Source organism: Alosa sapidissima, chromosome 16 (assembly GCF_018492685.1).
Source record: "Alosa sapidissima isolate fAloSap1 chromosome 16, fAloSap1.pri, whole genome shotgun sequence".
Lineage (NCBI taxonomy): Eukaryota > Metazoa > Chordata > Actinopteri > Clupeiformes > Clupeidae > Alosa > Alosa sapidissima.
This window is the reverse complement of record NC_055972.1, coordinates 32153428-32441785: the sequence shown is the minus strand read 5'-3', so window position 1 is coordinate 32441785 and position 288358 is coordinate 32153428. Positions and strand designations below refer to the sequence as shown.

Genomic DNA, 288358 nt, shown 5'->3' with positions numbered 1-288358 from the left:
AAAATATGAAATTAGATTAGTACTTTGAAGGGAAGGCTTGGTTAAATATTAAGTGTTTTTTAAATAAATGGAACAATGTTGGCCTTTATTGTGAAATGTATCGGACACCATTGTAGTGTTGTGACACACTTCATACATTAAAATAGATTACTCAGCTTGCTTTTTCCTGTGGCAAAGCAAGGAAAACATAGATAATGGGTATTATTTAGGGCATTTAAAAACATTCAGTGGAATTACTTTTTTGAATAATCAGTTGGAGTAACTGGAAACATCAGAAAAGAAAGAGAGAGAGAGAGAGAGAGAGAGTGTGTGTGTGTGTGTGTGTGTGACAGACACAGAAAGTAAGTGAGAGTGGGAGAAATTATTCATATTACACTTCTCGAGGCTTTATATTGGCAGTCATGAGTCAATTCACCAAATAATACAGGCAGAACTAGGCAAAAGAGGCATACCAGGACCTGCTTACAGAACTAGGCAAAAGAGGCATGACCTGCTTAGCTTGTGAGACAAGAATATAGCCAATAGTGTTGCAGTAAAGGAAATAACATGTGATATGGCATATTTGTTATCCATCAGAAACAAAGATGTTGGCAGACTGTAGGCTGTTTGTACAACATAGGCCACATCCTGGATGAGGTTACTGGTGACGGGCGCATTTCTGGCTGATTAGGGCACAGGGAAAAACTGGCACATTCTCCCATGGGGTGTGTATGCTCTGATGCCCACCTCTGAAGCACTGTCGCTCTTAATGAGAGCTGGCTCTCTGCGCCCAAGGGAGCTTGGCGTAAACCCTTTGGTGATGTAAACAGTTGGTTAATTCCAGACCTCCTTAGTGCAGCGAGCAGCTCCTTAATAAATCTGCCCAGAATGACAAAGTGATAAGGTAAATGCAGTATCTCGCTCAAGAGGGCACCAGGCATTCAAATGTGCAAGGCTTTATGGTCTCTGTGATCAAAAGGAACATGCAGTAGCCACTGCTGCACAATGTTATAAACTGCAGCTATACAGATTATGGGTTATTGTGTCTGATTGTGTGTGTGTGTCTGTGTGTGTGTGTGTGCGCGTGTGTGTGTGTTTGTGAAGTTGAACTAAATCTTCTTTAAAATTGTTAAAATCTCATTTTATATTTGATAAGAAATAAAATATGCACAGCTCTGTACTACTTTGAGGAATTCCAGCTCATAACCCATTTTAATTAACATTAGCATCATAGCATATGTGCTGTGACTGTGCAAGATCATTTCACCGGGCATAGGGTGTGGGCAGTACAGTCTGTCTCCACAGACATTTTCCTAGAGTAAATTTAACTGTCTGCATCCAATATAGATCACTGGAGATTGCTTTATGCATTTGACTTCATAATTAACAGGTTTCAAAACCATAAACTTAAATTATTGAACACAGCTGGTGAATGGTAATTGAAATCATTAAATATTTGAATGAACATCTCCCACTAAACAAGATGGCAGTGTGGTCCCTGTGCTGGAACTACATGAGGAGCCAAAGTTTGGTTGGTTAGCAACATGATACCTAAACTTAAAGCTCTAAATCACCCCATTACCTTAAGAGATTGGAGAGTGGATCGACCTCATATTCATAATATGGATAGTGTATGGTTGTGTTTAACTTCAGGTCTGTGGAGTATAGTTGTATGGTAGTCTCCTTTTCTTTCTTTCTCTTCTTTTTCATTCTTTAGATTATCTATCTATTTTCCATATCTATTCTATCCTGGGAATCTTCTATATAGTCTTTCTGAAAATCCTTCAGTTTCAAAAGCTCAGTTTGTTTAGGCCCCAAGCACAAGGCGACATCCAGAGGAAGACTTCTTTGATTATACCTGTTTACCCTCATTAGCCAGGCTGACCAATGCCAAATGAGATTTCTGGCCTGGGGAAAACATGGAGTAGAAAAAGCTACACGTCCCCGTTTGTTTGAGGATATGTTCTCTTTTTTCCCTCTCTGCTTCTTCAACCCTCCAACGATGCTGAGCTCAATGAGATGTGTCTTGGAATCTATGTGAGATTGGTTAATACAAAAGCCTGTTGGTGAAAACAATGTCCTCTCCATTGTGACAGAGACAAACTGCCTGCGTTTGGGGTATGCGCGCGTGGCAGACAGGTGATAGCTGGTGGGGAGACTTTGGAGGGAATTTGAATTTCATGTCCAAGAGAAGGCAGCTCATCATTACAAGCCCCTAATTTCTGTGTCAGGTAGACTTACAGGTAATCGATCATCTTGTCAGAAAGATTTGATTTTTTCTTTTTTGCCCAACCATTCAAAGCGATCCTTACTACTTTCCAATTAAATTGGTGAAGAAATTGAAAAACTGCCTTTAGCTACTAGAGGAGTTTATTGTCTTGGTCAGATATTTCATTTATTCCATTTGAGAGACAAATGCCCATTGAAGTGATCTGAATCTGTAAAAGGGTAGATGGAAGAGGGGTTTTATTGGAGTTTACAATGATGTGAAGAAATGCTGAATGTCACAAGAGATCATTTGGAATATTCAACAAAATACATATACTATCAACACAATAGAATTTTGCTTTAAATTGATAGATTTCCATATCATAACTGCTGAGACAAGAACAGAAAATAGTGGCACAAGAAGCTCAGAGCCCTAATTGTATAGCAGTTTACTGAAGACCTCTGTGCAATTCTGTGCCCTTTCTTGCAGAATTGGCAACTCTACCGAAGGCACAGAATATCTCAGTATAAGAGCAATTTACTGCTATTTCTAAGTGTTAACAGTCGTCAGCTTTGATAGTTTTGCTCATGAACCTTGGGGATACGATGTCCATGTGCCTGCAGAGGAAGCCCTCTGCCTCCTCATCCTCACATCAGCCTAGACGAACAGTGACAAAACCACCACTGCCTGGTCACCAGAGGACATGGACACAGGTGATGCTGCTGCTATCCTGGGATACATTTTATTTACATGGATAATCCAGAGTATTAGAGGGATTGAGAAGAGCTGCTGGCCTTATTCTTCATGAGAGTTGACATTCTTTAGCTGGGAGTCTACAGTATATTGATTTGCAATAACATGGGACCGTAGATACAGGGACAGTTAGGTACAGGAATTTCTGAGGCAAACAAAGAGAATACTTTATTCCAAACTTACACTGTGTTCACTCAAATGCTGTATAGATAATTGTATATTTGACAGTTACTAAAATTACCTGTATAGATTTTAGAATAAATAAACACTCTGTGCACTACAGAGTACTAAGCACATTTGATTTAAAAAAGCAAAGCACCTGACTTTTTCATACATTTATTGTTCAATTACAATGTCTGCAATGATGATTTTATATGTTTTATAACTTCTTTCTTACAATTTACCGCTCATACCGTGTGCCCGTGACAATGGAAAAGATAAAAAGCAAGCCAAGCTGGGGTAAAATGTGATATTAAAGACCTTAGACAAGTTATGGTGGTCCTACGAGCCTTATAACATGGATGTAAAATGTAGTACGCCTTACGTTAGGTTCTCTAAATGGACAAAAGTGCCAGAGCAGCACAAAGAAATAGAGTTGATTAGCAGAGCCTTCCCAGCATGCTGTGCAATGACAAATGATTGACTTGGAACAATATCTAAGGTGATCAGGATAAAGTACCAACCATTTCAAGGCTCAGCAAAATTCAAATTCTAATTGGACTTCACACTACATTCCAAATAAAAATTGTTCCCTTGGTGTTTTATCCTATCAGGTGTCTCTCCCTGACCACTGAAACAAAACGAATAAAGAAAATGATTAAAGTGATAACAAAGGCATAAAATTTAAATTATTGCAGTATCACATCTGGGATCTGTATGTCACTGCACTGCTATTTTTGCCCTCTCACTTGGCACTCCATTCTTTCTGCATGAGGGCAAATGAAAAGAACAGTAGAGAGGGAAGGAGAGGGAGGGAAAGAAAGACTATGAAATGAAAAGGTAGAAAGCGAGAATGCAAATAGGCTTTCAGCTTTAACATTATTAATGACTCTTCAAAAATCTCAGACTTTTCCAATCTCTTTGAGAAGCGCTTGAAGGAGCTTGCAGATGAAGCTGACCTTCACAATGTTCTTTGGTCTTTAGTTAAGAAATTCAGTCGCCATTATGGCATCATTAGGGAAACAAGGATAAAATTACTCCATGGTTAATGACCTATAGGATCCCTCACCAAAATTTGTTTCAGATCTAATAAAACTGCGCTTAGCACACTTGAATGAATTATGAAGACTGTTACGTGGGGTATTAAAATGAGGAAAATAGATTTTCTGAAGCTAGGAGGACTGGACTTTTCGTATCAGATAGTAGAATGGAATTTTCTGGGCAATAAATTCTACCATGTCTCAATTTAATTTTTTTTGCCCTGAATTTCTGAGGCTATGATTGAATCTCTGAGTGGGATAGCCTCTAAAAATTCATTGCTAGTTGCATCTCTCTCCTTCTTCACTCACATGTGCAATGGATTGATGGATGAGGGTTAAAATGAGTATATGCTTCAAGAGAAAACATCAATAATATAAAGTACACATGATTAAGTAAATAAATGCTATTTTTTTGTTTTACCTGGCTGAAAATATGCATTGGTCATTACAGCAGAATAGGCCTCTAAAGAAAATAATGAAAAGAGAGTGCAAATCCGTTGCCAGGCTTTCTGTTGAGTGGGCTGATCATTTACCATTAAGACCTTTTTAAAATGAGATTCTGCATCTACATTTGCTCATTATGCTGGCCAGATTAACGAATGGCAGGATGGTAATTAGCGGAACATGTCCTAGGACTGAAAAAGCATGACAAAAGCAGTTTGTGATAGAAAAAAATGGATCCGCAGGCTATTGGACTCGCACACCCACACACAATGGCTCAGGTGTCGTAATGCTCTATACAGCACTAATGTCAACTTATTTCCAGGAAGAGGTGGAAAAGCAGAGCAGAGCAGTGGACCTGCCAGGCATGGTTGCAGGCTCATAGAGGCGGATTTTCGCAATAATGGCATTTGCTCTCTTTAAACTTTAATCTTTCCTATTAATTCCCTGCTACTGGAGAATGTGCAAGAGTTAATGTTCCATGAACGTGTTTCTCACTCCGCAATCTCTTCAAGCTAATTACCTTCAGGTGCTAAATGGAGGGAAATTGCAATCCATTTGGATGAGAGAAATTTCACCTCCCTGTCCCCAGTGCAACATTTTGGTGCTTGAAAGAGGGAGAGTGGAATGGAAGGAAGGAGGGAGCTGGTTTAAAGGTATAGTGGAGAGGGGGAATAAACAGGTCTCCTTAAGCTAGGCCTATCCACAGATAAACAGGGTCTGTGCTGGACTCTAATGGCAAGATCTGGACCATGTGTAATGCATGGTATATGGATGGTGAGAGGGAGAGTATGTCCCTCATGCTGAGGTTACATAGAGGTCAGCAGGTGCCGCCTCTGACATGTGGAAGGCCTAACAGATGTTTGATTGACATTAATCATTTAGATGGCCCATTAAAATCTTGTGATGGGAGAGGAGAGGGGCCATAGCCATTCTGAAGGGTAAACTGTGTAGAGGTCCTGAAGGAATGGAATGTGTGCATATCTAAGAGGCAGGTGTAAATGATCATCATCAAATTTGTTCAGAATAATGAAAGAGTGTCAGTCCACATAAAGTATATCAAATGATCCACATCGCGTTACTTATTTCACTTAAAGTCTATGGTTTTGGAGGGTGTTGACCACTCAGCAGTGAAATCGAGGCATGTGATGTCATTCACTGTCACAACGTGTTTTCAGATGGCTTGCCCTGCACACAGTCCTTTTCTGGAAAGCTCAGTGGAACCTTCGCAACGACTGAAGATTTCACTCATGAGGCAAGTGGACAAGGCCAGCTGGGGAGGACGGACCACGATGTGATCATTCACCTTCATCCTTAATTTGTTGTTATTACTTTTACGAGTATCTCCCGAACAAAACACAAAGAGAGTGGGAGTACAGCCGCCATCACTGATAAACAGGGAGAACTGAGAAGGAGTGAGGAGGACGTATGTGTTCAACATACAACAAACTACAGAATAATACTTTTACGTGTTTATTTTGAGGATGTTGTTATTGGTCTTAACGTCTGATGTCATACCAACCAAGCCCTACATAAAGCTTTAAGGTCATATCTGCTATGTTCTATCTGGTATGTGCTATTGGGGAGGGAAAAGATGACATTTTATTTATCAAAACTATTTGTGAGGGAGAGGAGGGTTTTATATTCATCATACATACATAGTTTTTTTGTTTTTATTTCTCCTCCTTCACCTGCCATGAGGGTCCTGAGAAGGAGGACACAAGCGGATAAGGAGGAGGAGAGGAGGTGCTGGGGGGCTGTTGGCAGTGGTGCAGGAGTAAGGAGGGCTACTTTGTCCTCTGTTTGATCCCTATAGCTGGAAATGAGAGATGAACATCCCTGTCCAATAAACAGCAGGACAGAACGGACTCATTTGCTCAGTCATATACAGGCCTGTTGGCTCGGTCACATTGCTGTTTATTCAAATTGGACAGTGATTCAATCCAATGAACATCCATGGACAAAAACCTCATAGTTCTTTCAAAAAAGGCAAGTTCTTTCAAATGATGCATTAGTTTAGTGTACTGTTGATTTATATATGTCCTGGATAAATGGTATAATTCTGAAAAGTGAATAGATATTTTCTAATGGCAACAAAGTTATTTTTTGGTATGCTTAATTTTTGTGTTCAGTGATTCAAAAGAACATTACTGTTGTTAAGTAACCCTTTGCCCCCCATATCTTATCCTAATAATGAATGAATTAGTGTCAGCACAAACACCCCGTATCTAACATAAACACTCGGAAAGACAAGGCCAATCTCCCACAATGTTAAAGAATCTCCCACAATTAATACTCCCCGCTATATATTTCAGGGGCTGTGTGCGAGGGGGAGGAAGCAATCTTCAAAAGACTACTATTACAGGGCATTGGAGTTCTGTTATTCTTACAGTGCCTCAATAAGGAATTCCCAGGCAAGCACCTAGTTTCTTGTAGAGGATTCTTAAGGGTGTGCACAAATAAGTTGATATGCAATGACTACATAGTTACATTTTGCCACCAGAAGAAAACCCTGCAGATTGTTTATGGTGTGTGGAGGAATGTATTTGTGCATGCTGCAAGGGGATTCTTGGTTAAATGTTCAGTGATCCCTCCATAGTTGGAGAACATGTGTTGACATTTTCTATAACAATGAAGTGTTTACTATTAACTTAATTTCATTGCTTTTCATGTTCATGTTTCATGGCATCATATATGGGGAAAAAAAGCATTTTAAAACACTATGGGTATCCATATGAATTGCCCTGAAGCTTCTCTCAGGTTGAATTATCTGTGAGGTGAAAATAAGTCTGTGTTAGAAGCAAGTATTCAGCCTGAAGCAATGTTTATTTTCCAGTGTTCCATGAAATATCAGAGACAGAAAGTGACATGCTATTAGATCACTGAAGTTGAAAGTATGAGGGGAAAAAACAATTTCTTTAAAATCTTTAAGAAATGGCAAATAAATTTAGGCATATTTCAAAACATCCAGGGGGACTCTCTCTCTCGGTTATTAAAGCATACAAGCCCCATAAATTAGCTTAGCAAATTTGTATGAAGGACAATAAAACACCTTCAGAATATATCACCTAGCCTAATTGATTGGACATCAAGTGATCAGTGTAATTTAAAGGCATCCCTGATAAGACTACAAGAAAGTCTTCACAGAGTGGCTCACTGCTTCGTGCACTAGGGTCCATGGGATCATAAAGGCTTGGGCCCATTTCTGAGCTGGGTTTCAATTTCCCTGTGACTGAGAGTGAGCCCCTCCAGCCCTCATTCTGCACCTCCTTACTCTTTCCTAATCACTAGCAATTACCTGTGAGGCTGCTTTACCTCCAGCTCCAAACAGCGCATATTTGGGAATGGCATCCCTTCAGCTGCTCAGTACTACATAAAACAGTGCAGCAGAGGTGTCAGGGGCAGGTGTGAAGGCTTTCTCCTGGCAAGCTGTTGCCGTTTAGCCTCTGATAACGCAGGTAATTGCATTTCCGGAAGAGCAGAAGCAGATGAAACATGCTGTGGGCAGATACCACTGGCACACTGGCCCCTTCTGTTGGAAAATTTCATTTTTCCACAAGGAAGCCATGAATGCTGAAGGCTGAATCCAAATCCGTTTTTCCGCACCTTTATCAGTGTGTGGCCCACCAAGTGGGGAGATGGAGGTAATTCATTCAGCTGAGACTCACCACTTTAATCCAATTTACAGCCTGCCCCAGCAAGAGATAATTACAAGCCTTAAACCAGTTAGGAAAGGGCAGGGGAGGGGGCAAAAGAGAGGGAAAAGAGAAGAGAGGGGGGTATAGGGAGAGAGAGAGAGAGAGAGAGAGAGAGAGAGAGAGAGAGAGAGAGAAAGAGAGAGAGAGAGAGAGAGAGAGAGGAGGGAGGAAGGGAGGGAAAGTGGTCCACAACTGTTCCTCTAACCTTGCACATTTCTGCTGGGGGACTCATGCTAAGGCTTTGTTAAAAACTAAGAAAGTGTGTAACTAATGAGGCCGACTGAATTCCAGTGTGAGTAGTAGCCTGGTGAGTAGTTTTATAAGCATTTACCGAGCACTGTGTAAAAACTGCGTTCAAAATAGTGGCGTTTACTTCAGTGCACTTAAATTGCTTGACAAAATACTGCTCTTTATATGTGCTATGTTCATTATTTTCATTTATTTTCTGTGCTATTGTCTATACTATTAACCACCAATGCCATCATAGTGTCTGTTTCTAAAATATGTTGTAACAAAGAAGATGAACCTATTGATTTTCCCTCACTGTAGATCTGGTGTAACATTTAGCCTTTGTAAAAAGAATTAACCTTGTATCAGCTGCATTTCCAGGGGAAGTGACACTTGCACCATCTCATTAATAATGGTCCAACCCAACTGTCCAAAGAAGATCACAAGGTCATGCATCAAGATTACACACTAAGAAATTATAAAAAAAAACTCAATGTTAGTCCACTCAGCGGCAGCTATTTCATCATCAAGGCTCTGTACATATGAGCCAGTGTTGATGTATTGTTTTTGTTTCATCTTCAGTTCATACTCATAGTTGCTGGTTATATTGATATGCTATTATAATTGGTGGCTGCATTATGTACTTTGCTTAATACATTTAAGAATACAATAACTACCACGTATAAGAGAAGAAGTTGTCATTATTTTACCAACATCCTTATAAACAAACATATTCCAAGTTTATTCATTGATGATCAAATTCTATTTAAAAAAATACACTACAGATACTTGATGATATCATAAGATTGACCAAAATGTTTTATTTGTTATTGCTGTTGCATTTTATTCCTATGTATCATTTCATCTGAATACCAAGATAGAGAACACATGGCATGTTGCACATTTTGGGACATGCTCTGACACCATCCTTTGGGACATCCTTCCTCTAGACGTCTTTGATGTCAGTGCTGAGAAATGGGGTGAACTCGTGCTGAAGAATGTGAGCAAATCCTAATGAGGGGGCTGGTGGGGAGCGGAAGCAGTGCGCGCTCCTAATTAAGGGCAGGAGAGACACTCCTAAAGTCTCCCATTCACAGCAGCACAATAGCCGTCCCTATGGAGCTCAGGCCACACTGGAATATTGACATGAATAAAACAAACCAGGCCTCAGACAGCAGCCCTCGCACCACCCCGTCTCCTGCACACCCTGCGCCCCATTGTGCTCCGCTTCTGGACTGTCCACTCCAATCTGCAACGGGGCAGCCTTTCAGCTGAGGCCGGCTCTGAAGAGCCAGCCACTGTGTTTACTAAATATGTGGTGGGCACAATACTGACAAAAGGAAGGCATACTGCTCTCAAGTATCCAGTTTAGAGCCTTCAAGATAGAGTTCGCCCCACCAAAGCCATTTTCACCCTTCCTGGGTGCCTGTGAAGTGCTCAGAGGTCAAGGCTAACCAGGAGATCTGTGGGGGTGGTACTCATGTTAACAAGTCAAGTTGGAGGCTGTTTGCCCTGTATGAGGGGTGAGGAGGGCAACAGCTGAGCTGTGAACCCACTTGCTAGGGCTCCCACCATCAGAGGCTTATGATGACTTCCCCACACTTGCCCTTCTTTGCAGAAGTGTTAATTGGCTGAGATAAAAATTCCTAATGAATTGATGTGGACTAGGCTTGAGTGGCAGTAATGTCTATAAGGGTGTCAGCATCAAAGGTTGTTGCTGTGTAATCACGTACATAGTGTGTTATTTTTGTTAATACCCTATAGCCCATCTTAGGACTGATGATAAGTTGGCTAAGGTTAGTTCTGTATGTAACTCACATTAGAGAATACAAAATTTGTTTGACCCAAGCATGAAGTAGTCTAATTGTCTGCGGTTGGCCTGTTCAAGAACACCATGCGGCTGTGTATTGTTCACCACTGAGAGGCACCATTGCCTGCGGAAGTCTAATAGATTTTGCCTTTGCGTGTGTCTATTTGAAGCACTTTAAAGCCACTGTGATGGAAAATGCACTATACCAACAAATGTACCTTATCTTACCTTATGACTGCTTTAATGACTTATGATTTAACAGGTTGCATGATAGTTTGCTCAACATCAACTAAAATTACTCATTGACAAACTCTTCATATGTCACACTACTAATAACGGGCAAAAACACTAATGTCTTAGACTGGAGCATTTACAACAATGGAGCATCTGGACAATAGATGTTCAACTATCTACCACAAAGGAACATGATGCACTAAACTTATACTTTTATGAATAAATATTGCACATGGGTGGAGATGCACTAAATCAGAGTGGTGAGACTTATGTGACGGAAGTCTTTTGAAATGAAATAAAAAATATTGCGTCCACTTCCTATACTTTACAGCTGATGTTTACTATCTACAGTATGTTCACAGAGAATATGGACATCATAGAAGCAATACTGTACATTTACATTACATGTACATTAATAAGCAGTGTGAGTGAACCAGCTTTGAAGCTAATTCACCTCATAGTTACTGACAGCATAAATAGACCTCTAATTATAAACTTGACTAAATACATTTAAGAAATTGAAAAATCAGCATAAATAAGATATTTACCTTTGCTAACTCTGGCACATTGATATGAGCCTGGTGAAGTCAATTAGTTCTGTGTTTATTAGTTTTTGACAGGAGCTGGGGCACGTAGATTAATACATGACCCTTGGAGGGATTGGACAACAATTACAGCGAATTGTGTCCGTCAGACCAGAAAAGTAAAGGTAGCAATAGGATGACAACAATCCGTGGTCAATTAATTATGAGTATTAATGAAGTTATGCTTGATTACATGTTGGCATTAAACGCCTATTTTTTTAACCTGACATAATGGACACTCATATGTAAATAATTGAATCCTCTGTGATTAAGAACCCCAGTACTGCGGATATTATTAAATTTACTCTTTGCTAGTTCAGTCCATTAATTAAGGCTATTGACCATAATTAAATAACCTAAAAAAGTCCATCAAGATTTCTCCTTCCTCTGTCTCCCCTGTCTTTGAAGAAAGATACTGATTCTGTCAGCACATAATTTTTAGGGAGATATCATAATATGTTCTTTCCAATTGCTTGAAAGTTGTGTCTGTTAAAGCAAAACACAACTTGACTGAATTGCATTGCTCTAAATTACTATTACTCATAAACATGAATGTGATGTTGACTGAATCTGGATGCAGAGATGTCACATTTCTCTTCTCATGCCTCAGTAAACAGCATCTGCTTCTCAGCCCACTCTCCCTTCTCCCCAATGTCTATCTGCGTTTGTTAAATGTATGCACAATGGAGGGTAATGGTCTACCACTAATGCATGCTATTACCAGCAGACCTGCAGTGATAGATGTAAAAGGTAGACAGATCTATTCTAATCTGTCATCCACAGTCCCTGTCCACTCTATGTATCCTCCCCTATTCACACACTGCACTGTGAAGAAACTCTTTGGGTTTGTTGTTGTCTCTTTTTCTGCACTTTGTGTTGGTAAAGGAAACATGATGTGCCATCATGTGAAAACATGAATATTATAAAGGCATAATGCATGCCATATTTCTGATTATCTTGATTACTTTTTAGGTGTTTAGTAAACTATTTCACTGGGAGATTATGGTTGTAATAGTATTCACGAGAGTATTCTAGATTTAGGGAATTATTTTCCTTAGACTACCTGAAGTAACATCATAAAAGCAACATAAGTTAGACCTTAAGTTGAATCATAACATTTTGAGGTGTTTCTCAGAACCCCCTCAGCTAAGTAGTGTATACCTTCTGTAACAGATGTTAAGGTTGTTCTGGATCACTCTAGCTATAGCTTAACACAGATTTCAGAGATAAAATGTGTTTTTGAGCCAAAAAATGTTGTCTTGCTAGACTTCTGCACTGCAATACAAGCCCTAGATATGTATTGTGTTACATTATGCCAAATCATCCACAAAACGGTACACTTCACTTAGACCAAATATCCATAGGCATTACAAATACATTGTTGATGTTGTAGACCTTACAGCTAAGCACCATACATTTTCTTTTACCTCTTGATAAATATTATGTGGCTTTATGAAGGCTTTAAAAGTAAAACCCTTTGTGAATGTGTTTATTATCCTTGGAGTACTGTTCATTGAACAAACTAGTATCTAGACTTAGTAGATCTAGACTTTAAGACTAATATACACCCTACAGCCATCATAATGTGGAAACACTTGTATTGTTATTATACTGTATATATCTAATAATTATCTCCTGCACTCCAACCTCAAGTTCATAATGGTCATCTGATGCATTCTCAAACTCATGTGAAAAACAATAATGTGAGAAACATGGATCCAGCCTCTTAATAGGAGATGGTTTGGGAAAGTAAATACAACTCTAGTAAGGCATACCTTCAAGTCTTCATAAAGAGACTCCATTATCGGGAAACCCAGGCCAGGCCAGATCCATCTTAAAGTTTTGGTGAGATGTTGGCACAGAATCAACCTTTCACATGTAGATCAAGGGAGGTCAATACCTCAATACATGCTGACCTGGAAACATCTAGTGGTAAATCAATCAATGCTGGAGAAAAGAGTCATGATTAATCTTGGCAAATGCTGTGAATGGAGTTGCTCTCACTACATTTAGGAACAGGTCCTTCTGAACATTTTTGAAAAGCAGGGGTATGTCAATTGTAATACATTTCAGTTGCCTGACCTATAATGCATTAACTGATTCCTCTTTCTCTCTCTCTCTCTCTCTCTCTCTCTCTCTCTCTCTCTCTCTCTCTCTCTCTCTCTCTCTATCCATCATCACCTTCTTCTTCTTAGTCTTCCTCAGGATAACTTTATATCTTATCATGATAAAATATGTTATATTCATATATTTTAGCCAAAAATGCTAAAAGTATAATATATAATATGCTATTTAATACATTTTAGCCAAAAATGTTCAGCTGATGTATCAGCCTTTTCAGTGTTTTGTTGTGTTAATGTTTAATCTCTCATGTCCCAATTCATTTACCTTGTTGGGTTACAAGGGGTTGAACTGAAAATATTTTTCCAGGAGGAAATCATTTACTCAGGTCAACAAACTATTCAAGGCACAGTTGTTTCTTCAAAGGTCTTGACTCTTTGTTGAGATTAAACTGAAACCATTGTTAACATTCATAATCTTCAGAGAGAGAGAGACATATAGTATGGGCCAAAAAAGTATTTTGCTCATAGTTAAAATATACACTCACACACACACACACACACACACACACACACACACACACACACACACACACATGCATACAGGAAAAGTGAATGAGAGAGAGCACAAGGAAGAAAGAACTTTAACTGAGCAGTATAAACTGTTTTCCCAACAAAGGAGTTGGCTTGAGCAAATGTCATAAGCCTTTAATGAGATAGCTGATCTCACTAAAACCTATTTCCATTCACTAGCCCATGGCTATTAGAGTCATTGAAACTAAAAGGAAAGAGGTCTTTTCTCTTAGATGCCCACAGAAGCCAGGCAACATGACAATGCAGGTCAATTAATTGGTAAAAAGTGAAAATCCAATTAATGTGTATCAAGCTGACATTTTTGCATGATGATAGCTCATTAGGCTCCAAGTTTGGTGGGATTATCCCCCCTCATTAAAATGCTGTCCTCCTCAGTGGGGTTTTAGGGACTGGGGAGGGATTATTTATGCAACAGGTTTGAAACAAAAACTCAATGTTATCCTCATTTAATGGATTTAATGGTGTTGAATTTTTAAATGGCTGCTGCAGATGTCCTTTCTTCTTGCTGTTTCCCGAACTCCAGTGACCACAGTAAGCTGAGTATACTTCACCCCTGTAAATTCACCCCTGTAGTTTTTCCTTGGATAACAAGAGTCCCAAAATGGTCAATAGTTGAATTTTAGTCTGTAAAAGTACTTAATTTTCACATCATTTTTCATGATGGTTTTTGGGTGTCAAAGTGTTTTGCTTTAAATAATTAATAACCATACAGTCATAAAGTGACATAATCCCAACAGTTTTCCCTTTTTAGGTCTAATTGTACATAATAATTTTCAACAAGTTTGTAACTTAGGCTATATGCTCCTGGTATGAATGACAGAGGATTTTCTGACAGATTGTTTACTCACAATACACACATGTACTTGGACATATGGAGCACTGAGACATTGTCAGTCATTATACTTGAACGTGGATGTTATGGGTAATACTGTAATAATCTATTAACCTCATCATACATATAGAATCCTGAAAGTATTTGCACAATGTAGACTTAAATTTAGCCAATCTCAGTTCCAATGTCCAAAAGATAATTAACCAAATCATGTTGAATTGCATCTACAGAATATACAAAACCATGTATTGTCATAAAGGGCTTTGGTGATTATTTATGAGCTATAATGCAATTTAATAATTGTCACTCTCTGAGTTATTCTAAGGGATTCTTCTTTTTTCATTAATGCTTTGTGTTTGGTTGGCACCTGAGAACAGAAGATGTTTTGGGTAATTCTCTCTCTCTTTCTCTTTCGCTCTCTCTCACTCTCTCTTTCTCTCTCTCTCTCTCTTGTTCACTACGTCTGTCCGGTTCCCGTATGACTTCCACTTCCTCTTTGTCTGCTGGAATTAGTGTCTCAGCAGTCTGCAACTTTCTCAGTCTGTGGCCACAGGAACTATGAGGATTTAATCAGATACTACCAGCCTGCAAAAATGATCAGCTCTTAATGCTGAGAATTCAAATTATAGCCAATGGGTCAGTCATAGTGACAACTGTTACTCAATCGGTCAATCATACAGTTCCCTAGTCTCGTCAGTGTTTTCTATACTGTCTGAAACGAGCTGTGTTAGTTTTGTTACATTTCACTGCAAAATATTTGATGTTTTAAGGGAAAATTACATTATGCTTATGCTTCTTAATTGATTATTTTATGCAAGTGGTTATTCTTTATGTATACATAATCTGCCCCTTTTAGTTATATATAGAACTATTAGTTGTCTGATGAAGCACCAAGTTAGTAAGTTCCAAGTGGGAGTATATTTGTGTAAATTATTAGTTGAGTCAATTTAATTCACAATAATGGGAAGTAAAATTAATCCGATCTTCTTAAATGATTCAATGACCCAATCCTTTAAACCTTAAAAAAGTCTATACTTTTAATATTTTGAGTGGATATATAATGTAAAAAATAAGGTAGTTTCAATATTGGCCACTGTTGTTATGTTTGAAAATGTAGTTTGTTTTACCCTCTCAGCACCTAATAATCTATTCTGCTCAGCCAGTCGAATACATTGACAAATGTTTCCTGCTTTATGCATTTAGCCACTGGAAGGTAATGGATGTAAGGCTTTAAAATGCCTGCTACACCACAACTAGAAGCCGTAAATGGTGACAGCCTTCAAAGGGGAATGCACAAGTACTTCTATGAAGTCACAATAAAGACAACAAAACAGACCGAAAACAGCATGTAACAGTAGTGTCCTCCTTCGCTCTACATAATTGCTGTCACCCTACCAACAAAGTTTTGGTAGCCTATGCACTCCTCTGGGAAAGTGTAACAGCGAACATTAACAAACCACAGACACAGCCAATCCAGAACAGCATCTGCTGTCAGACCACTATCAAAACTTGCTTTCTTTGTCATTTTTGTGAAAAGAAAACATTGACTATATTTGGCTTTGTGTGTGTGTGGTGTGTGTGTGTGTGTGTGTATGTGTGTGTGTGCGTGTGTTTGTGTGTGTGAGTGTGCGTGTGCGTGTGCGTGTGCGTGTGCGTGCGTGTGTGTGTGTGTGTGTGTGTGTGTGTGTGTGCGTGCGCGCGTGTGTGTACGTACGTGTGTGTGTGTGTGCATGCGCGCGCGTGTGTACGTACGTGTGTGTGTGTGTGTGTGTGTGTGTGTGTGTGTGTGTGTGTGTGTGTGTGTACGTGTACGTGTACGTGCATGTGCATGTGTTCACATGTGTGTGTGTGTGTGTGTGTGTGTGTGTGTGTGTGTGTGTGTGTGTAGCTATGTATAGTAGGGCCGGTCGAGGGGCACATTCTCTCCCCATTTCCAGTCAGCCTTCCTGGTACCAGGGACAGGCATGTAGGTGTAATAGGCTTGCGGGTGGATTGCATCCCACTGTAATCAAAGTTCAGACAAAATGTTTTCAGGGAATATGAGAACAATGCTTCAAATTGTACACATACATATTCCCATCCGGAAATTAGTTATCATGAATATTCCCCAACTTGAAACATACTTATCAGTGTAGTACTGCATTAAACACCAACATTAAATACAGTATCAAGCAATTTCAGCCTGTCAACATCATTACTTACAGTGCAATATGTTCAAAGGGAGCAACATGTCCTGGAGGTTGATTTCAAACAGATATGAGGTAGGCAGCTACAGGAGAACAATGAATAGATTTAATCTGCTAGAGAAACTGAAGTCCCTTTTGAAAAGAAGAGCTGGCCGGCTACTTTAGCGAGTCTTACCATCTGTTAAGAGCCTGCTGCAGAGTTCAGCTTGGATACACGCCACAGGAGTGCTCAGTGTCCACCTGCTTCTCCTAACCACTGGAATGTTTGTGAAGGTGTGTGTGTGTGTGTGTGTGTGTGTGTGTGTGTGTGTGTGTGTGTGTGTGTGTGTGTGTGTGTGTGTGTGTGTCTGTGTGTCTGTGTGTCTGTCTGTTTGTTCTTGTGTGTCTGTGTTTGTGTGTTTTTACACGTATGTGTGTCCCGCCTCTTTTTGATGAACAGATCCTCGTTACTGAGAAGTGCAGTCTGGGAGCATAATAATATGTCCAAGAGAAAACGGGGTAAGCCAACAAAGGTAACAGGTCTGGCAGAGCGGCAGCCCTGCACTCAGTAGAATAGCAGCCTAGTCCACACACTCCAGCTGGATGGGCAGCACCATTAGGCTGGACCTTTCTACATGACAACGGTGGGCAGAAAATTAACAAATTAACAAATCAATTCTTTGCTTTTATCTGTACAGTGTTGACAAACTTTTTGAGGTTGTGTTGGTGTTCAATTTCAGTGCTAGTTTAGATTGTATTCAGTTCAGATTAGTCCATGGAAGGCATAGTATTTGGTTATTATTGTGATATTAACTTATGAGTGTGTTTCCATACACATGCAGTGGAGCTCCTACAATAGGTTTGATACACTTGTTTTTAAAAAGCACACCAGTTCCCTCCTTTTTTCATGTCCTTTGATTTATAGTGGTGCCAGTTTGGTCAAAGTGGCTAATGAAATCTGTGACAGTGCATTAATGAGGTAGTTTGTTTCAGCTCAGAGTCCCTTCCCATCACTTTTTACCTCTTCCTGTTTGCATCTCTCTCTTTCTCTCTCTCTCTCTCTCTCTCTCTCTCTCTCTCTCTCATACACACACACACACACACACACACACACACACACACACACACACACACACACACACACACACACACACACACTTCATTTGTATAAATATTTTTGCCCAGTTCTAGACTAAAAGCTTTTGAAGATTTGGAGATTTTCATTGAAGTTTTGTTTTAGCCTAGGACTATGCTTAATCCATGTGTTGGAAACAATGGCTTTGTATTTTTGTTGCATTCACAGGAAATGTATCAGCAGGCCTATTGCACACATGTAAAGTAAAAGGTGAGCCTATATACTTCATTTCTGAGAAAAGGAATAGAATGGAATTAAAAGAGGGTGTACAAGTTCCCAGTCTCAGTGTTTTCCCAAGACCTTTAGTTTAATGACTAACCAAAAAGACCCCTTGAGACACTGAATGAGAAATCACCAGTGGCTTAAGACCTAAACAGGAATAGTGTTGACCCATATATAGGCTACTTTATTAGTAAATTGCTTTGTGAAGGCAAATTGAATTTTTGACCTTTCCTGGTAATGAGCATGTGTGTCTTTCAATTTTTGTGCTGACATTTTTTTAAGGATTGCTTGAAGGGTCAAAGGCAGCGTCAGCAATGCTGTGTAAAAGTTAGGTATGGGCATTCTTCATAAAGCTACACTATGAAGTCATGATAATCTTACAGTGAATTGATGATTTTACCACATGGTGAAATGAAGGCCTCTGATCTTTCAGTTTTCATGTGGGCATGACAACATGATGCTAAAAAGAATATTACATTTTAACAGTTTGAATCAAAATGTCTTTTGATCTTTTGAAAAGGAGAAGTTTGTCCATCATCAGCACCTCCTCACACATTACCCCTCTGTGCTCCTGTGAGAGTTGATATTGCAAATACTTCAGTCACTTTTCAGTCACTTTTCCTCAACATACTTTCACAGTGAGAAAATCTGGCAGAGGCCTGGTTAAAACTGACAGTCTGAATGTGCCAAACAGACTGTCTGGGAAAAGTTTAGGGCAAACCTGGTCTGGGCTACCGATCAATCTCAGGGTGCACATTAAAAAGTGCTGACAGCGATGGGAGAGAGAGTTCCCGCTTTCATCTCACACTGGACCTTCAACTAACCTTCATGTCACCCTCCTCATCGCTGTGGACCACCTCTCTTTATTAAACTGTGTTACATCCCACGGTGGGATTCGAGGCGCCTCCTGCTTTTGTTACTTATCGCAAGAAACTTTCATCTCACTCTGTTTCTCAGATGAAAAACAATGCATGTCATAGCCTTGAAATGAGGCGTTGTCTCTGTCCGATGTCCCGGGCCCATGTCTTGCTCCATTTTTCACCCTGTCTTAACGCTGTTTTTTTGAAAAGCTGTAAAAGAGTGCTGCAAGTGTGCAGTATGCTAGATTTACTTACTCCATTTACTAGATGTATTTCTTTATTTAGCAAAAGTTCTAAAACCTTTTCATTTTTGTCCAATTTTACGCTGATCCACCATTTGGCATTACATTATAAAAATAAAATAATTTTATTTTAATTTTGTTTTGATAGTTTTGTTTGTAACAATGAATTTATTAGCTTAAAATGTAATGCTGCATATTATTTCAGATCACCACCGAGCTTTTACGACCCTTGTCTATTTATTTTTTTTCTTTGCTGAAATAGCAAGAATGAAAATTTTCAAAGGTGATGTAATGCTATTTTATGTTAAAACACCAGTTCAGCACTTTTCAAAAGTTATATGATTACAGTAACCAATTGCTCATGAACACTTATGTGTACTGGTTAGCATGGGTGCAGAGCAGGTCGCTGGAATGAATGATCCACATGCAGTATGCTGAGTGTGAATGTGGCAACTGTCCGTGGCAGCTCAGGGACTCTCCCAGTAATGCAGTCTTGTGCTGCCCCTTAGGGGCAGAGAGCAGGAGAGAGGGCAGCTCTTCCACGTCCTGGGTTAAGGACCCACCTGCTCTAAAACCTTCGCCCCTGAAATCACTCCAGTTCTGCCAGATCTTTGTTTCGTTTTTCGCATGGCCAGTAAAACCAGCAAGACAGCGTGATTAACTGTCTCTGTGTTTGTTAAATCAGATGGTGATGATGTATCCTCATAAGTATGCACAAATAAGAATTAAAGGACCATTATTTAAACAGATCAGCAATTTTGCAATTTTGCAAGTATAATCAGCATGCTATAAAATATTTACAATGACTAATGTCTTAGCATACATAGTTAAGGAACTCTGACAGTGTTTCACATTTGGCTTGGATAAAGGTCAGAAAGGACCTCTTGCACAGCGACTACTGCCATCTACAGGCGAGAAAGGCCATTTTCTTTGACGAGAATGCTGAACTGAACAGCTGCAAAAAAACCCATCTTACTATGTTTTAACAAAAGAAAAAATATCAAAATTATTTTAAGATATATTCAGCCGCCCATACTTAATGCTGTTGTTTTATTTCATTGTAGAAAAAAATGAATGTATGCCCAGTCATATTGCTGTGTTTTACAACAAGTTTTTTTGTTCATATCAATGTGCACTCATATGCAATTATTCTATTTTTTCCAAATCAGATGTAGGCTACCCCTGTCGCAAGCAGGGCATTAATGTTGTAATGTTGTGTTGTTTTACAGTAACGCAGAAGGATATTGCCCAAACCTAACCCCCCAGTTTATCATTGGTCCAGATAGGAGGCACATGAAATAAGTCTACCATCCTAAAAAGAAACAAAATAGTGAGTATGTGAACTGATATTCCTGGGTTAGCCCAGTTAACATTGATTTTTTATTTATTTATTTTTTGGTCACATGACATCCCATTGCACTTAACCTTCTGTCCGTTCTGACATTATGGCCACTTTGGCGTGGTTGAGCTTTTCTTCCCTCTCTGAGAAAGCCTCTTTTGCAACTTGTCAAACACACAAAAGGAAGGAAGGAAGGTATTGAGTTGCCTGACCGTCGCTCTGTCTTGTGTTTATTTGCTGTGTCAGGGATTGAGAGATTACGCTGTTTATACGCAGTGAGTCAGGAATCTGGTCAGGTGTCCCCCCAGGCCAAAATGACACTTCAGCGAAGAGAGGCCAGGCTGACTCTCGCATCAAGAATAAAAGTTGTGAGGTACAGCAGTACCCACTGTGAACCAGCTGCCATCAATCAAGACTTTAGAAAAGAAAAGGTTGTCACGTTTCATTTGCAGAACAGGTGAGTCTCTTTCAGAAACAAGGTAGATACTCCGTATGACTCTACTCACTAAACCCAGCTGTAAACTTTCAACAAATTAGGAAGCGTATGATGTGATTTTCCTTAATCAATTTTCTGCTTCTCTATTGTTTATACAGGGGCAATAAACAACTGAGATGAGATCCATTTACACAACTATGTGCTCAGTATTGTTGTTATGCACTGTGCAATAACACCTTTAAAATGCATGCAAACCCATAACATATTTCTACCGGCATGAAGACCTCTGCCCATTGCTTTGTAACTGTGTTCTTCATTGTTCAGGTAGAATTCAATACTGAACTGAGCATTTACCCAACCCTACCCTGATGCTGACAGTGTAAAAATTCAGATCCCTAAAAAGAAAATCACATGACACACATGAGAGAGAGAGAGAAAGAGAGAGATAGAGAGAGCACACATCACTCAGTCGACACTCTCTTTGTCACTGTCTTCTGAAACCAAAACCAAAATAAGGTTGTTCGTCAGCACCAGAAGCTAAATACAGGCTGCTTGTATTGGGGGTCAGGAGTGCGGGGGATTAAATGCGCTGTGGCCCTGTGCCCCTGCACAGCCTCTCTCCTCTCCTCAGGCACCATAAACAGCAGGAGAGCGGAGATGTGCCCAGCCAGACCAGAGGCTCCAGTGTCTCCATGATGGGGATGGATGAGTGTTTTTGCTTGTGGTAAGTATTGGAGATGCTATCGGAAAAGAAAATAGACATCTCCTCTCTCTCTCTCTCTCTCTCTCTCCCTCCCCCCCCTCTCTCTGCATGTGAATACTTGTGTATTTTTTGTGTACTATCTTTCTATTGAAACTTTGAATGACAAAAATATCAATTTTATCAAATGTATGTATCAAATATGAATCATATGTTTAGAAATCTGTAATGCACTCATGCCATGTTTTTCATGGGATACAATAGTGAAAAGTTACAGACACATCTAAATGGGCATGACTTTGTAGCATGAGCTTTCAAACACTCCAACCTAGACAAGCCAAGACAAACACATATGGAAACTGAACCTCTGATATTTAACATCAGTTCATTATGACCAGCAAGCATAATGACTAGATTTGTGCAACAACATTTTGATTAGAGGTACACCTTATTCACAAGAAGTATGATGTTATATTTCTCTAATCAGTTCACATCTCAAAACTCTCAAGTCTTCTTTCTTTTTTGTATTTGCATTCTCGATGTTGCATGCCCGTTTCGATGATCACTCAACAATGTACAGACACAGTTGCATACTGCTGTGGCCATATCAGCTGTCCACTCCACGGGGAGTGACACACACAGACGATTAGCAGGGGAGAAGTACTGTGTACAACAAAACACTACACTGTGATGTACTTCAGAGACCTATACAATCCCTTCCTGTGTCTTTGTTGTGGACATGGTGAGGTGCATTATCTTCTGCCCAAGAAGAAGCAGTGTGTCTTTGACAGGTTAATGACCTTACACTTCCCACACCATTCCATACCTGACAATCCAATGACAAGCTCCACCTACTAACTTCTGATTCAAATGAATTATAGATTAGCCAGAGGTAGACTGATTAAACATTTATCCATTTTTTTCTGTTTTCTTTCTTTGTTTTACTTTTTTTGTTCAGCTAATAGAGGAGCTCTCAAGCAGGAGCTGCGTGGGATTCCCCCTGTCTTATTCAGACATGGCAGAGACAAAGCTCTTATCCATTACTGGTGGCATAAATATTACAAGAGACGAACAAATAATCCAGAAATGCCTAATCATAGCTCTGGCAATTCTAGACGGCGCTCCCAAAGGGCTGACTGGCAGGCTGGCGTTAACAAGGTGGTTGAGGAGACGATGCCGCTGAGGAATACAATTCTATTATTAATGTGCACTAAGCGTTGACCTCACCTGGAGACCATAGAACTGGAAGAGTTCATCAGAGGTTAGAGGAGGGGAAAAAACAACGTCATCACATTTCAGCCGCCAGGTAATATTCACCACTCAGTATATCATAAGAGCTGTTCTGCATGGTGTGAAATGTACCAAGCCTCTCAGCCAGTTTATTATGTATCATTCTAAGAGGCGCATGATTTCAAATGACTTCCCCTTTGAGAACTTTACGGTGTCCCATGTCTGAACTGCCTTGATGTGTTCATATGGAAATACATGTTGAGCTCACAAACCACTGAGGCCTATCTGAGAGGTGTTGAGCTCAAGTTTCAGGCACTGTACTAAAACATTAATAACTTAATCAGACACAGAGATGCGCTGGAATCCCCGGTGTGATATTAACAACTTTTACACATGCAAAACTGATAAACAGTTCTTCATGTGAGAGTGCCTGACTTAATCCTTTACACTGGCACACTCTTCTAATTTAAATTTCAGATAGCTCTCTACTCTTCACCATAGGCCCTATGAAACATTCATCTAACATTGTGATCGACTTTGTGTGTGTCGCAATTAAACCTGCTGCTCTCTCTGTACAATACCATATCAGCCAGGATAGCCATTTCTGTACAGCATGATACTTCGGTCTAAATCTGTCTGTGTCAGTGGACACAAGGCATTTCATTATTACACAAGGTCATGTCATTCTAGCCTTTAGGATTTTCAGTGGTTTGCTTTTGATTGTGTTGATTCAATGTTAATTCCTTTGGTTGCCAAAAAGACTCAGTCTACCATATTTCATGGCACACCTGGTGATGTAGAAGAATCACTTTCCCTATCCTGCCTCTCCTTGTCCTTCTCCCCCTGTCAGCCAACAGCTGCAGATATGGGCCAATGATGGTGTGTGTGGTAGTGTGAGCGATAAGACTTCTTCATGGGATATCCATGGAAAGTGTAGGCCTAGTTACTCATGTGCTGCTGCAGATGTCCTCCCTATCTGATTACTATGGAATCTAGTGGGAGGGCCTACAGTGGGGTAAAGAGGTGAGAGAAGGCCATCTCCTGGTTCTGCTGCACCAGTGCTACGTTATGCTACTAATGGTATTTTGCTTTGTCTATTTTGCTATGCCTTGTGTTATGCTATTGCAATGTAATACTATTCTCCTCAGTCAATAACATTGCAATATACACATTCACACATTATACATTGTACATAAAAAAAATAATGCTTGTATTCATGTAATTCAAAACAACTTCAGTGGGAAATGTATGATAATCAACAGAGGTACCATGTTTAAATGTAGGTTCCATTTTTTTAGCTTTAATCTCCAAATGTTGGGTGATTGATTGGTAAAAGTTAATTTGGGGAAAAAAAATTCTCAGAGACCAAATGTGTAATAGTGTGTAGCCTACTAGGAGACAAAGGTTTTAAAAGCATGTAGGGGTATGATTCTTTCAGAAACTGCTGTCATTGAAAATGCACTGGAATAATTTAATGCTGGGACGACCCCTCAGTGTCCTGTGTCTTATCTGTATTTGAAATATTCATAAGCGGCTCGCCTCCTCGCATCCGGGGTGGGAGGTGCAGGAGTTGGAGCATATCCTAGGATGGGGCTGATGCTTTGATGTGTCCCAGTGCTCTGCTCCTATCGCATCCCGTGCAGCTGACCCGCTTTAAGTCAATCTCTAATTGGCCGGAAGCCTCCCTAAATCTGTAGTCCGTCCCTGATGAATCTGAACGTGTAGGTTCATCTTCATTCAAACAAGCAGTTGATTAGAATACTGAAAATTAGGGAGGGGTGGAAGCAGCCCGTTACAATGCCCCTGAAGCATCTGCGTTGAAAGTGAGGCGCTGGTCTTGACCTGATGTGTATCTCCAGTGTGTATCTCCAGCACACAGGCTGTGGAGGGAGGGAGACGCTAACTCAGCATTCCCCCCAAACAGCACAAGGCAGCAGTGCAAGTCATTTATGTATCACTGACTTCAAACATAGAGGAAAGAGGTTGATGAGGGTTTGTTTGGTTGAACCAACCAGCAGATACCCCCCCCCCCCCCCCCCCCCTCTCTCTCTCTCTCACACACACACACACACACACACACACACACTTGACTATTGTTTTTTTTCTTTTCTTTCTTTTTTACACAACATCCCAGTTGCCATCACCAGTATGCTGTGGTTTAGTGGACCAGGACAGGACAAGATAGAGAATGTGTTATGAAATGATTTTATGGTGCAATATTATTGGTGCTATTTTATACAGGGCAATTTAACACCACTATCTGCTATATGTGACACCAAAAGTCCAAATCTACCTGCCTCTAGCTTGTTCCAAATTGTTAGCATCTGTGCACATGTTGGTGCTGTTTTGTTGCTCTAGTTTGCATGTGCTTAGGTGGGATTAGCACCATGACTCATCCGCTGGAGAGCAGGGAAGCTGGCCGGGGGGGCAGTAATGTCTGCTGCTATTAACTGTGGATTAGTGCTGGGGGCTCACACCCTTTGAAAAGGAGATTCTTCACACTTCCGCTCTTTTGAAAATCAGGAAGCAGTCATGGCAGCTGAAGCAGCCACACACACACACACACACACACACACACACACACACACACACACTCACACACTCACACACACACACACACCAAAGCCAGAGTCCAGTTTGTCTTCTGTCCACACAGGACAATATATCAGCAATGTTAATTAGGTGACCACAATGTCATTGCAATTACAGTGACACATCGCTCATAATGAGGGGTTTCCCTGCAACAAAGCAAACACACATACACGTTGTACACACACACACACACACACACACACACTGTTTGCGTTGGGTTAGGCTGAGCACATGGAAGTGCCTCACCTGGGAGAGTGTGGTGAGGGTGCAAATCATCCAGACAGAAATATCTCAAATAAATAAATAAATACATTTCCCTTGCTCTTACAGTACCAGCCCCCTAGTACAATGTGTGGGGGTTAAGCGGGTGAGGGTACAATACCCTCTAGAATGATTGGAACCTCTGCTAGTTGACTAAAAACAGGTATAAAAAAAAAATTGGTGATTTATTGTAATCTCACAATGGCAACAATGAGGAAAAATCCAACCTTGAAGGGAAGCAAATTTATTTTGAGAAAAAGGAAAATCTCAAAAAGAAATACTTGTTTTTAACAAAAACACATGGCTCACAATAATTGGCACCCCTGCTTGTAATACCTTCTTAAGCCTCCATTTGCTAATAAATCAGCTTGTAATATTCTCCTATGACACCCTATAAAGTTGGAGAATACAAAGCAAGGGATTTAAGACCGTTCATCTTTACAAAATCTCCCCAGATCGTCCAGATTTCTAGGTCCACACATTCTCCTCTTTGACACACCCCACTGTTTCTCTATGGAGTTTAGATCAGGGGACTGAGATGGCAATGGCCGAAGCTTGATTTTGTGTTCAGTAAACCATATTTGTTTTGATCAGGACGTTTGTTTTGGTTCATTGACCTGATGAATGATCCAATCATGACCCACTTTTAGTGTCTTGACAGAGATTGACAGATTTCCTGAAAATGTTCAGGTTTTTCTTGGGGTTCATGATACCATGCACCTTAATTAAGTTCCCAAGGACTTTGGGAATAAAAATAGCCCCACAATATCACAGCCCCTCCACCATAATTTTCATTATAGGCATGGGGTTCTTTTCAGTATAGTCATTCTTCTATGTACACCTAAAAACCTAAAGTGTTTCTTGCCAAAGAGCACAATTTTCACAGACCACACTTCCAGACAAAGTCACTGTACCATTCAGTAACTCCTGCCATTTGCAGTTGTGATTAAATAACTGGACAGGCTTTTACCTGTCCAGTCCAGTCCCCTCTAAATTATCTATTAGCACTGAGGTCACTCTTGAAGATTTTTTGAGGGACTTGGTGACCCCAAGATGATACCTTTTTCTGTAACTCTCCAACAGTGGTTGTTATGGATTTGTTTGCCTACCTTACCATCCTCCAGGGGCACCTAACACCTCACTGCTCCCCGAGTGCCGCTGTTGTTGCAGGCAGCTCACTGCGCCGGGATTAGTGTGTACTTCACTTCACTGTGTGCTGAGTGTGTTTCACTAATTCACGGATTGGAATAAATGAGACCAAGATAACCATGGGTCTTTGTCCAAGCATTTGTCACATTTCCAGTTGATTAGAACCTTTTAATCTGTTTTAAATTTTAAACTGTAAATATATGCATTTTCACAAAGTACCTAGGTTGTGTAGCCATTCCCCGACTTACAAATGTCAACACACATTCTTTTTATTCAAATTTAGTGTATTCTCTTGTCTTTCCAATGTTGAAAAATGACTAGGGGATTTAGCTTCTGAAAGTTCAAAGGCACTCTGATTAACCTAAAGAAGTTGAAATTAGATAGGAAAATGCTTCTGTAAGCTTTTTCTTCGGGTGTCAATAATTGTGAGCAACGTGTTTTTGTTAAAAATAGTTATTTCTTTATGAGACTTTCCTTTTTCTCAAAATAAATTTGCTTCCCTTCAAGGGAAAGATTTTCCCTTTTTGTTGTTTTGTGAGATTACAATAAATTGCCAAAAGATTAATTTATATAGCCATTTTAGCTAATAATTCTAGAGGGTACTGTATATCTGAACACAAAAGGGTGACACGGGTCCCCATGGCTTAACTGTAGTTTGGTTATCAAGTTCATCCATTAATTCTTGTTCATGACAAACTGACACTAATTTGCAAAGATGGGAAGTTCCCATGTAGCCTACTGTGGTCCCTGTGTGTTATACAGTGGTAAAGTTGGTTTTATATTGGACGTTGGCTATTAGACACATTAGCAAAATCCATTTAGCAGTGGCTAAGAGGGTTGAATTTGTGTCAAACCATTTTTGATGTATTTATACAAGACCTGCAAATATCACAAAGCTTCTTTAAAATAAGCTTTGTGTTATATTTCTATTATATTGTAAGGCATGCCCTAATAGTATAAGTATTCATATGTTGTTATGCTTATTACAGTGTCAGTTCTTGTAGAAAATGCTTTGCAAAGTTTCTTTTTCTAGACACAAAATATTCAAAATAAGTTGAGGTACAACAGTCACAGGCAGGCTACACCGTAAATGAAGCATTTCATTGGTGGAGTGTAAGCTGCAACACTTAGCTTCCACTAGAATCAATGGACCTGGCTACAGCAGGCATGAGGGCACTGTACACCTTCAAAATAAATTAGATCAATTCTCTAAACTACATTTCTGCTCTGCAAATGTGTTGGCTCAGTTGCACACCCAATGGAGGCCAGCTCACAGCACTTCTTACCCTTGAGACATGGAACCAGTGATAACTGCTCAATACCCAACACACTCATGGTGGGAACAAAGGATAGCTCATCTCAAAGCATAACATACTGTACGATGCAACCCAGCTCAACACTTCTGGTGGGCTTTAAGCATAACTAACATTAACAAACACATCCGAGAACATTTGGCAATACTGATAGCTGCTTGATTAGTGATTGATCACTGATTAGATCAGTGTTATTGAAAAGGCTTATCCTAACGTGGTAAAGTGGTGGCACCAACATATCCAGTAAAAAGAGAAGTCAGGGTTGTCTAATTTATGAAACCACATTACATTAAAATGACATACACCCAGGGACGGATCATGGCTTGTGCCAAGTGTGCACGTGCACAGGGGCTCTCAGCCAATGGGGGCCCTCGGATTTAAAAAAAAAATTGCCATGAATTTAGGCTAGATTATGCCCGGTGCTTCTGTCTATTAATTTGCGGCACAACTGAATGGTGTTATGGAACCGTGGACCGAAAGAAAAATAAACTAAATGTTTTCCTGATCAATAAATACTTCTTAATTCATAAAATATAGAGGCATAACATTAGGTGGCAAGTGGTAGGCTATGAGTGCTCATTCAATGTGTATGCGTGTTTGCGAAAGTGAAACTGACCCACTCGTGGGTAGGTGAATGAAGTGGATTTCATGTTCATGAAAACAGCATAGTAATATGATCAGCACCACCTCTCACAAAATACTATCAACGTCCCTGCTACCGGTCCGTCAGATATGACAACTGTGTCCGGTCCGTTTAGTGAAAAATGTTGCTGTAGACTGTTTGGACAGCAAAGGGAGATTACAGCCTAATAATAAAAACAGCTGCTGGAATTAATTTCTGTGTGGGCCTGAGTTATAATATATGACATAATGTACTACATTTTCATTGTGTGCAATTGTGCACCAGCCTGCACAGCGACAGCAAAGACAGAAGCGCTGGCTGCACGCGCATGCGCAAATGCGCCCGCGCGCGTCGCGGTCAAGGGGAGGGGGGGCCTTTTTTTGATATTGTGCACAGGGGCCCATATTTGTTTAATCCATCCCTGCATACACTAGTCTAGTGTTCCCACCATTAGTGGGTTAGGTTTTGAGCATGTTCTATTGCATATGTAATGGTTCTGATTACAGTGCTATAACTTATTCAGAATGTTACATCTCAAGAATCAGTGACTAGCATTGAGACCTCAGTATTGCAACATAATGAATGCCTTCTCTCATACCTCATCCTTAAACTCATACCTCAACCTGTATAATACAATGACAATGAAGTGACTTGTATATTTCATGAAAACTTAATTCAAACTATTTCTTTGGAATTAGTTGCTCAAAATGTATCAGCATGGATCAATGGATCAGCATGGATCAATTTGTAAACCGAAAAAGAAATGCTGCATTATTTTCATTTCATTACATTTCATTATGTGTGCAACCAATGTCCACATTACAATTAAGTATAAATCCAATGGGTTATTCTTTTCAGTGATCACTTGCCTTCCTGATTCAGAAGAATGTGCTTCGCATTCAGGTTACATGATTCTGTTGGATAAATTCATTGACGTAGGGAAATATGTCTAGTTAGTTCATTAACACCACAACAGCTCCTCCATTAACACCACCTGCATCTGAAGAGGGTTAGTTCAAATCCCAATGTACAATATATCTATACTGTAGGTATTGTGGAGTGTATGGTGGTATTAAGTAGTCTGACCACCATGTCATGTTTGAAATTCCACTTTTTTGAAGTACTGGTTAAGCATAACTATTTCAGAATCTGAAGCAATTTTGCAGCATTTTTCTTCGTTGGTCTGTTTTGCACTAGTGTATACTGCCCTCTACAGAACTGTTGGGCCAAGTACACTTTAGACTAGACATTCCCCTTTCATCTTTGATAATTACACAAATATGTGTATTAAAGCAAATATTATTTTAAGTTGTATTTTATTGTTTATTATTTATAGTGCTGATCGAACTAAAGCAGATTAATTCAACGATTAAACCACTAATACTATCAAATGCTAAATCATTTCTAAAGACATCTTATTACCTCAGGTAAACTTCAATCTTTCAACCCTTCAAAGCATTAAATAATTGCCACCCAATCTCTGGCAGTCTCACAGAATCATGGCCGTAATCATGCGTGGCTGTTAAATGGTCTCACTGAGGGTGAACACAAAAGCTGCATTATGCGGACAGCAGAGGTCAGCAGTGGGTGGCTGGACTGAACAGGGCCGTCTCTCTCACAAGGCCTCCAGCTTATTTACCTTATGGGGACCGTGGGGAGCTACCACTGCAAACAAAGAGTAAACACCTCCAGAGCCTACCTCCAGCTACACCGGGCTCTGTCAGCTCTGAGTAGCCCGCCATTCAACACTCACATGCCCACATGTATATGTACACGTACACACACACACACACACACACACACACACACACACACACACACACACACACACACACACACACACACACAGAAGGAGATAGAAGAGGTAACAGGTAACCAGTAAATCGATTATCCAACTAGAAAATCCTGACCAAATTCCTGACCAAAAATTTCCCAAGGCTGTCCAAACACTGTATATATATATATATATATATATGAAGGGTTCAGATGCAAAAGCCTCTAAATGCCACCTATGTCAAGAATGAGATAAAGATGGTGAGGGGATGCTCTCCACACATAGTATACGCTAATCAAATAATTTAACTTCTAAACCCACTAAATACAACTCTCTTCCTGGTCTGAAATATCGATTTATAGGCAAAAACCTATAGGAGCCTGAATTTAAATGATCATTTAAAAGAAAAGTGGTCAGACGGATTTAGAGGGTTTTGCATCTGAACTCTTCATATATATATATATATATATATATATATATATATATATGTGTGTGTGTGTGTGTCGGGGGGGGGGGGGGTATTTGATACATTGTAAAAAAATAGGTAAGATATTTCTAATTCTTCAAATATTTCCTATGCTTTTACATGGGTTGGTATGAGTACAAGCAGGATTTAGAATATTGATGTTGAAGAATGTTGGCTGATGTTTGGCTGAAGCTGCGGGCCTCCCAAGCTGGACATAGAGAAGCTAGTGTGTTAGGCAGCGTGAGGTGGGCATGAAAAGCTTCTTTGGCTGTAGCTAGACTGGTGTGTATGTGTGTGTGTGTGTGTGTGGGGGGGGGGGTAGTGCTTGAATGTGTCTACATGAACATGTATAAGAGCATATAGAGCATGTATGCATCTTTGTGTGTGTGTGTGTGTGTGAGAGAGAGAGAGAGAGTGAGTGTGTATGTGTGCGCGTGTGTGCGTGTGTGTCTGTCGGCGTGGCAACTGAGTAGGGTGAGGCACATCCTGACAGGACACGGCAGGGAGACGAGGGGGCTTGTTTCCTGTTGCCTCTTACAATGCTGCCTTATATGGGCTTTGGTAATCTTAGCCCTCATGCCACAGAATAACTATTAAAAACACTGGAAACTTAAATAAGACCAATGAAGCTGTTTGATTCAGCTCTCCCTCACAGCAGCATGACCCTGCACAGCCTGGCCACTGTCCTCATGGATGATGGCAAACATATTAGTGGAGCAGTTAAGCTCATATAATGAGAAGTATTGTGCATTTTATGACTAAAGCATGACATTTTGTTCAGTGTTTCTACACACCTTGAAGTTTATTTTCAGACGTGGAGCCACTTCAGATCTGACCTCTGGGGCTAGATATTTGCTGTATAATATACACATCTTTTAGGAGTAAAATATTTGTACAAGTCATTCCAGAATTCTACTTGTGAAGATCTAGAACTTACATTAACTGCCATTCAAACTGGTTGCTTGAGTTCATTATGACAGTTTCAAATGGAACCTTTAACTGGCAATATTCTAATCACATACAAATGTGGTTTCTTTTTTTACCTTTAGGCCTATAGTTTGGCAAACTAAATGAAGTGATTTTTCTGATCAATAACTATATAAAAAAAACTATTTGTAAGTTAGAATAGCAAATAATAATTAATAAATAAAAAAAAATGCAAGGTTGCCTATAGTAAGACATAGTAGTAATAGCACATGAGGCAGTACAATTGCACATTTTATTAAGGTATTAAGCACTGTTCCTTCATTAATATGGGAAATTTGCATATAAAGTTATAACAGATGTATAGATCTAGGCAAGATGTATAACCAGACTTAAGGGCTCATGCACAGGTGAGAGATTGGGGCTGGGTTATGGGTATGGTATTTAGCAGACGCTTTTGTCCAAAGCCACATACACATAACAACAATACAAAGTAATAGTAAACAATTTAAGACTACATTAAGGAGAATAGCAATAATAAACAACAATGTCAATTCAATCAATAGCCTAATGAAAATAAATAAAATACTATAATATACAAACCATAACCCATAAGAAAGGTTTAATAAACTAAGTGCATGTTGAACAGATATGCCTTTAGACCCCTCTTGAAAGACCCAAAACCATCATTTGAACGGAGAGCACTCATTCCACCAACGAGGAACAACTGAGGAAAAGAGTCTTGAATTTGACCTAGCGATTATGGCTGGTCGACAACAACAGACGCTCATCAGAAGACCGCATACTGTAAAAAATAATATGTCCTTTTAACTTAAAAAGTTTTGTTACCCTGCTGCCTTACGTTTTTGAGTTAATTTGACAATAACATTTATTTTAAATGAACTTTCCTTACTTAGTCAAGTCAACAAAAGTTTACATAAACTCTGTCAAAAAAGGTATGTGAGTTAACTTGATTAATTTACATGTTGTTTTAAAATATGATCGTTAGTTGAAATAAATGTGTTGACTTGAACCAATTACTGGAAGTTTGTTCCCAGAATGCCACAGCCCCAGTCTTAAAGAGATCACATTTAATCTTAAAATAAAATACATAACTAGAGACAGTGACACTAAAGGCTATACTGCTGTTATGTTGTTGTGTCATTATTTGTTGGTGCCACAAACCATCAAGTAGATGACCACCCACAACAGCTTAATCCTGTGCATAGGGCATAAATTGTGCTAGAGTCAGGAACAGTTGTACATAAACTTGCAGTGTGCAGTGTTGACATCATGAATATAAACTTTCTTTTTACAACTATCAATCATGTTGCTATAGCTTTCATATCCATTATATGCATAGAAAACATATAAGGTCCAAGAATCACCACCATATAAGGTGAAGATCAAATCCATCCCAGGAGGAAGTACACAGTCACATAATGCAAGTAAGCATTGAGTGCCCAACTTCGTGACACCTCCAAGTGGGCAGGTCAAAGCTAATTGAGAAAGTAATCAATTCTGCATTGAACCCAGAAAGGAGATACTGTATGTCTACTCTCTAAAACATTCTATATATTTTAATAATGTTCTCCTTAATGGTAATCCTGACAATACTATGGAACTCTTATGGGCAGTTAGGGATAGAATATCTTGATCATTGAATTAAGATAGCAGGGAGCAGATCCAGTCAGTGTCCTATAGCCAAAGTATGGGTGAGGGATGAGACAGAATGGCAGTCACTCTAGACCACTCTTCCAGAGGCCTCCCATGGCTGTTATGAACTGATCCATTGTGGCTGCAAAAAAGGGTGTACTATGCGTTGCAGGTGTAAAAAGGCTGTCCTCAAGTGCACTGATCTTTGCTCTTGCTCAGGTGCTGTTAGCCTGGACACAGCCAATAGAGACATGACATTAAAAAAGGAAAACATTGTTGAGACAAATTTTTTTGAAAGGGGTTCCTTATTAAATTGCTCTTTATCATATTATTTACTATCTACCATTCCACTATGTATCTATCTATCTATAGGCATAGCAGTAATAGGCCTAAAGGTGAAAAAATAAATCAGATTTGTATGTGATTAGAATGTTGCCATGAAGGTTCCATTTGATACTGTCATAATGAACTCAAGCAACCAGTTTGAATGGCAGTTAATGTAAGTTCTAGATCTTCACAGTAGAAGTTCTGGAATAACTCTCAATGTATCCACTATTTCAAAAATCAATTATAACAGTTGCTACATTAATCACTTAAAGACTGACATGATATTGATGTGAGTTTCAATACAAATATGATGAAACCTGTAAAAGTTGATGAATGAATTAGTGCATGTACAAAGGCAGTGAATAAAGGTCAGTCAAAGCTTAGGCTGAAATATAAAATTAGCAAATGCCCACGGAAGCAATGGTGAATGAAATTCACAACAGTAACACAACAACTTCACATTTTTGTGTTTGTGTACATAACATGTTCTTATTCATTTTTAAGGAGATATATCGAGAGGTATTCTTGATTTCTTAATTTTTACAAGATATCGATAATCTTGTGTTCCCTGCATCTAAAGCACCACAAGACATCAAAATTACCAGAAATATGTTGCAGTTTCAGACTAGTTATTTTAGCAATTAATAAGAGAGTTGGCATGCTATTAAAGCTATTCCATATTGAGGATATACTCTGTCATGTACATTAAGACAAAGGCATTCATCATAATGATATAACCATTCCACAGAGATATTTTTACCTTATTGTAAGCTATGCATTTATAGGTCTCTAGCTTGTGTCACGTCCACACATTTATTTTGTATGTGAGCATGTGAAGAAAAATGTGTCCCGTTATTCCCACGAGATACCCAGGCTACTCACTAAGTAGATTTTTTGCAATGCCTTTTTCTGCAAATAAATGAACAGAGGACATGGATCGATGACAAGGCTGGCTAAAGTAATTCAGAATAAGTGGTGAACCTCCTGAAGCCCAATGACTCCATTCTCCCGACACAGCCATAGGCCTCTTCTATAAAGGGGGTCTACCACCTTGAGTTTACTAAGTCAGGCTTGTCACTAATCTATGGTCCTGGAATACCCCCTAGTAGCACATTGGATAACTCATTCTATGTTGTTTTGAACAGAGACACGATTTTTTCCTGTATTTAATTTAATTATTGTTCTAATATAAATCTACGGTAACAGCAGTATGTTTCCAGTCATTTAAATGTATTAAATATATTGTAGCTACCCAATGAAATATAAATATGTCAATTTCTCAATAATCTCTCTTTCAAGAAAAGTTTGATACTTAAAATGTTTTAAAATCCATTTTGCTCCTCTAATGTAAACCATAAATAACAAAGGATAAAAATGCAATGTCCATGTGCAAGCCTACATCCAACATCTGCACACATACACACACACAAACACACACACACACACACACACACACACACACACAGAAAAATAACCATCACTAAGTTATATTAAATTCCCTTTCTTCAAGCAAACTGACTGATTTGTTAAGAAGAGTCTGCTCACTATTCACAAACTTGTAGCCAAACAGTTGCATGGTGGGTCCACACACTTGCTGAACCACTTGGGCTAATTTGAAAGGAATGCTGAACCTCCATTTCTCCACCTGCTCAGAGGAGTTCTTCTGGGTGGAGTACACACCACTGGCCTCCTCTGTTGCATGTGTGTTTCTAAGGATCCACTCTTTGGCCTGCACTGTGAATGGGATTCCAGTGAACTCATACATTTCTGCTGCTTTCTGCATTGGGTAGCGGGCGATGTCCTCGTAGCGCACTAGCATGTAGCGCCTCTGCAGCCACTTGGGCCTCGACAAGCCCAGCTCAGCCGACATTTTGATCTGGTTGCAGTTTCCCTGCAAGCGCTTCACCTCCTCGTCCTCGATGGGCACTTCTCCATTCACTGCCCAGGTCTTCCAGTTCTGGTACTTTGAGGAGAAGGCCACCATGCGGGAGGCCAGGATGGCCCTGGGGTCTCGAACCAGCTGGATGAACTTCACGTCCAGCCGCGGGTCCTCAGCCAGAGGCCTCAGGGTGTCCAGCTGCCGTACGCGCACCGTCTTAATGGCCAGGTGCTGCTTGGCCTGGCAGGCCAGCGAGGCCAGCGTGAGGTTTAGGGGGCCGCAGCGGCGGCTCCTGCAGCGATACCTCTCGAACACCTCCTTGACCACCGGCGAGCACACCTCCTCCTCGCACAGCGCCGTGCTGGACTCGCGCCGGAACAGGGCCGGGGTCACATGCTCCTCGGGCGGCGGGCTGATGAAGCGCTCCAGCATGCTGAAGTCGCACGAGAACAGCTGCCGGAGAACGTCCCTGTAGGCCCACGAAGCGGCCGAGGAGTTGATGACCCCGGTGTCAAGGGTCAGCTTCCTCTCCACATGCCACAGCGGCTCAAACAGGTAGAACATGTTGGCTCCCTGCTGGTTGAAGAGCTCGCCCACAAACGATGAGCCGGTCCTGGTGGTGGCCAGCAGCAGGATGTGCTTCCGACCCCCCTCGACCTCCACACTGGCCTCTGTGCTGTTCGGTACCCCTATGTCTGGCAGACTGGACACTGCAGGATACTGCTGGGTGATGGGAGAGACAGAGCCATTGTCCTCCAGGACAATAGGAGCAGACACTGTGAACTCTGCCATGGTCTGCGGGGTTTGCAGCATCTGTCTGAGTGTCAGCTTATCTGAAACCCTGACAGGAAGCCAACAAGGGGGATTACAATTACACAGGATTATAAACTGAGCTGCATTTTTCATTCTAATTATGGTAAACATAAGAAATGTGCTGCACTAACCTTGATATAATGTTGTTTTCTTTTTCAATGATGACCAGCACCACAATGCAAATGATGAGGATTGCATATTTGTTCCTCATCCTTGAATGTGGTGTCTACTGAGATTGTGTGGCAGTATGCTCATTTACCAATTATCAGGATTAGTCTTATATGAGTTCATAGTTTTTCAAGGCATGACCATACCCTCTGGAATAGAAAAAAAAGATTATATACAAAACAGTTCAATACCATATGAAATTAACTGTGTGGCACAATTACTGTTAATTATTAAATGAAATTGTGTGGCATATATATATATATATATATATATATATATATATATATATATACATATTAGGGCTCTAAGGGCTATCAAAATAGTGCGTTAATTTCGATTAATTAACGTAGATTAACCGCATTTCGTAAAAGCACTGCTTGGTCCAGTGAATGAAACATTTAGCCTACGTTTAAAAAAACGCCCAGACTACTCCTGTTAACAGGAGCGTGATTCTCTACCATTTCTGCAGTAAGTGATTTCCGTTGCCTAGGCTACCATAGAGTGCGTCAAGTCTGAAGTCACCTTACATGTAATTCGCCTTATTCACCCGGCGGCTAGAACAAGGCTACAGGGTCCACTTGCCATCACACATCAGTCCAGCAGATGGTGGTAATGCACTCCGTTTGCAAAAAAAGCTCACAGAAAAAGAAGAAGCTTCGCTGGCCTGCCAGAGTAACTGTCACTACTCGATGTGAGTCGCTACCGGATGTGAGTCGTGCATGCGTCACTTTGCGACTACAAGTGTTGCTGTTAGCCACAGAATAATGACATAGGTACATTTGCCTATATAGCAGTAATTTATTATTTATTGTAAGGCATCACATTTTCACGGCATGCTCTCTGATGTCAGTTCTAGATTAGAGGCTGAAGTAGACTACAAGAACCTGCTAACGAGAGACTTCTGTAATGTCAATAAAAATGGACCTACTGTACATAATGAAGTTTGTTCACTGCTGGCTAACGTTCAAACAAAACAAAGGCTGTCACTTGAATGGCGTTTTGAGTTAACGTTAGCAATCAAACAATCATAGATAGCTAATAAGATTATGAAACAGAAAAGCTTATTTTATGGATTTCATAAATTTCAGTATGAAACAGACATGCCCACCTTACTTGCAGTCGGATCCCTTGGCATTATGCCGTACACCTTTAAAGAAACCGTATGTAAGATTGTGGCCAAAACTGGTACTGCAATGACTTTCAAATTACTGTAGAGCGGTATATCCCCTCCCCCTCCCCCCTGACTGGCAGAGCTGGCAACCTGGATGCCGAAACACTACTGATAGGTGGAGGGTGGCGCATCAGCCCAAAACACAACATGACAACATCAACATCAGCTGAGGGCTGCAACTTCACTTTTTAAATGACAATATCCTGGCCGGACTACTGTTGTCAGTGATATAAGTATTTGAAATGAACATGATTTCTTAATGACTAGTGACATATCAGGGCCATTTTATGATTAATTGAAATACATTTCTTACATACGGTTCCTTTAAATCTGAGCATGCGCGACTCACATGCGGTAGTAACTCACATCGGGTAGTGACAGTAACCTTCTTCTTATTCTTATTCTTCTAAGTGAGTGAATCTTCAGAAGATTCAATTCCATTTTCAATCTTTTTTTAATTACATTACTAATGTATTTCTTATGTTGTTTACTTATTTGCCTTGTTTGAGTTCTCCCTCATCCCACCCACTCCCGCATAGAGCTTTCAAACATGTCCCACGCTGCACTCTTTTGCCGCGCCACCCACAGGTCTCACGGGTCTCTCATGAGATCATGATGTCATTTCAATCGATTTCCAACTTAAAACCAAGATCGTGACACCCCTAATGACTAGGCGAAGAGTTTTAAGGTGGGGAGACTAAATCATTTTTTGGTGTCTTGCAGTGTACCTATGCTGCTTTTTTTGTCTTGTTTTTCCTACTGTTTAGTTTCATCTTTTTCTACTCAACTATTTGAACGGCTCTATTTCTTTTCCTGAACTGCCACCTACTGGACAGATAAGGCAACAACATAGTAATTATGTGAATAAAAATCTATAACATGTTTGAATGGCCAAAAAAGGACAAATCATGGGGGTATACCACATATTACCTTGGTGTTAGGGTACTGCACATGATGTGAGTGGAAACTTCAGTCATTTGTATTTATCATGCTAAAAATCTGACACCAGGCACTACGCTGACGCCTGCTGCAAAGGAAGAGAGACGTTGAACTTTAAAGTCTATAATGTTGGTTTGGCTCTTCCTTGATTTACTCATCTGCCAAAATATTTTTTAAAAATATGTTCATAACAAAGATGGATGCATGCGATTTAATTTAGAGTAGGTACAGTAATTATTGAGATTATTTTTTATTCGCTTGACAGCCCTCTAATATATCATAATATAATTGAATCATTCCACATAAGGCATGATGGGAGTACTCCTCACAACACAGCCCCTAAACAGCCATGCAACACTCAGCATAGGTGTGCAAAAGAAAGCCTTGTTGTATGCATGGATAATCATGTTTGGACATGCATGACACAAATGCTTTATTTGACTAGATTCTACAGCAAACCAGAGCACACAGTTAATATGTAGCGACTGGGCCAAACTCCTTGACAATGAGTGGAAATGTTAAACCAATGTTACGAACATTGTTAAAAACAATGCTTAAGACAAATTAAGCTTTTGCATGATTTTTTCTTTGCTTTGTTTTCTTTTCATTTAGAGTAGGCTGTTTATGTGTGCAGTAGACCTTCCCTTTACAGACCCCCTAAATCCTAGAGGGTTGGTTTTATATTTCAGACTCCAGGAATGGCTGACTAGGACTAGTGACTCTCACTGGCTGTTTTGTGAGCAGCATGTTTGTGTTTGGAATGCCTCTGTTGGGGGGATGGGCAGTGGCCTTTTCCCTTAACTTGCCCATCACGTTAATTATACTAACTTCCAACCAATCTTCCACTTATCTTGTGAATTTCATACTGCATTGTGCTCAGCTCAAACACTGAAATGGATTTATAGGCAATTATAAAAAAACATCTTCACCGTTCTCAGTTTGCTCTTGGGTTACAATGAGCCTGAAAATTAGGCTAGGTAAATTAGGTAGGTAACTTGGGTTACAATGAGCCTGTAGGCTCTTCCATCCCTATTCCTCCTTCATCCAAGTCTAGTAGATGTCAAAAATAAAAATAGTAGAATGATTATAGTAATAGTAAAGTGTTAGTAAACTAGGTCCATTCAACACACTGAAAATAAAACTGTTTTTAGACTTGTCTTGAACTGTTTCTTTTTGAGTCAACCCTCTCCACAGCAGACATCACAATAGCCTAATGCTTCTACATTGACTTGGCATAAGTCCTTTGGCGGTCACTCATACAGCCCCTTGACTGTAGTGAGAGGATGGTCACTCTGTGTGAACAACTAGCACTTTCACTACAGGCTAAATGAGGACACTGAGGTTAACTGATGTACTGTAAATACAGCATAACTGTGATTTCAGGCAACCCATGTCATACACTCAGAAACAATACACTGTTGTGTTTTACCATAGCTTATAGGTCATTTTATTATCAAATGTATGCTTTAGAAATGTAATAACAATGTAACCTCACAAACTAAATATATGAAATATATAATATATTGTATGAAACATTTCCATCACTTAGTCAAGAAGTAAATAATCAGCACAAATCATACCACTTAGAGGGGTACATTTTTCAAAGTGCAGAAAAAATATTGTGTGCACTGTAAGTAAATATAAACCAATTATATAGGCTTATCTGGCTAGAGCCATCAACTTGTCATAGGACCTGGAGCTGAGATTTTTACATATTTAAAAATCACTGGAGCATTTGACAAATCTGATGATCTGCCGAAGCAGAAACAGACACAACACTGTTTATCGTCCCTGTACAAATTACATTAATGGCTGCTTTCAAATCCTTGAAATACAAATGGCTGTGTGTGAAGAGGAGATGTGGAAAAGACAGATGCTTAAATTACCTGTTTATTCTCTCAAGTTTCCAGCTCAGTGACTGAGCTTATGTCAGATTTTTTTTCCAGATTTTTTTTTGTCACTGTGAGCATCTTAAGTTAGAAAGGTTGCGAAAACTAAATATATTGCAGTTAAACAAGAAGACAGTTTAGGTAGGCTACTGTACTTCAATTTCTTTCAACAGAGACACACTCATCACATTGAAAGCTGTGTCCGATCTGGAAACTCACACCATGCCGTGTTCTTAAACATCACACCACTGTAGGTCACCACAGGAGGGGTGTCTGTTTACATTATGGACACTTTTGTGTTGAGGATTTTGTGTTGTTCCATTATGGCTTGTGGCCCCCCTTGACATATGCCCCCAGAGTGATACATGCACTCCTCAGAGATATATGCCAAATCACCAGTGACAGCTGCTGGTGGTGAGCTGGTGGCTGACACAGGAAAATGGGTTTTGGGGAGGGGTGGAGGGTGGAGCATGACAGGGCTTATCAACTACTATCATAATTACGCCAACCACAAAGTGATGTGGCACCATCTGCTTATTCGCAAAACATACCACCCATTAACACATAACCTTAACCTTAGGCAATACATTTTCACTTTCACTAGGTATACTTTCACTGAGCCACAAAAGTATTTTTGTCTGATGAAATAGCATAATTTGTAATATTTCTTTCATATTTTAGCCTGAGTGAAAAATAAATATGAAATACTACTGTGGACTAATGTATCATTAAGCTAAATCCTATTCATTAAAATTCCTCTGTCTTTCCTCTAAATTAATTGCTTCTAGTTTTGTGGCTAAATGATTTGGCAGAATAAACAATTCTCATTCTCTTCGGTTAATTGTTTAAGCCACTCAACACCGCATACAAATATTACCTTTATTATGGTCTCCATAAATCCCTGCGCCGTAGCTCGTGAATGGGCAAGAAGTGCGCCTTGCAGCATCCCACATGGTCCAGGACACACTGTTCCTTTGTATCCTCAAAAGTTAGGCTGCTGACTCTCAGTCCGTCGAACAAGTGAAATGTCTCATGCAAAGAACATGTAAATGAAAACGGAGATAGGCAGCTGTCATTGTAGCTGGATGATTTTACCTCCACCGTATTTTGAAGAGAATAGCGGTCTTAAAGTTTTAAAAAGTCACTCCCATCACAGTGAATCTAGGCTATAATACAATAAATAACAAAAACAGTTAACACTTTTTCAATAACTGATAAATAAGTGAATGATAAATGAACACGCTGAAAGAATGATGTCCTCTACATTTTTACTAATGTAACCTTCGAGGGAGCATGCCTGTGTCAGCGCCACTCCACTCTACTTTGATATCCTGGAAACACGATCACGTGATCACATGTGCCCCCTGGCAATAAGCACTCACAAGGACTTTTCTGTTTTAAGGAAAATGCTGCCATTAGCCTACGTGTACGGGTGCGTATTTTGACTTGAAAAAAGCGCTAGCCTATATAGGAACTACTAGATAGATAGATAGATAGACAGTATTTAACTGCTCTCATCGTACTCAGTCATTAAAGTTATTTGTGGCCCAGGTGTATCACGAAAGGGAAATATTAGGCAATACTCTTCTGGTGGGACATGGGATATAAAATAAATAAATAAACTGTCAAAGTACACGCAACAAATATTATCATTATTATTATTATTATTATTATTATTATTATTATTAATAATGCATTATTATTATTATGATTATGATTATTATTATTATTATTATTATTTATAGTAGCCTAACATCACCGCCTGACAAACGGTCGGCCCTGTCGTTTTGGATGAAAACATCTGCTAAATCGACCCACCAGTCTACTTTATGTAGAGCTGCGTACGTGTACGTGCGTTCATGGATGTGAAGATGTAGATTTGGAATACCATATCAGAGAAAGTGTCATTTTCATCTTCAATAGCAACAGTTATGTTCGCAGCCACAGGGAGGCGCCCATGTAGGCTATACTTTGCCTTTATCGTCTTATTTAACAGTACTGCTCTGAGCCGCAGGGAGGCGCCAGTGTAAAAGGTTTTTTGTTTAAATAAATGTCATCATTGCTAATATGGAGGCCTTTACGCCGTCTAACTGGTCAGCAACTGAATGTGCATTACATTTTCTGTAATTTAGGATTGTAGCAAGCTATAAGATATGGTGCATAGTTTTGTGGATTTGTTGAAGATACTTTTAGGGAAAGGTTATTTAATTTCTGAAGCTATGAAGATTGCCTTTAAATTTGTCTTTTTTTAACATGCCATAGGCCTAGGTGTATCTGTTTGGCAAACTGTCTTGGGCAGCTGTGACCTCTTTTCTAACCTATGTCTGCAACAGGTGCATATAGCCGCCATCATTCTGTACCTAACATGAATACTAATTTAACTAGATGTACCGCAGAGCGGTACAAAATATGACCGTAGGCATATATGATTCTAACTGTCTCACTAAATTGCATTATCCACACTCAATTCTCACTGGTATCTGCTAGACAACAAGCACCAAAACATGATTAGTTCATAGATTTCACATGTAAAATTCATTTTATACAATGCCACCCCCATCTTGCCTGTTCATAATTCTGAGAAATTCTTGAATTGTGTGCATGTGTGCGTGTACATGTTTATGTTTATGTGTGTGTGTGTGTGTGTGTGTGCGTGCATGCGCACATATGTCTACTGTGTGAGTATGTGTCATACGTATGATTACTGTGAATGTATGTGCGTGCGTGTGTATCTGTTTATGCACATGTGTGCATATGAAATGGGTTAACATGACCCCTGGAGGCAAACATACGGAAAAAATTGGTCATCCTAGGCCCTACGATTCTCAAGATATTCACAGAAAACTCTGCTGGTGTACAGTCACTAAATGTACACATAAAATATTTTATTGTAAGGCCCCCCATGAACAAAAGTTCACGAAACTTGCCATGCATTCGGAGGGTGTCATAATGATCCTACACTTTCAATTTCGTGCAGTTTTGACCATGTCAGCCAGAGATATTGTGATGAAAACACCTACTTTTTTGCTTTTTAATTTTTAACTAGGTGGCGCAATACATGAAATAAGTGGTAATGGGATGGGTTGACATGGCCCCTTAAGACCAACATACAAAAAAAAAGGTGGTCCTCCTAGGCATAGACATAATATATACATAGACGCCGCATTGGCTGCTGGAAACAAGAAATGCGGCCGCCATCTTTGATATTACTGTATGAAAATCGTAGCCATCTAGCTAGGCTATGTTTACTCGGTGTTCACCCGGCTATGAACTGAGACTTGATAAGTCATATTCCATAACACTGACTTAGATTACAACTGACACAAGAAGGCTATTGTAGAAATAAATCATACTAGATTTGGCTGGCGAATTTTACACAAGTGGCACAGACTAGCCTATTGGGCAATCGCTAGCTGCTACTTGTAGCATAAGTGTGTTGGTGGTAGCCTCACTATTTCCTGAATAAAGTAACTTTTCAATAGCTCAACTTCTTTATTTATCAAGTAGCTTAGCCAGACAAGCTACACTATACTTGTCATGTGAAATTAGCACAATTTAAAGTAGCTTCCTATGTAGTGAACTAGCCTACTGCTGTGTTTGTGTTAGGCTACTAATACATTTGACTGGGTGGTAGTTTTGTGTAGTGTTTTATTCATGGCAGAGTAACTGATAGTTTAGCTCACTAAAATTTCGAAGTAGCTTGCCCAACACCGTATTATTCACATGTCATTTACCCTAACAAGAATAAGATGCCTCTCAAATTCCTTTTCATTCATTTATTTATTATTTTGTATCTCTCCAGAACAACTGCCTTGTTCAAGAAGACTGTGAATGAACTGAACGGTCTCCTCACACCCCTGGAACTGAGGAAGGTGCAGCTCTTCATTGCAGTACTGCAGGGCATCTGCTACACTGTGACTGAATGTTTGATTTATGAGCTCCACCTTCATCACCTGCATTCGCCACTCTGTGTCCCATTTTCCCATCGTCTGGTTGACTCAGTCCTCTTTTATGGAGTACCCAGTTTACTATGCCATCTTATTTGCCCACCTGCTGTCTGAAGCACTTTTGTTCTCAGCCAAAGTGTACCCAAGCAATTTTAGCAAGGTGGGAACATGCAAAATGACATGCACCAGTTGTCGAAATCATAGAACCAACTGCATCACGGTAACTCTGTCTCACTGAGCCTGTGAAGACACTCCCTGATTCTTTACTGATTGCAATGAACGGGTTGATCTTAGCAGTTTCTAAAATGTTTCTTAATTCCTTTTTATTTAATCTCTTCATTGGGGCTGGAACCTTTCTGTGAACTGTAAATAACAGATGCTGTTGATGAACCCATTGACACTGTACAAGTGACAAGTCACCTTTTTGTCTTGAATTGATGAACTGTTACACTTACTATGCCAAACCAATGTCTGTTTTTTAAGGATCAGAAACAAACCTACAAACTTGCACTTTACCATATTTATGGAACTTGTCTAACAAATGCTGTTGATATTGAACCCAGTTACTCCATTTCCTTTATGCCACACCAATGTCTGTTCATCACTTTATTTTTGATGGAACTGAACTGAAAATGTTAATGGATTTTTTTCTGTAAATTTAACTCATTAAAACTTGTATCAAACCAGTTTTTGTCTATGCTGTCAAACGTGGATTAGTTATGTTCCCAGTTTTAATATTGGATGTCATCACTTTATAATATATCATATATCAGAATATTCTATTACTGTTAAGCCCACTATGTGTCACGGACAGAAGACGACCCAAGAGCGCAAGTTCAAATTCAGAGTCTTTTTATTGAAGGGTTCAGGGGGGAAGAGGAGTGAGAGAAACGTGAGGTCTTGGAGGTTCCGGTTCCAGGGGTGCTAGGAGTGCCAGGGGTGTCAGGGGTTCTCGGGGCTCAGGGGAACCCATACACAACAGCAAGGTGAACAGCAGGCAGTAGTACAGACCAGGGCTAGGCACTAAACGTGGTGAGAGACAGAAGGCAGATTCGAGTTACCGGGGGGGCTGAAGATCGGAGAGTAATCGAGAAGATCCGGAAGGCAGGTCGGGATAACCGGGGCAGTAGAACAGGGAGGCAGTCAAGAAAGGATCCGAATCACAGGTAGGAGTCAGAGAGTAGACAGGCAGGCAGGTTACTGGTCCAGGTTTGAAGACGATCTGACAGGGCTTGGCTGAAAAACAGGGCTTTATATACTGGGAGAGGTTAGTGGAGAAATGCAGTGCAGCTGGCAGAGTAATTAGAGCAGAGTGGGGCAAGGTGAGGATGGTGAGTAGGAAATGCAGCGCAGCTGGCCAGGTAACAAGAGCTGAGCAGGGCGGAGCCAGGTGGAGCTCGTTAGGCAGAGTAGAGAGAGAGTGAGCAGAGTGGCAGAGAGTGAATCAATTAAGGGTTGTTGCCAGGGAGAGAGAATGCTCATGACAGGACCCCCCCCCTAAGGGACGGCCCCAGAAGTCCCAAGAACAACATCATGCCGGGAGGGTGGAGGGGAGCAGGCGGCGGGTCAGAACTCCTCCGAGCGGTCCGAGTGAGCATCCCCATCCTCAGAAGGAGCTGGAGGGTCACGGTCGGGAGACAGGACAGGTACTGAGACAGGATCAGGGTCAGGCACAGGACAGGAAGCCGGGCGGGCAGGACGGCTAGGGACCCCTCTGGGACGGCCCCTACGGATTGCAGGCTGATCAGGATGTAGTCGGTGGAAGTCAGTGATGAGGGTCCGGTCCACTATCCTCCTGGCCGGGATCCAGGTCCTCTCCTCCGGACCATATCCCTCCCAGTCAACGAGGTACTGGAGACCCCTACCCCGTCGCCTAGAGCGGAGCAGCCGCCGGACGGTGAAGACAGGACCGCCATCTAAGAGGCGCGGAGGAGGCGGCGGCGGAGCCGCAGGGACCAGGGGACTTTCATGGACCGGCTTGACCTTGGAGACGTGGAAGGTGGGATGGACCCGCATGGAAGTGGGCAACTGAAGCCGAACCGCCGTTGGACTGATGACTTTCTGCACAGGAAAAGGACCAATGAAGCGAGGGGCCAGCTTTCGTGATTCAACCCGCAGCGGCAGATCCCGGGCAGACAGCCAGACCTTCTGACCAACCCGGTAAGTAGGTGCTGGGGCCCTCCGTCGGTTGGCACCGACGGCGTAGCTGGTTCCTGACTTCAGGAGCATAGTGCGAGCCTGGGCCCAAGTGCGGCGGCAGCGGCGGGCATACGCAAGAGCAGACGGACAGGTGGCATCCGCTTCCTGGCTGGCAAACAGTGGGGGTTGATACCCGTAGACACACTGAAAGGGGGAGAGCCCGGTGGCGGAACTGGTGAGTGAATTATGGGCATATTCCACCCAGAGCAGGTGTTGAGCCCAGGCCCGGGGATCTTGGGAGGACACGCACCTCAGTGCCTTCTCCAGCTCCTGGTTCATGCGTTCAGTTTGGCCATTTGACTGCGGGTGGAATCCAGATGATAGGCTGGCGGTGGCCCCAAGGAGATGACAGAACTCCTTCCAAAAGGTTGCTGAGAATTGCGGCCCCCGGTCTGACACTATATCCTGGGGTAGGCCATGGATACGAAACACATATTCCAGGACCACCTGGGCGGTCTCCTTAGCAGAGGGTAGTTTAGGAAGAGGCACGAAGTGAGTCATCTTACTAAAGCGGTCAACAATGGTAAGGATGACTGTGTGTCCGTCAGAGGGCGGAAGACCCGTAACAAAGTCCAGTGAAACGTGGGACCAGGGCCGCTTGGGTACGAGTAGGGGTTGCAGCAACCCAGCAGGAGGCTGGTTGGGGGTCTTGTTTTGGTTACAAGTGGGACAAGCTCGGATGAATTCTTGGACATCCCGTCTCATCCGCCGCCACCAGAACCGCTGGCGGACCAGATGAAGGGTGCGAGTGATGCCGGGATGACAGGCCAGACGGGATTCGTGCCCCCACTGGATCACAGGTGACCTGAGATTTGCTGGAACAAACAGACGGTTGGGGGCGCTGGTGCTTGGGCCTGGCTGGTTCCGAAGAGCCTCCATGACCTGCTTCTCGATCTCCCAGGTGAGGGCCGCTACGACAAAGTGGCTGGGAAGAATGGGAGCTGGCATGGCGGTGATCTCGTCCTTCTGAAACATCCGGGAAAGGGCATCAGGTTTGATGTTGCGAGATCCCGGGCGGTAGGAGAGCGTGAAATTGAAGCGGGTAAAGAACAGAGACCACCGCTGTTGACGGGAGTTCAGCCTCCTGGCTGTTTGGATATACTCCAGGTTTTTGTGGTCTGTCCACACTACGAATGGTTCCTTTGACCCCTCTAACCAGTGCCGCCATTCTTCAAGGGCGAGCTTGACGGCCAGCAGCTCGCGGTTCCCAATGTCGTAGTTGCATTCGGCTGGGGTTAGCCGACGGGAGTAGAAGGCACAGGGGTGCATCTTGCCATCCTCGGCTGCTCTCTGAGAAAGCACTGCACCCACTCCCACGTCCGAAGCATCTACCTCCACCACAAACTGCCTTGCTGCATCTGGCATCTGGAGGATGGGAGCGGAAGTGAAACGTGTCTTGAGGCTATGGAAGGCCTTATCAGCAGCTGCTGTCCATTGGTACGGCTGTTTAGTGCTGGTTAGCGCCGTGAGTGGTGCAGCCACTGTGCTATAGTTTCGGATGAACCTCCTATAGAAGTTCGCAAAGCCCAGGAACTGTTGCAACTTTTTCCGAGACTCAGGGACTGGCCAGGACGTGACAGCCGACACCTTCGTGAGATCCATCTGAATGCTGCCCTCGTTGATCACATACCCCAGGAATGAAACGGTCTTGGCATGGAACTCGCACTTCTCTGCCTTCACGAAAAGAGAGTTCTCCAGCAGGCGGCGCAGGACCAACTGGACATGGTGCGTGTGTTCTGACAGAGTCTTTGAGAATATTAAAATATCGTCAAGGTACACAAAAACGAATGTATTTAACATGTCCCTGAGGATATCATTCACTAGGGCTTGAAAAACTGCTGGGGCATTGGTGAGGCCAAATGGCATGACGAGGTATTCATAGTGGCCGGTTGGTGTGTTGAACGCAGTCTTCCACTCGTCTCCCTCTCTCACCCGCACCAGATGGTAGGCATTGCGAAGGTCCAGCTTCGTGAATACGGTGGCTCCCTGCAGCAGTTCGAAGGCAGACGAAAGTAAGGGCAGTGGGTAGCGATTCTTAACCGTGATGTCGTTCAGACCCCGGTAATCTATGCATGGACGAAGAGAACCGTCCTTCTTACCGACGAAGAAGAATCCCGCTCCTGCGGGGGAAGAAGACGGTCTGATTATCCCGGCGGCAAGAGAGTCATTAATGTAGTCTTCCATGGCCTTTCTTTCCGGGGCTGACAGTGAATACAGACGACCCTTGGGAGGTGCTGTGCCAGGCAGGAGATCAATCGCGCAGTCATAGGGTCTGTGTGGGGGTAGAGATGTCGCCTTGGATTTGTTGAACACCTCTTTCAGGCTGTGGTAACAGGTCGGAACATTGGATATGTCGGGGGTAGCGCTAGATATTTCCCGATGAACGGGCAGGGTGGCCCCCCTTAAACAGGTCTGGTGACAACTCCTTCCCCACGAACGGACTGTTCCTGTCTCCCAGTCGATGTGGGGGTTGTGCTGACGGAGCCACGGGTATCCGAGAATGAGTGGTTGGCCAGGTGAGTGTAGGAGGTGAAACTGGATGGACTCTTGGTGGTTTCCTGACAGCAGAATTGTCACAGGGGCTGAGATGTGAGTGACCGTGCCCAGATGATGTCCATCCAGGGCTCGTACAGGAATGGGTTGTGCCAGTTGATGATGGTTCACGTCCAGTCGCCGTGCAAGCTCAGGGTCCATGATGTTTGCTTCGGCTCCAGAATCCACAAGGGCGGCCAACGTATGAGTCGTGTCGGAAAGCTGAAGGCGGAGATGAAGCAGGGGTTTTCGAATGGAGGGAGACTGAAGACTTGTTGAGCTCACCCGGATCTCCCCTACACCTGGTGAGCTGCGGCTTTTGCCGGACAGGTGGCGACCATGGTGATTTTCACCACCACAGTAGAGGCAAAGGTTGGAGGTTAGACGGCGCCGACGCTCCTCGGGAGTCAGAGAGGCACGGCCAATCTCCATGGCCTCAGGCTGATTGAGTTGGCCTTGGGACTTGACAGGCAGGGGCTGGACAGAGGAGGTATCGACCCGAGTGCGGATGGCAGGTTGACTGAGACGCCCCTTCTCCCTCCTCCGGGTCTGTATACGGCGGTCAATGCGGACGGCAAGGTCAATGGCGGCATCAAGCGTTGAGGGCGGGTCATGAGAAACAAGCTCGTCTTTGATATAGTCCGCCAAGCTGTGGAGGAAGGCTTGCACCAGTGCCTCTGAGTTAAACGAGCTTTGACTGGCCAGGGTACGAAAGTCAATGGAGAAGTCTGCCACTGTCCGATTGCCCTGACGGATGGTGAGCAGAGCTTGTGACGCTTCGGCTGTTGGCGAGCCTAGATCAAAGACCTTTAACATCTCCTCCTCAAAGGCACTGAAGGAGGCACAGGCTGGGGTTTGCCGGTCAAATTCCGCCGTTCCCCACAACCGAGCTCGGCCGGTGAGATGGGTGATGACATACCCCACCTTGGCTCCCTCCGTTGAGAAGGTCCTGGGCTGTAGTGCGAACTGGATTCGGCAGCTGCTCAAGAATGGTCTTACTTGCTTTTGGTTTCCATCGAAACGTTCCGGGTTCCCAATCTCTGGTTCAGGAGTGTGGGGATCTGGTGGCAGCACTGCCGGTGGTACAGGAACAGAAGAACCAGGGGTGGGTGCAGGTGGAGTAGCCGGGTTTGAGAGTAGTTGCAGGGCTTGGGCTAGCAGTTGTTGCTGCAGTTGGAACTGTTGCTGCTGCTGTTGAAGCTGTTGCTGCTGCTGCTGGAGAAGGGAAGCGATGTCGCCAGCCATCCGATTGATGTCTCCCTCAGTGCGTTCCAGTCGCTGTAGGGCAGTCATCTCGGGCTCTTCCTCCATAGTGGTCAGGGAGTGCGCTGGGTCCATGATGGTCAGATCGTTCTGTCACGGACAGAAGACGACCCAAGAGCGCAAGTTCAAATTCAGAGTCTTTTTATTGAAGGGTTCAGGGGGGAAGAGGAGTGAGAGAAACGTGAGGTCTTGGAGGTTCCGGTTCCAGGGGTGCTAGGAGTGCCAGGGGTGTCAGGGGTTCTCGGGGCTCAGGGGAACCCATACACAACAGCAAGGTGAACAGCAGGCAGTAGTACAGACCAGGGCTAGGCACTAAACGTGGTGAGAGACAGAAGGCAGATTCGAGTTACCGGGGGGGCTGAAGATCGGAGAGTAATCGAGAAGATCCGGAAGGCAGGTCGGGATAACCGGGGCAGTAGAACAGGGAGGCAGTCAAGAAAGGATCCGAATCACAGGTAGGAGTCAGAGAGTAGACAGGCAGGCAGGTTACTGGTCCAGGTTTGAAGACGATCTGACAGGGCTTGGCTGAAAAACAGGGCTTTATATACTGGGAGAGGTTAGTGGAGAAATGCAGTGCAGCTGGCAGAGTAATTAGAGCAGAGTGGGGCAAGGTGAGGATGGTGAGTAGGAAATGCAGCGCAGCTGGCCAGGTAACAAGAGCTGAGCAGGGCGGAGCCAGGTGGAGCTCGTTAGGCAGAGTAGAGAGAGAGTGAGCAGAGTGGCAGAGAGTGAATCAATTAAGGGTTGTTGCCAGGGAGAGAGAATGCTCATGACACTATGAATATTAAAATACACACAACCATGTTTCCTGTATCATACAGCTTTTCTACTGGGAGGTTTACAACTTATTCTGAGTCAATTTACCCAAGTTTGTCACTAAACCACATAGGCCTACTTGGAATACCCCTCAGATGTCTGAATGGCACTGATCTCACTTAAATGTTTATGGAACCTTTCTGTGGACTGTGAATAATGCTGTTGATGGAACTTTTCTGTCAACTGTGAACTATATTTAACTCATTAAACTTGTATCAAACTAGTTTTGTCTATGCTGTCAAACATGGATTATGTTCCCAGTTTTGATATCGGACGTCAGGTCACTTTATATCATATATCAGAATATTCTATTACTGTTAAACCCACTATGAATATTAAAATACGCTAAATCATGTGTCCTGTATCATAGCTACATGTATGACCTTTGCAGCAAAAAAAAACGTGTGAGAATCTGTTCGGTATTCAGTGAGATATGATTAATTAAGTGCGCTGACAGCTCATCTCACCGGCCAAACAGATTACACTGAGTGGAGTGGATGACCGGTCCAAGATGGTGGCTCCAAATCTCGTCAGCGCTAGTAAGGAGTAGCGGTCGATGCGGCGTCTATGTATATTATGTCTATGCTCCTAGGCCCTACGGTTCTCAAGATATTCACAGAAAACTGTCTCTGGCCACCTACAGGCCAGTTGGTGTATAGTAACATAAATGAATTTATTGTGTGGCCCCCCATCAACGGATTTCCACGAAACTTGGCGTGCATTCAGAGGGTGTCATAATGATCCTACACTTCCAATTTCGTGCAGTTTTGACTATGTTAGGTCACAGATACCTGCGATTACAACACCTCATTTTTACTTTTTTGTGTTTAACTAGGTGGCGAAAAAAAAAAAGAACAAAAAAAACCTAAACCTATATGACCTAAACCTATATGACCTAAACCTAACCTTCGCTGTGCGGCGGTCATAACAACAGGACGCTAGTTTTAAATTTCTACATTGGTTGCAAGGGCTCACTTACAATAGAGCATCACAGTCCCGCCCCTCCTCCGAGAGAGCTTAGTTTCCGGATGTAAATTTCCCATTCATTTCTCCCATTGACGTTTTGGAAAAATCTGTATCTAAAGAGTTTTAGAGCATGTCTTAGGCTAATCATCTACGGAGTAACTCATAAGCATACAACATATCATTTTGAGTGAAAAAACGAAGAGAAAGTCCAAAAAAAGTCAAAGGTACAAGACTGTGTACATATTTTCATTTCCGAGCGAAGGAACTACTCATCCCATAAACCACCACGCCTCACTGAACAATATATAAGCAGCACGAACCAGCGCGAAATCATTTCCGGCGACAGCACGCGAACCCTTTCCTCCAAACAGTAATTTTTATATAGTGAATGTGCAGTTAATAGCAGTTATTTCAGGAATAATCGTGCAAATAATCGTGTTTTGGTATTGAATGTTATATTTACCATTGTGTATTTTATATCGTGTGTGTGTGTGAGAAAGCGGTTAACGTTAGCAACATTGTGCAGTGCTTCGTATCTGACTGCCATCCTGATGCATGGACCGGTGCATGGTCTGCTCTTGGACCACCATATTCAGTTTGCTGTGAATTATTACGCAAAATGTTCATTAAATGTACAAAGAAGTATTTCTAGGTTAATGATTGATGATATGACTCGTACAGTATGAAGGCTACAGTAGCCTAGCTAATGTTAACTAGCATTACCAACCTCCCTGCAAAACTCACCACACAACTTTGTTGTTGTCTTGTCCCTCATGCTGGCCCTTACAAAACCCACAAGCTAACCCTCGGACACACAACAGTCAATAATGTGACCCGATTTAAAGTGATTTTCACCCCTTTGGACACTCTTGATTTCGTCCTTGAAACAGTGAAATATTCACGGGGGCATGGACGGTTTGCTAACCATTTTACTGCAGTGTCTAGCTGCTAGCCGGTGGTAGCATCCAGCTTGCATGTGCTATCAGCTAGCTAGCTAGTTCAAAAATTGAAGTACTTAATGAGATACAGGGTTTTTTATGCCTCGACTAAGTTGATGTTTCCTATAAACAACAATTCATGTTCATAGAAACAACAAGGTCACTAAAACATTATATTAATGTTAGCAGCATTATAATGACATTCTAATGTCTGAAAGGCTAATGATTAGCCTATCGGCTACCTGAAAAGTTAAGTGTTTAAACTAGCATTTACAGTGTTTTATGGCCCTAAGGTCGTGTGATATATAAACCACAATCCTTGTTGATACAAGTACCAGTGTTTGTCTAGAAAGTTTTTATTCACGTTAAGATTTTCGCCATAGGCAGTAAAAGACTCCGCCATCTTTGTCAATAATTTTTGCTGATAAAGTTTCAAATTATGATCATAACGGCCTTTCCACCAATCAGATAACCTGACAATAGCCAGATGAATGTTGTTCCGCTTAGCTCCGCCTAGCTTCACTCACATCCATCTGGGACCTCTTCCATTGAGAGTGATTTCTGCAACCGACTTTATGGTTCAGCCAATCAGGACGCAGGGCGGGAGTCTCATAGATGTGACATAGCGTAGAAGCGACTGTGAGACTGTTATCGACGTCACGGGTTGGCTTCGATGTGAGTGGTTGAAGTAGCACGTCAATAGATGACGGACAAGTGGCTTATTCAATCATATGCAAGCATTTTTTGATTAGGACCAGCCTTCTGAAGCAACACTTCAATGGATCGGTTCCAGATGGATGAGTGGAGCTAGGCGGAGCGAAATTCATCTGGCTATTGTCAGGTTACCAATCAGAGGCATCACTGTGGGATTGTTCAGGATTGTGGGTAATGAAGTACTTATCCAAGACATCGTGATTAAAAGATATTTATTTCAAAACAAGGTTAGTGCCCCTTGAATTTTCGCCCTCTATATGACCATATACACTCGCTTAGTACAGTCGTAGCTGGTTTTGAGTCAAGCGGCAACATTCTAATTTGAACAATGAAGCCTACCCGGAAATGCGGAAAAATTGCAATACATCGAAAATCCGCTAGGGGCAGGTCCCAAAAGGGAGCAAATGTCTATAGACCCCCATGTTAAAATGTCCGTTTTCACAGCATAAATTCATGCTTTTACAGGTTGGTCCCATGGACTTTTATTGTATTTGTTGGTAGTTCCCGAGTGCCTGACAACTGTGAGGGGGGTGAATTCTTTTCTAACTCGTTAGTTTAGATCACATTTAGATATTAAATGTATGAATAATTAAGGGCGTGGTCAACTTGATTGACGGCTGGTGTCGAGGCAGCAGACGACGTCACTAGCTGAGTGGAGGTCCGAAATTATGTCTTGGCTGTGATCCTACACACCACATCCTTTCTGAAAATGTTTATTCAAATATCTGACGTAAAATGGGATGCTATTAACTGAAGCCTACTAACCGACACTTTAAGAAGACTTCGCTCCAGTTTTTCAGGTAAGTGACATTCCACTACTATTTCACGTAGATTAGCATTATAGCATCCATGTTAGTGAGCTATAGGCTACGTTAGCGTCAAATCATTTCAAATAAGTTTATGTTGAAAATGATGACCGAATGGCTGAAGCACACACATAAATTTAGTTAACTTGAATAAAGTTAAAACCGATTGTGCTCCCGTTGTGAGTTAGCTTAACGTTTGCCATACTAGCCAGGTGTTTGAGTCAATGATCAGACAGCTGTAACGTTAAGCACGTTAACGTTAGTTCACAAATATACTGGGGTAACAATGTGTTCTCGTCAAAAAACCTTTTGTAAATACTCTGTGTGAATGCTAAGTCCGTTGTCAATTTATATAGTCTTTGAGTTGTCACATTTAAGATAGAAAAGCGTTCGTTCAGATGATAACTTCAGCCGAAGCATTAGCTAGTGGAGGTAAAATTGTGAACCACTATGAACCATTGGCTATACGTTGAACATGGAGCTGATAACGAGCGATAACGTTAGCTAGTCACCATAACTGTTGTTAGTTATAACTGACGTCTGAAACTTTTATTGATGCCGTTTGTTTGTTAAACACAAATTTGAAACAACACTTCTTGTCTATGCAAAGTTTCCCTGTAGGTGATCCAGACAGGCTGGGTGCTGGAGAGGGCTCTGGACTCCTAACTTCACTTCTCGTCTGTGCAGTCGACTCAGAAGCATCACTTCAGTACTGATTCCGTGGTACTTTGACATTTTTCATACATTTAAATGGAGCAACCTACTGGATTCAATATGCCTAGCTGTCTATTCCAGACATGGTTAGCATACTGAACAAACATGAATGCATTTCAGACATTTAGAGTGGCCTTTTATTGTGAGCAGTCCGGGGCACATCTGTGCAATAATTATCATGACCTCTTTTGATAAAGTCACACATGGAAAGTAGCCTTTAAATCAGCAGGTTTTGGTTGGATACAGATTGGATAATTAAAGAATATGGCATCAGTGACTGGCTATTGTTTGACTGGACCTTGGCCTAACTGTTACTGTTCCACTGAAAACATTAAAATACAAGAAATGGTTGTTCTTTGAACTTTGAATACACCAAATTTGGTTTTGCTTATTGCCTGCATAAACAGGACATGTGCAAATAGTTGAATACACCTGTCCTGTCCCCCATCAAGTTCTGTGAGTTTGTTCATTATACATATTGGGAGTATTTTTTAGCTTAATTTGTGAGCACTTGTTCATAGTTTGCAGTAAGTTCAAGGATGTGACATATATACCAATATTTCTGTTTTCAGATCTGGAACATTTTGAAATCCTACCAGATGGGGCACAAGTCATTGAGCAGTGGCAACTTCTGACTTCAAAGACTTTGTTCACCAGCAGACCCCTTGATTACCTTTATTTACAGCATTTGCATCTGTCAGTCTTTAAAGTGATCTAATATGTATTGACTATGTATTAGCTTAGTACATATTAGTTTTTGTTATTTTAGTTTCACAAATTCAGTGGTTACCTGTAATGCTCAAGATATACAAGTAAAAAATCACCTTTACTTCTGCATCTGGGTCTTCAATTCAACCTACTGACAGAAGCTGACAGATTTGTATAAATGTTTTTGAGAGCACAGGCAAATTTGTTTGATAGATAGATAGATAGATACTTTATTGATCTCCAAGGGAAAATTCAAGGTCTCAGTAGCATACAGACATCACACACAACATGCACTTACAGCAGAAATGGTAAATATAAGTATAAACATATAACAACACTCCACTGTACAATAGATAGTTGAAGATAAGAAAAACTAACAAAACTAAATACTGGCATGAGTTTTAATGTAATTCACAGTTCAGAAAAGTTCCATAAACATTTCCAAGTTCAAGTTCAGTGCCATCAACAGTAAGTTTGCTTTCTGATATTTAAAGAACAGAAATGGGTTTGGCATAAGTAAAGGGTAGGTGTAACATTCATCAATAGACAAAGTGAAATGTACTGTATAGTCTCAATGGGTTCAATATCACCACACCCCAGCCAAACCATTTCACCTGGACCTCTAGTCCCAGGTTAAGAGCCCATGGACCTCCTTGCCGCCTCCTCCCCATGGTGAACTGCCAAAACAGAAAGGTAAACATTTTATTAGTCATACCTACTTACAAGATAATACAATAATGCAAACCAACACCACTTGTTGTAATCAACAAAAGTACAGTTGTTGTACAATGCTGTAGGAGGACTTGGTGGAGCTCACCACCGCAGCCAGGATGGAGTTCAAACCCTCGAAGTCAAGGAGTCTGGTCCTGAAGCGGGGCCGGGTCCAAGATCGCTTCCGGTTTAAGATCGGCGACGACACCATCCCCACGGTAACCGAAAAGCCGGTCAAGAGCTTGGGAAGATGGTATAGATCTGACCTAAACGACAGAGCAAGCGTAAGGGAGATGCTCAGCCAGGCAGAGGAGTGGCTGCAAGCCCTGGAGAGGAGTGGTCTACCAGGGAAGTACAAGGCCTGGGGTTACCAGCACGGCATCCTACCAAGGCTCTTGTGGCCACTGCTTGTATACGAGGTCCCCTTGACAACGGTGGAAGCTTTGGAAAGGAAGATCAATAGCTCAGGAGATGGCTGTCAGTCCCCAGAAGCTTTTGCTCGTTGGGGTTATACAGCTCAGGGTCTAAACTACAACTGCCCATCACGTCTGTCGTGGAGGAATTCAAGGCTGTCAAGGTCCGGTTGGTCATGATGCTGCGGGACAGTGAGGATCAGGCGGTGCGACAGGCAGACATCACCGTGAGGACTGGCCGGAAATGAGAGAAGCAGAGGAGCGGTTGCAACATGCCGACATCACGGGCACTGTGACACAGGGGAGGTTGGGCCTTGGAGTCATTACCCGAGCAAGCTGGAAGGAGGCGAAAGAGAAGGAGCGTAGGGGAATGGTGCAAGAGGAGATCCGAGCTGTGGAGGAGGAGAGCAGGCAAGCCAGGGCAGTGGCTATGAAACAGCAAGGCAGCTGGACACGGTGGGACAGCGTCCGTGGAAGATCCCTTAGCTGGAAGGACATCTGGAGCATGGAGGGGCATCGACTGAAGTTCCTGCTGAGCTCTGTGTACGATGTCCTGCCAACACCGACGAACTTGTAAAGGTGGAGGCTGTCAGAGGACCCATTTTGCGCACAGTGCAAGAGAGCAGCAAACCTTGAGCACATCCTGTCATCCTGTCAAGCAAGCCTGACCGAGGGGAGGTTCGGGTGGCGCCATGATAAAGTGCTGGTGCAACTGGCGGAGGGACTAGAGAGAGAGAGGAAGCGGAGAAGACCCCCGCTTCATCGGCTTTCTCAGGCCAGGGGAAAAGGCGGGCAAGGAGGGCAGGTGTGCAGGGATCCTTGGCACGGCACAGGACTGGGAAATGAGAGTTGACCTGGGTAGGCAACTCAGGTTCCCGGAAGAAATTGCCTCCGACCAGATATTGTGCTCTGGTCTCCTGCAACAAAGCAGGTGGCTTTGATAGAGTTAACGGTATCCTGGGAGGAGAGGAGGAGGCACATCAGAGGAGGCACATCAGTGCAAGTTGGGGAAGTACCAGCCGCTCATCGCAGAGAGCCAGCAGAGGGGCTGGAGAGCCTGGAACCTACCAGTGGAGGTGGGGTGCAGGGGATTCCCAGGACAGTCCCTCTGGAGAGCACTAGGGAGTCTTGGGGTTAGAGGTGCAACCCGCAAGAGCCTAGTGAACAGCATTTCAAAGCAGGCAGAGCGGTCATCCAGGTGGCTGTGGCTGAAGCGGAGTGAACGTTGGCAAAGACAGGCGGGCAGAGAGGAAGGGAGTAGAGTTGCACGGTAGGTCCCAGATCGGCAGAGGGAGCAGTTCCAGGACGCTGGTTCTGCTGTCAAGCCCCACTGAGGTGTCGTGGGCTTGTTGACGAAACATCAGTGAAGTGGGGTGCCCACTTGAAAACCCGATGATGTTGACAGGTCCATGCCGTGCAGCTCTGCCCTTAATGGAAGACGTCTGAGGGGAACGACTTCAATGCTAGCCACCACACAGAGGGAGCAGGACTCAACTCCTGCCAGGCGTGGTGGCTGCGGTATACTCTACCGTTTAAAGACATTAAAAACATGCGATTTGAAATGGGTCTTCAGTGACAAAGTACACTAATATTGGCATTGTTATGCCAAACACCGGACACTGTAACTGGATTTAACGTTTTCATAATAGCCTTACAAGGGGAAATAAGGCAAGCTAACCGAACATGAACGCTGGATCGTGAAATCGCCACCGATGAGAAATTTCAATGTCATCTTAGATCAAACTACCACTGACAACTTTAGAGCAATATAGCGATTTCAAAACGTGATATTAAGAGTTAATCAAAAATAATTAATGATGTACAAGTTAACTAATACCCTACGATTTTGTTATCAATTCACACCATTCACGTTGACAGAATACAGCGAGCTGGCTGATGTTATCGTAAATTAATTAACGTTACAATGATGGCTGCCACTGAGGATATGACATGGATAACGTTAATTACAAAACAATAAAGGCAAAGATACATTTTTGTCAGTATGAGTTGCTGAACCTGTAAACTGCTAAGTTACTCTACGTGAGTTGGTGAACCTGTAACGCTAAATTACTCTACGTTATTTGACCGTAACTTCAGCAAGGGAGGGATAGCTAACGTTAGTTTATTTTACCTAGCTGCTAGAATCTAGAATCTGCAAACTCAACTCTTCATTCTCAACTTTTCAACCGTTCACCCGAATATAACCTTTCAGCATACAACATTAAAAAAAGTGTCTGAACATGGCATTAAGAAACATACATGAACTTCACGTTAGCAGATCAAACTTATCAGCAATGTTACAGCAACCTCTGTGCCAGTCCATCTTGTAGGCCTAATGTTAGCTGAGGCTGCTCGGCGTTCACCGGCTTGCTCAGTCTCATAGAAAGCCCTGCCCTTTTACCCATATATGGATTGGCTAGGAGGTAGGCGGGGTTAGGATTTCCCAAGGTTTTCCAAGATGGCGCCGCCCATACCCCCCATAAACGGCTTCATAACCGTTCTTCAGAAAATCTATGGGTGACGTCACAGACGCTTTGTCCATATTTTTTACAGTCTATGTTTTGAGTCTACCATGTGTAGTTAAGTTTTTATGGCTTATACCCAAATTGTCAATGGAGAAATTGCATTGAATTCTTACTTCCGGAAACTCCTGTGGGCGGGACTGTGATGCTCTATTGGCATGAGCAGTGGCGTCATGCCCATTGAAATTAAGGCGGCACGTGCCCCCTCAGATTTTTCCTCCCTGATATTTTTTTTTTCATAACTTTGTTCCTATTATGCTGCATAATAAGCCAGAGCCTGTAACGACTCAAATGTATCTTTCTGGATGTGTAATAAATCGTAGGCTACCAAAATAGTTGAAGACCGATCAGCAGCCCTTTTCCTAATAGCCAACTCACACACGCACATTGAGCTCGTAATGTTTTGCGTGTGTTGAACTGTTACAGTTAACTTTAGGCTACTGTTTGAACAGTTGAACTGTTACAGTTACAGTTTTTGGTTACAATCAATGGTGTTGAAGTGGTAAGTAGGCTAAGCAATAAAAAATAGAAGAACTATTTGTGGTTGACCTGGACATTTTGACTTGATGCTAAAAAGTTAGAACTATGGATTTGATGTTGGCCGCGAATTCCGAAGCTATGTTAACGTTAGCCTATGTTGTGTCAGTGTAGCGTAGGCTACTCTTACAAATATTACAAATATTTGGCTTACAGACATCTGCTCTGTTTTGTCTTGTACGTGACAAAGTCTCCTGGTTCAATTGTTTCCAGTTTCATAGAAACGAGGGTGTTAATTTTGCAGTAACTACAAAATCCAACCAAGTATAGGCCAAGGCATCGCGTTGTGATGTTTCTACAGTTATTTTCACATATCTGGCAGCTAATCCATGTAGTGAAAAGGGATAGGCTACCCGTTCAAAAGGAGGCCTACAGTTGTTTTATATAAATAGGATCGCTATGACAGTGATGTAGAGGGCAAGAAAATAATAGCAGTCTCTCATGTATCAGGTCAAAATTGCTCATGATTTGTACAGTAGGTAGCAACTTACAAATGAGGTACCTATTGCTTGCCATAATGGTAATGAGAAATATATTAGGCCTAGTAAAATATTCAAATATTTAGTGTTAACCTTAGGCTACTCAGCACTGAAACCTGTCAAGCTTCTTTCAAAGTCCTTCATCACATGAATTAAGATTAAAATATTTTAATTTCTGAAGAGAAAGTCCAAAAAAAGTTAGCTTGCATGACGCCCCTGGGCATGAGTGTTTTGGGTTGTGGGCAGCATCATCTGAAGTAATTTCCCCAGAGTTCCTCATCAGGACACAATGGTATAAAACCATGTTTGGATTATCTTGCTAAATCTAGCATGACGTTGGTACAAACAGATGCATGTTGTTTAGTGAATTTGTGACCTTGTTTTTGTTTACAGTTACATTTCACATGTTCCTTTCTTACTAGCCTACTGCAGTTTTATTTTTTTGTTCAAAGGTTCAAAAGGCCTGTTTTATTGTTTTGGGGCTTGCTCAAGTTAAAAAATGGAGTTGTGCACAGGAAAGGCATTTTAAAAGTCTAAACTTTTTTGCAGATCACGTGCCATGTGACCAGGTCATACATAATGGTGCGTGTTGACAGAGTTAAAGAGATCCTTTAAAGAAGTCCTTTTTTCCACTGACTCACAGAGTCAAACACATATGTGTCTGACAAGTACTAAGAGATGGCGATCGCATGATTATTACAAAAAGGCTTCAGAGTAAAGATGATATGTCCAACTCAGATTTACACAGAATAGAATATTTCTAATAAATTACTTTATTTTCCCCCAAGACTCAAGAGACTATGCTGTGACACAACGCTCAATGCTGATGCATGAATGACGCACAAACTTTCAATCTATTCATGAAAATTTCCCCTGGGAGGAAGAAAAGCCCTGTCATGGAGGGAGCAAAGTATAGACTTGTATCGGGAAATATAGATATTAAATATATTATTTATTAAATATATAGACTCTCACATTACTGGTCATGTTGTGAACTGCATAGTCATTTTATGAAAAACTGGATTGGACTGTTGAATTCATAGTTGGTTGTCACATTGAGAGTGAGAGCATGTATACACAGCATTCTATGTGTCCAGCAGCAACATAGGGATGCTCTTCTCTTGTGTTCCCCAGCAGACTGGCCCTTTGCACTGCAAGATGATAAAGGATTACAGTGGGGTAATCTGCTTGCCAGCCATCTGCCTGTTTGGCTAAAATTAAACCTGAGAGCAGAGCCGTTGCAGTGCATCTTGATGAAGGCACATTAGCAGGTGAGCCATATAGCTGACAATAGTTGATCTAACCACTGTAATGGCTCGTTCTGAATGGCTTTAAAACAAATTATGCCACATACCACTCAATAAATCTGCTACAGGTCCCCTGATTTAGCCATTTGTGATCAGGAATGCCAATATAATTCATGTACACTCCAGACAAACAAACTTGAATAACTGAGGTAAAAGAACATCTGTTACAAAGCTGAATGATTTGTTTAATGGCAGTTTCATCTTGACACAAAATATTGCCTTATTATTACAAATGCTGTTAAATTGCACCACTTGAACAAAGAATTTTCTTAGCAGGCCAATTAAAAGTATTTGTATGAGTATTGATCCTCAAACTGAGTAACAAATAGAGGCTAATTTGCCGCATGGTTATAGGCACATCAATTCAGATACATGTTAATGCATTTTACATGAACATACATTTTTAATTTCTCATTAACTGAAACCACTCATATATTAATGGATATTTAATGCACTTTCTTTCCATACAACCATTTACCAAAATTGTAACTAATGCAATGAATGATTTTACTACATGTAAAATATGCAACTGTTTATTGCATTAGTGATTGTTGATCTATGGACTTTTATATACATGACAAAAAGATATCATGTTCATGTCATCAGATTATTTACCGCAAAAATGCTACTTGTAAAGCCTCTTCATCTCATATACAGTATATACCCACTGTCCCTCGTAAATGCTTTCTTGTAGACAAGCCCTTACAAAAACAAATTATAGTAATACTATAAGATTTCTATAGTATTTCTATACTATGATGTCCAAAAATACCTCAATAATAAGAAATTTTTATTTGCCATTTGTACACGCGCAGACAGTACAGTATACAAGACTTTTGTTGTACAGTAAATAGGAATTTTGCACTAATGTTGTCCTATAGTGGTCTTATGTGGTCTTCTGGATTACTACACGGGCCTACCGTGCCCAGCCCAGGGGCCCAAGGGGTCAGGGGGCCCTGAAGCCCAAGCCATTGCATGAAATCATTCCCTAATTATAAACACATCATGTAGGCTATGAATCTGATTGAATGAAAGTATTGGCCATCCCCAAAATGCACCAGAATACAGGAAATCACATCAAACAAATTAAACATTCAACACACACACACACACACACACACACACACACATACACATATGCGACAATTAGACAATTAGTGTCTATAATATGCCCAAAATACTATAAGATTAGTTATTTTTCGTTCGTGACTAGAGTGACTTGAGCAAGGACATATTGTAACAAAAAATGCTATGCATAGTTAATGTAAGCTTTTAGCACAGCGCTTATTACCAAATGATCCATGGAAACGTACTGTATTTTACAAAGAATTTTTCCAAATGTTTTGTGACATTACATCAGAGACTTTAGAAATGAGAACACACGGCACTTTAAGAATCCTCCTTAGAAATGTACAGGGATAGTTTGTAACGGCAAGATGGCAGTTGTCTACACATATCCCGCTCCTTCCCCCACCAAAAGCTGAACAGAAAACCCTGCCCTGTAATGTAAGTAACCAGTCACATTGTTGGAAACGGCATGATTGACATTTGCCTTCTGTTTACTTCCCTCTAACCATGGTAACAGTCAGGCCAGAGAACAAGTTAACCCAAAGAATAACATATTTTTAAGCATTTTTAACAATTTGGGGGGATATATTTATACCTTTCAATTCACATTTACACAAAGATTCACCTGATGTACTTTTTGTGTCAATATAACCTCCCTATTGACCACCACATACACACACAATGGGACTACAAAGTGCTGGACTACGGGTCACCGGCCACGTTAGTGGCATCCACACTTTTGGGGCCAGTGCAAGCAAAGGCTATCATTGGGCTATGAGGGGGTAATGATCTGGGTGATCAAGCTGTGAGAACAAAAACTTTTGCATTCCCAGGCTGATTATTCTACAGTATTGGCCTAAACCCACACACAATGTCACCTCAGTGCGTTACCCATAAGCATGTAGGCAGTTCAAACTTAGGTATGCTTTTAAGTAACAATGCCAGGCACATACAACATAAAGCTGAACAGGTTGATAAAAGGAGTTTAATGGTTATAGTTAGCAGTCAATTTCACAGGTAGCCTGCAGACAAGTTTCTAATTAAAACACCAACAGCTCATGTAAAATAGCAAATCTCAAGATCTCATTTCAGACTAAACAGATTTAAAAATTGTTTTGTTCCAATTTCTATTAGTATTCTTAACAAACAACTTAAATAGACATGCACCTGGGCTGCACCACATGCTATTCTTATGCATTTATTTATTTTTGAGCATCACCTCATTTTTAACTGCCATCCTTTTTACCCATCTCGTGCTGCCAATGTATTTATTTATCTAACGTGTTGTCTGTCATGTCCCTGTTGATGTATGTACTGGGTTATGCTTTGATGAGTCCAAGACAAATTTCCCCATGGGGACATTAAAGTATATTCTGATCAAGATGTTATAGATGATGAAGTAGATGCCTATGAAGCTTATGATGTAGGCTAACGTGTTGTCTGTCATTTCCCTGTTGATGTATGCTTTGATGAGTCCAAGACAAATTTCCCCATGGGGACATTACAGTTTTTCTCGATCGTTTTGATACCTGTGTCAACTCTGAAATCACACTCTCAAAACAGTTAACACCCGTGTCTGAACAAAAGCACTCTGGACAAAATGACACATTTTGCTTGCAAAAGGCTGTTATTCTCTCAAAACACTTAAAACATGCAGCAAAAGCAAATCTTGCCTTCAAACACTACAACTTGTTGCCAATTCAAAAACACTCTTTAATCAATCATTACACACTGGGCAACAAAATGCAAAATCTAGTTCTCAAAATTAGCATTTTTGCTATGTCTGTTTCATTACTTTCTCATTTTTCTAGTATCAGAAAAAAACTCTGAAAAGACAAAATGTACTGAATAAAAAAACAAATTATTCATTCCTCCCAAGATGTAACTGTCATTGACATGTAAGACATACAGCAAACACCTAGCAAGATACTGTACATTTCATTGAACTACAACTTTCATCGAAATAGACATACAGTGAAGACCTTTTGTACTGTTTTCTCCACCAAATAGGCAATACAGTACTTTGTCTAAATGTGCATTAGATCCATACTTGCAAATAGCAACACAGAACAGACATCTCTTATGTAGAATGAATGATTGCTGATTGAAGAATTGTGCAAAGGAGTTTCACACAGGTGTATCAGAAATTCAGACTTATGCAAGGAATCTATACCACCTGTGAAAAGATGTTTTCCTTTTGTTTAGCATGGGAAAACCAATAGAGTTTGGGGCTTTTGAATGACACCTGTGTTAACTGTTTTGCAAAAGGGTGTGAGAAATGTGTGAACCCAATGAAAATGTGTGAACACATTCGCAAGAGATGACTTCTGCTGTGCAAAGAAAGTAGTCATGAAGACCAAGTGGGTTCTAGTTTACTTAAGCAGGTAAAAGCAATCGAGAAAAACTGTAAAGTATATTCTGATCAAGATGTTATAGATGATTAGCCTGGTGAGCCAGACCCACATTAAAATGTAGGGTCTGGGCACTCACCGTTCGTAGTGCTCAGTCCGAGGGGCGGGATAATCAGTTGTCTTTCAAATTCCCTCTGCACGCAATAGGATGCAATAGGATATTTGTTTTCAAGTAGCAGGGAATTCAAGCCAAACCGTTGCAACTCTGCCATCAATCATTATGTTAAGCCCACCAAACGACTCTATACACGATTTCAAAGGCCTCTGGAGCTCACAAGCCAACGGAGAGTTGCTAGACTAGCCCTGGCAGCAAATGTAATTTGCGCGTCTAGATTTCTAGGCTAATAGATGATGAAGTAGATGAAGTTTACAGGTTTATAGCACCATGACTAGGCTAATCATTACTCACAATACACAAGCTTTATCAATTATGGTGCAATTTGATGTTAATTAAAACTCCATCCTTACATGAGTCAGCATATATGCCAGCATCAGTCATCAACAATTCATTGATGAGGAGAAAATAGAAATGGCAGGTACTGTAGTGGCAGTAGAAGTGCAGTGGGGAAAGACATGTAACTTGTCTGGACTAATACTTCAACTTTACATGCTATATGGCACAATTAGCTATAGGAAATATTTACAGGTTCCTTTTCCATCAAACTTCAGCTAATCAAGCCACATTCAAATTTTAGGAAACGTTACTAATAGGGAGAGCAGTCCTCTTGCATACACATAAGAAAATATAGACATTTTAAATTAGCTTCTATTCATCAGTTTCCTTCAGAAGAAAGAACGCATTATTCCACATAATCTGGCTTCATGGCTCTCAGTGACCTCTCCAGTCATGTGAGATCAAGCTTCACACAGGAAACAATTGATAGCATCATATTTGTTTAGTTTCCTAATTGGTTTAGGCAGACAAACCATATTGTAAGTTCAGTTTAGCTTTACCATGTGTAAGTCTTCAATATTACACAGTGAAACAAAACCAACAAAATTACATGGGTTAATGTCACATCATGGGGACACTGTATTGGAAAGGTGGTTGGACAGGGGCTGGTAACACTAAATTGATGTGATTGAATAATATGTAATATATCAGAGCACCAATAGACTAGAATAGAATACTAGAGAGGCATGTTTTGATGTATGGTGATTGACATACATTCAATCTTCTTTGCTAGCTCATTATATGAAATATCACAGTACAGGCCTACAGTATGAACACTTTTTTTTCAATCGCTAACAAGCACTTACCCATACTTCAGATACTTTTTCTAAACTCTTAACACAGACTCGCACCTACAAAACACAATGGGCCAAATGGATAATTTTCTTCTCAAAAACACATTTAAATTGTTAAATATATTATTAATACATCTTTCTCTGCACACACTAACTTTACCAAAACACTGGAAATGGGTCATTCTACAAAAAGGTGGAAATGCTAGTCCCTTACTTTTGCAGACCCTTAAATCATTTCATTTGACCCAATGATCACATAATTATATATATTCAATAAATATACTGTCCTTGGGGTGATGAGAAATAGTTAATTTATTTAATCTTCTCTTTTTATTATTTCTAAAAAAAATAATGATCATACAGGGAAGTTGAGCTGTGTACTTTTCATTTAAAAATATTATTTTCTTAAATCAAATTTCACATACATTTAACTTTAACACAGCATGAAATCAATAGAACACTGAAATGGTAAAAAATAAATTATAAATGTGAATCATATTAAATAATTTTTTGTCCCACAAAATTCCGTCATTGGTGTTACTCTACACAAAACACTTTTATTTTGACATAATGCACAGGTTCTTTGACGTTTCTCTTGGGTCAAGAGGTCAGTTGAAGAAGTGCAGTGGACAAAGGCATAATGTTTGTGAGATGCCTTACTTTATTTGTTTACAGTTTTTTTCAGTCGCTTTGGTGCTTTTCTCAGATCAGAATGAAAATTCTCATAACTATTAGTTCAACCTCCACAACGTTTAGTCATTTGTGCACATCATAGTAGCAATTTCTCCTTCCTCTGAACAAATTGCAAATGCTTTTGGACATGTATCAGTTTGTCATGTCAGTCAAAATGAACTGACTTATGGATGCTGAATAGTCGTTCCCAATAAAACTCATAGTCTTCATTTCATTGCTTGAGTCATTACATACAAAACTGGTGAACTAGTTATCAAATTATGTTACAATGCCATAGAATTGCAAAGAGCATAAACAGTAAAAATGTGAAACGTACATATTCAGTGTCTTGTACTCACTCTCCTAACTACAGCAATTTCTAACTTTACTGTAGTTTTCAAATGGCTGTACAAGTACTGTATAGTGCTGTCTTGAGCATGTTTAGGTAGTGTCACCAAGTTCTGACCTTTTGCATGGAAAAACACTGAGAGAATAAACTGCCATAATGAAAACATGACAAAGCCATTTACTATCTTGTTCATAAACGATGGTGTGAAGACTTCTCATTTTGATGACACTGGCAGTTTCATTGACATAAATACTTGCTTTTGAGGAATGGACTATCCATTTTGAGCAACTGACGTGCTTTTGCAGGTTATCCACTAGATTTTGCAGTTTGCACTAATTGTTTTGAGAAATGCACTAACTGCTGTGCAAATGTTAATAGTGATATGAGAAAAGCACCAAAGCGACTGAGAAAAACTGTAAAATATCATGATTTGTTTTAGAATTTTAAGTGTGGCTTTTAAAGATGTCATTGGTGTTACTCATGTTATAGCTGTGTGGGTGTGAAAAAATATATATTAAAAAAGTATGTTTAATAATTAAGTGATTTTTATATTTCTGATGACAGGAGGTCTGTCACATGGCAGCCATTTTTGTAAAAAAATCATTTTTTTCTCGAAATTGTCATTGGTGTTACCGTCATTGGTGTTACTTTCTGATCGGTAGCCTAATTAGAAAATAACACAAAAAATGATATAAATGAATTAAGCTCTACTTTTTGTGGATTCATCAATTTCACACGCTTACCCATACTTCAGATAATTTTTCTAAACTTATAACACAGACTCACACCTACAAAACACAATTGGCCAATTGGATAATTTTCTTCTCAAAAACACATTTTGTTAAATATATACTAACTCTTCATTTCAAAACAGAACACATCTTTCTCTGCACACACTAACTTTACCAAAACACTGGAAATCTGACTCAAAATGAAATTATTATGTCAAAGAATAACACTTGTTTTCACTTCACAAGGTACATGCAGTCAATCAAAGTACACCAGGTTTCAAAATACTGGCTATTGTTGACATTACAAAAACTGCATAGACTTTTATGTCTTACAGGTATTTGCATGCAAAACATGCTATCCACCGTTTTTACACTAAATTTCTTGGTTGGGAACTGTATGTCCACATGCAATGTTCACATTCAAAAGCATTCCAGTAAAAAGCAAATCAGTTTTTTTTCCCTTTACTGTTTACTACAGGAGGTACAGTAGAAATACTGTTTACAGTATGATAGAACAGAAAAGGTTTTACAGTATTGCTTACAGTGAACAAATTATCCATGAAACACACAAGAGCATTCTGAACAAAAAAACAACAGCAAAAAAGCCAGATAAAAAGGGGGGGGAACTAAAAAAAAGCACAACATTACTGTATCTAATCTCTGCGATCTTCAGGGTTAGGCCACATGTTTTCATAAACATCGCATTGATTACATGGTCAATGATAGTGGCATGAATTTCATTTCTGACAACTGTTCTTGCAGCCTTTGGAATGCCACCACCACACATTCTTACACCTCTACCTTGCCCTCTCTTTGGGCCTGCTCTTCTCCCTGACCCTGCTCCTCTTACTGCTCCTGCACCTCTCACTGCTCCTCTCACTGCTCCTGCACCTCACTGCACCTCTCACTGGGCCTGCTCTTCTCCCTGACCCTGCTCCACTCACTGCTCCTGCACCTCACTGCTCCTCTCACTGCTCCTGCATCTCTCACTGCTCCTGCACCTCACTGCACCTCTCACTGGGCCTGCTCTTCTCCCTGGGTCCCTTGCTCTTCCTCTTCTTCATCCAGACATTACAGTGTTTGTCTTTTTCTTTTTCTGTTTCTACCTCAAAGTCCTCCTTTTACTGTATAAGTGTCAATGTAATAGAAAAAATAACCCCTGCCACTGAGTCTAAGCCAGACTGGAATCAGCTGTGGTTGGCCCAATTTACCCAACATAATATATATATCAGTTGTGTGTCAATTATTCAATTGTTTGTTTATTATCAGCTAAGATATATTGTTTTTGAACTGATATCATTGCAGAAGCAGAGGTTTTTATACTGTATCTAAGGTTTGGAATATTGTCTTTGCTATCAAAGTCAAAGTCAAAGTCAAAGTCAGCTTTATTGTCAATTTCTTCACATGTTCCAGACATACAAAGAGATCGAAATTACGTTTCTCACTATCCCACGGTGAAGACAAGACATTTTACCAATTTAAGTCCACAGGCAAACATAACATTCAAGTAAACAAAAAAGTAAGTAAATAAGTAAATAAGAGGGCACATATAATAATGAAAAAATAAGAGCAGCACTATTGTGGGATGTTGTGTGTTAACATTCGTAAATACTGCAAAAACAATCCATAATTTTGTTGGGAGGTATAGCTTGTTTGTTAAGAAAATGTAAGCATTGTGGAAATGTGTTCACTGACTGCATATCGTGTAAAAACGACATGAAATGTGTGAATGGTATGGCCACAAAAGACTGATGCTGTGCTAATTGTATTTAGAGTTTTGAAAATGTGACAACTGGTTGGACAAACGCTTGTTAGCGACTGAAAAAAACTGTAATGTCAGTATGCAGTGCACATAACAAAGACACAATGTTAAGTTAAGTTTTTTTTTTTTAATTTAACCTTGTTAACATGTCCATAATGGTATTATTTTGATATAATACACAGTATATCAGGAGCAAAATAAATATTCAAGACCATGGCTGAGTTTTTCCACCTTGAAACTTATCCAACAGTCTCAAAAAGCCTGGATATGTCACAAACCTAAAGAACCAATTCCGACAACTTGTAGCCAATGTCTAAGTGTCTGAGAGTGTATCATCAGAGGTGAGGCTGACAAGTTCTGTGAATACTATGAGGCCAAGGTGTAGAGATATATCCAAGCCATTGACAGGATTTTATTTTATGAAATACAACTCCTAAATATGTAATTTTGAGGTACAGAGATGCAATTTTAAGGGCCTATTTAAAGCAATACTAGGGATAATGTTTACTGATGCAATTTAGAAATATGGATATGTTTTTAGACAGGATGAGATCCAGGTAGGGAAAAGGACTAAAAGGTAAAAAAAACCTGTACTTCTTACTAATGCAATGCACATGTGTTAGATAAAGATTTAAGCAAGATGAAATCCAGGTAGAGAAAAGATCTAAAAGATAAGAAAAGAGTATACTGACAACATGAGGTTGGACAAAACATTTGTAGCTGCAACTACTGCTCCTGTGTTTTTGTGATTGCATTAAAGGCAATGTTTACTTGCACAACCATCACGCCACTGTTAGTATTTAATACCATTTAACTCCTACAAAGGCAAAAGTAGACCTTCTTGCATTGTTGGTAACCTCTCATTTGTGCTTTTGCTCCACCAAAATGGAAACAAAGATTTGTTTTTCTTCAGGTAGCGACAACTGTGCTCTAAAAATGTGCAAAGGGCTAAGGCGTGTCATTGGATTAGTCGCTTAGCATATGCCTTAGCTTCCCTCTGTCCAGCATAACCACCTTCAGAGGGAAACGTGTTTAGAACTAGTTCTGGCCTCATCTAGCTTAGAATCCATGGCTTGTTTCACAAGAATGAAGAATTTGAAAAACTTTGTTACATACCTTCTTGTTGTATTTGCACAGTTCACCTTTGGTAAGTAACATTTATTGTTTGCTGTTCTTTTATTATTTAGGTAATGAGGATTATTGATTCTTAATTTGTCGTACTTCTATGTATTTTAACTGTTGCTTGTTCAGACCTTCTTTACATGCTACTTTCTCTTATTCACTTTGTTCTGTTCATTTGTGTACGAAATACATGCTGCAACAGCAAGTGAGTACATTTTGTCTTAATTTTATTGTTTAGTGTCAAATCTGTTTTAAGTGTTATTCATTATAAACAAAGTCATGTTAGATCTTAAAACATGTAGTGCTGCCTAGTAAAAGTGATATTTGATGTGACATACAGTCAAGGTACATGGTCAGTCTTAAATCAGAGGTTATTTTAGCATGCATGACGTAATACACCTGTAATCCTTGTCAGGTGGATAAAACAGAGAGGTCATAAGTAGTGCTAGGTTTCAGTATGGGGGTGTCATGCTTTTGTCTTGAAACTACTGAATGTAACAAATATTTTGTGTGAAAACCTACATGTTTTGTCTATTGTTGTTATTTCTTTGATTCCCAGCACAAACAGATTATGCTCCATATTTCTTTGATAATGGGCCCAACAGTAACAGTGGTAATCTGGCACTGTTCAGCCTCTTAGAAGATACACCAGTTGGTAAGATTTCTCCAAACATTATTTAAAACCTGAGATAAATAGACCTGAAAAATAACCAAAATGAACATTTGATTTGCGAAAAACAGATGGGATCACGCTAAGGAACTCATTAAAAGGTGTAATCTAGCTGACGTCAGTGCAGATGTCCACACATCTATGCCTTGATCATGATTTGTAAAACAATGGCTATTATATTGTGTTCTACAAGAGAATATTCAAATGCCTTAACTGTGTTTAGGAATGTCAAGTGTACATTAAAACATCTCAAAATATAGCACACATCACACTATTTTCTGCACTTTTCTCATTTCAGGAACACAAATATATATTTTAAATGGAACAGACCCAGAAGGCCAATCAGTTACATATGGACTGACCTTTGAACCAGGATCCAAGGAATATTTTAAAGTTGATTCCAAATCTGGAACAGTTACCCTTATTGAGGAGATTGACAGAGAGGTTAGCCATTAAATAATTCATATTCATATTGGTGGCATTTAATATTATATTTCTATCAATGTCATTGTGCATTAAATCAGTTTTTGCTAAAATATATATATACGTATTTTATCAACAGGTGCAAGATGAGATTGAAGTATTTGTTAGTATAACAGATGGCCGTAATAAAGTAAGTAATAGCGCTAGAATTAGAAATGTCCTTTTGTGGCACATTGTTTATGTTTAGGAAATGTATTGTGGCACAGTGTTTATGTTTAGGAAATGTATTGTGGCAATGTATATTTTGCCTTTTTTCCTCTTTCTTGAGGTAACTGAGAAGGTACAGGTGTTTGTGATGGATGTTAATGATGAGAAACCACAGTTTCAGAACATGCCTGCAATTGTAGATGTCTTAGAGGTGAGTCATATTTGTATCTGGCAAATACAGAGTTCTGCTCATACGTTTATGAACCCATGCTAAAGTTGACTAAAAAGAGGAATAAAAAAATAATCTTTTGGAAATTGATCTTAATACCTTAATTAAACCATTGGCATGGTTTTATTTCAGTTAGCCTAATAGCTGGTTTGATTTGCATTGAGAGATGATCTTATGGAAAGTATCCCATGCCAGTCTCTAGGTATGGTGAAGGATGCTGTATGTGATGACGTTGGGTTATTTTAATTCCAAAGGCCAAGGGAAATTGATCAGGATGCAGAGTAAGTGAGGATAGGAGCAGGCTTCACTCAATGTGTCTACTTTTAAACTTTAAGAGTGCTGGCCTGGATAGTTACATAAAGTAAAGTAGGAGAGAGGCCACACTATGCATATATACACTTTTATTTGCACATACACGTTTCGGCGTGTGCCTTGTGTAAAAGTGTACATATGCATAGTGCGGCCTCTCTCCTACTTTACTTCAGGATGCAGAGTACCCTGTATCCATGAAATAACTGGCCTTTAAAAATAAAAATCTGCCTGCCTCTATGGGAATTTAACATAGGGGTGTGTATACTTATGCCACCTGTATTTTAAGGAAGAACATTTATTTATTTGCAATACATTATTCATTCACAAAGAAAATGGGTGTCCTTAAAGGTTGGATTTTCCTCATTTTAATAAGGCATTAAGATCAATTTCCAAAAGATGATTTTTAATTCCTCTTTTTAGTCAACTTTAGTATGGGTTCATAAACTTATGAGCGCAACTGTACATGTTTATAGTCTTAACTGCTGGTAGTGTGTGTAAAATTCAGAATATACAATGCATAATGTTGTATTATATGTAGATTATATACACATAGTAAAACACATGGCAATTGTAGGGCGGTGGTAGTGTAGTGGTTAAGGAGCTGGGCTAGCGTGCAGTAGCCTGAAAGTTGTCGGTTCAATTCCCAGCTTCCACCGTTGTGCCCTTGAGCAAGGCACTTAACCCCAAGTTGCTCCAGGGACAATGTGATCCCTTGTAATATAGCTGACATATGTAAGTCACTTTGGTCAAGAAGTGTCTGCTAAATGTAATGTAATTTACAAATGTTATATGCACTGATCTTTTTTAATCTTATTAAAATAAGAAGTATTTTTATATAAGTAACACATAATTGCTACTAAACACTTTTACTGTCAGAGTACCGCATCTGGCAGCAGTATCTTCAAAGTGGAGGCTGTAGATAAGGACACTGGTTCAGGTGGTTCCCTCGACTACTTTCTCCAGGTAATGCTCCCTAGCACTACAACTGCAGACTTCCAGTCACCCATATCTTCATAGGAATCCTGCCAAAGTAGTGATATGAATATTTTTCCTTCTTTTAATGACTGTCCCTGACAGAAAATCTGTATAAAGATGGGGGATTGAGAGGTCAGGCTGGTCATAACAAAAGTAATAATACTGTATAAGCACATTTGATGTGGGATGAAAAGTGCCGTCCTCTATACAGCCAAGGATTAAATTACAATTACATTTCTGTAAGGTACTGACGGATTAGAGAACAGCTTTGCACCATTTGGCAATGGTGGGGTATGTTATATTGCAGTTTATGCATGTTGGCTATTATAGACTCGAAACAGCTGGGAATGAGTGACACTGTAGTACACAACATCTGGGCCAAAGAGATTTTACCTGCCCATTTAGAGTGTGGCCACTCCTGACCGACACAGATGCTACAGACATGGGTCCTAGTCATGGTCCTCTAATGCGGCTAGGTGAGCCAGATGGGCACTTGGCTGCTTTTACCGTCCATGTGAAAAAAATGATTATATAAAGCATTTCAAACCTGTCTGTGCTGTTCTCACTTAGAGCCTGGACAAAAATGAAAAATTTGGAATAGACCGGCACAGTGGAGTGCTTCGCATTAAGCAGGGAGAGACTCTGGACTTTGAGAAGTCCACAACACATTTCGTCACTGTGGTAGCAAAGGTGAGATGGGCGATGTAGCGCTGGTGTTTGTAATAGCATCCCCATTTAGCCACATGCACATTTGGATCAGTGACACATTTTAAGAGTAATTAAAGACACATTGAAGATGTGGTGTCATTCAAGACAATACATATCCCCCACTCTTTCTGCATGAATCCATGTATTTGTCTATCGGTTGACATATCTATATGTTTGTCTGTCTTTCCTATTCATGTATTTGTGGTATCAGGATGGAGGTGGACATTATAAAGGAAAGCACCAAGTCCTTTCGGCATCTGCTACTTTGACAATCAATGTTGTGGACACTCAGGATACACCTCCTATCTTTATCGGCATCCCATATTTTGGATATGTTTATGAAGTTTCATCACCAGTGAGTTTCACATTAGTTCCACCATTGTTAACTATGTTATTGTACATTGACTTTGACAGTCTGCTGTGCTTGTCAATACTCATGTGTGGTTTGAAATATTATATATATGAAGACTTAAGTTCCAAAATGCTACATCTCCATTTTTAAAAACATTAATAAGTCATGTTATATAATTGTCTCAAGTAATATCAAGAATTTTGTAGTTGTGTTGTTTTGATTGAATGAAGATAAATCAATTAGCAATAACCCTATTACATTTCTACTTAAATTACCTGGAAAACAACATACCTTACCTGGAACCAAACCCTTCATATATATATACATGCTATATAATCAAATGCTCAAATGCCAATTATTTTGAAAAACTGTTTGTTTTGGTTTCAGGGCTCAGAAATCTTCACAGTTTTTGCTAAAGATGGAGATGTAGGGAACCCAAATCCTATCCATTATTCCATTCATTCCGGTAAGCAGCCACCAAACTGCAACTTACAGACATAATTACTTTATAAACTACAAACTACACTTTATTGTATAAACAGAACATATAATAAGAGAAAAATTATGTCAGGATTAACTAATGTTGGCACTGACATGTAAACTTCTAGATTTTTAAGTTACTCATAATAGATGCACAAATTGTATATCAAATCATGCCTTTGGACACACCCAGGTGCAGATGGGGTGTTTGTCATCAATAAGACCAGTGGCTGCATCACCCTGCGTGCCTACCCTGCCCATCTAAGGAAGGAAATGTTTCATATTAAAGTAAAGGTGAGCCTTCTTGCCACTGCACACCTGCACCAAAGCTCCTCCACCAGTGCTTGCTGTGTGCTATATTCATCTGCCACCATGTTGTTGTTGTTTGGCACTCCTTACCTCCTGCACCCCTCTTGTGACCAGGCTAACTATAATCCAATAGAAAAAAGGCATAAGCCAATTAGCTATCAAAGGTGAATTTAAACATGCTGTAGGCTACGTCAGTCCCCTTGGCATGTCAGGTCTGTAGGTTTAATGAGGAATGCCAGATGATACACATTTCGGGATGGTTAATGGATGAGGTTTGAAAGGTGGATAGAAATATTTAGCCAATATGCAAGTGCTCTGGCCTGTGGGTCATTCATTTGGCTATGCTGTGTGCCACACATCCTAAAACTGTGAAGCTTAATCATGTTTGTAATCAAATGACTTTTCTCTGTTGCCCTCATGGCACCCTTATTTGCCCAGGCTTCAGAGGTGGGACCAGATGGAAGCCTAATGGACTATGCCATCACTACAGTAACCATACGAGTAGTGGACCTGAACAACCACCCTCCCACCTTTTACGGAGAAAATGGACCTCAGAACATGTTTGAGCTTACAATGTACGAGCACCCCCCAGAAGGAGAAATCTTGAGGGGACTGAAGATCTCTGTCAATGACTCTGATCAGGTGGAGTACATTGTTTGTGTTTGAGTTGTCAGAGGGTGTGTTCAAAAATAAAATACAATTCATCATCATTTTAGTTGTTTAAATCAGCTCTTTTTAAATCACCCCCCTTAGAATTATATGCATAATGGGAGCATTAACATTGTTCATTTCACTTAACATTGACTGAAAGTCTGTTTTATGTTATAATACTATCATGCATACAGTGTAATGAGGTTTATCCTTCAGCTTAGTCTGTTCATGATGTTTACACTCCATGAGGATGGACTCTCCATTCATGATGAAAGTGCTCTTTTGGATGTTACATAAAAAGGCTGAATAAACCCAAACAAGCAGGTGTTCCATTTCCCAGATTTTGTCATATTATGTAAGGCGTTTTTATCAGTAAGCACCTGCTTTTGTAAAATGTCCAAAATAATCTGACAAATACATCCCAAAATAGATCAAGTTTGGAGACATAGTGTGTTATTGTCAGCATTTCTAGAGATACTACGCAAATGGAGGAATGTCCAATTGATTAAAAATGAAATTAGGAATCGTTAAGCTCTTTGCACACCCAGTGTGAATCCCAGCAATGCTAATCTATTCTTTCCTTCCTCTGAGTCATCATGTTATTTCCCTTGCTTGTTTGTCACTCTCTAAGGACAGTGGCCTCGTGTAATGTGCCACTTGCTGTTTTAAAATCACTGAAAAGTGAAAACAAAACAAATGTAGCTTGTGGGCTACCATACTTCTGCATCAGACATAAACATTTGAGTGCAGACTTTGTCACAATCAGGCAAATCAAATGTTAATCTTAATCCATGTTTTGCAGGGTGCTAATGCAAAGTTTAACCTGCGGCTAGTTGGGCCTGGAAGGATGTTACGAGTTGTCCCTCAGACTGTGCTCAATGAGGCTCAGGTCACCATCTTAGTGGAAGATTCTACAGCCATAGACTACGAGAGATCACAATTTCTTACATTCAAGGTAACCACATCAGTATGCACTTCAGACAAAACAATGTTTTCTGGAGCCTATTTCTTTCAAATATCCAGCAACAGTATCATGGTGGAAAGAAAAACATTGAAATGAATCAGAAATGCTGTTGTGTTTTAGTTGCTTGCAGTGGAGATTGACACACCGGAGCGATTCAGCGCAACGGCAGACGTAGTGATTCACCTACTGGACACCAACGACAATGCCCCTAAATTCTCTTCAGAGTACTATATTGCTCGAATCCCTGAAAACTCCCCAGGAGGATCCAATGTTGTCACCGTTACAGTAAGTGGCTGCCTGATTTTCAGAAGATTTAGAACCAGAGGTAAACCCAGAAATCAAACCAAAGTGTATATTTGACAAGAATATGTTTTGTTGAAGTCCCCTGTTCTCTGCATAGAAAACAGTTACCATTAAGTGATCAGTCACTAAGTTACCTACAGTATTGCTGTTGAGAAGATGAGCATTTGAGTGATATGTCTTTAGCATTTGTCATAACATGCTCCTTCTAATCTATAGTTTACTCAGAAATCACATCCAAAATACTGATCAGAACATGAGGAAAATAATGTGCTGGTTGTGTGCTGTCTAGTTTATTACCTGCCCAAGACAGACCAAACAAAACAAATCATAAAATTGACAGGGACAAACTGGCTGAGTGTTATGAAATGCAAGATAAATCCCCAAATTATGAAGAGGCATGTGTGTTTGGGCAGCAGCTCTTTTCCCGTAATGTCCAGGCTGAAATTTAGATGGAAAAAATGGAAAATGACCCAAGCCATGCAAACATCCTGCTTCATCCCTTCCCTGAACTTAGACTGCCTATGCAGATCCCTGGTTGTTGACAATCATCTGTAGGGGTACTCTTAAGCCAAGGCCTTTAGAGAAAGCAGTGCTGTTTCAAGACAGTGTTCTTTATTGTTGTACTCACATCTAGGCCTTATTATTTGTAATGTCAGTCTAATAATGTATTTTTAAAGGCACACTATGCAGTTTTTTTTAGCTTAATATGCTAGTTTTTTAGCTTAATGTACCTTCATTTACCAGCTTCAGAGTCATTGGAATGGTTATATGACTTTTTTCGGGTTGAATGGTGGCCGTCTCGCTTCCCCCTAGCGCCTGTGAGCGGAAAAAACCCCCTTGCAACTGTGGGCCGGCGGGCCGATGGCCTCAGTGTCAGGAAGTATAACGAGTGTAACGAATTGTTTTACTGCATTCAAATACACATACACGCCAGGCACCGGCTAGAAAAAGGTAGCGATGGAGTTTCTCAGACTTGACATGACAGAGCAAGCTAAAAATAAGCAAAAACCGAAAAAAAAAAACAGTAAGGAAATTGCCAATACTGCATAGTTTACCTTTAAGTGTATGGCTGCTTCATAGAAGTGTTTTGATACTGTATTGTGGACTAAAAGGCATGTTTTCTTCTGATCGTTCGTTTATCTATGCAGGCTACAGATCCAGATTCAGGACTGTGGGGTGAAGTCAAGTATTCCATATATGGTGCTGGATCAGACTTGTAAGTAAATTCTGAATAGTTCTGGCACTACAGTCACACCACTTACACCACTTCATCTGCCTCTCTCTCTCTCTCTCTCTCTCTCTCTCTCACACACACACACACACACACACACACACACACACACACACACACACACACACACACACACACACACACACACACACACACACACACACTCGCGCACACACATTTTCATTTTATTACTGTTTCCTTTCATATTTTCCCTTGATACACAAGCTTTACATGAGATCCTACCAGAAAGCTTGGCCTTTGTGGACTCAAACTGTATTTATATTCTATTGAGTTTTTATTACAGCTCAACCTGCAGATACAAATAACTGAAATGTTTTCATCATTAGTCACCTCCATCTCAAATATGGATTTTCACTGATGTAGAGACACTTAACCTAAAAGCAGATTCAACCTAATGCTCAACTATGAAATGAAACATAAACTTGACAGGGGGATCCTTTAACATCTATGAGCGATATTCATTGTGACAATTATCAGACCAGATATTTTAAAATCTAGCATACATGATGATTACTGGCAGAGATTCCTTTGAGTAGACTCTGAAGTCCAGCAGGCAAAACAAATCTGTGTGAGCAACTCACAGGCGTCGTGCTTGTGATAATTAACGACCTTACGGGAGGCAAGGGTAAACACATGCAATTGTTTCTCCACAAAATGCTAAGACAAGACAGGCAGCGTCCTGTGTCTCCATCTACTTTAATGCCCTAATGGGATTGGGGAAGAAAATAGAATGTTCCAGTGAGCCAGTGACACCTGTTACCTTGCAATGTGACAGTTGCCTTACAGTAAGGCGATTCTACACAGTTCTGAGACTAGTCCCATAAATCATATATAAACCTAGAAAACGAACAAACAACATATGTGCAAGATGACAACCATGACTAGAAATGAAATACAGTTATTTGTCATTAATTTGTCTCATTAAAAAAACACCATCTCTTGTTCTCACTTTTATCTCTTTACTTTTCAAGGTTCCTAATTCAGTCACAGTCAGGAATCATTTATACTCAACCTTGGGCTAGCCTGGATGCTGAAATCAAGTCCAAGTACAACTTCTATGTAAAAGCTGAGGACACAGAAGGAAAGTACAGTTTGGCTGAGGTCTTTGTAACAATTCTTGACCTCAATGACCACTCACCTGAATTCAACAACAACTTTTTGGAGACAACTATGATCATTGGAGCACCAGTCAAAATAGAGGTCAGTTGACAGTCACCATGCAATCCCAAACCTTTCACAATACAAGATGTACAGTATATTTACATTTGAGTGTGTGTCTGTCTGTGTGTGTGTGTGTGTGTGTGTGTGTGTGTGTGTGTGTGTGTGTGTGTGTGTGTGTGTGTGTGTGTGTGTGTGTGTGTGTTCATGCATATATATATCTGTTTTGTTCAGGCGATTGATGAAGATGCAGAAGAGCCCAATAACGTCATTGAGTACTCCATCATGAAAACTGAGCCAGACAACATCTTTGACATTAATTCTGACACAGGCGAGATCATGCTGAAGTCTTACATCAAGTCCATGGACATTGTTCAAAACATAACCAACCAGAAAGAATGCACATGGTCTGTGGTGGTCCAGGCAAGAGACAGAGGATCGCCCTCCTTCAGCACCACCACTGTGGTGAAGATTGACATCACAGAGGCAGTAAGACAACATCACCTTTCAATTAATTAGTATATTGGGCAATTTTATTTTTTGAAAACAGTATTCATTCAAGGGAGGAAATATTCATGGAACTAAGTATTGATGACGGTATATTACTAAATTAGATATCATTAAACATTCTACATTGTCAAGCTTTTTTCAACAGAATAGTCTCTTTTGAATAGGATATGCGTATCTATTGAAGCAATGTTTTTATCAGAAGTTTTCATATAATACTCTCCAAATGGTTCCTTCATTTTCCAATGCTTTTAGTCCATATAGACTTTTCCGATGATGTCTTAGGTTATCTAATGAGTGTGGTTACATTTATATTTAAGTTGTATCATTGTTGTATCATTTTCAGATCAAATCCAGAGTAATAACATACTTCCTGAGCCTCAAGAGACGGCCATGGACTGTTTTCAACATATGCTTGAGCACTGTTTCCTTGGCCATTGCTTTCACAGTGTTCATTTCCACCATTACTTACTGCAAATCTGTAAAAAAAATGCGGGTCCAACCCCAGGGCAAGATCAGAAGGATTGTTCGGAGGCCCTGACCATGACACACCCTCACAACCTTTTGTTTTTCAACTCGTATCACTATACAGAACTCACTCTCATCAATGTTGTGATACAACAACATTATGTCTGTAAAAGAGTACAGGAGCACAATCAGAACAAATGCATGTGAAACTAGAAGAGCACTCAATTGGCGCAGACCTCCGCCAAGTCCAAATGTCCTGTCTGGTCATATTAAAGAAAGTTAGAAGTCCTGGATCCACCTCTTGATCCACTGTAAAATTGTGTTATTCTTTGGCCCATGCTCCCTACCACCACAAAGTTTATGAAATTCAAGGTAGTTGTTGACAGACAGACAGACAGACAGATAGACAAATTAATATAGCCTCTTAGGTGGAAGTGAATTGATAAGTTCACATTGAAATATGTGGCTATTTTAAAATCATTTGTCCATAGGCAGGTGTAGTTTGATTTTGTACACATAGTGTTTGTGTGGATTGTTATGGTCATGATAGTGGGCCTCGCACTCAACCCTTCTGATCTTGTCTTATCATGGAATCAGGCTCTGTAATATTTCATATCACATCGTAATGACGAATTCAGTCACTGTGCTGCCTTGGAACCTCTGGTCATTAATAGTTGATCTCTTTCTTGCAATTCCTCTGTGTCTTACACAAATAAGCCGCTCCAGTCCCATGGACTTGATTTCTCTTTGTGCTCTTTTACAGACTCAACTCAATGGACCATTCGCGTCCTTTTTAATGCAAAGTAGAGACAATCCCATCAAAATCCTTGGTTTGATTGCCTGTGTCATTTGTAGTATGCTCGTAGCCACAGTCCTGGTCTCTACTGTTACGTTTGTGCGCAACAAAAAGTCCAACAAGATCTTGCCCAGCCGCCGCATCATCCGGAGAAGGCCAAAGCACAGACAGTGGGCATTTAAAGGGCCCGCAGAGCAGGGACGGAAAGAGGAGCCTGAAAATGGAGAGAACATTAACTATAACAACAATGTCAACACAAACTGTCACAACTACCCACCCCCTCCCATGCCTCCCCCAGGCCTCCCTCCTCCACCCCCATGCTTCCCTCGGGCAGGTGAGCGCCAATGGGCCGGCCCCCCAGTAAGCTACAGTACTGTGGTGCTAAAGCCCTGCAAAAGGCCCATTAAGACGAAAGAAAATCACGTGAACGCGGCGCTGGTCTCTGAGCTGAAGATGCGATTTGAACAGAGAAGGATGGCCAGCCAATACTGACTCTTACTATTGCTATGAGTGTGCAGCTGTGGAGTGGATGTTGCTAGATGCCCCCTGCAGAGGCAGTGACCCAGGTGTGTGAGTCCGTGATGATGATCATCCCCAAAGGACAGCGGAGAGCAGCCTGAGGGACAGCAGGCCATAGGGTTTCAGCCATGACCACTACACCCATGTTTCTTACACAGGATGTCCAGAGTGTCTGGACTGAATCAGGTCAGAAGGAGAACTTTGTGTTGCTGGTAGGCCCCTCTAGAAACCAATATGGATATTCATGCAATATAAAGCTGCATTACAAATGATTCACATTTATTTATACAAATTCAATCAGAATGAAGAGATCACTGTTGTATTTCTCTGTGATACTATAAAAACCATTTGATGTACCAATTTTATATGCTATGTGCTGAATGAGTGTTTGTCTGTGTTTAAAATGGTCTGTCCGTAGAGTGGATCATTAATAATACAGTGGATCTCAGAAATACCGGTTTACAGTATGTCAGTGTGAGGACTTTATGCTATGCCAAATCTCATTGGTTTATGATGTTTTTTTTCTCTCTCCAAAGGGTACAGTATTTCATAAATGTCCAAAGATTGTAACTTTCCATGGGCATAAGGGTTTTCAATAAAAAATCAGTATTCAGAAAGTTGCAGTGCCGTGTGTGTGTTTTACAGAAATGTGAAATAGCTGAATTAAGTAAATAGGGTGTCTGATATGTTTTAATTGTACAATTTATCCACATTGAATGTTTTAATGAATAAAGTCAATAGAGTGAAGTGGATCGGTGTCCCATATGACAGTGTGGTAAAATACTGTGTGTAAGAGTAAGGTGACATGCATACAGTATGTGTTAACCACAGAGAACCTAATTCAATAACAACTAGCAACTTAATCACAAAGTGTTATTAGCTAATGATTTTTTTTTTTGTTAATTCAGATGCACCGACTGTACTTTCTAAATTTCACCAGTTCATCCATGGGAGTGCTTGATAATGAGTTCTGATGATAAGTATGTTTGGGTTGGTAGCTGGTCCTGGGATGCCAATAGCTGGTAATGGAAAAGAGGCGATGTGTGCTTAGAGCTACTGCCAAAATGGAGGAAAGTAGGGAGGCCTTACCCTGATGGAGTATGTGGCATAGTGGACAAGTAGGGTTAAAATCTTCTTGAAGCAGATGTGAGTACCAATGAATCTAAAACCAACTTAAGGGGCATGCTCCTACCCATGACAACAACGTTACAACGTTTTTAATTCACATTGGCAATGTTAGAGACTCCATTCTCTTTATTGTAAGGCAGTGTGGTATTGAAATTTGCTTGAAGACACTATTTGGAACCACCTATCTGATTTGTCTATATCATTTAATGCCTATTTGTGTTTCTATAAGCTTTTAGTTAAAAATAATGATCCCTGGATAAAGAATAACTTATATAAAGATTTATGGGAATGTTCAATTTGAGAGATTACATAACAGAGGACTATTAAAAGTCCATCAACCAATAATGTGCATTAAAAATAATATCAAGAGAAACGAGCCTACAGAAAGAGGATGATAATGATAATGTAGCCCTACCAGTTCTACAAAAGCTCACTGGGTTCAGGGCAGGACAGTCTGAGCCTGCAGCGGTGCCGCGCTATCATACAGACTTATCCTGTAGTGCCCCCATCACCATAGGCATCGCTTAATGTAGAGTTTCCTCCCACGATATGCTTTACCAGGCCTTTACTTCCTCAGCTGCTGCTTGTCTGTTGGTCCTTTGGCCTTCAGTTATGTCTTCAGTAAGTGAAAAGCATGTTCATGGGTTGAGGTCTGGTGACTGACTTGGCCATTGAAGAATATTCCATTGACAATTTCTTTGCCTTGAGAAACTCTTGAGCATGTTTTGCCTTCCATCTGCACTATGAAGTGTCATCCTATCAGTTTAGCAGCATTTGGCATCTGAGCATGTTGTTGATTGAGTAACATTTGTGACCTCCTTTTGTTTACACAGGTCAGATTAGGTCAGGTCAGGTGATATAAAATGTAACAAATGCTAGAAATCCTTTGGAATTGGAAGTATTTCCAGAGCAGATAGATATTTCAGAATATATTTCCAGAGCAGTCTGACCTGTATAAGCAGCCTGAGTAAAGCAGAGAGGATGTTTTAAACAATGTCAAAGCCTTGCTGACAGCTATGTCTCCATGATTCCATGTCATGAACATTTTGAATTCCATTTGTAAAGTTATACAACCCTGTGTTGAGACTGCTTTTGAATCTAAAACACAAATGCCAAGAGAGGAAAAGGCACAAATGGAGAGGAATTATGGCATGTACAGTAGGAAGTGAGCGGGATTACTCGGTTTTGGAGAGAGGATTACAAAGTTGTAAAGTGCATTGATGCACTGGGATAAAAAGGAAGGCACGAAAATCAAAACATTCATACTTGTTAGCATATTTTTCAGAGATATGAAGTTAACATATTTTTGGACTGAGCTCAGTACAGTTTTAAGCAAATTCAGGACGTCAAGAGACCTACACAACATTTATACAGAATTAAAACAAACAACTGGCTTGAGTTCTGTCATATGCAATATGCCATATGTCACACTCTAAAACATGTTCAAAAGGCATATACAATAGCATTTCTATACCCTTCTGTACAGTGACAGCTATGCAGCAAAAGTGTTCATCTGAGCCATTTGAGTGAGACCCATATTCATGAAAATGAGCAGATCACCATGATGAGTATCGGATTGGGGACAGCTCATGAGCCACTGGTGGGTTTTAATAGGGGGAGGAATTAGGCAGGGATTGCTGTTCACGTTTTACATCAAGTGAACAATGCCCTTCCTCTCCAAAGGCATTAAGCGCTAGTCATCTGCTCAAGTCGCGTCACCACGGAGACCATCGGGCCACATCTGTTTTGAGCATTTCTCTCGTTCCCAGCTGTGACAGAAGTGAAAACACTCTGAGCTCCACACATGCTACTTTGAGATAGATATAGGACTCAACTTTATCTAATGGACATTCTAAGTGAACAGACACGTGCATCAGCATTAAAGGGTAGACACCCCATTTCCATTTATTGTTTTTTATTTCATGTGCTTACACAATATAAATGCATATTGAACAGAATATACTGTAAAATAGAAAAATAACAAGCAGATTATGATGAATGGTTTAGTTTTGCTATACAATGGATATTGATAGTTTTATCTTTTCAATAGTGACATATAGGCCTAGTGAATATTTACAGTATTATGCTTGTAATTACATACAGTATTGTAATTAATCGCATACTACACCCATTTAATTTGCACAGTGTGGTTCATATTACACTCAGGACTGGAGAATGAATTATTTAATTATTTATTTCATACAACTTGTATCACTGGAAAGTACATGATTATAGATGATTATCAAAAGCCATTGTCCAACCTTTCTTTTTCATCATTCCTCTGTGTGAAGTTTGGGCAGCATTTTAAACAACATTTTCAAATATATATCATAGTTGAGTTCACAACAGACTGATGTTTGTGAACCTCTTGTATTTTAAGAGATAAAGATTTCAACACTCACACACAGATGGACAACACTTTGTAAGAAATAATATCTGGTAATAAACCCATCAGTGCCAACGCAGAGCATCTACACAAAGGATGCCCCATGTTTCAGTTTCCTTGTTCAATCAAGTCCATCATGGCTTTAATAAAAGTTTCATGTTTTGTAATGCTTAAGAAACCATAATCTCTCTGCTTTTAGCAGCTTTACTAATTATGTCATCTTCAGTTGCTGGAGTCAATAGTGAACAGGAAAAACATACTGAAATCATTAACGCACATTATGTAGGGGGGTTACACAGCAAGTCAATGTCTTTTAATGTCATCAAATACCACAACCTCAGCTGGATCAAATCTGTGTAAAAGACAAGTGGGGAAGGCTTTCACAGAATTCTGAAAAGGCATGCCAACTGTCAGTAGCCTACCTGATCCATACAGCCTGACCGATCCGTTCTACGCATACAGTAGTTGCATAGTAATGGCCAATCCAAAAAAATAAAAGAGTTGTTACATGTCACAAAATATACACCATTTTGGTTACATGTGTCCGAGTCTTTCTGTCACTGCAAACCTCCTGTCTTCTCCACACTCCCCTTTGTGACTGACCACCAGGGCTATGCCATAACACTTCACTTATTGACCATCATATTACAGTATGCGTAGAAACACCAGCAATTATGCGTGCAACGGATCAGGCAGGCGGTATGGATCTGGTAGGCTACTGACAGATTAATTTAAAAGTTTCCGTTAAATGTGAAAGTAAGGTGCAGTCTATGTTGATTATTTTGTTATCAATATCAAGGTGTCCTTTCTTTATAACTTAAACAGCATTCCTCCATGGATGCCATCTTTTGCCTAGTTTCTGTAGTGTACACACATGTCAACGGTGTGTCAACGAATATAAATAATCGTGCAAGCGTAGAACTGATCAGGTAGTGTTGTGAACAGTCGTAAAACACGTTAAGCTACTGTGCCTACGCAGAACGGATCGGGTAGTGACACCAACGTCACCTGTTGCGTACTTTACGCTGCGCTAATAGACCTCAGCTGAGGGACTCTGGTCATCATTAGCAGCGTCAGATCTCCTCCGGGGCTTCCTCTCCTCGCTGGAGTCCTTACAAAGGCCCTCATCGCTGGCCGCCTGGAGGCTGTCGAATGAGCCCTGTCCATCACTGGATTTGTCCAGCCCTGCCAACGACCACTTCCATTTCCTCCATGAGTTTCTGAGGCGTTTAAAGCAGTTGAATTTGATGTCTGTGGTACAGGCATACATCCCTGCAGGAACAGCCAGGACCATAGCGAGGACAATGACCACAATGTGGATCAGCTTCTCCCTCTGTTCCATCTCACTGATGTCATTTCCAGTCACAAACACAATACACTGACCAGTCCTTGGCACCTGGCTCTTAAGAGTGACACAGATCTCATACTTTGTGGCTGGCAGCAAGTCTGAAACTGAGTAGCTGTTGATGCCTGGTCCGATATAGATCATGTCCTTTTTGGCACTATCAAATTGCCCAAAATGGATAGTGAACCAGGTCTCAGCAGGATTTTCTAAGACTGCATACCATTCAATAGTGATGCCATACACTGTTTGCTTGGCGATACGGATGTCAATATACACATTCTCATCCACTGCTGCGGCAGGGAACCCAGAGGAAAGTGGTGGGGTGCTGGCAGGTGTCTTCACATCCACCAGGATGCTAACTGAGGAGTTTCCAATAAAATTGTTAGCAGTGCAGGTGTATACCCCCCGATCAGCCAGCTGAAAAGATGGGATCGCTAGCTGTGATTTCATGGTGTCGTCATCCATCTGAGAGAGGGACTCTATGGAGATCAATACAACAGTGACACAGATAGTCAACACTGAACATTTGAGTACACTTCAAAATCGGATCACATGTCTAGTTTACTTGGTTCACTGACAACAAGTGACAACAAAAAATTGGCTTAGACTTAGGGGTTAAGATAAGGCAGGTAGGGTGTTAATTATGGTAAGGGCTAGGACTGAGGTTTTTGGACACACAGTGATCTGCTTAGGGTCAGCTCAAGGTTAGAATCAGCTGACAGTTGAGCGTTAAGATCTGATGACTTAAATTAAGATATCTAACAAAAACATGTCCCAACATTACACAATAAATCACTATGGTGGTCATTTGATGCATTTGTCATAATTTGTAATTGGGGATTCAATTTTTACTTCTATTCATATAGATTAATTATGTATTTAATTATCTCCAGGATGTATCAAGCTACACGAGATAATGTCATGAAACCAGACTTAACCTTACCATTAAATCCTCTTAATATCTTGAGACCATATGTCCACCAAACAGTAGGCTCTGGTCTAGCCATAGCATAGCATGTGAGAGTAACACTCCCGCCCGCTGGGAGACTGATGTTGGTAACAGATGTTGTGGCCACTGGCTTCATACAGGTCTTCAATTCCATCTCATGAAAAAAATGACCGGCTCGCTGCTGTGGGCCAGCACATGACAAGTAAGAGTTCATCAAAATGATTGGAGGGCTGATTGCTCTGACAAACTCCACGAAGCCCTTCAGGCGGCAGTCACAGAGCCACGGGTTGTCGTGCAGTGCCAGGACAACATTGGCCACTTGTTCTCCATTTTCCTCCACCTTGTGGTAAAGCGGCCAATTTAAGAAGACATCTTTAGATATGACTGTAAGCTGATTGAAGGATAAGTCTAAGTAGGTCAGACTTGGTAAATATTTCAGAGCGTGTTCTGGGAGAACATCTAAACGATTGTGTTTCAAGTCTAAAATTTTCAGAGCAGGCGTGTCTTCAAAAGCTGTCCATGGTACTGACCGTAGTTTGTTCCCTTGTAACCTTAATTCTGTCAAATTTCTCAATCCCTCCCAGCTCTTCAGGTGAATAATATTGACTTCATTAAAATTCAGCCAAAGGTGTTCCAAAGCATGTAATCTAGAGAAGGTTCCCCGAGGTATTTCCGCGAAATGTGCATTCTCAATCCTTATCTTCGTAAAATCTTGGGGAATAGTTTCAGGGATTCCGTCTAAAGAAGTGTCCATACACAGCAGTGACCTACAACAAAGAGCCGCTTTTAGTTTGATCACTGGGCAGTTGTTTAATGAATCAATAAATGTCAAGGGCAAGCTTAATGCTACTCAGTATGCTGGATTTCTTCCACTTTTTCTTTTAATTCCTCATATTAAATCACAGTTTGTATGTAGCCTTTGCCTACATTATTCTTTGACAATTGTCTAAGAAGAGTTATCTTGAGTTAACTGTGACACAAGAGTAGGTCAAACTCACCCAGACGGTTTGCACCTAAATAACCTGAAGAAAGACTTACCTACCATGGCGGTCAGTTGTGCACGTACATCCATTTAAACACTGTGAATTAATCTGACAAAAGTGAAGAAGTATCACACCTACAGCAAATACTGCACTAAAGTTATCCATAACTTGCAGTCACGACCGTACCGGCTCCAAGCAGGACATGTCTACAGGTAGCCTACGATCACATTAATCCCATAAGCCAACGGAAATCCTTGACGTAGCCTACTTTGTAGGCTTTGGACAATACTGTCCAACTGTGTGGCAGAACATGAAACAGCTGTTTATTCACCTATTAGTCCTAATATGACATTGATACCAGCCATCATCCATACATTTTTAGTATCATTGGTATTGCTTCTTTCAAATGGTTTATTTAGTTTGGTAAATGAGCTTTAGTTAAAGATAGCCTACCCATTGTGGCTGTTAAAACAGACCTAGATGACACAAAATGCATGATAACTGTGGACGTCTGAGCATGTCTGCATATGATAGTTCATTTCTTAGTCTGGTTTGGGTGAGTTATGTAGTTATGTAGTTCTAGTTATTTTGTATAACCAGAAAACCTATCAAGAGAGACAATTTCAACATACCTTCAAACAGGAAACTAAATGTATACCATGTGTAATAAGAAGCCATATGTAAATGCAGTCTTAAGGGTTAGGAGGACCTATAGATTTTAAGTCTAGATTAATTTTCATGTGTCAACTGTTAAAATATTAATAGTCCAATAAATTAAAACTGCTGATAATATTGCACCAAATGTCAAATAATTTCCCTCAGGGATAAATAAAAACAAGCTTGATGAATATCAAAAGTTATATTTTCATACATTCAATTACAACTATTAAACTTATTGCTATTGAAAGGATTGAAGGATTGTGTACATACAAAAGGATTTCTATTTAGGTAATTTAGGTCAATGGCACAAACAATGCACAAGTAAACAGGAGATTTAAGGATGTGTGGATATCATGTTCAACATTTTTTATGTCCTAAATATGAATTATATTCAAACGGTCATAATACTTCCAATAAATGTTGTATTGTGTTTCATACTTTGCATCTGCACTGTACGAATATACCATTTATAACAGTCAAATAATACATATTGACACAGTGCATACTTAACATGGCTCAAACATACACATTTATAATAATTCATCCATTTAGTTTGGTATTTCATAATAGCAATTGCATTTTACCTTAACAAGTACATGTACAACTACTTCATGATTTCCTGCATAATCCCTTTATATTAATACATTAAGCAGTTCAAATAAAAAGGAGTTTCAAACGACTTCCTGCATCAGTCATGTAATTGGAGATTCTTAAAATCACAACAAAAATGTTTACTGGGAGTCACTGAACTTCTTATTGGCAGCGTAAACATGTCTCTGACTACCATCCGATGTGCATTGCAGATGCAAACTCAGATGTTGAGTCGAAGTCTTATGAGAAACCCATGGCCCCCACACTCTGTCAGCAAAAGTACTCATTTGGCTGTCCCTCTATTTTAGCAGTCAATTCAGAATCCAGGCTGGATCTGGCTGACAGAAGTCTATTTGATTCCTCTGGATTTAGCCTGGTCAGGTATTCCCCTTCAAGGCCTTTGGCTTTTGTACCGGGGGAAAGAGTCTCAAATGTGACATAAGAGTCTTGAATTTCCTTTGAATTTTTTCCCAGTAATTTTTGGATTTTCCTCTTCAGTGCTCCACAACAAACTATCACTGTTAGTGGTACTGCTATCACACAAGCAACCGTGATTACAACTACATTAATGAGCTTTTGGGTTCCATTAGCGATGGCTGCCACATCTGTTGAGAAGATTACACATTGCTCTTTTTTGGGGATCAGTCCCTTGACGCACACACAGGCAATGTATTTTGTCTTTGGCACCAAGCCCTCAATGGTAATTCTGTTGTTGCCTGGGTTGACATTAATTCTGCGCATGTCCCTCTCCCCAAATACTGCATACAGCACACTGAATGCAGTGGTGTTTTTGGCCTTTGGGGCTCTCCAATTCAGACAGACAGTGTAGTCTGTATCACCGATGACCTTCACAGAGCGCACTATTCGGTCTGGATCTTGTTGCAGGGACGACGTGTTCGCAGCAAGATTGCTCAGGTTGGTTTCCAGCAACCCATCTGGACCAGTGGTCTGGACAGTAGCCTCACTGGCAGTGGCACTGTATCTCTCCCCGGGGTAGGGGCCTGTGTAACGCGTTGGCTCGATAAGTCGAATTGCTGGAGTGGTAGTTGGTGACACATATCTTGCAACAAGCTTTTCCTGATAGGCTGCTTTCAGCAAAGTGTTTGGCTTCTTTCCTTTTGGTTTCTTTGGACTCGCTGTTTGGTTTTCTGTCTTTGGGGACTCTGTTATCATCAGAGAAATGACGGCCTCTGCACTCCCAGCATAGTTTGTTGCTTTGCAGATGTATTTCCCAGAGTCTCGATATGAAACAGCAGGAACACTTAAAATTGACCACACAATTCCCTCCTTTGAACTCTCTTGCTCAACTGAAAAGGAGAAAAGCAGAATGTGAGAAGTGAAGTTATGCAAGTTATGCATGCCTGACCAAAGACCACTGGTACATCATGTTACTACAGTTGGCAAAAGCCCTTTCTGTAATGAACATACAACACTGTGCCATGCTAATGCGTCTTAGCCGCTCAATACTGTGCTGACTCACCTGTCCCATTCATGGGCCTTCCATCGGCTCTTCTCCAGGCAAGCTCTGGAATGGGGATGCCAATGGTGCCACAGCGCAACAGGACATTGTTGCCCACCGGGCTTCGGACTCGAGCCACAGCTGTGTGAACTCTGGGGCCCTGGCACTTTCTCAGCTCAGCGTCGCTAAACAGTACACCTGAGACACTCTCAGGGTCAGCACAGCGCAAGCGAGTGTCAATAAATGCCACCAGTAGAGATGGGGATTTCTGGAACTGGACCAGATCATACAGACGGCAGTCACAAACCCATGGGTTGTCGTGAAGACCTAGGATACAGAAAGAGTGACAATTCATCCTCACTTTCACTTTCACTATATATTGCATGTACAGAAACATCATATTGTTATCCCAGTAAAACATTAATATCTTACTGTCAGAAGAGAAATAATACATACCTAAGATCATTTTGGAATCTGCCCCTGGGAGAGGTTTTACTGTTAACCAAGTAGAAAGAACTTCTGATGGCACAGTCTGTAAACTGTTGCTAGAGAGGTCAAGATAGGTCAGGTTTTTAATGTATAATGTTGCCTCAGAAGGAATTGATGATATCTGGTTGTTATGCAAATCAAGGAGTCTCAGACTAGGTAGGTCAATTAGTGATTCCCACGGAAATGCTGATAAAGCATTCCCATCTAGTCTCAGCTCTTCCAGGCTGTACAGACCACGGAAGCTGTCCGGATTGACCGAGGATAGTGCGTTAAAAGACATCCAGAGGAATTCCAAATTTGCGAGGTAGTTGAATGCTTCTCCTGGTATTCTTTTGATGGCAGTTTTCTCTATCCTAAGCTTAGATGTGTCGACGGGAAAGCTGGCAGGCACCAATGAAATCTCTGGATCATTGCAAATAACGCTCCTAGGGAAACAAGGCAAATGTGGTAAAGTAAGTTTATGACACGTAAAAAACAAAGCGCTTAAACATTATGGACAGACGTGCAGTGATATGTAGCGACATCATATAGCGCATTCTAATATTGTCCCACGTGCGGTGAAATGTTAGAAGTGCCAGAAGCGCATGTGTTCAACCATACTTGAGAATTGAATGTGTTATAAACGTATCCTTTTATTTATAGTCATGCAGAAAAAACGATCATTGCAGTCAACTCACCTAGCCCTGGATCCATCACTCAAGTTGTGGTAAAAACAACTGCACTGTGAAGGACAAGAAGTCCAAACGAGGGGCAATCCAGCTATCACTACCAGGAAACTTAAAACAGACGTTAGGAACATGTTGCTCCCCCTGCACAGGACAACACCGAGTCTACCGATACTGATAGCCTTTTTCGCATTTAGAAGCACCTCAGCAACATCGCATTGTGTTCTTGCCTCTATATCCCATAGTGATCTGACTGCTATGAGTCCCCAGATAAAAAGGATAGACAAGGATTAGTGAAAGGGCTCGCGTTATTTTCATTTACATGCGTATTGCAGCCTGGAATCCGATAGGCTATGCAGACTCAGTGGTTATTCTCGGGCCAAAATACTTCCGAATTGGCCATAATGCGCAATGTTTCTCTCTCTCTCTCTCTCTCTCTCTCTCTCTCTCTCTCTCTCTCTGCGCCCGGGCTAGGGTTGTTTTACGATTACTGTTAATAAAGCTTGTCATTTTACAGATCAACTATACGACTGGAACAAATTTCCAATCAGCATCTAAACAGTTTATTTAAACCTTGATGTCCCTGCAGCGAATTAATCTCTTGCATTGCCAATTTGGAACAAGTCTCACATTTTAAAAACCCTTGCTGTTTGGAAACAATGTTAAAGATCTTGGTATTAGGTTGTCAACCCATGTAAACAATATGCCAACAAATGTAAGCAGAAACATTTTTTAGCTTAACTCTGGCATTAGGCCTGCTGTAGGTATCCACACTGCACAATCTCTTCTCTTGTTCATTGTGCCATATTCTGTAGGCCTATTCAGTGGCTCACACAATTGTGTCACCTCTCAATAAGTAAGGTACTGTAGTAGTTGATAATAGAGCACATTTACTCTTTCATGAGCAACCATAACCACACCAATACTTTTGATTGATACTTTAGAAAGATTACACTGAAAACAGAGGCCTCACATGTGACTGTGATTGACACACAAATTGGAAAACCTTTGATCGTTAAAACAAAAATGGGTGATTTCCAACTAGCCTGAACATGGTTTTAAAAAGCATTAACACAACACCACAACATTCAGATTTTGTGGACATATGGGCTGTGTTTATTTGCATCACAGCTCTACATGGAAAAATGCAGGGAATTGAAGAAATGTATGTTAAGACATCACAGTAAAGAAAAAAGGAAATGTGAAAATCTGTGGTCAGCTAAAAAAAAGTTGAAATACAGTTGCAGCAATAATCAGAGGGATTGTCTCATAGAACCACTAATCAGAGCACCCTAAAATGACACAACAGATAATATGCCACATGGACAATCTAGTTTTGAAAAGTAGAAGGGAAAGACTTGACACGGGTTATCAGAGGAAATCAGAGGAGTTTCTGTGACAGCTCAGACAGAGCAAAGGATGTTGGATATCGCAATGTGCAATCAACCTCTATGGAAGACATCCAAAGAAAAAATGTTGTGTATAGTGAAAACTATAGAATGCTGTCTGACTTGAATCCAGTAGAATATTATTTGGCATTTTAAAGAGAAAGACAGAGTGACACAACCCCTCCAGCAAAGAACAGCTGAAAAACCCCAGTTAGCCTATAGCTTCATTTTAGCTATAAGCTATGTGGTGTAACCCACTTTCAGTGAATTATGCTAGGCTAGGCTAACAATCTCAGACCGAGTTATTGCATGCACAGAGATGAGAATTGTATGTATCCTCTTATTAACTATTATTATACTATTATAATTATTAACTCTGGAGTAATTGGCAAATAAATTAATTCCCCATTAAGTTGCTGTGAGCCTGTGTTCCTTTAAATTAATCGCCAACTTTTTTTGGAAATCATCTAATCAATTTGAGTAACTTTCTTTTGAGGAATTCCTGCCTCTTACACTTGAATATTTTCTAGTTAAGACTGTTAACATAGGCCTACCAAGTGATATTTTATTATGTTATGTGCAGTAGGTGCACATGTAGGTCCTATGGTTTAAAAGGCAGCTGTGACATCACTCAAATTTCAGCACTGCTTACATGGACAGCACCCCTTGAGTGCTATTTATAGGAGAATTCACATAGATCTCTGTTCACATAGATCTCTGTTTCTTGCGGTCAACAAGTACTGTCGATATACAGTGCTACACTCTGGGGGCATTACACTGAAAACAGAGGCCTCACATGTGACTGTGATTGACACACAAATTGGAAAACCATTGATCGTTAAAACAAAAATGGGTGATTTCCAACTAGCCTGAACATGGTTTTAAAAAGCATTAACACAACACCACAACATTCAGATTTTGTGGACATATGGGCTGTGTTTATTTGCATCACAGCTCTACATGGAAAAATGCAGGGAATTGAAGAAATGTGTGTTAAGACATCACAGTAAAGGAAAAGGAAATGTGAAAATCTGTGGTCAGCTAAAAAAAAGTTGAAATACAGTTGCAGCAATAATCAGAGGGATTGTCTCATAGAACCACTAATCAGAGCACCCTAAAATGACACAACAGATAATGTGCCACATGGACAATCTAGTTTTGAAAAGTAGAAGGGAAAGACTTGACACGGGTTATCAGAGGAAATCAGAAGAGTTTCTGTGACAGCTCAGACAGAGCAAAGGATGTTGGATATCGCAATGTGCAATCAACCTCTATGGAAGACATCCAAAGAAAAAATGTTGTTTGCTCTTAGACACAAAACTGCAAGATTCAAATTTGAAACTGAAAAGAAGCCCAATTCATATTTGTTCTTTGCCCATTATTTGGTCAGATGAAATCAAGATATATGGTTTACCTCAGTTGGGGTTCCACCTGTGTGGATTGAACCTGGCCAGGACAACCACAGTGACTACATAGTCCTGTAAGTGAAGCATGAAGGTGAGAATGTGATGATATGTGGCTGAATGAGTGCAAATGTGCAGTTGAGATAACATGAGACCATGAATGTGTGTGGATACTCTATACCAAAATCACAAGATGACTTCCAGGAGCTTGGCAGAAGAGGAATATTCTAGTATGATAATGATCCAAGTAGCCTACTCTGACAAAATCCCACCAGAGTAAGGAAGACAAAAAAGTGAAAACTATAGAATGCTGTCTGACTTGAATCCAGTAGAATATTATTTGGCATTTTAAAGAGAAAGACAGAGTGACACAACCCCTCCAGCAAGAACAGCTGAAAAACACCAGTTAGCCTATAGCTTCGTTTTAGCTGTAAGCTATGCGGTGTAACCCACTTTCAGTGAATTATGCTAGGCTAGGCTAACAATCTCAGACCGAGTTATTGCATGCACAGAGACGAGAATTGTATGTATCCTCTTATTAACTATTATTATACTATTATAATTATTAACTCTGGAGTAATTGGCAAATAAACTAATTCCCCATTAAGTTGCTGTGAGCCTGTGTTCCTTTAAATTAATCGCCAACTTTTTTTGGAAATCATCTAATCAATTTGAGTAACTTTATTTTGAGGAATTCCTGCCTCTTAAACTTGAATATTTTCTAGTTAAGACTGTTAACATAGGCCTACCAAGTGATATTTTATTATGTTATGTGCAGTAGGTGCACATGTAGGTCCTATGGTTTAAAAGGCAGCTGTGACATCACTCAAATTTCAGCACTGCTTACATGGACAGCACCCCTTGAGTACTATTTATAGGAGAATTCACATAGATCTCTGTTTCTTGCGGTCAACAAGTACTGTCGATATACAGTGCTACACTCTGGGGGCATGTTCATTAGCCCCCATGTTCATGCCCAGAGTGTATGAGTGCATTAGTGTTCATGCTACGAGCTAGTTCAGGAAACAGATACAACTTAATGAAGGTTCATAGACCACTTGTACAGTCAAACAGTCATAATTGCAAGATTCTATAGGGAAACCCGGTTCGGGCTATTCAGATAACAGCCCTAGTCCAGGGTCAGAAAGTGTAAGAAGTTTTTACAGCAAAACGGTGTCAAATATATTGCCAAAAAATACCAGTTGGCAAGTGACCTTAGCTCTCTCAACACCAAATTGTTGGTGTTTGTCTGTTGGCCTTTAGCTAGTTAACTAATTTCAGCAGAAAGTTGCAAAACAATATGTTATTAAACTTTGAAGCATATCATGAAAATGGCAGATTACTGAGTTCACAATAATGTTCTTACAGAGACAGCATGTATTGATGTTATCTATAATACTTAGTCATCATAAATCATACCTATCATTGGGGCAGAGAACAGAAAGGCCATGTTGGCATGATTTGCTTGCCAAAGAGTCATGACAGTCTTCTAGATTCCATTCCAATGAATTGTCACTATTTTTTATTTTAAGCCTTCTGACATCCATGAAATAAAATGACATAATTGATTGACATCTTTAGCGGGTCATGACATTCTGCATTTCTTGTCAAACACACAAAACAGTCAATATTGCAGCACACTTTTTTGTGTTTGAAAACAGGCCAGATATTGTACCAGCTATTTTAAATGTTAACCCTTTTCCTATGTTTTTGAAAAATATTAGAAAAACATATATAAAAGAATTCTTTTGCATCTAGATTCTAATTGAATTCTTTAGAATTTACTGTATACCAGTACAGCTTTTGGGAAATGAATTCCATTTATATGGTTCTGCTTCACCTGATTGACAAAATTACCTTTAAAGTTTAGCTTTAAGTTACCTTTTATCATCATAGACCTTTCCAAAGATTTTGATAAAATCCATTATATTCCATTGGATAGAGTCTATTTTATTGGAAAAATTGTGTAAAATATGGTTTTCATGCTGTTACGTACAAATGGTAAAGAAATTATACTGTATTTCTCACAGATGTTTGTGTCAAGGGTTGCTTTTCTATTAAAGCCAGAATACTCTGTGGGGTTCCACAGGGAACCATTCTAAGACACAGGGAACCACTCTAAGAGCCCTATCATGACAGTCTAAAACGCATAGTCACTTGCGACTAAATTTTATTGGGATGTCCAGTCCACATTGGGAGTGTATCTGTTTCGACCTCACTCTGACCGTCACTACGGTCTAAAAAAGGAATGATCACCTTCATTCTGCCTATCACCAAGACCATATGTCAACAAAGTCATGCCCATGACCTCCGGAAGCAGAACGACTCGAGCTTGTAAATAGCGGAGATTGCTCCCGGTTCAGTCTCTCACCTTGATTGCCTCATCTGAGACCTGTAAGACGTGAGTACTTACTTTCACTGCTTTCTTGCTTTTTGACTGTGTTCGTTAGTCTGCATGTGGCAGTAACCTGTGTTTTTTTCGGGAAACTTCGTTTAACTTTGTTTAACTTGTTGACGCCTTTCCTGAGTTCACCCCATACCGCACGGCGGAGGGGCTAGTGTGAGCCTGCTGCCTGCGTTCGCGCACTGCTGCGGGCCGCCATTTCAGTGTTATTTTCCCTTTTGTGTGTGCCAGGTTTCTGGGTTGTTTTTTGTTAACTACTGTGTACCTTATCTGGCTCTTCGCGGCTAGTGGGGCTTGGTGTGAGCCTGCTGGGTGCGTTATCGCACCGGCGTGGGCCACCGTTATTGTTTCTGTTTACAGCTCTGGCAGCCGGAACCTGTGTGGGCCTGATCAGCGCATTAGGTGCTACTGTTACTGTGTGCTTCTTGATAGTTTTGTTGTTGTGTGCTAGGCTACTTGAAAAGGTAAGTTTAGCTGTTTGTGCCTGCTAGGTGCAGTCTTGCACGAGGTGCGGGCTGCTGTGTGTCTCTTTGCCAGTTGTCCACTAGTGTACGTTGGCGCGTGCGTTCACGCACTGGTGGCCGCCTTCTTTGTACATCTGTTTATACCCCGTCGCCGCTGTCCGCAGCTAGCTGGGCCAGTGTGAGCCTGCTAAGCGTGTCCGCACGCTGCTTCAGGCCACCCGTGTACTGTATTACACCACTGCTGTATCTCTCTTTACGGGCTGCTGCTTGCAGACCCAGTGCGTTGAACGGCCAAGGTAAGTGCCTTATTGTATTGTATTGCATTGCATTGTGTTTTCTGTGATAGGCTATGGTGGCACACTACTGCAGAATCTGCAGGGCCACGATGGCCCCCGATGACGGGCATAGAGAGTGTCCCGCTTGCCTTGGGGCCGCCTACCTTCTGGAGGATGTCGACAGCCCCTGCAGCGCACCCTGTGACCTTCCTAGGGAGGAACGGCTCCGCCGGGCTGACCAGGCATGTGGACACGTGCGTGAGGGCAGACGGGACAGGCGGCGCTCACCCGACCGACCGTCCCACTCTCATAGGCATGGCCGTAAGCATACGCACAAGCGTAAATGGGACCAGCAACATGAGTCCCCTTCCAGGCATGGTCAGGTGGAAGTCCCTGGACCAGCTAAACGCCCGGCTCCAGCTGCCGTGACCGAGAGTGGTGGCACGGAGTCGCTTCAGATTCTCTCAGCTCTCCAGGCTCTGGCTAGGAGGATGGACAGGCTGGAGGGTCTCCAGGGCACATCATCCTCTTCTCTGCCCCCTGGCCAGGACGGTCTCTCCCCATCCAGGCCTGAGAGCCATGGTGCGGATGTTGATCTGGGTGATGTGGATGTGCTGTCGCTCCATGCCCCTTGCTCTACGATTGATGACGTAAGCGGGGACGGCCTCCTGGAGGAGCTACATTCAGACATGGTGGAGCCAACTGATGAATCCACGGTGCCGGGGGAGGTCCCTGTTGGCTCCTTGATTTCACGGGTGTTCAGTGCCTCAAAGATCCTGGGTCTTCAGGCCCCTATGCCGGACATGGCTTCCCTTGGGGGCGTCTGGGAAGGCGTCTCACACAATAGCCCACCACCCTGTATACCCGTGGCAGAGGATTACACGAAGGTGCTGCGGACGGCATGGGGTAAGTCGCTACAGCGCCCCCAATTCAATCCAGGTTGCCGTCAGCTGGCAAAGGCTGCCTATCCGGCCGACTCAGGGCTGGGGGATATGCCACCGGTCGAGCAGTCCATCGCCGCCTGGACTTCCCTGGGGCCTGCCAATGCAAGGAGTGTGCCAAGATGGACCGTCTCATCACTCACTGCTTTGACGCATCAGCACGGGCAGCCCGTATGGGCAACGCCCTGGCTATCACTCTGGCAGCTCTGCGAAAAATGATGAGCCCGGAGGACCATGATGCAAGGGCCCTGGTGGATGCCACAGTCAGCCCACTCCCAGCTGACGCGTGATGTGGGGAGTGCTATGGCCTCTGCGCTCTGCGGTGCTGTGCCATAGACAGGTGTGGCTTGCCCAAACCTCTCTCCCTGATGCTACCAGGACAGACCTGTTAGGTCTCCCCGTGGTGCCTGGGCATGTGTTCCATCCAGACTTCCAGGGGGTGCTGGACAGAGTGGAACAGGCTGGCGCTTCTAGGGAAACTGGTCAGCGTGTGTGCCACAGGCGGGCTCCGGTTCCCCACAGGGCAGCATCAGGTAAGTATGGGCGGTGGCAGCCCGCCCGAACACCACAGGTAAGTATCAACTATGCTGCCCCACGGGACCGGCGCTTTCGTGCACCAGACCAGAGCTCAGCCCCAACTCCCTGGCCCAGAGGACAGCGAAGACCTCGACGGGACACAGGCAGAGGTGCAGGCCGCGGTGGCGGTTCTGGGGATCCGGGGCTGCCCGTCGATTGCCCTTTCCAGCTGTCCAGTACCTCCTGGGAAGGGATTGTGCCAGACTCTTGGGTTGTGGCTACGGTGACTCACAGTTACCGCCTAAAGTTTCGACGGCGGCCCCCTACGTTTTCAGGGGTCAAGATGACGTCTGTCAAAGACCCCCTTTTAAATTCCGTGCTTGTCAAGGAGGTCCAGGAGTTGCTTCATCTCAGAAGTACCGCCGCACGCACAGCACACTGGGTTTTATGCCAAATATTTTATTGTGCCCAAAAAAGACGGAGGTTACCGGCCGGTCCTCGACCTCAGGCCCTTGAACCAATACCTCAAGGTGCTGTCATTCAGAATGGTCCACACTGGAATAGTGATTCGGTCCATCCAGGAAGGGGAGTGGTTTACGTCTCTGGATCTAAAAGACGCGTACTTCCACGTCCCTATCTGCCCAGCACACAGCCAACATGTTCTGGTGAGGTCAGACAGCACCTCGGCGGTGTATCATGTCAATCACCAAGGCGGCACGAGGTCCCGGCGGTGCCTCCAGGTGGCGGAGGAGTTGCTGTCATGGGCATGGCCGTGTCTGGCTTCAGTGAGGGCAGGGGAGAACAGGGCGGCCGACATTCTCTCCAGGACCGGGCCACTCCCGGGGGAATGGAGATTGAACCCAGGGGTGGTCAGCCAGGTCTGGGCTCAGTATGGGACTGCACAAGTGGACCTGTTTGCGTCGGCGGAAACGACTCACTGCCCAGAGTGGTACTCTCTCGTGGGACAGGGAGGCAGTTTGGGCCTGGATGCTCTGTCACAGACTGGCCGACAGGCTTGTTGTACGCTTCCTCCATCCCCTCTTGTACCTCAGGCTGCTGGTTGCTCCACGGTGGCCGGCGAGGCCTTGGTTCCCTGACCTTCACCGGCTCCTGCAGGGTCAGCCATGGTAGTTACCCTGCCAGGCGGATCTTCTGTCACAAGCAGACGGGCAGATCTGGCATCCGAACCCAGGTGCCCTGCGCCTGTGGGTTTGGCCCCTGCAGAGTCTGTCATTGAACAGCTAGCTGAGTCTGTGCAGGAGACTGAACAACACCAGGGCTCCTTCTACTAGAGCTTGCTATGCACTCAGGTGGAGGATCTTTTCGGATTGGTGTGCCAGCTTGGGTCTTGAGCCAGCGGTTTGCCCTGTGCCACAAGTTTTGCGCTTCTTGCAGTCCTATTTGGATCAAGGCAAGGCGGTCAAGGTACTGTGAAGGTTTATGCCTCTGCCATTTCAGCCTTTTACCAGGGTGCGGATAACAGACCCTTGGGTAGGCATCCACTAATTGGTCAGTTTTTAAAAGGGGCCCGTCGGTTGCGTCCAGTTCGCACTTTGTGGGCACCAAACTGGGATTTGCCCACTGTTTTGATGTCACTTACTGAAGGCCCGTATGAGCCCATTTTAGATGCAGATCTGCGATCTTTGTCTCTTAAAACTTGCTTTCTCCTGGCTCTTTGTTCGGCCAAGCGCGTCGGGGAGCTGTGCACCCTCTCCGTCAGCGAAGACTGCCTGAGGTGGCAGGCAGGGGGCACTGGCATGTCACTTTGGCCTAATCCAGCCTTCCTGCCTAAGGTTCTAAGTCAGCAGTCTATCAACCAGGTTCTGGAGCTAACCCATATCCAGCCGTCTGCTGCCTCACAGGCAGAGCGCGACAAGTTGCTCACTCTGTGCCACACTCCGGTTGGCGACACTGCCTTCATGTCCGTGGCCGAGCGAGGTTTTAATGGTTAGCTTAGAGCTCCTCGCGACTTTTTTGGTATGTGTCATCCCTTTTTTAGACCGTAGTGACAGTCAGAGTGATGTCGAAACAGATCATAAGTTACGCATGTAACTATGGATCTGTGAGACCGAGGGATGACCGTCACTATCCTTGTCGCTCGGACCATCCTGAGGCGCTCAAGGTAGGAGACTGAACCGGGAGCAATCTCCGCTATTTACAAGCTCGAGTCGTTCTGCTTCCAGAGGTCATGGGCATGACTTTGTTGACATATGGTCTCGGTGATAGGCAAAACGAAGGTGATCATTCCTTTTTTAGACCGTAGTGACGGTCATCTCTCGGTCTCACAGATCCATAGTTACATGCGTAACTTACGTTTCGTTATCAAACGTCGGGTGGATGGCGCAACAAGGCGTTCCTAGGTTTCTTAATCAGTCATGGGTGTGTTTTGGCCGTAACGTTATTTAAACTGAGAATGCACGCGAGACCGTATGGAACAGTTAACCAAACCATGCTTTACTAAAACCAGAGTACACGCATTTGCACTCGTCTATTATTTGAACTCATTGGCAAAGTGAAACTAACTTCACCGTGGTGTCAGTCAACAACAGTTTTACTTTCACTATTGACTGACAATGGGTTGCCATCAAAAACATAGCCTTGAAACAACAAGACTTACCCCAATAATGTTTGAATGATTGAATAAAAACGTTTATCCTGCAGAGGAGTTGTTTACATCTCGTGACAGTGCATCTTCAGCTGTGCTTCATATTTGCCTCTCCGTCATTACCAATTTGCAAATGATGGGAAATAATAACTCATTGTGAAATGTATTTTGTAATATCTTTATTCAAATTATGTTTCCCATTGTAATCCTATAATTTGTAACGTTTTGCATGGATGTGCGCTGGTGCGCGTTCGAAAGAAGCAGGGTGCATTGTGCACCCACCCATATCACTGTTGATAATGCGCCCTTAAAATAACATATAGACAACTCGCCATGGACTTCTGAACAGGTTTCTCTTGGTCAGTGGGGTAATGCGTTTTAGGTAGTGTACGATAGTGATTTTTAGACAACGCGCCAGACCCCACCTTAGGTCGTTAATTGCCACACCCCGTGACACGTTGCTCAAAAAAAAGAATGTGCGAGATAAGAATAAACTTTGCGCTGAGATAATAATCCGCTTGCCACCATGTGCCAGGTCGGAAAATAGGGGCCTAAGTATTTCTATTTACTGTGTATGGTGATTTGTCTAATATTTCAAATATCCTTTTTTGTCTGCAGATAACACAACTCTAGTTCTCTAAAATTGCATATTGAAATTTCTCAAGATTCCTGGGAACTATTGCTGATGAAAATCTGAGGGTTAGTCATCTTGTTACCATAAGCTGCATTTACTACAGTTTTTTCGTCTTCTTTACAATACATTCTTTACTATATTTTCCATTATCTCACACATCTCATCTATTATTCTATAGGCCTATAGAAACTCCAGGTTTGTGCTATTTCCGGGTCCTTTTGCATTTATTCATTATTCTATTTTGGAAGTGAAATGGAAAATAAAATAAAAAAACAAGTGGTATGTGACTTTTTGAAGTTCTATAGTAACTTGCTAAATGAAAATGATGTTGTATTTTGACATTTGTTTGCTGATGAAATGTCAAATGTCTAACTGCGCATCATGCGACAGCCTAGCCTAATCTTTGCTTGAGTTGGTGAACACCGCAAAATCTACACACTCATGACAGAGCCTCCACATCCTGCGCCGATGTCTGTAAGGTGCTGTGAAATGTCTGCATGCATCGCAACAGGTCACAGATTACGTCTGTAGGTTAGCCTTTATGCCTCATGCCATATCATTCAGATGTCATTCTTTAAAAGCTTTTTTGGGTGGTCAGTTACACTTCAGTTTTATGCAATTGGAGCTGACAAAATGTGAATTAAAACAATATGAAGTAAGCATTTGGTAGAATCAGTTTCACTCATGGAATATTCATACTTCATATGAATATATATGGTATTTTGTCAGTTACAATAAGGAGCCTATATGGTCCATATTCACATCTCTGAAGGTAACTATAATTCTGCATTGAGTTAACTGGTTTACCGCATAATAGCAACCATATTAATGGACTCATGTTGTATCCTGGGAATGTTGTATCCTGGGAACTGTTATCTTGTGCTGACATACTTTTTTCCGTAACTAATTTATTAGTTATTTATTTATCCGTTACTAATATATAATAACATGTGCTCCTTTTCTTATTTCCTGATTTATGCTTAGAGTCATTAGGAGTGAAAGGTTTTGAAATTTCAGATTTTTGAGTGACAGTGGGTCTGTAGGTTCAGGACATTAGTTCCATCTTTTCATGATATGTCCCAGATTCTCCACTACATCTGAGGTTTTGAATGGTGATTAATGCTTATTGAATGTTTTGCATCTCACCAGAGTTCATACTTGAGTAGCCATCCATAAATACCTTAGAGATTTTCTTATTTCTTATTTTCTTAGAGAAGTTTACATTTTATTCCTATTCAGCATTATCATGATGTTTTCTCTTTCAATGAAAAATAGTAGCAGTTGGAAATATCTGATGTGACCACAGTTACAGCCATGGTTTATGAACACATTAAAATGCCAAGTGAAATACCTCAGTGATGCAGTTCCCTGAATGACCCCTGTTATGTCTATCACCATGACTAAGTACTTCACATGTAAATATACTGGAGCCTAATTAAAACTTTTTAATCACATTCAGCCTTAATAACAATGTAATTAGGTTCTAATCTGTTTTCTCTGGCAAGTGTAGTTTAATTTCCACAAGAGTTTATTTTCAATTCTGCATTAAAATGATGTATAGTTTGATCTCTATAGGCCTACTCTTTGATCCACATTAGTCCATGCTTGTGAGCGAGGTAAACGCTTAAGCTTTTTTCTGTATCCAAGAACATGCCCCAAGACAGTCTATTCACTGTTTAGTCAGCTGCATGTGAAAATCTGTAGATTGAAGACTAAACCACTTGAACAATCCACCTCCATACCATTTTAAAAGACCTTATACATTCCATATAAGTTAATCTCCTTTGCAGGGGTATGATAATGCTGCCTTTCACAAGCTATATATAGAGTCATAATTATTTTTACCATTCAAAAGATCTCATTGAGCATGTGATTTACTGATACACAGAAAGAACTCATATGATTAGTAACAGTGTAGGCTTAGATATAATTGCCAATGACTAAATCAAACAAAAAAAGCCACAACTGCTGTCTCTCCATCAGCATTTCTTAACTTGTATTTCAGAGACACCTGTAAGAAACTACAGCATACCCTGACTGAGAACATGAGATTCATGGTAAAGAATAAATCTCCCAAATGGCCATCTTATCAAGATAACAAAGAAAAGGTTTGTGCTGTGGCCTCACCCAGGGCCAGAAAGCAAACTGAGGTGTGAATGATACCAACCAGTTGTAGAATGGGCAGGGGGTAGGCCATTGAGAACCATCCCAGGCAAGGGGGGGGGAATTCATTTTGTTGTATAGAACAAAAGGCTGCCAGACCTGTTTGCAAGAGAAGCTTGATTTATTTACATTTAAAGCAAAGGAGGTACTTTAAAACAGTATATGTTTGAGATGCTCTGGGTCAGTCTACACTGCCTGGTTCACATGCTTCGTTGCTGTTTTTTACTGGAATAAAGAATCAATGCTGCATCATCATCAACAAACATAATCTTTTCCTAACACACATCCTTATTTTTTTACACACCCAACATAGGTATGTCATAAGGCAATATGCGTTAGCCTCTCATACTGACACAAAGGTATTAAAAAATCCATCCAGGAGCATGAAAGTGAGAAAATCAAGTGTGACATTATTCAAAAGGTACATTTTGTTAATCATCCTTTGAATTTACTATGACTGTGCAGTTTCCCTAAACATCCCAATGACATTCCCCACCGTTCACAATCTTATAATCTGGTGGCTCAGGGAGACTTCCCTGAGACAATATGAGCCTTGTTTTACTTCTAACTCTATGGCATGAAAAGCCGCCAATTAGGATTTTGTGATTTTATGTTCTCGGGGATGGTACCATTTATTGGGTGTTGAAGAGGGGGGTTGAACATATTGTGTCAATGAACATAACAAGTAATTTCTGTTTAAGCTCATTTTTTAATGAATATAGGTAATAGGCATATACTGTATAAATAGGCATTTACACATATCCATTTACCTACTCATTGTCTGTCTGTCTCAATTGCATATCAATATGTCAACATATCACAATTGTTTAGCCAACGTGTCTTTGACAAAAAAAAAAATCCTAGATGGATAAAATATTAGGCCTATGAGTGTGTTTTTTATTACTTTCATATTTTGGTGCTTGGTGTGATGCTTGGGAGACTGGGCTATTTTATCCACCAAGAGCGGCAGGTGTGCTACAAGGAGAAATGTTGGGACAGATGATTACTTTGTTCAAATGTGCTCATTTGTGCTGCTGTCAAATTTCCTTTTCAGCTGTCAATGCTCTTGATAGTATACAGACTAACAGAGGAGGAACAGGGTTCCAATTATGATCTGATCTTTGTGAGTGTCTCTAAAAAAGAACAGTAGCCTATATGTAGGTGCGGCGAGCTAATAAATAAATAAATATAAATGTATATTTGCATTAATGTCACCAGGAAGCATGCCAATAGAAATATATACTAATTTGTAGGTGTGATTGCCTGGAGTCTGGAAATATAAAAAGCATGATCGTGGGATACAGTTAAGTAATTTACAAACATATATGTCAGGCCAACTGACACCTTTACATTTTATTCAGTTTGTCACTGAACTAGGCCTACTGGATAAAAGAATGTGCCTTATGCATTTGTGACTTAAAGTAAACTGTGCTTGCATGCAGATGTGATGTAAACACAAGTTGATCTGCTAAGACCAACTTTTGATTCTTTGATATTGAAGAAGTTCAAGTTCATCATTTTGGGGTGCTATTAGATTAGAACTTCAGCCCAAAGTTGGAAACCATAGGATCATGTTGGAGAACATGCACATTTTGTCGCGAACTGTTTATCACAGAAATGACCTGCACATATCATTGGGTTCGGCTCTTTCACATGAGGGGGGGGGGGGGGGGGGGGATTTGGACACAACTTGTGTTCGTCGGACTCGTTAAGGGTTAAAAGTGTTAACTTTTGTGAGCTCTCCATTCTGCTGTGCCCTTTAATGACATTCACTATTATGCACCTAGCAGGGTTCTAATGCGTAGGCCCAGTTCTTCTGGAAAACATGTTTATTCTAGGCTAATGATTTATCTTTAACGTAAATATTACTCAGTGTGTTGAAGGGGAAAGAGCTTATTTGTGAATAAACTGATGGTGCTGGTCATTTTTAGCGACCCCACAGAAGTATGATTTGACTACTTTCATGGGAGCTCAGCTTCTCTCTAAGGCAGCTCAGCTCCCACGGGCTCCCACGTAGTTCCCAACCCTGAGAACAATGCTTATTGTCCTAGCCAACATCAGTCAGTACAACAAGTTAGTATTCAATGGTTTGCTAACCAAACTCCGAGTAGCCTACCCTAAAACAACTGTTAGGCTACATTGACAACATGATGAGTGATGACAACAAGTTACTTTATACCTTGTTTGGTTATTTGCTGCTTAGCCCAAAGTCTAATGCAGGTCGCTTAGCCTACTTCAGTGAAAGTGTATTAAAACAGTTGGCAAGTAGCCTAATTCAATTAATCCCTAATAAAATGTTGGACACATACAGTACCCTCCAGAATTATTGGCACCTCCGCTAAAGTTGACTAAAAACCGGTATAAAAATAATCTGTTGGTGATTTATTGTAATCTCACAATGAAAAAAATTAGGAAAAATCCAACCTTGAAGGGAAGCAAATATATTTTGAGTAAAAGGAAAATCTCATAAAGAAATAAATATTTTTAACAAAAACACATTGCATGGGGTTCTTTTCAGTATAGCCATTCTTCTACAGTATGTATGCCAAAGACACCTGCAAGTGTTTCTATCCACATTTTTATTTCATCTGACAATAGACCCCACTTCCAGACAAAGTCACTGTACCATTCAGTAGCTCCTGCCATTTACATTGGTAATTAAATGACTGGACAGGCTTTTACCTGGCATGCCTTCTAAATAATCTATTAGCACGGAGGTCACTTTTGAAGATTTTTTGGGGGGACTTGTTGACCCCAAGATGATACCTTTACTCTCCAACAGTGGTTCTTATGGAATATTTTCCCTATCTTACCATCCCCCATACAGTATGGGTCTTTGTCCAAGCATGTTTGTCACATTTCCAGATGATTAGAACCTTTTAATCATTGTTTTAACTGTATAGGCATTTTCAACAAAGTAACTAGTTTTCATTGACATTCTCTGACTTTACTAATGTCAACACACTTTATTTAAATTTAAATTTAGTGTATTCTCTTGTCTTTCGGATGTTGAAAAATGACTTAGAGGATTTAACCTCTATGTGACTTTATTTTCATACCATAGTGAAAAAGAGAGTCATGAACTACTTCTGAAAGTTCTCAGACACTCTGCACTTAAATAAATTGAAATTATATATGAAAATGCTTCTGTTAGGTTTCGTATATAATATTTTCCGGGGTGGCAATAATTGTAAACAACGTGTTATCGTTAAAAAATATTAATTTCTTTATGAGATTTTCCTTTTTCTCAAAATAAATTTGCATCCCTTCAAGGTTGGATTTTCCTATTTTTTTCATGGTGAGATTACAATCAATCACCAACAGATTTTGTTTTATCCTGGTTTTTAGTCATCAGTCATCTTTAGCAGATGTGCCCATAATCCTGGAGGGTACTATATGGATAGGCTATGTTAATTCACACACCTGTTGTATGGTGGGCGTCAGAATACTTTTGGATGAAAGAGTAGCCTACACGGTTCACACCGCCCCATCATGGTCGCGATCAGACAGAGGATTGTTGTGTAACTGAATAGGCACACTGCGGCTGCATTGTGTAAATAGCCTACGTATTAGAGCAATGGTTAGTGTTATGTTCATTAAGACATTCCTTTGCGGATTGAAGCAAAAAGGGGTGGGGGGCTTTACATAATTATGTAGGCCTATGCTTTTTCACGTGAAATGGTCCTTTAAAAGAAGGCTGCGTTTGATCACTCATATGCACATCCACAGTGAGCGGACAGTGAGAAGTGGGCTGTGATTTCTTCACATATTTTTGTGACTAAATCGCATTCAAGATGGTGACTTCCTACCCCTTACCGGAGGGATTCTCCGATTTCGATGTGTTCTCTCTGGGATCTTGTCTTCTTGTAGAGGGTAAGTGATTGACAAACGTTGGGTTTTAAATGAAGAAGCGATTTCATAATGGGCGGCAGTACAGTAGCGGTCTGTCAGCTGATGCTAACCGAACTGACATCTCCACCAGGAGTGATGTAACATATCTGTTTTTAAATTATACATCAGGGCAGAGGATGTCACATTTCATCCCCGCTGTTTCCAAAGAGTGATAAACACTGTTATGTTGCCTAGTGCTGGGTCTAAGCAAAGATGGTCTGAATATTGACTGTTGCATACATTTCCTTTAAGGACTCCTTGGATTCTTCCTAAATGCCGTGACGGTTGTTGCTTTCCTTAAAATTAAGGAATTGCGGACACCAAGTAATTTCCTCGTATTTAGTCTTGCCATGGCTGATATGGGAATCTGTTCGAATGCCACCATTGCGGCATTTTCCAGTTTTCTTAGGTAAGTTTGAAAGGTTGCCTAATCCTGTCAGTTCTGTTTTCTCCTTTCATGAGCTGAACAATATGATTGTGATATGAACATATCTAGAAACATAGGCCTACACTGATTTAAGTCACTAAAAGGAGATACATAGCCTAAAGCACTTTTCGTAGGACACAATGTAGTAGGCTAGGCTAAAAGGCCCTCATTATTTCAAATGGCTCTGAGCAATATTCTTTTAGAGGGCCCTGAATTACTTAACAGATCTGCCAGCATAACAATAGCCTACCGAAACAAATCAACTTGCTTGTTATTCCTCAGACAAGTATAAAGCTCAAATTTGTTGACTATACACATTTCAACAGGGACAACTGTGTTGTGATGTCAATAGTATAAGTATCCTAATTGTCTGCTGTTGTAGAGTTAGTAAAGAGAAACATTTTCTATGTGAGGAGTAAATAAGACCACTGTGATGAATAAATTGTCAATTAATTTGAGTTGTATTGGAAGTTGAAGGTTGATAAAATAATGTTGTGTAGCATAATTATATATTTAAACTTGTAAATTAATCAAGTGTGTGTTTTAAGTGACTGATTTTGTTGTTGAAAATCTTAGATATTGGCCCTATGGATCTGATGGATGTCAGACTCATGGCTTCCAGGGGTTTGTCACTGCTCTCGCCAGTATCCACTTCATTGCTGCCATTGCCTGGGACAGATACCATCAGTATTGCACCAGTAAGAGTCATGGCCAATCATGTGACATGGGGACGTATGAGGACTTTAGATGGAGAGGGAGAGTGGGAGGGGGGCTGCAGGGCTTAAGGGCTGCTCTTTGACAGCAGTGGCAGCTGTCTGGACCACCCTGTATCAAAAGAGGCCACCTGCTCCCAGTCTGCAACTGTATGTGACATGATGTAGCCCGTGATGTCCCGGGGCCACTCTCCCACTCAGCTGGGCATGAATAGCTCCCCCACAGATTAACAGCCACTCCAGCAATTGAAACATCCTTTGTGGGTTTTATATGCTCAAAGAAAAACAGTGTTGCTATAATTTACCTGAGGATGTTATACATTTATGTGGCTTGAACACCTAAACAAAATGATTTTACAAGAAACAAAACTTAATGGAGGAGTGGTTTCTCTAGAACTGAGCAATTTTGGAGCTCAGCAACCAAACATTCAATTGTCACTGCAAAGTGCTGTCCCTCAGCTACAACACAACTGACATATAGACTTTTCGATTGTTAGCCCCTTGATGTGATTGATTGAATCTAGAAGGGTCACATTTGTTTGTCAACATACATACACTGGTGGAAAGGCCAACATGTGTCCTCAGAGCATATTGCATGAGAGCTGCAGAACTTGAGTAAAACATGTTCTGTTTGAGCATGCTGACCTTAAAATTAATTCAGTAAATAGTAATGTCTGTCTTTCTATTTTAAGGAACTAAATTGCAGTGGAGCAGTGCCATCAGTCTGGTGATCTTCATCTGGCTCTTTACTGCCTTCTGGTCTGCCATGCCTCTGATTGGTTGGGGAGAGTATGACTATGAACCCCTGAGGACCTGCTGCACACTGGATTACAGCAAGGGAGACAGGTATTCACTACTGTTTAGACAAACCCTAAACACAAACTCTCTTTATCAAATTACATGATGAAGCTCTAAAGTTTTTGATGTGTGAGATGTCTGTTAGTGGATATGTGTTGTCACTTTGATACTGCCTGTCATTTTTTTGGTCTTATAAAGTTAATTTGAACATTTTCTACCAGATGTTTCTTGCCCTTAATTATTATGCATATATCATTCTCTCACATTTCAGTGAAATGGTTCCACTGAAAATACTTATTTGTGTTTATATTTACCAGGAATTACGTCTCTTACTTGATCCCTATGGCTATCTTCAACATGGGTATTCAGACATTCGTTGTTATGTCCTCCTACCAGTCCATTGACAAGAAATTTAAGAAGACTGGTCAACCCAGGGTGAGTCTTGCATATGTTTCACATCAAACTGGCTACATGGAATCAATGGCTTACAAACATGCCATGTTGCATAAGTTATTATTCACGCTGCCTGAGCAAGGCTGAGGTTTTTTGCCTGAGAGCACAAAGGCGTGTATGCTCCTGATGCGAACAACTTTTCATTGGGGCAGAACTGTTATGTAACCCATAAATAGAATCATACACCGCCAAGTGCTTCAAGCCCAGTATTGCTCCTATGTTTCAAAACAACTAGAAGAAAAATACTATATTTTTCTCATCACCAGGAAAGCCATTAGCCTGGTTTGTTGCCAGGAGAATAAGAACAGCACTATACCATCGCATTAGCATAAAACACATCTGATATGTATGGATTTGGTGCATTCTTTACAGAAAATTAAGTACATGACAATGGGAATATTTTAGAGAGGGTTAATGCTTTTGTGTACACGTGTTCTTTCACATGTGTGTGGTTCTACTTTATGTCTTTGTTTATTCTAAAAGATTATAAAATTAGTGTAAGCAGATAATATTTCTCCCATTTAATGTATTATCCTCTGCATGTGACTGGGATGTCACATGTATGCAGACCTCATGACCATAACTATCTTTGTCTCTTTGTGTGTGTGTGTGTGTGTGTGTGTGTGTTTGCAGTTCAATGCTACCACTCCTCTGAAGACCATGCTTTTCTGCTGGGGTCCATATGGAATCCTGGCTTTCTATGCTGCCATTGAGAACGCTAACCTGGTATCACCTAAGCTGAGAATGGTGAGAGCATCCTATTTCTCTATTCAAAGATCATTTGCTACTATGGAAGTTATAACAGAAAGGTACATGTTTGTGTTTGATGTTTTGTATTGTTTTGTTTAGGCTATGTTTACTGATGTTTTTGGTTTTTATTTTGCAGATGGCTCCCATCCTGGCTAAGACCTCCCCAATGTTCAATGTCTTCTTGTATGCCCTTGGAAATGAGAACTACAGAGGAGGAATCTGGCAGTTGCTCACTGGGCAAAGGATGGAAGTGCCTCAAATTGAGAATAAGTCCAAATAAATAATTAATTTAATAATCACACCTACATCTATGTCCTGTATTTTGTGACAGGTATGATCCACATCTCTGTCTTTTTGATGTTTCTGTGATTTTCGTCTTGGTTGAACCTTTGCATAGTCGCTTCATTGTGTGATGTGGTATCTCACATCATTGTCTGTGTGTGATTTTATGTGGGTTTTGCAAGGAGTTGTGGTTGGTATGAGATCCAAAAAGGATATCATTTTTGTATCACTGTCAGGGCTTTTTATCAACCACTCATCATAACTGCACAATTTCTGAAGCCACCCTCTCACAAGATATAAAATAGGTTATAAAAGTTCATACACACAATGTCTTGTGGGCAAACATAATAAAGACTTCCATTCAAAGACAATTATCAGGGCAGGTCTGACCTCTTCCACCTTGATCAAAAGACTTTGCAGGCAGAGCCTTCTGTGCTGCCCCCAGTCTATGGAACGATCTACCCCTCCACATATGCACTGCCCCCTCCCTAGACTCCTAAAAGCACACCTGCTCTCTGAGGCTTTTGGCCTCTGACCCCCCCATGACCCGTCCCTTTTGTTTGTTAAGCGACCTAGGGTATCCTGAAAGGCACTATACATTTAAGCCATCATTATTATCATCATTATTATTATTATTGTTATAAAAGTAATTGTGTGTGAATAGAGAAAATAAAAATAAACAAAAGACCCAAACAACCATTCAGCTGAAGTTAATTCAGTGTTAACTTCAATTGTCTTTATTTAGGTCAATTGTCTTTATTTAGGTTGTTAAAAAGCATAATTCAACAAACATTACAAACTCTCCTATCATTGAATTCATTGCTTATATTTCTAGTTTTAGACACATCTCTGTTAACCTCTGTCTCTGAGTCAGTTGATGAAATGTTGTACATATTCCAAACCTATATCAAAAGAGCTATTTTTCTATTCCTTTTTCTGGGATGGGGGAGGGGGAAGCATATGGTCAAAATCTATCTTGTTTGAGCTACACTGAAGAGTAGGTCAGCCCAGAGGCAGCATTAGCAAAGCAACATTTTCTAATCCCATAAACAAGGGTGCTTTTCATAAAAACACATTCCCCAGGACCTCAAGATTAGCAGTGGGAAGGAGATTATAAGTCAAACATACGGTACTTGGATCTGATTCTCACAGGCAGATCTAGTTTTAAAACAACAACAAAAAACATTTTTAACAAACTTTCCTTTGGAACAATATATTATAATCAAGATAAGGTAATACAATGTTGGGGTTATAAATTCAGCAGTCATTTTACTGAACCATCTACAACAGTGGACAAAAGACATCACAGCCATTTTGACCTGAATAGCCAAATCAATTCTGTGAGATGTAAACTTTACAAAATGATATGAGTACAATGTATTAAAAACTGTTACTAGAGGTAAAATGCAAAATTTAATAAGCCCCTTGTTCATGAAGAAGCCCCAATTTCTGTGCAAACTCCAGACCTCCAACTGTGACACACATCACATACATGATATGTCAAATATATTCAGCTGCTGAATCTACAAGCAGGAGTGTTCAGGTGTGTTTTTGTGTCTAAAGACATCAAAAAATAGTTTATGTTGTAAATTCTGTTGACACAATTCATTTTGCACCTCAGCCTTTTTATCAAGCAGTAATGTTTTCTAAATAATTCCCTTAATGTGCCTGTGATTGTTCATGATGTATTATGTATTATTGTATATCTTTTAAAAGTAATAACGATGGCAAACCTAATTCCCAGCCTGTAAAGCAAGTTGTAAAAGTACACTGTTATATACTGGGACATATTTAGAGGACCAAAGTAACTGGAAAACAAAATCTATACATTTCATGATCACCAATGAAGTCAATAGTGCTTGTATGTTAACTACTTTGTTTCATATTGATGGCTTGTATAATTGATCTTATGCATGTGTGTATGTAATATGTGTCTCTATGAATGTTCAGCTGTGCTCCAACTTGGTCTGGTGTTGCTGTTGGCTTTGTATTGTGAATTGCTCACTATTCAAGAGTGCTTTTCTCAAATCTAACTAATTTCCATGTTAACATGCTGCCTTCATCACAGTGAACTTTTCTTAAAATGAAAACAACCTGTTTCATTAAAACGGAATGTGACAAAAAATGTTATGGGCTTGAAATCGTATACGATCTCTTACCTCTCCTTTAAAGCTTTCCTTTTCTCAACACATTGATCTCAGTATCTAAGCAATGACTCTTGACCAATTATGAAAATCTTCCCTGCAAGAGTGTACATTTTCAAACACCTGTGTTAAAAAGGTGTAGCGAAGGGAAAGAGCAGTCACCCCAACCAGCCTCGAACCTGGGTCTCCAGGGTACGGAACCACACAACCTCTTGTGCAGACCATGGTTCTTTCAAAACTGGACTATTGCAATTCATTGTTAGCTGGCCTATCTGCTTGTGTAGTGAGACCATTAGAGTTGATTCAGAATGCTGCAGCATGTCTGGTCTTTAATCAGCCAAAAAGGAGACATGTAACTCCTCTGTTTGTTACTCTCCATTGGGTTCCTATAGCAGCCAAAATGTAATTCAAATCCCTCACTCTGGCCTAAATAACACTTGCTGGATCTCTCCCCTCTTGCCCACTGTGGTTCTCTGATGTGACAACCATCCATTAATGCTAAGAGGTCACAATCAAGACTCTTTGCTCTGGTGGGCTCCATTGGTGGAATGAGTTGCCTAGTATTCTGCGTTCTTGTGATAGTTTTGGGACTTTCAATAAGTATTTTAAGACTCACCTGTTCACCTTACTCTTAATGGTTATTGTTTGTTGGTGTTTGTTTGTTATGGTTTGTATGTTTATGGTTTTGTTTATATAAAAAAATGTGTTATTATTACTACTAAAATTACTATTAATTTTTAAGTATTATCTTTTCAGTAACGTAATGTTCACCAACCATAAGCCGCTTTGGACAAAAGTGTCTGCAAAATACCATAACTATAACCATAAATACTCAGTGCATACAAAATACAAATATTGTCTCTATAATGTTATTTCATTTGAGCTTTTATTTTAGAGAAGAGCGAGAATTACATGATCTTAAAATAAAAAAAAAAAAACATTATCCCACTTGACGTCAAAACTAAGAGAGATTTATGTTTTAAAAGAAAAACATCATGAGATTTTCAGCATGGCCAAGACTCCAAATGTAGGGATTATACCATATTTAGATTTAGAATCTCTGACACAAGACCATAATTTGTCCACTTATTGATTTATTTTTTTATCAGCTGTTTTTAACTTACAACAGCACTTTGAAGTCTTACATCTGAGAAATTCAGGTATTTACAGTTCAATTGGGATTAGGCATGGTAAACCAATGAACATTTCGCATGGGGCTTTTAAGAAGATTACACAGCAATATGCCATCTCAGAGTCAGTTTGGGTGAAGTTTAAAGGTGAAACCTGACAGTGTTACAAGTCTGTGTGTAATCTGGTGAAGGATTGCACATGAGATATTTATTAGTGTAGTGGGTTATTATTAATTAGTTATTAGTGTATTGGGCAGTAATGGGACAACATTTCATCCTCAAAACCCTAATAAATACTCTCCTCAGTTCCTAAACATTTACAGAATTTTGTTAAATAAAGAGGTGAAGCAGTACAGTGGTAAACATGCTCCCATCCCAACTTTTTTTGAAACATGTTAGTATCAAATTCAAAATTAACATATATTTTCAATGAAATAGTCAAATTTGTCATTTTCAACATTTGATATTCTGTCTGTGTCCTTTTTGCAAGTAAAAATGAGTGTAAGAGATTTGCAGATTATTACATTCTGTTTTTAATTCACATTTTACACAAAGTCCCAACTTTTTCTGTTTTGGGGGTGTATGTGCTCCAGAGGTATTGAGAACTGGTTTGACACTAAATCCGGACTGTCACTGACTAAGATGTAGTCCATTCACTTCTCAGTGTAGCAAAGTACACTAACACTTCCAAAGAGAAAATGTAATGAGGGGGAACCACATCAATGTCATGCCATTAATTTGACCAAAATCTACACAGCATGCACAGATGTTATGGTTCACATCAAGGGAGTTAGCAGTCAGAAATGACGCAGATCAAACAACACACCAATTCTGGCAAATCTCTCACGTTAATACTCAATCCGGAGAAATAGACCATCAATCAATGATCGCATTGTGAATACAGAAATGATCATATTGTGAATAATCAACAAGAAAGAAAGTAGTAATAACACTGTTAAATAATTCAAGTCAACAAGTTTGCCCTTTTAAAATAAATTGAATTTAACAGATTGCAATTGCAGAGTAATCTGGATTAGGGATGTTTACGTCATTGGTCTTTACAGAGATCACTGTTCTAATTCATTAAAACACTCATTTCTGACCATATCACAGGGAAGTTAAATGGGATCTCTTTCCACTTCACATTGAGTTGGTCATGTTGTGATATCCATATTCACAATTTGTTTGAAATGTATACATAAAGAATATTGTTCACAATGCACAGTAACCAGTCAAATGCCAATCTAATAGACCTTCAAAGTAAATTAGTACCATAACATCCTTTGTGGTGACTGAATAAGGAGTGAATTACATCATCATATTTCTTGAATTACCACACAGTCCTCCAGTCCTTCCACTGAATGCCTTACCAATGGATGGATGCATGGATGGACTGGCTGCCTTGTGGCTATCCGAAAACACGTCTACTAAAAGACATAATTTTCTGATGAACCAAATTTGTGTTGCCATTTTTCATTAAATGTTTCTGAATGGATTTGTATTATAAATAAATTCAACAAATTCTTAAATCCGTTGCTCTTCAACATAAGGAGTTTTACAGCCATATCAATGATGCTCGGTTTATAACCCAAACCTATTCCACACAACTGTATCTATACTAACAAGGCATCAAATCAGCTGGTATTCCAACAGAATTTTTCAAGTGACGAATTTGCCTGATGTGTTCAGACTCCATTAATCAAATTGTATCCCGTTCAAGCAGGATATTTTAATCCATTGTTGATGGTTCGTTCAACCATGGGGATTAAAATTGTGATCAATCTTTGCATTTTTCAATTTCCTATAGTTCTGTGTCAATCTATTTGATGTGACATGCATAACGTCCATAAAATATGTGCAGGGATTTATTTACTACAACCCCAAATCAAAAAAAGTTGGGACGTTGTGTAAAATGCAAATAAAAACAGAATGTGATAATATAAAAGTCTCGTAAACCCATATTTAGCAGCAAAAAGGACATAGACAACATATCAAATGTTGAAAATGAAAATGTTGACTATTTCATAGAAAATATGTTCATAATGATGTGATGCCAGCAACATGTTTCAAAAAAAGTTGGGACAGGAGTATATTGACTTGACTTGCCCCCCCTATACACAATGAAAATGGTTTTGTTGTGGAGGTGAAGGATTAACAGGCAAAAACTCCAAAGAGCAATATCTACTGACAAGGTAATGTTTCACGATTCTGGTGAGATTTGTCGGGCCGCCATTCTTAGAAATTGTATGGCTGGTTTTCTCGGTAGCGACTCGCTACATCTATGCTGTATAGCTACAGTATGCTAGGTGAACGATTCGCCTATTACAAGTTTGTTTACCTTCAGAAAGGTTATATTAAGGTGAAAATCTTGCATAGTGTACCTTTAACAAAATTCTGTAAATGTTTAGGAGACCAGTTGCTAAAGTTTTGAGAATGAAATGTTGTCCATTCCTGCCCGATACAGTTGTTCAACAGTATGGTGTCTTCTTAATCATGTTTTCATTCCATGATGCACCTAATTTGACAGGTCTGGACTGCAGACAGGCCATCATAGCACCTGGACTCTCCCTTTATGGAGAAATACTATTTAAATATGTGTAGAATTCATTTTGGCATTGTTTTCCTGAAATATTCAAGGTCTTCCCTGGAGAAGACATTGCCTGGATTGCAGTATGTAATGCTCAAAACCTGTATACATCATTCAGAATTGATTACTGTATGCTTTGCCAAATGGGCAAGATGTCCATACAGTAGGCACTAATGCTCCTCCACACAGGCATGTTGGGTTTCGAACTGAGCACTAAAACAAGTTGGATAGGTTGGATACTTGGATAGGCCCTCTCTTCTTGAGCCCAGATGAGTCCATGATTTCCAAAAAATTGCATATTTTGATTGGTCTAGCCACAGGACCTTTTCCCATGTTACCTCAGTCCATTTTAAACAAGCTCAGGCCCAGATAAGAGGGTGGTATTTTCTGTATCATTTCTCAATACAATTTTAACTGTTACAATTTTGGCTGCAGTTTTTGAATTGAGTTTCAAACTGCGCACATAGACTATGGTTATCAGAGGTTTTCCTGAGCCCATACAATGACAGGTCTGGAAACAGGTCTGGTGTTGATGCAGTGCCATCTGAGGTCCAAAAGACCACAGCCATCCAATTTGTTTTCAGTTTGTGTTACCAGTTACCCTAATTGTGAAACATTCCTTCTTTTCTTTTCTTTATCATTACAACTTGACAGCATTTTGTTACCCCCGTCCCAACTTTTTTTGAAACATGTTGCTGGTATCAAATTCAAAATTAACATATGTTTTCCATGAAATAGTCAAATTTGTCATTTTTAACATTTGATATGTTATCTATGTCCTTTTTGCAACTAAATATGAGTTTAAGAGATTTGCAGATTATTACATTCTGTCACATTTTACACGTCCCAACTTTGTTTCAGGGTTCTATTTATTTTATATATACATACAGGAAATGAGAGAGAAGTATTCGTTTACTAGAAGTTCACTTTTTCACCCTTACTGCATATATGGCCTATAAGACAAGTCTGCAAACATCAGCGTCATACACGTCTCACAGCCATAGCCTTTTTATTGACACCAAACAGATGTAAAGGATGCTCTCATTGTACAAGTTCATGGAGTGACAAACATGTTAAAGCAATCTAAAAAGCACACAAGCTTTATTTTCTGCTGATTTAAGCAGGGTTTGGCTAGGGGATTTTGCCTCACCATCAGAAATTAATACTTTTGACGAACACAGAAGATTACACAGTAGTCTTGCATCTCTAGAGCTTGGTTTCAAATGAGATCAGAGTGGAAACACAGGACAAAATAGCAAAAATGTTGATCCCCAGGGAAGGCAATCCAGTTAGGAGGTGGGATTGGACTCTGACGTCTATCACTGCCCAGACACAAAATTAAAACCATATTATCTACAGTGAATGAAAAGACTGCCAAGGCAGACTGTCAGGGATTAGTCCAACAGATCGGGAGGGGGTGAGGGGGTGGGGCATCTCAGACATACTGTATAGCATTCTTAGTTCTGCCTATTGCCCATCAAGGACATCATGATCTATATAGAGGGGACAGTTTGCATATTAGAAATTATATGACACATGGTATGATGTGGAGGCTATGCTCCTAATTTCAATGCAATCTGTCAACACATAATGAGATAACTTTTATTTAATTTCAGACACAACACAAAACACTATTCTGTGTAGCACAGTGATACAGTTAGTAATGAAGTAATAAAATAAATGTGTTACAGTATCTGTATCATAAAATCATAAAAGTCAGGCCTCATTTATTTACCACACCAGTCTAGTCAGAGAGGTACTTCAGTTCAGTTCACACATGCAGTGGAAGGTAGACCTCTAGTGGTAAGAAATAATAATGAAAATATATTTTATGATAGTCCTTGGGCCAAGGACCCAAAATATAGCATACCGGTACCATCTGGGTGGGCAAATTTTAGTTGTGATTTTTTTATACCTACACATCCCTATGTTTTGATATGATAGACCTCTGAGATTGGTAGCTTTTTAGTGGTTATCACCTAATGAAGTAAACCACCCCCCCAAAAAAATCGCATTTTAGACACCTGGTGCATGTCCTGGTTGAAGCCATGGTTAAGACACTTGTCAGTGTTGTATAATATTGAATTTGGTATCCTTTTAAAGATTATATTCTGAGCTTTCATTCAAACACATTGAGGTCCTCTGATCAACACAGAGGACACTGGAGCTCTTTGAACTAACAAAAACACAACATTTTTCACAATTTCCGCCTAAACTTTACACCTTCTTTATGCCCTGTGGCATCAGAGAACATTACAGACACAAAAGACAGAACCTGAAATACTCTCAGGACTCCAAGGATTCAGGAAATGTATGCTTTACCCATACTACTTCATTGTTGGATGTGATTTTAGGGCTAAACCAAGAAGGATGATTTTGGCCAAAATTCCGCACATGGAACTTCATTGGTTTGTTAGGTAGATGTGTAATTGTGTTTCTATTGTCATGCCAAGTGTAAATGTAACATTTTGACCACAGCTATATCAGGTAACCTATGTAAGGTAGTTAAGTGTATAAGTTGGTAAGTAAGGTCAGAAGTTTATAACAATGTGGTTTCCACAGGTAGGCTTTAAATAGGTAATATGTGTATAACCATGTTGTTTACACAGCAAAGTTACATAAGGTAAGTAAGGTAGGTAAGTGTATGACTATTTTTGTTTCCATGGGTGTAAAAGGGGAGTATGCCAAGAAAAGGTAGTCAAAAAGAGTTTGATGTAATTGGATTTTAATGAACTAATTGAATTTAATTCCTGAAACACCATACCACCCATGACTACAGTTCAACATCATCAACATCACTGTCATCAAGATCTGAGTCTGTCAGCTGTAAAACAGGCTCTTCCTCACTGTGTTGGTTGGCACAGGTTTGTAGTTTACACAGATTTGTGCACTTCAGGCCATTAAGGAGGCACGTACACTTTGGTAGTTGGCATGACCTAACATACTTGCAAGCCAGCAGATGCAAGACGGCATCTGGTGCTGGAGAACCACGCATCCACTGGATCTGAAGCTGTCCATTATCGTCTATGGTCCATCCATGGTCCTTGGGGCTTGGTACAGATAGCTGGGTTTCAAGAGACCGCTTCCAGATTGCAGCCTGGTAGTTGGCACGAAGTGAATGCATGTATAGGCAATCCTTGCATGGCGGAAGCTGACTAGACTCTACCTCACCACGTCTGGTGCAGAAAAGTTGGTACCGAAGAATATTGACATCTGTAGTGTGTGTGGAGTGTACATACATGCATGTGATTTCTTGCAGCTTCTTGAACAGCTCATCAGACATATCCCAAGCACGGCCAAGCTCAAGGAAGGCTTCTTGGTATGTCCTGTCTGATTTCATCAGTTTAAGGGTTCCAACTTTCCCACGTCCTGCAAATGCACTAACAGTGTCACAGCCGGTGAATGCATGCATACCAATCAAGGCACCAGAAATACTATTGCCAAGTGATTGGAAGAGTTTGGTGATGTCCAGGAACCTTGTCTGACTCTGTGTGCCACATTTTTGGTAAAGTTGGCATGGGATGTCTTTGCTCAAACCTAGGGTCAGCACCAGAACATCTGTCACTATTGTGTTGAGGTACTTAGCAAATATAGTTGATGGACACAATGTATGTAGTGTAGTGGATGGGAAGGGAAGCAGAGATAAATTTCACTGAATTTGACAAGTGTAATTATTACAATCAAGGACACAGCAGGGGTTTAGCATAGAAAATCTTTACATTTACTGTTGTGTACTGTAACTAATAATGGAGTGAACTTTGATGTTAAGACCAAAAAGAGAGTTAAATGCATGTATATGTGTTAAGGAGGGTATGAATTAAACTAATAGTAAAATGGCAAAGATTTTCCATGGAGTGTAAAGAGTGGTTAACAGAGTTGTATCTGCTTACCGTCTCACTAGTAAACAAGAGGACCTATCCTGAAGGTCCTTACCATTGATATAGTAGTGCAAAATCTGCAATGTAAGCATGTCGCAAATCATATAAGACATACAGATAAGATAAATGATACAACAGATAGTTTTTTTTAGGGTTATGACAGTAGGTTTACATCATTTGATAGAAATGTTTTTTTTTGACTTTATGACTTATGACTTATTTTGCTAAAAGGTGAGAGAAATGTTCTTGGTCATTCAGTGCATCCTGCCCTAGTACTATCCACCTGCTTTTTCAACATGCACTCTGTCACAAACTGTACAAAACTAACCCACATAACCCACACTGCTGCCAAAGCAAAAGGTCTCCCCACACCCACTCTGTCAGACCTCAAAACTATGGTAAGCACACATACAGTATTGCAACCACAATGACACAGGACTTCACCTCTCACTCATCTGCCACTGCCAACCAACAGCCTGGTACTGTCTGTGCGCCCTTCTGCCCTGCTATGCTCTTTGTTATCTCTACTGTGTTGGTAGCTATACTGTAGGACATCATGTGTAAAGCTGCCATTTCAGACAAACTTCCATTTTAGTCCTGACATTATTAAAGGAAAATTCCGGTATTTAGACTACAACTGACTGTCCCATTGGAGGAAGTTGTGGAGAAAGTCTTTGCCAAAAGATACCAAAATACACAGAGCTAGCTGCTGAATGTAAACATTCAAGGTGTACTGTAATCCACCACAGAGACAGCATAGATGATGCAGCAACATTGAGTTTGTCAGGGCAGCTGGAGTTGGGCTAAAGAAGGCAGTAAGTGAGATGGCTGATAGCACCAAGTAAGTGAGCCTCTGGCTCTGGCAGAGAAGGAAGGACAGGGTATGGGAAATAAATAATACAGAGAAACATTAAAGGATGGCCCCTAGCTGATGACCATGCACCACCAGTAACAACATTGTGTGTGTTGTTTACAATGGTAAAGCATCTAAATAGTTTAAAGAACTATCTAGAAATAGAAAAAACACATTTTCATACAACTTAATGATACAAACATCTATATACAGCTGTTATGTTGTCTATGACATGTTTTCTCAAATTTCACATACTGTTACGTGATATGGTTTGTTAATGGAAGCCCCCATTTAGGTTAGAGCATTCTTCAGACAATGACCTAGCAAGCGTCATTTGTTTTTAAGGGCATTAAAACGATGCTAAGGCCCTGCAAATTCTATGGTAGCCTATAACAGAATCTTGAAGTCAGAATCTTTTTATTGCCTGTTTCTAACACAATTATCTTTTGAAAAAAGTATTTTTTCAAACTAACAGTCCAGAGCTTTAATCCAGAGTTTCAGCAATGTTTTCCTTGATTGTGATGTTTCATACACAAGGGCCTCTACAGCACCCCAGGAATTTTGAGGGTTTGCATGAATTCCTTCTTGAAAGGGTTTGCATGGATTCTGTCTTGAAAACACTCGTAATGACTTGTAACAATTCTGGCTTAAAAATTCTCTGTTTTTTATCTCCCCTATATGCGTCTGTTAGTAGTAGGCATCCGGACTTCACAGCTGAAACAATTCAACTCAAATCAACTAACGGCATTCCTTTCACTGGCGTTGCTTCAACGAAGGGCCCTGGCAAAAGTAGAAAGAATTAGGTAACACTTTACTTGAAGGTATACATAAGAGTGAGATGACACTGTCATAACACTAACCCTAACTTGTCATGACAAAAACCGAATGACACTTGACAGAAGCGAGTGACAGCAACGTTATATGATAAATTTATTTAATTTATGACTTGTTTACAATGTTTATGACACGTTCATGACAGTGTCAGGTCACTCTTATGTAGATACCTTCAAGTAAAGTGTGACCAAGAAGTATTCTCTTTTTACCAGCAGATGTCAGTAGCCTACTAAACTACAGTAGGGGGAGAGACCGGGTATGGTTGTAACATGGGGTGAGTTGTAATAGCACCATTTCCACAAAGCAGGAATAAGATATTAGACATATGATCACCTCAACATTTGCACAATTCCACCACTATCCCACATGGTGATTTTTAAGCCTATGTCATCCATTCTAGTTTTACAGAGGAAAACTGATTTTGACATAAGAAGGTAACATTTTTCACCAAGGCTATATTTTGTTTAGTACTTTTACATTTGTTGTATTGTAGTTGTATTATTGTAGATAAAACCACATGCCTCATATTAGATTAAACTGTAGTCTCTGAGGCAAATCATGCATTTTGGCAGACAGGGGTAGGTGTAGGTTGTAACACTTACATATGTAGGTTATTAACACTGGCACATCACACTGTACAAGTTTGTTTTGTGTAACATTGTATACTATTGAGACCAATTTACACAGAAAAACACAAACAGACACCCACACACACTAATAAACACCCACACATGTACCTCACACATACATAGGCTACTCTGGTTATGGTCATTCAGAGAGAAGTAAATAAAAAGACAATGTTCTCTTGTATTCATAGGCCTTTTGCAATGCCCCAAACATGTCTGAAACATATTGCATGGTGTGGGCTCTCTTTTTCTGTCTTTTGTCTAACTGTTACAACTTGCCCCAGTATGAGTTACAACCCACCCCGGTAGTGGGGTAGGTTGTAACAAAGGACGACCTTGTATGTGATTTTCTTGCAGAAATTTGAGTTGGTTCTATCTGAAGTACACACATGACAGTATTTTAAAAATAAATAAATAAAATGTTACAGGATTGTAGCTCAAAAATTAAGAGAGTTACAGGTACTAAAGCAAACGTGTTACAACCATAAAAGGTCTCCCCAAAAACTATGGTAATCACACATACAGTACTGCAACCACAATGACAGACATCACCTCTCACTCAGCTGCCACTGCCAACCAACAGCCTGTGCGCCCTTCTGCCCTGCTATGCTCTTTGTTATCTCTACTGTGTTGGTAGCTATACTGTAGGACATCATGTGTAAAGCTGCCATTTCAGACAAACTTCCATTTCAGTCCTGACAGTGTTAAGAGTAGGGGAGACCGGGTATGGTTGTAACATGGGGAGAGTTGTAACATCACCAGTTCCACCAATCAGGGATAAGATATGAGCCATGTGACAGTTTCTGACTGCTCAGACTTCCTTAACGATCACACATGGACATTTTCAAGTTGTTAGTGCCATTTATCCCGGAGTAAGGAGAAAAATTCAACATCTGAGGTAAGAAAGTAACTTTTTTTTTTTTATTATTATTTTTTCTAGGGCTTTTACCATTGTAGATACAGTTGTATGAGTTACATCAGGTCAAACTATAGTTTGTCTAGTAAAGAATGGTGTAGCTCTCTCTTGCTAATGTCAAAGCACCATGCTAATACAGCTAGCTAAACAATGGATGACAGTGGTGGGGTAGGTTGTAACACAATTTTTGAATATGTTACAACCTGTGGAATGGGGCTAGTAGACCCATTTAATGTCTGTTTAATTTCATCTTTGTGTGTGTGACTGTTCAGCCCTCTCTCTCTTTCCATGAGAGACACAAATACATACACACACAAAAGTATAAACGTTGTGGTTTTTATATTTAGTTTAAAACGTTAATATGATCTTCATTCTCTATGTGAAGAACGGATTGTATGGTATACAATATGTTGGTGAATCTATTTTCACACCTTGTGTACCCTGTTTATGCAATAAATCAGTATATCAAATGGAATTCCATTGTTTTTCTGCATTTTTTTGTACCTGTTACAATCTACCCCAATAGGTGTTACAATCTACCCCAGTAGTGGGGTAGGTTGTAACAAAGGTACACACTGTATTTGTCATAATCTCACAAATTCTGTAATATAGTTGAAGAGATTTAAATGGTTGCCACTTGTAGTAGACAAATGTGGTTACTTTGCCAAAAAGTTCCAGAACTGTAGCTTTAAAAGAAATGGTAGTTTTAGGTGCTGAAGAAAAATGTGTTACAACCATACCCGGTCTCCCCTACAACTGTCCCATTGGAGGAAGGTGTGGAGAAAGTCTTTGCCAAAAGATGCCAACATACACAGAGCTAGCTGCAGAATTTAGAGATTCAAGTCAAGTCAAGTCAAGTCAGTTTTATTTGTATAGCGCATTTAACGTGCACAGAGTGCAACCCAAAGCGCTCATAGGCTAAGACATTGTCATTGACACATAGACTAACAAAGACAATAGCGAACGGAGTAGTCGCCAGCGTACCCGTGACACCAAGACATACAAGACAGACAACAAACAAATTAATAAATAAAATAAATACATTTTTTAAATAAAATTAGTCCAATTTCCAACCGGCTGAAATGTCCAAGGGCAATGATGACTCGCGCGAAACTGCGCACAGCTGTGTCTAAGTGTAGGCTACTGTAGCCTAATTCGCCACCGAGACAGCATAGATGATGCAGCAACATTACTGTAAGTTTGTCAGGGCAGCTGAAATTAGAAGGCAGTAAGTGAGATGGCTGATAGCACCAAGTATGAGCCTCTGGCAGGGTTGGGCGATATGGCTGAAAACTGTATCATGATATAAGTATTTCATATCAGTCGATATCGATAATTATTGATTTAAAAAATCTATTTCAGATAAGGACCATAAGGAAAAAAAGTTCAATTTTACTTTTAGCCTAACTGAGCGAACCTGAGGACGCTGTATGCGAAACGCGTTGTTCGCTCTGAATAAAATCATATAAACGTCAACAGTGTGCGGTAGAACTATCTTAATTTTTGCTATTTAAGTATGTTCCTGCAATCTACCTGCACACCAGGCTGTGCGTGGATCTTGGTAGCCTATCATTGGGAACTTTTATTTTAAACGTAACCTTCCACCTCAGTTATCAATCAAAGCAAACAGGGAAAGGAAATAGCAACACAACCATGAAAAACACTCAAATAAATAAATATGCATGAAAAGCAGCACTGGTTGAAGCCTGGAAATATTGTAAACAAAGTAGCTTAATTTGCTAGTTTATCATAGTCTACTGGTTAGACTGTTCAGTTTTCCCACGTGTGTTTAAGTTTCAAATGAATACCTTTTCTCCTTGGGGCAGGCCCGTTTGAGTCTTGGAAAATACTTTCCATTTGCATCGGGATTGAGATTATTAGAATTTAGCAATTTGTCAATTTGAATGCAACACTTTTGAACAAATTCGTGCAGCGTGCTCATGATGCTAACCGGATTTAATAGCAATATAGCCAGTCGTCTTGCACGATTGTGAATGTTTGGATTACATGTGCATGCTGAGGAGGGAATATGAGCCTGTTTAGAGGGAGAGAGAGAGAGTGCACGGGGCAAGGACTCATTGATAGTCTGTGTTGAGATAGGCCTACTTCTAGAGTTGCACATAGGCCTACTAGCTACAATGCAAGATATATTTAGCCTATTTATTGCGATACATATCGCTATCGTTTTATCGCCCAGCCCTACTCTGGCACTGGCAGAGAAGGAAGGACAGGGTATGGGAAATAAATAATAGGCTACAGAGAAACATTAAAGAATGGCCCTTAGCTGAAGACCAATTCTAGCCTGACATATCCATACCCAATTCTATTCAGAATTTGAGTCTGATCACCCGCTTCGAACGTTATCACTCGATTGAATGGTCTGATATTGGATGACCAATTTACACAGAAAAATACAGACACCCACACACACTAGCAAACACATGTATTACACACCTCACACAAAAAATAAAAAAGGTTACAGGATTGTAGCTAAAAAATTAAGAGAGTTACAGGTCTAAAGCAAAAGATGTTACAACCATGTCTCCCCTATTGATGTCACTGAGTTTCTCGCCCACAAGAGGGTGGCAGTAGGCCAAACAATCCAAACAGCAATGCATCTAAATAGGCTAAAGAAAGGTGTCGTTATAGTCAACATATAGTTTTCGCATTTACACTTATGTAATCTGTCATAAAAGAGTGTAGCCAAATTGTGCTCACATAAAGGTAACTTACTAGTCCATACATCCAATAAACACACGGGCCTATTTCTTGTTCAGATATGCTACGGCAGGTGGCGTAGTTGTTTCGCTAGCCTAGACTGTAAATTAGTGTAATGCTCTGTCTCCCACTGGAGTCGATGCTGTTCATGAAAAAGAACTAGAATGAAATGACCGACCAACTCATCATCAGCCATTGGCTAGTGGTAGCCTTTACCCGTGTGTTTACCCAAGACTTGCGATTCTCGTTTCAACAACTGGGATAAATAAATGTCCTTTCACACAGCTTAAAAATGTAAAGTACTGAAAAGAAAAACAATCATATTTAAATGTTGTGTTGTCAACCCATGTTCAGTTGCATTGACTAAGTACAGATAATTGCATTGCATTTGTCATGAAATGGTTCGATGATTCATGTTCAACCATACAGAACAGAGTACAAATTAAACTTTAAAATCAAAAGTAGGCTACACTACCCTGCGTTAGTTATACTGTTACCACCACATAACAGACCATCGATGCCGTAGCTGTGATGTGCTGACTTGGTAGGGGTTTGTGTGCATTATCAGCATGGAAAACACGGCTAGCTGGGAATCACAGAAGGGGAGGGGAGGCAAGTCAGCAGTGCGTCACAGCCCTTGGAAAAGACGGTGAAAGCTTTCTAAGGTAGCCTACTACTAACAAACATGCCACTGTATATCAACCGGTGACATCAGACCAGATTTGCCAAACAGTGATGGTATCATACTTTTCTGCGTCACAGGTGACTGATCATCAGCAACTATCCTACCTTTTTGACGGCGGAAGAACCTCGGTCCCCTTGCAAAATAACTCATTTTCAGGATGGAACAGAAGTTAACACAGACTTGAGTTTATTTGGGTCCTCCTCGTCACAGAGCAGGACAAAATACAATGAAACAAGGTCGGATAATCTACGGTGACAAGAAGATACCTCAATAGAGCGCAAAAAGGGGCGAGCGCAATGAAGTACAGCAACGCGCGAAGGTAAAAAAGTTAGTTTTTTAGTGTTGAAAGAAGAGACTGGAAGTGAGCGTCAAATGTGATCTGTAAGCGTAGAGCACACCTAATATACAGATCAAAGTTTAAAAGCTGTGATTCAAGAACGAAGATCTGACAGGTCGGCCAGTCATGGCTTCAGAAGAATCCATCGGTTTAGCGCAATCTGCTGCTGTGAAATTATCAGAAATGGGGGAAAGAACTAAGCATTTGGGCAATGCCATACAAGACCCCGAGCGGCAAAGGAGAATAATATTAGTTATTGTTTGCGTTGCTCTGTTATTGGACAACATGCTGTACATGGTGATAGTACCAATTATACCCGATTATCTTGTAAGTCTCGAGCAAAAGGCAGAGCACGCCCATGCAGTTTTGCATATGAATAACTCAAACAGCACGGCACACATCGGAAAAGAAAACTTTGATGTGGAAATCGGTGTACTCTTTGCTTCCAAAGCCATTTTGCAACTTCTAGTCAATCCACTCACAGGAACCTTTATTGACCGTGTCGGGTATGACATTCCACTCCTAATTGGACTTACGATCATGTTCCTATCCACCTGTATATTTGCTTTCGCTGAAAACTATGGAACTTTGTTTGCAGCACGTAGTCTGCAAGGTTTGGGATCTGCATTTGCAGACACTTCCGGAATTGCCATGATTGCTGATAAGTATACGGAGGAGGGAGAGAGGAGTCGTGCCCTGGGCATTGCCCTTGCATTCATATCTTTTGGGAGTCTAGTGGCGCCCCCCTTTGGAGGTATACTTTACGAGTTTGCAGGGAAGCGGGTCCCATTCCTTGTCCTTGCCTGCATTTGTTTTGCCGATGGTATTTTGTGTCTGACTGTCCTGAAGCCTTTTTCAAACAATACTCGAGAGAACATGCCAATAGGCACTCCCATTTACAAACTCATGATTGATCCCTACATAGCAGTTGTTGCAGGGGCGCTGACAACCTGTAACATCCCCTTGGCCTTCCTGGAACCCACCATCGCGAATTGGATGGAGGAAACCATGAATTCTACTCAGTGGGAAATTGGACTAACTTGGTTACCAGCGTTTTTCCCACATGTTCTTGGTGTATACCTTACTGTGAAATTAGCAGCTCAATACCCTCATTTACAATGGTTCTATGGGGCACTAGGAATGGTTATCATTGGTGCAAGTTCCTGCACTGTGCCAGCTTGCAAAACATTTGGACAGCTCATCTGGCCATTGTGTGGTATATGTTTTGGTATTGCATTGGTAGATACAGCTTTGTTGCCAACACTTGCGTTTCTTGTAGATGTGCGTCACGTGTCTGTGTATGGAAGTGTGTATGCTATTGCAGATATATCCTATTGTGTGGCCTATGCTCTCGGGCCAATAGTTGCAGGTCAGATAGTACACAACCTAGGCTTTGTCCAGTTAAATCTGGGAATGGGACTTGCCAATGTTCTTTACGCACCGGCCCTACTGCTGTTGCGCAATGTGTGCTTAATGAAACCGTCCCATTCAGAGAGAAATATGCTATTAGAAGAGGGAGCCACAGGTCTTTACGACACTATAAAAATGGAAGAGCGGCATAACAAGGGGAAAATTCTCAGTTCAGCGGGGAACTGTGTATCAGTTGATGAAAATGGCACCTTTGCGCAACCGAGAGGATATTCTGAAGAGGAAACATCTGAACCAGAATATATTTAACACGCCATGGCACCAACGGTATGGTCGTGCAGCCTCTCCCATTCCTCTCCCATTAGACAGACTGAGAGTACCTTCAGTGTGATGCATACATATTCTTACCCCCCAATTACTGATTATGTAACTCGTTTAAGGTTACTTTCTCTGTTTCTTACAGAATTATTCCATTAACCCACCCGTCTTTTCAGACTAATTAAAACTGTAAACGCAATGCTGGACATCTCTGTTAAATTAATGTTCTATCTCTGTATTACTTGCTTGTTCAAAATCATATTCAGGGATGTATACGGTGTTGCACATGTCGAAATTATATTGCTCGTTTTTCAGTGTAACATTCAGTAGACCGGCCCACCCTTTGCTCTGTTTGTGCTGCTATGACTTTTATGCACTGTCACACGACACTTTCTCGAAAAACGGATTGAACTGAATCCCAAGTTGCATTGTCTGTTGTCTGGATTTGGTGAGAATCAATGTACCTCTGGAATGCATACGTATAATGTTAAATAATTGCTGTATATAGATGTAACATGTGTAAATAAATTAAAATAATACGTGGATTGATTTATTGCAGTGTGTTTGCTCTTTCAACATAACGACACGAACATAATCGGTCGGTTGAATTGAAAATTAATTTATCCCAGACTTGCCATTAAAACAGCTTTGTTGGATCAAGTTAAGTCATTTTATTTGAAACAACAGGAGTTGACCCAAAGTGCTTAATGTTAAAGCCCAGTTTATCTATGAGTTTGATATTTTATTAGGCTAATCATAAAGTGGGTCCTACTACGTGAATGGCATTAATTCTTAACTGACTTAAAAAGTTTATTTACAAATAGGCCTATATGCTTAAGAATTTAATTCTTTTTAAAGCCTAATTAAGTCCGTGCGTCCTTCCTGATAATGTAAAGTCACAGCCCATCTTGAAACAGTATTTTGTTTGATGTGTTTGGTGATTTAAGTGAAGATTGTATAGAGATCATTCATAGGCTATTGCTGGTTGTAAGATAAATCTTAATGTGCTATTAGAGGTACAATAGCCTAATCTATGACGATAGGCCTACACGTAGCGTAATTCCGAAAGCAAGGAATGCGATAATTAGGCTACAAGATGAATAATCCGTCGGGGGTTTTTTGTCCACAGATCTTGGTCACTGAAACAGCAGACAATCTACATGAAGTAGCCTAACTTCTTATGTATTTAAATACAGAGATTAATGAAAACTCCGTTGATTTATTTGATAAACTATCGAAATGTCAAAAAGCATCGTGCTTTTCGAGCCTCGATCCTAAGTGGTACCTGAGCGCTTAGAGATGTGAACTGTCAGCGGCTCTGCGAATATCGCCCTCGATGGGAGGAGCTATTTTAATAGCCGGAATGAAGTATCCACCTTCTCATTGCTCTTACCAAGCATCTCCAGCTTCGCAATGGTGAGGAGGCTAGTTGGCCAAAGGTGGCGGAAGGAACATAGGTGTACATTTGGGAACCTGGATTTGTCACCCAAAGCAACAATAACGAATATGAAACTTGAAGACAAACTTTCTGCATATTTGAAGGATCAGTCCCTATGGTAAGTTAAATATTTTGTATTTTATAACTAGTTTAAACGTTGGTGTACATCCACGTAGCCAATGTCAACTTACTGTACATGGGTCCCTAATCAGAAGTGGTAGAGATGTTCTTTTTTTAGAAGTGTGGAAAGGCTCAAATAAAGATTCTGCTGCTGCTTCCAAGGTATCCAATACCCTTTATTGGTTTAATTGTTATAGGCTACTGGTTCAACCATACATCTTGTGTATAGCATATAGATGTAGGACTGTGTATTGTATACGGTTTTATTTTTCAATTCCATATGTGTGTGAATCCACAGAATGTCAAGCACAAGCTGTTAGGCTACCTGTCCTCCACTGGCTGTAACTCCTTTTGATCAGGCAGGCAGAGAAAATGCCAGTTTTGGAGAGGGAACAATCAACCAATCCTGACACCAATAATGTAAGAAAGCAGCCATCACTCAAGACTGTTTTCATAATGGCAAAATATATAAATAAGATTAATTAAACACAGTTATAAGTCTGTTAATCATATGCATGTGTAAAGACTCTCTCTCATATGCATGTGTAAAGACTCTCTCTCACACACACACACAGTTTTGTTTTTTTGGATTTGCCATGTCTTATAGCATAATATGTAACATTGTTTATCCAAGTTTTCTGGTCTTCACTTAGAGCAAAATGTCTCTGCTTTACAAACCCTGTCACACAAAATGCTGTAAAGTATTGCCCCTCTTCATGTGCTTGGTAAAAGTGCATCAAAATAGTTAATCAATTGAATAACTGAATAATACTGGTACCAGGCATGAAACCATTATTAAAGTAGCATAGATACTTCATGTATGTAACATAGACACATGTTTCCATAAGGTTTACTCTTCTCATTTTGCTTTGTGTTAGGGTTTGCCTAAGCTGCCAGTTCCTGACTTACAGCATACACTGGACATGTATCTTAAGTGTATGAAACACTTAGTACCTGAGGAGAAGTTCAGAAGGACCAAAGGCATTGTGCAAATGTTTGGAGCTCCTGGAGGAGTGGGCGAGATGCTTCAACAACAACTTCACAAAAGGAGAGAGAGCAAAGCAAACTGGGTAGGAAATGAGACCAAATCAATTTAAACATTGACCATCAGGTCAAGATCAAAATGATCTGTTTGAAATTGCCATGTTTCATACTATGTCTTAACATTAATATTTGCATTTCTCAGAATTCGTGATATATGATATTATATATATATATTAATAACCAAGAGAAGTAGTTCCACAAAGCTGCTGTTCCCACCAGCCCATTACGGCACCTATTATTATTAATACAAAAATATAGTCTTGTCCTGCAACAAAAATAAAATGTATTAGGATGAGCAGGTAATATCTCTTATTTACTCTCATTTTCACAGGTTTATGACTACTGGCTTGATGATATGTACTTGAATAACAGATTAGCATTACCAGTGAACTCTAGTCCAGTTATGGTCTTCCCAAAACAAAACTTCAAGACTGATAGTGATGCCTTAAGGTACTGCATGCTCAGTATATTTCCATATGTCTCCCAAACATTTCTTCTATTACACAACTAAATCCTTCATACGCAAATTCATTATGGAACTTAAATTTAACAATTCAAATAATCTGGTTATTTGAAATTGGCTAATGTAGATTTAATTTGCATGTAACTTCAATGGTCAGAACAGCCACCCAACACAAATAATAACTGGTTGAACAAAGGTAGGATCTGGTAGTTTATCCGGTTACACTTTACTTGACAGTGTCGACATAAGAGTGACATGACACTGTCATGAACGTGTCATAAACAAGTCATAAACGTTTATGACATAACGCTTCTGTTTTGCTGTTTTTGTCATAACAAGTTAGGGTTAGGATTATGATTAGGTTTAGGGTTAGGTTTAGAGTTATGGATAGGGTTAGGGTTGGGTTAGGGGAACATGATCTTTGGTGGAGTGGGTGACTGTGAGTGCACTGGCCGATTGGGGTTAGGATTAGGGTTAGAGGTTAGGATTAGGGTTAGGGTTCATGTGTCATGACAGTGTGATGTGTTCATGACAGTGTCATGTCACTCTTATGTCGATACTGTCAAGTAAAGTGTTACCGTTTATCCTTATATCTTATGTCACTTAGCTCTCTGACTGAATCAGCTGAATAATGTAAAACCATTGTAATACACAGTGTGTTTGACTTTGACAAAGCCCATTTGCCTGTGTAACACTTCATACTATGTTCAGAGCGTACTCTGGAAGATGCATGCTACTACATGAGTAGATCTGCCTTGACACATCAGCAATGGTATCGTCACTACTTTGACTTTCTTTCAGATTTGCTGCTCATCTCATCTCTGCTGTACTGGAATATAAAACACTACTGGAAACGTAAGTATAGAGATACTTTACAATTCTCACTGTAGTCTGACCCTGGTGTGTTCAATGATAGTGAAATAGTGAATTATACTGTACAGTCGTAGAGGCTGAAACTTTGAGCTTTAGTGCTCTTGGAAGATTTCCCTGAGAAGACAGGTTGAGGACACATCTTTCCTTAAAGGTGCTCTAAGTCATGTTACACGGTTTCTAAGTTAAAACATTTTTTGTCACATACAGCAAACATCTCCTCATGATCCGCTAGCTGCCTGTCCCCTGAATACGCTGTAAAAAACACGGTCCCTGTGGACCACCCAGGCTCCAAAAACGGCAACAAAAACAGTCTGGTCCAGCCTGAACCACATAAACTGCTGCAGCCAATGACTGACGAGATGCACATTCATGTTTCAATTGCGTGTGAGGGGCAAGCTAGCTCTCTGTTTTGTTTGTGAAACATCAAGAGAAGAACATCCATCTTGTTCGCTCTAGTGGGGAATGGTTGTTGTATACAGTGCACGCAATTTCTGGTTAGCATTGTAGTGTAGCTTACTTCACGATCGAGCTGGCACATAACATACGTCACGGCCAAACTTTAGCGATTGGGTGAAATCAGATCCAATTGTTTCAAACATCTACAGAGTCCACACATCCAGCTTGCAAGCGTTTGTCAATAGCCGAGATCCCAGACCCTTGTAGAAGCGAAGCGTACCAAGGGGATGGCAAATGGCCAGGCTAATCTAGAAAGAAAATTGTTGCCAAAAATCAATGGGAACGTGCCAGAACAAAAAGGAACATTGCCAATGAACATTGCCTAGCAACATTTCTCAAAAAGACGCTTTGTGTATAATCAACTTTAGTGTATGGCATAACTGTCCCAGCAATACAACTTTTTGCTAAATGTAGTATGTGTTTTCAGACATGCACTGCCGGTGGATTTTGCCCGGGGTCAGCTGGCTGGGACTCCACTATGTATGGAACAGTACTATAAGCTCTTCACTTCCTATCGTCTTCCTGGGCCAAAAAAAGACACACTAGTTGCCCAGAAAAGCAGTGTGATGCCTGAGCCAGAGCATATCATAGTCGCCTGCAAAAATCAGGTCAGGAGAACCAAATGCTTTACTATTTGACAATTGACAACGACTTTCTGTTGTATTTTGTTTACAGTGATAAATTGAGGGGTGAATGTTTTGTCAATGCCAACGAGTACAATCTTTGTTCAGGAAGATCAAACCTAACCATTCTGAGTTTGCCACACAACTCCTTGTGCAAGCTCTCATCACCCGTTGCCTTAAACCAGCGGTTCTCACCTCACAAGTGGGGTGTGCAGTCGCGGACCTCTCACTTGCAAAATACAATGGGACTTACAGTTGCATCAACAATAAAAGACATCACTGTCTTCAGCCTGACCAATAAAAGACTAAAATGTATCATTTGAAATCTACATGACTGCTCTGTCAACAACTGTAGCAGACATCCACAGGTAGGACAGGCTACCATTTGATTTGCATATCAGTTGGTTGCAGGTAGATGTTATTGCAGGTGCATCCTATAGTGTTAAGAGCAGCCTTTTAGAGCTCAACACATTCCTCCTCATTTCAGGTTTAAAACGCACAAGAGTGCAGTATAGGCTCCACTTTTAAACCACTGTGGCAACCTACTGACTAAGCCAAGTAAATCAATATGGTGATATCGGCACAATATTCCTCCTTGTGATACACCAAAAAATAAACTACATTATTATCCAATGCAAAGACTTAAAACATCATCATCATCTAACCATTTTGGGTTTTTTTAGAGAATCACTTCCACCACCATGGTGACTCTGAATTTTGTTGTACATTGTTTCATTTCAGTGGTTAAACTGAAACGAACACAACAATGCAGTGAATAAACATAATTCCCATACTGCCAAGTGCCAACATATATAGTTAAAGCTTTACAGATGATCCAGAATAGAGCAGCATGTATGTCTCATTTTTCATCAGCTGAAAAGGGCACATATCACACCATTGCTCATCTCTCTTCATTGGCTTCCTGGGTGCACTGCAGGCATGGATTTCAAAGTTCTGACAGCACTGAGTAGCAACTCAACAGCACCTAACTAAACCCCTTCATACTGGTCATTATGCCATCTCACACAATATGTAGCAATATCTGGTTGTCAGTGTTGTGCCAGTTCACAGCTTTTCTGAACTAGTTCAAGTTCAGTTCATACATGCTCAAAGTGAACAGTTCACGTTCAAAGTTCACAATTTTAATTCTGAACTAGTTCAAAGTTCAGTTCATTTGACTTTTTTCGTGAGATATTCAAATAAATACTTTTTTTCACACCACGAGCTCAGATACTATACTAATCACTATACGTTCTTTGAAACTGCTCATTGTAGACATTTGCTCATGACACTGCAATTGTGGGTTTCTTACCAGGTGATGAAACTTGCAGCAGTAGCCTACAGACAAGGTAGACCAGTTCTATACTAGCCTAGAAATCTAGACGCGCCCCTAGCGCCAGCAAATTACATTTGCTGCCAGGGCTAGTCTAGCAACTCTCCGTTGGCTTGTGAGCTCCAGAAATCGAAACTTAATCAGGCCAATGAAATCGTGTATAGAGTCGTTAGGTGGGCTTAACATAATGATTGATGGCAGAGTTGCAACGGTTTAGCTTGAATTCCCTGCTACTTGAAAACAAACTAGATGTACCGCATAGCGGTACAAAATATGACCGCCGCTCAGTCCTGTACAGCCGTTCCGCGAAAATGAATCACACTTCAATTTGTCTCCATATTTTACTCCATCTTTTACTCCATCCCCCACTCTTGAAACTTTTGTGTATGCTTGTTTGGCATGCCTGAGTGTGTGTGTGTGGCTGCACAGAAAGTAGCCTACTGGTGCTGAAAAGGTGAATAGATTGTAGAATAGCCAAAGAAGATGTAGCATTGTTATAAAACCTTTAAAATATCTAAACAATCACAAGTAGGGCAGTTCATCACAGTTCATCCATTGCAACTGGATTGATGAAAGGTCACTTACACCTGTAGGCTACATTGTATTTGGGAAAAGCAAAAGGTATCAGCATAATGTTATTTATTTATTTATTTTTTATGTATTTATAAACAAAAACATCTCTGTCAGTTCCATGCCGTTTTCAACAGCTATCAAAAACAAAAGGTCATTTTTGGATGGATGGATTTTTTGTGAATGTTTCTTCTTCTACATAAGATTTTAGTCATCTTTAGTTCATGTAATACTTTATTGTCAATGCACAAATTAAGTAACAGTAGTCTGAAACGTTATTGTTAATGCACAAATTAAGTAACAGTAGTCTGAAACGAAATGCTGTTTTACATCTAACCAGTGGTGCAAATAACTGACATGTCCAAATGGGCCTTGATGAAATGCGTCGCTAGACTGTTCATACACAGGACAAAGTTGAAGAGCTTTTGTCCGTTATTGTTCGTGCAAATATAGGCTGATTCATGTTCCCTTGCATTGTGTAACTGAGGTCCATGGCTAGTCTGGCTTTCATCAGACCAAGCTCAATCTTTTAAGAAATCAAAAAATAAATAGCGGGCAGATCAGACTGGGTTCACCCAGCCTAGTCCATAGGCACCCGATATTGTTTCATTTTCCGATTGAGATATACACGCTCTGGCTATTCTAAATGCAAAAATGCATCAGGGAGTTATGACAAAACTGTAACTAACAAACTAGATCCTAATAGAAAGCTGTTAGCTTCCCTAAGCTACAGGTAGGATTATAAGGTAGGCCTATTTACAACATAAAATGTCAATAGGCTATGCTGGCGACACAAATAAAATCTCCTTTGGAAACCAACGGCTTACGCCTTACAGTATCAAGCGGACTTAAACTGTCATATCGTGGCGAAAAGTTGTAATAACATTCACGCAGCTCCATGAGTCAAGGAAAGCGCGAATGAAGTAGCCACTTCTAAATGGGACCCACTACACAGTAGCTTAAGGTGTGTTGCTAAAGCAGCCATAATGAAATGAAGGTGTCATTGTTTGGATACTTCACACACACGTGCTTTTTAATTTCACAGACTACAACTACCAAGCTGGAATCAAAGCACATCGATTCCCCTCTCACACCCTGCACGCACTTAAAACAAAATAAACAGGCGTCTCAGTCTCAAGCATGTATAGGCAAAACTGTATCAGACCGGTGTAACGTTGGTAAATCTTCCATTGCACAGAATGATTTTGTAGCACGTGCAATAAATGACAGTCGAAAGATACAAACAGTGCTACTATACATTTGCTTGGTATAACTGCATTTATAGTTTTCTACAAATGCAATCAATCAAATTGGCCTCCATCACTCAACCAACGCTAACGGTAACATTACCTAGGTCCTTATTGATATTACAAGATTAACGTACCTGCAGTAAAAACCAAGCATGTCCGATAAACATCCTCAGATTTATTTCGGCTTCAAGAAGAAATGGGAATTACACTTCATGTGAACATCGTCCTATCCTTATTAGATGTTCGCTGCGGTAAATTACAGTCCTTGTAGGAAGCGTCCATTGTTTTTCCAACCCACTTTTAACTTCCAACAAAATTACGTCTCACTGCAACGATGCGCCATCTAGTGGACAAACGACTATTTATGCACATGTGTGCACATGGAATGGGTTAACATGACCCCTGGAGGCAAACATATGGAAAAAATTGGTCCTCCTAAACCTTACGGTTCTCAAGATATTCACAGAAAACTGTATCTGCCCTACCCTCCTTTCGGGGGGTGCAGTCCAGCGGGGGGGCTACAGATGGTCAGAAACGAAAAACGATGGTTCCATGCTATCCATATAGGGTTACATGCCCACCAAGTTTCGTCTACCCCGGTCTTTCAGTGTCCCGGGAATCCTTGACGGAAATTTGGACATGCGAAAAAGAAGAAAAAAAAAAAAAATCTGACTAAACCTATATGACCGCGCGGCGGTCATAATAAGATGGATGTTGCTGTTGGCGAACAGTGTGACACGAGTTAAGCTTTTATTAAGTTGGCAAACTTTTGAACTAGCCAACTAGCTCCGCTGGTGGGAAACACATGGGACTCATAGCGCTGCCGCTGTCCTATTGCGTGCAGAGGGAATTTGAAAGACAACTGATTATCCCGTCCCTCGGACTGAGCACTGCGAACGGTGAGTGCCCAGACCCTACATTTTAATGTGGGTCTGGCTCGTCAGGCTATACTTGAGTGCAATGAAATCCAGCCCTCCGCGCTCTCGTCGTTGCCTGCTACGCGGCGTTGCTATGCCTACATCGCTCTGCTGCAATTCATCACGGGTAACGTTATGCGGAAGCCAGTATGCTATTCAACTATTCTCAGCCAGACACTACGTTGCCCGCAATGCATTGCGCAAACAATGTCAAAACCATTTCTGTCTGGTGATACATGATTTAAGCGGCACCAGCGAGAATACAGGAGGGAGGAACTTTCTCTCGTTGCGTTTCAAAAGAGAAAACAGATGTCACTCAGTTTTCAATGGAAAACAAATTCCAACGTTCATTTACAGTGATGTCTGCCGTTCATGACACATAATGTGAACTAATTCACGTTCAAGTTCTTTATTAAAAAATGTTACGTTCAGTTCAACGTTCACGAAAAAATGAGCGTATTCAATGAACGCGTTTTTGTTTTCATTTTACTTCAGTGTATCGACTTTTTTAGATGTTTCTTTTAAATTACTAAATTGAAATATCAGTTCAACACCAGTTGAAAACATCAAAGGGAGAGACAGGTCATTGGTGAAGTGATAACTAGTGTACTTTCAATAATAGTCTCAATTACCCTAAATTTACATAGACTGTGAGAAAGAGATGGGGTTTAATTTAGTAACCAGTGGTTGCTCTTGCTATCTTATCTTTCATTATAGTTCTTTGTTCTGGATGTGGTGATCAACTTTCGGCGACTGAATGAGAAAGATCTGTACACTCAGTTGGAGAAGATCAGGAAGATGGCAGATAATGAAGAGGAGCGTCTTCCACCTATTGGCCTTCTAACTTCAGAGGGGCGGACAGAGTGGGCAGAAGCTCGCAGCATCCTTATTAAAGGTCAGGAAAATACTATTTACTAGATCACTTATGATGTTAGTAACAATGTTTTGGCCTCAGTGTAGTGTTACAACATATGGTGTTGTAATTAAGTTCAAATTTTCATAACAATGATCATTTTATTAGTCTGGAAGCCAGCCCAAATGTAACCCCGCCCACAAAATTGAAAAAAAAAAGGTCTGGAAATTTGGTCTTCCCAACATTCGGAGGTCTGATATTTCTCAATAACAGACCTGAGCAATCTTCCTGGAATCATGTCAGGTCCCTCAGCCTTCCTAGTGTTCATAGACGGAAAGGTGCGTCTCACTTCCTTTCCGTTATCTATTCCAGATATTTCAAAGTGGCCGTAGAAATGGTTGAGCTGCTCTACCAAGGAGGCATTGATGTTGTAGGTAGTTCATGGCTGCCCCTGTAGTTGCTGATTTGTTGTATTCTTTGCCACGCCCGTGTTGAATCTTTGTTGGTGAGGTGACCCTCATTCTTCTCCTTGTACACAGCTTTTGCCTACTTGATGCCCTTTTTCAAGTTGTGCCTATTAGGGGGAATCCTGATGCGTGTGTGATAGTGATTTTGATTTTGAACACATCTACACCAGATGTAACAGAGGACAGCAAAGGCATATTCATTCACATCCTGATTAGAAAACAAGGTCCAGTTTGTTCAATCAAAGCAGTCTTGTAGCTGTAGAGATGCATCCCCAGGCCACCTCTTAACGGTTCTGACGGTAGGGTTCTGCTCTTTAATGATGGGGTGATACGCTGGAATCAGGGATAGTAACAGGTGATCAGACTGGCCCAGGTGTGTGTGTGTGTGGGGAGGCTCTGTATCCCTTTTTAATGTTAGAGTATACACAGTCCAGTATGTTATTCCCTCGTGTTGCACACTTGCACTTGTACATGCTGATCAAAGCTGGGTAGCACAGCTTTAATTTTAACATGGTTAAAATCACCAACCAACATTGTTTCATTTGGTCCCCAGTGGTGGAATGTAACGAAGTAAAAATACTTTGTTACTGTACTTAAGTAAATAAACTGTGTTCTGTGCCTTTCTCTGTCATCTGCAGCGTTAGGGCCTCCTCTCCGATGAGATTGCTATCCGCGGATCAGCGAAGTTATAGACTATGCCCATGCTTCTGTCACATGTCTGATCATTTGCGGCACAAATGAATGGTAGAATATTATAGAACAGCTGGCCGAAAAAAACATAGCATTTTCCAGATTAGGAAATATTTCTTAATTGTGTGTGATCAAATAAAAAGGCATAGCCTACAATTGGAGGGTAGAAATGTGAGCGCTCATTCAATGTCTACTGTATGTGTGTCTGCGCAAGTGAAACTGAACTTAATCATAAAGAGACCTTTTCTCAGCAACTTTTCTGTTCAATCAGCAGAATTGGCATTACGATCCACCCAACGTTTCCCTGGTCTACCCCGTTAAACTTCAGGCTCTCGTGTTTTGCTGAATGATATACTCAGCAGATCACCCTAGTAGATAACCAGAATTACAGTCTCTAGAATTGTAGGTCAGAATGTAAACTGGGCCACAGATGGTAAGCACAATTGCATTAGCTTAAAACGATCTAGTTGAGTATAACCTAAAACTAGTTTAATTAAAATGCCACAGCCCATACTAATTTTTCTTTTAGAATAGAGATATTAAGAGAATAAATCATTATGCATATACTTTTACTTTTAATACTTAAAGTACGTTTAAAAGCAGGTACTTTTTACTTTTACTTAAGTAGGGTTGTCATTGTGGTACTTTTACTTTTACTAAAGTAAATATTTCTCTGTGTATTTGTACTTTTACTTAAGTACTGAGATTCAGTACTTCCTCCACCACTGTTGGTCCCACATATCTTAGGCTACATCACCTTGTCATTTTGTTTTGCCCCACATCATTGTGTGTAAGCCTTGATTGCTACTCCAACTAATGGCCATTGTCATTGTAGTAGGCCGACAACTGCCTTGGGTGACCCATCATAAAAGCACCAATTACCGGCCTTTCGTTCGAAAATTCTAAAACAACGATGTTTTTTAATACTTCAAAATAACATTTGATAAATTAACCTTACATTTTTCAGTAGCCATACTGTAGGTGTGTAGATTTGAACAAAATCTGGCGAAAACCAGGCGATTCACAAATGTGTGTAGCCACCACGTTATCCAACTACGTCACTGCGACCAATGTGCTACGTGCTCACAACATCCTCTGCAGGGCCTAAATTTCAGCCAATTTCAGCCAGGACCAACTTTTGACTTTAATTGAACATAGCCCCATGCAGAGGCACATGCGCACAGAACCACTTTGCGGGTGCTTCTCTCTATCTCTCTCGTTCAGCAGGATTTTGTCACAGCTGAAATCAAATTAGTTATTGTGCTTCTACATCAACTGCTAACCAACAGGAAATTAAAACAAAAGTTTAGCGATCAGGAACTGAATTTTGCAAACACAAGCATTAAATTTGAGACGCGAGGGAACATGTGTTCTCCATTTGAGGAACGTTATACGTGCAGACGTGCACAGACAGCTGCAGACACAGCACACAGTAGGCCTAATTTCACTTTATAGAGTGCGCATTCATTATGTGCAAGATGCCTCACCAAAACAGCAATCACAAATTACCAAATGTATCAAGACCTGTGTTGTCACAAACGCATACTCCTATTAGAAAATTAAATCCGAAATCACGTAAGTAGCCTAAGGACTATGTTAAGCGTCGTTCTCTCATTGACGCCTGTAATAAGGAAAATGCTTAACATCGAGGACTTTATTCTTAATCCTGAACACTCAAACTTGGCCGACCTTATGTTTGGTTTGTAAAATGTTGCCCCCCCCTCCCAAAAAAGAAAAAAATTGTATTAATCCCCCTATGTGGAGCACTGAAGGGGTCACAGAAATGGACCAGAAAGACGTAACCACCACGTCCAGGCGATTCACAAATGCACATACGTAGCCATCACGTTATCCAACTATGTCACAGCGACCAATGCGCTACATGCTCACAACGTTACCAGAACGCAACTGTGTTAGGTGGGCTGTGTCTGTGTAGTGAAATGCAACTTAAAATCAGTCTATGATATATTTGTGAATGTCTGACAATTGCTGCTGTGGTGAGCACATTTCACCATCATCCTCAACACCAGGGCCCCCCAGGGATGTGTCCTGAGCCCCCTACGCTTTACTCTGCTGACCTACGACTGCACATCTCAATACCCAAACAACCATGTGCTGAGATTTGCAGACGACACAGTGGTAGTTGGACTTGTCCCTCAAAACGACGAGTCAGCATACAGAAATGAAGTGGCTACACTGGACACCTGGTGCAACAATAACAACCTCAAGCTGAATGCCAAGAAAACGAAGGAGGTGGTTGTAGACTTTAGACGGAGAGGATCACGACCCCTCCCCCCTATCTACATTGACAGTGCGGAGGTTGAAGTTGTCTCTTTCTTTAAATACCTGGGGGTTGCACATCACAACACAACATGCCTCGTTAAGAAAACCCATCAGCGCTTCTATTTCCTGAGGAAGTTGAAGCAGGCTGGTCTGTGTCCTGCCATACTCACCTCCTTTTACAGGTGCGGAGTGGAGAGCATGCTCTCCTCCTGCATTACTGTGTGGTATGGCAGCTGCTCTGCTGCAGACAGGAAGGCACTTCGGCGGGTGGTTACGGCTCCCACACACAGTTGTGTGCGTTGCAGTGCTGGAGACGCATCCCGTTCACTTTACATGGGTTTACGTCATCTGTTGCCCAACTGAATTGTGGGTCTGTTGTGTTGCGTCGCGTTGCTCCCGTCGCTCACGTTGAGAAGTTCAACTTTTGCTGCACCGGCGGACGGCACCAGCCAATCAAATTACGAACAAGTGAACAACAGACGGCACCAGCCAATGAAATTACAGTTATAACTTAAGTCATTTGCATAGCTACCGTCAGGAACACCCACTGGCATGCGTTGACAGAACGCAACTGTGTGTGGAAGCCATTAAGCTGGCTCAGCGGACCTTCGACTGCAGCCTACCCACCACTAAGGAAATATACACCAGCCGGTGCAAAAACAGAGCCTCCCTCATCATGAAGGATGACACTCATCCTGCACACACTGTTGACTGTTTGCCCCCCCCTCCCATCAGGCAAAGACAACCAAACTGCTGTTAGACTGATAAATTCATCACCTCTGCTCTGATCTGACCACAGACTGCTCCTGAAACATTGCACTTTAGTCATGAACTTACTCATGGACTTGAGCACTGATGTCATTCACTGTGCATACTGCAATGGTAGATATTTATTTCTTCCATAATTAATTTCTTATATTACTTTTCTATTTTTAATTGTTTTACTATTTTTATTTCTATTTATTGGGGGAGGGGGTTGCTTTGATTAATTAACTGGGACCTGATTACTAAATTTTGCTTCTACATGAAAATGTAGGAGTGACAATAAAGCTTCTTGAATCTTGAAAACTCTGGGCACATCTCTGTAAAAGAACAGCTCTGCTGCAAGACATTTAACTGTTAGCTGTTAATATGATACCCTACTGTCTACCGCAGGAACTCTCAGACATTATTAGCGATGTATATCCCCCACTTCACATATGCTGTTGTGGCCTATGAAGTACTGCATTCTGTAGCAAGCAGGCTACAGACACAACACCCACACACCGTACTCCTCATATCACGCCTCTCTGGCCTCGCTCTCTGCCCACCTTCACGCTGCACGCAATACATCACATCCCACACCAGAGGCTAGAAGACATAGGGCTCATGTTATGCCAACATCAAGTGATGGCTTGCTGCCTAGTTTGGACAAGGCGCTTGTCCAGAGGCAGCAGACCAAAATGTCACCCCTGGGAAGATCTGATCACAGTTTGGTCTGAAACAGTTTGGTCTACTGGCTCTGTAAGCCCTTTGTCCAAAGTCAACAAGCCATCACCCGCACAATGAATAGATGAGACTGAAGAGGCTCTGAAGAAGTGTTTTGTTAATCTTATGTTCATGAGTCCCCATTTTCATGCCCCCATAGTGTAGCACTTTAGCTGCCTGGCAGCAGCAACTCAAGCTAGGTAAAACCGATTGTTTTCGGTTTGTTTCGTACCGACAGTATTCAGTGTCGTCGAGAAACAGAGATTTATGTGAAAAATCGCCGGAATTCTCCTTTAAGCACTTTTTAAGCAATGTTTACTAACAGTACAGTTCTCATTCTATACTATACAGATTCTACCAACAGAGACTCCCTGGACGTGATTGAGAGGTGCTTGTGTTTGGTGTGCTTGGATGAACCTAGTGGCTTGCAACTTACTGACACCAATCGTGCCTTGCTCATGCTCCATGGAGGAGGCCCAGAGAGACATGGGGGGAACCGCTGGTATGACAAACCCATGCAGGTAGAAGCTCTCCTAAGGTCTAGAGATGAAAAATGTTCTTGCCCTAATACTGATACTGATATTGCAACACTCTCAGTTTGTCATAGGGTCAGATGGCTGCTGTGGAGTTGTATGTGAACACTCACCCTTTGAAGGGATTGTCCTTGTCCAGTGCACAGAGTATCTCTTGAAATACATGTAAGTATGAAAGACAAAATTAACATGAGTGTCAAACAGTTATTCTATACTCAAACCCAACACCTTAGATAAAGAAAAGCTTATCAGTCATACCTATTTGCACTGCATTGTTATTTAGATATGTACGCATTACCGCCTCACTCACTGTTTCACTTGAACACATAATTATGGGAATTCCATAGTTGATTTTCCTTTCTCACATGTCCGTAATTAATGAAGTGGCTAGTGGGGAAAGCCCAGAAATGGATTTGTAGCAGGGTTTCTTTGTGCCTCATAAAGGAAAGGAATCCCATCTAAGTTGGTGAGGGCAGCCAGTGTGAGTGAGCTACCAGCCCCAAGGCGACTGCGTTGGAAATGCTCTCAGGAAATCCAGGCTCTCCTTGCCGCCTCAGCAGACAAATTACATCGGCAAGTCAAATGAACAGTACACACGGATGGACACACACACAGACCGACAGCCACATAGACATAGACACACACACACACACACACACAGTATCCTATAGACCTGTTGCTCTAATTATAATCAATGTACTATAGATAAAATTATAACTACTTTAACAACTTATTTATTTGTAGACTTGCTAAAAATCTGGATATGAATGTTTATAAGTATACCAAGTATGGCAAAGAGTTCATCAAGCGGCAGAAAATGAGCCCAGATGCATATATTCAAGTAGCACTTCAGTTTGCATATTACAGGTCAGTTTAATTACTAATCAACCAGTTAATTACTTAAAGTGATGTATTTATACAAAGCTAGAATATGGAAGCATTTTCAACTGCAATTTTATTCTCAATAACCTAGGTGTCATAGAAGACCTGTGTCAACTTATGAAAGTGCTTCCATTCGTCGATTTCAAGAGGGCCGTGTGGACAATATTCGTTCAGCCACATTTGAGGCCTTGGCTTTTGGGAAGGCCATGACTGATGGGAGGTCAACATTCTCGGTAAGTTACATTTTTAACAGGAATAATGTCAACCTGAATATCAGCAAAATGTATATGCATTATTTAGGTTTCTTTAAATGCACTATAATATATTGCTGCTTTTTCAAGAATGATGAAAAGATGAAAACTCTTCAGGATGCCATTAATGCCCAGACGAATTACACTATCTTGGTAAGCTGCCATAGCTAAGTATGCATACATGCAGGCCCAGATCCAGCACTTAGTTATGGGGGGTATTAAGTATGATAAGAACGACTAATTGTTAACATACACACTTTACCATTTTAGGCAATTACAGGCATGGCCATTGACAATCACCTGTTGGGGCTGAGAGAAATGGCCATGGAGTTACACATGGAGATGCCTGACATCTTCACTGATGAGACTTACAGAGTCAGCAATCAGTACATCCTTTCTACAAGCCAGGTATTAAACAAGATTAAAAAAGGGGAAAAAAAACTTTCATAAATGTGATGTATACATGCAAATATCTCACTGTATCCAATTTCTCTTCAGGTGCCTACTACAGTAGATATGTTCTGCTGCTATGGTCCTGTAGTCCCAAATGGCTATGGTGTATGTTACAACCCTCAATCAGATGCCATTCTCTTCTGTGTGTCCAGTTTCAATGACAGTGACGAGACTTGCAGCAACACATTTGTGAAACATCTAGAGGAATGCCTGTTGGAGATGGAAAGTCTATGCCGCAAAAACAGTGGTATTGCTTCAAGTTGATAAAATGTAGGATTGTGTGGATAAGTTCTGAAATGGGTCCATGAGTTTAATAGTGTGACCCAATAACCTTTACAATACAATAGCCTAAAATGGTCAGTTCTGAATGCACACATTTTAAATACAAATTTAAGGCACTTTATAAATAGACAATAGACTTAAAAACAATACTCGAGTGGTTATGATGAGATCGTATGACATCTACTCTCATGGAAGTGGGATCTTTAGAGTAAAAGACTTTCCTATTTCAGTTCATTTTGATTTCAGGCACCTAGCATCTAAACTGTCACTTGAAATCTTGCTCATCATGATTCCTGAAGGAGGAAGTAGGCAGATTTTGTAGGCTACTGTTACACTTCCATTCATGGTTGCAGATAGTTAGCAATATTAAGCTACCAAATATAATGTCTAGCCTATACCGATATATGCTGACTAGCTAGTCAACTAAATTGCTCTCTACCAGACATTACGTAACAGCGTGTCCTAACCAGATCCAAACGAGCGACTATCTTGTAGCATTCGGTGTTATCTGTCTACACTGAATCTGTTAAATATGCCCTTCTATTGCGTCATATTTCTCATTTAAAATAGCAGAGCAACGTGAGCGACCGAAAGAAAATCTCTCAAAACGTTGTGTTGCATCACACTGCTCGTGTTGCTTGCAGTAAAGACAATTGAAAACAATGTAGCCTATTTTAACGGGTTTTTAACGGCTAATGTTCACACACATCGCGTCTGATTAGGGCACGCTTTTAGGGATAATGTTTTGTCCGTCGGTCATTATCGGAAAATAAGTCCGAACAGGACCCCAACACCAATAATGACCGGCGGACAATACATTATCCCACTTATTACACGGCTACTTGCCAAAACGAGTCAAGAAACTTTACTCAATGGGTCTTTTAAGTAAGGGATAATGTATTGTCCGCCAGTAATTATAGAAAATAAGACCTGACAGGGCGAACAGGACCCTGATGTAGCAGCGGAGGGGTCTTGCTTCGTCCTGAAGGGACTTATTTTATGATAATTACCAGCAGACAATACATTATCCCGCTTATGACACGGCTACTTGCCAAAACGAGAAAGGAGACTTCACACAATAGGTCTTTTAAAATGATTTTGATACCATTTTGTGGCTTCCGCTGACAAAACAAATAGTTTGCCAAACAAATAGAACTTGCAAGGCCAGGTGTTGCGTGGAAACGTCTTACTTGCTGAGTTTCATTTTCAATGAAATTCCATTGCAATAGGCTAACGGACTACTTGCGGAATGATATGAAAGACGTGAATAAAAAGCACAAAACCTGTTACCATTGGCAGCAGTCATTATATATTATATTATATAGAAGAAGAAAGTTTCAGGTGTTGTATGGCAACGTATTACTTGCCGACATCAACTTTCCATTGCGATAAATGAACCAACTACTATCAACAACTATCCTTGAATTTCCAACATTGAATTGAATATTCTTATCCAACAACTATCCTTGAATTTCCCCTGGGGATCAATAAAGTATCTATCTATCTATCTACTGTATCTATCTACTCAGAATGATATGAAAGACGTGAATAAGAATCACAAAACCCATTTTCCTTGACAGCGGTCTTTATACAAAATTCTATAATATAAAAAATATAAATATATTGCTGAAATAACAAGACATCATAATTAAATGACATAGATGGTATTTTATGAAGCATACTGATAATGTGAGAATGGAAGGAAAACTAGTATAGTTGACAATGAAAGTTAAGTGGGTAAAATGTTATGTTGAAGCCTACACACAATAAAAAAAAACACTGGTCAACATGCTTGTTAACTTTACATAATAGATGTTTCATTTCAATGTTGTGTTGTCCAAAATTATATTGATATTTTAACATTTGTATTTGGTAGAAGTAATGTCATAAATGTGAATGTTGAAGGTGATAATCTTAATTTACAGTATTTAAGGTTGGCCTGAACATGAGAAAAGCTTGTGCAGCTTGTATAGAATTACTAGCTTTAGGCAATCATATTCCCTGTTATCACATATCAGAACAAAAATGTATTTCATATTATGCATGTGTATACATAACATGTAAAGCACACTATGTGGCCTCTAACATGCTCTTTTATTATGTATAGGGCAGCATACATATATAAATACATATTCCCTTCTGTGTACCAATCACCACAGCAAGTACACTTTGGTTTTAGAAAAAATGGTTGCAAAAATAATTTCAGTGATCAGAGTAACCCAACAGTGTAACAAATTGTAACAATTGTATTACATGAATTGAAGGTGTTATATTTTCAGATATCTAGCCTGTCAGTCCAGTTAGACAGTGTGCTCATGAGATATTTGTGAGACTTAATGAAGCAATAAATTTCAGAAAATAATGTAGCATTATGTCAATATATATTTTCATAGTTTTATGTAGTTAAGTGTTTGAAAAACAATGCTGTGAGTATGTGAAATTATTTTGCACAAATAATAGCCTAATATTAATACTTCTGAGAGACTGCATGGTCAATGGGACCACATCCTGATCAAGCGTGGCCTACAATGAATATTTCATGGACAAAAAGTCCCACATCTTTGTCCCACATCTATTTGTGGAAATAAATCAATATGAAAAGGATATCTGCTTATATGTCTTTATGGAATTCTCAAATTGGAATATTAAGGGAAATGTGATTGCAGGTTAAATATTCCAACATCAGTCTTGAGTTCTTGCTGTGATTACACATCCATTTGTATTGAGCTTCCAGCAATCTGTAAAAATGTTAGATTTGTACTTGGAGGTGTAAATTCAGCTAGCATATTTGAATCATTCATATTACAACATCTGTGCATCAAGACCTGAAGTATAAACCTAGCCTCATTAAGGACATGATAAATAATGTCAATGTAGAAAGTAAATTTAGAAACCAAAGTGCTGTATGTAACAAGATGATGATAATAACAAGTGAGGGAGCCAGTGAAGGCAAGCTGCACCATCTTGGACCAATTGCAGGCGTGAGAGAGAGGCCTGGCTAACACCAACATAAAGTGAGTTACAGTAGCCTACTCCGGATGGCATGGATTACTCTTTCAAAGTCATTAAATGATAGAAATGGTTGGCATAATGGCATAATCTACTAAACATACAACTAAATCAATGTTTTTTTTGTTGTTTTTAAAATGTAACTAATCTGTGAAATGTAAAAGAATGTACATTATTGTATACTTGTCATCTAGTAAAGTGTGCCATTTATAACACAGAGAAAAAGTATATTATTATTTATTATGTTTCTGTATTGTTCAGCTTAATGACTAACAATTAAAATGAGTGAATTGTTTGCATCTTAAAGTGGATGACATCAAATCTTTGTCAAATATCAAATATTTATCTTTGGCTGTTTATGTCCATTTTTGACTTTAGAGTAAATTGAAAAATGCTAAATTATACAGTATATATATAAAAAAGTAATAGATGTGATGTGCTCTGTGGTCAAATAATGGCTATTTTAAGATATACAGTTATGTGCAAAATAATGGCAGTCTAACATAACTAATATGTTTAAGTACTGATTTTGGCAAAAATGATGATACAACATGGGAACAAATTCATGACTAGGTGCAGCAGAGCAATGGCCAACCAACAGACTTAAGTCCCCAGGAAATGTAAAACACCATGGAGGTATACCACAGCAGTAGCGACACAGAAAAGAGAATGTAGGAAAGCTGAATGGAAATGGAGAAAGAGCAAGTTTCAGGTTGACAATAATATTCAAAGACAAACTATGCTCTTACAACTATGAGTTAAGAAAGGCTAGACCAGGGGTCGGCAACCTTTTTTGCCTGGAGAGCCACTTTTACCAAATTTATTACTTTTTTAATCTCAGAAGAGTCACATAAAGACGGTTACAAGAAAAAGTTTGGATATTTAACGTACAGTTACTTTCATTCAACAGAGGATTTTTAAATAGCCTACATTTTCTACTAGTTGTAATGTGCAAGTAACTTGAAATGTAAAGTGGAATGACAGAAGTAGGCTTCCAATGTAGGCTAAACACCACCCCCTATTTTTCCAGTGTTCTTTGGGATGCAAAGTAACATCATAGTTAACAACATCTCCACACACATATTGCACACTGCCCTCTCCCCACATACACAGCACACTATCCCATCTCCCCTGTCATCCCCCCAACACACACACCAAGACCCCTGGCAGTTGGGTTAGCCCCTTGAGCCGTGGATCTGCCCAAGGTTTCTTCCTTGGTAAGGGAGTTTTTCCTTGCCCATGTTGCTCTTGGGTGCTCATTGTTGGTGCCCCCCCCCCCCCCATTAATGCACAAATAGGCTGACACCAGACATAATTTCACTGCATTTCTTACTTCCAGTAACTATATGCATGTGACAATAAACTTCCTTGTATCCTTGTATCCTTCCCAGCCTCTCTTAAGACTGCAATTATCAAACCCCTCATAAAAAAGAAACCTTGATCCCTCTGTGCTTAACAACTACAGGCCCATCTCAAACCTCCCCTTTATAGGCAAAGTTATTGAGAAAGTTGTATTCAACCAAGTCAATAACTATTTAAATACAAATGGCATCTATGATCAACTACAATAAGGCTTTCGCCAACACCACAGTACCGAAACTGCACTTGTAAAGGTATTAAATGATATCCGCCTTAATACAGGCTCAGGAAAAACAACTGTCCTGTTAGACCTTAGTGCAGCTTTCGATACGGTTGATCATGTATTACTTCTCAGCCGACTAGAATGCTGTGTAGGGCTTTCTGATACTGTCCTTAGATGGTTTAAGTCTTATTTAGATCACAGAGAGTATTTTGTTTCTTGGTACCTATGTATCTAAGAAACATACTATGCCATATGGGGTGCCACAGGGATCCATTCTTGGGCCACTCTTATTTAACTTGTACATGCTCCCCCTTGGTGAAATATTTTAACAGTACAAGATTGCATATCATAGCTATGCAGATGACACACAGGTCTACCTTGCATTGTCACCAAACAAATTGAGTCCTATTGACTCCTTGGGCTCTATCTTGCACGCCAGCGCAATTGACTTTGTATACTCGCGCTTTTGTCTTTCCTATTTTGCAGTCAGCGCATATTGGAATTTTCCCTCCACAGGTACATGTGTGCCCACGGGGGCGTTTCAGCGAAAAGACGGGGCGTGTTCCAGCGCAAACAGTCCCTGTTGATATTTTGCAGTTTCAAAAAACAATTCCGCCACAGACCAGGAAATTCAGATGCTATTTTAAGGGCGCATGCATGGCCACAGGCCTGCAGGAATGAATGCTATGCACACCGATCTACAGACACCCTGTGCACAGATGGAAACATTCAAAGCCTTGATAATATTTGTCCGTTTCCCGGTTTTGTTCGTGCATTGGTCAACTAAAAATGTAGTAGCCTATATAGTACATCTACATGCAATATCTTTACAACAACGCCTAATTACGACCTATTAATTTGGACAACTTTATACAGCCCTATAAAGGCTAAAGTTACCTTTAGTTTTGTTCCAATTTACCGTTGTGTATGGCTTTAAACATTGTGTGAGCTTTAACATCAGTATAAGCATTATTCCAGCTGCGCTAAGGTTTTGACAAGCACCACAATTTTGCCTACCTTGTTGTAGCCCATCTGAAATAACTCCAAGCTTTGCTATGTTCCCTCCATTCTTTCGTTGTTTTCAAAAAACGTTTATATCCATGATGGCCTTGAAGTCTTGAGTGTGTGAATTCGCTTAAATAAGCTTATTATGTGCTGTTAACCAGAAAAGAAAGCAGCAAATAGCCTTGGCTACAATTTCTGCAGTTGCGTCCATTCATTGTTATTCTCTCTCCTACAAAAGTTGTGCGTGCATTAAGTTGATGATAACATGTTTACAAACTCTACTTTACATAAAATATTGTAAATAGCCTACTGTCATGCAGTTAATGGGATACTGTGCAGAGTTGGAAAGTTAGGTCAACTTGGAAACTGTTTCTCGTTGTTGGTAAGGTACAGCCGTAGCTTACACCTGCAGGAGCGCTTGCTTGGGCGACTGTGTTGCGCAATGCATTTTGCTCCTCTCATCTATACGACGCAGTTCCCATTTCTCCAAACCATACAATTACAAGGACAAATATTGCTACACGAGGGAAATCAGTGTGGTGTCCGATGTGAAAAAATAGGTATAAATCTAGCGTACACATTTCCACGAATCACAGAAGTGTTGATGACATAAATTAGGAAATATTAGAGGACTTAATGAGACGAGATGTTGAACTGCATGCCGATGCCATTTAACCCAAATGCCCCAGCAGCAGCACGGGAGAGGAGAGCTTATCTGACAGATCTGCATTGTCTATAGTGAGGTAATGTTAGATTACATTGCAAAAATATCATCATGCATTCATAACCTCATGATTCAGTGAGAGTGATCCCAAAACATCGGAAAGTGACATTTCTGTATTACATTTTGTCAAGAGGAAAAATCAATAGCAAACTGTTCCCAACTGACGATAGCGCTGTGAACCGTTCCTGGCTGCGCCTGGCAAATCCGCCATCATAATAGCAATCCGCTATGGAACAAGCGTGCCTGTTGTTAAAGGGAATTTGAGATGATGCTCTGATTGGTTTATTGCACGTTACGCCCAAACCACACCCATGAGTAATGTAGCTACTACAGACCAACTTAGGAGTCATCTTAGATGGGGACCTTCATGCAAAACACAAGAATGCAGAAGATCTGTGGAATGTAGTCCAGTCAGCTCGGGCTGCAATTTCTGTTTGCAGGTGTCAAATGTTAGTTGACTCTATGCCACACAGATGTAAAGCAGCGATCAGAAATAATGGGTGTACAACTAAATATTAGTTCAGTGCTTAAAGCAACACCAAAGATTTCTTTGTACCTTAAAATAATGTTTCCAAAATTGTTTCCGTGGTTCATCAACTCGTAACAGGGTGAACGGCGCTTCTGCATTAGCTTTGCGGCCCTCTATCGGCTATAACCGCACTATGTAAGTTTGCCAGAACCGGTAGTTAGATGGAATGAGACATAAGAAACTACACATTTGACTTGCATGATGTCGCAATACATAATACTTTCATAAAATCATGCAACATATTCTACCTTGTCTATGCACATCGTTATTTGCAAAGCCATTGCTGGATAAACAAATAGCGTGCGTGCAACAGAGGAAAAGTTATTTGGTGTTGCTTTCAAGGAAAAGCTAAATTTCATTTCATTTTCAGTTTATACAGTAAATAATTGTAAATGGACAATTGTAAATTAAAATGCAGATACTGCTATTTTTTGAACAACCTTATATTCTTTTTCTTTATTTTCAGTAAAAAAAAAGTAATTTTTTTCATTTGGAATTACACATCCAAATGAAACTCTGACACAGCGCTGATAGAGAATAGAATGGGTCCCCTATAGGTGGGTGGGTTCCCATTCCAATGCCCCCTGAAGTGCAATTGGTAAAAAGCACTTTTTGGGCAAGAGCTCAACAACTTTCTATTCCAAAAAAAAAGAATGATCTATGGCTAGTTGGTCCCTTGGTGGTGACTGACCGTAGTTCATTACAACTGCCAATGGATTTTTTATAATTTTATTAATGTGTTTCATATAATTAAAATTTGAATCCAGTATTACGCCAGGCTATTTAAATTCTGTGACTATATCAATCTTTTCACTCTCAATGAGGATATCTACATTAGGAGTCTGTGTCATTGGCATAAGTTTGTAGTTCTGTAGTAATGTTACTAGTTGTAGTTCTACATTACTACATAACACAAACAAAAGAGGTGGGATAAAAATGTAGTCCAGCAGCATCTTGCACAAAATAAAGTCCCGTTAGAATTTTGGTATGAAAGCAAGCCACCAAAAAGCATGTTGGCACTCTGGGAAATGGTGCGGTCATATAGCTTTGATATATTAGTGCTTTCGTCCAAACAGACATTTTCGCGACACATTAAAATCGATGATGTCATTCTGTATATTCTTAATTATGCTCCAACAGGGTTATGTTTGGTATCAAACTGACCGGTATGAGACTTCCTGCATCACTAGCATGCTTATTTGGCAATATATCACCTACATCTTGAGTGAAAAAGTATTTTTTTAACCAAGTTTGATATGATAAGTTTTGACACTTAGAGCCCGACTGATTTATCGGCAGGACGATATTATCGGCTGATATTAGGCATTTTCCAAACTATCGGTATCGGCAATTATAGCGGCCAATAACCCAGAGGAAACTTTTGCTTCTCATTTGTATCCCTTCTGTTGCTAAGGAGGCAAAATGGTGATTCTCTTTTAAGGATCATTTAAGTATTACTTTTGTCACAATTATTTCTCCTAATTTTGCCTTAGGAGAAATAAAACAAGCAAAAGATGAGACATAGCAATAAGACAAGTAGGAGTCACATAAGAGATATTAGTTTGAGAAGCAGGAGAAATACAGGAGATCTCTTATATGTTTGAGTGTAGTCTCACAACTTGTTTCTCCTTAGGAGAAATAATAGAGCAGATGGAGTCACATAAGAGATATTAGTTTGAGAAGCAGGAGAAATACGGGAGATCTCTTATATGTTTGAGTGTAGTCTCATTTACAACTTGTTTCTCCTTAGGAGAAATAATAGAGCAAATAAGGAGACATTGCAATGAGAAACTGTTGAGAAGTAGGAGTTACAATTGAGATATCAGTTTGAGGGTCAAAAAATAGGGCACTCCATAGCATTTCAAACTTTTATTTTATAAAACAAAGCAAAACAGTTGTACTTGGACTTTAAGCAATGGGAGCTTGCACATTTGCACTTTAAAATGGACTTCAAGCAATGGAAGCATGTTAATGCCTTGATATGTTCTTTTTATAATGTGTATTTTTTTTATTTTGTGTGTGTGAGTGTGTATGTGAGTATTATTTTTAAAAGCTGCACAAGCAAATTGCATTGTACGGACCAACTGCACAATGACAATTTAAGTCTATCTATAAATCATACAACATGGAGAAATGAACTAATAAACAATAACATAAACAAACTGAACTTGTGCCAAAGCGTGCCATACTGTGTACAATGGTGGATGAAAGCGTGGGCTGGTCAATCTGCATCTTTTATCCTGGTGGTGGAACCAACCAAAGGGAGAAGGGAGAGAAGAGCAGAAAATAGAACATTGTTAGTTTGTGAGCCACTCAAAAATACAAAGTAAGACATTTGTTTGACCGTCTGCTTTCATAACTGTGGGAATTTTGATACAGCACAAAGATCAGACACACCTTATTAATCACTTAAACACAGAATGGGGGATGTGATAGCTACCACTCACATTTGCTATATGTTGCCCAATTGAAAAACAGATTGTATTGATATATTTGTCAAGCTTAAACAAGTTTGTTGAATTCCCTCACCTCATCTAGTGAGTAAACTGTATTGTCAGGCTAGGATTAACACCTATCCAGCTTACCACTAGGCAAAACCTTGTTTTGGTTTGGACTAACTAGTCAGAACGCATAACAACTAAATGCAGCGTTGCCTTGTTTAGTTCTGATAGTGGGTTTCAACAGGAACATTTCTCCTGTGATCAGTGAGGTTTAAGTGATGAGTATTGCTGGAACATGTCACACAATCTCATTGAAGGGCAAATCTGGTGTAAACTGATTCAAAGCCTTGTTGTTCGAACTCACCAGACACTGTCCAAAGGACAAAGAACAATAAAATGTGTCATAACCTAGACAAGTTATGGACAAGAAAGTAAAGCTGACTCAATATGGCAAAAAAGCCTTTCCCCAGGTTTGACCACCCCAATTAAGACTTTTTTTAAGACCTTTTTAAGACCACTTACATGAAAATTAAGACCTACATCACACCCATTATGCGGTTGTAAAACACCAGATCAAATCCATAATGACAATTAAAACAACACTTCCCCATGATGTGCTGTCCTCTCCTTTCGACTGATTATGTTGATTCATTGCTGCCGGTGCGAAAACCCAAAGTATTGTTTGCGCATATCCTAAGAAATTAGACTAGTCTAGTTGCCACGATACCAAAATTATTGTTTCGATACCGATACCACATCAAGAATTGCGATTTCGATACTTCTTAAAAAATTTATTTGATTTGGGGGCCCAGACCTTGACATCATCAGTAATATTGAATATAGTGTTATCATTCACACCAGTGGGCATCCTAGATTGACTCTTTCCACGCACACGGAAAATTATGGCTTATTTCATATGTTTCTATTTCTTATACCTTCGAATTCATATAAAGTGTACAGTTAATGTATAGTATTTTTTAATCTGCATAATTACTATTAATCTGCTTAATTGCTAAACATATTTAGTCATTTGAATACTTAATATTTATTTTTAAACTATTACACCTAGGCAAATTTTAATGTGGTGTGTAGGCCTGTCTTTCCCACCTGATGACTCTAGTGTTTCCCACCGGATTTCTGCATGCCTTAAGGATATTTCAGCCTGGATGAAAGATCGGCACCTTCAGCTTAATCTCTCAAAAACAGAGTTTTTGGTGTTTCCAGCTAAAACAGCTATTCCCCAACAGATTAACATCCAGCTTGACTCAACTTCACTGACCCCAACTAGATCGGCACGAAACTTGGGCGTTGTAATTGATGACCGACTTAACTTCTCTGAGCATATAGCTTCTATTGCAAAATCATGTCGGTTTATGCTTTACAACATTAGGAAGATCAGACCTTATCTGACACAAGATTCCACACAACTTCTTGTTCAGACCATGGTCATCTCTAAGCTGGACTATTGTAATTCACTATTAGCTGGCTTACCCGCTTGTGTAACAAGATCATTACAGCTGATTCAAAATGCTGGAGCACGCCTGGTCTTCAATCAGCCAAAGAGGACACATGTAACTCCTCTCCTAGTTACTCTCCATTGGCTCCCTATAGTAGCCAGAATTAAATTTAAATCTCTCACTTTGGCCTATAGGACACTAACTAGATCTGCTCCTAGTTATTTTAATTCAATAATCAAGCCTTACATCCCCAACCGCCCACTGCGGTCTTCTGGTGAGCGTATGTTGTGTCGACCAGTCATGAAAACTGGGTCTAATTCCAGACTCTTTTCTTCAGTGGTTCCATGTTGGTGGAATGAACTGCCCAGTGCTCTCCGTTCCTGTGGTAGTTTTGGGTCGTTTAAGAGGGGTCTAAAGACATTCCTATTCAACATATACTTAGTTGTTTAAGCGCTTATGTGTTATGGTTTATATAATGTTGTTTTATTTTAATTGGGCTGTTAATTAATTTGACATTATTGTTTATTATTGATATTCTCCTTAATGTAGTCTTAGCATGTCATTGTTTTTATATTATTGATTGAATTGACATTATTGTTTTTATTATTGCCTTTCCCCTTTTTTACATTGCTTTTTATTAGGCTATTGCTTGAATTGATATTATTATGACCGCCGCGCAGCGAAGCGGCGGTCATATAGGTTTAGTCAGATTTTTTTATTTTTTTTTATTTTTCGCATGCCCAAATTTCCGTCAATGATTCCCGGGACACTGAAAGACCGGGGTACACGAAACTTGGTGGGCATGTAACCCCACATGGATAGCATGGAACCATCGTTTTTCGTTTTGATCTGTAGCCCCCCCGCTGGACTGGACCCCCCGAAAGGAGGGTAGGGCAGACACAGTTTTCTGTGAATATCTCGAAAACCGTAGGGTTTAGGAGGACCATTTTTTTTTTGTATGTTGATCTCAAGGGGCCATGTCAACCCATTCCATAACCACTCATTTCATGTATAGCGCCACCTAGTTAAACACAAAAAAGTAAAAATGAGGTGTTGTAATTGAAGGTATCTGTGACCTAACATAGTCAAAACTGCACGAAATTGGAAGTGTAGGATCATTATGACACCCTCTGTATGCACGCCAAGTTTTGTGGAATTCCGTTCATGGGGGGCCACACAATAAATGAATTTATGTTACTATACACCAACTGGCCTGTAGGTGGCCGGAGACAGTTTTCTGTGAATATCTCGAGAACCGTAGGGCCTAGGAGGTCCACCTTTTTTATGTATGTTGGTCTTAAGGGGGCATGTCAACCCATCCCATTACCACTTATTTCATGTATAGCGCCACCTATAGTTAAAAATTAAAAAGCAAAAAATTAGGTGTTTTCATCACAATATCTCTGGCTGACAAGGTCAAAACTGCACAAAATTAAAAGTGTAGGATCATTATGACACCCTCCGAATGCATGCCAAGTTTTGTGTACTTTCGTTCATGGGGGGCCTTACAATAAAATAATTTATGTGTACATTTAGTGACGTACACCAACAAGGATTCCCGGGACACTGAAAGACCGGGGTACACAAAACTTGGTGGGCATGTACCCCCACATGGATAGCATGGAACCGTCATTCTTCGTTTTGATCTGTAGCCCCCCCCCGCTGGACTGGACCCCCCCGAAAGGAGGGTAGGGCAGACACAGTTCTCTGTGAATATCTTGAGAACTGTAGGGCCTAGGATGACCAATTTTTTCCGTATGTTTGCCTTCAGGGGTCATGTTAACCCATTCCATGTGCACACATGTGCATAAACAGATACACACGCACACACATACATTTACAGTAATCATACGTATGACACATACTCACACAGTAGACATATGTACGCATGCATGCACATGCACAAACACACATACGCAGGCAAACACACAAGCACGCACATACACACACACACACACATATAAACATAAATTTATACACGCACACATGCACACAATTTAAGAATTTTTCCCGTCATCTACTCCCTGAATTTTTGGTCATTGATACCCAGGACACCGAACCACCGGGGTACATGAAATTTGGTGGGTATGTAGCCCCACTAGACTTTTACGGAAAAATTTCATTTCGTCCCCGGGGACCACCACCAACCCCCCCCGTGCTGGGCCCCCTCCGCAAAAAAAAGAACCGCAAAAAAAAAAACAGTTTTTCCTAAATAACTACCTGAACCGTGGCACTGAGGATGAAGAATCTTTTATGGTATGTTGGTCTCAAGGGCCCACATCAACCTGGCTCATAATCACTCATTTGTGATTTGCACCCCCACCCCCCGGTAAAAAATGAAAATGCAATATTATTCTGCTTTAATTGCCCCTATCTTCAGTTAAGATGTTCAGAACTGCACCAAATTTTATGTGTATGATTGACCTGGCATTCTCCGGGGGTATGCCAAGTTTCGTAGAATTTCATCCATGGGGGGGTCTAAATAAATTAGGTTATGTGTACATTTAGTGACTGTACACTCATTGGCCTGTAAATGGCGGTGCACACATATACACATGCACACACACAGGCACCCACATACTATCGGTATTAGAACGGCCGATACATAAGTACAAATTCAGTAGGATTAAAAGAAAGCCAAAATAAATATTCATCATCATCATCATGGCTGCATTTTCAGTATTGGCGAGAAGTAGTCGTTTGTCCACTAGATGGCGCATTTATGTTGTAAATAGGCCTACCTTATAATCCTACCTGTAGCTTAGGGAAGCTAACAGCTTTCTATTAGGATCTAGTTTGTTAGTTACCGTTTTGTCATAACTCCCTGATGCATTTTTGCATTTAGAATAGCCAGAGCGTGGATATCTCAATCGGAAAATTAAACAATATCAGGTGCCTATGGACTAGGCTGGGTGAACCCAGCCTGATCTGCCCGCTATTTATTTTTTGATTTCTTAAAAGATTGAGCTTGGTCTGATGAAAGCCAGACTAGCCATGGACCTCAGTTAAACAATGCAAGGGAACATGAATCAGCCTATATTTGCACTAACAATAACGGACAAAAGCTCTTCAACTTTGGCCCGTTAAAATGTGTATGAACAGTCTAGCGACGCATTTCATCAAGGCCCATTTGGACATGTCAGTTATTTGCACCACTGGTTAGATGTAAAACAGCATTTCGTTTCAGACTAGGCTACTGTTACTTAATTTGTGCATTAACAATAACGTTTCAGACTACTGTTACTTAATTTGTGCATTGACAATAAAGTATTACAAAATCTTATGTAGAAGAAGAAACATTCACAAAAAATCCATCCATCCAAAAATGACCTTTGTTTTTGATAGCTGTTGAAAACGGCATGGAACTGACAGAGATGTTTTTGTTTAAAAATACATAAAAAAATAAATAAATAAATAAATAACATTATGCTGATACCTTTTGCTTTTCCCAAATACAATGTAGCCTACAGGTGTAAGTGACCTTTCATCAATCCAGTTGCAATGGATGAACTGTGATGAACTGCCCTACTTGTGATTGTTTAGAGATTTTAAAGGTTTTATAACAATGCTACATCTTCTTTGGCTATTCTACAATCTATTCACCTTTTCAGCACCAGTAGGCTACTTTCTGTGCAGCCGCACACACACACTCAGGCAAACTCACTTGCCAAACAAGCATACACAAAAGTTTCAAGAGTGGGGGATGGAGTAAAATATGGAGACAAATTGAAGTGTGATTTATTTTCGCGGAACAGATGTACAGGACTGAGCGGCGGTCATATTTTGTACCGCTATGCGGTACATCTAGTTGTGTACTACAACTATTCTCCTTACTATATTTGACCTACATTTTAATCTGTTCCCTGTTCAATTTTAAATATTATTATGTTGTTTTGTATTTATGTGTCGCTTTGGACAAAGGCGTCTGCTAAATCCATAACCATAACCATAGGCCTAGGTGTAATTGAGTGTTTGTCACTTTAAGAAATATGTGAGTAATTACTGTAGCCTTCAGTCTCACGGTTTTAGGCTAGTGAATAATAGTTGCACATAATGCATAAGGATATGTGGATGCAATTCATTGTTGTCTGTCATTAGATAAAATAAATGTAAATAAAAAAACTATCAAGTTCATAGAAGGGATCATGTCCAATAAGGATTTTAGCACTAATTACGAATGACATACATGACCTGAGCTAGCAGAATTAGTTAGCAAGGAGCTCTCTCCAGATGTAAAAGTTTGCAAAGGTTGCGCTGCCTATTTCTAAATGACATTAAACCCGATAGTAGACCTACGTACATCTCATAGCCTAGGTAGGTTAGCAACACAAAGTTGAGAGGTGCAAGTGAGCAAATCAACTTGATATTAGCCTATTATTATGTGTTACCACAGAATCACTTAAGCTAAACTAGCAGCCATGTCTCGCCAGGCACGACAGCTGCGCATATATGTGTGAGGAGAAAAGACGTACAGCCATAGGCTTGGGGAGGAGGCACTAGAAGCATGCCTAGTGCACACAAACAAGAACACGGTCATTCTTAAAAGTATTGATACTAATAAAATTAGGTATTGTGACAACTGCTAATAGCTATTGCGACACTTTTGTAGTATTGGTGCACCGTGCAACACTAAATTAGACGATCTCTGACGTTAATCAACCCCCTGTTGAATTTTCACATTGTTGTTGTTTTTTCCTAGCCTAGAAATCTAGACGCACCCTAGCGGCGGCAAATTAATTTGCTCAGCCTGTACGTCTAGTATCAAACCATAGGGATTTCTATTGGCTGACGCCGTGGACGTCATCCAATCACAGCGCTCTATTTTGTTAGAGAGTCTTAAGGCGGGCTTAACAGGATGGCAACAGTCCTGCAACAGTGAACAACAAGGAAGGTGGCTATGGCAAACGAAGAGCGGTTGTTTGAATCGGCGTTGGCGTCAACTTTGGAGGAGTTGGACTTGTGCTTTTCTTTGAAAGTTGAGCAACACAATGCACTTAAGTCATTCCTTTCGAAGAAGGATGTATTTGCCGTTTTGCCGACAGGATACGGATATGGTCGTAGCGCTGGCCTATTGCATGCCTAGGCCGTTTGAAAGACAATTCTCTGCCCAATGACACACAACTTAGATAATTAACTTTAATATGTTTGTATTAAATTTTATTCAAATACAAAGACCTGCAAGAATGTGCACAATGTTTGCACACATCCACAATACACTCCTTCATACCAACCTCAAGTTTCTTGAGAACTTTAAAGTTAGCATAGCCCAAGGACACACAACTTAGATAATTAACTTTAATATGTTTGTATTAAATTTTATTCAAATACAAAGACCTGCAAGAACGTGCACAATGTTTGCACACATCCACAATACACTCCTTCATACCAACCTCAAGTTTCTTGAGAACTTTAAAGTTCTCAAGAAACTGATGATTAATCATCTAATCGGAAGACATGGAACTGGTTATGGTTGCCCTGCAACAAGTTACCCCACGTGAAAATTTAATTAATAATTTGCCCAGACTTGTTGTGATCATAATATTGAGATTCAGGAAGATGAAATTACATTATACAAATACAAAGACATTTTATGTGAGATTAAGGTATTTGTGTTTTCTTGTCCTTCAATTTATGAGTATGGTGTTTGCATCTGGTTTCCCTAATGTATTTGTGCTAATTTCACATCTTGAGCCTGTTTCTGTTTATCTGGATGTTTTGCCTCATGCCACCCTTGAATCAGTGCCTCACTAGTGCCACCCTTGTTAAAAATGTCTAGAATCGCCACTGTGTATATATAATATTAGGATGGATGGATGGAGCCTAGTTGTAGATAGATAGATAGATAGATAGATACTTTATTGATCCCCAAGGGGAAATTCAAGAAGATTGTAGGCCTAGGCCTAATGTTTAATGTGAAATAAAATAAGTAGCCTAAAAGGCAACATTCGAAATGAGGAGAAATAAGGCAAGATAAGAGTGATTGGGGAGAAAAACTGAGCAGCCTTGGCTATTTTAAAGATCTTAACGTGAACTTAAAATTTGAGCTGAGACAAGGATGGATATTCCACAGCTGGTTCCTTGAACCCATTAATCAGCAAGTTTAATTTAATTTTTTTAGTTTTTTTTATGTTGACCCGAAATCCTGGAAACCCAGGAACATCACGTTTTTGGGCAGTGAATGCATGTCGGCTTAACTAGATTGTGGTGGATCAATCATATTGCCTTCTTAAATCGTAAAATATTCTGTGGTCTCAGTTCACTGTTGAATGGGCCTAGCCTACCCTATGCTTGCTCAATATGCTTCGTCTAGTAGAGGTGCTTCAAATTGGCGCTTTTAAAAATCGCCTGTCTCAGAATAGAAGAGGTCCAGGCCAATTCTGCGCAAAACTGTCACATCCATATTTAGCCTAGTTGGCGTTACGGACGTGACAGTTTTGCGTGGTATTGCCCCCGTATCGTTATATAAAGCTCTGTTCTCGCTGTCTAGCTTCCTCCTCTTTGAGCAATCGATGATTTGAAAATAACTTACTTATCGTTAACTTAGATATCCATCTGATTGTTTCTCGTCCCGTCTCCTCTCCTCGCTCGTTTCAGGCTATCAGTCTCTTCCCCATAGTAGGCTACTTTACTCACTGACTCGACTTTATCAGAATTCACAGATTTCACTGGCTGAGTAGCAGCAAGCGAAATGATGGTTCCTGAAGCTCCTGAAGTAAATGCTGTTATCCTAACCAACGAAACATTTAGCGCAGCTGTGAAATGGCTATTATGGTCTGAGTCCGGATAGGATCACGTCACGGTCCGGACTCGGATCGCGGTCCGCCATTTGGTGATCCCTGGTATACACCATACAACAAATATTGTTGGTGAGTTAATCATTTTGGCCATGTCATTTTTTTTTACTTTTGATGTATGTTCAGCCCATCTGTAAAATCCTTGCAGTCTTTAAATCTTCATAAAACCTAGTGGAAATTTCGCCTCTATCATTTCTATGACAATGTGATTTTGTAGCTTTCGTAGCTACACAGTTTGATGTTAACTGTATAAAGGTTGAATAATTTTAGTGCAATAGAGGCCTACCCTTTATAAAAAGCCCACCAATAATGCTCACCACAATTGGAAATAATTTAAAATAAGAGAAAATTACCCCAGCTTCATGGATGTTTTGGAACCTCCAGCCCTCGTAACAAAAGCCTTCTTGACCTTTGCGGATTCCACAGCTGTCCATCCACAGAGCGTTCCACAGTGCATAACGTAGGCTGCAAATAAAAAGCAAAATCAATCTATCAGTGTGGTAATAATAGCTCTGAAACTGACAGTTCCAGTCATTGATTTTGATTAGCTGAAACGTGTTCCTTTCTGTTGTAATTCCCAAGTTACACAAAGTTACACAAGGTTACACATCCTTGTGTACACATCCCTACGCAAAGAATGGTAAAAAATGAAGTTGTTACAAGCTGTGGCCAATGTTCCACTTACCATTGTGTGACAGTCTACATCAGTGGTCTCCAACACGGTGCCCGCGGGCACCAGGTAGCCCACGGGATGGCTATGAGGCGCCCCCAGCGCACTTTCTAAAAATAGCCAACAGGTCGCCTGCAGATCACGCTCTAAAAACATGCTCCATTGTGAAGTTTTCAATAGATATTTAAGTCTAGACCAGAACCATTTTAAGAATGTATGTAGCCATACATCTGTAACATTAAATTGATATTGGTGATGCCTTACAAATTGTAGCTGCGTTAAATTTTAGCCTTTGGCTCCAAATCCGTTTCCCATTCAATCTTTAAGCAACAACGGAAGCGGAGTGCATACACGCTGCTCGCACGCATAGACAGTAAAGGGGGAAAAAACTTGCTTGTCTGGTGTAGCCAATGGAAGCATATCTTTTGCAAAAGTTCTGTGGCCATTCCATGTTCGTCAAATACGGTTCTTGCATGATTGTTCAAGGACTGAAAAACAATTGCTTTAGCTCACAGGCCTTTTCTCCTCCGTTGGCAACTGCCGTATAACAGCGCTGAAAATGTTATAGCATGCATGACTGAGCAGGACTGTGCATTACCCTTTTTTGTCAGATCATGGATCATTTCAGGTGTGCAATAACTTTAAAAGGAGTTTTCATATGTTAGGGTGGTGTGGGCGATTACTATTTAAATGTTAAAACCGAATTGTCCACTGAAATCAGAACTTAAACAAACCCTGAATTCATAATGGTGGGTGGGTATAAATTGGGTACAAATTGTAACCCAAATTATTAATTGCACAAAAAGATAAAAAATAAATAAAAAAATAAAAATAGATTAGATTCCCCATGCAAACTTTGAAATGAACAAACTGAACAAAAATGTTGGTAGTGTTGCATAGGTTATTGATATTAAATTTGAAAATACAGTTGCTTAATATATAAAGACGTATAGGCCTGCACAATATTGATAATTTAAAAGTAAAAATCACATAGGCCTATTATTTAGGAGGACTACCCTCGCAAAAAAGGGATGAGGGTATGTTTGTTTTAAATGAGTAGCCCTCCATATGATTTCGGGTCTTCAGGTAGCCCTCATTCCCAAAAAGGTTGGAGACCCCTGGTCTACATTAACTATTTATTGGTTAAATCCAACCTTTAAACACACCAATATTCTTTGTGAATGAACCAGGTATCGTAAATTAATAAATGTTATTCCTTAAAATACAGGGGGCATAAGTAAGGAACCCCCCATGTTAAAATCCCATAGAGGCAGGCAGATTTTTATTTTTAAAGGCCAGTTATTGAATGGACTCAGGATACTATGCATCCTGATAAAATTCCCTTGGCCTTTGTAATTAAAAGATAGATAGATAGCCCATCACATACCCTTCACCATACCTAGATATATCATGGTTTTATTTCAGTTAGCTAATAGCTGGTTTGATTTGCATGCTACAGATTCTATTAATTGCAAAAGAAATGTTGACTGGCAAGTTATTCATGACTGCAGATGCTGACTTGCCTATTTCTCGATCCCTCGACCGCAGCAACGCTACTTCCTAGTTTACCTGGGTTACAAGAATGCCCTTTCACTCCTGTTACAATATGTTGTAATTTATAGCAGGTTAAACAAAAGTGAGAACATATTATGGGGCAAAATATACTTACCATTTTGGTACGCTGTTTGTTCAGCAATTTGATCGGATGGTCTAGCGTAGTCTTCCAATTTTTTAAGAAGCTGCCGGCCTCTTTTCAGTGGAATTAAGCTGGAACCAGTTTAAACCAGTGGCAATAACGTTAGCTTCGTCATCTTGACTGACATCCCAAAGACATTTTAAAATTCCGTGCATTTTGGCTACAGCATGGCTTAACACCATTCAAAACATACAGACTAAAGCTGTATAAGGCAAAGTAAGCTAGCACTAGCAACGTTAAATTGTCTAACGTTAGCTTTATGTGGCACAGCCAGTGATGTAACTTACAAGTAGCTAACATTAACTAGCTAGCTAACTTTATGTGCTGCTTCGTCAGGTTGTTCAATGATATATTGAGTCTAAAAATATGCAAGAACGTTAGCAAATTACCAAAATGTTAATGTACCTTCTCTGAGTTTTCGTGGTGGCAAGTTCTGCACAATCCTTCATACCCACACACCTTTTCACTTGGTTTCACTGGGCGCCAAATCTAGACTGCATTTTCTGGAGTTTTCCGCACGCGAGTTTATCTCGTCCGACCATCATAGACCTCGATCATCATAGACCTCGAACTTGATTTCTCTAACTTGCTAACAAGTCGCAAGTTAGCTCTGGGGTAGCAAAAAGCAAATTGTGCCGCCTTCACGTACCATTGATTATAATATCTACTCGAAGGTTGAAGACAAAAGTGCGTTCAGGAAAACGTCTGCGTCTCCGATTTCGTCGTCTCCCTGCGGGAGAATTTAACAGGTGATCTCCTTATATGGGCATAGATGGTAGCTTTTTTGTAGGCGAACTTCAGACGTCTGTCAGAGCATCGTCATATGTGGTGGTCACATCACATGGTTAGGCCTAGCCTACTGTTTGCAAATGTGAACTTGTGTGCAATTTGTGCAATTAAAACAAATAAGCCAATGAAAATCATTTGAGAATTGTTGTACAACAGCTAGAGCTCTTACAGATCAGTCTAATTTATAAAACAAATAGGTCTGGATGAGCATTACATTAGTTCACTTAGAGAGCTCTCTGATGGATAAGCCTGAGTAAAATATGAGATATATAAATTGAGCAAGTCTGAGTATTGTATAAGCCTTTGCTGAGATCTCTTTTGTAAATCAAAAAAGGACTAAACTGAGATGACTAGAATGAGAACGGTTCAAGCTTGTGAAGAGATCTCTTTTACAGAACTGATGGAGCCTAATCTGAGATTTACCAAAAAGATCTGAAATGAGAATTGCATGAGTTTACAGAGAGAGCTCTCTGGTGGATCAGCCTGAGTAAAATATGAGATGTATAAATTAGACAACACTGAGCATTATTTAAAATATTGATGAGATCTCATTTGTATATTAAAGGGAGTCTACACTGAGATAAATTAACTCTTTTGCTCCAGAGACAAACCTGAGAAGCGGGAGACAAAAGCAATAATCTCATTTTTATATCACTGTGATCTCATTATTGTCTAGGAGAAACAATTGAGAAAGAGAGGAGCTCTCATTTTAACATTTTCTTTCCTCTGGGAAATCATTTTAAATTCTGTAGGCTTAAGAAAAGTACCGAATATTGATCCTTCATTTAGGCTACATTTCCAGTATTGGCATTACGGAGTTTGTCCACCAGATGGTGCAGCGTCTAGCTGCAAGACACGCATGCATTACTTGACTTTGTTGCACTTCACTGTGACCTCCTACAATGACAACGCAATGGTAGCTTACGCTTTCACCGCTTTGTGGCTTGTGACAGCACTGTAATTGTCTCTTTCAACTGTCATCCCATTCTTTTCTGACCATACTAACAGGAGCTAAATTAGTTAGCCACAATGCTAACATTCGCTAATGCGACAGCAGGGCATAGATAGGCTACATGTCTACGATGCATCCTAAACACCGGGCTGGGACACTTCTGCTTGCTAAATAGGTTTTTCTGCTGTTCTGACTCGCTCACAGTCCTTGGTGGCCCTGTCAGTGCTTTGTAAAATGTTGCATTAAGACCACAAAAAGTCTACAGGAAATAAATGTGAGTATCTGAGCTAACGTTCATTCCCAAACACCCACTAGACTACTCCCTAGTTTCAGTGTTCAATTTCTTGCATTTCAACAAAGGTGTTTCAAGTAAGGAAGAGCATGGTTTAGGCTACAAACGCTAAAAGTAAAGTAAAGTAACTGAAGTGACATACAATGTTTTGCTTGCATAAAGGGATAGAGTCATTAAGTATAAACTGCTCACAATGTCGATAATGGCAATGTAGTTATTACAGAACAAAGACCTCTTTTATTGGGGGCCAAGCAGCGAAGCACCTTTTGTACCTTTTCCTAATATTATTCTTCTCCAATGGAAGTCTATGGCAGCCCATACTGTACATCCACACGCATGCGCGCACACCATAGACTGGCGCACACACACATCCACACGCACAGACACACACTCACACGCACACGTGCCAGTATTGGTAGTTTGTAGTTTGTAACAAAATAGTTTTTGATGTATGTGTGCCCACCTGTGGCTGTAGGCTATTGGAGCCACTCACTTGGGGGCACTGTGCTAAGCTAGGCTAGCGGTGGGAGTGTCAGACAGAGGTACTGCCATAGATATATATCTATGGGTACTGCAGGCACAATGACAAAAAGCGTATGTATCGACTTCTTAAAGGTCTCATTCCCTGACAAACCGTTTAATACTTGTTACTTTCGAAATACTATAGCTCACTCCAAGTTGCATATGCATGCTGCATGTGAAAATGATCTTCTACCCCCATTGCCCGCATTAGCCAATGAAAGAAAATACACGGAAAAACAAGCGAATCAGAAAGAGCCCTTCCCAATGACGCCGAAGGGAAACTGATTATTCATGGCCTCGCCCACCTTGGCTTGTGACCACCTACAGGAAGACTGGAAGATTTTGCGGCTAGGGGATTGTCTCTCTGCGCTAGTAGGAGCTAACAGCAAGTTGCTAACATGGCGGAAAAAAATCATGCCTGTGTTATTTGTGGCAATAACACATCAATGTTGCATGTCTTGCCTTAGAAACATGAGTTGAGGAAGAAATGGTTCAGATTTATCGTTGGAACACCACCACCGAAGTAGCAACATTAGTTCTTTGTTCCAATCATTTTGACCACACTCACTGCCTACAGTTAGAAAGTGGTTTTGCATCGATGTTCTGAAAACCTGGTTCTGTACCGTCATGACGATCGACCACCAGCTCACAGGCTGTAAGTACAAACAAACTTTTCCACCTAACATCTGTTACAAAATAGCATGTTCATATTCTACACGATAGCATGCATGAAAAGGGTACAAGCTAGGCTTAGGCTTACAGGAAGCTACACCAGGCACGTACTGTAACTGAAGTGTTCTGTTCGCGACGTGTAAAATCAGAGAATGTCTAATAGGAAGGGCTCTGGTAAAATCCATTAGAGGAATGGTCTATTTTCCCGAACGTAGCCTACAGGCCACTAACACGCCAGGTGTAGCTACTTCCATTGATTAGGCCTATTGGAAGCTAATTGTTGCAGTACATAACGCGAACGGAATGCTTCAGTTACGTGCCTGGTGTAGCTACACTCATAAGAAACTGACCACACTACCCAGAGATTTAGCTTGTTGAACCTATAATCTTCTAACCTAAGCGTTAAACCACAAATAATTGATGTCTTCTTGCCATTATTACATTGACCTTTGTAGGCCTACAATGATGTTTTGTTTGATTACTTGCTGTTTACTTAGTGTTTTGTATGTCTTCCAGAGCACATCCTGATGTCAGGCTACACAGCTTTCTAGCCTACATTAGGTCATCACGTTAGAAGCAAAGGTTTGTGATCTAACTTTTATTGTTGTGCTAGTTAGTTTCTAGAAGTCTTTTTCTAGTAGGCTAATACAGGTTCTTATGTGCTCATCAATGTTTGGGAAAGTCAATTCATGGGTTTCTTCAGGTCACTTTCCACAGGTGTATAAAATCAAGCACCTCGATTATGAATGCAGACTGCATGGTGCTTGATTAATACACCTGTGTAAATGGACCAGATGAAACCCATGAATTGCATAACAGATAGAATTGATATTACCGAATGTCTTCTTGTGGGTGTGCTACTTAGTACATCATACACCTTACCACAGTCACTAAAATATTTTTGTTTCCATTGTGCCAGTACAGTTTTCTGTGAGATAGTGAATGTCCTGTGTACTATTAGTATCTTGTAACTTGACAGTAATACACATTTATTTACTTTAGGTATCCAAACAGAATACTTCATGAAAAGTATGAGTATTGATACAAGCACTTCGAAAACACCATGGGCATGGGGGGCCTGCTACCTCTACTGCCATCAAGCCTGTTCATCCAAGGCCAGCTAGAAGACCTCGGGTTGATCAAGAGGAGGAGGATGAAATCGACATCTCCACAATAACACCCGATGGCTCCACCTATGGCCCAGCGCAATCAAAGAGCAATGTAATAGAATCATCACAGCCAACGAATGTGTTTTGTGTGTTGTCCCTTTGGATCCCCAGGACAATACAAGCCGAAACAACAACTCAGACCTTTTTCCCTAAATAATCCCAGCACCATCTTACAAAGGATCTGTAGGCCAGATGTCTGCATCGTCTGGCAAAAAGAGGACATTGTTAATTCTGTGCATAGTTTGGATGTTCTTGTTTTGTGTTTGCATTATTTTAATAGACTGCAATATTACTATTTGTCAGTGTTTCACAGACCACCTAGCAAAAAAAAACAGTAGACCTACTTCAACAGTATATTACACAATAGGCCTTCTCACTGAACCACCTTGCTTATTGTCTTTGCACCTTGCTTATGGTGTCAGAGGATTCATATGATTTAAACTGGCATAGGTTACATCAGTGTTGCAGAACTGTTTGGATTTACATACAAGTTGGTTCAATATTGCAAACAACTCATCTATTATATTTTACCATATTTACTTGTGGAACACTTGAGATAGCTTGCGGACCACACTTTGAGTACCACTGCTGTATTTAAATATAATAAAGTTATTTATTGAAAATTGACCTGTTTTGTATATTTGTTTTTTGGAGTTTCATCAGTTTTTGTCCCTTTTAAGCTAAAGGTTTATCTTACCTTTCATATCTTCTGTCTCACAGAGGGCCATAGTCGTCATAGTCGAATGTTTAGTGCATTTTGAAGGGAGTACATTATGCTAAGGCAGACTGGTTCTAATCCTGGGTACAGGGTCATACAGACAACAGGGGTACTAGTGTTGCCCATTTTTCTAACCACATGAGCAATCCCCTTAAGAAAAAGTAGTATAGGAATCTTATTTGGGACAAAATATTATAGTAATCTTATAGGAATAATTATTATAGGAATAATTGGGACATACTGTAGAAGTACTACTAATAACTCTATAATATCCTGTAACCGCTATAGTTTAATTGTTTACCCTATTCTCTAATTCAGCCATTTGTTGAAGTGGGCAAATCATTCAAACTCTTGCGTATGCAAATTCACTGCTTGGACCGCGATGGCTGTTTGAAGAAGTTTCTTCATTCAGTAGCTACTTTCCCTGGGTAGATACATAGATAGATATATCAAGTTCAAGTAGCCTAGTTTTATTGTCATGTACTTATAAAATTAAAAATTAATGAAAAAGTAATGAAATTATTAAACTCAAGAGCCAGCTCAACTTAAAAGAGTAAATTAAAAGCAGTAATTAAGGTGTATTTTGTGTGTGTGTGGGGGGGGGTGATGAAAAAGGGAATAATGAAATGGTGTGTGTGGGGAGGGGGTATGTTGTTGTGTGTATGTGTGTGGGGAGGGGGTATGTTGTTGCGCTTGGGTGGGGGTTCTGAGGTTTGAGGTTGATTAGCTTTGGGGAAGAGAATTACAGTTCAGCATGCTGGTGGCTTGTGGAGAAGAGTCTCTGTATCTGCTGTCGGCATACTCTTGTACCTAGCCTACTTTATTCATCCTCAGAGGGAAATTACAATGTTCCAGCAGCACAGACAAACACAGCATTCACAGATACATACATACATACATTATTCAAAAAATATTATTTCTCTCTCTCTGCTCAGGGGGGACTCATTAAGTGCTATTGCAGTGGATAAAAGAAGTATTTCTGTAGGCTATCTGTCCTTATTACAGCTTAGTTGGCGTAGCCTCCAACTGAAAATACTTTTTTGTTTGACCAGTAAGTTGTGTAGCCTAGTGGATGTGAGGTATTGTCCAATATATTTGACAGTTTGTACAGCATCCTTCTGTAATTCCCCTTTATTACACATATTTATAATTCTGTACACTGCCCTGTATCGGTCTGATTATATCGGCAGCTACTTGATACACTGTTAGCGATGAATTGCCTATAAACGTTCCGTTACTTTAACTTCTGTTTGTAGGACGCCGGAAATACAGGGTCGTGTATCAGTGCACATGAAACATTAAATTGGCACTTTGGCTACCTGTGATGGATGCACAAAACAAAAAGTTATAAAGAGTTGTTTAGGAAGCAGGGCCATCTTACAATTTGACCTGCGTAATAATGCCCCTTCACTTCACGTCACTAGCGTGCACTAGCACAAGTGTTGGGCTAGCATGCACTTGAAAGGACCTCAGATCGAAGATCTCCGCTGCGCTCTAAAATCGTTGCTTTATACACACCTGGCAAGTGGCCACCTGCAGTCCTTGTAAAATCTTCGTATATTCTTGGCTAGAAATTTCTGTAGTAGGCACAATGCCTGTCAACACATTAGTGACTGTGCGATATGGACCATATGATTCGTGTGGCATTGTGGATCACAGGACATTGCGTCTCCAGGGCCTCCAAGGTAACTACAAGCGCCATACTAACCGATTTCACTTCCGCTCTCCCAGCCTCCGGCAATTCATTATTGTTACGCGGATCCATGGACATAGCCTTGGTGAAATGCATAAACAATTATGTTTCTTACTCCTTATCAACAACAGCTACACTACATGACAACGGCCATAGATGTGTCCTTCATAAATCGCTGGACTGGAACAAGGTGGAGCTTATTGTCAATGGAGAATGCGTTTACGTGTGCAACATAAAAGACCTAGAATTTGGTAATGTGCATTTTATTACACTTAACAAAGCAGCTTTTTGATTATATTTCATTCAAAATGTGCCACTGATGTGTGTGTGTGTGTGTGTGTGTGTGTGTGTGTGTGTGTGTGTCTAGGTGGTGATGGACGACTTGACCACCTGTGTGAGGCAGCAGCAACAGCCGTCAAGAATTCTTATTAAACCAGTGACAGTCAATTTATGTTTTGGTCTTTATACTGCAAAGGACAAAATGCTGCATGTACTCTACACACCACTTTAATACTTACAAATGTAACACAATGCTACAAAATTGCATAATGTCAACAGTATGTAGAGGTTGGTGCATCATCAATATAATTTCAAGATCTACAAATAAAGTTCCTATAAAAGATAGAGTTCATTCTAATAGATGGATATCACCAGGGTACTTTATACATTCATTTGCAACTCGTGAGACATTAACCTTAACTGTAATGCATTATGAATACATTCAAGCTAAACTCCAGACATCTTAAAGCATTACTGTTTCACCTGAATCCCTCTGAATGTTTGAGAGACCATTGAGCAGACATCAAACACAGACAAGTGGAACACCTTAATGATATAAGGATGTAGCTTATGTACCTATACTAAAATGTAACTTATGTTTACTGATTTTAAAGTCTGTTAATAGCTAATTATAGCATACTAATGCAAAACATTTTCCAGTAATTTCATATGATCTGCATTTCTTCCTCCAGTATTTTCTTCATATAGTCTGTATTTTCTCACCATGGAAAAGACACCTTATGGCTGCTGTGGAGAATATGATCATGTGTCTTTATACCAGCTGTTTGATGTCTTTGGATGAAGTCAAGTGTGACAGTGATGTGAAAATATTCCACAGACAGGCTCAACAAATGGACAGGGTATCTAACGCACAGCCGTTTCTTTGGTGCTTATAAATGGTGCATAATCTATTTGCATACAGCTTAGCCTTAGCATATCCATTATGTTTGCATATTCATTCCATTCCAGGTTATATGCATACATGTTAGGATTGTGTTAGTTAATGGTTGGTTTGCATACTTTATTGTACATTGAGTGAAAGAGTTACCCAAAGTTCAAGAGCGGCTAAAAATGTTAGATGATGTTGATTGTTGAGTCTACATTGTGCGTTGATGCTGATATGTGCTCAGGGTATTAAAAACTCCTGCCCTTAAAAGCCTTCAGGTTAAACGCGGTATCCATGAACCTTTTCAGCTCAGCCAGGTGGGTGACCTTATTACCTGTGGCAGGAGCTGCAGCAGGGTCACGGCCAACATACCTGCGAAACATGAAAAAGGCAAGTTAGTTGTGCTGCTGTTTGTCAGTCTGGTGTAAGAATGCCTTTATACTCCTTTGCAGTCAAGGGCATACACATCAGATAGCCTACCTTCTAGGACATTGTATTCTGGCTAGACTAATCTTCTAAAATCAGCACATACTGTACATTTTACCCATAACACAAACACAATGATAATACTGTGATCTTTAACAGAATGAGAGTGGGTAAATATATTTGAAAGAGGGATATACTCTATCCCAAATGCAATCAGAGATGGCGGAAGACATTGGTTTTAGTTGTACTAACTGGGCTAATGGACCTACACAGACAGTATACTCACCATATTGGCTTCTTGTTTGATAGAACAGTGAGGAAACGTGGCCGGACATAATCATAGTAGCCCATGTTCTTATGCTCCTCTTGGCACCATATTAGCTCCGCTTTTCCGTATTTCTCAACCTCAGCTTTGATGAGGTCAAAAGGGAAAGGAGATATCTAGTGGAAAAAAGTAGCCAACTGAGATCTGCATTCTGAATACAGTTTGTATGTGCTCTGCACCATATTATACACTGAATATAAGTCTACATCCCATGTAGATTCTCCATATTATAAATCGTATTTATCTGACTTTTCAAAGTAAAAAAAAGACTCATGGTGCTAATGACTGATGCAACATGATATTTACCTGTTCAAGTCGAACAATGGCTACATGGCTCTCTAGATTGTGCTTTTTTCTCTCTTTGGCCAATTCATAGTAGACTTTCCCTGTGCAGAAGATCACTCTCTTCACCTCTTCTGGGGTTTGAGAGGCCGGTCCAGCATCTGGAATAATCCTACGGAACTTGGTGCCTGTAAGCAATACATGATGATATCTTAAGTTGGGGTGGCACATTGATATTAGCAAGGGGCAATACTGATATGAAAAGTTCAACAAAAACACATGTGTTCTACCTGAGCTCATGTCATCAAAGCTGGATCTGGCATCAGGGTGCCTTAACAAGGATTTGGGAGTGAAAATAATAAGCTAAAAAAAAGAAAATTCAATAGGTTCAGTTTAAGGCTGCAATATTAACATTAGCAAATATATTCTGATATAACGTTGTGTTAAGTAAATCTCAGACTTATTGCTATGTACACTTGAGACCAAGAAAATACAGTTTTTTAAACAAAGAGCACAGTTGTGAATTCAAGCACATCTGTCACCGCTGAGTTGTTCATGCAACACAAACAATAAGATCCCCTGATGCTACACATTTTAATCAGCACAGGAATAGACTCTCATGCTCCACAAAGCACTGTATTTATCTCCAACTAGGGATCACTTTAGACAGTTACTGTTGCAGAAAGCAAAGTAAGTTAAAACGTTTAAAGTGTGGGGTACAATTAAGTGTAACGTTTGTATTCTAAATACAAAGATGGCAGAATTGACAACGACAATATCAGCACTTATACATCAAAGGACAATGTCTTTCCAAAAAGACAACTTTTAGAATGAAAAATAACAGCTTACTGGTTTTCTAAATGGTAACAGAATCTGCCTCCTTAGCACATGAAAGTAATTGGCAGGTGTTGAACAATTGACCACTATCCAATTACAGTCATAAAGCTGCTGTACCTCAAAGTCTCCAGTGATTTCCTGAAAAAAGAAAAAGGTTTATAAAAAATCCAGCTCCAATGAATTATAAGCAAACACACAACATACTGGTTAGGGGTGTAAGAAAATATCAATACACTTGAGTATGACGATACTATGTTTTGTGAAACTGTTTCTGTTTGAACTGTTTGAAACTGTATCAGAAAAAAATGTATTGATGTTAATTCCTTTACTCAATAAGTTCACAATAAATATAGCACTATAAACTCCAAGAAAAAACAGTTACTCTTGGTTACTTTGGTTTCCTAACCAATTCTCCTTCAAAAGGTGCAACAAGGGACATAACTGAGGCATGGAGATGGCCTTCAAACATGGCAATCATACTCCATCAGCATTTAACCATGGCTATAGCACTGTAGCACAATTCTTTGGGTGGCGGAAGGGTTGCATCTGATCAATAACCTATTTGGAGATGAGACCCTGGGGGTGCAGTGATGATGCAGGCTGGTGTTTAGTCTCGGCTGTGGCTCACTCCCCATGAGCAGGCTAGCATAATGCTTTGCCCTTGGGACTGACATCCTGCTGAGCACTGGACTGGGAGTTGCTAATCAGGAACACTCTGAACACTGGGCCCAAATGGATAATCAAGGGTCCTGAAGTGCTTACAGACCAGAATACAGGCAGTCAGTCTTAGGCAAAGGAGGTGGGGAATGACACTTACAGGGTAGCGGTCGGGGTCATCCTTGCTCATCTGTAGAAAGCGCTCAGGCCGTGCTGATGAGTGCTCTGGGCCCTAATGATTAGTATGGACACAGAAACGCTGATGAAGGCAGGACTATGCATACATACTGTACAAACACACTCCACATACAAAAATATACCTGCCTGACGACAGCTCAAAATGATATACGCAGAAAGGAAATATGACCACAAAGATACTGGTCAATGTCCCTTGTCTGAGAAGGACTAGTGCTGATTGTCAATGCAACTTACCATACCCTCCATGCCATGGGGCAACAACAGCACTATGCCATTGTGACGGACCCATTTGGCTTGACCAGGGCTGATGAACTGGTCTATGATGCATTGGGCTGTGTTGTAAAAATCCCCAAACTGAGCCTCCCAGCACACCAATGCATTAGGACTCGCCATAGCAAATCCAAGTTCAAAGCCTGACATGAAGACCACAACATAAAATGACACAAGGTAATGTAACAGCCTTTAACTGTCAATCAACAGTTAATAGCCTAAAAAACATCAGGAGGTATTACAAGATAGTATATCACTAATCCTTTAAACGGATGGAAATGTAAGTGATTCTACTCTCCAGTGCCCTTACCAAGTACTCCATACTCAGATAGGGAACTGTTGCACACAGTGTAAGGGGCCTGGTTTTGCCATAGATGGTTCATTGGGACACATATACGCTTATCAACTTCCTGATCATGGAGAACATGATGACGGTGACTGCAAAGACAAGAGAACACCACCTTCAGGTAATTAATCTCTCTTGGTCACACCATCCCGCTGATGAATGGTACCTGGAAATCTTATTTCTTCTAAAACAGACATACCCAAAAGAGCTATTCAATTGAGATGTGTAAGACAGAACAGATACAAAATAACTGCTGATATTCAGAAAGTTGTAGAAGAAACTCATTATCATAACAGGGTTCCTATTTGTACATAGACAGTACATATGATTCACAGCTATCTGTATTGGTTGTACAGTCGTTTGACTGAGGCAGAGTATATCACATAGGGTTTAACTGAGACAGAGTGTATCACATAGCTGAAGATGGTTGGGGGTAGGGGAATCTTTTCCTACAGTTCCTTCCTCGCGTTCGTTCCCAAGGGAGGGTGGGGGTGGGGGAACAGACAGATATTCTTCTTGCTCTTCAGTTTCGATCAGCACATGGGAGAAGGGGCAGAAACTGAAGTGTATTAGGAGCAAAAGATTTTAACAAGCTTTGCCAGGCCTCTCAAATGGGATGTGTGGCTCACACATCTGAAGTGGCACGATGAGACAATCATTTAAAGTCTCCTTAACATCACAGTAATGATGTCCTGTGCACACACGCTCACGTGGCATGTACTTGGCTGCCACTGGATAGCGATCACAACTCACATCAGAGACAGGGTGGAACTAGATGTCAGTAGCAAATAGTATAAACTGACAGATTATGTAAACAGTTTTAAACTGGGGGTGAATCTATGTTAACTGTAAGAAGTGAGGCTATTGTCATATCAGGTGTTACTTGATTTAATGAACATGTCAGGGGGAAATATGAAGTTACTGCTTTCTTTTAATTTACAGTCCACTGTAATGTCTGCCTTAAGACAGTCGAAAAGGCAATCATTTTTAATAACTAAATTAAAAGAATTTGTTTTGGCCATGTTCAATTAGCCACAGTCTTTCTGGTATTACATTTGTCATGTGTTATGATACTGTATGTCCCTAAGAATTAAATGTGAAAACCGAGAAGGGGCTGCTGGTAAACAGAGCCCTCTTCCCCAAACCTAGACTTCATCAATCAAGGGACATAAACACAGGACACAGCACATTCCCAAATCCAGATGACTGAATCAGTTACGCTCAGTCATTAACTCCCTAAGTAACGAGCAGGACTAGCAGACTGAAGCGTCCCAATATGTTCACTCCCAGGGTCTCTTAGTGGAGGAGACATGCAAAAGCAAAACAGCGACAGATACGTGGATGCTGTGCTGACAGCAAACATAAATTCACAAGCTGATGGGACAGCAGACTTTTCCAGTCTAATTTCCTCTCTGTAATCATACAGTCATACAAGGGTGCTTATTTTACCTGAACCAACTATTAGTTCTTTTAACACCTACATTCAAATGATAACGGTAGAAGAGAGAACCAGAACTAACTAAATGCATTAATCAAAATGAACTTCTGCTTATTCTCTTAACAGAACATCTCTTCATGAGAGACGACAGGACTAAGATCCTATGACTAGCTATGGGTATGTGTCAGCCAGGAAGAGAGCCAACAAACGGCCTTCCCGTCAGACAGCACGGTGACAGCACCATAAGGGCACTGTCTCTCCCTCAGCAGACCGTCTGAGGAGCAGCCGACATCGCCCATTATTCCCAAACCAGACAGATGTGTTTCTTATGAAGGCAAAGTGCAAAACAGCCAAAGGCATTTAAGCACAGTCGTAACAGAATTGGAACATAGTGCTATGGTAGTTGACTTATGTACCACACACACACACACACACACACACACACGGGGCTCACCTGAAAGTACCTCTCTCGACATCCTGGCCACTGAGTCGGACATGGATGCCATCCTTGAGCAGTGAACCAAAGGCCATGTACTCCCCCAGTGCCCAGTCCACTTGGCGCTTCTGCACCATGTCCGCCCTGCCACGCAGGATACGGGACACCCCTGAGACCGTCGCAAGCAAACACACCCACAAACAAACACAAAACCACTTGTCAATGGACATCTTATCTGCACAAAAATGAAAGTACTCTTCTGATGGTTCTCATGTTGAGAGCTCACTGGCAGTCAGGTTGATTATTGAATGTTGCCACTGACTGACTGAAGGGAAAAGAGAAATACAGGGAATTTAAAGGAGTTTCCGATTCACTGGGGACAGATGACATATAAGCAAGTATTTGATTCTGCTATGAATTTCACTTCATCGATGCAGCTAATTTAGTCTACTCCTAGCCATATTGCAAATTCAGATGGAGGAGTTAAAGATCTAAGAAAGGGCTCTTAATATGTTTATATAAAAGTAATATACCTTTCTTCTCACTGAACCCAAGGACCTACCAGGGTGAATGAAAAAATCCTCAAGTGGCACAGAGCTTGCTGTCTGGCCAATGTGCTGCAAAACCTCCTCCCCTAAACCTGTAGCAGGGCAGCTCATGCTGCGGGGCTCCCCCTCGGCCGTGAAGAAATCTGCAAAGGAGTAAATAAACAAATAAGTCTGCATACTTCACTTAATGTCTGTTGGATTTAAAATATACCGGTAATACTTATTAATATAACTCATTATTTCTTTCTATTTAAAACTGTGACAGTACAGTAGGTGTGCTTGTTGCTTTCTAGTACCAGGCCATGGAGAATCCAGCCAGTGGCGAATATGCAGAATCTTCTCATCTTTGGAGCTTGTGTAAGCCTCTTCACAGATCTTGTCATATTTGGCGACTTCCTCCTGCAAACAATTAAGAAATTAACCTCCTAGGCCATTTACAAGAATGACACAGTGAACAATATCGTAATAAGAGAGAAGAATGAAATGCCTTTCCTGAGTACTAACAACAATTTTATTCTATGCCTCTAGGCTTTAGAGAGAGGGAGAAGAGGGAGAAAGGGGAAACAACCATTGTCTCAGGTTCAAATTATTTTTTTCTAGTGAAATCTCCCTGAGCTTCTGAAAAAGTGACAGGAGGCAACAGTGAATAAAGAACACTGTCAGGCCATTGAGACAGAGTATGAGTGGTGTGCTCAAGAGGAATAGTCATGCCTGGCATTCCGGCCATTCAGCATGAGGTCTGGAAAGGGACGGATCATTCAATAATACCCTGGGTCAATGGGTGGAGCAAGATACAAATGTTGTTTTTTGTAAAATAAAGTCTCACATCAGAAAACAATCTCCATCAAGTCTCAGGAAGCATTATATGAAGCAGAATCAAAAGCATTACTCCTTTATGCCCTGAAGCACAGCTCAAGAAAAAAACCTACCACAGCAGAAGGACATAACCAAGGCAGCCTGAACAGATGCACTACAACTGCTCAACACTTAGTTTCTGTACCACATCACATAACATGACACCAGAGGTGCATTCACATTTGCAAACATAGGCGAACGTTTGCAAACAGGTTTCTGTTTGCCTTGAGTTTTTGGTGAACATTTGCAAACACTCGCAAACAGTCTGAGGAGGTAGTTTTTCTCGAACATACAGTGGAACTGGACGTGAGCTTGACGAAGGTAACAATACAATTACCGTTACAAAACACCAAATCGTTCAAATTTAACCGTGTTCAGAGAAAAACATGTTCACCACAAACGTTCGCCAATGTTTGATGAATTTGAACGCACCTCTGCTTTGTGGTTCAATGATATTTATGTGTAGTATGAACAAATTCTGGCCTTCTAGGAAATAACTGAACAGATATACTGACTTTAATGGGAGAAGAATCCAGACCAAACCTCAAACTCCTGCAGTGTCACCACCCCTTCAGAAATGAGTTTGTCAGAGTATTTCTTCAGAACATGTTGCTGCCGACGGATCTGCTTGTACATAAGAGGTTGTGTGAACATTGGCTCATCCATTTCATTGTGACCAAAGCGTCTGTAACACACCTATACAAAGAAGACAAACAGCCACATCAGTATTTACAACCAATGAACCATTTCATATAGATGCTGTTCAATAACAAACATTGAGGAAAACATTAAATTAAACATTAAAGGTAAACATCAGCTTAATAGTAAAGGTATTTGCTGTTAGAAAAAATGACCACCTACCAAATCTATGACAACATCCTTATTGAATGTGCTCCTCCATTCAGCTGCCACCCTACACACATACATCACGGCTTCAGGGTCATCTGCATTCACATGGAAAATGGGTGCATTGACGACACGAGCCACGTCTGTAGGATAGGGTGATGAACGTGCCATTCTGGGGTCTGTAGTGAAGCCAATCTGTGATAACCAAAAGCAATAATTTGACATACAACACTGTGATCAGGAGGTCAATCTCTGCCACTCAATCACTGCCATTAACAACTTAACAACTAACAATTACTCATTGGACTTCATGGTCAGCGTGGTGAAGGTCTTATACCTGGTTATTGACCACTACGTGTATGGTTCCGTGAGTGGTGTACGAAGGAAGTTCACTGAGGTGGAATGTCTCGTACACAACACCCTGGCCAGCAAAAGCTGCATCACCATGTATTAGGATGGACATTACCTACAAAAATGTTGTGAAAAACATGAATCATAGCATTGTGGTTACAAATATAACAGTATGATAGTATACAGATTCAAGACATTATTTTAATCAAGAGGTTTTAGAGTCACTTAACATGTAATATGTTATCTAAAACGCTACTGAGCTCCTTTCAAGTACACTGTCTAAGTTCCCAACTCATCTTACAGTAGTACTAGAAAGTTGAACTGAGGAGAAACTTCAAATATACCAGAGAGAACAAGAGCTACGGCTGACCTCTCTAGCATTTTAGATCATAATTAATGGACAAAATACCAATATCCAGTATAATACACACCTTAATTACCAGCAGCATATAAAGGAGAAGACAAATCAGTTGAGCATCAAGCAGCCCTGTTGCAGTGACATACCTTTTTGCCCTCTGTGTCTCCAGAGTAGAACTGCTCTGCTTTGGTCTTGCCCTGTACCACTGGGTCCACAGCCTCCAGGTGAGAGGGGTTGGCCATTAGAGACAGTGTGATATTCTTGTCTGTCTCACGGTTGATACGCTCATGGTACATGCCAAGGTGGTACTTCACATCCCCTGAGCCCTGAAACAGATAATAATGGGCTTAATGTGGGACAGCTTTGAAATATTTAATGGGAACAATTTGTAGGTTGCTACAATTACTGCAATATATCGGGCAGTACCTCATCAGCAGCCTCAAGTTTAGGATCAAACTGGCAAAAGATCTGATCCAAGTCTTTACGCACAACATTGGCCAAGACATTAAGTCGACCCCTGTCAGTGAAAAGTTGACATTTGATATTGGACCAATGAAATCAACTGTTCAAGATGGTAAAGACAAAGGCAGAAGTTGAGAGTACTGTACCGGTGGGGCATGCCCATAATCACTGTGTCAATACCAGCCTCACTTGACTTATCAATCATCATCTTCAGAGCAGGTATGAGAACTTCACAGCCTTCCAAACCAAAGCGCTTCTCTGAGGACCATTTTCGAGCAAGGAAGTCTTCAAAACTGTGAAGTAGAGATGGTGCAACCAATAACATTAATATGCCACAAGGGGCAATCACCCTCAAAGTCATATACATTCATGAAATGCCCCGGGTGTCCAAAAAATCAAAGTCTGACCGTGTAGATCTGACCAGCCGGGCCAGAAGAGTTCTCTTCTCAGAGTTAGTGAACCGCATAACTCCTGGCATTTCAAACTTTTGCCGGATCCACTGACACTGCTCCACATTATTGATGAACATGTACTCTACTCCAATATGACCACAGTAAGCTGTCTAAATGTTGAAGAAAAAACAAGACAGTAAAAATCTCAGATTTATTAAGCATAAGCTAAAATGCTGTACAACAATAACCAATAGGACAGATTTCCCAGAAAATATTTGTTGATCAATAATGTTGTGGAAAGTAAATACAATGTGTACAATACAACTTTAGTAAGTCACTAGTTTTTTATCTACTAACTCTTAGAAAATAAATGGATCCTTATGTAGGCCACAGGCCTCACACACAGACACTGCCACAATCATGTTTCTCTTTTCAATGACTAAATGCCTGGTTCAGTTTCTTACCTTCTGTAAACAGTACATTTTGCACTCACCTCTAACCTACGGATGATCTCCCGGAGTGGTAGTGTTGTCTCACCGCCCCCAATAAATGTTGTTGAAGGCAACTGGAAAGTCTTGTCCAGATCGGACTCCTCAAGACCATAAATCCCTGAGGCACACAACCAAAACAATTGGGATTCCGTTGTCCACAACCGGAGTCAATGACGAACTAACTCATGCAGTTCTAAGTGTTTTTTTTTTTCAACAATTCTCAATTATCAACAATTAAAAGTTATGGTCTTAAGCAGCATTTTACTGGCCAAAATTATACAATCTCAGTGTGCACCGTTAGTCTGTGTTTGTTGGATGGAGTTGTTTGAGTTTGACTATTCTAAAGTCAGATTTTTCAATTTCTGTCTGGGCAGTGTGTAGTTGGCAGATTCTAGACTGCACCCAACAACTACCAACCTTAGAATGGTGTTTTTTTGCTGCCATTTGTTGGGACAGTGTAAAGCACTCCTAGCATGATACTGCATGTATAGTGAAATCTGTATAGACTGGATGCCCATGGATGCAGTTTTTAATCTGTTGTGGCTACATATCTTGAGTACACTCCTTTTAGTTTTTGCCTTAGCAAAGTGATATGTCATTGACTGGAGCTAAACAGATGTGGGGCTTGTGGCTCAGATACTATTGACCTGTCATATTTTCTCAACCTGCACTCCATAAATACAGCTCTGTGATTTTCAGATGACAACCTACTGTATGCTGTGCTGTGCAATGGGATTCCCATAGTAGCACTTGTGTTAATCTTATCAATGCCATTGCCAGTATTTCACACTTAGCTTCACTTTATCTACTACAAATAGCTATTGTGTCATTTTTCTTTCAGGTTCATAATGTTGCTAGATATGGAGAAGAAGTTTGTTGTATAAATAGGTGTGCTAGAATTAGGCAGCCCCAGCATCCACAAGGTTGGGAACTGCTTTATATCAACTATATCAAATAGTATTTTTATCTTTGCATTTACATAAGTATAGAAATAATAATAATAATAATAATAAAAAACATTTGCAACAGTCTTACCTAGTTTGTCAATGGTGGTAATTAAATCTGAGGGGACAAAAGAATCTAAGTCAGCCTCAAGAATTCCAAGCGGGTCCAGCTGTGCCGCATGATGACCGCGGACCTATGAAAACAATAATATGGGGTCAGGAAAGTAAGATATACTGTAGCTGACATGATAAAGAGAGAGTAAGTGGGGAGATGATAACCCACACACTGAAAGGCAGCTTTCAACACCAGTGCCAACTGTGGCTTGTTCGCAGTAGCTGCGTGAGATATCCCAACAGGCCAACCATGTTAGCTGGATTCGTAATCATGCCTCTGCCAAGACAGAATTTAATAAATCCCTTAGATAGTTCTCCCCATTCATCAGAGGGAGACAGAAAACATTGCCACCTGTTTTGTTTAAGAAATCTCTTTCATTTCTGAAAAAGAGGGAGGCTTATCCAAGTAGGGTAATGTTAATAGTGCAATTTGCATATCCACAACATGTAGCAAAGTGTATGCTCATCCTAATGATTATGTATACATTGACCCTCATTCATTTCAAACGTGTGTTTGAATGTTATTGCATGTTATTGGTGCATGTGTCCCTATACAGTACCATGTACTAACAGGATTAGTCAGATGCAACTAGAAAACAGAGACACAGTGTACCTGATATGCTCTGATGAGAGTGTGGACAGCCAAGTGGTCCTCCACCACCTTTTGGGACATTGCAGGGGTCTGAGACATCGCTCTGCCCTGTAGTAGAGAGGAAGGGCGTCTAGCCTCTGTTTTCCCTACAGATGTAGAGGCTTGAGCATTACGGAAGTATGCATCCCAGGACTGAGAGAGGAAGAATCAAGCAATAAGAATGGCTTCCACTCAGATTATTCCCAAGATACTTTGAGTCTTAAAACACACTTGAAAGATAGCAGCCATTATATTCTGTATAGTAGGCCTATGTATTCAAATAAACTGTGGGTAGGCTAAGTGAAAGAGGTAAGCACATGTACCTCATGGACATTCTTATGATCCTCCAGCCAAGCATAGTACATTTCCTCCACATAGCTGGAGCTGCATAATGCTAGAGAGGGCTCGACAGCCCCCGAGGAACAGCCACGGCAGGGGTTGTATCTCCCCCCTACCCCTATTCGCCCTCTTAACCAAAAGCTCCCTCCCCTTAGCGCACCAGCCAGTGCCCTGAGCTGACTCATTTCTGGCCACTCTATAACATGAAAGAGAAAGAAGTCAACGTTGTTTGAAAGAAGAATGTTGTTATATAAGCTTGGATATAACATAGACTACTCCTAAAAGAAAATATAGCCCATTTGTAGGCTTAAGTGTCCTATAACAGAGTTGTTCTCTTAAGTATTTTCAGTAATAAAACAAAATTGCTTTATTTGTTAGGAAACAATGGTCCTAACCTCGCCACTTGAGTATTTCAATAATTGGAAGCCTGCTACACATTGTAGCCGTAGGTAGTATACGGTGCTCAATTCCCTGTCAATCTAACTGCAATGAATCACAGGCATTCCTATCATATCATATTTTTTTGCTCACAGAATCCGTCTGGGCGCGTACAGTAGGTGCGTACTAATACAGTAGTGCGCGTACTAATCTAGGCTACTGCATCAGCTTCCCAAAAGGGACTCCCACAACGATAAAAGTGCGCAACGAGCCCAATAGTCACAACAACAAAAAACATAGTAACCTGCGGTTACCCAACTCTGAGAACCGAAACAGTGTTAACGTTACATAAAAACACATAGTTCATCGCTCTAAGTAGACTGTTGGGAAGAAATAAGCTAGAACATAGCGCTGTAAGCTAAGGTATCTAAGCAGCATTATGCATAGCCTATAAGAGCATTCTGGCTCACGCACAGGTTTGTTGGTATAGTGATGTTCCTCGGTTTCTTTCCGATGTCTATATCTTTTCCTTTTTTTAAATTTATTTATAAATCACCGCAGAGGTTAACGCGAGGAAGACCGTCCGTTTCAGCTTCGACCCAGGTGCAGAACATTATTTCTTTATTCTGGGTCGGCTGGTTTTCCAGTTCAGATAATCCCTCAACGCCAAATCCGCATAATCCTCGGTTTGAAGCAGCAAAATACATTCGATGAGCATAGAATCAACTACCCACTAACAAGTCAATCCACACCAGCTAACCAAACATTCATCAAATAAATTGCAGCTTATGAAAGGCCACTGCTGAAGTAGGCTATCCCTCGACGTTATAACAGTACAAGCACCTGATGCAGGTTAGTCAATTTATATGCGGCAGCAGCAGCAGCAGCAGGCTACACAGAACAACTTTACAGTGAATAGCACTTGCTGTACGTCTGCTATGACCACAGGTGACAATTGGGCTATAAAAGAGCCTATACAGCGTGACACAAGGAGTCCAGGCATATCTATTAGGGTATCTGGACAGGACTATCTGATTTTCCTCAGGGAATCTGAATCATAATGTCCATGTTCAACTAAGACAAACACCTAGGCTATCCTGTCATCTCAGGGTGTTTTTATGCTTGAATAAATAGGCTACATTTTTTATTTAACCCTAAAATGTCAGGCCCGGTCATGTACAAATCTGTATAGGTTCCAGTGATTTCCTGAATTTCTGTTACACAAATAACATTTTCTTATTGATCACATGTCCCTGTTGTATCTAACATTGTCTTGTAATCCCCATAAGAAATACAGGGATGGATTACTGCACGGGCCTACTGGGCCCAGGGGCCCAAGGGGTCAGGGGGCCCTGAAGACCAAGCCTTTGCATGGAATCATTGCCTTAATATCAACAAATCAGGATGTAGGCTATGAATGTGATTGAATTTAGTATTGGCCATCCCCAAAATGCACCAGAATACAGGAAATCACATCAAACAAATTACATTTTTTCTGGGGGAGGACACCCAAACCCCCCCTCCCACATATGCGACAATTAGTGGGGGGCCCTTAATACATCTGGGCCCAGGAAGTTCCTAATCCGTCCATGAAGATATATAAGCACTTTTACTAACAAATATGGGATGGAAAGCAGATAATAAATGTCAGGCACTCCTATTGTTATTTATGGTGAATATAGGCCTATACCCCCACACAGTTCATTAAATTAATTTATCAATATTTTCTTAAATGATAATGTTTCTTGTGACAGGACTGACTGGTGACACAATTGAGTTTATGGATTTGTTTGACAGGGAAACTTGGACATTATTAGGAAAGGCACACATCTCTTTATATAAGGTCTCACAAGTTGATGGTCTATGTCAGATTAAAAACAAAGCTACGAGGTCGAGAAAATTGTCCGTAGACCTGCGAGACAGGGTTGTGTGAAGACACAGATCTGGGAAAGGATACAAGAAAATTTCTGCAGCATTGAAAGTGCCCAAGAGCACAGTAGCCTCAATCATTCTCAAATGGAAAAGTTTGGAACAACCAACAGTCTTCCTAGATCTGGTTGCTCAGCCAAACTGAGTAATCTGGGACCAAGGGCCTTAGTCAGACATGTAACCAAGGACCCAATGGTCACTATGAATGAGATCCAGAGTTCCTTTGAGAAGATAAGAGAAGCGTAAAGAAGGACAACCATCAGTGCAGCACTCCACCAATCAGGCTATTATGGTACAGTGGACAGATGGAAGCCATTTTTTGGCCACAATTCCCAACGGTGCATGTGGAAGAAACCAGGCACTGAGCTGCACTGATGTTTGTCTTTCTTTATGCTTCTCTCATCCTCTCAAAGGAACTCTGGATGTCATTACATGAATTTGCAGGCAACTATGGTAAGAAAAAGTAAAAATAAAAATGATTTGTTAGGCCGTGTCATAGTATCTGTCCTGATCACAGCCAGCGATAAGGATGTCACAATCCATTTTTCAGGATCATATTTTTCAAAAGTGATAATAAAGAAAAAAAGAAACGTCTGATAATCTGATGAACGACACATTCCTGAACAGAACAACTAACAAATCAATCACCTAGTCAGTCAGTTTAAGTTTATACACGTTTTACTCATTCCAGGACAGATAATTTATGTTTCTGGAAGAATTTCCAATAAATACAGTTTCTATCATTAGCCAAATAAACACCCAGGGCTACCTTTCATAGTTAAGCTATCTAAGTCAATTACAATTTCCATTCTCCTGAGGGATGTGCCATTACTCATTTATCCAACTGGTTTCCATCACTGAGATTTATGGACTTTCAGCTTTGCGTGGGCTAATTGCTTTCTACCCCCACCTCTATTCACTCTCCCGTTTCACCAGTCTTTCTCCAGGAAGGAGCACACATCAATCATAATGAAAATATAACAGTGACTCGTTTTTTATACAATTGGGCAGTAGAACAAAACGTAATAATAATAATAAATAAGTGATTTGTATCTAAAGATTACACCCATAAGCACTCATCCAACACATAATGGGATGGCCACAACAACAGTAAGTCTATCAAATAAAAGTGTCAAAACTGCATATTTGGAGCAATTATTTGCAGTTCATATAGAGGAAATTCAATATTTTGGACTTGCAAATATTATTGTACAGCATTGTAGCTACTTCAGAAAAACTATTGTTTTGTCTCATAACTGCAGTGTTTTTTTTAGGGTAGGCTGTCTTTAAAAATGTAACACACATTTGGTCAAGTATTGCTTAATCGTTAAAATTAAAATTGTGTCACTCTTACAATAGGTGGATATAGATGTAGTGGACACCCTTGTTTCACTGCCAAAATACGCAATAGTTACCATGTTAAGGAGATGTTCTGTGATTTTAGAAATGTGTTTAGAAGTCTGCTTGTTCCTACAGTATCTTACATACATTTTTTTTACTCATTTGGCAGATGTTTTTTCCCCAAAGTGACTTAGCAATAGCATAACATTTAAGAACATTTTAGATACAGTGCAGAGGAGACCAAAACTAGGAATGACCACTTATAATCTCGGTTGCACGGCCGCTTAAATGTTCTTAAATTGGTATTGGTAAACTTGGTATTTTCTAAGGTTGGCGTCACCCTGAGAATAAGCATTCCCATCCTAATGGTGTGCATGTGTGAACATCAGGACAGACCTCACAGTGACTGCCCATTATATATGCCTTGGAGCATCTCCTATCCAATGTAACTTTCCTGCAAGCTTAATTTCAAGTGCCATCCGCAGCTCTAGCCTAGCCGTCTATGGGGAATCAGCCTTGCAACTCCCCCCCCCCCCCCCCCCCCAACACAGACAAATTGCTTTATGGAAATTGTGCAATAGTCTATACCTTGTCAGTCAACATGGCTCTTCAGAAATGATCTTTGCCAGTTTGTAAACAAATCCATATGTACCATGCCCAGGGTGAAGGGTGCTAGTCATGAGTGGTATTTACGACAGTTGTGTAAAATACAAATACCCCGGAACTGCAGGAGCACAGTAGCCCGAAAACCCTAAAACTGCATTAAGAAAAATATAATAATGAAATCTGCTGAGCAGATTAACTGGATGGACACACATGAACATCTAACAATGCAGCACAAAGAGCACACAGAACATGTATAATATAAATAAATACATATATACCAAAGAATAAATAAACCACTGATGCTGGCAGCTTCATACTTGGAGGTTGAGCAGCTTCCACTGTTTAATAATAATAGTTTAATTAACAAATAATTGTACAATGCATAATACAGAAAATATTTACTACCCTATTAAATCCCAAATGTTAAATACTCCATTTCATAAAAACAAAATTAAAAACACAAATTAAGAATAGAATCCCGCCCCCAAATCATGATGTTAAAACGTCATGCAAGGAATATATGAAAAGTTATCAAACCAGCATTGCCTCAATAGAACCATTCGCACGACAAACCTATAGTAGTGGGAAAGTTATTTTGATGATTGTGTTAACTGCAGTAATACCACACATACACTAGATGTGGGAAAAGGATGTAAGCTTTATTTATGCTGGGGATCTCAATCACATGGAACCGTGTTCCACTGCAGTCTGTGTCTAGGGTGTTGTTTTCATGCATATTACTGAATACAACATACAACACCTCAGAATACAACATACTGTCTTCATGTCTGTATTGCAAGATTGACTCATTTCCATCAGTTAAAAGAATCTAAACACCAATAGAAGTGCCCTACTGTCTCATTCCACTGACAATTTTCACAAGATCATGCAATACATTTGGCCACTATTGATTACGCAGTGCTATCTGCAAACCAAAAAAAAAATTCAGAATGTGCCCAGAAAAATTTACATTACAGCAACCAAGATTAACTATTGCTATTTTTGTCAATTCTGTAGGACATTTGGTGACTCATTCAGAGTGCTATATTTGTAAGTAAAAGAAGACAAGGCATACTGAGCTTCTGTATACTAGATCTCAGAATGACATTGAAACAATTTTAAAAGTGTTCAGGCATTTCACCAAAAAGCGTTAGTAGATCCCTGTATTGAAGTCAGTCTGTAGGTGGGCTAGGTGTTGCAGCTGTATTCTCAATATCAGTGGGTTCAGGATCCGAGATGAGTCTCTCATAAAGAAATCCATACAAACTCACATCTGGCTGCGGCCCAGAGCAGTTCTTACACACAATGTTAAAGTACTGCTTCAGTTCTCCAAAGAGTTTACCTGAGAGAAAGACACAGATAGGTAGACAGATATATAGATAGGCAGGGGGGGAAAGAAAGTAAATGAGAAATTCTTAGACCTTATCTTAGACCTTTTCAGTTGCTAGATTTTCAGTTAAGTATTCGGTTGTTAAGTCTGATGTCAACGAGTTTACTAGCGCAACCAGCCGGTTTTCACAACTTGTAAACCTGGTCACCATCACCTCCATTTTAGTGAGGGTAAAACAAATTGTTAAACTTTAACAGAGAAATGACTACAGCTGTGCAGCCAGATAATTTAATAAAGGGTAATGTCCAGGCTTCCGCAAAAAATAGGATTTTATTAGGTTGAGGCAACAACTGAGTAGTAGGATCACAATTTTCTTAAAGGCTACTCTGAATAGCAAAAAAAATACTTTATTTTACTGTCTATGGAGGAAAACGAGCAGGTCTGAAAGCCGTTGGACCCGGAAAGAGAATTATCGGCCCATTTGTGGGGCAGTCGTGGCCTACTGGTTAGGGCTTCGGGCTTGTAACCGGAGGGTTGCCAGTTCGATCCCCGACCAGTAGGAACAGCTGAAGTGCCCTTAAAGCAAGGCACCGAACACTGCTCCCTGGGCCCTGCTGTAGCAAGACAGCTCACTGCTCCGGGATAGTGTGTGCTTCACCTCACTGTGTGTTCACTGTGTTCACTAATTCATGGATGGGATAAAAATTCCTTGTATACGCAGGTATACTTGGCCAAGAAACCTGATTTACTGATTTACATTTACATTATTGCATCATGACTTAATAACCGAATAAATACAGAGTTACCGTAATCCTGGGTCAAGGAATTAGTAAGAGTGTCCACAGACTGGTCAGGAGTTTATGTGACATTACCTACTACTTTACTAACAGTATAGGATTACAAGGACAGTATAGGAAATCTGAAAATATATATCAAACACTTATTCCATATGCCACTTTATGGAAAAATGTGAGCCAAAAGCTAAAAGACCAAATGTGACACTTAAGATAAAGATGTCAAAACTGAAAATCTCGCAACAAACCAAAGTTTCCATATGTAATATCAACAAAATCACACTGAAGAAAGATGAAAGGGGAATTAATTGAAAAGGGCCATTACCAACAGTCACTGCTTTGTCTGTAAGGAATGTATGTAGGTCGCTCACGTCCCTCATCAGTTCAGCATCTCCAAATGTAAAGTAAGCCATGTCCCGTCCACTCTCTGCAGCGGCCATCATTTGCAGCAAGGCTATGGAACAGAGAACATGATCATCAAAACCAACAATCAACAGACACTTTGAGACTGCCTTTCCAAGGACACCTTCATCACAGGCAAATAGGGTTGCCACCTATGTCTGATAAAAAACCTGGACATATCGAGAACCCCACCAACCGCTTTGTTCACAAGTGAAAATGTCCATTAGACATTAGACCCACAAGACAAAATTGGCCTTTGAGCAGTAAAATTGTGCATAGCCCTGAAAATGTTAAACATCTTAAGTATTCTCTTAAGAGGAAACTTATCCTACTTAACTTATCTTAGCAGACTTGATTGCTTAGATACTGGTGCTTGTGCTTGCTTTTGCTCCCTCTTTGCTAAAGAAATAAGTAGAGGGATGACATTAGATTTGCATTTACCATACCTTAGCCACACCTATAGCCACTTTCTATTTAGTACGTCTCAATCAGACATTGGAAAAACTTATGTTGAACGTTTCATTTTCTTATTTACTGACCTGTAAGTCTTGTGGACACACTGTCATCTTTGTCCTCTGCCTCGCCACCCATATTAACAATAACGAACGACGTTGAGTATTTGACATATTTGAGTATTTGACTATTCAATCTTCACTGCTTCTGCCGCCTGTAGTAGCTGCCAAGACAGACGCGCTAGATAGGCTATGTTACATCCCTACAATGATAGCGGTTGAAAGTGCATTCTACACACAAGAGACACCGACCGCTCTGTGCACAACACATTTCAAGTGGAGAGAAAATAGTAAATTGAACATCCATATTCACATAGCCTTTTGAAAACTGGGACATTCAGTGTCCCGGGAGAGTGGATACATTTCCCGGGACAGGCTATTAAAAAGAAGGACAATCCCGTTAAAACCGGGACGGGTGGCAACCCTACAGGCAAAATAAACAAAAACTGTCAAGAAACACCTTCCTTGAGGCGAGGCAAGTTACAGCACCCTCCAAATGTATTGGCACCCCAGATAAAGTTGAGTGAAGAGGTATTAAAAAATGATTTTGACAATTTCTCTCACAATGAAAGCAATGACGGAAAACCTAACCTAAAGGAAGCAAATTCATTCTGAGAGAAAATAGTAGCTCATACAGATATACATAAGAAAACATGTGACACAATTATTGGCTCCCCTAGAAATGTATTTTTCTAATATGTTAATAAGAGTGTCTATGAACTTTCAAGCAATAATCCATGACTTTCTGTTTCACTAAGGTATAATAATAAAAATAGTCACACCTGTAGGTTAAATGGCACAGTCATTCCCCAACATGGGAATGCATGACTATAAAGGATACACACTCTCCTGTAAATGCCTGACAAACCTGCCGGGACCCATGTGTAGCTTGCCCCAACACACAGTGATGAGGGTGGTAAAAGAAGCAAAATATTCCATAAGAATTACCATTGGAGAGTTAGAGACAAAATCGAATCCTGTGGTCTACAAGTCTCTAAAAAGTGATCTCCATGGTCATAGGTTTAAAAGGCATGACAGGAAAAGGCCTTTCTTGTCACTTTACAAATGTAAAAGGCTGAAACTGCTAAATGATACTAGGACCTGAAATCATGTTCTAGATTAGATGAAAATTGAGTGCACTGGCAACTATGTTGAAAAGAGTACTATGCATACTGATAAGTATGGTGGAGGGTCTGTGATGATGTGGGGTTGTTTTTATTCCAAAGGCCCTGGAAGCCTCATTGTCGTGTACAGTATTATGAGTCTCATGAAATACCTGGAATTTAAATCTGAATTGAAAGACACTAAAAGTAGGTCATGATTGGCTCATCCAGCAGGTCAAAGAACCAAAACATATGTCCACATTGACACTAAAATGGCTTACTGAACACAACATCAAGCTTGTGCTATGGTCATCTCAGTCCTCTGATCTGAACTATGTAGACAACCAGTAAGGTGTAGCTATAGAAGCTATAGAGGTGAATGCACAAGAGAGGAATCTGAACGATCTGGAGAGATAATAATTGTGACATGTATTTTTGTTAAAAATGTGCATTTTTTTTATCATGCTTTTTCCCCCTCAGAATAAATGTACTTCCCTTTAAACTCATATTTTTCTTTATTGCCAAAGTATTACTTTTATACCCTCTTTTTACTCAACTTTACTAGGGGTGCAAATACAGTACAGTAGAGGGCCTGCACACCACTAACTTACTAACCCAGTTAAACATCTAATTCTGTTGCTCTTGGAATACCTGTTTCCCTTTACGTCACTATACTAGAATTCTTTACATAGGCATATTTGTCACTGCACTGTGCATAGCCCACTCACAGAATTATTGTGAACAAGAGCCACAACTGAATGTATGAAACATATCTCATGAGAAACATTCCTTTCCTTGTCCATTTTGATGGTCTTAATTGTTTTATTGGAAAGATAAAACGTTCATAGGAGATAATCTGTGTCTAAAATTATAAACAAGCAACACCATTTTAGTTCTAGTTTATTTCTTATGTTGATTCATATCTTTTTCAGTTTTGAGTGTTTGTTCACAGTAAAATTGTGTGATGAATCTGATTAAATGTATTACCAATTGAAAGCACTAATACATTTGGATAAATAGAGTCTAGTATTGAAAAGACAAACTGGGCACATTTCTATCCAAACTAAATCTGAAAGGTAAATAGTCCATGGGTAACCCACCCTATTAAGGAATTTAGTCTTACTCACAGATTCAAATGAAAATTCTCCCTAGTTTAAATATTTAAAGGGGATGGATGGTGATGGCAGACTAATGACTATGTTAAGACAAATGAGTGTTCCCTGCAACATAAACTAGCAGGTGCTAAAAATAACAAACATCATTTCACCAAAGGGGAAGTGCTGATTAAAGTGCTGTAATATTTATTGTGTGTTTTGTAGCCCTTTTTTGATTTTCTAAAATAAATAAATAAACACACAAACAAATAGCCCCCTACTCTAGATCACTCATGGGGTGGCTGAAGAAATCAGTTATCATTTTTCCACATGGAAAATGTATGTTGCAAATAACAGTAAGTGAGTGGACAAATAGTCTTGAGCTAAATGAAAGGCACAGCAGGGCTCCATCATTTTGGTTTGGCTTACTCTCCAACTCCAGACCCCAGGAACTAGATGCTATTAAGATGAGAGGTCTCACAGTTAAGACACATGTATGTAACAGCTATAATCATGAGTCCGCAATGATGCATGTAGATATTCTTGGGGACAAGCTGAATTTATTTCAAAACTATTAATTTGAATACCTTTGAGTCGTGTATCTCCTCCGAATGCTCCACATCCCCAGTTCCCTGTGGCAACAGCAGAGAGGTACTGGCTGCTCACTCCTGGTCGGAAAAATCCACAATATGCCTAAAAGGAATACAACAAACAACACGATGTCATGAGTATCCACCAACACCGTGATTGGTCGGGAATTCAACATGGAATTCCTTTAATTTGGGCAAAAGGGACAGGAGGTGTCATGTACCGTAAAGGAGGTCAAAGCTGGGTGTAAAGCATGCTTTTTATTTCACTTGTTTAGCTCATTTTACCTTGTTTAGCACATTTTACGTACCTTGTTTAGCTCTCTAATCATCTTGTCAGGCTGAAATTGCTCTAGAAAGTGTCTGTACTTCAATGCGTCTAGAGCAACTATCTCTGTGCATCTCCTCTGCCAATCATCTCTGAGTGAGATGAGAACACAACACAAATGGGTTAGGAGAAATGAGGAATCACATTACAACCTTTTAACAATTTACAATTCAAAAGTATAATATACCAACTGTTTACAAATTCAACTCTCCATTCAATCATGTTCAATCTGGCTAATGTTATCTTGAAATTATCTGGTTTAATGGAGATTGTCACCTTGTGATGCTAAAAATTGACACTGCGATTGAAGAACAAAATCATTAAGCTACAGTACGTTCTTGCACAACAGTGGAAATGCAAAAGACAAACAGTTCTGCACTGTTCCTGTAAACACCTGAGCCGCTTGAAAGTCTAAAGGTTTCAAGCTGTTGCCTTTGGTGTGTGGACCTGTTCTCTTGGAACAGCTGCTGGACTGATGCCTTGCAAAGATTATGCAATTCCTTTAAACACATTCTATGTTTCTGAGTCAATATAAAAGGCATCATTCATATCTTCCCTAAAACATACATTTAGTTAATACACCTGAGACTGTACATCACTGTATATTTCCTAACATAAGGCAGATTGCCTACCTTGGTGTTTTATCAGTGTGACTCTCTTTCCATTTGTAGCTCTCAGAATAGCCAGAGTACTTGCTATACTGCTCTGTTCCTGCAAGATACAATCAAACAATGTGGTAATAGGCGGGTTTACAAAACATGAGTATTCCAAAATATGAGTGCTTAAAAACACCAGATGGAAAATGCTTGTGTACATATTGCTATAATATATAATAATATATTATAATATATATAAAATCAGGCTTCGAATTTCAACATTCTGGGGGCAAGGCCATATGGCCTTCAGTTGGGCATATTTGGTGGAGGCCACAAAGGCCACATGTCAGGGCACTAAGGCCAACATTAATTATACAGTAGTAGGCTATAAAAATGATCAAAGTTGTATTTAGCCTATTCACTGCAGTAGACCTGCATCACTGTATGAAACATTACAAAACATGAAACATGACACATTACATATAACTGTAAATCATCTGATCATCTAATATTTACAGATATCTAGGCATCTAGATATCTTAATATATTTAACATTTATTTGATATTTGGCCTGTTATGAAATCATGTATTGAACAATTTAAGCACAGCTCAGCTTTAAGAAAGTCAAATAGCCTAGATGAATGCTTAGCATTTTGTGATCATTAAGGCTACCTTCACAAACTCTTAGTCAGCTGTCCTCTGATTTACCGATATCTAGGCGACATTTGTAATATTTATTTTGTATTTGGCCCGTTATGAAATAATGTGGAACAATTTAAACACAGTGTAAAACTTAAAGCCCAAATTTGGAGACATCCATGTATGTTGAAATGTACTGCAAATTCAAAACGGGATTACTCTGGAACGGCTAACTGTACTGGGGACTGCTTTACACCTTTGTGTTCGGTAAGTTGCTGTTTATGCTGTTTATTCTGATATATGGTTTGTCATGTATTAAACGAGGGGTTCGTGAAGTATTCCGCCGAGATGAATGGGTAGGGAGATGGACGCAAAACTTTCAGTAGAATTTATGATTAAATTGAATGATATTATTTATTTTTCTCGCGAACCGTTCACCACAGCAATTAGCGGCTGACATCGTTTAAAAGCTGAGAAAAAGCTATTTCGTGTGATACTTGTGATGTCTGTGTGATGAGCTACTTCGCGAGTAGTTCAACTGAGAAGAATGGGTGAATTTAGACTCACTTCCTTTCTTGCGCTAACTTTCTCCACTGCGTAATTTGCGCTGTGAATGGTAAGATTGTTTTGACAGGCCATAGGCTAAATATATATCGGTATCAAATGATAGTTCTGTGTCTCCTCTTTCATCTGACATGCTTGCCATATCTATGCGATCAAGGGTAGATCACAATTAACATTTTGCTAAATCTAACAGATGGACTGTCCAGTATTGGAGAATTCATTTAATGCGTAGGGCTGCAACAATTAATAAGTTATTCAATTAGTTGTCAATATTCTCTGATGGCAGTTTCTTAAACGTGCATAGTTTCATCTTTACCTACTACATTTTTAAAGTAAACTAAACAAAATCATAATCTGGGGATTTGGGACATAATCTGGGGATTTGGGAAACAGTAATCAACATTTTTCCACCATTTCCTGACATTTTGAGGCAGCCCTATTTAATGATGTACAGTAAGAAAGTAGATTGAGAGGGGGTACTCTAGTGCAGTGGAAGAGATTGTGGCAAGCATATCTCTAGAAACTACAAAATACCATTATTTTACAACAGTACTATGACATGCACAATCATACAGATGAGGACACATGTCAAAATCGGACTATTTGTTTCAGCCATATTATACAAGGTCTTATAACCCCTTTAAGAGACCTCAGCATTTTTCAGTGGGTTCACCCCATAAAGCTAGCATTTGAGGGACACCAAAAGATAAGCCTGATGAACTGCAAAAGAGACTGTTGCACTTGTTTAGTGGGTGAAAGAGTGGGAATGAATGATGGCTAAGAAGTGTTGGGGTGGACAGTGGCCTTTCATCATACTGTGTAGAGCCTAGACCAAACACACACAAGGACAGAATCCTGACACAAATACATTTTGAGGAAGGAGGGAAGTACAAAGTACAATGTGCCAGTAGCAGATGCTTCTTTCTGAAATAGGGGAGGCAGTCATACAATTAGTCAATTATTATTTTAGTATTATCAGGCTATTATATTGTCCTTTGTAGGCTTAAGTTAACCAGATCCCCAAAACCCCAAATGTTATTTATAAGGGCATTGTACAATTAATGGATTAATTAATGGATGTTCAGTTTTGATCAAACAATTCTGAGATCGAGATGGTCAAATTGGCAACATTCTTTATCACAGCACGTCCAGTTAGCCAGTTCAATAGGCATACCAGGGGAGTTGAAATGGCTGTGTATTACTCCTTGACATTTGAACTAAAAGAATTTTGAGTGTTGATCTGCCTTCCAGTTTTATTTGAAGTCTCTCCAGTGAACAATAATATTAGCATCATCTGCCATCTTGCATAGCTAGGCAGCTATAATTAAATAAGCAATTGAAACAAAAACACGTAACAGACACAAGAACTCTATATTTTATTTTGCACTACCCTACATACAAACAGAAATGGAATGTATGGAATTGCTAGCAAATGACTGAGAATGAGCTGCAGTTTACCTCACAACTTGACATGCCAACACTGATGGACTGAACTTGAAATCTCCTATGACAACGTATAATTCTAAAATGCTGCCAGTCAAAAAGAGGTGAAACCACCACGACAGTTCCTCCATTTACTGGAAATGAGGTTTGCAACAAAGCATTCTAAAGTGTCATTGAACTCCAGTGAAGTTGCACTTCAATGGGTTTAAAATGGGTTGTGCTGCCACAGGATTATGAGAAGAAAATAAAATCACACGTTATGACGACCATCAAGATATTACTGCTGAACAATCCAGCCAAGAAGAAACACTTTCTAACCAACAATATTGATGTAGAGTTAAATTAGGCTAATTGAAATATAGCTACAGACTACTTGTACATATGTTATTGATAATTTTTTTTGTGAGGCGGCAGAGCTTCCCTTGTAATCTTAAAGCAGTCGCCTTCAACATCAATTTACAGTGTGCTTTCATTTTAAATTGTAAGGGAGGCATCAATTTACCCACCAAAAAAACAAAAACATCCTGTTCTCCTGTGTTATTTTCATCCATTCTATATTTAAGCAATATGACATGAATGACAATGGGGCAACAAAGGATATGCCCATGACTGATTTGGCCGTAGGCACATTCACTCTATTTTCTCACTCACTAACTATCAAATGTGACGTTATGAAATTAAATGCTCTCTCGCTTTGAATGAATGGAAAGTTTACATAGAACAATTCAATATGAAATGCAGAGTGGTTACTAGCAGTAAAGAGTTCGAGTGGGGATGTCCTAGGATGATGATAATAATAATAATAATAATAATAATAATAATAATAATAATAATAATAATAATAATAATAATAATAATAATTTTGGTGCTGTGTTGCAAATGAATGAGAACTAGGGCTACGAGGATGACAAAAGTCATTACAGTCATATGCTAGAAAAATGCCCACAGGCACCTTTTGGAATATGGAAAAATGTCCAAGTTGCGCACAACGCTGTGCAAAAACATCAAATCTTACAATATATAAAATACTGCAATATGCTATATGCAATCTGCGATACAATATAGCACAGCCCTATAAGATAATATAGTAAAGAAACACTTGCTGTCAAATACATTTGTATTGTTGAAACACCATCCCTTCTGAAGGAAAGACACAGGAGGAATGAACAAGCCAATAGAAGATGCTCTGGGCCCAACTTACACCCCCTCTGTTACAGCAGGTGCCCAGGAAGGAAAGAGTAAGTGGGTAAGAAGACGGATGAGTGAAAGACAGAAGGAGACAAGTGTGTAGAAGGCTAGGGAGTGATGAAAGAGAGGGAGAGGAGAAAAGAGAGGGTCACTTCACATGTAGGACCAAGCACTGAGTCGGAGCATGAAGAATAAGGCAATTCAGCTGTGGAGAAAAGAGGAAAGTCTTGGCAGCCTATTGTAAATCAATGTAATGGATTTACCTCCAAATTGGAAGTGGGAGAGAGAAGGAATGAGAGTGTAGGTGAGCGTGTGTAGCTCTGTATAAAAAGTACATATATAAATGAAATAAAATATAATCTAAGAAAACTATGTATGGGTAGATGACTAGAGAGACAGAGAGGTCCCTTTAATGCCATATCTCGCAACTTTAGCCAAAACGAAACGAATTACTTATTTTGCAACATTAGCAAAAGCGAAATTGTGCAAGTTGGATCCACTCCAAAATTAAATGGCTTCTTCCTTGACCAATGCTACACATTTCCACCAAGTTTCACGAAAATCAGGCCAGTTATTTCTGATTGAAACCTTCTGCTCAATCTCTCCAAAATCGAGCTTTTGGTATTCCCCAACAGATCAGCATCCAGCTTTGTTTTCCCTGACTGACCCCTAATAAAATTGGTGGGTCTTGGGTGTCACAACTGATGACTACATTCCTCTAAGCATGTAAACTCAGTCACAAAGTCATGTGAATTTATCCTTAAAGGTCCACTGTGTAACGTTTTCAGTTGTTTGTTCACAAAATCAACATTTCCGATTCATAAATGTGGCCCCATGTTCATGTTTAATTACCACCAACACCAATTCAAAGCATACCTATTGGCTTAGAAATCCTACTTTACATATACAGTGGGGAGAATACATGTAAGTATTTGAACCCATGCTAAAGTTGACTAAAATGCTCATTGGGTTCAATGCAAACCAAACCAGCTAATAGGCTAACTGAAAAACACACCATGCCAATCTCTAGGTATGGTGAAGGGTATGTGATGATGTGGGGCTATTTTAATTCCAAAGGCCAAGGGAACTTTATCAGGATGCATAGTATCCTGGATCCATGAAATAAGTGGCCTGCCTCTATGGGAATTTAACATAGGGGTCAAATACTTATTGCCCCTGTAATATAAGGAAGAACATTTATTTATTTACGGTACTTCCTCATTCACTAAGAAAATTGGTGTCCTTAAAGGTTGGATTTTTACTATTTGTTTTAATTAAGGCATTAAGATCAATTTCTAACAGATGTTTTTATATTTTTATACTTTAGCATGGGTTCAAATACTTATTCTCCCCATAGCTGAGGTCGACTCTCCATGTATGTGCGGCATTTTAAAAAAATGGTGACCAGCAAGGGACATATGGGAAATACAGCTCTGTCTTTGTCTGCATGCAAAGAAAAACATTAGCACTTTGGTAACATTAGCTTGGATTCATCTGCAAAATTCCCCTACATTGAGCAATGTAAGTTATGAACCCATTTTCTACAAGCCACATGTCTTCCTAACATTTTGACATTGAAATTGTATTTTCCAACAAAATAAATAAAGAGAAAAATAACTTTATTTGTGATTGGTCACTGTCTTAGCAAAACTCTTGTGGACTTGCCTTTGTCTCAAAGGCTCTAGACCCAGAGACAGTTGATAAACTAACCTACGATAGTTTTGATAGAACTAGTAGACTACCACAAAGTTGCTGAATGAGTGTTATTTCAGGTTAGTTTGCAACAATATACAAGTTTAATCAGTCCAAGTTCTTAGCTGCTACCTAGCTAGCGAACATCACTAGCCGTTCCTATTCACTTTCTGTTTACTGTGCTAATGTTAGCTAGCTAGCTAGCTAGCAAGTTTGGTTAACAAGCAAAATGAAATAATTTATTTTGTGTCCAAAAGACTGTTTCATTGGCATCAAACACAAGCAATAACAATAAAATAGTGTTTCCGTGATTCCCACAATTCATAGTGATTTTACGGCACAATCCCAAGCTCTATACATATGGTGCGATCCTGATGGATATTGTCCATCCCGATGTCACATGTTTCCACCATTTACCAACCATCCATTACTCCATCCATTTGGACCATCTAGGGTTGCACGGCACTCATTACTATTAAATCTAAAAACTTTGGTTTTGTAACCCAAAAATACGTCTAAGCTCATTTACAACCTATCTGCCAGCCACCTACTTTGCGTTTTTCTCATTCCAAAGTGACGTTATGAAAACGTCTCTCTCTCTCTCGCTACGAATGAATGGAATGTTCGACTTGGATAATTCAATGCAATATGCATAATGATTACTAACAGTAAAAAGTCTTGAGTGGGGTTGTGTTGGGATACCCCCACTCGTGATGACTCATGGAATGCCTCTTATCCAATCAGAAATTAATAAATAGTTGGACCGGATCTAACTGTTGTATGATATAGAATATTTGGAAGATCAGATCTTATCTAACACAATATACCACACAACTTCTTGTGCAGGCCATGATTCATTCCCAATTGGCCTACAGCAATTCACTGTTGGCTGACCTATCTGTGTTTGTAGTGAGAGCATTACAGATCTTGCACCTTGCTATCTTCATTCCATGATCCAGCTCTATTTCCTCTCTTGCCCACCACCCATACTTTCTCTGTCTGTCACTTACTTTCTGTTAAATTCCATGCTAAAATAGCAATTGCAGTCAATGCAATTAACCTAGTCATAGTGGGCAATGTGTGTTTGTGTGTGCTGACCTGTGATAATAAGGCACTCATTGTGGTCCAGGGCTTCAGTGAAGAGTCGTGATACAATCAGCTCAGGGTTGATGAGGAAGCGGATCTCCTCCTGCACCAGGCCCTGCCCAGTCACCCCTCCTCCAACAAGTCGGTTGGCAAAGTCCACCTATAACGGCAGAAATCACTGCAAAACCTCAGACTTCTCCAGACCACCAGTCTTACACACATTTAATAGTGTGACATTCTGGCATTTCTTTTCAGAACATTCCTCTGTAATCTTGCTATACATCAGCACTCTCTGTGTTTGACTTCAGTGTACTAAGAAGGAGCTGAGCCACCCAAGGCTAAAAGCCACTGAGCTGTTGAAGAAAGCCCAAGTAAATCAAAACAGTGGAGTGTCTGTATGATGGTCTGTTTTGCAGGCTGTCAGGTCTAGATTCACTGGCCCATAGAGCAAGGGGGAGGTAGGGAGATGGTGGCAGGCTGCCAGCTGATCTCACTGATCAGGTCGCTCAATTCCAGGTCAAGCTGTCGCACCTCTTCTCAAAGCCCCTGACAGACTGTCAGCCCCAGCCAGCCCTTCCAGAAACATCCGTCAGTCTGGCCACTAGGGCCCAGTGGCCTCATGAGATCCCATGCACTGCTACTCGTGTATGCAGCAGCTGTCATCATGCCCCCCCATCCCTTAGCAAAAGAGGCGGTGAAGGAAGGGGGCAGAAGAACCGAACCTCTACAGGTCAAACATGAGGGTGCACTAGCCCTGGTCATGGAGAGCATTTTTGGGGCATAAGCCCAAGTGTGAGAGTACACACATGAACACACACAAACAGCTGAGGAGAAAAGATGCTGGCCTTAATTGACCTGATTGATTGTGATTAAATGTATGGAAGATGATGGAGAACTGCACTTTAAGAATGCCTTAGTATTTATTGTCTGGTATTTGTAAAATGAGCTGTTCAGTCAATCACTCAGGTCTCAGGTAATTAAGCTCTGTATAAGGTCTATGAGACCAAAAGATTCCGTGAATTGACATTCTGACAGTGATGTAATGCCTACTATACACCATTTGCTTAATAGTTATCCTTTATATACTGACATTAACAATGGCACTCTTGCTACAACATGAGTTTGTTAAATAATCAATTAATTTTCAAGAAGACCATGTACACACTATGGAGAAAATAGTAATGGGTTGGGGGCAGACCACCTTTCAGTGTTTCCCACAGAATTGAATTCTATTTGTGGTGGTAGGTTTGCAGAATTAACTTGAATGCAGTTTTTAGCAAATTAGCGCAGCGTGGTTATGTGCTAACCAGATTTAAGCACAATTTAGTACAACCTGGAAAATCATTGTGTGGTGGTCAATGTTGATATTGTGGTGGGCCGCCACAAATAAGTCAATGTAATGGGAAACACTGCCTTTTATATTTGGTTCCAGATCATTCTACATCTTACCTGAAGCATGCCATATCCATGATCTTCAATAGTGCCCTCACAGGTAATGTGCAATCGTGAAAGTAGAGTGCGGGAGCTTTAACAGTCAAAAGGACATGTCAATTCAAAGTCTACAACAGGCTGTTTCCTTAATGTATAGTTACTATGACAACAGACAAAAGTACCATTGCTGTAATTTTGGAATGACAGCAGCAACCTTAAGTTACTACTGCAATTTAAATGGAATTCTTTAATAAGTTTAAATGTAACTTCTGGCTGGATTATACGGTCAGACTGTCAGACTGTGAGCCTTTACAAACATTGGGCAAGGTTACCACCTACAGGGTGCCAAGCTCCATTAGTCAAAGAAATAGCATTTTGAAGGAATAGCCCCTCAAATCCGGCAAATGCAATCACAGAGAGAATTTTCTAATGAAAAAGACTGGCGACTGGAGCACAAAGCTCAATATAAAAACAGTCATAGATTTAAATCTCTCCCATTAATCACAAGTCACCCCTAAACCTGCCTGCTGTGGCACTGGGCTTTACTCACTCACCTTTCCCATTTAGGAAAATTGGTAAGGCTTTGTCTGGTGAACGTCACAAGGCCCGTAGGTCCTGACGAGAAGAGAAAACAAACAAGATCACTAAGAGGGCCACAACTGAGCCTCTTCTGACACAGCACATGAATCCACTGACTAGAATATTAGATGTTTGATAGAGCATGCTGGTCAATTCTTACTGGATTCGGTGACTCTCAGGAAATAACACAGCAACGTTTTCAGTTTTTCAATCTTTCGTGGAGAAGAGCCCTCAAACAACCTTTAACAAATGAATTAGAAAGAAAATAACATAATTGCTGAGTTGAAAATATTACATTTCTAGATTTAAATAAAAGTAAATATAATCGTTATTACATGACAAGATTCTAAGCCATTTGTAAAAACCTGGTGGTGTTTTATTGTTCTGTAAACAACTGTTTGATTAAAACTTGTCTGGTGGCTGTGACAAATCAGCGCACTATCATACATGACTTATGCAAAGCTTGAGCCCTGTGTGCTTCCTTCTCCCAACTACACTGGTGGAGGCCTCAGTCAGAGATAAAATGACAGAGCCCCAGGCCACCACTGTGCTACATTGCTGAAGCCAGCACTGAGAGGAAGCCAGGGGTGGGGGGTTGGGGGGCTTCTTTCCTTAGGTTTCAAAGTACACATAATGGTCTGAAGGGGCTCGATCCAAAAGGCTTGAGAATAAGACATCCCAACACAGAGGCTACTCTTCTCACATGGGTCTTTCTATGAGTAACACAGACTCTCTCACACCCCTGCATTCATCCACTGCACCCCATGCACCAGCCATGCCCTAAAAAGGATGGTGGTCGGGGGGCAGTGAACAAATGAAATAACTAAAGCAAAGCTGATGCACTAAAAGCCCTTCAGGGAAAAAGAGCGAGCTCATTTATTACAGTCTATTCCAGCATGTATTTTTTTCACCCCTCCCTCTTAGTCAGTAGAGCCAATTCTGTGTAATGCAAGCCCAGAGGGCAGCCTGATTTGACATGAAAATGGTTGCTAAGATGAGAGCAAGCTTTTAAAGTTGGAAACAAAGTATTGTCCTTTAATAGAAAGTAAATAATTACATAATATAAAAATAAGTAACAGAATTGAAACTGTGAGGGAAACGCACAAATACATTTTGGTTATGATGTTTTGTCCATTAAAAAGGCCTGCTGTTATGCTTTAAATGGCTTTTCAGAGTACAGTTCACCTAAGTTTAAAAAAAAATCATTGTTTGTCCATTTAACATTCCAACACGGAAAAATATTCAGCAAAGATGTAAGCATTATAGGTAAATTAGCTTATTTGTACAAAAGCCCTTACATTTTGTCGAATGATTTCTTATTTTTTTTTGCTTTCTGAACCATTACTTTCATATATTTCACAAGGGAATTATTACACAACTTCCAGATCCATTCAAATCCCACGTTTTAGGCAAACAGCTCTGAGGATGTCTGCCTATTTCCCTTTTATTGAAGGGCAGCCCTTGACAGTTCTGCCAAAACAGCAATCCACTTATCAACCTCCCTCTTGCAACAATCAGACAGCGGACAATTTACAAACTGATGGACAGTCGCTCAATTAGAGAGGGCTGCGGCATAACGATCCATCGCCTACTTGGATTAGCTGTCCTGTCTTTCTGCTCCTGCGCTTAAAACTCCTTAGTGCAGAATGGCTGCAGGCTAAGGGCTTTGCCTGGTTCTGATGGGGAAAAAACAGGACAAAACTGCAGCATCAGACTGGCCACATGCACTATAGGAGATGCATCAGAAATGCCACTTACTCCATTCCAGCCCAAACTAAAATCTCTAGTCTGCAGTAATTGTAATGTAAGAATTAAAAAAAGCCAAACATTACTGCTGGTCATGGTTTTGGTTGACACAATTGTATTCAGAAAAAAGTATTTGGTTTTAGCCCATGGTGTTAACTGCAAAAAAACATATCGGTCAACCCCTAATCTTAACTGCCATGTAAAGCCACCACAGACTAAGGGATGATAAACAGAGATCATCCAATCTGCAGCTGACAATGGTGAAAAGGAAATGGGGGGATTTGAAGCTCTACGGAGAATGTTTGAAATGTGAATAGCATCAGTAAATGCTATGTGCTGTGTGTTCTTCTTTATAAAAACATGGTATATTTGGAAGACAACAGGGTCAATTCTGAAGCTTTGCCATGGAGAGCTACATATAATTGTATTCATTAAACAATGATTCATTTCAAATTCAGTGGCTATTTTGGTGCCTAATTATACTTCATGATTGGTTAAAAAGAAGACAAACAGCTCTGGACAATATCATACAGCTTTTCCATAGTCAGGAGTTCATGTGTGTGTGCTGTTAGCCAACATCACTGTACTAATTCTTTTGTCAAATTGATGAATTTAATTAGTTACATCATCATCTGGGCAGAAATTCTGTTCGAGATAAAATTTTCCATGCACTCCCACCCAGTGTGATACCACTTAAGTCAGAACTGGTCACATCTTATTAGTTTAGTGGAGGTCGAGGGGGGTAAAATGGACTAGAAAATGGGATTGTCACACCCATCTGCCAATATGACTGACAGGACCTAATCATTTACAAAATGTCATATAGCCGTAATAGAGAAATATCCCAGCAGTGCATCCTCAAATCTAATAACAGACAGAATAACAGCCCAGTAAATAAATCAGTTCTGCATTCTCATGCAGCGGGGTGGAGCCTAAAGCGGTCAGTGGCTGATGGATGAGGACAAACACATATGAGATGGATAACTCTGCACTTTATCACAGCCTAGTACAGCACAACACTCATCTGTTTTAATTAAGTTTGATAGCCATCGTTTTCAGTGTGCCACATGACCAGTTTTCAGAGAGGTTAACAGTAGTGGGTAATCAGACAGACGCCAACTTGTCCTCTCCTACGTACGGCATCCCACACGATCGTATGACACAGGGATATTCATCAGAGTTAGCCAAAAACAAACACTAAACTACAGCCACAGACAACCACCAATGAGCAAGATGACAAATTTAAGGTAAATTTACAATCGCAAAAACACAGAAATATACAGTGGTGGTCAGGAAGACACTGTGCACTTAATTGATAATTGGTAATCTCCAAGAATGAGTGTGAGGTTAACCAGGGTAAGGTTTCCCAATAACATTGGGTCATATTTACCAAGGGTGTATATCTCTTAGACAAACTAACTTGGCTGATCACATGATGACCAGCTGTGACTAATGAAGCCTTAATCAACAAAAAGATGATATCTAAGAGGTGTCTAAAAGTTAGTCACCTGATACTATATAATAAGGGGAAAACATTTCAGACATCTGTGGGGGTTTATTTGAAGGTTATCTAATGCAGTTGCCTGCATGGATGCGTTGCAAGTTTGCTCAAGAGGAGAATGTGCTGTGTGGTATCTCCCATAATGCACTGTAAGTACACCAGCTACAGACCTCTGAAGTTCGCCTACACAAAAGCTGCTATCTTTGCCCATAACAGGAGATCTGGGTCCATGCTATATTTTCTATGGGAAAATAACATGGGGATTTTGAATAACGGCACCTGTCAAACTGTCGTGGCAACAAAGAAGTCTGAAATGCAGACTGCAATGTAAATTAGCTTTGTTTAGAAGTAAGAACTGCAACATTTTGCCATTTGCCTCATGTCTTTGGTGTTGGCTCTAATGGACAGAAGCAAGTTTACTTTACTGGAAAAATTCTGATCGCCCAAACCATGTTCTTGCTGTTGATAAAGATTTTAAGATTTATCGTAATACTTAGTGCTGTTTAGTTGTGGCTATCAGTTTAGGTTATTCAAGAAAAAGTTAATTTCACTTGATTTTGTTTTTCTGTTTGGACACAGAATATTTTGAAAATGCACAGGGGAAAATAATATTTTCAAAAATGTCTGTTGTTATGTGGAGTGAGCCTCATATTTAACAAATATTAACATAGTCTATAAATGCCTGTGCTAATAATTCACCCCTTGGACCTTGTCATTATTCCTTGAAAGCAATTGCTAATAGAAATGTATATTGGAATGACCATTTTGAGTGTAATTACACCTGAGGGCATTAGAGAACAAGTACATGGTTGGAAACATGCTTTAGAAGTTTTCTTCAAGACTCCAAAATTTAAACAGCTTCAACCGTTTGGTCGAGGTAATGTCCATGGATTCTTGACAGATTGGTTCAATACAATCACAGCTTTACAATTAATGGATAAATAAGATGGTTTTGACTCAACTAATACACCCACAATAACTTGTGCTTTGAATGAGAAACTATACCTGTAGAAATTGATCTCTGGGTAGTTGGCATACTCTGGCTTTCTGGCGTTGCGTCGAGGAAAGGTACAGAAGAAGGCATTGGCCAGCAGGCAGGCGATCTGCTCTTGGGACAACGTGATGGAGTGATTCATCCTCTGCTTCAGCAAGGGGATTGGCTGTACATGGGGAGAGGTGAGGCCAGCAGCACAAGGCCGGGAGAATTAGTTTAACCATTTAACATAAGAGGAGGGCAGAATCACATTAAGCAAATGGCCTGCAGTAATTAAGGTGCTCTGCTGGATTCAGCATCAGCACAGAGGGTCATCCATCTGCGGTGATTGGACCTAAAGAGCCTCTTGATGGCAGACTGGATTACTAATCAATGAAAACATTAATAACAGGAACATAAATACAAGATAAGACCCTGGTGACTGCTATGTCAAGGCAAAGCACTCAGGATAAGCACTCAAAATAAGATGCAATGAAAACTGAAGTCATATGAAGCCTGTACATCTGACAGAAAAAATGTTCAACTGCAAGATGGAGTTCAACTAGATGTACCGCAAAACGGTACACCATTATGACAGCCGCTCAGTCCTGCAAATTCTCTCCACAAAAATAAATCATGTTTGTCAATTGGTCTCCATCTCCTACTGCAGCCCCTACTCTAACAACTTTTGTGTATGTTGAGTGTGTGCATAGTGTGTTTGTTTTTGTGCATATGTGAGTTTCTGTGTGCGTGTTCACTTGTGAGTGTGTATATGGGGGTAATGGGGTGTGCGTGTGTGTTTTTGTGTGTGTGTGTGTGTGTGTGTGTGTGTGTGTGTGTGTGTGTGTATGTGAGTGTGTTTATGTGTGTGTGTGTGTGTGTATGTATGTGTGTGTGTTTGTGCGTGCAAGCATTTAATTGTATGTGTATGTGTTCGGCGTGCGAACATTTAAGTGTATGTGTGCTTGTGTATGTGTGTGCTTGTGTATGTGTGTGCGCGTTCCTGTGTATTGTGTGTGCCTGTGTCTTTATGTGTGCGTGTGTGCTTGTGCATGCTTGCGTGCGTTTTGTGTGTGTGTGGATGCGTATGTGTGTTTATGTGTGTGCCTGCGTGAGTGTGTGTGCCTGTTCGGGCTGTCACTTTTGTGAAAAAATCTTGTTCGATTTTTGAGATATAAGCGTATTGAAACGATTTTTTATGTCTAAAGACGTTTCCAATCCACGGACAACTAACAGGCATTAGGACGAATGTAAAGAGGGCGCTTGAAGACGCACAAGCCAGCAATATTTCTGATGATTTATTGGCGTGAAGTTTCGTGTACAATGACAAACAGGAGTGCAACATTCTCGAAAAACAAGTGGACTGCCATAACATCAGTGAAAAACATTACTGCAGGCTTCAACGTGGCTGTGTTTACGATTAGAAATGTCAAACAAATTTCATGTAGCCTACGTAGGAACTCACTGCACAGTTTGCATACCGCTTTGTCCTTCTCCATAGTTTGATCTACCCAAAACCCAAAGTGCTTCCATATCGAACACCTCAAGTTATTAGGTCTTATCACTCGTCTCGCTCATGTCGCACAGGTTGATCGCGTTGTCCTCCATTTTTTGGCAAAATACCAGAAGCACAGCAGCCGATTGAAACAGCTGTTTCCGGTGCGTAATATTGGTGGGAATTTTCTTTTTAGCTTTCGCAATGCCTACTGCACTTTCGGAATTCTTTATTTTCCTTTTCTGCTGGTTTGTGAGTTTTGTTACATCTATCTTTTTTATTTGTTTAATTCGTTTAAAAATAATAGTGTACCTATTTCAGTTTTCGAAACTTGTGATTTTCTAACGTAAAGTAACAGCCCTAGTGCCTGTGTGTGTGCATGTGTGAGTCTGTGTGTGTGTGTGTGCATGTGTGAGTCTGTGTGTGTGTGTGTGTGTGTGTGTGTGTGTGTGTGTGTGTGTGTGTGTGCATGCATGTTTTGACTTTTTCATTTTTTACTAGGTAGCGCTATACCTCAAATGAGTGGATATGGGATGGGTTGACATGGCCCCTTCAGACCAACATACAAACATACAAGTTGGTCATCCTGTGGCCCTATGATTCTCCAGACCACACAGAAAAGGAGAAGAGGGTGTCCGGGCCCCAGAGAGGCTATAATGAGGGTTTCTGAAGGCAACACACATTGCCTTATTTCTGTTCCAGTAGCGCAAATCAGAGGGTGCGTTTGATGCCTGGAAAACTGGAGATACTTCATAGGTGTGCAATCATTTGAAAAATAGTTGATGTTGTAAACACGGCATCACAATAGGAAATTCAACCAAGCATGTAATGTTTAATTTGTGCATAACACACGTTTATTAATGGTAAGCCCATAGCCGCATGTAAACATATAGTTCATTATTTAGAAAGATAACGGAGATACACTGAGATGATTGACTAACTAATATAGTCTATTTATGAGTCAAGTTGTTTTGCAGCCCTCCAATCTAAAGGGAGTACTACTGTACATAAGCTTTGAAATGATACAGGCCTGGTTCGACAAATGCTTTTGTCCAAAGCAACTTTGAAAAGTTCATGTGGGGTTTGAACCAAGCACTTCGGTGTCAAAGGCTACATTGTTATCCATTACACTACCAATGACATAGTATTTCCAGTATTATAGATTATATAGTATTACCTGATTATGGACTCTATGAACTATTGAGCTCTGTAGATTTTTGGGGTAACGGCTGAACTGGAGTAGCGGCTCTCTCTTCTTCATATCTTCCTCCAGAGTCAACCTTTCTTTAAGTATCTGAGTGGTGTGATGCAACTTCCACTTTCTTTTCTATGGGTCTAGTGCAGTTCAATTGGAAATCAGTTGGAACTTTTGCGTGTAGTTTCAGAAATATTTCCCTGTATTCATTTGAATCACTTAAGCTCTTCATTCTTCATTTCTTCTGTTATTCCACAACCTGGCAGATGACCCTTGGACAGGGTGATTTATACATCGATAAAGTCTTTTTTTGTAAGTGCCTAATTATGATGCTCTGATAAAGGCGGTGATGCTAAAACACATAGGCAAAACATTAATAATGTTTATCTGCCGTTGTAATGCTACTAAAGCCAGGCACTGTATGATAAGCTATAGTATGGTTCTCATGGGATGAGTACCTCTGTGAATATCCATCTTAAAAAGTCAGCAATCCATGAAGGCAGCTCTGACAGCAGATGTACCATGGAAACATTGCATATGCAACACATCTGGCCTTTTAAGTTTTGTGTACCTCCTCGTAATGATCCTATTGTTATGCATAACAAGCACAGGGCAAGAGATATAAAATGTACTGGAATTACTCGGTTTTAATTTTAGTCAATATTTTGTGGGGGGTGGGGTGGGGTCGTTGTCTGAGTATACATGCACTGGAAGGGAATCTATTTATTGACATAACAGATTACTCTGCTACGCTAGGTGGCAATTTGCCCCCCTTCCTGTTCATAAACACCAAAACATTCTATATTAGCTTCATTAGCTTGCTAACTAGCAAACTCTGCATTATCAGTGTAACAGTTAAATAGTTAACATTACTTGTTGTTGGGATGTAACAGGGCTCTACACTAACATTTTTTTCCAGGAGCACTTGTGCGCCCAAGTTAATCTAACATTACACTGCAGCTAACACTTAAACATGCCAGTGCACCAATTGCGAATATTAAGAATGACTGACAACATTTAGGCTACAGGAAATAGGATTTTAAAGATCAGTGCCTACTTTATTTTCAGTCTGTTCTATTTTCCTACATTTTGTTAATGTAAAATAGTATAATACATTGCCATATTTGCATTTAGCCTGTATATCAAGTACCCTGCCAAATGTAGGCTAATTTATTTATTTGTGAATCCATCTGTAGCTAATCCAAATATGCCCATGGTGACCTATCTGACTGCATACTGCCTAAAACAGCTAACTACAACATTTTCTCATCCACAAAACCCAACATAGGCTAATCAAGGATATATATATTTTTTATACTTTTACTTTTTATTTGAAATATCTGCATTGATGGGGGCAGTAGGCAAACGTTAGGCCTACTTTCGTTTTGCACTTCAGCTTGTATTCGGTGTAAACAAACAAGCATGCGTGGAAGCCTGGAGTTATCAGTAGCATTCTACCTTTGAATAAAATGGGAGTATTACGGGAAGCTACTTCTGTGTTCGCTACAGCTATATTTTGCATATTGCAGCCAATACGTCAACTGGGCTAAAAGGCATGTTAGGTTACCTTTTCTTCTCTCACTGCATTCTCAGAATCTCATCCTGTTCCTCCAAAATCCGATGAATTCGGTGGATAGAAGAACTAATTTCTTCAATCTTTGCATCTTGGCTGGCTAGTCTAACTTTCCACTTTTTCTGCGTGCTCTTGGATTTGATAGAAGCGACTACTAGCGAGTCACAACGCGAAACTGCTAACGTTGATGGGAGTTGTAGTTTTTATGCTGCATTTGCGACGTGATTCTATGGTTTGCACCAGTAATGTTTCTTAATGTTGAGGTGTATTTTGTAGACAAACATTGACATGGTTAGAAGTCATTCGCACCAGTGCGCCTAAATATTTTTTTGCACTCGCACGCCATCATTTTTACTCGCATGTGCGAGTGAAATGGGCGCACTGTAGAGCCCTGTGTAAGTTCACATTTAAATGAAATAAGGTGCAACCTATGAGTATGTAGCATTGTGACATAGGTCTTAGGTAGTTAGCTTGGTAGCCAAGCTAAAAAGGCTGAAGACAACCACGTCAGTGCTGGCTGTAGTGTTATCCAGAGGTACGCATGTACAGAGGGCATAGGCTAATTTGTCCAATTGAGTGTATACATAAACGCATTATCTGGGGGGGTTAGTCAGAATAAAAGATATTTATTCATTTTAAAAGTCTGGTTTACTCGGAATAACACAATTTTTCGAATGTCATTTAAATGTACTGATTAATGACTCCTGATAGCTCCTGTGTGTTTACCTGTGTGCAGAGGTGAGGGGCACTGAGTGCGAGCTGAACCATGCTGGGGAGAAGGACCTCAAACAGCCGTTGGACCTCATTGTGCTCCAGAGCCTGCAGAAAGCAAACAGGCCAAGGTCAAGATAACTGTAGCACAATTAAACAAATGACATACAACTTAAAATAATAGGCTCTAAGAGAAATAAAGTTAATAATTAGGGTAAGGCTATTTGCACCCCTGGTACAATTAGCAGTGTATGCTATTCGTACCCTGGCACAGTTAGAAGTAAATTCTATTTGTACCCCGGTGCACACAGCAATGTGTTCTATTAATACCCCGTCCGGTACAAATATCAGTGTATGCTATTTGCACCCCTGTGCATTTACTCTAGCATAATGATCACACAATGTATAAAAAAAAAAAATGAGCAACAGGTTTTTGTTTTGGGTGTGAATAGCTCACCCTGAATGCTGTTTGCCATGAATAGACACTCTGAATAAGGTATGCTGTTTGCATCAATGTATTGTTAGAAGTGGATGCTACACATACCCTGGTGTATATAGTAATGTACTGTATGCTATTTACACCCTGGTGCGTGAACTAGCTAATTGTTGCAATCAAAACTTCCGTTTGAGAACCGCTTTCTTGTTCAAATTGTGCGCCTTCTCTCCAGAGACATTGGTACACGTGCACACTCACTCTGGATCGAACCCCGGTCTTCCACGTACTAAAGCATGTCTGTGACCACTGCACTGTCTACTTCCACAACTAGAGGGATGTTTGCAGGTAAACTTATAGTTCATAGGCCTGAGCTTCATATTCACGAAATTTCTGTTAACTAACAAACTGACGGTTGTATGTGTTCACTGAACAAAGATTATGAAAATAAAACACAACTTTTCAATCTAAAACTTATTTTGAACAGATATTAGTGCCGAAACCTTTCAGAATTTTTAACTTTCTGTTGACGAAAAAACAAATATCCGCCATGTTTTTTGTGCACGTGAGCAATGTCTTTTTGTTGTTATGTCACAGGGTGTGAATAGCTCAGCTGTGTGGCCAAGGCTATTCGTACCGGGGGTGTAAATAGACACTCTGTCATAATTATCAGTAAAGTAAAAACAATATGATCATCAAAACAATACACATTAGCAGATCAAATATGCCACTAAAATTGTTCTATTATTTAAATAAACCCTGAAGTCCCCCTCAGCCCAAAGTAAAAGCCAGAGAAAAAATAAACGTTTTTAAACTACATTTAAAACTGCCAGTGGTGGTGCAAGCATGTCAGTGCTATCTACCTTGCGGTTAGATTATAGTTCATAGTGTTTGTATTTCTACAGGAGAAAATACAGAGATGACCTATGGAACTTTAATTAAAAATAGCCCTTCCCTGAGTCTATGAGTTAAACCCCCAAAGGAAAAGGAGAGCAATATTAGGCCTAGCTCCACATAAGTTTTCATATGAGAAATAAAAGTAAACCCCCTCAAAACTAGAGGTTAGGTGAAAATATTTTTTCACAACTGCAAGAAAAAAACCCCTGCAAGGCATGATATCACTAAAACAATAACAGTGTACCTTAAAAAAATAATAAAGACATATGCTGTCCTCCCATGACTGTAGCAAACTGCAACAATTACTCAATTGATCTATTAATTGTCAAATACTAAATGAATAACTAATTATTTATTTTTTTGGTGAAAAGATAAAAACTTCTTAGGTCAACACTATGTAACAATTAGCATGGGATACTTTTATCAGGAAGCTTTGGTATCATCTTCAAATTCATTTTGATAGTATATGGTCTTGGATAGGTGGGGGAAAGACCAAAAAACACATTTTGTCATTCACACCAGCCATCTAGGAACACACACACAAAAAAGAGACCAAAATGAACATATAACATTGCTAATTATACTGGCAAAAGACTATGAGGTATGGACAAATCTACAGATTCATTGACCATTTAAATAATTGCTTGTTGTCACCCTACACAGTATACTTCATATAACTTCATATATCGTATGAAATGCAAACTGCCCCACACCAATTCATTACTGTCTTGTAGGGGAACCCAAAACTTGCTTGCCTTCTCAGCAACTCTGGGATTCCATGAAACACAGGGGCATTACCACCAACCACAGTGAAGATTTACAACACTCTTATTTAGAAACATATCGGCTCCAAATGTCACAGTGATCAGTCACCCCTGCCTTTTCATCAAGGTTAGCGGGTGCGCTCGCCAAATTAAATGGGATTCCTGGAACAGATGCAAATGGCCAATCTAGGCAATACGCAGCAGGGTAGTGTACGTCTTAACAGGAAGCCTTGGCTGGCAATTTAGTCAAGGAGCATTTATAAGGGCGCAAAGGAGGCCTGACTAAATGCTGTCATAAGAAATGACCCAGCTGACATCATAAAGCACTCTTCTGGGTGTAATATATGGAGTGGGCTGACAGGCTGGTTTGGGAGGAGAGCTGAGGTAGCAGGAGCAGGGGCTTGATAAATCACAGCCAGGCTGACAGCTTTTCACACAGATTACACCAACACACCATACACTCCATGCACACTGGCCCTGTGGCCTCAGTGTCTTTACCATCTGACAAAATAATCAGGAGGGAGAAGTACTGTCAAAAAATGACTGACTACTAGTACAGCTCAGGTTTCCCCATTCTTAAATAAGATCGCTCTCTGGGCACAGCAAAAGAACTGCCAGCATAATTTGCAGTTTAACCCCTTATCGACAGAAATGAGGAAGTGTCTGGAAGGGATTTGTCAGGGTATTTAAATCTCCTTCATAATCTTCAACAGTTTGTCTTCCTATACTGCACATACCAATTATGCACTTGTTTTACAGAAGACACTGCAATGTTCAGTCAGAGGAAATGTGCTCTACGACTAGAGTGTACAGCATTTTGCTATTCATCAGGTCTCAGTGTTCATCAAACCTCATCTGACTTCTTCATTTAATGATCAACACCATGACTACTTTCAAGACATATCCACATTTGACTTTCATTTCTCACAGCCATCATACCTCTGCTGTCAAGCAGTGCACCCAAAGCCTTTCACAGTTGTTCAAGCATCGCAGGAAAACTCCAATAAATGCAATTAAATGAAGCCTTTCACCATAAAAGGAGTTAGACATTGACACATACAGTGGCTATCATAATTCCTACACAATATAACAACAGTTGTATTGTGATGTTATATAGTGATGTTCATAAATCTCCTAAATTAATTTTATTAAATCAATTGGCCATGGGAAAACTACTGATAAAGATGAATGCCGTTTGTGTGTGTGTGTTTTTTTTTTTTTTTTTATAAAATGGATTTCCATATAGCTCCCCCACAAGCCCTTCAAGATTGTTTTAGTTAGTGTTTCAAAACATGAGATTACAGTGTCCTCTGTTGGTCATAGGTGGAACATCACAACTTTTACTGTCCAAGTAAAGTGTGACCGTGAAATAGACATAACTAAAATACACAAGAACTACTCTTAGCAGACTAGTTAGGTGTCAAAACCACCAGAGACAACTCACATTAGTATACTGTATTATAATGAAGTTCCATATTGTTTCACTGTGTATTCACTGAGTATTTCAATTAGACTAAAGTTCTTGACCAAGTGTTGAAATTCCACCAAATTACTTTAACTCTTATCAGATTAAGGGTATACTATGCAGGTTTAGGTATTTTTGGCGAGTTTAGAGCTCCCTCTAGAGTCACAATGTATTTATATGTTACTCTGCTATTGTAAATAGCAACCTTCTCGCGACTTATCCCCACAATGCAAATGCTTTTGTTGTGAAGGTGAAGGATTAACAACAGGCAAAAACTATCTCCAAAGAGCTATATCTACTGACAAGGTTTCAGATTCTCGTGAGTTTTGGTGGGGCGCCACTCTTGGAAGGTGCATGACTGGTTTTCTCGGTAGGGACTCGCTACATCTATGCTGTATAGCTATGCTAGAACACTGTCCTGCGGTTCATACACAATGTGGCTAATACACAGGAAATTACCGTAGTGATGTGAGAGCTATAGGTCGATTCAGGCATGAGGGCTTCTTATTTTTTGCAGAGGGACTATAACCTATTGTTTAAAACGGAACCACTGACTGAGCTAGAGTCATCGAAGATGGATGTAAACACGCCAGACAGCTGATCAGCACAGGATCTCAACACACCACCAGAGATGCCCTCAGGGCCAGTTGCCTTCCTGACATTAACTTATTTCAAAGCTTTCCAAACCTCGTCTTCCGACACGGAGATCACATACTCATCTCTGACTGAGATGCTCCTCAACGCAGCTGTCATTGCAGGTATTGCGCGAACCACCTCGATACGCACAAAAAAGGAGCTCAACTCATAAGACATATCATGCATGTCTTCTCTTCTGGGACGGTTACCGCATTACCGCGGCCACGTGACTCTTACCGCCGGTCTGAGCTCATCACCGCAAAACAACAAAAAAAAAAAATCTGTGAAACATTGTGCAGACAGTGTGTAATGTCGTGATGTTTAATGTGAGGACCATGTTATCACATGGATTCAAAGTTTTCGAAACAAAATGTCAACACTCATCATCAAAAGATGAAGCAAACCCAACCTTTCGTGTGTGTGTCATTTCTTGCTTTTCAACCGCGGTAAGAAAAAATCCATGCCGTCCCAGCCCTACCTACGACTTGTGAATCATACTTACTACGGTAAGTGTATAAGTATATATAGTATATATATAGTATAGTATATATGCTCTTTTGATCCCGTGAGGGAAATTTGGTCTCTGCATTTATCCCAATCCGTGAATTAGTGAAACACACTCGGCACACAGTGAACACACAGTGAGGAGAAGCACACACTAATCCCGGCGCAGTGAGCTGCCTGCTACAACAGCGGTGCTCGGGGAGCAGTGAGGGGTTAGGTTGCCTAGTATATATACTTATCCTTATATGTTTGTGTGGGAACTCGTAATTTGAAATATGGTGCACAAGCAAAAAAGCCTATTGTTGATTACTGTTAAAGACTGCATTTGGTACACATCCTATACCTAAACGGTTCTGTACGAATACGTGTACCTAATACACCCCTAGTCTGAACACAGTTTGACACTCCATTCACAAATACGGGCACATACAGGCAAAATCAAGCACAAATGTCTTCTCTGGACCCCGAGCTCATTTTAAGAGGAATGATCTCTTAAGTTCCTAAATATTTACAAACTGTTGTTTAAAGAAGATGTGATGCAACACAGTGGTAAAATAGGACCCATTTGTTTCATTGCGCCCACCTATGCGTCAATAAATCAGCAATTACTGGCATCAACGGCATTGACAATTACTGGCATCACCCCTGTTGTCACTGCTTAGTTTTGGAAGCATGGTAGCTTTACGCAGTTGTCACAGCGGATTCAGATTAGTGCCCACAGTGTTTTGTGGTGCACATTTACAGATTTCTATACATTTTCATCTCACATTAATCAAATGTTCAGCTCTAGTCTGTTGAGTTTGTAATGCTGCTTCTCTAACTGATGGCCCCACTTTCACTTTAATTAAATCTGGATTTTAATTTATCTAATCTAGATAGAGATAGATAGATAGATACTTTATTGATCCCCAAGGGGAAATTCAAGATCTTGTTTTCAGTGTGAAACAAATATGAAATAATCAAAAGATTCTGTTTTATACATATGTTTGCTCAACTTTATCAGGGGTGCCAATATTTTGGAGGACAATGTATCTATGTCTCTATGTGCTCAAAATAGAATTCCTGCACATGCTCTGAATTATTGTGGTTCATTGAAGTTGACACACATGGCCAGAATACAAATAGTTTCTAATGAACCTTAATTTTGGAAATCATCACCAACGCTATACACTACTGTGTTTAAATCGCTTCCCCAGGGCCAGGCAGACAAGGGCTGCCATTGGCTGCGAATGTGGTCCATCTGCTGGGTGTGTTCAAGCTCAATAAACAGCAGTGCCTCTCAGGGCTTATGGGAGCAGCTGCTGATGTCATGCTGATTGCCCACCGCTGTCTTAATTGGATGACATTCACAGACAGAACCCTCAGGGAGAAGGCACCAGAAGGGGCAGACTCACACCGATTGAGCGTGTAGCTAGATGACAGACCCAGAAACCAGCCATTTCCCCCGTGTCAGTGAAACACCACTTCATTACAGGGCATTCAAACACACGGCTAGTCGTATTCCAAGGCAGCAAGCATAACCTCCACAGGTTGAAAGTAGAATCGAGATGACACAAAGTAAGACAACTTCATGGAATGAGATTCTGTAGCATACAAGTCTTTACCAGAGTTCTGAGGTGTGACTTGTGAATTTAGTCTATTATAACATGCAAAAGACAACAGGAATAAGTTATTTTATTTATTTGCCAATGAATCCTGGCAGTTAATTCAGCCTAACAAGATCAGGCTCCTATCTAAATGAATGAGAAGAGCTCCACAACTCCACATTAACCCTTTACTGCACTGTTTTCTCTTCATAGATAGATAATACATCCTATTAAGCTTCAAGAAGTTCAATGATTGTCTTCTTTATCATCATGTCAACATGTGAATTCATCTTTCCACTCTTCGATAGTCTGTGCCTAAATGCAGATTTGTTGAACATGGGCCCCAAAGTTAATAATGCGATCTGCCAGAAATTTTCCTTTTTTGAAAGACCTTTTCCCTTTTGAAACACTTTTGAACTTCAACACTGTTTGCAGATTGCAGGTTTTTGTGTTTTGTGAATTACTTTAAAATTTCCAGACTTTCACCCAAATTAACATACGTTTCTACAAAACAGTATTTCATAATTCTATACTTGCACCTTAGATCTACTCTATGGTTCCTTCATTTGTGTTTCCTACCATGGTAACAGTGGAAACAAACAGACCACAAACTGTCATGTTATGCTGTTTCTAACAATGCCACTGGCTCCTTACATTACAGGATGGAGTCAGTTAACAAATACACCATATTTAGAGTTAGGGGCAGATTTCCCTGTTACTGATCTGTCCCCTCCCTTATACTGTATACTTTAACTTTACCCATCTACTTCATTAAAACTTCACTGCTATTTATAAATCAGCGCAAGGATACTTTTTGAGTGATCTAATTTTTAATACATTTAATACGATTTACTAATCTAATAAATTTAGTAAAGTTTTTAAACAGATTAGAATAGAAATAACATCTATATATTTTTTTTATTTAATTTATCCTTTTTCTAACCAGGTGAGTCCTATTGAGATCGAAACAGAATCCTGGAGCAAACTTGACATGTTGTTTTCATTGAATTTTCTCAGATAATATTATCATATGCAAATGAACCATCTGCAGTTCTGATAATTGGGAATGTCACGGCCAAAGATAACCCTTTACTAGATCCATTTTGTCCAAAATGTCCCTTCCTAGGGGAAATGATGAAGGTAACTGAATTATGAAATATTATCTGGTAAAAATGAAAAATTTACTTACATCAGTACAAAGTACATTTAGGGCAGTGAAGTCCCATCGCTTGGCATGAGCAGCACTGTATCTCAGAATTGCATCCTAGAAGATAATAATTGTTAATGAAACATTCAGATTTACCAGGTGGTAAAAACATGAAAGCAAACTAAATGGTTCACTGAAAATCCTATTGCTTCAGGTAGGACTTTTGGTGCTTCCTGCTGGTTGTTGTGAATAGCTTTCTGAATGGATGAAAACCTTTTTTTAACTTAAAGACCCCCTCCATGCATTGATAAACCCACTGTCTATGGGAGACCAGGTGGAGTTGTAATACATTTTACTTTATGATTTGAGTTTTGCGTTGTTGACATAAAGCCTATGCAACATCTCATGTACTTCAAATACACTAATTCAAACACATTGGCCTGCCACATAAATGACCAAAATCAGACCAGTACTGAGTAATCCAGTCCAAGAACCGAGAGACAGAATGTGAAACTGGAACTCAATGGGAATTAAACTCTTGTTTGCCGCATACTAGATGACAGTTCTACCACTGTATCACCTCACTTCTTTGGCCATTTCAATCCAATTTTTATTCCTTTTCTAACATGCAGAATTCCTTTTGTTACTCTGTTTACAAAAAAAGCTGCCATCTTTGTCCATATAAGGAGATTCGGTGCACCGAACACGGAGGCAGAGGACACCGGTGTGTAGCAAAACGACTTCCTCGTCCTGCGATAGTTTATATAGGTATAGTAATTCAAAATCCCCATGCTATTTTCCCATAGGAAAAATTGCAACATACCCGATCTCATTATATGGGCAAAGATGGCAGCTTTTTCGTAGACAATCTTCAGAGGTCTATTGCTATGCCTGGATTTTCTGCTAAGACGTAGTAGTAGCCATGATATTTATGAATATGTGTGACGACTCCCGAGGCTACTCTGTCATTCCGTCTTTCAGCAGCTTTTGTAATACTACACAGCTCTAAGCCCTGTACTTTGTTCTGTTCTCTAAACAGTCTGGACTGTAGTTTTATATTCATTCTTGTATACTCTTGGCTTTAATACTGCTGCAAGTTGGCTGGTTGACTGGTGTGACCTCAGAATAAAGAAACCTGCATCTACCCCCTGCATCATGGATGACTTGTTACAATATGTCCATCCCCACCCCACAAGTACAATACTAGTTAAATTTTCTACATAGCCAACTACATGGACCTTTCAGAGATGATGTACAAAAAATCCAAAGCAGAAATCTTCACCTTGATATCAATTGCCTCACGATAGTTCTTGTAACACATAAAAAACCAACATATGGAAATACTACAAGGTTAATAACATGATATTCAATGGAGGGTATTTTTCAATGCATCAATGGTCTAGAAGTTGCCATTTTGAACTTTGACCCTCATTTCCACTGAACTTCATTACATTTTTAAACATCTGAGAAAAGCTGAGGAAAAACTTTCTCGATGACATGGGGTTTAGTTTCCATGATGTACACTCACCCTAATGTCCAGAGAACTCTTGCATTCACTTTCCAAAGCTGCACAGATCAAGTCCCATCTACTTTGGACAGTGTTTCCACCCTAAAACATACATATGAACTATTAAACAAACCTTAAAAAGATAAAAACAAAAGTTACCATTCCATCATCAGAGTTGTTAACTTGCTGATGACCAACTGTAATCCATTTTGTCAACACATTCAAAACAACTTCACTTACTTACAACCTACAACCTACTTCTGTCTCAACTGGGAAGAGGTTCTTCTCCGAACAGGGCAGCTTCACAGAAACGTCATCCCAAGCATCTCTGAACTTGCTCGGGTATGGGACAGGGACATCACCTTCTCTAAGCAGATCTGTCTGTTGAAATATATAAATCAAATCGTAAAAAAATCATGAGAGATGACACTGAACTATTGTGACAATCTAGCAAGATGGTAAGATCTCACTAAAACCAATTGCTTCATTATTAAAAAATAACGTTACTCCGGTATGCAGGCATAGCTCATTTGTTCCTGGCAAATCACTGGCCTTTGACCCCCACAACATTGAGTACCTAAACAATGCATGTAACCTTTGTAATGATTAACTATGCAAGGCTTGTGGCAGATCATTTATCATTCAGCAGATCATCTTGGCATTGTCTAAATGCATTGAGTTGTTGCCATTTTATTTGCGTTAATCAGCAGTTGAACAGGTGTATATCCTCCCTCTCTCTCTCTCTCTCTCTCTCTCTCTCTCTCTCTCTCTCTCTCTCTCTCTCTCTCTCTCTCTCTCTCTCTCTCTCTCTCTATATATATATATATATATATATATATATATATATATATATATATATATATATATACACACATACATATATATATATATATATATATATATATATATATATATACATACATACATACATACATATATATATATATATATATACATACACACACACACACACACACACACACATATACCAGAATTGACCTAAATACATTAAATGTTAAGTGCACTGGTGCAACCAATGAAAATTTTAGATCGCACAGATTTTTGAGCACATGTGCATCCAAAATGAAGCCTCGATCTGGCCTTGAATTTTGTACTGAAATTTGTGCAGACATTTACATTGGTTGTTAAGTCCATGGCTGCCTTTGTGAATTTCAGGGTTCCCACTTTAATTCAAAGTATAAGTATAAGTATATATACTCTTGATCCCGTGAGGGAAATTTGGTCTCTGCATTTATCCCAATTTGTGAATTAGTGAAACACACAGTGAGGTGAAGCGCACACACTAATCCCGACGCAGTGAGCTGCCTGCTACAGTGGCGCTTGGGGAGCAGTGAGGGGTTAGGTGCCTTGCTCAAGGGCACTTCAGCCGTTCCTACTGGTCGAGGTTCGAACCGGCAACCCTCCGGTTTCAAGTCCGAAGCGGTAACCAGTAGGCCACGGCTGCCCCAAACGCTTACCGCACCTGGTATTCCCAGGCGGTCTCCCATCCTAGTACTAACCAGGCCCGATACTGCTTAGCTTCCTAGATCAGACGAGAGCGGGCGTGCTCAGCGTGGTATGTAAATCATGACTTTCCCCTGACTAAAACACTGAATTTCCATGACCTACTATATAATGAATGGTACAATACACTGATCAAAGATTTCAGGAAGCCATGTAGCGTTGAATAATCTTTTCCTTTTTTAGAACAGCAGATGAATAAATGGGCATTGAATAAACAAAGTTGGGCTAACCAAAATGATTCAAGCAAGCAGTAAAGCTAATAACCAGATATACACCAATTCTGCATAGAAATATATGCATTTGTATTCATGTATTTTGGCAAGTGAATTTTAAACTGCTACAGAAAAATTCCCTGATATTCCATGACTTTTCCCCAAAAATGATACAATTCCCTGACTTTCCATGTCTGGAATAGACTTTCCAAAATTCCATGATATTCCAGAAATGTCATGACCCGTGGAAACCCTGAAATTTGTCCAGTGAGGTGCAGGATTAGCCTGGGAGAACCCAGAGTAACCTTTGCAAAGAGGTCATTCACTCCCATTTCCAATGTTCCTAAAACCCAGGCACCAATCATAAACGTGGAGGTGGGCTTAACATGATGACAACAAAGCAGTATTTGAAAAACGCTTGTTTGTTGAGATTATTGTATAAGTATAAGTACATATACTCTTTTGATCCCGTGAGGGAAATTTGGTCTCTGCATTTATCCCAATCCGTGAATTAGTGAAACACACTCAGCACACAGTGAACACACAGTGAGGTGAAGCACACACTAATCCCGGCGCAGTGAGCTGCCTGCAACAACAGCGGCACTCGGGGAGCAGTGAGGGGTTAGGTGCCTTGCTCAAGGGCACTTTAGCCGTGCCTACTGGTCGGGATTCGAACCGGCAACCCTCCGGAAACAAGTCCGAAGCGCTAACCAGTAGGCCACGGCTGCTCTGCATGTCATCTCCTTCATTGTTCTGATTGGTTTTAGGTCTATCAAAGTGTGTCCAGAGGCATTTTGATTGGCGTCCGTTGGTGACGCCCCTTAGCCTAGAAATCTAGACGCACCCTAGCGGCAGCAAATGTAATTTGGATGTTGCTGTTGAAGAACAGCATGACACGAGTTAAGCTTTTTTTAAGTTGGGAAAAGTTTGAACTAGCCAACTAGCTCTGCTGGTGGGAAAACACATGGGACTCATGAGTTGTAGCGCTGTCCTATTGCGTGCAGAGGGAATTTGAAAGACAACCGATTATCCCGCCCCTCGTACTGAGCACTGCCAACGGTGAGTCCCCAGACCCTACATTTTAATGTGGGTCTGGCTTGTCAGGCTAGACGCCCCTTGGAAATGGGAGATGAATGAACCTTGTCCAGAACCAATCACAATTTCAATTGAGATAAGTCTGGTGCTAACCAGGTTAGTGTAGGATGAGTAGACATCATAATTACCAACAATGACTTACTCTGATCATTACAGAATGACTGGGTGCAGCCTTCAAATGGGGCAATGGATGACCACACAATGGCATCCTCCTAAGCTCATCAACGGATGTTCCCCTCCACAGTTTGTCTCTTCTTTCTTCTGTCAGCTCACTTATCAAAGCCAATGAATTCACAACACATTAGTTAGCCTACTTTCCTTTCCTAAATATTTCATTCATTCCAGGCAATGACACAGACAATAATACTCTTACACTGCTATGACAGATAATATTTACCAAGGAAGTCTAGGTAAAGCACTGGGGTCATTCCACATCAATTCAACCAGGGCCTACGTACTTAGGTTTTAAAAAAATTACCACAGGTTACTCTACCAAACCTGACGATTTTGCTATATACTACTCCTATTTATGTACAGCATGCAAAATTTGAGCCTCCTACATGGTTTAGTTCTTGCGCTATGGGCTTGTGAACTTTGACAAAAAAAGAGGCCGAACAAAATTGATACCTCCCTCCCCCTGTAAAACTGGCTGTATCTTTGAAAGTATTGATCTTACATAAAAGTAATTTTACAGTGTGTCTCCTGGGTAACATAGGTACACCTGGTATTTTTTTTCAGAATTTTTTGAGACCTAAGTGCTTGGGCCCTGGTTGAATTGACGTGGAATGACCCACTTAATATACATAATGTGCAAATTATTGCATAATGCTTAAATTGTTCTTTAGGATGAGCAAAACATTGTTTAGACAAAACATGAGAAAAATACCTTTTGCAATTAGTCTTGTGTGCATCACTTCCCACAGTGACAACATTACATTGCTCACCTATTTGCTCTTTGGCACTTGTGTCTGACCTGTCTGAAGTCTTTAGCCCTGTTGTTAGACAGGAAGCACTACATGTTTCTACTTGAGCACAAGTCCCCTCCAGAGAGTCTTTGCACATGGAGCTCTCTGGGCTTAACATTTCCACATCCTGAGAAATGCATGGTGTTTCATTTAAACTTAGACATAGACTGGGGCTATCCCCGGTGGGAATGCCGGAAGATCTACAGTCTGATAAGCATGGTTTGGAAGGCTTCTGTCCACTGGGAGAATCCACTTGATTGACAGGCTGGTCAACAATTGCAGGCTCAGCTGACCCACTGTCACGTTCAGAGTCCATGTCAGAAGCTACTAATGGAGAGTTATCAATGACATTCTCATCACTTTTATCTGTAGACTTCTTATTGTGATTGCAGGTTTTAGTAGATGCAGAATCTTTTCCATCAGCTTGAAATGGTTTAAGGAGATGATCGTTTGTCCCCACCAAGTTTAAATCTGTACAATGGCTATAGAGAAAACACAAACATTAGCAAATTAGTTTTTAATTTAGCCAAACAGCAATGTGAATTGGGCAGCTTGATTGTATTTGTCACATGTGTTTTTCCCTTAGCATTTGTGTATCAATAGCAAATACACACACACACAATAAAACTTGCCATTACCTCTCAGGGTCCGTCTTTCCTTCCATTGCTTAAGGGCAGTAAGCTATATAAAAGACGTTATAACAGTCTACTTCAGAGAGAGAAGGATTCTTTTTCGCAACTGAAGGCACTGACTAGCTGGTATATTGATTCTGCATGTTGAGTAAGAACTCATTAAAAATTAAACAAACAATAGGCAAAAGTCAAGAGCACAATGGAAACTGTAAACCCTTGTCAAACTTAATTAGTTTCGTTTACGGGTAAGATCTAAATACGCACACAAAGACATGTGGGGAAATCACCTACAACTAGTTCCTAAATACTGATTTTCGACGGTGCAACGTTCAGGGTTGTCAAAGGTAACGGTGTATTTCAGCCAGGAAACGTGTCTTATATCCTTGTTGATGTTGGCTGCGTCTTTCAGCCAGGTAGTGTTACCAATCCTTATTAACGTTAAGTAAGTCTTAGATGAATTGTGTGGAGCATTGGACCATAACGCGGCACAATGCCTTAGCTCTAGATCACTTTAGAAAGCATGCGACCTGTCGTTTACTACTGTTACAGTAATGGCAGTTACTGATAGCTAGTTGAAACGTTATACTGGTGATTTGTTGTCACGTTAGCTAATAGCTATTTCAATGATTTGCCCAAATATACGGCCTACCGTAGTATTAAACAGAAGGGCATATCCAACAAGACCAACAATAACAAAAGTTAAATTAAAATATTGTCAGTAACTTACACTGAAAGTCTTTGGTAACGTTACTTCTATCGCATGCTAGCCAACAAACTCTTCAGTTAGCTTTCTATTGGCGTTCATGTCTATTAGCTAGTAATGCTATCGCTAACTGCATTTGCGACTTAGCTATACTGATAGAGCCATATGAATAGTGTAGCAGCTACTTCATTTCTAGTCACATAACAGCGTAACTTACGTTAACAATATGCATAGTTTTTCATTACAATGACTAAATTAATGGTTTGTTCTCCACGATGTTCGGGGAGTTAATGGTCGTGCCACTAGGTTATCGATAGTTTTCCTGCCTCTAAAGATAGTTTTACTTTCAGTGTGTGACGTCTAATTAAAGAGACCAAGGGGGTGGCGCTATATTTTTAAAGAGACATCTCCAGTGGTTGTTCCATAGGTTGTTCCAGAGTAAAATACGGTAAAAGACAGGTTGTTGGCTGTTCCTGTGGTTTGTTCAGACGCTAGATGACGCTCATGAGTCGAGACGAAGTAGATATGACAGCAAGCTCACCAGTCTATGCAGCTGGATCCTAGCCCCTAGGGTGCGTCTAGATCAGGGGGTCAGGATTTGGAGGGTTAACCAAAGATTGTTAAGGAGGAGCAATCTTTGGGTTAACTCCCTCTCCTCTGGACGCGCGAAATGGTTAGGCACTCCCGTGACGTCACATTGTCGAGCTGCACAGTCCCGCCCACAGCCAAAATGCGGTTAGGTGCCGGATGTAAGATTCCCATTCATTTGTCCCATTGACGTTTGGAAAAATCCGTATCTAAAGAGTTTTACAGCATGTCTTAGGCTAACCAGCTACGGCATAACTCATAAGCATACAACATATCATTTCGAGTGAAAAAACGAAGAGAAATTTCAAAAAAAGTCAAAGGTACAAGACTGTGTACATATTTTCATTTCCGAGCGAAGGAACTACTCATCCCATAAACCACCGCGCCTCACTGAATAATATAGGCAAAATCGGCGAGATTTATTTTGCCATTTCCAACCGGCGACAGCACGCGAACCCTTTCTTCAAAACAGTGATTTTTATATAGTGATTGTGCAGTTAATAGCAGTTATTTTAGGAGTAATCGTGTAAATAATAGTGTTTTGATATTGAATTTTATATTTATCACCGTGTATTTTATATCGTGTGTGTGAAAGCGGTTAACGTTAACGGCAGTGCTTCATAACGTTACCTGACTCATCCTATGCTGCTAGTTTAACATTTAGCTAATGTTAGTTTAAACACTCAAACTTTTCAGGTTAACCTTTAGCATTTCTGACATTGTATGTCATTACATAATGCAGCTAACATTAGCCTACATGCTGCAACACAGGTATGAAATATATTATGTTTTAGTGAGTGTCCAAAGGGGTGAAAGCCACTTTAAATCGGGTCACATTATTGACTGTTGTGTGTCCGAGAGTCAGTTTGTGGGTTTTGTAAGGGCCAGCATTAGGGACAAGACCTACAAAGTTGTGGTGAGTTAAGCAGGGAGGTTGGTAATGTTAATGCTGCTAGCAGTGCTAGGTAACATTAGCTAGGCTACTGTAGCCTTCATACTGTATGATTCATATCAATCATTAACCTAGGAATACTTCGTGCATTTAATGAACATTTTGTGTAATAATTCACGGCAAATTAATAAACTGAATATGGTGGTCCAAGAGCAGACCATGCATCAGCCCGACTGAGCAGTGATGACAGCATAGGATGAGTCAGGTAACGTTATGAAGCACTGCCGTTAACGTTAACCGCTTTCACACACACACGATATAAAATACACGATGATAAATATAAAATTAAATATCAAAACACTATTATTTACACGATTACTCCTAAAATAACTGCTATTAACTGCACAATCACTATATAAAAATCACTGTTTTGAAGAAAGGGTTCGCGTGCTGTCGCCGGTTGGAAATGGCAAAATAAATCGCGCCGGTTTTGCCTATATTATTCAGTGAGGCGCGGTGGTTTATGGGATGAGTAGTTCCTTCGCTCGGAAATGAAAATATGTACACAGTCTTGTACCTTTGACTTTTTTTGAAATTTCTCTTCGTTTTTTCACTCGAAATTATATGTTGTATGCTTATGAGTTATGCCGTAGCTGGTTAGCCTAAGACATGCTGTAAAACTCTTTAGATACGGATTTTTCCAAACGTCAATGGGACAAATGAATGGGTATCTTACATCCGGCACCTAACCGCATTTTGGCTGTGGGCGGGACTGTGCAGCTCTATGGCGAGTAGGCCTAGGCCAGTGATCCTCACTATTTTTTACACAAGAGCCACATTGGCAGTGCAAAATCAAAAAGAGAGCCACTTTTACAACAACATACTAACTCACCTTTGCAAATGTGCATTTCTACATATAATATATAATATACATTCTAATATAAATACATATAAATAAATATCCCACAAAAAAGAAATAACAGCCAATATAGCTAAATATATACAAGCCAAGGCTTAATAACTTCCTTTCACCTTCATTATTTGGGTGAAGGGAGAAGTATAATTCAGATGTTTGCGTTTTTGTAGTGCAGTAGCCTATTGTATGTTTATGAAGCACATTTGAAAAATATATTGGCTGTGTTACCACATAGCCTAGCCCACAGTGGGTCCCATTTAGAAACGGCCACATAGCACATTCGCGCTTTCCGTGATACACGCAGATGCATGAAATGTATTACAACTTATCGCCACAAGGTGGCAGTTTAGGTCTATATACGGCCAGAGCCGTATATAGAGATTATATAGAGACTCTATATGGACCCTTTCAACAAGGTAAACAAAAACAATGCTTGAACGTTCTATTTGGGCCCCAATCTACTTCCTCTGCATTAAGATAACATATGGAATGTTTAAAAGGAAGTCTTGTGGGGCCAACTATGATGCTGATAATGGAACTCTCTTGAAAGGGTCCATACGGCTCTGGCTGTAGCATTGCCGGTAAACAGGGCAGCGGACTGCATTCAAAGGCGTTGCAAGTGGCAGTGAGATACTGTAAGCAGAACGAAACTAAAGATCACCTCGTTGAAGTCACACAGTAGACTAGGCTAAATCAGAGCCTACTTTTGTTTTTATCAAGATGATGGCCTTTGGCGAACAGTTTAGGCCTACTCAAAATGAGTAAAACCAAATTTGGCGAAATCTCGCCAAAGCTGCATATGAGCCACCAATTATAGCTTGACGAGCCGCATGTGGCTCGCGAGCCGCGCAATGAGTAGGCTAACACTGGCCTAGGCTATGTAGGCCTAAAAGTTAATTAATGATCAACGTTTAATGACAGTGGGTCTAGGTGATACAATGTGTAGTGGGCAGTGGGATAACTAGCTTCTATTGGTTTCCGTTTGTGGTGACTGCTGACTGAGATAAGGGGGATGAGATAGCGCCACAGAATAAATCGCCATGGTGACTTACCATAACATATCCTGCCCCCTATCCCGCTTTTGTGCAACTGGATCACGAATAAATTGAGCCAAGATAACCAAGACGGAGGAAAAAAAGACCGGTTTGGTACGTGTGGACTAGGCCTTAATCCCTTATGCTAGTTTTGTGCAATGGCCCCCCGGCCATGTTACAAAGAATCGCAAACACACACGCAGCGGACAGTCAGACTTCGCGGATCGCGTGACCGGCGGCGGTGAGGCAGCCGAAGCTTCGAGCTGGATTCGAACCGGGGATGCTACTGGCATAATTCAATTCATCATGTCGGTAGTATTTCTTAAGAAATGTATAAAATAAAAACAAAAATACTTTGTCATTATTACCATTTGAATATATATATATATATATATGGTTGTCTAAACCCATCTGTCAGGCTGTAAGAGAGTGACAGAAAGTGGAGTGACACATTCATTTCCTGCCTACTCCCATGCATGTAAAGGCCGTCCCCTCTTTACTTAAACAAAGTTATCCACTAGTGCTTAAGGGAAATCTAGATGTGACATGCCAGTGCGACAAAAGGAGCTAGGATGCTGCGGGTTAAGATAGAATCATTACAGATTACTGATCATTACAGAATGACTGGGTGCAGCCTTCAAATGGGGCAATGGATGACCACACAATGGCATCCTCCTAAGCTCATCAACGGATGTTCCCCTCCACAGTTTGTCTCTTCTTTCTTCTGTCAGCTCACTTATCAAAGCCAATGAATTCACAACACATTAGTTAGCCTACTTTCCTTTCCTAAATATTTCATTCATTCCAGGCAATGACACAGACAATAATACTCTTACACTGCTATGACAGATAATATTTACCAAGGAAGTCTAGGTAAAGCACTGGGGTCATTCCACATCAATTCAACCAGGGCCTACGTACTTAGGTTTTAAAAAAATTACCACAGGTTACTCTACCAAACCTGACGATTTTGCTATATACTACTCCTATTTATGTACAGCATGCAAAATTTGAGCCTCCTACATGGTTTAGTTCTTGCGCTATGGGCTTGTGAACTTTGACAAAAAAAGAGGCCGAACAAAATTGATACCTCCCTCCCCCTGTAAAACTGGCTGTATCTTTGAAAGTATTGATCTTACATAAAAGTAATTTTACAGTGTGTCTCCTGGGTAACATAGGTACACCTGGTATTTTTTTTCAGAATTTTTTGAGACCTAAGTGCTTGGGCCCTGGTTGAATTGACGTGGAATGACCCACTTAATATACATAATGTGCAAATTATTGCATAATGCTTAAATTGTTCTTTAGGATGAGCAAAACATTGTTTAGACAAAACATGAGAAAAATACCTTTTGCAATTAGTCTTGTGTGCATCACTTCCCACAGTGACAACATTACATTGCTCACCTATTTGCTCTTTGGCACTTGTGTCTGACCTGTCTGAAGTCTTTAGCCCTGTTGTTAGACAGGAAGCACTACATGTTTCTACTTGAGCACAAGTCCCCTCCAGAGAGTCTTTGCACATGGAGCTCTCTGGGCTTAACATTTCCACATCCTGAGAAATGCATGGTGTTTCATTTAAACTTAGACATAGACTGGGGCTATCCCCGGTGGGAATGCCGGAAGATCTACAGTCTGATAAGCATGGTTTGGAAGGCTTCTGTCCACTGGGAGAATCCACTTGATTGACAGGCTGGTCAACAATTGCAGGCTCAGCTGACCCACTGTCACGTTCAGAGTCCATGTCAGAAGCTACTAATGGAGAGTTATCAATGACATTCTCATCACTTTTATCTGTAGACTTCTTATTGTGATTGCAGGTTTTAGTAGATGCAGAATCTTTTCCATCAGCTTGAAATGGTTTAAGGAGATGATCGTTTGTCCCCACCAAGTTTAAATCTGTACAATGGCTATAGAGAAAACACAAACATTAGCAAATTAGTTTTTAATTTAGCCAAACAGCAATGTGAATTGGGCAGCTTGATTGTATTTGTCACATGTGTTTTTCCCTTAGCATTTGTGTATCAATAGCAAATACACACACACACAATAAAACTTGCCATTACCTCTCAGGGTCCGTCTTTCCTTCCATTGCTTAAGGGCAGTAAGCTATATAAAAGACGTTATAACAGTCTACTTCAGAGAGAGAAGGATTCTTTTTCGCAACTGAAGGCACTGACTAGCTGGTATATTGATTCTGCATGTTGAGTAAGAACTCATTAAAAATTAAACAAACAATAGGCAAAAGTCAAGAGCACAATGGAAACTGTAAACCCTTGTCAAACTTAATTAGTTTCGTTTACGGGTAAGATCTAAATACGCACACAAAGACATGTGGGGAAATCACCTACAACTAGTTCCTAAATACTGATTTTCGACGGTGCAACGTTCAGGGTTGTCAAAGGTAACGGTGTATTTCAGCCAGGAAACGTGTCTTATATCCTTGTTGATGTTGGCTGCGTCTTTCAGCCAGGTAGTGTTACCAATCCTTATTAACGTTAAGTAAGTCTTAGATGAATTGTGTGGAGCATTGGACCATAACGCGGCACAATGCCTTAGCTCTAGATCACTTTAGAAAGCATGCGACCTGTCGTTTACTACTGTTACAGTAATGGCAGTTACTGATAGCTAGTTGAAACGTTATACTGGTGATTTGTTGTCACGTTAGCTAATAGCTATTTCAATGATTTGCCCAAATATACGGCCTACCGTAGTATTAAACAGAAGGGCATATCCAACAAGACCAACAATAACAAAAGTTAAATTAAAATATTGTCAGTAACTTACACTGAAAGTCTTTGGTAACGTTACTTCTATCGCATGCTAGCCAACAAACTCTTCAGTTAGCTTTCTATTGGCGTTCATGTCTATTAGCTAGTAATGCTATCGCTAACTGCATTTGCGACTTAGCTATACTGATAGAGCCATATGAATAGTGTAGCAGCTACTTCATTTCTAGTCACATAACAGCGTAACTTACGTTAACAATATGCATAGTTTTTCATTACAATGACTAAATTAATGGTTTGTTCTCCACGATGTTCGGGGAGTTAATGGTCGTGCCACTAGGTTATCGATAGTTTTCCTGCCTCTAAAGATAGTTTTACTTTCAGTGTGTGACGTCTAATTAAAGAGACCAAGGGGGTGGCGCTATATTTTTAAAGAGACATCTCCAGTGGTTGTTCCATAGGTTGTTCCAGAGTAAAATACGGTAAAAGACAGGTTGTTGGCTGTTCCTGTGGTTTGTTCAGACGCTAGATGACGCTCATGAGTCGAGACGAAGTAGATATGACAGCAAGCTCACCAGTCTATGCAGCTGGATCCTAGCCCCTAGGGTGCGTCTAGATCAGGGGGTCAGGATTTGGAGGGTTAACCAAAGATTGTTAAGGAGGAGCAATCTTTGGGTTAACTCCCTCTCCTCTGGACGCGCGAAATGGTTAGGCACTCCCGTGACGTCACATTGTCGAGCTGCACAGTCCCGCCCACAGCCAAAATGCGGTTAGGTGCCGGATGTAAGATTCCCATTCATTTGTCCCATTGACGTTTGGAAAAATCCGTATCTAAAGAGTTTTACAGCATGTCTTAGGCTAACCAGCTACGGCATAACTCATAAGCATACAACATATCATTTCGAGTGAAAAAACGAAGAGAAATTTCAAAAAAAGTCAAAGGTACAAGACTGTGTACATATTTTCATTTCCGAGCGAAGGAACTACTCATCCCATAAACCACCGCGCCTCACTGAATAATATAGGCAAAATCGGCGAGATTTATTTTGCCATTTCCAACCGGCGACAGCACGCGAACCCTTTCTTCAAAACAGTGATTTTTATATAGTGATTGTGCAGTTAATAGCAGTTATTTTAGGAGTAATCGTGTAAATAATAGTGTTTTGATATTGAATTTTATATTTATCACCGTGTATTTTATATCGTGTGTGTGAAAGCGGTTAACGTTAACGGCAGTGCTTCATAACGTTACCTGACTCATCCTATGCTGCTAGTTTAACATTTAGCTAATGTTAGTTTAAACACTCAAACTTTTCAGGTTAACCTTTAGCATTTCTGACATTGTATGTCATTACATAATGCAGCTAACATTAGCCTACATGCTGCAACACAGGTATGAAATATATTATGTTTTAGTGAGTGTCCAAAGGGGTGAAAGCCACTTTAAATCGGGTCACATTATTGACTGTTGTGTGTCCGAGAGTCAGTTTGTGGGTTTTGTAAGGGCCAGCATTAGGGACAAGACCTACAAAGTTGTGGTGAGTTAAGCAGGGAGGTTGGTAATGTTAATGCTGCTAGCAGTGCTAGGTAACATTAGCTAGGCTACTGTAGCCTTCATACTGTATGATTCATATCAATCATTAACCTAGGAATACTTCGTGCATTTAATGAACATTTTGTGTAATAATTCACGGCAAATTAATAAACTGAATATGGTGGTCCAAGAGCAGACCATGCATCAGCCCGACTGAGCAGTGATGACAGCATAGGATGAGTCAGGTAACGTTATGAAGCACTGCCGTTAACGTTAACCGCTTTCACACACACACGATATAAAATACACGATGATAAATATAAAATTAAATATCAAAACACTATTATTTACACGATTACTCCTAAAATAACTGCTATTAACTGCACAATCACTATATAAAAATCACTGTTTTGAAGAAAGGGTTCGCGTGCTGTCGCCGGTTGGAAATGGCAAAATAAATCGCGCCGGTTTTGCCTATATTATTCAGTGAGGCGCGGTGGTTTATGGGATGAGTAGTTCCTTCGCTCGGAAATGAAAATATGTACACAGTCTTGTACCTTTGACTTTTTTTGAAATTTCTCTTCGTTTTTTCACTCGAAATTATATGTTGTATGCTTATGAGTTATGCCGTAGCTGGTTAGCCTAAGACATGCTGTAAAACTCTTTAGATACGGATTTTTCCAAACGTCAATGGGACAAATGAATGGGTATCTTACATCCGGCACCTAACCGCATTTTGGCTGTGGGCGGGACTGTGCAGCTCTATGGCGAGTAGGCCTAGGCCAGTGATCCTCACTATTTTTTACACAAGAGCCACATTGGCAGTGCAAAATCAAAAAGAGAGCCACTTTTACAACAACATACTAACTCACCTTTGCAAATGTGCATTTCTACATATAATATATAATATACATTCTAATATAAATACATATAAATAAATATCCCACAAAAAAGAAATAACAGCCAATATAGCTAAATATATACAAGCCAAGGCTTAATAACTTCCTTTCACCTTCATTATTTGGGTGAAGGGAGAAGTATAATTCAGATGTTTGCGTTTTTGTAGTGCAGTAGCCTATTGTATGTTTATGAAGCACATTTGAAAAATATATTGGCTGTGTTACCACATAGCCTAGCCCACAGTGGGTCCCATTTAGAAACGGCCACATAGCACATTCGCGCTTTCCGTGATACACGCAGATGCATGAAATGTATTACAACTTATCGCCACAAGGTGGCAGTTTAGGTCTATATACGGCCAGAGCCGTATATAGAGATTATATAGAGACTCTATATGGACCCTTTCAACAAGGTAAACAAAAACAATGCTTGAACGTTCTATTTGGGCCCCAATCTACTTCCTCTGCATTAAGATAACATATGGAATGTTTAAAAGGAAGTCTTGTGGGGCCAACTATGATGCTGATAATGGAACTCTCTTGAAAGGGTCCATACGGCTCTGGCTGTAGCATTGCCGGTAAACAGGGCAGCGGACTGCATTCAAAGGCGTTGCAAGTGGCAGTGAGATACTGTAAGCAGAACGAAACTAAAGATCACCTCGTTGAAGTCACACAGTAGACTAGGCTAAATCAGAGCCTACTTTTGTTTTTATCAAGATGATGGCCTTTGGCGAACAGTTTAGGCCTACTCAAAATGAGTAAAACCAAATTTGGCGAAATCTCGCCAAAGCTGCATATGAGCCACCAATTATAGCTTGACGAGCCGCATGTGGCTCGCGAGCCGCGCAATGAGTAGGCTAACACTGGCCTAGGCTATGTAGGCCTAAAAGTTAATTAATGATCAACGTTTAATGACAGTGGGTCTAGGTGATACAATGTGTAGTGGGCAGTGGGATAACTAGCTTCTATTGGTTTCCGTTTGTGGTGACTGCTGACTGAGATAAGGGGGATGAGATAGCGCCACAGAATAAATCGCCATGGTGACTTACCATAACATATCCTGCCCCCTATCCCGCTTTTGTGCAACTGGATCACGAATAAATTGAGCCAAGATAACCAAGACGGAGGAAAAAAAGACCGGTTTGGTACGTGTGGACTAGGCCTTAATCCCTTATGCTAGTTTTGTGCAATGGCCCCCCGGCCATGTTACAAAGAATCGCAAACACACACGCAGCGGACAGTCAGACTTCGCGGATCGCGTGACCGGCGGCGGTGAGGCAGCCGAAGCTTCGAGCTGGATTCGAACCGGGGATGCTACTGGCATAATTCAATTCATCATGTCGGTAGTATTTCTTAAGAAATGTATAAAATAAAAACAAAAATACTTTGTCATTATTACCATTTGAATATATATATATATATATATGGTTGTCTAAACCCATCTGTCAGGCTGTAAGAGAGTGACAGAAAGTGGAGTGACACATTCATTTCCTGCCTACTCCCATGCATGTAAAGGCCGTCCCCTCTTTACTTAAACAAAGTTATCCACTAGTGCTTAAGGGAAATCTAGATGTGACATGCCAGTGCGACAAAAGGAGCTAGGATGCTGCGGGTTAAGATAGAATCCGCCAAAGGGATACCTAAAAAGACACTCGGAAATCCAGACCCTTTTGTCACAGTCATATTTTGTGGTGAGCCTCAATTAAATTATACCGCAACGTTCAATGTAAAACTAGGCTAATTATAGGCTACAAATAAGCTGTTTAAGGCATAGCTTACAAACACACTAATGCATTGAATATTTAACTTGCACAGATTGCTATACGAAACTTTTCGCGATTTCTCGATGATACATTTTCGCTTCAAATAATACAGAAATTGAGTCAGACATGAAGTGAAGTGGGAAAAATCATGTCCAAGTATTTGCAATTTGTCCTTATAAGGACATAACATCCCCTTTTCCTGTCAGAAGTAGCCATACAGCTGACATGTTCTAACATAATTCTCTGACATAACACATGTTTTGATCTTAAAAGATGAAAAGAAGAAGACAAAGCATATAGACAATGAGGTAAATCCTATCTGGAATGAAGTAAGTGTGATATCTTTACATACCCTATCACTTAGAGGTTGTGATTCAGATGGAAGTACCTTGTCAATTTGTAAAATCCTGTATTGACTGTTTATACAACATACAGTACAAGATGCCATGGACAATCTCACTTAGCTTAACTCTGTAATTGCAGGACTTAGAATTTGACTTGAAGGGGCAGTCTTTGGTCTCCTCCTCGGTCATTGATGTAGTTGTGAAGGACTATGAAACCATCGGAAAAGACAAGTATGTACTCTAATTTGCCCATCTAAATTTCCTTTAGGTCACTTTTAAAGATGTAGGCTACCATGAGGAAACTTATTTAAATACTCTTACCAAAATACCAGTACTTTTCAGTACTTTGTGTTGTGGCCCTGTACATATTCACTGATATCTCATTCACTCACTCAGTTTAAAGGTGTTGCATGTAAAAAAAAAACTGATGGCTGTGCAGTGTTTGGTGAAAATGTGGAATCGGAGTTTAAACAAAAGAGAGAGTACAGCTTTCGATTAGTTGCCACTCCCAGGACATAGGACAAATATGTTGAACTGATCTTCCTCAATAAAGTCTCATGGTGATATAATTACTGTTTGAATTATTTTAATGTGCTAACTTATATTCATATTTAGGCCTACTATGCTTTGTGTAAACCTTTTTGTCATTTTTATAGACCTCATTTACATTAAACTGTTACACTGCTTTTTTGCTACTCAAGTACACAGAAATGATTAAATTTAAAAAATGCATACATTTAAGATACCTTCTGTACTGAGGTTTCCATTGATTCACTTGTGTGACACAACAGTCTTTTATGTATTGCACTCTTAGATTCTTTTGCATGTACAGTCAAGCAATTTTCACATTCTCAGCCAATCTTTTTGAGCTTGTGGAGACCTGTACCAGCAGATAGGCTGATACAGGTCATGCTTCTAGTATTCCTTCAGTGCTGTTTTATTTGCAACCATCCATGTAGAGAAAAGATTGCCTTTGTTTCTGTGCCACTGCTAGGTGTCACAACAGCCTACTCTATCAGTGCAGTTTATTGTCAGATACTGGAATGTAGTACAAATGTCAACAAATAAAAACACAAAAAAGTCCTTTATCTTTGTCCTTGGTTTAACTCAGCTATATGTTTTATAGTAAGAATCAGAATCAGAATGCCTTTATTGTCATGGCACAGAGTACAACAAAATCGGTTAGCAGTCCTAATGGTGCATTCAATAAATATATATAAATGTACTGTAAGACCATTTATTAGTGTTGAGAATACAACATAATAGTTTTGGCAGAATGGCTTGGTTTGGTAAGGGTGGGGTGGCAGTGCTGTATATTGTACAACAACTTAACACCCCCAAATACACACACAGTTATATGGTAAAGTAAATTTACATGACCATTAACAACTGCAGTAAATGATATGACAAATACAAGGTGGCCATTAAGACGAGAATTTGAATAGAAAAAGGTATTCATGACAGGTATTCGTTTGGTAAGCTCAGGAGCCAATTTTGAATGACCGAGGAATGATTTAAATGGACCGCCTTAATAGAGAAACTATGATTGGTTCTGGTAAATCAGCTGAGGATCATCTGATGAGCTAGGCGTGTGAATTATAGTGGCTTGCCTGAACTAATGCTTCACTTGATCTGATGGAAACTGTGATGAACGACACTGTTAAAGTGTAACTCCGGCAAAAATTGACCCCAGGGTCTTTTTCTGCATGAAAACACATCAAATAAGCCGTGGAGACAGTATTTTTCGTTGATCAACCACTACGGTGAGCGAAACGCTTCCCAAATAGCATTTTCTAACCAGTAATATTGTTCAAAACAGCACCAAACCTCTGAGGACCCTGAGCAAGCTATATACTGACGAGGTTTGGTGTTACACTTTAAGACGTTAATACGTATTTTTCCATAAAGTCACTCTCATCTTCAGCCAGTCAATTGTTCCATCACCTATTCATTATTTATAAACCTGGGAGATCAGATGTTTGGAGGGTATTTCTCCCCTGTCAGTTTATTACCTCCACTCTCAACAAATATTCACACTTGATAAATAAAGCTTGCATGTTTTTCAGTGACCAGCTACAGCTATGTGGTTCCGGTTGCTAGTTATTACTGCTACAATATATGTCCTTTTTAATTATTTCTTGCTGTGAACTATCTACACACAGCATACATCTTTAACATAGGAATGGTGCAGCAATTTCTCAACAACACTTCCTCTTAAACTGAAGTAATTTACAAAATTTCTGCCACTGTTATTTTGTGTTGGTTGTGCAACATGGTAACCACCCAAAAGAGGAAAAGAAACAGTAATTCATCACTGGTTCAGTATGATTCATCCTCAGGCCTTTGCTGCTCTATGTGACCATGGTTCAACCCTGGTTGACTTCATGTATGAAAGGGTTAACTTTAGCCTGGCGTAACCACACTCAATTATATTCAGAATTTCAGTCTGGTATCAGTCCATTTTGATTTGATTGTGGGGTGTGTTTCAACCGATACGAGGGCAAAATGCCTCTGCATGCAATTGGAACCAGAAATGCAAAAAAGCATATAGTGCAGTGTAGACAGTATACAGTTAAAGGAACAGACCGACTTTTTGGGACTTAAGCTCATTCACCGTATTCCCCAGAGTTCAATAAGTCGATGCAGTATATACACTTCTCATTTCCGTGCATGTAGTTACTCTGTCTGATGCACCCACCGCTAGCCTGCTTCAATAGCCTACACCTCCCAATAGTGACAAAAGAATTCCAACATTTTCCTATTTACATGCTGTGATTTGTCTAGTTACAACGTGTACAAATAACAATGTCAAATGAGACACAGCCCTTTTGTAAGCTTATAGATACTTGGAAACTTTTCATTCAGGGAAATCAATGCTCCTTGGGGTTTGAAGAAGTATTGTAACACTGGAGCTTTTCAGGCGCTGCCTGCAAATCACTTTGCCCAAGTAGCTGTGCTTCGCCGGAATGTGAACATAGTACCATGTATGTATGTACACTAGTGATCGTCAGGTGTGTCATGGACAATTATCTAATTTCACTTCATTGGTCCAAAAAGATAATCTTCCATTAAATAATTGTTTATATTGTACTGGTCTCACTGAGCGTATGGCTGTGGTGTTGGTAGTATGCTGTGAGTGTAATGAAATTACGTTGTTGATTTACAGACAAAAAACAACAACATACAACAAAACACAAAACACAATACCATGCAGTAGTTGTTAAGATTTCATGGTTAATGTTAAAGGAGAATTCCGGTGTGATATTGACCTATAGTGTATTGAAACATGATACCGAGTGTGAACGTATGTCTCATAGCCCATCTCGGCTTCAGATTCAGATTCCAAAAATAATTCAGTGGAAATGCATGGATTCCAGTTGCTGCTACTGGAAGAAACTGGAATCCATGCATTTCCACTGAATTATTTTTGGAATCTGATCCCTTATCATATCTGTTCATTCTTACTCATTGCTCGACTTATCGTGACTAAATTCAAGATGGCTGCAAACGCTAAACTTCGTGAAGATACTGTCTGTATAAATTGTCTTGTAAGTAAACTACCAGTGCTTTTTCAAAGTTCTCAATGTCTCGTTTTAAATGTCAGGGCCCTCGGAAGTCTACCAATGAAGGGTGGAGATACATTGAGCCTCGTAAATGGGTGTAAAACAGTGATTTATTTGCATGGCTAGCCCGATGCCGAAGCACCACTATTGAAAAAGCTGTTGGTAGCATCGGCTAACTAGCGCCAGATTTTGGAGTGCAGGGGACAAGCCGAGATGGGCTATGAGACATACGTTCACACTCGGTATAATGTTTCAATACACTTTAGGTCAATATCACACCGGAATTCTCCTTTAACTTCTTCATGATGCATCATAATTCACATGTTTCACTCTCCTTGAAACAGTGGATGATTTGATCCTCAGACAGTTCCATCCTTTTTAATAGCTGAAAAACTACAGGGCACCCTTTTCAAAACCAGTGTCTTCATTTTTGTCATGGTCATTATATAGGACAACTGTAAGCATATTAACCCATTGTTCTTTTGTTTTATACCCACAGATATACATATAATTCTCCCTGTGTTTAGTTTACTGAAAAGGGTCTTGCATAAAGGTGATTGTAAGGGACCTGGGTTTGTTGGAGTCTTGAATATTATAAAACAAATTAGACAATGGTACATTTCATTTTTGTAATATTTGGGATTTTGGTGTGCCGTGAGATTTTTTCAGTGTCAAAAATGTTCCGTCACACAAAAAAGGTTGAAAAACACTGGTTTACAGTAAGGATATGTGCTGTGTATTAACAGTAACATTATAAGAGCAGATTGATATAGTCAGTTAAAAGAGGAGTGGGGTCATTCTTCACCCTCACTCACTGCCAATGGTATTTACTGCATACAAATTTGTGTATCACATTTCTCTCCAGATTTATTGGATCTGCAAATATATCCCTCAAAGAACTGGGCTCTGGTCAAATCAGGTCTCTTCCTGCAAAAAACATCTCTCTTTTGGGTGACAAGAAACAAGATACAGGGGTATGTCATTTGATTTATTACATCATACTTGCAAGTATTTGTCTGCCCACTAACCCTGAGTAATTTGCGTCTTGCCATAGTGAGTGTGATGCCTGATTAAAGGCATGCTGGTTTTACAGTTGATGAGTATGTAATGTAGAGAGAGTGAGGTTTCTAACCAATGGAAGGAATTTATTTTAGTAGGCTATATCATTTATTCTGTGTATGACTTTGCAGCACTTTATAGCACATATTGACATCTCATTATCTCTCATTGCACTTTATACGTCTCAAAGGCATCTCATTGAAATACAATGTTTGTTTCAGGCTGTAATTAATCTCATAATTGACTATAAGCCTCCAGCAAATGCAACATCAAGTGCAAACAATAGCAAGGATAAAGAGTCTGTTGCAGAAGAAGCGGGTAAGCACAAGGATTCTCCTTCTCTGTAACACTTATTTTGTCAAAATATCCCTTAGACAGACAAAAATAAAACAGACAAAAATGTTTTAATATGTGCTGTTATCTTCTGTAAGAAAGTCTGTTGAAGTTGTATCTTCATATAATGAGAAATCACACTGTGAGGTAGATGTACTAGCACGTGTGCCTTCTTGAAGCTTATATCCTTGCATCATGTGCCTAAGAATGGGACATGCTGCTGTATGTACAAACAGACCACACTTTGGTAAAGATGCACTCTGCCTGCCCCACATTCAGAGAATGGCCAGTTGTGGTTTTGCTACTGATCCATTATGGATTCGTGGGAGTTTTTTTCCTGAGTTTTGTGCAAAAACATGATATGTAGAATGTATGAGAACTAGAAGCTGAACGATATGGAATTTTAAAGACCGATACCGATTTCGATATTTGAGGAATTCAAAAACCATCAAATGCTAAATCAGCCTATCAATCTGGTATCCAAATGAATATTGGATACCAGAATATCTCTCCCACTCGCTTCCTATCACTCTCTCCACTGTTCTGTCAAATTGAAGGCATTAAGCCCCCCCCCCCCCCCCAAAAAAAAAAAAAAAAAAAAAAAAAAATATATATATATATATATATATATATATATATATATATAAAAATATCAAGAAATACATTGAAAAGAGCAGTTGGTAGTGATAATTTGTTTTTAAAGGTGGGGAAGTGGAGGCTACATGTGTGCTGAAGTAGCGGAAATAGGCAAGTAGGTCTCGCTGCAGAACACAAGATCCAAGGGGTGGAGCTGGATCTTGGTCAGGCTCGGGGTTGTGGGACATAACATGTAGTGACATGTAGTACGCAGATTCTTCTTCTTCTTCTTGTGAGCGTTTATTGGCATATTAGTCACCCTTCACTGTAAACCCCAACAGGTTCAATGAACTCAAAATATTTGATGAAACTGATTACCTCAAAATATTTAGCTATGTTAAAAAATATTTTAAGTAATTTACTTAAAATGAGACTTTTTTTAATGCTCAAAATATTTAAGGACGAGGATAACATTAAAAAGAATAATGTGAGAAATAGATATTGTAAGTTATTGTTACATTAGTCAGACAAGCTCTTAAGACTCCAAATCTTGAAAAATGAACATTTTAAGTAATTACTACTCTAAACTAGAAGTTATTCACACTCATTTTTTTAGGAAGTTGATGAATTTGACAAACAAACATTTTAAGTAATTGCTACTTAAATTGTTGATAAGTTCAATGAACCTGATCATTTTGAAACCATTGTTAAAACTAACAAAATTGACACTGGAAATGGAGTTGATGTTTTTAAGTTATCACTCCTAATAATATATTCATGTTATCACCATGACTCATTCAGTTTCTCAAACCTAAACATTATCACTTCAGTCTCTTATATTTTTAAGTTGACTTCACTCTATTGAAACACATTTGACTGTTTAGGTTTACTATTTACCTCAAAATCAAAAATATTTTATTTGTATGATTCAAATAAAAAACTACTCAAAAGACAATTTCAATGCAGATTCCATTTATTTAAGGATTCCATTAGAATTCTAACAGAACAACATCCCCAGCAATGCGGTTAATAGAGAACATCAAAGAAATAACAACCTTTTACCACTTCAACAAAGGTAATAATACTCAAATAACAAAATAATAGGCCAACATAAATAAAAGCAAAAAAGCTCCATTGCTTGCTTAAGTATTAACATGCTGGCAGTACCAACCATGAGATTTGGAAAACAGAATGCTTACTCATCCATCATCAGCAATTTATTTTTAAGGCTAAGCAGCAGTCTAGGAGGTAACCGCTTCAGGTCTTCCAAACCCATTATAATTTTTTTAATGAAATTAAATGTGTAGGACAATTGCTTTGGATAATCGAGATGAAGCATAGACTGTATATATAGAACTGGACAGTGTGCCGTCTGTTAAGAGTGATGCGAGCGTTAGTCCAGAGCCCCCTGGTGGCTGGCTGCAGTACAATGTGTAACTCCGCCCATCCCCATGTATTTCAATGGCCAAGTAGCCAACTTTCCGTGTCACTTTTCTCATCTAAAACTATTTTTGTATCAACAACTTTTTATTCGAAAAAATAGTTTTCAAGATGCTTCAATACACACAATTTTTCTTTTCTCGCTGAAATTATTTTTTTTAATGTTATATTAACAAATCTAAAAGGGCGTGTTTACACCTATGATTGACAGCTGGCTGCAGACACTACCGCGTCATCGCTCACTTATTTTAACACCTGATTTCGACCCTATGATTTCGACACATAATCTAACCTAAATAAGTGTTGCTGTTATTATCATTAGGCTATATCTTATCACAGTCTGACTAAATACATATTGATAGTCATACATTGTGTAGTTGCTGGTAAGAGACATCGTTGTTAGTTGTGACAGATTCTTTGTGAAAAAAGATATGTTCTGTTGTTTCGTAGATGCTAAGTATATTAGCTCATAGCATGCTACATCATGCTAGCATTAGCCAGTTGATAGGTAAAGTAAAAGGGCTCTGCTATATTGATCCGAAGTGACGTTAGCCATAGTCACCATCATTTACAGTCCTACTTGTTTGAAATGGTTTAACGTAACCAGTGATTGCCGCCATCATCGTTGCAACTTCATTTGAATATACTTTGTCACTGGAGAAGGCGATGTAAAGTTTCATTAACGTTAACTCTTGCTTAGTTTTGCGAATGGCAAAAAACGCCACCTAGCCTGCTAGGTCGACAACCTCGGTATGCCTATTGGACCATAGCTTAACGTGAGGAGGGATTCAAAGTTACAAATGGCCAATTTGCTTAGTATGCTCAGAACAGCGGTATCTGAAAATGCGTTAAGGTATCGTTGTTACCTGCGATTGCACTGCTGGAGAAGCATTTTGCATGAGAAATCCTCCCGTAGCATTTTGCGGGGTAAATCCTCCCGTAGACGTACATCATTTCAAAATAATACGTCTAAATTGAAAACTGTGACAACTCATTGCTAGGCCCTCTCAATATGTCTGTAATCGTATGTCTCTACCACAGGCTTGCTAGTCTTTCACCAGAGAGGGTGCTCCATTATAAATCAAAAATGTAATACTGCAGCCTTCATGTCAGCTGTAAAAATATGAGAACATGGACCTACTACATCAGGACAGGATACTCTAAGCATTTTACACATAATCAGGAAGCTACTTTGCTGTTCAGTGTGTGATGTGTTTAAAGTGGTACTACGTTTAAAGAAACATTTTTATTCTTTGTTTCAAGTGCATAAGAAAATACCACATTATGATGGTTATGGTTACCCTTAACAAATACAAAACAATATAATACTTAAAACAGGGATCAATCAATAGCCTAATGAAATAAACAATGAGGGGGGAAAGCAATAATAAATAATAATGCCCATTCAATCGATAATATAATAACAATAACATGGTAAGACTACATTAAGGAGAATATCAATAATAAACAATGTCAAATTAATCAACAGCCTATAATGAAAATAAAACAGTACTACTGCATACAAACCATAATGTATAAGAAGTGCTTAAAAGACCAAAAACTATCACAAGAACGAAGAGCACTGGGCAACTCATTCCACCAACATGGTACCACTGAGGAAAAGAGTCTTGAATTTGACCTAGCGTTTAAGACTGGTCGACACAACAGAAGTTCATCAGAAGACCACAGTGGGCGGTTGGGGATGTATATCTTGATCATTGAATTAAAATAACAAGGAGCAGATCCAGTCAATGTCCTATAGGCCAAAGTGAGAGATTTAAATTTAATTCTGTCTACTGTAGGGAGCCAATGGAGAGTAACTAGGAGAGGAGTTACGATGTGTCCTCTTTGGCTGATTGTGGCATGTTGCAGCATTCTGAATGATAGATCACACAAAAGAAATAAAAAACATTCAATATTGATTTAGTATCAACCAATAATTAATCTGATATTAACATTCTTGTAACATCTACATCTTTGTGTAGGCTACAGTTAAATACTAAGCAATGGCCTCTGACTTAAATACCAAGGCAGTTAAATGACCGTGGTATAGTCTACGTGATACACAGGACTACACAGTAAACCCATTTAAAATAGGCAAGGATATGTATTTAATAACATTTGGGGTTGCTCACAGTATACCCACCACTACAACTAACTAACTCGACTACACCACTAGTTCAATGGCGCATTGCAATTTACATTTTGTGTGAGTTCAGGGGCATACAGAAAGTTGAAGTTTGGGTGACATCAATAAAGAAAATAGAAACAAAGGGATGTGTACAGCCTCAAGTATAAATGATGTCACATTAACAGAAGGTTCAGAGCAGAGGCAGACCTTTCTTGGTGCCATGCAAGTTATTGAAAGTCATGTGTTTTCAGAACGTAGTGGTGCTGTGCCATGTCCCATGTATAAGGGGCTTCAGGTTGATCCAGTGACGGTGGGTGATGATGTCAGGGAGATGGATGTCAGGGTACTTGGAGAAAGGGGGAGGACATGCCACCTCAGACCACCCCAGCCAAACATCTTCACGTAGGCATTCCCTTGCTTGCAGACTAATGTAGACCATGGAGACCACCTTGCCGCCACCTCCAGTACATTCAGTCATCACCCATATCTTACCTGCAAAAAGGAAAGTTACAATAAAGTTAGTCAGATAATTTTACAACATTACAAAGCATCTAATCAGGCACTCAACACCACTAGTAATACCAATTAATTAAATATATGTGTGCAATAAACTTCACAGCCTACCTATAATGTTAACTACACATTTAAATATGCGGTGTGAATGTTATTAACTTGCGTCAGCTTGAAAAATAACGTTATCAGTATGACTGATCATGGACGTTAGATGACAAACTAAGGTCTTTCTCAAATGTTCACCGATATCCCTGGGAAGTGACTGGTTCTTGGCGTAGCAGCTAGTGTTTAATGCAGGCGTTTCATTTATCGATCATTCACTTATGCGGTCTACAACTACTGACCTACCGATCTATTTTTTACAGTTCTATGCTACCGACCTACCATCACAGAAGTAGCTCGAACAGAGGTGTCGTTAACGTTAGAAAAAATGGCTAGTAGTTACATTAACACGAGGTTGATGAGGTCCATGCTTCACATTACGTTAACGTTAACTTGCGTTGCTTTATCACATCATACCGTTGCTTTATCACATCATATACTGTACTGACTGTCTAGTGTTATTAATCCCCATGTACAGTCAATGGTAACTCCATGTTGAGATGGCATACATGATATTTGAAAACAGCAACAACTAATAAAACCAATTATATCATGCATCGACTGTTAAGGGAGCTGTGTGCTAATCTTCACTTCAATGACTAACTTAGCCTCCCGGTAACGTTAATGTAGCTGCTAACGTTAGCATGTAATTCGCTGTCCGCATTTCTGTTGTTAGCTCATTAGTATTCACCATACTAAATTGTCACAGTCTATAATCAACATAATAAGCTCTCTTAGACGTATTTAAGAACAACAATAGACAAAAAAAAAACTTTTCAGTTGATACGCAACACTTACCAGACAAGAACAAACCGATTGTTGTTTGTACTGTTTAGCTAACTCAGTCACAGCCGTAAAATTCATCCAGCCAGCTAGCCTTCGGCGGCGAGTCAACCTGCGTTGTGGAAAGGAGAAGGGGGCGGGTTTCACTTGACAAGGGGCGTGTTTAACTCGCTGAGTGGCAACTGTGTGGGCGTGCCTGACCGCGACTCCTCTTCACTGCGCATGCTTCAACTTTTGCTGCGCAGCCGCACTTCAAATTGGCTCCAAATTTTCCAAGATGGCGTCGCCTCGGCGGCTTCAATTCCATAGAACACTGTAGAATGCAGGCACACTGTCCAGTTCTATATATACAGTCTATGAGATGAAGTGCATAAATTAAGCCAAATAGCCAAATTATGTCAACTCTGCTGCTACTCTCTCTGCCAACTCTGCTATATCACACACAACAATATCTCCATCAAGAACTATAGAATGGATAGCAGGACCAAACTTCACAAGGGAGTCTGTATCACCCGAGACAGTAAGAATAGCTACAGCTGCATCGGAGAAGTCTGGCAGGTCAATTTCTTCTGCCTGAAGAACATGACAGTAATTAGTTAATAAGTAGAGTAGTCAATGAAAAACACTACATGTGTATTTAATATAATATGAAATACCAGTGAATGAAAAGTTAAGTTAAAATTCCCAAATATGACATTCTTGGTGAATTACTGTAGTATGATTTAATTGCTATTCTGGTGGCTAGGAAGATGGTTGTGGTTGTTGTCTTTTGGCTGCAAGGTAGTATCAGAGAGGGCTGAATAGAAATAGAGATATATAGAGAAGACAAAGTAAAAAAAGAAGAAAGAGTGAAAGAGGACACACAATTTAATCAAAAACTTACATTCCAGGTCTTAAAAATCCATCTTCCCACAGGAAGATGGGAAGGGCCTGCAGAGTAATTTTCCTTCTGCTGTTGACATTGACGTCTTCCATCAGCAGAATATTAATCCTATGCATATATTAAATAAGACTATAGTACAGGTGACATGTAAATACAAGATTAACTCCTTCACGCTCCTGATATGCAACCTCCTGCTCTGTCTTTCTATGAAATCGTGAGAGATGAATGTTCAGTGCATTAATAGACTGGAATGAGCAAATGCATGAGTGGTGTATGCATGGTAATGGGCTGACCCTTGAAAACTGACTGTGATTTAACTAATAATGGCAAAGTAACTGAGCCTGTGTCTCGGAAGAGGCGTCACATGACCTGCATAGCCAACACATTTTGAAAATGCCACATAAAATAAGTCTAAGGTGTCATCCCTTCTTTGATACAAAAACATCACTCAACCCTAGCCTTTGTGTATCCCTGTGGAGAGATGCAAAGGGATAACATTAGGCTAGGCTATTCTCATTGGTAAATAAATGCTTACAAAATATCCCTATAACTTATAATAATATAGGCTACACGTTGGCTACATTGTGACACTAGTAAATGGAGGACAAGTAAGTTATCACTTACCATGGTGTGATGGGGGTTCCTTGCACAGAACTGAAAACATGTCACACAGCCATCTGGTCCTGAGGGGAAAAATATTATGAACAGTATTATTTCACTTTTTTGAACAAAAGTCAGTCAGACAGTCTCTTCATCTCTCTGTATAGGCAGGCCCTAACCAGTAGGCCACGACTGCCCAATCACATGTTTCCAAAACACAACAAAACGTGTGTTTTCAAGCAAAAATAACATCTACTGTTCCAAATGTATTTTATTAAATATTACACATATCAGACAAAATATATATATTATTAATTTTCCAGAAATGTTGTATATTGTATTATTTTTACATGTTTAACTTAAAATATGTGTTGTGATGGAAATGACAAAGTGTGGTGGAGATGACATGACATACATAGACAAAATGAAGATTTAAAACAAAAAAATGCGTCCCTGCCATATGTTATGTAATTATGATGTTTTTTCTACTAGATTCTTTAGTAGGCCTACTATGAAGCAAATAAACTGTGTTTTTAGGGCAATGCCATTTCCACCACGTCACCATGTCATTTCCACCACCAAAAAAAAAGTGCGCTGCCTGTTTGTGTGTGTCATGTGTTTGATTTCCAACTTATGAAACGTTGCTTTGGTGTCTAACCTGCGCGGCCAAAGTAGGCCACACCAGAAACGGTTGATAAAAGGATCTTTGGTAATGCTAAACCATACTGTTTGTCTGTCCACTTTCCACTAAAGTAGTGCAACAACAGGCTGGCTGGCTGGCTGACAGCTCAGACAACAAACTTTAGTTAACTCGCTATAAAACATGCAGCTAGCCCGCAAAAGGTCTCTCTTACATAGCCTACACTTTAGCTGAGGTCTGCCCGCTGGAAGACGGTACACAAATAAATAAACAAAGTACACCTACATTAAGGCGCGTTCTTACCTTTGTGTAGTAGCAGTCTGATGATTGATGGATCATCTGACTGATTGCTTGCAGCTTGCCTGCCTACATCCGGGTGCGCAGCAGTCCTTGCGAACAATTAGTCTTAGGCCTACGATGTCAAAGTGTATCAATTTACTAACTGCCACAATCGATCGTAGACTAGTTAATTCACCATTCATTGGGATTTCCGATTTTTTTATTGGTTTATGTTGGTTTGTGTAGGTTATTAGGTTATTTGCCATGTTGATATGAACCTAACCAATGAAGTTGCACGTCTTTATTACGTCAGACGTCATTTCAATCCACTCTTGAAAGAAATGAGTTTGGGGGTCAGTTCTACTCATATACTAAGAGGTAATCTTGTCAAAATAATCAATAACTGGGAAACTAGTTGAGCGAACTTAAAACTTTTGTGGTGCCTGAACAATATGGCAGCTTTGAGTACAGCAGTGAATTTTATTGAGTTTACAACACTGTTGGGGAATACAGTGTTCGGTGCATTACCGCCACCTACATGATCACATCAATGTATGGTAGGGCATAAGCGCGGATATAGTGGGAGGAGTTGGACCTAGATCCAGCTCCACCCCTTGGATCTGTGTTCTGCATCCTATTTTGACCCAACTCGAAATAGGGTGACCACCAACCAGACTCTGAAAAGGATGCCAAGTTGTGTTTAAAAATGAGGACAAATTGACCAAAATGAGGACACCCCCCCAATATCTGCTTATAGGACTATTCCGGTTGTGTAACAGTAGCTCCCTCCTGATACCTTAAGAGTCGTGTTAATAAGAGAGCTAGCAGCCTGGGCTTTTAGCTTGATTATTAGCATGCTCGACTCCCTATCCAAGGTGCTGGTGTTTGTCAGTTCAAGTGCGGTTGAGTGCAGGGCTGAGCCTCGCAATTCAACACAAGGCAATTTACATTCACCCCCAAGCACAACCACAAGCTAAGGATCGAGGATCACTTCAAGAACAACTCTGACCCCCGACATATGTGGCAAGGCATCCAGGCTATCACAGACTAAACTACTCACTTCACCCCCCTTACCACCGACACCTCCTTGTCTGATGAGTTGAACCAATTCTATGGCTGCTTTGACAGGGACAATAAGGAGGTGGCCATCAAGGCTGTGGTCTCTGCAGATCACCAGCCCCTCACACTCTCCACCCCCAATGTGTGTGCGGCACTGAGCAAGTCTAATGCACGTAAGGCTGCTGGTCCTGATGGCATCCTCAGGGCCTGTGCTGTGCAGCCTACTGTCAGAACAGGAGCATATCTACGGCACTTCACTCTGCCCTCTACAACCTTGACAATAGCAGCATCTAGTGAGAATGCTGTTCATTGAATTCAGTTCAGCATTCAGCACCATCATCCCCTCCAAACTGATCACCAAACTCAGTGAACTGGGCATCAATACCTCCCTCTGTAACTGGATTCTGGACTTTCTAACCAACAGGCCGCAGTCGGTTAGATAACCACATCTCATCAGCCCTCACGCTGAACACCACGTACCACAGGGATGTGTGCTGACCTTCTCCTTTACTCCCTCTCCACCTACGACTGCACACCTGTACATGGCTCTAACACCATCTCACCGAGAGGCATTACAAGTCTCTCCGCACCCGAAGGAGCAGGTTGCTTCTTCCCTTCGGCTGTCACCCAACTGAACTCTTGCTCTGCAACCCAGTGACAACCAATCAACTAAGCCCCCCCCTCCACCGATGTCGCCCAGCCTGTGCCTGTTGATGTGTCCACAACCATGGCAACCTTGACAGTGACGATAAGGAGACAATCAAGGCTGCCCCTCAACAGCTCCCTCCTCCCGGACAATTGCTCTATCCCATCCATAGTATTTTATTTATAAAATGTACATACTGTAATTGCACTTGTACATAGCCATGTTTTACTGCTCTTTATACTGTTCATACTGCACACACTTATTTTTAAAAATTATATTAGATATATGCAGTGTATTAACAGTAATATATTATACGAAAACCAGAATAAATATGGATATTCAGTATGAACTGTAGACAGATATGCACAGTACAATTATGTCCAGTGTAGTAACAGTGCCATTGCAGTGTAATAACAGTAACATTATAAGAGTAGTAAAAATAAGTATATGTGCAGGATGAATAGTACAAAGAGCAGTAGAATATGGCTTTGTATAAGCATAATCTCAGTATTATTTATAACTATAAATAGAACATTATGGGTGGGATAGGGTAGTGCAATTGTCCAGGGGAGGGGGCTGTTGAGGGGCAAAATGTCTGCCTCCTTGTTGTCCCTGTCAAGGTTGTCATGAAAAATCTCTGACTGTACCTTTAAGTTACTCTGTATAACTGTGTTTATGTTTCGCAAATACACCAACAATCAAGTTAGCCTCCACCACTCAACCAATGTTAACATTATTTTACTGTTGGACGTAATGTTGAAAAGCTGAAAAGACAATATCGGAAATTCAGATGAAGGATCAGTATTTGGCTTTCCTTTACTTAATGTTAAAATAATTATCGACCTCTATAAACGGTGATACCGATAGATCAATAAATATCAAATATCGGCCGATAATATTGCCACACCAATTTATCGGTCAGACTCAAAGTTTAGTGAATTCTGCATATGGATACAGAGTGCACTTTATAAGGACGGACAAAGTCGCTGTTTTCACTATGCTTTCTGATGTACGCACATCTGCCCCTCTTAGTCTAAATAATTATGTGGAAAGTTTAAATAGAAAGGCTAAGTATATATTAAATTGAATGAATGGAAATCTATTTGCCTCATGGCTTATGTCTATATTGATGTCAAAATTGTTGGTGGCTTATAAGGCAAGGAAGATGATGGAGGTGAAGGAGTTGACAATGTGGTCGATGGAGGGCAGTTGGTGCCTTCTGGTGCAGCTCCCCTCCCTGGTCAGCCCAGAGAACCAGCATGGAAGGTTACCAGGAAGAGACACAGGGCCCTGGTGAACAAACCCCAGGATTTCCAGGTATGTGTGTGTGGGTAAAGACACCAGGATGAATGAGTCATCTTTTGAGCTGGGCAAGAAGTGTTTGTACCCACTCAATCACCAAATTTCAGAGAAAGTAGTACCTACAGTATACTACAATGCACTTTTCATAGGATACTTTCACAGGATCCTAGTTTTCGAGGTAAAAGCTATTTTTTTGGCCATTAAAACATCTTCAAATATCAGAAATACTACCTGATCATTAGAAAACCCCTTTGCAATTATGTTAGCACAGCTGAAAACTTCTGCCCTGATTAAAGAAGCATGACTTTAGATGACTTGACTATCTGGAGGTTGAGTATCAGCATCAGCTATTGTGGGCTTGATTACAGACACAAAATGGCCAGAAACACAGAACCTTCTTCTCAAACTGAGAAATGAAGGCAATTCAAAGAGTGAAGTGGCAGAGAAACTGAAGCTGAATGTTACCGTACCATCTGTCTAGCATGGGGAAGGGAGAAGGATGGTCTGGGGGTGCTTTGGTGGTGGTTAAGTAGAGTATTTATGCAGGATAGAAGGAACCTTGATGAAAGACGGCTATACCATGCCACACCCTGTGGACAGCGCTTGATTGGAACCAGTTACCTCTAAAAAAAACAATGATGTCCTAAAGCACAGCTCCAAACTATGCAATAACCTTGTAGGGTAGAAGCAGTCAGCTGGTAGTCCGTATGGAATGGGAATTTGTAATTGACCCCCAACTTTTGAAAAGGCAGTGTACTGTTAGGACACATTCCACCTTGGCATTAATGGATTCAACATATGTTTTTTTGGAGTAACTTATCTCAAAATCTTTATTTGATAACCAGCTTTATTTCCTATGTTATCCATTAGCTCCGGATCCGAGTGATTGAAGGAAGGCAACTGGCAGGCAACAGAATCAAGCCTGTTGTTAAAGTCAATGTTTGTGGACAAACACATAGGACTAGAATCAAAAGAGGAAATAATCCTTTTTTCGATGAGGTGTGTCACTATTTTGCATTCATTTACACTGAGAAATAATATATTGAAATGTAGATACATATTTTTACATAGCAGGCATAAAGCGTAGACATACTTGCTGTACAGAAATGTAGTTGTTGGGTGGTAGTGTTAGTTAATAGAAGGCTGTTTGTTTCATATGTCCTTACGTTTTAGCCACAGGTTCAAACACTTATCAGATTTAATTTTACAGTTGATTTAAATTCACAATATATATAATATATATATAGATAAAGAAGGTTACAGATCATGTTCTTAGAATGTTCTTCTGTTGTCCTGTTAATTTTAGATCTTCTTCTACAATGTCAACATGCTCCCTTCTGAATTGTTTGATGAATATGTCATACTGCGGGTGAGTTTAACCTGGGCTGTGGGTTGGGCTCATGTTGAAAGCCAATATCATCAAGTCTGTGGAAATAACTGAAAAAAAGTTTAATAGGATTAAACTGTGAGAGAGGACAAATCCACACTTCGTCGACAGTGTAATTAGGTTCTTAACATTTAAAAAGAGGCATTGGCAACATTGTATGTGTGCTGAAAGTTTATTTAGAAGACAGTTTACACTGACACTACCTGGAGTAACTTTTCCCCTTGTTTTCCGGGCGACGCCATTTTGAATCTAAGAGTCTATCGACGACACACACCCCTTTTTGAATGCTCACGCCTGCAGTCCTCCTTCCGTCAACAACACGAGATAATGCCTCGTTTTAAATGTTAAGAACCTAATTACACTGTCAACGAAGTATGGAGCTCTTGTTAGCCTTGTAGATGGGTTAAAAGAAGCGATTTATGTGCAGTATGAGAAATGTCCTGTTGCTAGCGCTAATAGCGCTATGAAATCTGTAAAAACTGGCTAACTTCTGAATGGATAGGGTCACCCCTCGTCCATGACTCTACTGTATCTAAAACCCATTTAACACTGGATTTCCTCTTTAACCTCTAACGCATATTTCTGTCCTATCTCCAGGTGTATAACTCATACTCAGTAAGGGCAGACAGTCTTATAGGAGAGTTCAAGGTGTGAAGTTTTGTTTCTATTATATGCTGAATGTCTCAACATAAATCCAAAATATCTAAACTTCCCTTTGAGTCTTTTTATGTGTATGCGTACATGCTAAAATGATTTCTAAACACATTTCTTTCCAATGCAATGAATGCAATTAGTTTGTGTAATCAAAATGAATTATTAATTATTTTTTCTAACAGATGGACATTGGATATGTCTATGATGAACCAGGTACCAGTCAGATACTTACACCAAAAAACACTGGACCACTGTTTTACTACACCATTGATTAAATAATCGCTGTCAATTTTGTTTGCTTAACACATTGTTTGTTTTGTTTTGTTGTGTGTGTGTGTGTGTGTGTGTGTGTCTGTGTGTGTGTGTGTGTGTGTGTGTGTGTGTGTGTGTGTGTGTGTGTGTGTGTGTATGTGTGTGTGTGCACGTGGGTCTTTGCTTATGTGACTCAGCTCATACTATTATGAGAAAGTGGCTTCTTCTGAGTGATACAGATGATTTAAGCTCTGGGGCAAGAGGTTACCTGAAAGTCAGCATGATGATAGTTGGAACCGGAGATGAGCCACCGGTAAAATCATAACTGCTGTTAACCCAACCTCTGGGCTGTGAGGGCCTTACCAGTATTGTCTGGAATGTTGTTTTTTTATATTTGTGTCACTTTATCATACAAATGTGATAATATCATCGCTCTACGTAAACCTCAGAACACTTTCCTTTAATTATTCATAGACAAATAAAATCATCTCTATAATTGTACTTAAGTAAATGTAAAGGTATGCACATTTCTAATTCACTGGGAGGACAGTTTTTAAGGTAGGCTTTTTGCATAACATACTTTAATGGTCCCCCTCCATATATTCAGTGATCAAAGGCCTTTTCTCCTCCAATAGTTAATAATAATAAAAAAGTCATTAGGAATGTGTGATTTCTTTTGTGTGTGGAGAACGAGTTTGTAGTGTATCCATTCCAATAATTGAAAAAATATGTTCTGTGTACTGTTAAGAGACATGAAGGGGCAAACTCTCCTTAGGAGTCATTATAATATGTCTGAAGAGTTACAGGGGATCCATATGGAACAACACACTCTTTGTTTTCACTAGGTGGAGAAGAGTGATCGTAACGAGGACCAAGATGACGTTGAGAAAAACCTACTTCGACCAGCTGGGGTCTCATTGAGATCGGCTACCCTCACCCTCAAAGTATATCGAGCTGAGGACATGCCTCAGAGTAGGTCTCACACATGCATCCATGTGCCTGATTTTTCTTTAAAATCTTCTCTTTCAATGAGTCCTGGAATGTATGTACAGTGTATAAAATGTGTTATGAGGGGACTTCATATGATCTTAAGTGGCAACTTCCTGTCTTTGATACACTGAACCATGTTTTTAATCCTTTACTAGTGGATGATGCAATTGCACAGACAGTCAAGCATATCTTTGGAGGAGTGGCTAATTATAAAAACTTGGTGGACCCATTTTTGGAAGTCAGTTTTGCTGGCAAAAAGGTATTATTTGAGCTGTTAACAACCATTGAATCAATTTCCCTAATCAAGAATAATGATGTTTTGCATCTTTGTTGTAGCTTCGCACAAAAATCATTAAAAAGAATGCAAATCCTGAGTGGAACCAGCTCATTAATCTTCAGATCAAGGTGAGGGGACGGTGTCATAGGTGCCAGGGTTCCGTACTATCAAATAAATTCAATTTCAAATTATACTATTCAGATCATTTCAATGCAATGATTCACATTTAGATTATTCAAATTCAGTTTCTGGTGGCACATATTTCAGCCCATATTAAACTCACTTATCAATTTAAAGAGCAACACTACTATTTATACTACTACTACTATGTGTATATTTTCTTATGTTCTAGTTGCCATCTATGTGTGAGCGCATTAAGCTGACTGTATATGATTGGTAAGTCCATATGACATAAATGTAATGGTCACTAATATGCATTTTAACATCCTACAAACTGTTGTGTGTGATAACAGAAATTGCTGTATGCCCTTGCATATGAAAATATATGCAAGTTCTCTTATATATTTTTTTTACAGGGATTGTCTCACAGAGAATGATACTATTGGAACCACATACCTAAATCTTTCACAAATAGCATCTTCCGGTGAGGAGATTGAAGGTATAGCTCTTACTTTTACTTTACTGTTGTATTTTTCTAATGTATGGTAACCCTTTTCAACTAGAATAACTCATTACTCCAGTTCTCCAGAGATTTGTCAGATCATGATCATGCTACAAATATCCTATCTCACATTCTAAAGTTTCTATATCAGACAGATCTAATAAATCTGAGCATAGAGTATTACTGTAGGTCTACTATTACAGTAGATCCACTCTTGCCTCAGCTTCCTCTTATTTTGCTGGTGAAGAACCAAGTGTAGTCCCCCCCTGCTGTCCATCAATTTGGTTTAGCCTGTCCATTTCACATTTTTTACGCTCAGACATGCTATCTGTCTAACAGTGGCGCAAAGCATGATTGTTTTAGTGATGAGACATTCCTGTCAACTTGACACAATTTGTTTCAAACTCTTGATTACAGCCTTTTGTGTGGTTTCTGAGATAATCATGCCAAACCAACACCACCACACTGTCACTTAAATCACATTTCTTTACCATTGTTATGTTTAGTGTCAAAAACAACTAAACCTTAGGTTTTTATGGACTGAATTGCTAACACATGATTGGCTGAAAGGATACTTGCATTTAGCAAGTGTAAACCTTACCCAATGAAGTAGTAAATGTTACCATCAAACTATTGTTGACTTTAAAATCTTTCTTTCATAAAATCTTACTCTGGAAACGCTTTTTAGATGACATTTTTATTGTGTTTAAGGGAAATGAGAATTAACTGATGTCACTCCATGACCTCCTCAACACTAAAGTTGAACATCTATCTTTTACTATGGAAAAGGACCCAACCAAAATGAATTTTCTTGATCTATGGATCATAAAAGGAGAGGGCGGACTATATACTGATCTATACACTAAACAAACTGATAGAAATACCCTTTTAAGGGCAGATAGTTACCATCCTCTACCCTTAAAAAACAGTTTACCCTACAGTCAATTTTGTAGACTGAGGCGGATCTGTAAGAAAGAATCTGACTTCTCACATCAACAAATTTAGTCAAAAAACAAATTTAAAAGACGTGGATATAGTGAAAAGAGTATTGAAAAAGCCACCAAAAAGATCCTCTCAAAAACAAGAGAAGAGTTTTTTAAACCTAAGAAAAACAAAGATATGAATTCAAATGTATTTATTACCAAATATACCAAAACATCTGAACAATTTTAAAAAAATATTCAAACTCATTGGCATATCTTACAAAAAGATGAAACCATTAAACATTTATACAAGGATCTCCCAACTGTTGTGTTTAAACGTGGCCGAAATCTGAGGGATGAGTTAGTACAGTCTGAATATGTCCCCACCCCTCCACTACCCTCTCAAACACGCTTAACACCTATCCCTGATGGAAATTACAAATATGGAGCATGTGCCCAATGCAACTCCACTTCGAAGAAAAGATATTTTAACCATCCACACACTGGCGAAAAGATAAATATTAAAGGTATAATTTCATGCAACACAAAAGGGGTAATTTACATGCTGACATGTCCGTGCGGAAAAGCGTATGTGGGGAAAACCTCTCTAGTGAATTAAAACAGGATTGCGGAACACAGAAGTACCATAAGATGCCAAAATAGCATCTATCCTTTGGCCCAACATTTTATGGAGTTTAATCACCCAATATCATCCTTAAAATACACAGGGATTGAAAAGGTGCAACAACCTCAGAGGGGAGGGAACTTTGAAACAATTTTATTAAAGAGGGAGGCTTTTTGGATTTCACATCTACGGACTCTAAGACCCAATGGTCTGAATGAAGAACTGGATTTGAGACCTTTTATTTAAAAGAAACTTAGACATGTTTGAATGTGGACAGAAAGTGTTGGATCGGATTGAAAGTGACAATATTGGGTATTTGTACTAAACATGCATATGATGTACTGTAATTAGTGACTATGATGAATTAGGTAAAGACACAATGTGTAGAATATAACTTGAAGAGTTTGATATGTTGTATGCTGACTGTCTTGTAAATTTTGTAAATATTGTAATTTATGAACACTGTTTCTGTAATCGTCTTGATGATAGGCTCCCTTTGTATGTTGTGGTTATGTGCATCATAATTGATTGTGTGGACCTTTCTTGATTACACACCTGGTGAGATACCCAGAGTGCCCTTGATTGACACCTGGTGCTTTAAGACTGGATTTGCTAGTGTCCACATTAGGAACCTTGACAAAGGCTGACAGGCCGAAACGTTGGAATAAAAGAATTAAGAGATAGAGTGTGCGGCGACCAAGTTTTTTCTGACTTTGAAATCTTTGAAAACAAAACCTTCTTTGAAAGAACTATGTGTTTCTTTCAAAGAGCTTCACGCTGAGGATGACACTGATGCAACATCTTCAGGTATGTTTCATTTCAATTAAAAAAACAGCTTTCTGCTACTTTTCCCATGACTAAGACAAACCAAGGTAAGTTTATTTTATTTATATAACACATTTCATACACATACGCTGAAAATAAGTTTGGAGTCACTTAGAAATGTCCTTGTTTTCGTCATTAATGTTGTAAATGACTGTTGTAGAAAAATGGCTGATCTTTAATGCAATATCTACATCACCCATTATTAGCAATCAGCAACCATTCATCCAATATTCCAAAGGCACATTCTGTTTACTAATCTGATATAATTTTAAAAGGCTAACTGAGAAAACATTGGAGAACCCTTTTGCAATTATGTAAGCATATAATGTAATCAGAAAACTGCTGCCCTGATTGAAAAAAACAATGCAACAAATCTCAGCTGGTATTCTGTCTATAATGGAGCAGAATGGAAATTTCTAAGTGACATAATCACTTAGATGCGACACAAAATGTGAGATATACAAGTATTTAAGTTGTATGTATTTTTTTTTTCCAGTTGATTTACCAGAGGCACACGTTGGATTCCTACCAGCCTTTGGACCTTGTTACCTAAACTTATACGGCAGTCCGAGGGAGTACTCAGGACTTCCTGATGCATACGAGGAGCTGAACCACGGGAAGGTAAGTACAGTAGTTACCAGGTGTTTTGCATGTAGGTTATAAAAAAGCCTTGCATCTTTTTTATTCATAAATCTTTCCTGTCTTGCAGGGTGAAGGGGTTGCCTACCGGGGTCGTATCCTGGTTGAACTCACCTCTCAGCTAGATGGCAAACCTGAGAAGAAGGTGGAGGAAATTCCAAGAGATTACATCCTAGTAGCCCAGGTAATAAAATGACATTGAGTCATGTATGTCATGAGTGGAATCAACCTCATAAAATGTTTTACTTTCTCTGAATGATGCTGATAAAAAAAACATACGTAATCTTTTTTGAGCAGAAATACCAGCGACGGAGGAAATACTCTCTGTGTGCAGTGTTCCATAGTGCATGCATGCTGCAGGAACCTGGTGAACCCATCCAATTTGAAGTCAGCATCGGAAACTATGGCAACAAGCTAGACACCACCTACAAGCCCTTGTCATCTACCACTCGGTACTCCTGTGCTGTATTTGATGGTGAGTTCAGACTGTTCAGTGTCCCTGTTGTTAAATGACACTGAGGACAGCTTAGAGATCATGTGGTCTCACATACTTGGTTTGTGTGGCTTTTATAGGCAATCACTACCACTATTTGCCCTGGGCTAGCACCAAGCCTGTTGTTATCCTCACATCTTACTGGGAAGACATAAGCCACCGCTTAGACTCTGTCAACATTATCTTGTACATTGCTGAACGATTGGTAAGCTTGTGGGGTCAACATGAAAATACTATTATCATCAATACGTTTTGTAGCGCAACTGGTTTGTGCCTGTTCTCAGATGGTGCTGGCTTTTTTACTCACAGCATTCAAACCTCACCTCTTTGAAAACTGCTATACTGGCCAAGGCCTCAGACACCCGACTAGCAGAGATCTGGCTTAAGCTGATCAACTATTTGATAGAGGACCTTAGCAGGTACTGTACATACATTTCCAGTTTTTATCTATTGTAATACTGTGTACTGTAAATTGGATAAAGGCAAGGGAAAAGTTTTACTCTCAGAAGGTCAGCAATACTTAATAACTAATTGACCATCTCTGTTAGCTGTCATATGCCAGAACTGGAAGGTAAACCAAACCTTACAACACTGGATCTCCAGTTGAAGATGTTACGGAATTCAACTATTACCAGCATCAGAGAGGCTGCCAAACGCATGAAAGAAGGAGCCACTGACATTAGGACCACCATTGCTGATATTGAGGATTGGTTAAATCATCTCATGCAAATATCTGAGGAGGTAACACATTGTGAGGAATATGATGCAGTTAATAATAATTATGATGATATGAGCCTGTGTCTACCAAACACATTATTTGCATTGGTAGCATCTATTTTCTATACAAATCCCATGAAGGTCATTATTCACAGCACTCAGCACCCTCAGCCCTTGGCATACAATGTTTTCCTTTTCCACAGCACTCGGTGTTGAAATATGTTCCATTTTTTAACAGCGCTTGGCTCGTCGATGTCACTTCTCTTTTGCTGGCCAATTAGAATCGAGGAAGTGGCTTTCATGAGAAACTGGGAAGTGGTAGTGTAGTGGTGCAGTAGCCTGAAAGGTTGTGGGTTCAGCTGGGTACAGCTTCCACCATTGTGCCCTTGAGCAAGGCACTTAACCCCATATGGGACAGTGGCCCTTGTACATGACATATAAAAGTTGCTATGGACAAAAGCATCTGGAAAAATAAATGAGCTAAATGACTTCCCACCTTGAAGTAGGAGCTCAGTCAGAGGAAAGATGAGAAGGGGCGCCAAAACGGGCAACACAGGTGCCAATAAATAGCCGTGCTACCTCCACAGATGCCACTGACCTCAGCGGCACAGCCTCCGGCCATCACAGGGTCCTGTCCGCCATGGTCAAAAGGCAAGTGAAGCCTTGTGAGGGGGGGGGGGGAACCTGGAACCGTCTTTCTGGAACCTGGAACTGTGCGGAGCCATATTGTGGCGATGCACTTTAGCCCGTTGGCGCTCTAAACAGGTGTCTGCCTAGTCTCCCTCTTAAGACCATACAAGGCGAACTTAGCTGCAATCAGCCTCTGTGATGCTTTTGTACCAGGGTGCAAGAGGTTATGGACAGCATCAAAAACTTGCCGCCTTCAGCTGACGGGAACACTGGGCCAAAGGTTGCCTATGGAGATTTCACACAGGAGTGTGGGGCCAGCATTGTCAAAAATCACATCCTCTAACCGTAGCCCCGAATCAGAAGACCTGATCACCTGCACATCTGGGTCCATGTCCTGGTCCACTGCCATGGTTAGCTGAGTCCTGAACGATTGCTGCCATTTCAATTAGCTAGTAGTTAGCAGTAAGCAGCGTTTCAAAAAGGAAGTTCTGGCAGATTTTTTTTTCCAAACTAGCAGCAATAAATGTGTGAACGAAGCTGGTTGAGGGCGCTGTCAGCTCAAAAACGTGTTTGGTGGACACAGATCCCATTATTAAAGATTACCTCATGTTTTTAACCTGTCCGTATGATGTCTGCTACGTTTCAGAGGACATATCATGAGCGGAATAAGCACTGATTGTCAATTCTACAGCTTTTCCGCTACATATATGGCAGTAGCAGGTGAATAGTGTGTGGAGAGGGGTGGGCCAGAATTCCAAAAATGGGGAAGAAGGTGTAAAGTCACATTTAAAGTCATTTAAGGTCATTAATGCTATGAGGGGATTTATCATGAAAATACCTTCTTTAAGAGCAGGGGTCGGCAACCTTTTCTCTTAAAAGGGCCATTTTGTTGACCAGAAATAAAAAATAAATCTGTCTGGGGCCACAAATATATCGGAACCATTTTAAAGAAATGAGTTTAAACCTCTCTATCTTTATTAGCTTCAGGCATATGGCATACTCGACATACTCTGTATATGCTGTATTGTACAGTATAATATTTTCACAAACTGATAAAGTGTTGGGACAGCTTGAAGCTTAACGACTATATGAAATTGTTAGAAATATTTTATAACTTCCATTTTTAGAGAATGCCAGGGAGCCACTAGAGAGGAACTAAAGGGCCGCAGGTTGCCTACCCCTGTTCTAGAGGAACCGAGAAGAGATTTAGGGATGTCATAAACTGCTGAGTCTGTGTATAATGCTATTTAGACTGCATGACAACTGAGAGGGTTTATGTTGTCCTTAGCCTCAGAACAGCATACCTGACGTTATCATCTGGATGCTAAGAGGAGAGAGACGGGTGGCCTATGCCAGGATCCCAGCCCACCAAGTCCTTCACTCCACTTACAGTGATAAGGCCATGGGAAAACAGTGTGGTAAAACCCAAACCATCTTCATGAAGGTACAATTCAGTTTACGTGCACACACACACACACACACACACACACACACACACACTACTTTAATCTGCTGTATTTATCCTAGTACCCCATGGACAAAAAAAAAGGAGCGAAGATCCCAGTTCAGCTGCGAGTCAACATGTGGCTAGGCCTGTCTGCACATGAGGAGAAGTTTAATAGCTTTGCAGAGGGCACCTTCAGTGTGTATGCTGAAATGGTATGAACTGTATGAACTTTACCTTTAAATCTATCTGCCTGCCTGTCCCCTTAACAAAATAAAAGATAAATAGAATTGATGAAAGAGGAAAAAAGAGTTTATTGTCCCCATGCAATTACTGTATAAGCCTACTTTAGTAAACCTAATTTAGTAAACCTAATTTAGTAAAATCTTGGTGATTTGACAACTCAAGGTAATTTTTGTTAGGGTAATTTTACTTTTACTTTTAAGCTCTTTGTCATTAGAAGGGTCATTTGTACATGCTATATCTTGTTTTTTCAGGATAGTCTGGCATCGGCATTGTATGATATGACAATACTTGCATATTTCTTATATTCATGCTATATCAAGGAAAACCATTTTGCATATCATGTTTTTGCATGCCAGGAGAAATATCTGGAATATGGCAAATGAAATAATCATAATAGTGGGATACTCTATGGCCTAACAATTTGCTAGAATATCTGTACTGATTGTTTATTTTGATATGGTTCATCATATGTTGAGTGAAATGTAAAAATGATTACATTTTATATAAATTAAAAGTTCATTTTCTTGTGAACAGTTTTGTTACTGTTGGATAGCTCAAGTCATGCAATTGCATGTGTGAGTACTCAAAAAGCAATGAACAATTCAACATGGAGTATAAACAGAATGCAAAAATAGAAATGGTCTATTTATTTCAAATGTCTCTTACTTTTACTTTTACCTGTTGCTGGACGTATGGTGCCCTGACAGAACTTTATACAGGAAATGTCTTCCTTCCTATGAAGTAGTTGAGGTTATTATTTAGAAACTTAATTTGTTAGTTTAAAGTTATTTATAACTTTATTTTGATCTCAGAACTCAGGTCAGTATTTGAATGTGCCAAAGATGCAAGTGTTGGAAAATGCATTGGCATTCTTGCTCTATAGCTCTAACCTACTCAAACCTTCTTTCAGTATGAGAACCAGGCAAAAGTGGGAAAATGGGGCACCGCAGGCCTAGTTGGTCGGCATAAATGTTCCGATGTGACGGGCAAAGTAAAGCTGAAGCAGGAGTATTTCATGCCGCCCAGAGGCTGGCAGTGGGAGGGTGACTGGTTTGTTGATCCTGAGCGAAGGTAAGATTTAACAGCAGACTGTATTTGTACTTACTGAGCATGTACTGAGCTTACCGAGCATGGAGCTGTGTTCACTGACTCAGAACCACACACTTTGTGAAATGTCCTTTCATGATGACTCACTCAACTACATCCTGTCTAGAGCTCCAGTGTTTTGCTGCTCATTTATCAAAAATCTCTTTTGGCTTAGCGCTTACAATCAGAGGAAGGGGAGGCTTACAGATTGACTGAAACACACTTAGGCTGTCTTCCTCCTTAAAGTGTGTTTATGCATTCTTTGGTGGCTGAATGTTCCCCCCCCCTTGGGTACCCCTCATTCCTTCTCTCTCTGACTCTGTAGTGCCCTGGTCTGTGTCAAATGTGTTATAATGTGTATAAAAGTAAAATGTGTGTTCTATTCACCTAGAAAGTAAAACATCTGTTCTTAGGTTTATTTTTACCTCAAAGAGTTGAGAGGCCTGGAGCACAGTTTTACTACAATGTTGACTTTCAAGAATGTAATGTGTTGGGGTCTTCTGGTTCTGTAATGTAGCTTGCTGACCGAAGCAGATGCTGGCCACACAGAGTTCACTGATGAGGTATTTCAGAACGAGGTTCGGTTTCCTGGGGTGGAGTGGAAACCTGCTCCCGAGCCTTTCACAGATGTGGTGAGGACTAAGTTTCTTATCAACACCACTAGACACACACACAGCTAGACCAGAATTAAAAGAATTTTCACAATGTTGTGTTTTTAAAAAAGGTTATGGCACGTTTTGAATGATTCATTCCTCTAGTACAGTAGATGAGTTTGATTCATTGATGAGTTTAAAGGAACCATATGTAAGATTGTGGCCAAAACTGGTACTGCAATCACTTTCAAATTACTGTAGAGCGGTGTATCCCCTCCCCCTCCCCCCTGACTCGAGGATGCCAACCCGGATGCCGAAACACTACTGACTTTGTGATTAGTAGATAGGTGGAGGGTGGCGCATCAGGCCAAAACACATCACATGACATCATAACATAACATCAACATCAGTTGAGGGCTGCAATTTCACTTTTTAAATGACAATATCCTGGCCGGACTACTGTTGTCAGTGATATAAGTATTTGAAATGAAAATGATGTTGACATATGAGACATATCAGGGCCATTTTATGATTAATTGAAATACATTCCTTACATATGGTTCCTTTAAGTTCCCTGGTCAACAGTACTTGTAACAGTGTTGATGTATCGTAGACTGATTCAAAGTGCATGGATGTTAGGTATTTGTTACTGGTAATTGTATCATATAGGTCAGTAAAAGCAGCATATAGATATTTTAGTGGATAGGAAAACATACTACTGTAAACACTAAATAAGTATCTGAAGACCATTCTATATACAGTATACATGATACTGTATGTCTTGAAGCAATATTACCCAACAAGATTGGCTATGTTATTAATCAATTAAATAAGCTCATTTTCTTTTATGGTCAAATAGTATCTCATGATATTGTAGGTGTGCTGTGAAAACAGCACTTATGCTCTGTGCTCTGCTCTGCAGAATGGAGAGAAGGCCCAAAGTCCAGAGGCATTCGAGTGTCCACCTGGATGGACATGGGGTGACGATGACTGGGACTTTGATCACAACAAAGCTGTAGATGAAAATGGTAAGAGGGCTGCACTCACAACTCTAAAAGAATGGACATTTAAAATTAAGCTTGTGGTCTGACTAAAATTGTCACATTATACTGTAGATTTGTAATTTCTTTTTGGTAAAAAATAAGTTATTTAATTTGGCTCTAAAATTGTAAAATACTGTATGTCTGTATATTTTTACCTTACTTCAGTTATCACTGTTATCACTGAAACCAGGTTGGGAATATGGACTCACCATTCCTCCAGATGATAAGCCCAGGTCATGGGTATCAACAGAAAAGATGTACCACATGCATCGCAGGAAGAGGCTTATACGACACAGAAAGAAGATCTCAGATATGCCTATAAAAGCAATGGTAGGCATATCATTGTCCTTACTTGATGGTACCTTAACTCATTGTGATAGAAAGTAATATTTATGTGATTTCCACAGAAAGCAGAATCAGGAGAAGGTTGGGAATACTCGTCTCTGATTGGCTGGAAGTTCCACAGCAAAGAGCGTTCCTCTGATACCTTCCGACGTCGACGTTGGAGAAGGAAGATGGCTCCTTCAGGAAGCATTGGAGCCTGTGCCATCTTTAAACTGGAGGGAGCTATGGTAATATAGCATTCCTTTACAATGAAAAGGTCTCAGTAGTAAATGGTGCAAATGTTATGGTACTTCAGTTTGATGGCCATGGGTAGGAATGACCAATGTCTCTCAAAGGAACGTTTGGGGGAGATTAGCCTACCACTGAAGGTACTCTTCAGCTCAACAAGCCTATCATTTGGGGATCAGGGGTGTTGTTCAGGATGCTCACCTGCTTGTGAAGCATCCTCTTTGCCACAAACCTCCAATAATGTCTATTGTCTAACTGAATTCCAACCCTTATGACAGAGCTGGCTTTCTTAATAAACCTGATCAATCTGTTGCCATCCTTCATGCCACATCACCAGGACACCACCTTGTAAAACATGGCACTAGATACAACAGACTGGTAAAATATCTGCAGCATCTTGTTGTAGATGTTGAAGGATCTTAGGCACCATAGGATGTAAAGCCAGTTTTGTCCTTTCTTTTAAAGTGTTCTTAGACCACTCTAGTCTATCATCTGATGGTATTGACGCCTGTCACACCAGATGCTTTCAAACTCTGATTTTCATAAGCTTGGACAGACCTTTGCTGGTGGAATATTAGTTAGTGGTGTATAAATCCAAGAGCAGGAGGGATGTCAACATGTTATGCATTTTTTTATTTTTTTTATTTTAAGATTATTGCCACAAAAGCAAGAAGGGGGTCTAACTCCCCTACCATGTTTCAAAATTCATGTTGTACTGACTTCTTGAATTTTTAGCTGGACCCTTCAAACTGTATCCCCCTACTTGGTCCTCTCATGGACACATGCTTAACTAATAACAATCCCATTGGTATTGATGAAATATGTTGTATGGTCATTTTTTTTATATGGGCAGTTCAGTTCCTTTAAATTCTCTCCCTCTCTCTCTTTCTCTCTTGCTTTATCTCATTCACCCACTCCCCCACCCTATTTCTCTCTATTTGTGTGTGTGTGTGTTTTGAAGGGGGTGGATGTTGATGAAAAAGCCAGTAAAAAGGATACAGCTAAACAGTTTGGCGCCAGCACACCCATGGTCTCCTGTAGCTTTGACAGTAAGTACTGCAATTTGGGCCTTGTTGCCAGATTTCCTGACCTGGGCCACCCCCTTCTTTCCTCTTGGGAAGTCTTTTACGGGATACTTGTGATAAAATCTCATGTCTGGTGGCAGTTAGGAATACCGATGTCCTCTCACATTTATTTGTGTGTCATATTAAATACTTCATTGTTCAAATGTTCTCATATTGATGATTTGCAGGATCTTTTATATTCCATCTCAGAGTCTATGTCTATCAGGCCAGGAATCTCCTTGCTATGGACAAAGACAGCTTTTCAGGTTAGCAATGGTTTCCTGTTGTAAATATGAAATAATGAAAATAAAATGTTACAGATTATAGATTATTATGTTCCTGGTTTCTTTGCAGATCCTTATGTGCATGTCTCATTTCTTCATGTGAGCAAAACAACAGAAACAATCACTGGCACATTAAATCCAACATGGGATCAAACTCTCATTTTTGACAATGTTGAGATCTACGGGAATCCCAAAAGTATAGCTCACTATCCACCTAGTGTGGTCCTGGAACTCTATGACCGTGACCAAGTGGTACTTATGCTCATTGGGACTAAATATCCACTTTTTGTCAGACCCATTTTGATCCATTTACATTTCATTTAACATCATGTAAATCAAACAACTGCTGTGTTACAGGGTAAAGATGAGCCTATGGGCAGATGCTTGTGTCTTCCTGTTGTAAATCTAAATCCAGCCGTACCAGTGACCCCCAGATTGCTATGGTATCCCATCACACTGAAAGGCAAGAGTGCTGGGGAGATGCTGGTGGCATCAGAACTCCTTCTGAAAAACAAGGTATTCTGATCATTTCCTCCCCAATAGTGAGGTTAGAAAGCAACAATTATTAACCCATCAGTACATTTGGATTCTGGACAGGACACAAAGAGATTTTAAATCTAATGTGGCTTTTTACCTACAATACCCTCCAGAATTATTGGCACCTTTGGTAAAGTTGACTAAAAACGGGTATAAAAAATAATCTTTTGGCCATTTATTGTACTCCCACAATCAAGTCAAGTCAAGTTTATTTATATAGCATTTAATACACAGAGGTCATTCAATGTGCTTTACATAAACAAAAGCAAACAGTAATAACAAATAAAAGCACAGAAGGGCAATATAGTTCAAAGAATAGTTTAAAAAGGTAAAGATCATAATAAAAAGAAAACATAAAATGCACAAGGTAAAATTGTTACGTAAAAAAGTAATAAAAGACAAGGTAGAATATTTTCAAGGCAGATTCAGAATTTGTAACTCAGCACAGTTAGCAGAAAGCATCTGAGAACAGTTTGGTCTTAAGTCTAGATTTAAAACTGGCTACAATTGGGGCCTTTTTGATGTCATCCGAAAGTTGGTTCCACAGCTGAGCCGCAAAGCAGCTAAAAGCAGCTTCACCATGTTTAGTTCTAACAGTAGGTTTTACTAACAGGTTTTTCACCTGGGACCTGAGAGGACGAGAAGGTGTGTACTGCTGAAGCATGTCTGATATTAGGTATTTAGGTCCTGCTCCATTTACTGATTTATAAACAAGCAATAGTGCTTTAAAGTCAATTCTGTGACTCACTGGAAGCCAGTGCAGGGACTTGAGAATTGGAGTAATGTGGTCAGTTCTTTTAGTTTTTGTTAGAATCCTAGCTTTTTAGGAAGGCCTGTGAACAGTCCATTGCAGTAATCAACCCTGCTGGAGATAAACGCATGAATGAGTTTTGTTATCAGTTTTGACATCAGCCTTCTAAGTTTGGCAATATTTTTGAGGTGGTAAAAAGCTGATTTGGTTATCGCTTTCATGTGGCTGTTGAAATTTAGATCACTGTCAATTTATACACCAAGATTTTTAACAGTATCCTTTGCCTTCAACCCTTTTGTGTCGAGAGTGGCAACCCTAAATCTTTCCTCCTTTTTACCAAATATAATTACTTCAGTTTTTTCTTTGTTCAGCTGAAGAATATTTTGAGACATCCAGACGTGACCTCACTGCTAATAGATTAAAGGGCATGCCAGGTAAAAGCCTGTCCAGTCATGTAATTACCAATGTAAACAGCAGGAGTTGTGTGGTCTATTGTCAAATGAAATAAAAATTGCCTCTTTGGCTAGAAACACTTTAGGTGTGTTTGGCGTACATAGAAGAATGACTGTACTGAAAAGAACCCCATGCCTAATGAGAATTATGGTGGAGGGGCTGTGATATTGTGGGGCTGTTTTTATTCCCAAAGGCCTTGGGAACCTAATTAAGGTGCATGGTATCATTAACACCAAGAAAAACCTGAACATTTTCTGCCAAAACACTAAAAGTGGGTCATGATTGGATCATTCATCAGGTCAATGAACCAAAACAAACGTCCAGATCAAAACAAATATGGTTTACTAAACACAAAATCAAGCATTGCCATCTCAGTCCCCTGATTTAAATTCCATAGAAAAACAGTGGGGGAGTCAAAGAGGAGAATGCACAAGTGTATATCTAGGAATCTGGACGTTCTGGGGAGATTTTGTAAAGATGAATGGTCTTAAATCCCTTGCTTTGTATTTTCCAACTTCATGTGGTGTCATAGGAGAATATTACAAGATGTTTTATTCACCAAGGAAGGCTTAAGAAGGTATTACAAGTAGGGGTGCCAATAATTGTGAGCGACATGTTTTTGTTAAGAATATTTATTTCTTCATGAGATTTTCCTTTTTCTCTAAAATAAATTTACTTCCTTTCAATGTTGGATTTTTACTCATTGTTTTTTTTTATACTGGTTTTTAGTCAACTTTACAAGAGGTACCAATAATTCTGGAGGGTACTGTAGCTGAATAAAGTTAAGATAATAATAAAGCAACAATTTGCCTTTCCATCACTTTTTCAGTTAAGTGGCAAATGGAATTTCAATCTTAGGCCTCATGATTCTTAAATATAATATATGCCATTTTTTGTTGCTACGTGTAGTCAGATGACACCGAGCTGCCCATCGTTCCATCAAGAAAGGATGGGAAGTTTTACATGGTGCCTCAAGGGATCAGGCCAGTGGTTCAGCTCACTGCCATTGAGGTGTGAAGCAGACAGGTTCATCAATGTAATCAATTTAAGAGCTTGTCTTTACTTTCCATGCTTATTTTTCTGGTTTTATGTATTTGTGTATCACAGATTCTCACCTGGGGATTGCGTAACATAAAGAGTTATCAACTGGCTGCAGTCTCCTCTCCAAGTCTGATTGTTGAATGTGGAGGGCAGGTTGTTCAGACTGGAGTGATCAAAAACATGAAAAGAAACCCTAATTTTCCAGGATCTGTGCTGTTCATGAAAGTGGTATGGGATATGTTGTAATTCTCTATTGCATACACCTAATTTTCTCTCAGGTAAAGTCCACATTGAAACGATGACAATTATGTTCTATGGAAAACACTGTGTGAATAGGCAAAATGCTACATCATAGTCCTGATCAAAAAGCCCCACCCCACCCCATAGCATTTTAAAATTACACGTGAATGGGAGAATTTGGGTTTAGAAGCACACCGGTTATGTTACTGGTATTGCAAGGCCACGGTTGCCTCCAAGCTAATATTTGTTCTAGCTAGCTTTACACCAGACATTATGCCAAACATAAAACGACCAAAGCATGTAGCAGCCTTGATCTTGAAAATGTACTTTATTTGACAGTTGAATTGGAAATTGATTGTTCAGTAGGATTAATGTCAGTCTGACATGAGTCAAGGTCATAGATATTAAAAAGCTAGATACCACATTATCCGTCGAGTTCTATTACAGTAGGTGGCATCGTAAACACGGCCGCCATTTTGCTGCGGGCAACACGTTTACTGTCTATGGCAACACTTGTAGGTAATCATTTTCAAAACATTTCATTCTTGTGTGGATGAGGCCTTAGTGGCATTGAAGCTAAACCAGTAGTAAAAACAGCATGTACTGTAACTGTGGTGCTCCTCAAATGAATTGGTAATACCTAAAATTAGTTTGGTTTTTGGCACTAATTTCTTTTAACACAAATCCTTTCACTGGTGAATTAGTATTTTGACCTTTTGTTAAATGGTCTTTTGTATTTAGGGGTAGAACTTGATCTTGTTTCCCTCTGTCTTCTCCCTTTTACCCCCATCCTCTCCACAGCTTCTTCCTAAGGTCGACATGTATACTCCTCCAATAATGTTGAAAGTGATAGACCATAGACCATTTGGCAGGAAGCCTATTGTTGGTCAGTGTACTATTGACTCCCTAGATGAATTCAGGCGTGCGGAAAATACTGAAGTGGCTTGGTCAGCCAAAGGTAGCCACTAAGTTTACACTGGGGAATACATTATACCCATTTTGTATAGGAAATTGCATGTGTAAACTACTAAACTCTGCTCTCTATGTTAGTGTCAATTCTCTCCACGGGCCTTGAAGATGTCATATTAGACATTGAGAAGACACAGACAGTCTTTAACACAAAGGTAAAATGAAATACAAATAAATATTGTATTTGGTGGGTAACAACATATATGAAAGGCATTGTTACAATGACAGATACACAACAGATACACAAACCCAAACATACCCCCCACCCCCCTCCTCTTGTTGGTTTTGTTATTGTTATACTGACCTCTTAGTGTTTAATTGCAGACCATTGCAGAGGAAGACTCTGTTGACTGGTGGAGTAAATTCTACTCTTCTATTGGAGAGAGTGAAAAGTGTGGCCCCTACCTGCAAAAAGGTTTTAACACCTTAATGGTGAGTCTGCACAATATGTAGCTGGTTTGTTTGCTGGTATGACTGCAACTTAATAACAAACTACAGTAACAAACTAGAGATGCCTTTCCTGAAGGAAATACTTGTGCACGCAAAGTTGTAGTTATGATGTTGCTAGGGTGGTTGCAAGGGTGTGACAAGGCTAATCATTCTGGTTGCTATGCTAATTAAAGTGCTATGCTGGTTGCTATGGCGATTGCTAGGTTAACATTATGGTAGCAACCAGATCAATGGATACCTTGTCTTAGCTGAATTACTGAAGCTAAGCAGGTGTGGGCCTGGTTAGTACTTGGATGGGAGACCTCATTGGAAGAACTAGGTTGCTGCTGGAGTGCTGGTGGGTGGTCAGTAGGTGGTCCTGACTCACTGTGGTCATTAAAGATCCCATTCTCACAACCGGTGCAATGTCATAGAATGCATTAGAACAGATTCACGCCCCTTTTTAGGGGAAGACAAGCATTATATCATTGATTGCAATGGGAAAGACAGCTAGTAGTCACACATTACTTTTAGTTATTAATTCACAGGACATTCAATCCTTTGGTAACACTTTACTTGACAGTATCGACATAAGAGTGACACATGAACCTTAACCCTAACCCTAACCCTAACCCCTAACCCTAACTTGTTATGACAAAAACCAAATGTCATTTCATAACAGAAGCGATATGTCATAAACGTTTATGACTTGTTTATGACACGTTCATGATGGTGTCATGTCACTCTTATGTCAACACTGTCAAGTGTAACCAATCCTTTTACTAACACAACGGTTATGAAGAAATATGTAACTCATGTCGAACCTTTGTACATTACCAACCTAATTCGTTTCCAATACCCCAATGTTGAGGATAAATTTAGCCCGTAGCTAACACTTACCATAATGTCCAATGTAAAACGTTAGCTTGCTAGCTAGCTAACTGTAGAACTTAGCCAGTTATCTCACCTAGTTGTAGGAAATACGTTCGTATTTCAAGTGATAGAATTAAGGGTTGACTTTTGTTTAGTTGACGTTATGACATATAAAGTTAAAGGCACACCAGGCAAGCCTGATGCTTTTTCTCTACGAAACTCCCCCTCACTCGGTCTGAAGCTCTTTTCCTTCCTGAAGCCCAAGCCTTTGCATGGAATCATTGCCTCAATATCAACAAATCAGGATATAGGCTATGAATCTGATTGAATTTAGCATTGGCCATCCCCAAAATGCACCAGAATACAGGAAATCACATCAAACAAATTAAAAAATGTCTGGGGGAGGGCCCCCAAACCCCCCCCTCCCACATATACAACAATTAGTGGGGGGTCCTTAATACATCTGGGCCCAGGGGCCCGAAAGTTCATAATTCGCCCATGTTCCTACAGGCAGTAGGGGCGGGCGAGAGAGTCTTCATTTGCCCATTTTTTTCATTGAAAAGTCAGTCAGCAATCAATTGAGAACACAGGTGCAAGCTAGCTTGATAACATGTTATGATGACACAAAGGCCTATGTCTATGGGAGAAAGCCCCCACTTTGGTGTGCAGATACATTTTGTATTATTTTTAACAATTTCACACAATCCAGAAAAAATAACATTACATTACATTACATTACATTACATTACATTTGGCTGACGCTTTTTAACCAAAGCGACTAACAACATGGTAAACAGTAAGTTTGTACAAATAACATGTAGCCTATGTGAAATTATAGCCCTGTATTCACAATGTTATGAATGAAATGTGCTTTTTTGGAGGCATTTGTGGGTTGTTGCCTACTAATTGTGTTAGTTGTGCGATAGCATAACACAGAAAATATTACACAATATTTTCACTATTCAGGTATATCACAGTGAACTAGAAGAGGTCCCAGAGTTTCAAGGACTGACTGACTTCTGCAGCACCTTCAAGCTACAGAGGGGGAAGACTGAGGATGAGGATGATGACCCCACAGTGGTGGGAGAATTTAAGGTGAATCTGCAGAGATTGTAAAAGTGACATTATTTAAATGGCTGTTTGGGGGGTTGTTTATTGTACAGTTACAGTAACATAGTTTTGCCCACACAAGGCAATTTAACTGACCATTGAAGTACACTGAAAATGTTAAAACGGATGGTTAATGAAAATGCTAAAATGGATGGGAAAAATAGGTGTGTAGTTCCACTAGATGCCATCTACATATCCTCATTGTTTTGGGAACTACAAAAAGAAAATAATATCTGAAAGAAATATCTGATGTCTATTGCCATCAATTGGAAAGAAGTACATTTACTGTAGGTTGGAGAATACAGGTTTCTTTGTTCAGCTTTCATTTGTTGTATCTGTGCCTAAAGGGATCTTTCCGAGTTTATCCCCTGTCTGATGACCCCAACATTTCTCCACCTCCTCGCCAGTTCAGAGAACTACCTGACAGCACACCTCAGGACTGTCTCATTAGGATATATATTGTGCGCTGTATTGACTTGCAACCCAAGGACAACAACGGTCTTGTAAGTGCTTTGGCTAAAATTATGTCTTGTAAATGTACCACAGAAAATACAGATTTTCATGCTGGAAATAGCCTTTATATATCTATATTGGAAACATAAATACTGGCTGTTGCAATTTCCCCCTCGTCAGTGTGATCCTTACATCAAGATTTCACTGGGAAAACATTCTGTGGAGGACAGAGAGCACTACAAACCAAATACCCTTAATCCAGAATTTGGCAGGTAGGATGACAAAGTTCAAAAGCAAACCATGAAAAAGCTACAGTATATTCCCACTAACACATTCTTCTTTTATATGTCTCTGCAGAATGTTTGAGCTATCCTGTTTTCTCCCACAAGACAAAGATTTGAACATATCGATCTATGACTATGATTTACTAAGCCGTGATGAGAAGGTTGGAGAGACTGTGATTGACCTTGAGAACCGATTGTTCTCTCGCTATCGTTCATCCTGTGGGCTCCCAGAATCATACTGTGTGTAAGTGTGCACAATCCCATCCCTTCTGTCGATTTCAACGATATACTTGAGAATTTGTACAGCTATTGCATGTGTACATTTACTTTTAAAAAAGCTCTGGGATCAACCAGTGGAGAGACCAGCTGAGGCCATCACAGATTCTTCAGAATCTGGCTCGACTAAAAGGAATTCCCCCACCACAGATTGAAAACAATGGCAGTTCACTCTCCTTTGCTGGAAAAATGTACAGCCTGCTTGATTTTGGTAAGAAAAGGGAACATGTAGGGATTTTTTGCTTCTTACTATTCTTAATGGCTTAATGTAAAAACGACTCTTGACAAAGAACACCATCACTACTGTAATAGAGGCAAGTAAAATGATCCACCAACACCTTGGACCACCAAAAGAGCGAATCTGCCTACACGTGCTAAAGACACAGGGACTAGTACCTGAACATGTGGAGACTCGAACCTTGTACAGCACATATCAGCCGACATTGCCACAGGTTAGCATGTGCAGGTACACCACATATTAGATCTACACTGATAATGTACATTTTATATAATTTAGTTTATCATTTTAGGGCAGAATTCAGATGTGGGTTGACATTTTCCCAAAAAGCCTGGGCACTCCTGGCCCTCCCTCTGACATTCGTCCAAGAAAAGCCAGAAGGTAGGATTATATAACCCCCAGTGTATTGGAGCTTTGCAGTCTCATTTTGAAATCTCATAAATGTTGATGAACATGTCTTGTTTATTTGTATGCAGATATTTTCTACGAGCAATCATCTGGAACACCAGTGAGGTGATTCTAGATGAAACTAGCATCACAGGAGAAAATATGAGTGACATTTATGTCAAAGGGTAAATGCCATTCAGGACGCACAATATGTGACATTCTCATTTATTGGGCCCTAATTAATCATTTAAACTGTTTTGCATGTCCATGTCCATTCAAATTGACAGGTGGATGCCTGGTATGGAGGAAGACAAGCAGAAGACTGATGTGCACTACAGATCACTTGATGGAGATGGGAATTTCAACTGGAGATTTGTCTTTGGATTTGACTACTTACCAACAGAGCAGCTGTGCATTGTGTCCAAAAAAGTAACACCTGCAATTGGGGGAATTCACAGATTCACAAACAACACACACACACACACACAGTGTAGATCTGAGCACAGAAATCATCTTACGACAGGGCTCACGTGTGATTCATGAAACCTTCGCATCACTCGAATTCCAGCATAAGAATAAACGTGTGTTGATAAATGTGGCGCCTGGAAACAAGTGTAATTTAAATATCACGCCCTTATGCTCCTTTTATAGGCCTCGCCCCTAGAATTTACGACATATATGTCCAAAAGAGAAACATTTGTGATCTTGAGATGGCCAGAGTGACGTTACAAGTCCAGCTGAAAAGAGTCATCAAAAAAGCCAGGAAACTATGGCGATTTAAGTGCAACAGACTTTATTTTCGCAGAGAGAACGCATACTACAAATACATTTGTTACAAAACCATACGACACTGCCATTTGCCCTTTGAAAATAATACAAAATAATTTATGACTGTTGCACTTTCCAAAGAGAAAGTAATTTTCTCCACATAGCCTATGGCTACCTTAAGCCACCAAATGTGTCAACATAACAAGCTACATTACGGCAAGTAGGCTACAGGAAAAGTCTTATGTCCAAGATATTCCATAAATTCAACTCTTGAACTTTCCAATCCACCGCCGATTTACTGCTGCACGGTGCTATGCCGCCTGAAAAACTTGCGTACACGAGTTGAGACTTGACATTAGATTCGAGCTTAGCCCACTCACGTTCAGATTGATAAATGCCATGCTTTGCGTGTAAATGAGCGTACGTCTGTCTTATGCCTGTTTTATGTCGTACTCATGTTTCATAAATAAGGGCCAATGTCATTGTGTGTGTGTCATGTGTGTAAATTGTGTCGACAACTTGCAATGTGATGACTAACTCTTAAATGGTGGAATGGTGCCCTAACTGATCTTTTATTAACAGGAACATTTCTGGAATCTTGACAAAACCCAGCTCAGAATACCACCAAAGTTGATTATTCAGATATGGGATAATGACAAATTCTCCCTGGATGACTATTTAGGTAAGGTCACTCTATGTACAGTACACACTGCTCACACTTTTACAAAAGATCACCACTGTAACTCATCTGCTGCAAACATGTTTTAAAACATTTGTATCAAGGCATTGAAATAACATTTTACAATATGTGTTAATCTTCCAGGTCCTATTTAGATATTAGTACATGTTGTATTTGTGACACATACGTTAATTATTTGCATTCCATTTGTCATACAGCCCTATTGTAACGTCTGGTACAATGTCATTTGCAGGCTCTCTTGAGCTGGATTTGCTTCGGCTCATCCCACCAGCTAAAAATCCAGAGAAATGTACACTCGACATGTTACCAGATATGGCTGGTAACTCAAACAGTGAATCCTCCCGACACAACTCCCTGTTTGCCCAGAAGTCTGTGCGAGGCTGGTGGCCATGCAAGATGGAGCAGGATGGGAAGCAAGTGCTGACTGTGAGTGTAGACTGATGATACTGTTATACCAGTGAACTCTTTTATTTATGCACATGTGCTTAAATAATGGGTGCCTGTGCTCTCCTGTCCCAAGGGTAAAGTGGAGATGACTCTAGAAGTGGTGGATGATCATTTTGCAGAGGAAAGGCCTGCTGGGAAAGGCAGAGATGAACCTAACATGAATCCAAAACTAGACCCTCCAAAGTGAGAAAATACAACCATATTGATATGAAATTGCCATTCCATCCAAAAATGCTTTCTAACTCACTTTCTTTATCTTCATTTACCCCAACAGCCGTCCAGAAATGTCCTTCTTTTGGTTCACAAGTCCATGCAAAACCATGAAATATATTATGTGGCGGAGATTCAAGTGGCTCTTTATTAAAATCATAATCCTCTTGATAGTATTACTGTTCCTAGCAATCCTGCTGTACTCCTTACCAGTAAGTTTTTTGCTTGTATGTGCATTTCCATTACATAATTCCATCCAAATTTACAGTATTTTAGTCAGTCTATCACGTCACATGAGCATGTTTCTGTTGGTCTCATTTACAACAAAAAGGCTGTCGTGGAGAAGCTAGACATTAGATTTGGCTATCGTGTCTGTTGTACAAGATGTTTACAGCCCAATAGCCTAACTTTAAAAACTAACTTAAAACAGTGATTAAGGCATTTGTCGAGAAGAAAGATGTCGAAGAAAGAAGACGTCCCAATGCATCAGTTCCAGACTCATATTCTAAATAGAACTCAGTTGGCTACACTAAACTAGCTATCCATGGTATTAAACCGTTGGTGTTGTACTACAAGAACACCATATAAACACAAACATACAGCTTACCATCATACCGTGTCACAATTCAGGTGCTGTTGTCCTTCTGCATGTGATTTCTTGTTATATATGATTACTCACTCACAAAATCTTTTCTTTCTTTTTGTAGAACTACATCTCAATGAAAATTGTGAAGCCATTCTGAATGGAGAATATGTGGTTATGTGCTGATGGATGTGACTCAGACGTGCATGCAACAAATACCCTCTACAGTGCCCTTTATAAACCTGTGCTTTTTCTTTTGATTATGATTATGGAACAATTTCATTTGATTTTGCAAAAACCTCATTGTTAATGACCTAAGTCAATGAAAAACTGCTTTGTGTTTGTGTTAATTGTACATTTCACTTTACAAACCAACACAAGGTGGGCTTACAGGGACACTTTTTATCTGATTAGAATCTGAATAATGGTTCAATTGGAATAAAAAATAACACATATATACATCTTGATCAGAATAAAACTGCCGATTCGCTTAGAATTTTATTCGGAATGAAAGAGGTGGTGTATTCCGTTCTTATTCCAATTGAACAGCCATGTATACGGTCAATCGGGTTGCCCACTGTAACTTCTCAAGCAAAAGCAAAGCAGAAATGGCTATTCCCCTATGTCTATGTAAACCCACCTGAGTCAATTACTGATATTGTTAAATATCACCACTGCTACCACATTTTTAAAATGGGGCAACCCCAATATTTTTTGTAGACCACTAGCTTATTAATATATATATATATATATATATATATATATATATATATATATATATATATATATATATTATATATATATATATATATATTTATATTATGTTTTTTTTTTGTTTTTTTTAGGGCTGTCAATCGATTAAAACATTTACTTAACATTTAAAACATTTATCAAATTAATCGCATATAGAATTTTTGCTGTGAATGTATTTTAAATATTTAAATTCAAATGAATCATTGATCAGCATTAGTGACATTAAAGTTCAAAAACTCTTTTATTATTATTTTCACTGTTCAAATAATGGCCATAATAATGTATGATATGACCTAATATGCCGAGGAAATAAATTCAAAAGTGCTTCGGGAAGAAGTTTTTTTTTCACATACAAGGGATTTCAGGCCACAGATACAGTATAACCTAGGGCAGGGGTTCCCAAACTTTTCCTTGACAAGGCCCCCCAAATACCACTAGGTTCTGGCCAAGGACCCCTTGATGTGTTATTAAACCCATCGACAATACTACGGCAAATTTAAAAATACATTAAGCTAATCCTAATAATTATTTTAGTCACAAGCACTTTGTGATGGAGCATACAGTGTGTAAAATTACATTTGGGGCTTTCTGCTATATGAGAGCTATCACTCTACTATTATTCCCAGTCATTATCATGGAAAATAATGTTCAGATATGAGACAAATTATTATAATGGCATTGTATAACAACCCTCATAGTAATGGGTATATTTAAAATTTTTCAAATGTATTTATTTGTTGCTTTTATTTTTCTTTCCAACTTGCTGAGGCCCCCCTGGCACCCCCTCGCGGCCCCCACTTTGAAAACCACTGACCTAGGGGACACAATGAAAATAAATGAACACTTCCCTCAATGTCAACTCTATTTCTTTGCATTGGTGTGCGACTTTAGAGTTGTGGAACTCCGGTGATATGCAAATTCCTTGCTGCAGACATTGCAGATGACTTTATTTTAATCAACACTTTATTTTTATCAACACCATCAGGCCGTTTTTTAAAAGTAAATGTTCCAATCAATGATCTAGGCAGCACATTTTTTTCTCTCTCCATTTTACAGTGTAATGGTTACTGACTAGAACTGCTCGGGGTCAAAGGTCATACGGAATCGATTAATCTGCGCTATTTTTTTTAATCAGTTATTTTTTCTCATTCATTAATCGAAATGAATCAGTTATTTTGACAGTCCTAATATACACATATATATATATATACACACACACACTTTTGCACTTAAAACTATTGTCAATGGCTTGCTAAAACAATCAGATAGCTGAAATAAACCACCTTGCGGATATGACTGTAAACCAATGCTTCTCAATGTTTTTGTGTGCCCCACCTCCATCACCACCAGACATGCACAAACAATATTCGCTATGAATATTTTGGTTCTAACATTGTAGATTTGTGTATTTTGCTTGATCAATGAACTCTTAATTTCACACTCTGATTAAACAGCATATTAAACCAAACAAACCTGGTAGGCTTCATTCAATTTCAAAAATAGTATTATTTGCCTGACAGGACCCTCATGTTTAATTACGAAAGCATTTCTACAGCAAGTTGGTATCCACAAAAATAGAACATGTGCAACGGATATGGACGACACAGCGTTCTGGTATCAGAAAGATAATGCATGCAAAGTACAAGGTAGTAATGTGGTTATGCGGTTATGTAGTATAAATTGGTTAAAACAGTTGTATCACTTTGGCAAATGGTTATAGTTATTTTCAAACTTACACATGACATTTACAAGGTGCTGTGCTTTATACCCCCCTCCCCCCCGCCCACACCTTTTTTTTGTTATGGTTATGGATGGTTATGGTTATGGTTATGGATTTAGCAGACGCCTTTGTCCAAAGCAACACATAAATACAAAACAACATAATAATATTTAAAAATGAACAGGAAACAGATTAAAATGTAGGTCAAATATAGTAAGGAGAATAGTTGTAGTACACAATAATATCAATTCAAGCAATAGCCTAATAAAAAGCAATGTAAAAAAGGGGAAAGGCAATAATAAAACAATAATGTCAATTCAATCAATAATATAAAAACAATGACATGCTAAGACTACATTAAGGAGAATATCAATAATAAACAATAATGTCAAATTAATTAACAGCCCAATTAAAATAAAACAACATTATATAAACCATAACACATAAGCGCTTAAACAACTAAGTATATGTTGAATAGGAATGTCTTTAGACCCCTCTTAAACGACCACAGGAACGGAGGAGTTTTGTTAATGTTTTATTGTTTATTGTTATACAAAGGATAGGCTAGGAATAGCAAGAAACATCAGAGACTAAAAAAGCAGTAAAAGTAGTCACAAAACTTAATGACAGGCCTGACTCTGGCCTGCTTTTGTCCCATAGACCTCTATTACACTCATACCTCTGAACTCCATCCATAAGAACATAATAGTGAGAAACAATATTCCACACTGGACAGGTATGGAGCAGGGGTGTAGTGGTAAAAAAAGAGGTGGGTAAACTATAGATTCTGTGATCAAGCAGACCACAACACTGGTATACCAGTGTATATGATACAAGTATAAGTATATATACTCTTTTTGATCCCATGAGGGAAATTTGGTCTCTGCATTGATCCCAATTCGTGAATTAGTGAAACACACTCAGCACACAGTGAACACACAGTGAGGTGAAGCACACACTAATCCCGGCGCATAGCCTGACGTAGTCATACTCAATTCTAGTCACTTCCCGTCGATATTCCCGTCATACTCAATTCTAGTCGAACTTCCCGACCTCAAACGTTGTGGGCGGGACTAAGTTCGGAATGGCACCCAGGCTAGGATTTCTATGCAACGTCACGAAAACATGCTTGCGCCACCAAGAGGCAGAAAGCACCATAGAGCAGCATAGAGCAATGCAAAAGAGCAAAAGAATAAAATAAATGAAATGAATTTGAAAACTGCACAATTTGAAATCATGATGGTTAGAGAATGTTAAATATGTTCAATATCCCTAACGGAATGCATGTCTTCGCCAAAAATTACAAAATACGATGTTATATTAATAATGCAAATG

At 40.0% G+C, this 288358-nt stretch overlaps 12 protein-coding genes and 2 long non-coding RNA genes across 27 annotated transcripts in view; 8 read left to right on the top strand and 6 right to left on the bottom strand.

Moving 5' to 3' along the window:
- The window catches only part of LOC121685525, a 12801-nt gene extending 4817 nt beyond the window's left edge, over window positions 1-7984 (top strand). Inside the window, exon 3 of the long non-coding RNA XR_006023384.1 lies at window positions 7969-7984. This is a non-coding gene — a long non-coding RNA (uncharacterized LOC121685525). The remainder of the gene's footprint in view (window positions 1-7968) is intronic.
- A 27255-nt stretch (window positions 7985-35239) lies between these two features.
- On the bottom strand, window positions 35240-42159 carry chst3a (carbohydrate (chondroitin 6) sulfotransferase 3a). The gene is made up of 3 exons (XM_042066053.1): window positions 41771-42159; window positions 36858-37043; window positions 35240-36754 (listed from the first exon to the last, which is right to left on the bottom strand). The coding sequence occupies exons 2-3, from the start codon at window positions 36935-36937 to the stop codon at window positions 35515-35517; spliced, it is 1320 nt and encodes a 439-aa protein (XP_041921987.1). The 5' UTR covers window positions 36938-37043; window positions 41771-42159; the 3' UTR covers window positions 35240-35514.
- A 12850-nt stretch (window positions 42160-55009) lies between these two features.
- LOC121685510 lies at window positions 55010-56540 on the top strand. The gene is made up of 3 exons (XR_006023367.1): window positions 55010-55068; window positions 55685-55797; window positions 56361-56540. It is a non-coding gene; the product is annotated as an uncharacterized LOC121685510 (long non-coding RNA).
- A 15092-nt stretch (window positions 56541-71632) lies between these two features.
- On the top strand, window positions 71633-83707 carry cdhr1a (cadherin-related family member 1a). The gene is made up of 18 exons (XM_042066024.1): window positions 71633-71853; window positions 72031-72033; window positions 72388-72483; window positions 72797-72942; window positions 73061-73111; window positions 73250-73339; window positions 74546-74632; window positions 75215-75334; window positions 75564-75707; window positions 76092-76170; window positions 76378-76478; window positions 76932-77135; window positions 77947-78099; window positions 78229-78393; window positions 79560-79627; window positions 80635-80863; window positions 81056-81310; window positions 82560-83707. The coding sequence occupies exons 1-18, from the start codon at window positions 71775-71777 to the stop codon at window positions 83082-83084; spliced, it is 2595 nt and encodes an 864-aa protein (XP_041921958.1). The 5' UTR covers window positions 71633-71774; the 3' UTR covers window positions 83085-83707.
- Window positions 83708-87394: 3687 nt separating this feature from the next.
- lrit2 (leucine-rich repeat, immunoglobulin-like and transmembrane domains 2) lies at window positions 87395-90017 on the bottom strand. The gene is made up of 3 exons (XM_042066047.1): window positions 89958-90017; window positions 88914-89686; window positions 87395-88449 (listed from the first exon to the last, which is right to left on the bottom strand). Exons 2-3 carry the CDS (start codon window positions 89671-89673, stop codon window positions 87656-87658), a joined length of 1554 nt encoding a protein of 517 aa, XP_041921981.1. The 5' UTR covers window positions 89674-89686; window positions 89958-90017; the 3' UTR covers window positions 87395-87655.
- An 839-nt stretch (window positions 90018-90856) lies between these two features.
- On the bottom strand, window positions 90857-93949 carry lrit1a (leucine-rich repeat, immunoglobulin-like and transmembrane domains 1a). Its single transcript, XM_042066039.1, has 4 exons — window positions 93779-93949; window positions 93069-93526; window positions 92634-92939; window positions 90857-92460 (listed from the first exon to the last, which is right to left on the bottom strand). Exons 1-4 carry the CDS (start codon window positions 93898-93900, stop codon window positions 91424-91426), a joined length of 1923 nt encoding a protein of 640 aa, XP_041921973.1. The 5' UTR covers window positions 93901-93949; the 3' UTR covers window positions 90857-91423.
- Window positions 93950-110060: 16111 nt separating this feature from the next.
- On the top strand, window positions 110061-115980 carry rgra (retinal G protein coupled receptor a). The gene is made up of 7 exons (XM_042066085.1): window positions 110061-110432; window positions 110703-110859; window positions 111454-111575; window positions 112283-112436; window positions 112706-112823; window positions 113475-113588; window positions 113728-115980. Exons 1-7 carry the CDS (start codon window positions 110354-110356, stop codon window positions 113869-113871), a joined length of 888 nt encoding a protein of 295 aa, XP_041922019.1. The 5' UTR covers window positions 110061-110353; the 3' UTR covers window positions 113872-115980.
- A 14313-nt stretch (window positions 115981-130293) lies between these two features.
- Window positions 130294-132727, top strand: slc18a3a (solute carrier family 18 member 3a). Its single transcript, XM_042066048.1, has one exon. The coding sequence runs from the start codon at window positions 130708-130710 to the stop codon at window positions 132256-132258; it is 1551 nt and encodes a 516-aa protein (XP_041921982.1). The 5' UTR covers window positions 130294-130707; the 3' UTR covers window positions 132259-132727.
- A 992-nt stretch (window positions 132728-133719) lies between these two features.
- Window positions 133720-149530, top strand: chata (choline O-acetyltransferase a). Of its 2 annotated transcripts, XM_042066040.1 has the most exons (15): window positions 133720-133823; window positions 134124-134245; window positions 134704-134895; window positions 135201-135319; window positions 136134-136187; window positions 137089-137269; window positions 142072-142249; window positions 147466-147635; window positions 147712-147812; window positions 148092-148220; window positions 148392-148514; window positions 148621-148762; window positions 148871-148933; window positions 149051-149188; window positions 149279-149530. In XM_042066040.1, the coding sequence occupies exons 2-15, from the start codon at window positions 134198-134200 to the stop codon at window positions 149495-149497; spliced, it is 1857 nt and encodes a 618-aa protein (XP_041921974.1). In that variant the 5' UTR covers window positions 133720-133823; window positions 134124-134197; the 3' UTR covers window positions 149498-149530. The 2 variants fall into 2 exon arrangements, with proteins under 2 accessions (XP_041921974.1, XP_041921975.1); XM_042066041.1 differs by lacking the exon at window positions 133720-133823 and having other exon boundaries at window positions 133861-134245.
- A 26420-nt stretch (window positions 149531-175950) lies between these two features.
- c16h10orf53 (chromosome 16 C10orf53 homolog) lies at window positions 175951-176676 on the top strand. Its single transcript, XM_042066103.1, has 3 exons — window positions 175951-176221; window positions 176361-176480; window positions 176597-176676. Exons 1-3 carry the CDS (start codon window positions 176128-176130, stop codon window positions 176659-176661), a joined length of 279 nt encoding a protein of 92 aa, XP_041922037.1. The 5' UTR covers window positions 175951-176127; the 3' UTR covers window positions 176662-176676.
- Window positions 176677-177508: 832 nt separating this feature from the next.
- On the bottom strand, window positions 177509-190429 carry ogdhl (oxoglutarate dehydrogenase L). Of its 3 annotated transcripts, none has more exons than XM_042066021.1 (23): window positions 189875-190411; window positions 188925-189136; window positions 188584-188754; window positions 187948-188050; window positions 186915-187030; window positions 186437-186591; window positions 186176-186322; window positions 185994-186084; window positions 185714-185893; window positions 185196-185324; window positions 184874-185053; window positions 184556-184708; window positions 183454-183556; window positions 183172-183300; window positions 182628-182778; window positions 180700-180827; window positions 180354-180532; window positions 180082-180153; window positions 179277-179402; window positions 178718-178790; window positions 178452-178615; window positions 178107-178261; window positions 177509-177766 (listed from the first exon to the last, which is right to left on the bottom strand). In XM_042066021.1, the coding sequence occupies exons 1-23, from the start codon at window positions 190023-190025 to the stop codon at window positions 177643-177645; spliced, it is 3192 nt and encodes a 1063-aa protein (XP_041921955.1). In that variant the 5' UTR covers window positions 190026-190411; the 3' UTR covers window positions 177509-177642. The 3 variants fall into 3 exon arrangements, with proteins under 3 accessions (XP_041921955.1, XP_041921956.1, XP_041921957.1); XM_042066022.1 differs by having other exon boundaries at window positions 189793-189942; XM_042066023.1 differs by lacking the exons at window positions 177509-177766; window positions 178107-178261; window positions 178452-178615; ... (2 more) ...; window positions 180082-180153; window positions 180354-180532 and having other exon boundaries at window positions 180769-181256; window positions 189875-190429.
- Window positions 190430-193511: 3082 nt separating this feature from the next.
- parga (poly (ADP-ribose) glycohydrolase a) lies at window positions 193512-232177 on the bottom strand. Of its 7 annotated transcripts, none has more exons than XM_042066030.1 (18): window positions 231851-232177; window positions 231130-231172; window positions 230413-230973; window positions 229669-229798; window positions 226954-227076; window positions 226717-226797; window positions 225231-225305; window positions 217772-217864; window positions 212815-212969; window positions 208723-208802; window positions 208538-208598; window positions 208002-208077; window positions 206565-206712; window positions 199977-200055; window positions 199328-199436; window positions 199017-199122; window positions 195644-195772; window positions 193512-194536 (listed from the first exon to the last, which is right to left on the bottom strand). In XM_042066030.1, exons 2-18 carry the CDS (start codon window positions 231153-231155, stop codon window positions 194367-194369), a joined length of 2202 nt encoding a protein of 733 aa, XP_041921964.1. In that variant the 5' UTR covers window positions 231156-231172; window positions 231851-232177; the 3' UTR covers window positions 193512-194366. The 7 variants fall into 7 exon arrangements, with proteins under 7 accessions (XP_041921964.1, XP_041921963.1, XP_041921965.1 ...); XM_042066029.1 differs by having other exon boundaries at window positions 231130-231260; window positions 232044-232177; XM_042066031.1 differs by having other exon boundaries at window positions 232044-232177.
- A 3492-nt stretch (window positions 232178-235669) lies between these two features.
- On the bottom strand, window positions 235670-238370 carry LOC121685503. Of its 5 annotated transcripts, none has more exons than XM_042066092.1 (4): window positions 238044-238370; window positions 237323-237365; window positions 236606-237166; window positions 235673-235991 (listed from the first exon to the last, which is right to left on the bottom strand). In XM_042066092.1, exons 2-4 carry the CDS (start codon window positions 237346-237348, stop codon window positions 235853-235855), a joined length of 726 nt encoding a protein of 241 aa, XP_041922026.1. In that variant the 5' UTR covers window positions 237349-237365; window positions 238044-238370; the 3' UTR covers window positions 235673-235852. The 5 variants fall into 5 exon arrangements, with proteins under 5 accessions (XP_041922029.1, XP_041922026.1, XP_041922028.1 ...); XM_042066094.1 differs by having other exon boundaries at window positions 238237-238370; XM_042066091.1 differs by having other exon boundaries at window positions 235837-235991; window positions 237323-237453; window positions 238237-238370.
- A 3491-nt stretch (window positions 238371-241861) lies between these two features.
- On the top strand, window positions 241862-284842 carry myofl (myoferlin like). Its single transcript, XM_042066019.1, has 53 exons — window positions 241862-242109; window positions 242455-242510; window positions 242665-242756; window positions 246954-247062; window positions 247369-247465; window positions 258289-258449; window positions 259305-259433; window positions 259741-259803; window positions 260419-260469; window positions 260658-260688; window positions 260925-261040; window positions 261573-261699; window positions 261873-261976; window positions 262054-262122; window positions 262347-262390; window positions 262531-262613; window positions 264933-264971; window positions 265486-265610; window positions 265699-265812; window positions 265926-266103; window positions 266202-266326; window positions 266431-266540; window positions 266670-266862; window positions 268757-268912; window positions 268996-269127; window positions 270069-270229; window positions 270762-270876; window positions 271760-271865; window positions 272071-272210; window positions 272288-272452; window positions 273415-273502; window positions 273706-273783; window positions 273872-274053; window positions 274159-274317; window positions 276452-276553; window positions 276650-276811; window positions 277625-277781; window positions 277874-277947; window positions 278117-278224; window positions 280061-280189; window positions 280552-280707; window positions 280838-280929; window positions 281015-281185; window positions 281280-281428; window positions 281530-281669; window positions 281748-281836; window positions 281932-282027; window positions 282130-282271; window positions 283193-283292; window positions 283543-283736; window positions 283831-283940; window positions 284032-284179; window positions 284675-284842. The coding sequence occupies exons 1-53, from the start codon at window positions 242022-242024 to the stop codon at window positions 284708-284710; spliced, it is 6141 nt and encodes a 2046-aa protein (XP_041921953.1). The 5' UTR covers window positions 241862-242021; the 3' UTR covers window positions 284711-284842.
- The last annotated feature ends 3516 nt before the right edge of the window (window positions 284843-288358 follow it).

Bases quoted from the DNA above. Each gene is read 5' to 3' on its own strand.
- chata (XM_042066040.1), top strand. From the start codon at position 134,198: ATGCCAGTTTTGGAGAGGGAACAATCAACCAATCCTGACACCAATAAT. The intron at 142,250-147,465 runs GTCAGGAAAATA...TATACTATACAG, and splicing joins TCGCAGCATCCTTATTAAAG to ATTCTACCAACAGAGACTCC. The intron at 147,636-147,711 runs GTAGAAGCTCTC...CAACACTCTCAG, and splicing joins GGTATGACAAACCCATGCAG to TTTGTCATAGGGTCAGATGG.
- myofl (XM_042066019.1), top strand. From the start codon at position 242,022: ATGCTGCGGGTTAAGATAGAATCCGCCAAAGGGATACCTAAAAAGACA. The intron at 242,511-242,664 runs GTAAGTGTGATA...CTGTAATTGCAG, and splicing joins TAAATCCTATCTGGAATGAA to GACTTAGAATTTGACTTGAA. The intron at 261,041-261,572 runs GTAAAATCATAA...TGTTTTCACTAG, and splicing joins GAACCGGAGATGAGCCACCG to GTGGAGAAGAGTGATCGTAA.
- ogdhl (XM_042066021.1), bottom strand. From the start codon at position 190,025: ATGTATTTTGCTGCTTCAAACCGAGGATTATGCGGATTTGGCGTTGAG. The intron at 180,533-180,699 runs GTAAGGGCACTG...TCTTCATGTCAG, and splicing joins ATCTGAGTATGGAGTACTTG to GCTTTGAACTTGGATTTGCT. The intron at 179,403-180,081 runs GTAAGTGTCATT...TTCTTTTTTCAG, and splicing joins ATGACCCCGACCGCTACCCT to GAAATCACTGGAGACTTTGA.
- lrit2 (XM_042066047.1), bottom strand. From the start codon at position 89,673: ATGGACACTTCTTTAGACGGAATCCCTGAAACTATTCCCCAAGATTTT. The intron at 88,450-88,913 runs GTAAGGTTAAGT...TGATCTCCATAG, and splicing joins GATATTAAGAGGATTTAATG to AGTCCCTCTCTCAGATGGAT.
- LOC121685503 (XM_042066092.1), bottom strand. From the start codon at position 237,348: ATGGAAGGAAAGACGGACCCTGAGAG. The intron at 237,167-237,322 runs GTAATGGCAAGT...TTTTCTCTATAG, and splicing joins GGAAAGACGGACCCTGAGAG to CCATTGTACAGATTTAAACT. The intron at 235,992-236,605 runs GTATTTTTCTCA...GGCTTTGATAAG, and splicing joins CACAAGACTAATTGCAAAAG to TGAGCTGACAGAAGAAAGAA.
- parga (XM_042066028.1), bottom strand. From the start codon at position 231,155: ATGGAAGGAAAGACGGACCCTGAGAG. The intron at 230,974-231,129 runs GTAATGGCAAGT...TTTTCTCTATAG, and splicing joins GGAAAGACGGACCCTGAGAG to CCATTGTACAGATTTAAACT. The intron at 208,599-208,722 runs GTAAGAATTGAC...TCTTCTCGTCAG, and splicing joins CCTGAGAGTCACCGAATCCA to GACCTACGGGCCTTGTGACG.
- slc18a3a (XM_042066048.1), top strand. From the start codon at position 130,708: ATGGCTTCAGAAGAATCCATCGGTTTAGCGCAATCTGCTGCTGTGAAA.
- lrit1a (XM_042066039.1), bottom strand. From the start codon at position 93,900: ATGTTCCTAACGTCTGTTTTAAGTTTCCTGGTAGTGATAGCTGGATTG. The intron at 93,527-93,778 runs GTGAGTTGACTG...TTGTTTCCCTAG, and splicing joins AGTGATGGATCCAGGGCTAG to GAGCGTTATTTGCAATGATC. The intron at 92,461-92,633 runs GTGAGTCAGCAC...TCTCCTTTTCAG, and splicing joins AAGGCCCATGAATGGGACAG to TTGAGCAAGAGAGTTCAAAG.
- cdhr1a (XM_042066024.1), top strand. From the start codon at position 71,775: ATGGCTTGTTTCACAAGAATGAAGAATTTGAAAAACTTTGTTACATAC. The intron at 73,112-73,249 runs GTAAGTAATAGC...CTCTTTCTTGAG, and splicing joins TAACAGATGGCCGTAATAAA to GTAACTGAGAAGGTACAGGT. The intron at 77,136-77,946 runs GTGGAGTACATT...CATGTTTTGCAG, and splicing joins CTGTCAATGACTCTGATCAG to GGTGCTAATGCAAAGTTTAA.
- chst3a (XM_042066053.1), bottom strand. From the start codon at position 36,937: ATGAGGAACAAATATGCAATCCTCATCATTTGCATTGTGGTGCTGGTC. The intron at 36,755-36,857 runs GTTAGTGCAGCA...GCTTCCTGTCAG, and splicing joins GAAAACAACATTATATCAAG to GGTTTCAGATAAGCTGACAC.
- rgra (XM_042066085.1), top strand. From the start codon at position 110,354: ATGGTGACTTCCTACCCCTTACCGGAGGGATTCTCCGATTTCGATGTG. The intron at 110,860-111,453 runs GTAAGTTTGAAA...TGAAAATCTTAG, and splicing joins GCATTTTCCAGTTTTCTTAG to ATATTGGCCCTATGGATCTG. The intron at 112,824-113,474 runs GTGAGTCTTGCA...GTGTGTTTGCAG, and splicing joins AGAAGACTGGTCAACCCAGG to TTCAATGCTACCACTCCTCT.
- c16h10orf53 (XM_042066103.1), top strand. From the start codon at position 176,128: ATGCCTGTCAACACATTAGTGACTGTGCGATATGGACCATATGATTCG. The intron at 176,222-176,360 runs GTAACTACAAGC...TATCAACAACAG, and splicing joins GCGTCTCCAGGGCCTCCAAG to CTACACTACATGACAACGGC. The intron at 176,481-176,596 runs GTAATGTGCATT...GTGTGTGTCTAG, and splicing joins CATAAAAGACCTAGAATTTG to GTGGTGATGGACGACTTGAC.